Genomic DNA, 288358 nt, shown 5'->3' with positions numbered 1-288358 from the left:
TACCTCCAGATTTGACTATTCCAATGCACTCCTGGCCAGTCTCCCATCTTCAATCGTCCATAAACTTGAGCAAATCCAAAACTCGGCTGCCCGTGTCCTAACTCGCACCAAGTCCTGCTCACCCATCACCCTTGTGCTCGGTTACCTACATTGGCTCCCTATCCAGTAATGCCTCGATTTTAAATTGATGATCCTCTGTGCTTAAATGCCTCCATGGCCTTGCCCGACCTACCTCTGTAACCTCCTCCAGCCACAAAACCGATAGTCACCAATATTTTTTTGGTGCGGAGGTCCCGTTAACTGGCTGCGCGGACTATTCAATTTTTCGCATGTGTGCGGCTCCTCCCACGTAAAGGCCGCTGAGCGGCCTGCGCGCGACCTCCAGACCACGCATGTCTGCACAGCTTCACGGAAATGTTGCTCTCGATCCCCGCAGATGTCTGCGCTCCTTCAATCTGCCCTCTTGCGCATCGCTGATTATAATCGCTCCACCATTGGCCGTGCCTTCAGCTGCCTGAGCCCCAAGCCCTTGAACTCCCTCCCTGAACCTCTCTGCCTCTCTTTCCTCCTTTAAGACACTCCTTAAAACCTACCCCTCCACCAAGCTTTCGGTCACCTGTCCTAATGACTCCTTAAGTGGGTCGGTGCCAAATACAGATGGATAATCGCTCATGTGATGCTCCGTGGGACGTTTTACTACGTTAAAGGCAGGGCCAGATTAGGACCTGGTGGGCCTGGGGCAAACTAATCCAATGGGCCTATAGTTATGTTTGCTCATGTTCATTACATTGCGGGCCACATCGTCCACATGCCTGACACAAAACTCCCAAAGCACGCGCTCTACTCGGAACTCCCACCTGGCAAGCGAGCCCCAGGTGGGCAGAGGAAACGTTACAAGGACACCTTCAAAGCCTCCTTGATAAAATGCAACATCCCCACTGACACCTGGGAGTCCCTGGCCAAAGACCGCCCTAAGTGGAGGAAGTGCATCCGGGAGGGCGTTGAGCACCTCGAGTCTCGTTGCCGAGAGCATGCAGAAATCAAGCAGCGGAAGGAGTGTGCAGTAAACCAGACTCCCCACCCAACCTTTTCTCCAACAGCTGTCTGTCCCACCTGTGACAGAGACTGTAATTCCCATATTGGACTGTACAGTCACCTGAGAACTCACTTTTAGAGTGGAAGCAAGTCTTCCTCGATTTCAAGGGACTGCCTATGGTGATGACATTACGTATATGATTCTGAGAATGAAAACGTAGGCCAGTATATTCAACAATGAAAGCATACATTCTCTATCAAGTAGGCATATATTCTGGTTCTGGTAACAGTGCAATACTAGATTCCTATACATATTTGGAAATGTCTCTCAATAACGTGAAATAAAACAGGTTTTTCCTCTCTTATTGTCTATTCTGTTCAGCCTATTTGCGAGGCCTTATATATTTTTTCCTACATTTATTTGGTGGGCCTGGGGCTACTGCCCCATCTGTCCCCTGGTTAATCTGCCCCTGGTAAATTCAATGTGATTCTCTATGCAACACTCACAGGGGAAACTTCGAGAAGGATCAGACTCTCTCAAGGTTAAATTCATCTACATGTTGCGGCCACCGCACGTGCTCAGTGAGTGTTCACGTACGGAGCTCTAGAATTGATGGTTGGTGATATTTAATGCTTAGCTGTGGTTAGGCAGTGTGCAATCTTGATGGGGTTCCAGCCCATTTATTTTAACTAGCTTACTGGCGCTACTGAAACTGTCAGGGTAGAGGAATGTCTCCCAAGGCATTAAATCTTGATTTGCTTTTTATCTCAGACGATGAATGCCAGCAGCAATCGAGAATATGCGAAATCTCACCCGCCACCTTGAAATTCCTCTGCGGAGTAATCTGCTTTGACAATGCGTCAATGGGCAGGCCTGGCATCAATAGTTCGGTCAGCTTGCTCAGGTCTTGCTAAGTGCCTGTTGAAGGTAAAGAAGCAAATTTGCTCGGGCTTTAGCTTGGGCTCCCAGAACCCGTTATACGTAGCCGCTATAAAGATGGCATCCGGGAGGGTCGACACAACGCAGTACACAAAATGCCGCGAGGAGTCACTCAACTCGGCCAATGGGCATTCCTTTACCTTAACCACTGGCTAATCTGTGACTTTTAACCATGTCAGCCGTGGCTCAGTCGGAAGCACCCTCGCCTTCGGAGTCAGAAGATTGTGGGTTCAAGTCCTGCTCCAGAAACTTGAGTACAAAACCTAGCCTGACACTCCAGTGCAGTGCTGAGGGAGTGCTTGCACTGTTGGAGGTGCTGTCTTTCAAATGAGACTTAGAAGATCCCATGGCACTATTTTGAAGAAATGCAGGGGAGTTATCCCCTGTGGCCTGGCCAATATTTATCCCTCAATCAACATCACGAAACAAACATTATCTGGTCATTATGCCATTGCTGTTTGTGGGAGCTTGCTGTGCGCAAATTGGCTGCCGCGTTTCCCACATTACAACCAGTGATTACACTTCAAAAGTATGCATAGGCTGTAAAGCACTTTGGGACGACCAATAGTCATGAAAGGCACTGGATAAATCCAAGGGCCCGAAATGAATGAACTCACCGCCCACTGCCGCCGACATTGCTCTGGAAGATCGGCCCACTGCCACTTTGGAGGTGGCCTAGAGCGGGCGGGAGGGGAGAGTCACCGGGTACTGTCCGCTGATGTCAGCGAATGGCCCAACTGACCTCCCATCCGTCGAGCCGCCAGATTGGTGCGGGCAGGAGTCAGCGCCAGAACGGAGATGGACCGCTGGCTGGAGGCTGCTCTGTCCCCGCCGGTAAGTAGGAAGATGCTGAAAAAAAGGTTACTAAACATTTTTTTTTTCCCACAGCAACTTACCTCAATGGGGTCCCCGGAAGGTCTTCCAATGGTTTTTTTCCTTCCCGATGACTTTTCTTTGCAGATCTTCTACCCTCCATGGGTCCTTTGCCAGCCTCGGCAGCACTTGGCCGGCAAGCACCTTTGCCGCCGAGATTGGGAGCTCCCGCCGGCTGCCGCCCAGATTGGCAGCGCAAGTCCCTCATTTGCCGCCTGCCGACCTTCGAGGGATCTTCACAATGAATATCACTCCCAAACGAACGTTGGCTACATCAGCGGCCATCGGCGGTCATTTGAGCTGCACTTGGGCGGGCAGGGGGCCTTCACCAATTTCAGGCCCCTAGTCTTCCTTTTCTTGAAGTTGGCTAATAACCTTTGCAAGATTATTTGAGATCATTGGCAAACATACAAACGGGGGAGGGAGATGTGGATGTCTTTACATTGTGATGTGGAATGCATTGCCTTAAAGGGTGGGAGCAGATTCAATAGCGATGTTCAAAAAGGTAATTGGATATATACATGAAAAATATACTTTTGTCGGGCAATGGGGAAAGAGCAGAGGGGAGTGGGGCTAATTGGAATGCACTTTCAAAGAGCCAGCACAGGCACGAAGGGCCAAATGGCCTCCTTCTGTACTGCAAGAGTCTATGCACTGTCGGAATGCACACCGCAGCATGGTGCTTTGGATGGTCCTACTTTACTGGATATTGTAATGTATTTGCTTCATGGGTTCTTTGCTTAAGAATTCAGAGCAACACATTGCTATTAAGAACTATTTGGATTATTCGCAAAAGGTTTAGCAATCACATTACCTATTACCAGTTCATCCACCAGGTACACAACCACCTGCCTTGTCGTGGATCCCCCGAACCCAACCGGCTGGGGTTTTATTGAGTCTTGTGAACATTACGTGACTGGCTATGCCACTCCCAACTCAGCAGCTTCACCAAGCTGTGAGCATCCTCACAGGTGCATACATTACAGGAATGGAGGGGGGAGAAGGAGCAGAGAAGGACCAGGGAAGTCTGACAATAGCAAGGGAGCACCAGCTGAACCCATAATGACCCCAGGAAGTTGTCTACCACAGGTGATAGAGCTATACGACCAACAATCAACACAAACACATCCCCTCTCCCTCCGAGGAATTCTGCACATTCGGTTGCTTTTAACGGGATCGTTGATTCCCTTAGTTAACAACATTTTACGGCCAGGGATGAGCGTAATAAAAGACTTTGATCTACCTCATCCTCCTTCCTCGATGAAGTATAAGAAGGTGCACTTAACTAATTTCACAAGATGTTGCCTTTGATTTTTTTTTTGCCATTCGAAATCTCCAGTGAGCTAAACATACAGAACAAGATTTAACATAAAAGAGCGAGACATTAACTATTGGAAGACCACACAGAGAGATCACTGAGATAATTGGAGTTAGCTGAATGTTACCTCCTTTTGTTGGATAAACAGGTTTCCATTTTATTGGATAAAGAGGTCTTCATTTTATTGAATAAACAGGTGTCCATTTTATTGAATAAACAGGTCTCCATTTGATTCGATAAAGAGGTCTTCATTTTATTGAATAAACAGGTCTCCATTTGATTGAATAAACAGGTCTCCATTTTATTGGAAAAACAGGTCTCCATTTGATTGAATAAACAGGTCTCCATTTTATTGGATAAACAGGTCTCCATTTTATTGAATAAACAGGTCTCCATTTTATTGAATAAACAGGTCTCCATTTTATTGGCTAAACAAGTCAAAATTTTATTGGATAAAGTGATCTCCATTTTATTGGATAAACACATTTGATTTTATTGGATAAATATATCCCTAAATGTTATTCCGACTAGTCGGGATTCAATTCAATGGTCTGTGATGGGGACATGATTCAATGGTCTGTGATAGAGACATGATTCAATGGTCAGTGATAGGGACATGATTCAATGGTCAGTGATAGGGATATGATTCAATGGTCTGTGGTAGGGACATGATTCAATTGTCTGTGGTAGGGACATGATTCAATGGTCTGTGATAGGGACATGATTCAATTGTCTGTGATTGGGACATGATTCAATGGTCAGTGATAGGGACATGATTCAATGGTCTGTGATAGGGACATGATTCAATGGTCTGTGATAGGGACATGATTCAATTGTCTGTGGTAGGGACATGATTCAATGGTCTGTGATAGGGACATGATTCAATTGTCTGTGATTGGGACATGATTCAATGGTCTGTGATAGAGACATGATTCAGTGGTCTGTGATAGGGACATGATTCAATGGTCTGTGATTGGGACATGATTCAATGGTCTGTGATGGAGGCATGATTCAATGGTCTGTGATAGAGACATGATTCAATGGTCTGTGATAGGGACATGATTCAATGGTGGTGATCAGGACATGATTCAATGGTCAGTGATAGTGACATGATTCATTGGTCTGTGATAGGAACATGATTCAATGGTCTGTGATAGAGACATGATTCAATGGTCAGTGATAGGGACATGATTCAATGGTCAGTGATAGGGACATGATTCAATGGTCAGTGATAGGGACATGATTCAATGGTCAGTGATAGGGACATGATTCAATGGTCTGTGATAGGGACATGATTCCATGGTCTGTGATAGGGACATGATTCAATGGTCAGTGATAGGGACATGATTCAATGGTCTGTGATAGAGACATGATTCAATGGTCTGTGATAGGGACATGATTCAATGGTCAGTGATAGGGACATGATTCAATGGTCTGTGATAGAGACATGATTCAATGGTCTGTGATAGGGACATGATTCAATGGTCAGTGACAGAGACATGATTCAATGGTCAGTGATAGGGACATGATTCAATGGTCTGTGATAGAGACATGATTCAATGGTCTATGATAGGGACATGATTCAATGGTCTGTGATAGAGACATGATTCAATGGTCTATGATAGGGACATGATTCAATGGTCTGTGATAGGGACATGATTCAATGGTGGTGATCGGGACATGATTCAATCGTCTGTGATAGGGACATGATTCAATGGTCTGTGATAGGGACATGATTCAATGGTCAGTGATAGGGACATGATTCAATGGTCTATGATAGGGACATGATTCAATGGTATGTGATAGAGACATGATTCAATGGTCTGTGATAGGGACATGATTCAATGGTCTGTGATAGGGACATGATTCAATGGTCTGTGATGGAGACATGATTCAGTGGTCTGTGATGGAGACATGATTCAATGGTCTGTGATAGGGACATGATTCAATGGTCTGTGATTGGGACATGATTCAATGGTCTGTGATAGGGACATGATTCAATGGTATGTGATAGGGACATGATTCAATGGTCTGTGATAGGGACATGATTCAATGGTCTGTGATTGGGACATGATTCAATGGTCTGTGATAGAGACATGATTCAATGGTCTGTGATAGAGACATGTTTCAATGGTCTGTGATGGAGACATGATTCAATGGTCTGTGATGGAGACATGATTCAATGGTCAGTGATAGGGACATGATTCAATGGTCTGTGATTGGGACATGATTCAATGGTCTGTGATAGGGACATGATTCAATGGTATGTGATAGGGACATGATTCAATGGTCTGTGATAGGGACATGATTCAATGGTCTGTGATTGGGACATGATTCAATGGTCTGTGATAGAGACATGATTCAATGGTCTGTGGTAGAGACATGATTCAATGGTCTGTGATAGAGACATGATTCAATGGTCTGTGATAGGGACATGATTAATGCTCTGTGATAGGGACATGATTCAATGGTTTGTGATAGGGACATGATTCAATGGTTTGTGATAGGGACATGATTCAATGGTCCGTGATTGGGACATGATTCAATGGTCTGTGATAGGGACATGGTTCAATGGTTTGTGATAGAGACATGATTCAATGGTCTGTGATAGGGACATGATTCAATGGTCTGTGATAGGGACATGATTCAATGGTCCGTGATTGGGACATGATTCAATGGTCTGTGATAGGGACATGATTCAATGGTCTGTGATAGGGACATGATTCAATGGTTTGTGATAGGGACATGATTCAATGGTTTGTGATAGGGACATGATTCAATGGTTTGTGATAGGGACATGATTCAATGGTTTGTGATAGGGACATGATTCAATGGTCCGTGATTGGGACATGATTCAATGGTCTGTGATTGGGACATGATTCAATGGTCTGTGATAGGGACATGGTTCAATGGTTTGTGATAGAGACATGATTCAATAAAAAGGGGAGGAACGACATTCAGTGCTTGTCATGTCACGAGAGTTCTTTTAACACCTTTATGACAGCGACAACTTCTCATGAGTGACAGGTTGCCTTGGAATACCGATCTGTTGTCTAATTCGGAACATTGGAACATTACTTGGCCAATCAGCCCTTCGAGCCTGCTCCGCCATCTAGTCAGATCGTGGATGGTCTGTATCTCAATGTCATTTCCCCACCGTTGCTCCGTTAATGCCCCTACCTAACTAAAATCTATCCATCTTATTCATGAACCCCTCCGTTTTATCCAGCATCCATATAGTCTACTGGGGGTGGGATTCCAGATTTCCATTACACTTTGAGTTAAGAAGTGCTTCCTGCTTTCATTCCAAAACAGCCTGTCTCTAATGTTAAGGTTCTGCCCTATTGTTCTGGACTCCATCGCAAGATGGAGGAGTTTCTCTGTACCGACTCTATCAAATCCTTCTGTCAATTTTTACATCTCGATTAGATCACACCTCATCCTTCTTAACTCAGGGAATACAATCCAAGTCTACACAACCCCGTCCTCATAATTTTAACCCTTTCGGCCCCATTGTCATGTTGGTGAATCTGCACATTGCAACCCGTACAAGGACAATATATCCTTCCTCAGGTGTGGTGCCCAGAACTGATTGAATTAGATCCGTCAGGAGATACGAACAAAGGGAGAAAGAGAGAGGGAATGAGAAAGAGAATGAAAGAAAGAGAACGAGCGAGAGGGAAATTGAAAGAGAGGACCAGAGAAAGGAGTGTGGAAATATAATAGAAAATGATGTGGAACAACTTTAGTTCAACAGCAACACTACAAGGTTGCAGGATAAGCAAACAAATAGTAGCATTCCTCCAGCAATCCAGATATCTTATAACGTTTTCAAAAATAAGCCAACATCTTTTACAGCCAGTGATTACTCTCAGTTGCTAAGCAACCTGCTCATTGTCTTCATCTGTGTTCCTGGGTCCTGGACATTTTCAAGAGATATTCAGGCTCCCTCCTCCCCCACCCCATCTCCACTGCGATCCTCACAATCTTGTAACTCTGGTTCAAAAATGTCTTGTGTCCGGTTAACTCCACAACAACAACAACTTGTATTTATATAGCGCCCTTAACATAGTGAGGCGCCCCAAGGCGCTTCACAGGAGTAATAGGAGATGAAACAATTTGACACCTGTAATATATAGCTCCACCCAGTGGACTACTGTGGTAATGCAACTGCTCATGTGAAGACAATAAAGGCATCAGGTGACAAGTTCCTGTCGAGTCATCTTGTATGTGTGTTTGTGATGTCGTAAAGAAGATATCAGTGGCGAACCGAGCGCATGAGTAGGAATTAGCGCAGGTGACCAAAAGCTTGGTCAAAGAGGTAGGTTTTAAGGAGCGTCTTGAAAGAGGAAACAGAGATAGAGAGGCGGAGAGGTTTAGGCAGGGAGTTCCAGAGCTTGCAAACTCCTTGCTTGCGAAGCCAGGTGTAGCTACCTTGCCTGTAGATGGCCCAGTAATAGATTCTTATGTTGCAAGCTGTGTTGGAGTGACTTGCTGTGAAGCGGAACACACGGCCTGAAAGGGTGGTGGAAGCAGATTCAACGGCAATTTAATGAAAGGATATTGGGGATATATTCGAAAAGGAAAATCCTGCAGGTTTAATGAAGGAAGACCCATCATTATAGGCAGTCCCTCGAAATCGAGGAAGACTTGCTTCCACTCTAAAACTGAGTTCTCAGGTGACTGTACAGTCCAATACGGGAATTACAGTCTGTCACAGGTGGGACAGACAGTGGTTAGAGGAAAGGGTGGGTGGGGAGTCTGGTTTACCGCACGCTCCTTCCGCTGTCTGCGCTTGGTTTCTGCATGCTCTCGGTGACGAGGCTCGAGGTGCTCAGCGCCCTCCCAGATGCTCTTCCTCCACTTAGGGCGGTCTTTGGCCAGGGACCAATTGGAGCAATGAGCCAGCACAGGCCCAATGGGCTGAATGGCTGTCAGATTCTACGGCCTCTTCCACGAGTGCAGATAACTGGAATGTTTTTCCACTCTTTGAGACCTGGTGATAATGTCAGGTGTTCCCAGGTCATTTGTAGCAATGGTTGGAATGGTCCAGCTGGCCTGTCCCTACAATCTAAATATGCAGTGCTAACTCATAGCCCTCAATCGCTTTCTCAATCAAACATTTGCCTACTTCTGAATTGACCGTGACAGATACCAGTAAAGGAGATCTTAACCACCACTCCCGGGATGTCAGCTGTGGCTCAGTCGGGAGCATACTTGCCTCTGAGTCAGAGGGTTGTGGGTTCGAATCCTACTCCATGCACTGGAGCACAAAACCCAGAGTGCTCTTCTAGTGCAGTGCTGAGATGAGGGACAGATAGGGAAACAACAGAAGTTGGGAAGATCAGAAGACCAAACCCACAGACTCCATTCCCCAGCCACAGACTCCATTTGTTCCCCCAGCAACTGTCTGAGGCTGAACCAGACCGATGTTGTATTTGACCCCGAGATGACCTACTGACCCCCATGTCCACTTCATCACCAAGATCGCTGACATCCACCTCCGTGGCATTGCCTGTCTCCACCTCATCCGCTGCTTAAACCCCCGTCCATGCCTTTGTTACCTCTAGACTTGGCGGGCCAGATTTTTGAGACCTTTGCGACTGGGTTTTCTCCGCGATTCGACCCTCCGCGGGGAAAACCCGGTCGCAAAGCCCGGGCGGGATCCTCGGGTACCGCCGGGGAGAGGAGCGCCGACGTACAACGGCATCGATTGCGTTTGAGATTGCGTTTCGGCTCTGCCACCCAACCCCGTACGCCGTGCCGAGAGTAGCGACAGGTCAAACCAGCCGGTGCAGCCGTGCCGGCAACGGTAAGTCCGCAAACCTGCAAGAAAGGTAAGTGAAAGTTTTTATTTTAAAATTTTTTTTTGTTGCAGCGGTTACATAGTTAAGGGTCTTGTAAATGTTTTTGGAATGTATTTTGGAATTTTTCCTCCCACGGTCTCTCACAGCGCTCCCGGGGCCTCGGACTAAATTTGCCGAAACTCGTGTTTTTACACCACGAGTCCTCATGCAACGCCCCCGCTTACCGAGGCGCAGGCATAAATCACGAAAGTTCGGCCGCAAAACGGTAGCGCGGTAAAAAACGGTAAAGTTTCACGTATCGCTATACCGTTTTCGCTGACAAAACCCAGAAAGGCAAAAATCCGCCCGTACTACTCCAATGCTCTCCTGGCTCGCCTCCCATCTTCCACCCGACATAAACGTCAGCTCATCCAAAACTCGGCTGCCCACTCGCTCGAAGTCCCACTCACCCATCACCCCTGTGCTCGCTGACCTATATCGGCTCCTTTGGACACCAAGCGCTCTACTCGGAACTCCTGCATGGCAAGCGAGCCCCAGGCGGGCAGAGGAAACGTTTCAAGGACAGCCTCAAAGCCTCCTTGATAAAGTGCAACATCCCCATTGACACCTGGGAGTCCCGGGCCAGAGACCGTCCTAAGTGGAGGAAGAGCATCCGGGAGGGCGCTGAGCACCTCGAGTCTCGTCGCCGAGAGCACGCAGAAAATAAGCGCGGGCAGTGCGGAAAACCAGACTCCCCACCCACCCTTTCCTCCGCGACTGTCTGTCCCACCTGTGACGGAGACTGTAATTCCCGTATTGGACTGTACAGTCACCTGAGAACTCACTTTTAGAGTGGAAGCAAGTCTTCCTCGATTTCAAGGGACTGCCTATGATGATGACATTCACTCCTGATACAGCAACACCTCAATTTTAAAATTCTCATCCTTGTTTTCAAATCCTCTATCGCCTTGCCGCCTCCCTATCTCTGTAATCTCCACCAGCCCCACAACCACCCCGAGATGTTTGTTCTCCTCTAATTCTGCCCTCCTGAGCATCCCTGATTATAATCCCTGAACCATCGGATGCCATGCCTTCTGTTGCCTGGGCCTCAAGCTCTGGAACTCCCTCCCTAAACCTCTCCACCTCACTCACTCTCCACCTTTAAGACTCCGTAAAACCTACCTCTTTGACCAAGCTTTTCAGGCCATCTGTCTTAATAGCTCCTATGTGCCCCCTGCAAAGCACCTTGGGACAATTTGATCATCATCATAGGCAGTCCCTCGAAATTGCGGAAGACTTTCTTCCACTCCAAAAGTGAATTCTTAGGTGACTGAACAGTCCAATAAGGGAATTACAGTCTCTGTCACAGGTGGGACAGACAGTGGTTGAAGGAAAGGGTGGGTGGGGAGTCTGGTTTGCCGTACGCTCCTTCCGCTGCCCACGCTTGTTTTCTGCATGCTCTCGGCGACGAGACTCGAGGTGCTCAGCGCCCTCCCGGATGCTCTTCCTCCACTTAGGGCGGTCTTTGGCCAGGGATTCCCAAGTGTCGGTGGGGATATTGCACTTTATCAGGGAGGCTTTGAGGGTGTCCTTGAAATGTTTCCTCTGCCCACCTGGGGCTCGCTTGCCGTGCAGGAGTTCCGAGTAGAGCGCTTGCTTTGGGAGTCTTGTGTCGGGCATGCGGACAACGGAGCTGGTCGAGTGTGAACAGTGCTTCGATGCTGGGGATGTTGGCCTGGTTGAGAACACTGACGTTGGTGCGTCTGTCCTCCCAGGGGATTTGCAAGATCTTGCAGAGACATCGTTGGTGGTATTTGTCCAGCGATTTGAGGTGTCTACTATATATGGTCCATATCTCTGAGCCATACAGGAGGGCGGGTATCACTACAGCCCTGTAGACAATGAGCTTGGTGGTAGATTTGAGGGCCTGATCTTCGAACACGCTCTTCCTCAGGCAGCCGAAGGCTGCGCTGGCGCACTGGAGGCGGTGTTGAATCTCGTCGTCAATGTCTGCCTTTGTTGATAATAGGCTCCCAAGATATGGAAAGTGGTCCACGTTTAGCAGGGCCACGCCGTGGATCTTGATGCCTGGGGGGCAGTGCTGTGTGGCGGGGTCAGGTTGGTGGAGGACCTTTGTCTTACGGATGTTTAGTGTAAAGCCCATTCTTTCATACGCCTCGGTGAAGATGTTGACGATGACTTGGAGTTCAGCCTCTGAATGTGCGCAGACGCAAGCGTCGTCCGCGTACTGTAGTTCGACGACAGAGGATGGGACGGTCTTGACTCTGGAGGCGACGAAGGTTGAACAGGTTCCCACTGGTTCTGTAGTTTAGTTTCACTCCAGCGGGGAGCTTGTTGAGCGTGAGGTGGAGCATTGCAGCGAGGAAGATTGAGAAGAGAGTTGATGCGATGACACAGCCCTGCTTGACCCTGGTCCAGATGTAGACCATTGGTCAGGACCACGGCCTGCATGTCGTCGTGGAGCAGGCGGAGGATGGCGACAAACTTCTGGGGGCAGCCGAAACGGAGGAGGACGCTCCATAGTCCCTCGCGATTGACAGTGTCAAAGGCCTTTGTAAGGTCGAAGGAGGCCATGTACAAGGGCTAGTGCTGTTCCCTGCATTTTTCTTGCAGTTGTCGCTCTGCAAAAATCATGTCCGTTGTGCCCCGTAGTGGACGGAATCCGCACTGCGACTCTGGGAGGAGCTCCTCAGCCACAGGGAGAAGATGGTTGAGGAGGACACTGGCGATGACTTTCCCAGTGGCTGATAACAGGGAGATCCCTCTGTAGTTGCCGCAGTCGGACTTGTCCCCTTTTTAAAGATTGTCACGATTACTGCATCTCTGAGATCTCCTGGCATGCTCTCCTCCCTCCAGATGAGAGAGATGAGGTCATGGATTCGTGCCAATAGTGCCTCTCCGCCATACGTTAGTGCCTCAGCGGGGATTCCACCCGCTCCCGTTGTCTTGTTGTTCTTGAGCTGACGGATGGCCTTTTCTAGCTCATGCAGTGTTGGGGTTTTGCTGAGGTGGTGGCGGGTAGCATGCTGCGGGATGTAGTCGAGGACACTCGAGTCAAAGGCAGAGTCTCGGTTAAGGAGAACTTCAAAGTGCTCCTTCTAGCGGGCCCTGACTGCCTCGGTGTCCTTGATGAGTGTTTCCCCATTCTCCACCAGCAGTGGGGTGGGGCCTTGGGTGTTTGGACCGTAGGTGGCCTTGACTGCGATGAAGAATCCTCGCACATCATGACTGTCGGCCAGCTGCGGAATCTCCTGTGCTTTCTCCACCCACCATCTGTTCTTTAATCGTTGGTTTTTTTTGTTGGACCTCGGCCTTGAGCCGCCTGTAAAGCTGCTTTGCTGCTGTTTTAGCTTCAGAAATGCCGTGCACTTGCGATTTATTAGCTCTTGGATCTCCTGGTCATTCTCATCAAACCAGTCCTGGTGTTTCCTGGTTGAGTGACCGAGCATCTCTTCGCAGGCACTGGTTATGGAGGCCTGGAGGGCAGACCAAGCGCTGTGGGCATTCTGCGTCTCAGGTCATCAATGGTCGCCCGGTTAGCAGTGAGGCGCTGACTGTACAGGGCTCTCTTAGCTGGGTCTTTGAGTGCCCCGATGTTGATTTTTCTGCAGCACTGCTTTGGTTGCTGTCACTGCTTTGGGACTATATTGATGTTGATGATGGATCGGATTAGGCAGTGGTCCGTCCAGCAGTCATCGGCTCCTGTCAAGGCGTGGGTGATGCGCACATCCTTGTGATCCCTGACTCGGACGATGACATAGTCAAGCAGGTGCCAGTGTTTGGAGCGAGGGTGTTCCCATGATGCCTTGTATTTGTCCCTCTGGCGGAACAGGATGTTGGTGATGAGGAGTTCATGCTCTCGACATTTTGTCAGGAGTAGGGTACTGCTGGAGTTGGCTTTCCCTACCCCCTCTCTGCCAATCACACCTCCCCAGAGGACTGTGTCCTTACTGACCCTGGCGTTGAAGTCACCGAGGAGGAACAGTTTGTCGCCCGCGGGGACACGGGGCAGAGATTTTTCGAGGCTGGAGTAAAATCCCTCTTTGGCCGCATCTGTTGCTTTGAGTGTTGGGACATACGCACTGATTACTGGCGCACTGGTTCTGGGATAGGGTGAGTTGGAGAGTCATGAGGCGTTCGTTAATCCCGCAGCGGGAGTCTCTGAGGCGGTCGACCAGTTTGTTCTTGATGGCAAAAACCGACTCCGTGGAGGCGACGTCCTTCCTCTGGTTTTCCTTTCCAGAAGAAGGTGTAACCCCCACCTTGTTCCCTGAGCTGGCCTTCCCCTGCCCGCCGGGTCTCGCTTAGGGCGGCGATGTCGACATCGAAGCGTCTGAGTTCCCGGGCGACAATGGCGGTGCGACGTTCCGGCCTGTCGCTGTTGGAGACGTCCATGAGGGTCCTGACGTTCCTGGTCCCGAACTTCATTGTGAAGGGTGGAAGATGTCTGTGCGTGAGTTCTTTTAATGTGGGGTGGCTGTTGCACACGGACTTAGCAAAGCAAGGGGGTCCAAGACGACTGGAGACCAGCTCTGCTGTATGAGCCGAGTTACCTAAGGTGAGATGTTGGCCGTAAGCTCGTCGCTGAGCAGCTCCACTTCGGTGAGGTGGTGAGAAAACCGAGGCCTGGCTAAGGGCAGGGATTGGGATGGTCAGTGGTCCACTTTGTGGAAGGAGGAGAGGTCAAAGAGGTCAGAGTGACCACAGCCACTGTGCTCACCACGTGTTCGACAGAGACTCCGCCATTGAGTGGGGCCAGCAGCCGGGGGGAGGCCAGAACGGCATTGGTGGAATGAAGGCCCGAACATCACCAGAGGGAGGGAGGCCCGAACGTCGCCAGAGGGATGAAGGTCCGAACGTCATTGGTGGAATGAAGGCCCGAACGTCGCCAGAGGGAGGGAGGCCCGAACGTCGCCAGAGGGATGAAGGTCCGAACGTCATTGGTGGAATGAAGGCCCGAACATCACCAGAGGGAGGGAGGCCCGAACATCACCAGAGGGAGGGAGGCCCGAACGTCGCCAGAGGGACGAAGGTGCGAACGTCGGCAGAGGAAGGCAGGCACTAACATTGGTGGAGGGTTGAAAGCCCGAATGTCGGTGATGGGAGAGAGGCCTGAACGTCGGTGATGGGAGGGAGGCCTGAACGTCGGTGATGGGAGAGAGGCCTGAACGTCGGTGATGGGAGAGAGGCCTGAATGTCGGTGATGGGAGAGAGGCCTGAACGTCGGTGATGGGAGAGAGGCCTGAACGTCGGTGATGGGAGAGAGGCCTGAATGTCGGTGATGGGAGAGAGGCCTGAACGTCGGTGATGGGAGAGAGGCCTGAACGTCGGTGATGGGAGGGAGGCCTGAACGTCGGTGATGGGAGGGAGGCCTGAACGTCGGTGATGGGAGGGAGGCCCGAACGTCGGTGATGGGAGGGAGGCCTGAATGTCGGTGATGGGAGAGAGGCCTGAACGTCGGTGATGGGAGAGAGGCCTGAACGTCGGTGATGGGAGGGAGGCCTGAATGTCGGTGATGGGAGAGAGGCCTGAACGTCGGTGATGGGAGAGAGGCCTGAACGTCGGTGATGGGAGAGAGGCCTGAACGTCGGTGATGGGAGAGAGGCCTGAACGTCGGTGATGGGAGAGAGGCCTGAATGTCGGTGATGGGAGAGAGGCCTGAACGTCGGTGATGGGAGGGAGGCCTGAACGTCGGTGATGGGAGAGAGGCCTGAACGTCGGTGATGGGAGAGAGGCCTGAATGTCGGTGATGGGAGAGAGGCCTGAACGTCGGTGATGGGAGGGAGGCCTGAACGTCGGTGATGGGAGGGAGGCCTGAACGTCGGTGATGGGAGGGAGGCCTGAACGTCGGTGATGGGAGGGAGGCCCGAACGTCGGTGATGGGAGGGAGGCCTGAATGTCGGTGATGGGAGAGAGGCCTGAACGTCGGTGATGGGAGAGAGGCCTGAACGTCGGTGATGGGAGAGAGGCCTGAACGTCGGTGATGGGAGAGAGGCCTGAATGTCGGTGATGGGAGGGAGGCCTGAACGTTGGTGATGGGAGAGAGGCCTGAACGTCGGTGATGGGAGGGAGGCCTGAACGTCGGTGATGGGAGGGAGGCCTGAACGTCGGTGATGGGAGAGAGGCCTGAATGTCGGTGATGGGAGGGAGGCCTGAACGTTGGTGATGGGAGAGAGGCCTGAACGTCGGTGATGGGAGGGAGGCCTGAATGTCGGTGATGGGAGGGAGGCCTGAACGTCGGTGATGGGAGAGAGGCCTGAACGTCGGTGATGGGAGGGAGGCCTGAACGTCGGTGATGGGAGGGAGGCCTGAATGTCGGTGATGGGAGGGAGGCCTGAACGTCGGTGATGGGAGAGAGGCCTGAACGTCGGTGATGGGAGAGAGGCCTGAACGTCGGTGATGGGAGGGAGGCCTGAATGTCGGTGATGGGAGGGAGGCCTGAACGTCGGTGATGGGAGGGAGGCCCGAACGTCGGTGATGGGAGGGAGGCCTGAATGTCGGTGGAGGGTTGAAGGCCCGAACGTCGGTGATGGGAGAGAGGCCCGAACGTTGGTGATGGGAGAGAGGCCCGAACGTTGGTGATGGGAAGGAGGCCTGAACGTCAGCGGAGGGTTGAAGGCCCGAACTCGGCGGAGAGTAGAAGGCCCGAACGCGGCGGAGAGTTGAAGGCCTGAACGTCGGCAGAGGGTTGAAGGCCCGAACTCGGCGGAGAGTTGAAGGCCTGAACATCGGCGGAGAGTTGAAGGCCTGAATGTCGGTGGAGGGTTGAAGGCCTGAATGTCGGTGGAGAGTTGAAGGCCTGAATGTCGGTGGAGAGTTGAAGGCCTGAACGTCGGCGGAGGGTTGAAGGCCTGAACGTCGGCAGAGGGTTGAAGGCCTGAACGTCGGCGGAGGGTTGAAGGCCTGAACGTCGGCAGAGGGTTGAAGGCCTGAATGTCGGCAGAGGGTTGAAGGCCTGAACGTCGGCGGAGGGTTGAAGGCCTGAATGTCGGCGGAGAGTTGAAGGCCTGAACGTCGGCGGAGGGTTGAAGGCCTGAACGTCGGCAGAGGGTTGAAGGCCTGAACGTCGGCGGAGAGTTGAAGGCCTGAACGTCGGCGGAGGGTTGAAGGCCTGAACGTCGGCGGAGGGTTGAAGGCCTGAATGTCGGCAGAGGGTTGAAGGCCTGAACGTCGGCGGAGGGTTGAAGGCCTGAATGTCGGCGGAGGGTTGAAGGCCTGAACATCGGCAGAGGGTTGAAGGCCTGAACGTCGGCAGAGAGTTGAAGGCTCGAATGTCACCAGAGGGTTGAAGGCCTGAATGTCGGCGGAGGGTTGAAGGCCTGAACATCGGCGGAGGGTTGAAGGCCTGAACATCGGCGGAGGGTTGAAGGCCTGAACATCGGCGGAGGGTTGAAGGCCTGAACATCGGCGGAGGGTTGAAGGCCCGAACGTCGGCAGAGGGTTGAAGGCCTGAAAGTCGGCGGAGGGTTGAAGGCCTGAACATCGGCAGAGGGTTGAAGGCCTGAAAGTCGGCGGAGGGTTGAAGGCCCGAACGTCGGCGGAGGGTTGAAGGCCTGAACGTCGGCGGAGGGTTGAAGGCCTGAAAGTCGGCGGAGAGTTGAAGGCCTGAACGTCGGCGGACGGTTGAAGGCCTGAACGTCGGCGGAGGGTTGAAGGCCTGAACGTCGGCGGAGGGTTGAAGGCCTGAACGTCGGCAGAGGGTTGAAGGCCTGAACATCGGCGGAGGGTTGAAGGCCTGAACATCGGCGGAGGGTTGAAGGCCTGAACGTCGGCAGAGGGTTGAAGGCCTGAACGTCGGCGGAGGGTTGAAGGCCTGAATGTCGGCAGAGAGTTGAAGGCCCGAACATCGGCGGAGGGTTGAAGGCCTGAACGTCGGCAGAGGGTTGAAGGCCTGAACGTCGGCGGAGGGTTGAAGGCCTGAACATCGGCGGAGGGTTGAAGGCCTGAACGTCGGCGGAGGGTTGAAGGCCTGAACGTCGGTGGAGGGTTGAAGGCCCGAATGTCACCAGAGGGAAGGCTTGTGAATGAGGGCGAGGAGTGAAGGGTTGAAGGTAGGGCCCAAACCTGTAGTTGGAGCTGGTCGGAGGCTCACCGCCTTTGAGATTGCCCGGGGTCAGTGGGAGCAGCTGAGTTGACCAGCTGAGCAGGCATTATATAAATGCAAGTTGTTGTTGATGAGGGACAGACAGGAGAACAATAGATGGGGGACCGACATAAAGAAAGAAATATTTTCATTTATATAGCGCCTATCACAAAGTCCCAAAGTGCTTTACAGCCACTGAAGTACTTTTGGAGTGTAGTGACTCTTGTAATGTGGGAAAGGCGGCAGCCAATTTGCTCACATCACAGGCAGTCCCTCGAAAGCGAGGAAGACTTGCTTCCACTCTAAAATGAGTTCTCAGGTGACTGAACAGTCCAATACGGGAATTACAGTCTCTGTTACAGTTGGGACAGACAGTCATTGAGGGAAGGGGTAGGTGGGACAGGTTTGCCGCACGTTCCTTCCGCTGCCTGCGCTTGGTTTCTGCAGGCTCTCGGCGACGAGACTCGAGGTGCTCAGCGCCCTCCAGGATGCTCTTCCTCCACTTAGGGCGATCTTTGGCCAGTGACTCCCAGGTGTCGGTGGGGTTGTTGCACTTTATCAGGGAGGCTTTGAGGTGTCCTTGAAACGTTTCCTCTGTCCACTTGGGGCTCGCTTGCCGGGTGGGAGTTCAGAGTAGAGCGCTTGCTTTGGGAGTCTTGTGTCAAGCATACGGACAATGTGGCCTGCCCAACGGAGCTGGTCGAGTGTGGTCAGTGCTTGGATGCTGAGGGTGTTGCACTGATCGAGGACGCTAATGCTGGTGCGTCTGTCCTCCCAGGGGATTTGTAGGATCTTGCGGAGACATCGCTGGTGGTATTTCTCCAGCGACTTGAGGTGTCCACTGTACATGGTCCATGTCTCTGATCATACAGGAGTGCGGGTATTACTACAGCCCTGTAGACCATGAGCTTGGTGACAGATTTGAGGGCCTGGTCTTTGAACACTCTTCCTCAGGCGACCAAAGGCTGCGCTGGTGCACTGGAGACGGTGTTGAATTTCGTCGTCAATGTCTGCCCTTGCTGATAGTCGGCTTCCGAGGTATGGAAAGTGGTCCACGTTGTCCAGGGCCGCGCCGTGGATCTTGATGACCGGGGGCAGTGCTGTGTGGCGGGGTCAGGTTGCTGGAGGACCTTTGTCTTACGGATGTTTAGTGTAAGGCCCATGCTTTTGTACGTCTTAGTAAAGATGTTGCCGATGACTTGGAGTTCAGCCTCTGAATCTGCCCAGAGCAAACTCCCACAAACAGCGATGTGATAATGACCAAATCATCTGATTTTTTGTTATGTTGATTGAGGGATAAATATTGACCCCAGGACACCGGGGATAACTCCCCCTGCTCTTCTTCAAAATAGTACCATGGGATCTTTTACAGCCACCTGGGAGAGAAAACGGGGCCTCGGTTTAACGTCTCATCCGAAAGACGGCACCTCAGACACTGCAGCGTCCCTCAGTACTGCACTGGAGTGTCAGCCTAGATGGGGATGGAGTATAAAAGTAAGGAAGTCCTGCTACAACTGTACAAGGTATTGGTGAGACCACACCTGCATGCAGTTTCAGTCTCCTTATTTAAGGAGGGACATGCTTGCATTGGAGGCAGTTCAGAGAAGGTTCACTAGGTTTATTCCTGAGATGAAGGGGTTGTCTTTTGAAGAAAGGTTGAGCCTATACTCATTGGAGTTCAGAAGAATGAGAGGTGATCTTATTAAACCATATAGGGCTAGAACCTCCACTTTTGAGCATATCACCCAAAAATGGGCGTTATTTCCGGCGTGGGCATTAATAAAGTATTTTCAGATCGCCGGCTGGTGATTCCTTAACATCAAAGTGTATAATCACACTCAACTTCAGGTAGGTAAACTTTAACTGTCACCAAGGTGATGCCCACCACTGATGTATCACCTGCACACCCAGCAGTGTGTCAGCCTTGTAAATAACACCAACGTTCTTTCAGGCAAAGCGATCATTGATGAGCTCCTGAGGTAAGGCTCTTGCAGCTATCATGCCACCATAGGCACTTTCATGCGGTCGACAGGGGAGTGGGGGCATGGCTTTAGTGTCAGCCTGATTGTCTGGGCCGATGTCAGCGTCCATCTCCTCGCCCTCCTCTTCCTCTCTCTGGTGAGGTAGACTGTCAGACTCATCAGGCAATTCTTGTCCCCTCCTGATATCCAAGTTGTGCAGCATGGAGCACACCACCACGAATTGAGCTACCTGCTCCGGGTGGTATTGGAGCTCGCCTTCTGAGTAGTCAGGCATCTAAAGCGCTGCTTCAGCACTCCGCTGGTTTTCTCCACGATATTGCGAGTTGCTAAGTGGCTCTCATTGTATCGCCTCTCGGCCTCAGTGTGGGTGTCATGCAGAGGGGTCATCAGCCAGGTGGCGAGGTCATATCCTTTGTCACCAAGCATCTAGCATTGACCTTGTGGCTGATTGTTAAACAAGTCAGATACAGTGCTCTTAAGCAGGATGTGCGCATCATGGATGCTGCCCGGAAATTGAGCATTCACTGACAGTATAATTTGCTGCCAGTCGACAAACAGCTGGACATTCAGGGAGTGGAATCCCTTGCGGTTCCTGAAAATCTCAGCATCCTGAAAAGGTGCCCGCATCGCGATGTGCGTACAGTCTATTGCTCCCTGCACCTTGGGGAAGTTTGCAATTCTGTAGAATCCTAGCGCCCTCTCACTCTGTGTCTCCCTGGTCATAGGGAAGCTGATCAAGTCCCTCCTGCGTGCGTACAGGACCTGTCTAATGCAGTGATGTGTGGCATGCTGAGAAAGTCTGCAAATGTCACCAGCTGTGGCCTGAAAAGAACCCGAGGCATAGAACAACAGTGTCGTGGTGACTTTGACCTCGACGGACAGTGCAGTTCTGATGGTGCTGGCAGGCTGCAGGTCTGCCCTTATGAGCTGGCATACCTCAGTGATAACCTCTTTGTGGAAGCGCAGTCTCCAAAGGCAGGTGGTGTCGGGAAAGTCGAGGTAAGACAGCTTCTTCCTGTACTTGCGGGAGGTGTAACGTCTGGCCCTTCTCATCAGTCTGTCACGTCTTACATTGGGCACATAATGCAGTGGCGTGTTCCTTCGCCGATGTCGAGTCTGCTGCATGTAATTGGTCACCAAGAGAGGGTGAGAAAGGACAGGCCCCATTGCAGTAGCTCTCTGTTTTCCACCGATTGGTCACAAACAAGGAATGTCCCATGTCCCGACGAACACACCTCTTCAATTCCAGTCGGTCACAGTGTGGTCAAGATATCTTTAGAGATGTTCACATCAACTCCAATGACCTGCAGAGTACATCCGAACTCCACCGAGATTGAGGCACAGCAGCCTTTTATAGGACGCGACATGTGATGTAGAACATGGCGTCCATAACGCTGTGATTCGTCCCGGTTAGTTCCACTTTTTGTGGGCGGTGTTTTGAGCGAGCGATATTGCGGGCAATATGTGTACGAAATTGACGATGGGCGATCTCCATGGCCACTAGTTTTGGTAAGTATGCTCTTTACGACAAAAAACATGGGCGTTAATATTGAATCTCGGTGTTAATTCCGTGCGGAAAGTAACGCTGGGCGATATTATGGACGTTGAATTCGCCCATTCTGCTGATTCCGCCCTCAAAAAGAGGGCGGGCAGTAATATATTTTCCCGGCGTTAACCGCATGGGGTAAGTAACGCTCGGCGATAAGTTTCTGAAAAATGCCCGCCAGTTTCCATTTTGTGCCAAAATGGGCACTATCTGGGCATTATACGTTATTTCAGCGGTAAAATGGGCATTAAACAGGCAAAAAAAAGTGGAGGTTCTAGCCCATAAGATTCTGAGGGGGCTTGACAGGGTAGATACAGAGAGGATGTTTCCTCTTATGGGGGAATCGAGAACTAGTTTCAGAATAATGGGTCGCCTATTAAAACAGAGATGAGGAGGAATTTCTTCTCTGAGGGTCAAGAATCTATGGAATTCGCTGCCCCAGAGAGCTGTGGAGGCTGGGTCATTGAATATATTTAAGGTAGAGATAGACAGGTTTTTGAATGATAAGGGAGTCAAGGGTTATGGGGAGCAGGCAGGGAAGTGGAGGTGAGTCCAGGATCAGATCAGTCATGATCATATTGAATGGCAGAGCAGGCTCGAGGGGTCAAATGGCCTACACCTGCTCCTATTTCTTATGATCTTATGCTCAAGTCTCTGGAAGTGGGATTAGAACCTACAACTTCTTGACTCAGAGGCAAATGGGCTACCTACTGAGCCACAGCAGACACACACAAGGGATTGCACGGGTTACCAAGGCCAGCTAATGGTTGTTGGAGCCCGTGACAGAATTGCTCAATAAGAATATAAGAACATAAGAATTAGGAACAGGAGTAGGCCATTTAGCCCCTCGAGCCTGCTCTGCCATTCAACAGGATCATGGCTGATCTGGCCGTGGACTCAGCTCCACTTACCCGCCCGCTCCCCATAGCTGGAACATCCGACATGAGAAGCAGAGTTCAAGTTCTGGCTGTTGCAAGTTGCTGGAGAAGCAGCAGGGGAGGGTCCGTGATTTTATTTGGCTCCTGTGCTGGGAAACAGATTTAAGATGACTTCAAACAACCTCAGAGCTTGCAGGCATGCAAATCTGTTTTTTATTTAAATATTTGCATTAAAACTGGAAATGTTTTCAATTGGTGCAATGATTTCCAAAAGTCACCCAGTTTAAGTTCAATTCAGCAAATTCCCGAAGGCAGGATATTAAAGATAAAGCGTAGATACTCTTGGAAGTTAATATGTTCCAGAGAGAAAAGGAGGAGTGAGAGTCCAGAGAGAGACTGGATATCAGGAGCAGCGGGAGCAAGTGAGAGAGAGGGAGAGAGAAGGATGGAGAGAGAGGGAGGGGGAGAGAGAGGGAGGGGGAGAGAGAGGGATGGAGAGAGAGGGAGAGGGAGAGGGAGAGGGAGTGAGGGAGAAAGAGGAAGAGGGAGAGAGAGGTATGGAAAGAGAGGGAGCGGAAGAGAGAGGGATGGAGAGAGGGAGAGAACGGGAGGGGGGAGAGAGAGGGAGAGGGAAAGGGAGGGGAGAGGGAGGGAGCGAGGGAGAGAGCGGGAGAGGGAGAAGGAGAGGGAGAGAGAGAAGGAGAGGGAGAGAGGGAAAGGAGAGAGAGAGGGAGAGGGAGTGAGGGAGAGGGAGTGAGGGGAGAGGGAGCGGAAGAGAGCGGGATAGAGAGAGGGAGAGAATGGGAGAGGGGGAGAGAGAGAGTGAGGGAGAGGGCAGAAGAGGGGGGGGAAGGATCAGAGTGAGAGAGAGAGAGTGGAGGAGAGAGTAAGCAAGAGAGAGGGAGAGAGGGAGAGAAAGAAAGAGAGAGGCAGAGAGAGAGGGGGAGAGGCAGCCAGAGAGAGAGAGAGGGAGGCAGAGAGAGAGAGAGATGGAGTGAGGCAGAGGGAGAGGGAGATAGGGAGATTGAGGGAGAGGGAGATAGAGGGAGATTGAGTGAGGGAGAGAGGGTGAGGAAAAGGGGGGTTAAGGAGAGGAGGACATGGAGGAGACATATAGAGAGAGGAAGGGAGAGAGGGAGGGGAAGAGAAAGAGAGAAGAGGAAAGTGTGTTAGAGGGAGAGATAGGGCAGAGGGGAAGACAGATTGAGAGAGAGAGTCGGAGAGAAGAGCAGGGATCATGAGAGGAAGAGTCAGAGTGAGGAAGAGCAGCAGACTGAGTGAAAAAGGGAGAGCTGACAAATAAACAAGTCACAGAGGAAGAGAGACAGAAATAGAGAGGGAGGGAAGGGAAGGGGCAGAAATAGTGAAAGGGCAGCTATTGAGAGGCGAGGGGCAGTAGTAGAGAGAGAGGGTAAATATAGAGAGAAAGAGAGGGGCAGAAATAGAGAGAGTGAGAGAGAGACACAGCAAGAGAGCAGGAAAGATTCAGGGAGATAGAGACAGATGGGGGTCAGACATCAGCGCGGGCTAGGATTACAAAGGTCAGCCAATGAGTTGAGGAGCCTGTGAGCGGAATTGCTAAATGGCTGGATGAGAGTCAGAGCTCAGGTCCTGGCTGTTCCATATTTCTGGAGTGAGAGTGGGAGGAGCTCTCCCTCTCTCCCACTCCCTCCTCCTCCAAGGTGCTCCTTAAAACCTGCCTCTTTGGCCAAGCTTTTGAGTCATTCGCCTCAATAGGTCCTTTTGCAGCTCGGTGTCAAATTTGACCTGATTAGCGCTCCTGTGCAGCGCCCTGGGGAGGTATGACTGCATTGAAGGCGTTACATCAATGCAAGCGCTTGCTGTTGGTGCTGGAAAACGTGCCTGAACAAAGCAGGTCCCCAGGGTATCCCCCCCCCGCGCAGGCCAGAGTTTTATTATCTCTGCTGCTCACAGCACGAGGAACTATAGCCGTCTGCTCAGTGCCTGTTGTTCCTGGCTGCTCAGCGATTCAATTAGGAGCAGCGATCAGCAACGAGAGCTTGCTGCCGCCGCCGGGTATTTGTGTTGGCAGTGCCAGGGCATGAGCGATTGGCACAGCGAGGCCCCCTCCACCCACCCCCCCCGCACCTGTCCTCTGTTCAAGACCCACCAGGGCGCGAGCGATGCTTCGGGCAGATAATTAGACGCCTCGTATCGAGGTGGGTGTGGGGGTGGGGGAGGGAGGGCCAGGCTGCAGTGGAAGGATCCAAAGGAATGCATTACCACAGCGGCTTTCGTGGCCACAGTTCATCCCAATACACTTCACAGCCAATTGAATATATTTAAAGAAAGAAAAAAACAAAAGACTTGCATTTGTATAGCGCCTTTCACGACCATCCGACGTCCCAAAGCACTTTACAGCCAATGAAGTACTTTTGAAGTGTAGTCACTGTTGTAGTGTAGGAAACGCGGCAGCCAATTTGCGCACAGCAAGCTCCCACAAACAGCAATGTGATAATGAGCAGATAATCTGTTTTTTTGTGATGTTGATTGAGGGATAAATATTGGCCCCCGGGCACCGGGGATAACTCCCCCCCTGCTCTTCTTCAAAACAGTGCCGCGGGATCTTTTACGATCCTCGGTTTAACATCTCATCATGAAAGACAGCACCACCTAGTGTGCAGCACTCCCTCAGCACTGCACTGGGAGTGTCAGCCTTGACTTTTTTGTGCTCAAAGCAAAGGTGGAGCAAGACAGATTTTTGAATGATAAGGGAGTCAAGGGTTACGGGGAGCGGGCAGGGGAAGTGGAGCTGAGTCCATGATCAGTTCAGCCATGATCTTATTGAATGGCGGAGCAGGCTCGAGGGGCCAAATGGCCCACTCCTGCTCCTATTTCTTATGTTCTTATGAAATGGCTAGTTTGAAATGTGCTCACTATTGTAAATGCAGCAGTGTACAGCAAGATGACTTGGATGAAGGGACCGAGTGTAATGTAGCCAAGTTTGCTGATGATACAAAGATGGGTGGGAAAGCAAGTTGTGAGAAGGACACAAAAAATCTGCAAAGGGATATAGACAGGCTAAGTGAATGGGCAAAAATCTGGCAGATGGAGTATAATGTGTGAAAATGTGAGGTTATCCACTTTGGCAGAAAAAATAGAAAAGCAAATTATAATTTAAATGGAAAAAAATTGCAAAGTGCTGCAGTACAGAGGGACCTGGGGGTCCTTGTGCATGAAACACAAAAAGTGACTATGCAGGTACAGCAAGTGATCAGGAAGGAAAATGGAATGTTGGCCTTTATTGCAAGGGGGATAGAGTATAAAAGCAGAGAAGTCCTGCTACAACTGTACAGGGTATTGGTGAGGCCACACCTGGAGTACTGCGTACAGTTTTGGTCTCCGTATTTAAGGAAGGATATACTTGCATTGGAGGCTGTTAAGAGAAGGTTCACTAGGTTGATTCCAGAGATGAGGGGGTTGACTTATGAAGATAGGTTGAGTAGGTTGGGCCTATAGACATTGGAGTTCAGAAGAATGAGAGGTGATCTTATTGAAACATATAAGATAATGAGGGGGCTTGATGAGGTGGATGCAGAGAGGATATGTCCACTAACAGGAGAAACTAAAACTAGGGGGCATAGTCTCAGAATAAGGGGCAGGCCATTTAAAACTGAGATGAGGGGCAATTTCTTCTCTGAGGGTTGTGAATCTGTGGAATTCTCTGCCCCAGAGAGCTGTGGAGGCTGGGTCATTAAATATATTTAAGGCGGAGATCGACAAATTTTTAAATGATAAAGGAATAAAGGATTATGGGGAGCGGGCGGGGAAGTGGAGCTGAGTCCATGATCAGATCAGCCATGATCTTATTAAATGGCGGAGCAGGCTCGAGGGGCCAAATGGCCCACTCCTGCTCCTATTTCTTATGATCTTATGTAAGATCCCACAACAAACACTATAACACACCCCTCACTAGTCCTGGGCCTGGTTACAAGCTCTGTGCAGCCCTGTATGTGTTCCGTGATGCCAGTGTGTTGGTGTTACTCTGTCACATGATGTGGTCGCTGATCTGGCTTGTTCTGCGGTGCCGACAGTCAGTGAGAGCATTACTGAGCAAATGGAACTGACGAGGGAGCAGACTGTCTGACTCTCTCAGACGGGCCTTTGAGCAGAAATGAACTGCCTTGACTCCTTTCCTTGTTGACTTACAAACAGTGCGCTTTGTTTGTTTAGCAACCGATTTCTTGTGTGTAACAACACACTCATAATAGCATCTGTGCAGATTGGCCATGCCACCTGGTAATAGTGGGATGTGAAACATCAATTCAGTCGCCCACGTGTTTCACTGTCGATCCAACAGTTGGACTGGGGCCCCATTCATAGAATCATAGAATCTTACAGCACCCAAGGAGGCCATTCGGCCCATCCTGCCCGCGCTGGGTCTTTGGTAGAGCATTCCAATTAGTCCCACCCGCTGCTCTTTCCCCCGTATCCCTGCAATTTTTTTTCCCATTCAGGTATTTATCCCGTCCCCTTTGGAAAGTTACCGTTGAATCTGTTTTTAGATTGTGACAACTCGCTGCATAAAAAAATAAAATACCTCTTCATCGCCCCGTTTTGGTTAGCGTAAGCCGTGGGCAGCACACTCACCTCTGAGCCAGCAGGTTGTGGGTTCTGGTCCCACTCCAGGGGCTTGAGCACATAAATCTAGGCTGGCACTCCCAGTGCAGTGCTGTTAAACCGGGTCTGCTCTCTCAGGCGGACGTAAAAGATCCCGCGGCACTATTTCAAAGAAGAGCAGGGGGAGTCCCCCCCCCCCCCCGCCCTGGTGTCCTGGGACCAATATTTAACCCTCAATCAACATAACAAAAACAGTTTATCTGCTCATTATCACATTGCTGTTTGTGAGAGCTTGCTGTGCGCAAATTGGCTGCCGCATTTCCCACATTACAACAGTGACTGCACTCCTCATTGGCTGTAAAGTGCTTTGAGGCGCCGGTGGTCATGAAAGGCGCTATATAAATGCAAGTCTTTCTTTTTCTTTGGCCCAGGGTTAAATTTTGCGGAGAGATCACATAAACCAGGCTTGTATTCTCTGGAATATCGAAGGCTAAAGAATCATAGAACGGTCACAGCACAGAAGGAGGCCATTCGGCCCGTCCAGTCCATGCCGGCTCTCTGCAAGAGCACCTCGGCTAGTCTCACTCCCCCCGGGTTAGGGGCGGGTTTGATTAAAGCTTTTAGGATTTTGGAAGGAATTGGTAAGTTGGACAGAGAGAATCTTTTCCCGCTGGTGGCTTGGGTGGGCTGGGGCAGGGGGCGCCCAGCACAAGGGGACACAACCTTAACATCAGAGCTAGCCCATTCAGAAGAGAAGTTCGGAAACATTTCTTCCTGCAAAGGGTAATAGAAGTGTAGAACTCTGTCCCACAGTAAAAAGCAGATGCTAGCTCAGTTAATAAAATGGAATCTGAGATTGATAGATTTTTGCTCGGGTATAATTAGTGGGACATGTTTTTTTTTACTGGAATCTGGTAAAAACAGCAAATGCTGGAAATTTCAATGGGTCAGGCAGCATCTGTGGAGAGAAACAGAGTTCTGATGAAGGGTCATCGACCTGAAACGTTAACTCTGTTTCTCTCCACCAATACTGCCTGACGGTTTTAAAAATTAATTCCAGGGATGTGGGCGTCGATGGCAAGGCCGGCATTTATTGCCTATCCCTAATTGCCCTTGAGAAGGTGGTGGTGAGCCGCCATCTTGAACCGCTGCAGGCCGTGTGGTAAAGGTTCTCCCACAATGCAATGCTGTTAGGGAGGGAGTTCCAGGGACATGGAGCCAAGAGTTAGGACACAGATCTGCCATGATCTTATTGAATGGCGGTAGAGGCTCGAGGGGCAGGGCAGGGTTGTTCCCATATTCCGATGTTTCTATGTAATCGTCATAAAATCCGTGCCCTCTGGTAACCAACCCTCCCTGTCACTGGAAACTGTCTCTCCTTGTTCACTCCATCAAAAACCCTCCCAGAATGAAATCTGCTGCGTGGGGGGGGTGCGGGGGTAGGGGCTACCCCGCAGGGCCGACCCGCGCGAGAGATGAGCGGGGCCGAAATTGCCAACTCCCGATAAGGCCTCTGGCCTCCGTGGCCACGGGTAGGCGCGGAATGGCGGCCATTTTGGAAATTGCCCGACTTCAGGTTTGGAGCGCTGTCTGGGACCGCTCCGCCCGTTTTCCCGCCGTGACGTCCACGCGCCGACCCCTTGGCGGCCTGCCAGGACCCCTTCTCAAAATTGCCCCGCGGGAAATTGGTCCTTTTGAAAGTTGCCCCGCCGCCGATCGGAGCCACTGACAGCTTTTGCTCTCGGTAGGCTCTCTGTACCATGGCGGCACAGCGGCCCGTAAAGGGGAGGGCGCACTGCCGCGGCCGCCATGTTGTTTTTTTTGTTGGTGTTGGCCGACTGCCATGTTTGGCCGTCAATTATGGCCGCGGGTTCGACCGGGCCCCGAACAGGCAACCTGGCACCCCATCTTGGATGGCAGGCTGTTAGCCTGGCCAAACCCCTCCTTGCTGGCGCTGTGTTTACCACTAAACTGGCCGCTGAGTTGGCCGCGGCCCTCCCCTTTAACTGAAGGGGTGGGACATTGTGAAGCTCCAGCACGATGACATCATCAGCCCGGCGCTGATGACTGACAGCCTCGGTCACTCAGCCCCGCCCCCACTTCTGCCCCCATGATGAGGCCACCTCCGCCATGCTCGAAAATAACCCCCGAGGTGCTGAATGCCGACGGTTAGGCCGCCCCCAGGCATTGGGGCTGCCAGAACATGCCGAAGACCGGTCGGCGCGCAGGGCTTTGGGTGCGGTGGGCAATTTCCGCCCCGAGGGAGAGGGCGGGCGAGCGCTTCGAGCGCCGGCTCCTCATAACTCACACACGCAGCTGTCTTGCCCTCTTCAACCTGCCGATGGGGACCGCCTGCCGCGTTGCCAGCCTTTTTTACGCGCATTCCCGTCAAATACACTCTGTTTGCTTGCGAGCCGCAGATAGGGATCCGTGCCAGCTGCCTCGGTTGCTGTGGAAACCAGATAAAGGATGCCAGCAGGCCTTCGACTGCAACAATTCCTCTTTCTTCTGCAACTCCAACTGTGCTGTCCTACACGCTCCTCCGTCTCCTTCAGTCCTCGTCGCATCGCAAGCAAGACTCCCCGCCCCCCCCCCCGCCCCGCGCCCCCCTCGTGTCCCTTCTCAGAATCCCAGTGTACAGAGGGCTCTCGGTAGAGTAAATAAGGAGAAACTGCCTCCAATGGCAGAGGGTCGGGAACGTGAGCACATAGATTTAAGATCATCGGCAAATAAACCGGCGGGGCGGGGGGGGAAGGAGGTGAGGAGAATTGCGTTTTTTTACGCAGCGAGTTGTTGTGATCTGGAACACACGGCCTGAAAGGGTGGTGGGAGCAGATTCAGTAGTACATTTTAAATTCTGACGGGGTTAGACAGGTTAGATGCAGGAAGAATGTTCCCAATGTTGGGGAAGTCCAGAACCAGGGGTCACAGTCTAAGGATAAGGGGTAAGCCATTTAGGACCGAGATGCGGAGGAATTTCTTCACCCAGAGAGTGGTGAACCTGTGGAATTCTCTACCACAGAAAGTTGTTGAGGCCAATTCACTAAATATATTCAAAAAGGAGTTAGATGAGGTCCTTACTACTAGGGGGATCAAGGGGTATGGCGAGAAAGCAGGAATGGGGTACTGAAGTTGCATGTTCAGCCATGAACTCATTGAATGGCGGTGCAGGCTAGAAGGGCCGAATGGCCTACTCCTGCACCTATTTTCTATGTTTCTATGTTACCTTTCAAAAGAAAATTGAATAAATGGCTTGAAAAGGAGATATTTGCAGGACCATAACGAAAGAAAGACGCGCGTTTATATAGCGCCTTTCACGGCCACCGGACGTCCCAAAGCACTTTACAGCCAATGAAGTACTTTTTTGGAGTGTAGTCACTGTTGTAATGTGGGAAACGCGGCAACCAATTTGCGCACAGCAAGCTCCCACAAACAGCAATGTGATAATGACCAGATAATCTGTTTTTTTGTTATGTTGATTGATGGATAAATATTGCCCAGGACACCGGGGACGACTCCTCTGCTCTTCTTCGAAATAGTGCCTGTGGGATCTTTTTCGTCCACCTGAGAGGTGTTTAAAAAAAAAAGTTCCTCATCTCCACCCTCTGGTTCAAAACGTTTCCTCGTGTCGTCTCTGGTTCTTTTGCCAATCACCTTAAATCTATGTCCTCTGGTTACCGATCCTTCTACCATTGGAATCAGCTTCTCCTTATTTACGCTAATAAAACTCTTCATGATTTTCAACACCTCTAATAAATCTCTCCTTAACCTTCCCTGCTCTAAGGAGAACAACAGCATCTTCTCCAATCTGTCCGCATAACTGAAGTCCCTCATCCCTGGTGCCATCTCGTAAATCTCTTCAGCACCCTCTCCAAGGCCTTGACGCCCTTCCTAAAGTGCGGTGCCCAGAATTGAACACAATACTCCAGCTGAGACCTAACCAGTGTTTTATAAAGGTTTAACATAACCTCCTTGTTTTTATACTCTATTCCTCTATTAATAAAGCCAATGATCCCATATGCTTCCTTTAACAGCCTTCTCAACTTATCCTGTCACCTTCAAAGATACATACAGCAATCATTTCTCGAGGTTAACGGTCAGTATTCAACCCTCGACATGACCCAGTCCAAGAGGTGAAAGGACAGACACACACACCGAGCGTCAATTGTTTCCAGAGGTGAAAGGTCAGTGGTGAACCACTGCATGACCTAAGCCATGACAGGGTTGCCAACTATGGTTGGCCATATTCTTAGTGGTGTCATCACTTGACTTCCAGCCACCCCTCCCCTATGCTTCCCTCCATTGGTCGGCCAACATGCCCATATTTTGGGCGGCCCCGCCTTCCCACATCCAATCGGAAAGCAAACAGACTCTTTGTTAACCAATCGGGTGCTTCTTGACATGTCAGTCCCGTCTGTTATTTTTCCTAACTAGTCAACAAAAGTGTTCAAAGAAAATGGAAAAAAAAAATCACCCAATTTTTTTTGACAGCCCTTGGATTTTTCTCCCGAGTGTTGCTCACAGCAGTGTCCTGCAGATTACTGTTTAGAGATGAGCTCCTCCAGCCCGACAAACCTCCGAGATCTCTGCGCTCCTCCGATTCTGGCCTGTTGAACATCCCTGATTATAATCCGCTCCACCATTAGTGACCGTGCCTTCAGCTGCTTAGGCCCCAAGCTCTGGAACTCCCTCCCTAAACCTCTCTGCCTCTCTCTCCTCCTTTAAGATGCTCCTTTAAAAACCTACCTCTTTGACCCAGCTTTTGGTGTTCTGGCCTAATGTCTCCTTATGCAGCCCGGGGTCAAATTTTTATTGGTAACTGTTATGTATGCAACACCATGTAACCAGCATTCTACCGCCACCAGAGGGCGTACCTTTTGGAGTCCCAAGGGATCCCAGCATCCCTTGGGAGCACTGCATATAAGCAGGCCTCCCATGCTGTGCCAGCACTCTGCAGTCGGAATAAAGAGACTAAGGTCACACTTACTCACGTCTACAGTACTCAGTCACATTGCTTTATTCGAGACATAACAGTAACGCTCCTGTGGAGTATGTTTTACTACGTTAAAGGCTCTGAATAAATACAAGTTGCTGTTAATTTCTCGAGATTTCTGGGCGATCCTAGAGCTTTGGAAGCCCTACCCAAGAGATGAAAGGACAGGGTATAATCGATTGCCAGACTGAAGCCTCACCACTTTCCTCAGAAAATAAACAGCCCAAGGCTCTGGGTCCAACATTCTCTGCTCTAACAGTCTGATTGCAGTTGACTGGCGAAGCAGGATATGGAGTGGAAATTAAAATTGTTGCCTTTATTGAAGTCACTGAGATTTAATAGATGGCTTTGGGATAAGTATTTAATCACGGCCATCGTCAAACACTGGTTGAATCACATCATCCAAAGCTTGGAATGTAAATCTGCAGCAGCTCTTAAAGGGGCCGTGCAGTGGATTAGACATTGTCCTTTCTGTAGGAAATGGGAAGGGGGGCGGGGGGAGGGTCATGAATTGTCCACAAGGACAGGAGCGATGTGTGAGTATTGGAGCGGAATAGGACACGGGGCGGAGAGGTTTGAAAAGGAAAAGGAAAGACTTGCATTTATGTGGCGCCTTACACAACCTCACAGTCCCAAAACGTTTTACAGCCAATGAAGCAGTGTTTAAAGTGAGTGTGATGTAGGAAACGCGGCAGCCAATTTGCGCACAGCAAGCTCCCACAAACAGCGATGTGATCATGACCCAGATAATCTGTTTTAGTGATGTTGGTTGAGGGATAAATATTGGCCCGAGAACACCGGGGAGAATTCCCCTGCTCTTCTTCAAAATAGCGGCCATGGGATCTTTAACCTATGAGGAGAGATTAGATCGACTGGGTCTTTATACACTGGCGTTTAGAAGGATGAGAGGGGATCTCATAGAAACATATAAGATTCTGACGGAACTGGACAGTTTAGATGCGGGAAGAATGTTCCCGATGTTGGGGAAGTCCAGAACCAGGGGACACAGTCTTAGGATAAGGGGTAGGCCATTTAGGACCGAGATGAGGAGAAACTTCTTCACTCAGAGAGTTGTTAACCTGTGGAATTCCCTGCCGCAGAGAGTCATTGATGCCAGTTCATTGGATATATTCAAGAGGGAGTTAGATATGGCCCTTTACAGCTAAGGGGATCAAGGGGTATGGAGAGAAAGCAGGAAAGGGGTACTGAGGTGAATGATCAGCTATGATCATATTGAACGGTGGTGCAGGCTCGAAGGGCCGAATGGCCTACTCCTGCACCTATTTTCTATGTTTCAATATTTCTATCCACCTGAGAGAGCAGACGGGGCCTCGGTTTAACGCCTCATCCTAAAGACTACCTCAGCACTGTGCTGGGAGTGTCAGCCTAGATTGTTGCACTCAGCTCTCTGGAGTGGAACTTGAACCCACAACCTTCTGACTTAAATGTGAGTGTGCTACCCACTGAGCCGCGGCTGAATTTGATGAGAAGGTGAGGGAGGGGAAGTCGGCCAGGAGAGCATTGCAATGTGGCGGTGACAAAGGCCTGGATGAAGGTCTCAACAGCAGGTGACGTGGAGGTGGAAGTGACCGGCCTTTGTGCTGGAGAGTATTATGGGACAGAAGGAGGCCATTCGGCCCATCTTTGAAAGAGCTGTCCAATGAGTGAGCAAAGACAACTGATTCTGTCCAGAATGGAACCCTCAGATGCTATAATCAGCAACTTTGAATTCAACGTTAATGAAGAAGGCTTATCGCTTTGTGGCCGATATAAACAACTGCCTGGTTCAAATGTGGCCATTTTAAATAGCGGGAATTGTTATACATAGGATCATAGAATCTTGGAATGATACAGCACAGAAGGAGGCCATTCGGCCCATCGTGTTCTTTAAAGAACTATCCAGTTCGTCCCACTCTCTATAACCCTGCACATTTTCCCCCTTCAAGTATTTATCCAACTTCCTGTTGAAAGTTACGATTGAATCTGCTTCCACCGCCCTTTCAGGCAATGCATTCCAGATCACGACAGCTTGTTGTGTACAAAAACAATTCTCCTCATATTCCTCTCTGGTTCTCTTGCCACTTGCCTTAAATCTGTGTCCTCTGGTTACCGATCAACCTGCCAGTAGAAACAGTTTCTGCTTATTTACTCTGTCAAAACCCCCGAAGATTTTGAACACCGCTATTAAATCTCCCCTTGATCTTCTCTGCTCTGAAGAGAACGTGCGGGGGTCAGAAACCCAACTTGGGGCCAGGTACACCGCGGCTGTAAATTGGAAATCTTTCCCGGTGGGTACTGGTTTACCAAAATGTATCTCCTAGGAGATGGCGTCTCTGGTTGGACAGAATCCTGGAGGTGTGATCTCGTGACCATCTCCCACTCCCCCATTGGCCACCCGGCACGTCCACCCTCCCGGCGCCCTCACGGCCAATCAGAAGGGCAAACAGACTATCGGTTACCTGATTGGATGAATCTTGACTGTCAGTCAAACAGCCTTAGTTCCCTCGCCCCCATCGCCAATATTTCTATAACAAATAAACGAAATTCCTCAAAGAAAATGAAGAAAAATACGCACACTTATTTCTTGGCGCTGTGATTTCTACAGAAGAACATAAGAAATAGGAACAGGAGTAGGCCATACGGCCCCTGAGCCGGCTCCGCCATTTAATACAATCATGGCTGATCTGATCATGGACTCAGGTCCACTTCCCTGCCCGCTCACCATAACCCCTTATCCACTTATCGTTTTAGAAACTGTCTATCTCTGCCTTAAATTTATTCAATGATCCAGCTTCCACAGCTCTCTGAGGCAGTGAATTCCACAGATTTACTACCCTCTGAGAGAAGAAATTTCTCCTCATCTCAGTTTTAAATGGGCGGCCCCTTATTCTAAGATCATGCCCCCTAGTTCTAGTCTCCCCTATCAGTGGAAACATCCTCTCTGCATCCACCTTGTCCATCCCCCTCACAATCTTATACGTTTCGATAAGATCACCTCTCATTCTTCTGAATTCCAATGAGTAGAGGCCCAACCTACTCAACCTTTCCTCATAAGTCAACCCCCTCATCCCCGGAATCAACCTCATGAACCTTCTCTGAACTGCCTCTAAAGCAAGTATATCCTTTCGTAAATATGGAAACTGTCATGTATCTTACATGGCCACTGTTGGTACTATCACAAGGTGTGCCACCAGAGGGCACAGCAGTGGGAGACTTGCAGATTACCTGTACAGGTGTGCCTGGCCTAGTATAAAAGGCAGGCCACCAGGTGTGATCCTCACTCTGGAGTTAACAAATAAAGGACTAAGGTCACTACAGTTCAAGTACAACACACTGCCTCGTGGAATCATTGTTAGGGCATCTAAGGACACAATAGAAACCAAAACTGTACGCAGTATTCTCGGTGTGGCCTCACCAATACCCTGTATAGCTGCAGCAAGACTTCCCTGCTTTTATACTCCATCCACTTTGCAATAAAGGCCAAGATACCATTGACCTTCCTGATCACTTGCTGTACCTGCATACTAATCTTTTGTGTTTCATGCACAAGTACCCCCAGGTCCCGCTGTACTGCAGCACTTTGCAATCTTTCTCCATTTAAATAATAACTTGCTCTTTGATTTTTTTTCTGCCAAAGTGCATGAACTCACACTTTCTAACATCATACTCCATCTGCCAAATTTTTGCCCACTCACTTAGCCTGTCTATGTCTTTTTGCAGATTTTTTGTGTTCTCCTCACACGTTGCTTTTCCTCCCATCTTTGTATCGTCAGCAAACTTGGCGATGTTACATTCAGTCCCTTCTTCCAAGTCGTTTATATAAATTATAAATAGTTGGGGACCCAGCACTGATCCCTGCGGCACCCCACTAGTTACTGATTGCCAACCCGAGAATAAACCATTTATCCCGACTCTCTGTTCTCTGTTAGTTAGCCAATCCTCTATCCATGCTAATATATTACTCCCAACCCCGTGAACTTTTATCTTGTGCAATAACCTTTTATGTGGCACCTTGTCAAATGCCTTCTCTCCCAGGTTTGCTCGCTGCAGTGTCCCAGAGATTAACCTTCAATTCCTGGAGACTCCAGGGTAGTCCTGGAGGGCTGATAACCCTCCCCCACCCCCCCACCCCGCGCCCCCCAGCTGTGGCTCAGTGAGTTGGAGGGTCGTGGGTTCAAGTCCCTCTCCAGGCTGACATTCTAGGCTGAGGGAGTGCTGCACTGTCGGAGGTGCCGTCTTTCAGGTGAGACGTTAAACCGAGGCCCCGTCTGCCCTCTCAGGTGGACGTAAACGATCCCATGGTACTATTTTTTGTCGTAGAGCAGGTGTCCTGGCCAATGTTTCTCACTCAATCACCATAATTAAAACCGATTATCTGGTCATTATCACGTTGCTGTCTGTGGGAGCTTGCTGTGCGCACATTGGCTGCTGCGTTTCCTACATTACAACAGTGACTACACTCCAAAAGTACTTCATTGGCTGTTCGGCGCTTTGAGATGTCCGGTGGTCGTGAAAGGCGCTGTATAAATGCAAGTCTTTCTTTCTTTCTTTCTAGCGTCTAGTTCAGCGTCTAGTGTCTAGTTCTGTTGCTTCTCTCTGTCCCCCCCGCCAACTCCCCCATCCCCCACTCCACTGCCAACCCAATTGTGAGTGATTCACTGCTAAGTGCTGCGTTCCAGTGTAAGCGCCTCAAGCTGGGAGCTGGGAGAGTGGAACCTGCTATTGCTATCCCCTCTGGGTGTCAGCATCAAAGACTGTTGGCTTTGCACAGCAGCACCGGGTAACTTTGGAGCAAAGATCTTGTTACTGCCCACTGTGTGTGAACCTTCACCCGCCCCCACGCCCCCCCGCCTCCCCCCCAGCCCCGCCCCCCCGAGATTGCCAACTGGTCAGGGGCAAAGTTCAGGTACACTGATCGGACCACGTTTGGAATTTTCCAGCTCCCAGTCTGCAGTGCAGATTCACCAGAACGATGAGGACAGGTCACGTTGACGAATGAAAGAAAGGCTTGCATTTACATAGCGCCTTTCTCCACCACCGGAAGTATCAACGCGCTTTACAGCCAATGAAGTACTTTTGGAGTGTAGTCACTGTTGTAATGTGGGAAATGCGGCAGCCAATTTGCGCACAGCAAGTTCCCACAAACAGCAATGTGATAATGACCAGTTAATCTGTATTTTTTTTAACGTTGATTGAGGGATAAATATTGGCCAGTAAACCAGGGATAACTCCCCTGCTCTTCTTCGAAATAGCGGCCGTGGGACCTTTGACATCCACCTGAGAGAGCAACGGGGCCTCAGTTTAACGTCTCATCTGACCTGCTGAGATTTCCAGCATTTTCTGTTTTTATCATGTATAAAACACTGGTTAGGCTAGGGTACTACGTGCAATTCTGGTCACCACATTACAGGAAAGATGTGATTGCACTAGAGAGGGTATAGAGGAAAATAATGAGGATGTTGCCTGGACTGGAGAATTTTAGCTCTGAGGAAATAGCGGACAAGCTGAGGTTGTTTTCTTTGGAACAGAGGAGGCTGAGGGGAGACCTTATTGAGGTGTATAAAATTATGAGGGGCCTAGATAGAGAGGATAGGAAGGGCCTATTTCCCTTCGCAGAGGGGTCAACAACCAGGGGGCATAAATTTAAAGTAATTGGTAGAAGGTTTAGAGGGGATTTGAGGGGAAATCTCTTCACCCAGAGGGCAGTAGTGATACCCACCCTCCTGTATGGCTCAGAGACGTGGACTATATGCAGCAGACACCTCAAATCATTGCACAAGTATCACCAGCGCTGCCTCCACAAGATCCGGCAAATCCATTGGCAGGACAGACGCACCAACGTCAGTGTTCTCTCTCAGGCCAACATTCTCAGCATCGAAGCACTGAGCACACTCGACCAGCTCCGTTGGGCGGGCCACATCGTCCACATGCCCGACACGAGACTCCCAAAGCAAGCGATCCACTCGGAGCTTCGACACAGCAAAGCGAGCCCCAGGTGGGCAGAGGAAACGCTTCAAGGACACCCTCAAAGCCTCCTTGATAAAGTGCAACATCCCCACCGACACCTGGGAGTCCCTGGCTCACGACCACCCAAAGTGGAGGAAGAGCATCCGGGAGGGCGCTGAGCACCTCGAGTCATGTCGCCGCGAGCACGCAGAAATCAAGCGCTGGCAGCGGAAGGAGCGTGCGGCAAACCAGACTCCCCACCCACCCTTTCCTTCAATCACTGTCTGTCCTGATATGTCCTTACTATACAGTATAAATGCACACTAGGCCCATACTTGAGAGAAGGTCACTCTGTGACCAGTTACCTTTATTACCAAGACCTCAAGGGATGAAGGTGGGTGGAGCTTCCCCTTTTATACCTGAAAGTCCAGGTTAGGAGTGTCTCCCACAAGTTCACCCCCTTGTGGTCAATGTTCTCAAAGTGTACAACTTAGGTCAGCTTATGCATGGGTTACAATGATAGTTGAATACATGACATGTCCCACCTGTGACAGAGACTGTAATTCCCATATTGGACTGTACAGTCACCTGAGAACTCACTTTTAGAGTGGAAGCAAGTCGTCCTCGATTCCAAGGGACTGCCTATGATGATGATGGCAGGGGTCTGGAACTCACTGAGTGAAAGGGAGGTAGAGGCAGAAACCCTCACCTCAAGTAGCAAATACTTGCATGTGCATTTGAAGTGCACGGCTATGGACCTAGAGCTGGAAAGTGGGATTAGGCTGGATAGCTCTTTGTCGGCCGGCGTGTACACGATGGGCTGAATGGCCTCCTTCCGTGCTGTAAATTACTATGATTCTATGATGCTATGCTGTCTCTGAGGTCGGAGGTCAAAGTGAGGCTCAGTTGGATGTTCACTATCCCACTGCACAATTTGAAGGAGAGCGAGGGAGTTTTCCCAGTGTTCCAACCACCAACGTTCCTTCCCTCAGCCACCACCAGAAAATTGATTAAGCGTTTAGTCTTCTGGTTGCTGTCATGTTGTGCGTGGATGAAGGGGGAGAATTCCTGGCAAAGGATGACAGCTGTGTTTTTGCACATAACGTTTACTGAAAAATAAACAATTCCTTTTGTGAAGTGCTTCGAGATATAAACATGAGAATCATTTGTCATTAATGTCACATTGGTCTGGGAGGAAGGGGTGAGCAATGGATACAGGATAAGGGGCATAAGGACAGCTGGCATTTCTACAGCGCCTTTCACAACCGCATGATGTCCCAAAGCGCTTTACAGCCAATGAAGGGCTTTTTTTGAAGCGCGGCCGCTGTTGGAATATAGGCACAGCAAGCTCCCCCAAACAGCAGTGAGACATCCAATGGCAACAACCGTAGAGACAGCGACAGAGAGACAGAGGGTCAGAGAAAAGGAAACCAAAACATAGGGCACACAACACACAACACGCACAACACATAACTCACACAACATATAATACACACGCACAACACATAACACATACACACACACACAACACATAACACACACATACATGCACACACACAACACACACACTCACACACACACACACACAACACACACACACACACACACAACACACACACACACACAACACACACACTCACACACACACACACAACACACACACACACACGCACATCACACACATCACACAACATACACATCACACAACATACACATCACACAACATGCACACAACACACACCATGGACACAACACACAACACGGACACATACATACTCACAACACACACACACACACACACACAACATACACACACACAACATACACACACACACCACACAACACAACACACACGCGCACTCACACTCACATTCACACTCACACTCACAAGCACAACACACACAACACACATATCACACACATCACACACATCACACAACATACACATCACACAACATGCACACAACACACACCATGGACACATACATACTCACAACACTCACGCACACAACACACACACGCATGCACACACGCTACAAACATTTGGCATGCACACACACAAAAAACAACACACACACACATAAAACACACACACACAACCACATAGACGTACAGGCACAAAGAGAGACACAGATACAAGTAAAGGCAGAGGGAGAGACAGGGACAAAGATGGAGAAGTACAGAAGCGCAGAGACAAAACCTCGGTAAGTGATATGTCATGACTTTAAGGAAAGAAGCTGACTAACATTCCGCACTTTATTGCTACCCATTGGAATTTTATTGGGGAATCCGAGTCAGCTTGTGGTGGGGGAGGAGAGTTCTGGCAGCAGACAGCTCGCTCACTGAACAGTGAAGGGGAGAGTGGAGCAAAACGTTTCCATTCCCTCCTTCATTACCTCACCGCGCTCCACCTCACAGCTTCCACTTACAGTGATAAACGCTCCCAATTTTTGCTTGCTAAATAAAGCCAAGTCATCTGATGGGCCTCTGACCCACCCACACATTAACCCATGACCAAGCCACACTCGGGAAGGGTGGAAAAAACATGGGAATGCCGAACAAAGGACCCTCACATCGGACTCCGGACAGCAAACCAGGACTGAGAAGCCCAGCCGCCTTCTCTGACCCCGTCAGCTTCACAGGACCCATGACACGATCTCCCCCTCCCTCCCCCGCTTCCTCGTTCTCTATTTTTACAAATGTTTATCACCGTACAACGGCAGTTTATTAATAAACTCATTGACGTCAGCCTGTCTGGGGAACAAGAATTTCATTCACCAATGCGAATAAAATTTAAATAATCAGCTGCGCCTTCCTTGGTTTAAAATTAGATCTTTACAGAAATGTGATCCCTTTGGTCTCCTTCCGATAGGGTCTGGGTTTTTTTTCATCTGTTTTAAATGTTACTGGGTGGAGAAGCCAGAAGAGACCGTTATCAGCCATGGCTCAGTGGGCAGCACACTCGCCTCAGGGCCAGAAGGTTGTGGGTTCAAATCCCCATGCCACGGACTTGAGCACGTAAAGCTAGGCCGACACTCCAGTGTCAGTGCTGAGGGAGTGCTGCACTGTCGGAGGGGCAGTACTGACAGAGAGCCGCACTGTCGGAGGGGCAGTACTGACGGAGAGAGAGGGTCAGTACTGACGGAGAGCCTCACTGTCGGAGGGTCAATACTGAAGGAAAGCCGTACTGTCAGAGGGTCAGTACTGAGGGAGAGCCATACTGTCAGAGGGTCAGTACTGAGGGAGAGCCGTACTGTCGGAGGGGCAGTACTGACGGAGAGCCACTCTGTCGGAGGGGCAGTACTGAGGGAGAGCCACTCTGTCGGAGGGGCAGTACTGAGGGAGTGCCGCACTGTCAGAGGGTCAGTACTGAGGGAGTGCCGCACTGTCAGAGGGTCAGTACTGAGGGAAAGCCGCACTGTTAGAGGGGCAGTACTGACGGAGCGCTGCACTGTCGGAGGGGCAGTACTGAGGGAGAGCCTCATTGTCAGAGGTGCAGTACTGAGGGAGTGCCGCACTGTTGCAGGGGCAGTACTGAGGGAGAGCCACACTGTCAGAGGGGCAGTACTGAGGGAGGGTGTTGTGTTCGGAACACAGATGAGACTGCACATAGGGAGGTTAAAGTAACAGTGACCTCAGTCTTTATTAAGACACTTCAGAGTGAATAACAGGCCTTAGGGGCCGGCTTATATACAGTGCTCCCAAGGGATGCTGGGATCCCTTGGGACTTCAGGGATGCGCACCCTGGTGGCGGAACATGGGAGTGCATGCCTTACAGATACACAACATCACTCCCCTCCCCGCCCCAAAGTCAAAGTGAAAACTATTTACAAGGTGAGGCGGTCGGGAGCCTTTCTTTCCCTGGTGGACCGCCTCACTTCAGGAGATGCGCTCCCTGGTGGCGGAACATGGGAGTGGTCCGGCATGGTGTCGTTGATCCTTTGGGTGTGTGTTGTGGCTCGTAAAAGGTGATGTCTGCTGTGGGCTGTTCAGGGCAGTCTGTGAACCGCAGCCTCGTTTGGTCCAGGTACTTTCTGCAAATTTGTCCATTGTCTAGTTTGACTACAAACACCCTACTCCCTTCTTTAGCTATCACCATGCCCGCGATCCACTTGGGACCATGTCCATAGTTTAGCACATACACAGGGTCATTCAGATCAATTTCCCGTGACACAGTGGCGCGATCATTATTGACATTTTGTTGCTGCCGCCTGCTCTCTCCCTGATCACACAGGTTGGGGTGAACCAGCGAGAGTCTGGTTTTAAGTGTCCTTTTCATGAGTAGCTCAGCCGGGGGCACTCCTGTGAGCGAGTGGGGTCTCGTGCGGTAACTGAGCAGTACTCGGGACAGGCGGGTTTGGAGTGAGCCTTCTGTGACTCGTTTAAGGCTCTGTTTGATGGTTTGTACTGCTCGCTCTGCCTGCCCATTGGAGGCTGGTTTAAACGGGGCCGAGGTGACATGTTTGATCCCATTGCGGGTCATGAATTCTTTAAATTCTGCACTGGTGAAACATGGCCCATTGTCACTGACCAGTATGTCAGGCAGGCCGTGGGTGGCAAACATGGCCCTCAGGCTTTCAATGGTGGCGGTGGCGGTGCTTCCCGACATTATTTCACATTCAATCCATTTTGAAAAAGCATGTACCACCACCATGAACATTTTACCAAGAAACAGGCCTGCATAGTCGACATGGATCCTTGACCATGGTCTGGAGGGCCAGGACCACAAACTTAGTGGTGCCTCTCTGGGCGCATTGCTCAACTGAGCACATACGCTGCATTGCCGTACACAGGACTAAGTCAGAGTCGATACCGGGCCACCACACGTGGGATCTGGCTATCGCTTTCATCATTACTATACCCGGGTGTGTGCTGTGGATATCCGAGATGAACGTCTCCCTGCCCTTTTTTGGTAGCACTACGCGGTTACCCCACAACAGGCAGTCTGCCTGAATGGACAGCTCGTCCTTTCGCCGCTGGAATGGCTTGATTAGCTCTTGCATTTCAACGGGGATGCTGGCCCAGCTCCCATACAGTACACAGTTTTTTACTAGGGACAGCAGAGGATCTTGGCTGGTCCAAGTCCTAATCTGGCGGGCCGTGACAGGTGGTTTATCATTTTCAAACAAGTCTGCGGGCTGCGCCACCATCAACAAGTTTGCAGGCTGCGCCATTTCCATCCCCGTGGTGGGCAATGGTAGCCGACTGAGACCATCCGCACAGTTCTCGGTGCCTGGCCTGTGGCGGATGGTATAGTTATACGCTGATAACGTGAGTGCCCACCTTTGTATGTGAGCTGAGGCATTAGTATTTATCCCCTTGTTTTCAGCGAACAGGGATATGAGGGGCTTGTGATCGGTTTCCATCTCACATTTGAGGCCAAACAGGTACTGATGCATTTTCTTTACCCCGAACACATACGCTAATGCCTCTTTCTTAATCATGCTGTAGGCCCTCTCGGCCTTAGACAAGCTGCTGGAAGCCTAGGCGACAGGTTGCAACTTCCCCGCAACATTACTTTGTTGTAATACATACCCGACTCCGTACGACGACGCATCACATGCTAGCACAAGTCTTTTACACGGGTTATACAATACAAGCAGCTTGTTGGAGCATAAAATGTTTCTGGTTTTCTCAAAAGCAATTACTTGTTTTTTTTCCCCATACCTAGTTCTCACCTTTACGCAATAACACATGTAGGGGCTCTAAGAGGGTGCTTAACCCTGGTAGGAAGTTACCAAAATAGTTGAGGAGTCCCAGGAACGACCGCAGCTCCGTGACATTCTGTGGCCTGGGCGTGTTCCTGATAGCCTCTGTCTTGGCGTCTGTGGGCCAAATGCCGTCCGCCGCGATCTTTCTCCCCAAACTTCACTTCTGTTGTCATAAAGAAGCATTTCGACCTCTTCAGCTGCAGCCCTATGCGATCCAGTCGCTGGAGGACCTCCTCCAGGTTTTGTAAGTGCTCGACGGTGTCCCGACCCGTGACCAATATGTCGTCCTGAAAGACCACCGTGCGTGGTACCGACTTGAGTCGGCTCTCCATGTTTCTCTGGAAGATCGCTGCAGCCGACCGAATTCCAAACGGGCATCTATTGTAGATGAACAGTCCCTTGTGCGTGTTGATGCAGGAGAGGCACTTTGAAGACTCCTCCAGCTCCTGTGTCATGTAGGCCGAAGTCAGGTCGAGCTTGGTGAACGTCTTGCCTCCTGCCAGCGTTGCAAATAGGTCGTCTGCTTTAGGTATCGAGTATTGGTCCTGTAGCGAGAAACGATTAATAGTTACTTTATAATCGCCGCAAATCCTGACCGTGCCATCACTTTTGAGTACTGGAACAATCGGGCTGGCCCACTCGCTGAATTCCACTGTGGAGATGATGCCCTCGCGTTGCAGCCTGTCCAGCTCGATTTCCACTCTCTCTCTCATCATGTGAGGTACCACTCGCGCTTTGTGGTGAATGGGTCGTGCCTCTGGGACCAAGTGCATCCGTACCTTCGCCCCAGAAAAGTTTCCAATGCCTGGATCAAAAAGGGAACCCGGATACATGAGGCCTCATCAACATGTGATAGCGCTCGGATGTCATCCCAGTTTGTTCCTAACACAGATGAGACTGCACACAGTGAGGTTAAAGTAACAGTGACCTCAGTCTTTATTAAGACACTCCAGAGTGAGGAACAGGCCTTAGGGGCTGGCTTATATAGAGTGCTCCCAAGGGAGGGGCAGTACTGAGGGAGAGCCGCACTGTCAGAAGGGCAGTACTGAGGGAGAGCCGCACTGTCGGAGGGGCAGTACTGAGGGAGAGCCGCACTGTCAGAGGGGCAGTACTGAGGGAGAGCCACACTGTTGGAAGGGCAGTACTGAGGGAGAGCCGCACTGTCGGAGGGGCAGTACTGAGGGAGAGCCGCACTGTTGGAGGGGCAGTACTGAGGGAGAGCCGTACTGTCGGAGGGGTAGTACTGAGGGAGAGCCGCACTGTCGGAGGGGCAGTACTGAGGGAGAGCCGCACTGTCGGAGGGGCAGTACTGAGGGAGAGCCGCACTGTCAGAGGGGCAGTACTGAGGGAGAGCCACACTGTTGGAGGGGCAGTACTTAGGGAGCGTCGCACTGTTGGAGGGGCAGTACTGAGGGAGGGGCAGTACTGAGGGAGAGCCGCACTGTCAGAAGGGCAGTACTGAGGGAGAGCCGCACTGTCGGAGGGGCAGTACTGAGGGAGAGCCGCACTGTCAGAGGGGCAGTACTGAGGGAGAGCCACACTGTTGGAAGGGCAGTACTGAGGGAGAGCCGCACTGTCGGAGGGGCAGTACTGAGGGAGAGCCGCACTGTTGGAGGGGCAGTACTGAGGGAGAGCCGTACTGTCGGAGGGGTAGTACTGAGGGAGAGCCGCACTGTCGGAGGGGCAGTACTGAGGGAGAGCCGCACTGTCGGAGGGGCAGTACTGAGGGAGAGCCGCACTGTCAGAGGGGCAGTACTGAGGGAGAGCCACACTGTTGGAAGGGCAGTACTGAGGGAGAGCCGCACTGTCGGAGGGGCAGTACTGAGGAAGAGCCGTACTGTCAGAGGGGCAGTACTGAGGGAGAGCCGCACTGTTGGAGGGGCAGTATTGAGGGAGTGCCGCAATTTCAGAGGGGCAGTACTGAGGTAGAGCCGCACTGTTGGAGGGGCAGTACTTAGGGAGCGTCGCACTGTTGGAGGGGCAGTACTGAGGGAGGGGCACTACTGAGGGAACGCTGCAATGTCGGAGGGGCAGTACTGAGGGAGGGCTGCTCTGTCGAGGAACAGTACTGAGGGAGGGCTGCACTGTCAGAGGGGCAGTATTGAGGGAGGGCTGCACTTTCGGAGGTGCAGTACTGAGGGAGTGCTGCACTGTCGGAGGGGCAGTACTGAGGGAGCACTGCACTGTCGGAGGGTCAGTACTGAAGGAGCGCTGCACTTTCGAAGGGACATTACTAAGGGAGCGCTGCACTGTCGGAGGGTCAGCACTGAGGGAGTCCTGCACTATCGGAGGTGCTGTTTTTCGGATGAGACGTTAAACTGAGGCCCTGTCTGCTATCTCAGGGGATGTAAAAGATGCCACAGCACTATTTCGGAGATGAGCAGGGGAATGCTACCTAGTGTCCGGGCCAATATTTATCCCTCAATCAACATAATAAAAAACAGATTATCTGGTCATTATCACATTGCTGTTTGTGGAAGCTTGCTGTGCAAATTGACTGCCGCGTTTCCTACATTACAACCAGTGACAACACTCCAAAAAGTACTGCAATGGCTGTAAAGCGCTTTGGGACATCCGGTTTGTGAAAGGCGCTATATAAATGCAAGTCTTTCTTTCTTTTTATTGATACAGGCCTCCGTAGTTATTGCGTTTCCTGACAGATTGGTATTGGGAGGGAAATGAACTGAGGGGTACAGTGGGTCACACACTGTCCTTTCCCCCTCTGGGACTGGGTGGTGCAGTGGGTCACACACAGTCCTTTCCCCCTCTGGGACTGGGTGGTGCAGTGGGTCACACACTGTCCTTTCCCCCTCTGGGACTGGGTGGTGCAGTGGGTCACACACTGTCCTTTCCCCCTCTGGGACTGGATGGTACAGTGGGTCACACACTGTCCTTTCCCCCTCTGGGACTGGATGGTACAGTGGGTCACACACTGTACTTTCCCCCTCTGGGGCTGTGTGGTACAGTGGGTCACACACTGTCCTTTCCCCCTCTGGGACTGGGTGGTACAGTGGGTCACACACTGTCCTTTCCCTCTCTGGGACTGGGTGGTGCAGTGGGTCACACACTGTCCTTTCCCCCTCTGGGACTGGGTGGTACAGTGGGTCACACACTGTCCTTTCCCCCTCTGGGACTGGATGGTACAGTGGGTCACACACTGTCCTTTCCCTCTCTGGGACTGGGTAATACAGTGGGTCACACACTGTCCTTTCCCCCTCTGGGACTGGGTGGTACAGTGGGTCACACACTGTCCTTTCCCCCTCTGGGACTGGGTGGTGCAGTGGGTCAGATACTGTCCTTTCCCCCTCTGGGACTGGGTGGTGCAGTGGGTCACACACTGTCCTTTCCCCCTCTGGGACTGGGTGGTGCAGTGGGTCACACACTGTCCTTTCCCCCTCTGGGACTGGGTGGTGCAGTGGGTCACACACTGTCCTTTCCCCCTCTGGGACTGGATGGTGCAGTGGGTCACACACTGTCCTTTCCCCCTCTGGGACTGGGTGGTGCAGTGGGTCACACACTGTCCTTTCCCCCTCTGGGACTGGGTGGTGCAGTGGGTCACACACTGAACTTTCCCCCTCTGGGACTGGGTGGTGCAGTGGGTCACACACTGAACTTTCCCCCTCTGGGACTGGATGGTGCAGTGGGTCACACACTGAACTTTCCCCCTCTGGGATTGGGTGGTGCAGTGGGTCACACACTGTCCTTTCTCCCTCTGGGACTGGGTGGTGCAGTGGGTCACACACTGTCCTTTCCCCCTCTGGGACTGGGTAGTGCAGTGGGTCATACACTGTACGATGTGAAATGTTACGGTCTCCTTGAGCCATAATCACCTTGTTCCAGGTCGTCTACATCGTCCGTTTAGAACTCTGCTGATGTCTAGTGCGTAAAATCAAGGTGGGGTATAAAATGGGCAACTGATTTCAATCTGACCCGTTCCAGCTGGGCAGGTTATGTTAACATTATCCTCCCCTCCCCGCCTCAAGATTTTCGATTGATTTACTACTGTAACATTTTTTAAAGTCACAGGCACAGTAGGAGGCCATTCAGCCCCTCGAGACTTTTCCTCCATTCAATTAGATTATGGCTGCTCTGTATCTTAACTCCATCTAACCTGGCTTGGTTCTGTAACCCTTAACACCCATACCCGAAAAAATTCTATCAATCTCCGTTTTGAAATTTTCAATTGAGCCGTTGTGTGTGTGTGCGTGAGTGCTGTTGTCTTTGTGTGTGTTTGAGCATGTTATATATATAGTGTATAATATATTGTGTGTGTGTGTGCGTGTTGTGCGTGTGCGCGTTGTGTGGGTGTATATTATATGTTGTGTGCGTGTATTATATGTTGTTGTGCATGTGCATCTGCGTGTTGTGTGTGTGTATATTATATGTTGTGTGTGTATTATATGTTGTGTGAGTTATGTGTTGTGCGTGTTGTGTGTTGTGTGCCCTATGTTTTGGTTTCCGTCTCTCCGTCTCTCCGTCCCTCTGTCTCTGTCCTTCTGTCTCTCTGCCGCTGTCTCTACGGTTGTTGCCATTGGATGTCTCACTGCTGTTTGGGGGAGCTTGCTGTGCCTATATTCCAACAGCGGCTGCGCTTCAAAAAAAGCCCTTCATTGGCTGTAAAGCGCTTTGGGACATCATGCGGTTGTGAAAGGCGCTATAGAAATGCCAGCTGTCCTTATGCCCCTCCATTGCTCACCCCTTCCTCCCAGATCAATGTGCGCGCCCTTTTAACATTAATGACAAATGATTCTCATGTTTATATCTCGAAGCACTTCACAAGAGGAATTGTTTATTTTCCAATAAACGTTATGTGCATAAACACAGCTGTCATCCTTTGCCAGGAATTCTCCCCCTTCATCCACGCACAACATGACAGCAACCAGAGGACTAAATGCTTAACCAATTTTCTGGTGGTGGCTGAGGGAAGGAACGTTGGTGGTTGGAACACTGGGAAAACTCCCTCGCTCTCCTTCAAATTGTGCGGTGGGATAGTGAACATCCAACTGAGCCTCACTTTGACCTCTGACCTCAGAGACAGCATAGCATCATAGAATCGTAGTAATCTACAGCATGGAAGGAGGTCATTCAGCCCATTGTGTCCGCGCCGGCCGACAAAGAGCTATCCAGCCTAATCCCACTTTTCAGCTCTCGGTCCGTAGCCCTGTAGGTTACCGCATTTCAAGTGCACATCCAAGTATTTGCTAAATGTGGTGAGGGTTTCTGCCTCTACCTCCCTTTCACTCAGTGAGTTCCAGACCCCCACCACCCTCTGGCTGGATAAACTTCCCCTCATATCCCCTCTAAACCTCCTACCCATTATTTTAAATCTATTCCCCCTGGTTGTTGACTCCTCTGCTAAGAGAAATAGGTCCTTCCTATCCACTCTATCTAGGCCCCTCATAATTTTATACACCTCAATAAGGTCTCCCCTCAGCCTCCTCTGTTCCAAAGAAAACAAACCCAGCCTATCCAATCTTTCCTCATAGCTAAAATTCTGCAATCCAGGCAACATTCTCTGAAATGTCTTCTGCACCCTCTCGAGTGCAATCACATCTTTCCTGTAATGTGTTGACCAGAAACATAGAAAATAGGTGCAGGAGTAGGCCATTCGGCCCTTCGAGCCTGCACCGCCATTCAATAAGATCATGGCTGATCATTCACCTCAGTACCCCTTTCCTGCTTTCTCTCCGTACAACCTTGATCCCTTTAGCTATAAGGGCCATATCTAACTCCCTCTTGAATATATCCAATGAACAGACATCAACAACTCTCTGCAGTAGGGAATTCCACAGGTCAACAACTCTCTGAGTGAAGAAGTTTCTCCTCATCTCAGTCCTAAATGGCTTACCCCTTATCCTTAGACTATGTCCCCTGGTTCTGGACTTCCCCAACATCGGAAACATTCTTCCTGCATCTAACCTGTCCAGTCCTGTAGTACTGCACGCAGTACTCCAGCTGTGGCCTAACTAGTGTTTTATATCCTCTGCCATCGAATTACAGTATGAGGACGATGCTTGTGTCTGCGCACACTCAGAGGCCGAACTCCAAGCCATCGTCAACACCTTCACCAAGGCGTACGAAAGCATGGGCTTTACTCTAAACATCCATAAGAATTTGGGCTAGATTTTTCACTTTTGTGCAAATCCACCAAATATGGGCATTATTTCCAGCACGGGCGTTAAAAATCAGTTTTCAGATCACCAGCTTGTCGACCATTCTCAAAGCCCATGGTCTCCATTTTTGAAATTGGGCGTTACCACGAGCAATATGAACTAGGCGGTAGTGTTAAATCTCTCTGACCTTCTGCCGTATAGCGTCGCAAACGTTCGTTTCCCGCAATTCTAAAGGTCAGCGGTCATCATTACATGCGCAGAAGATGAGACAGAGAGAGAGGGAGCAGAGAGGGACTGAAGGCATGTGTGGGTGTGGTGTGTGCTTGTTTGGCTGTTGTGGGAGGTATGAGGGAGATTCACCAGCAGCAAAAAGCCTACTAAGCATCAAGAACATAGTTGATGTCATGTATGTAACCTTCATGTAACTGTAACCTTCATAACAATGCTGTACACTGTATACACCTAAGAAATGCACACCTTGACCACAGGGGGTGAACTTGTGGGAGACACTCCTCACCTGGTCATCCAGGTATCTAAAGGGAGGTCCCACGCAGGGTCATCACTTCTTGGTCCTGTGAATAAAGTTTCAGGTCACACAGTGACCTTGTCTGCAGAATGTGCCTCGTGTGAATTTATAGTAGTGTGTAAGGACATTACATTTGGCGACGAGAAACGGGAGTCAACGACTCACGAGAATGACCACCGGTAGCACAGTGGAACGGTACTGTGTTAGTGAGGACTGAGATGATTTCGTTGAGAGGCTCCAGCAGAGCTTTGTCACGAAGGACTGGCTGGGAGAGGCAGTGGCCGACAAGCGAAGGGCGCATCTACTGACCAGCTGTGGACCTAAGACGTACGCGCTGATGGAAGACCTGCTCGCACCCGAGAAGCCGGCGGACAAAACCTTTGAAGAGCTCAGCAAACTGATCGGTGAGCACCTCAAACCGGCGAACAGCGTACACATAGCCCGACACCGATTCTATACACACCGCGTCGGGAAGGACAGAGCATACCAGACTTCGTTGCGGACCTTCGGCGCTTGGCCAGCCTCTGTAAGTTCACAGACGCCTGCAGGGGGGAGATGTTAAGGGATTTCTTTATTGCGGGCATTGGTCATGCCGGGATTTTCAGAAAGCTAATTGAGACCAAGGACTTGACCTTGGAAGCGGCGTCGTTGATGGCTCAGACCTTCATGGCGGGGGAGGAGGAAACCAAGATAATATATACGCGCAACTCTGCTTCCAACGTGGCGATGGAGCAGGGAGTTAACATTATAAACGCGACTCAGAACCCCGCAGGCAGGCAAGGGCAATTCGACACCACCCAGGCAGCAACAGAGTGGGTCCTCAACAGAGACAATGGCAGGTTGAACGGACACTTACGCCATCACGGTGGACAATGCGTCCCGGGATGGGGCCATTGACACCCATTAATAGAATGCTAAAGAGTTATCAAAGAGACAATCAGAGAGGAATGCCTGTTAACAGCTCTTTTGTTCACAACAATCTCAGCTCATGCTGGAGGTGCGGGGGCAGACATGCTGCAAAAACCTGTAGGTTTCAACAATTTATCTGTAGAAATTGTAACTTCAGTGGACATTTAGCCAGAATGTGCAGGAAGCCCGCAGCGAGGCTAATTTACGAGGCAGATGAACCACAAGAGGGGTCTGCAAGGCAGGTTGATGCTTGGGACAAAGCAATGGATGCTGAAGTTCAACGGGTTCATGTGGCAAACATCCACAGCTCATATACCAAAACGCCACCTATGATGATGAAAGTCCTATTAAACGGCATCCCGGTACGCATGGAGCTGGACACAGGGGCCAGCCAGTCACTTATGAGTGTCCAACAATTCGAGAAACGATGGCCACTCAGAACTAGCAGACCCAAACTCGAACGCATTGACACACAATTACGGACGTACACCAAAGAGATCATCCCATTGCTAGGCAGTGCAATGTTGGTGATCACACATAATGGATCAGAGAACCGGCTGCCACTCTGGATTGTCCTGGGAAATAGTCCCGCGCTTTTGGGGAGGAGCTGGCTAGCCGAGATGAACTGGAAATGGAGGGATGTGCACGCCATTTCATCTGTAGAGCGAAGTTCATGCTCATAGGTCCAACAGAAATTTGAGTCACTATTTCAACCTGGTGTCGGGACTTTCAAAGGTACTAAAGTAGTGATACGCATCACCCCAGACGCCAAACCAGTGCACCACAAAGCCAGAGCTGTGTCGTATGTGATGCAGGAGAAAATTGAGAGTGAGTTGGACAGGTTGCTAAGAGAGGGCATCATTTCGCCCGTTGAATTCAGCGACTGGGCAAGCCCCAGCTTCCCTGTCCTAAAAACGGCTGGCTCGGTCAGGATCTGTGGCGACTACAAGGCCACTATCAACCGAGTGTCACTACAAGACCAATACCCGCTTCCAAGAGCAGAGGAACTTTTTGCCACGCTGGCATGCGGCAAGCTGTTCACCAAGTTGGACCTCACTTCGGCCTACATGACCCAGGAACTGGCTGAAGAATCCAAGCTACTGACCACCATCACCACACACAAGGGGCTGTTTGTTTACAACAGGTGTCCATTAGGCATTCGATCAGCGGCCGCTATCTTTCAAAAAACATCGAAAGCCTGCTCAAATCCATCCCTGAAACAATCATATTTCAGGACGACATCCTTATCACGGGTCAAGACACCGAGGAACACCTCCACAATCTGGAGGAGGTGCTACGCCGACTGAACCAGGTAGGCTGCGACTAAAGAAGTCCAAGTGTGTGTTTTTGGCCCCAGAGGTCGAGTTTTTGGGCAGGAGGGTTGCCACAGACAGGATCCGGCCTACCAAATCCAAAACGGAGGCAATTCGTCGTGGGCCCAGGCCCGGCAACACATCGGAGTTGCGTTCATTTCTGGGACTCTTGAACTATTTCGGGAACTTTCTGCCGAACTTGAGCACGTTGTTGGAGCCGCTACACATGCTCCTGCATAAGGGTTGCGATTGGTTTTGGGGGGACTGTCAGGAACGGGCTTTCAATCGGGCGTGGAACCTGCTTTGTTCTAATAAGCTGTTGACCCTGTACAACCCCTGTAAGAAATTGGTTCTGACATGTGATGCATCATCTTATGGGGTTGGGTGCGTGTTGTAACAGAGTAATGATGAGGGCCAACTCCAACTTGTGGCTTATGCCTCCAGGTCACTCTCCCAAGCAGAACGGGGATGTGGGATGGTTGAAAATGAAGCACTCGTATGTGTCTACGGGGTGAAAAAGATGCACCAGTACCTTTTTGGCAGAAGGTTCGAGTTAGAAATGGACCACAAGCCGTTAACATCCCTGTTGTCAGACAGCAAGGCTGTCAATGGCAATCCGTCGGCTCACATACAGCGATTGGCTCTCACACTGGCTGCGTATGACTACACCATACGGCACCGGCCAGACACCGAAAATTGCGCTGACGCACTCAGCAGGCTTCCACTGGCCACCACTGAGGGGTCAGCGGAGCAAAGCGCTGAGATGGTCATGGCCGTTGAAGCCTTTGACAGCGCAGGCTCCCCCATCACAGCCCGCCAGATCAAAATCTGGACCAACAGAGATCCCCTCTGATCCTTGATTAAGAAATGTGTCCTGACTGGGGATTGGGCGCCCGCACACGGAGCATGCCCTGAGGAGGTCAGACCGTTTCACAGATGGATGGATGAGCTCTCCATCCAAGCCGACTACCTAGTATGGGGCAGCCGGGTAGTCATGACCCAGAAGGGAAGGGAAGCATTCATCAGGGAACTCCACAGCGAGCACCCAAGGCATCGTGTTAATGAAGGCCATTGCCCGGTCACATGTATGGTGGTAGGGGATTGACTCAGACCTGGAACACTGTGTTCGCAGGTGCACTACGTGTGCCCAGCTGAGCAATGCCCCCAGAGAGGCCCCACTCAGCCCGTGGCCCCGGCCCACCAGGCCATGGTCACATATTCACGTAGACTACGCGGACTCGTTCATGGGAAAAATGTTCCTCATTGTTCTTGATGCGTACTCGAAATGGATCGAGTGCATCATCTTGAATTAGTGCACGACATCCACCACCGTGGAGAGTCTGCATGCGGTCTTTGCGACCCACGGCTTGCCGGACATCCTGGTTAGCGACAACGGCCCGTGTTCACTAGCTATGAATTCCGGGAGTTCATGTTTCCAGTAAAGTGGACAAAGGAGAACCAGTTGATGTGGTATATTTGGACTTTCAGAAGGCTTTCGACAAGGTCCCACACAAGAGATTAATGTGCAAAGTTAAAGCACATGGGATTGGGGGTAGTGTGCTGACGTGGATTGAGAACTGGTTGTCAGACAGGAATCAAAGATTAGTAGTAAATGGGTACTTTTCAGAATGGCAGGCAGTGACTAGTGGGGTACCGCAAGGTTCTGTGCTGGGGCCCCAGCTGTTTACATTGTACATTAATGATTTAGACGAGGGGATTAAATGTAGTATCTCTAAATTTGCGGATGACACTAAGTTGGGTGGCAGTGTGAGCTGCGAGGAGGATGCTATGAGGCTGCAGAGTGACTTGGATAGGTTAGGTGAGTGGGAAAATGCGTGGCAGGTGAAGTATAATGTGGATAAATGTGAGGTTATCCACTTTGGTGGTAAAAACAGAGAGACAGACTATTATCTGAATGGTGACAGATTAGGAAAAGGGAAGGTGCAACGAGACCTGGGTGTCATGGTACATCAGTCATTGAAGGTTGGCATGCAGGTACAGCAGGCGGTTAAGAAAGCAAATGGCATGTTGGCCTTCATAGCGAGGGGATTTGAATACAGGGGCAGGGAGGTGTTGCTACAGTTGTACAGGGCCTTGGTGAGGCCACACCTGGAGTATTGTGTACAGTTTTGGTCTCCTAACTTGAGGAAGGACATTCTTGCTATTGAGGGAGTGCAGCGAAGATTCACCAGACTGATTCCCGGGATGGTGGGACTGACCTATCAAGAAAGACTGGATCAACTGGGCTTGTATTCACTGGAGTTCAGAAGAATGAGAGGGGACCTCATAGAAACGTTTAAAATTCTGACGGGTTTAGACAGGTTAGATGCAGGAAGAATGTTCCCAATGTTGGGGAAGTCCAGAACCAGGGGTCACAGTCTAAGGATAAGGGGTAAGCCATTTAGGACCGAGATGAGGAGAAACTTCTTCACCCGTCAGACTCTTGTCCCCTCCTGATAGCCAAGTTGTGCAGTATGGAGCACACCACCACGAATTGAGCTATCTGCTCAGGGTGGTATTGGAGCTCGCCTAAAGCGCTGCTTAAGCACTCCAATGGTTTTCTCCACGATATTGCGAGTGGCTCTATAGTCAGGAGGGGAAGGGGAAGGGGTAAAGGTGGGGAGGAGAAGCGGGTGGGGGGGGGGGGGAACGTGGTTCTCGTTGTATCGCCTCTCAGCTTCGATGTGGGTGTCACGCGAGGCCATATCCTTTGTCACCAAACATCCAGCATTGACCTTTTGGCTGATTGTTAAACAAGTCGGATACATTGCTCTCACGGATGATGTGAGCATCATGGATGCTGCCTGGAAATTTAGCATTCACTGCCATAATAATTTGCTGGTGGTCGACGAGTTGCACATTCAGGGAGTGGAATCCTTTACGGTTCCTGAAAACCGCTGCACCCTGAAAAAATGCCCGCATCATGATGTGCATACAGTCTATTGCTCCCTGCACCTTGGGGAAGTTAGCAATTTGGTAGAATCCTGGAGCCCTCTCACTCTGTGCCTCCCTGGTCATAGGGAAGCTGACCAAGTCCCTCCTGTGTGCACACAGGGCTTCAGTGACCTGTCTAATGCAGCGATGCGTGGCATGCTGAGACAGACCACAAATGTTGCCAGCTGAGGCCTGAAAAGAACCCAATGCGTAGAACGACAGTGCCGTGGTGACTTTGACCTCGACAGACAGTGCGGTACTGATGGTGCTGGCATGCTGCAGATCTCCCCTTATGAGCTGGCATACCTCAGTGATAACCTCTTTGTGGAAACGCAGTCTCCGAAGGCAGGTGTTATCGGGCAAGTCGAGGTAAGAATGCTTCTCCCTGTATTTGTGGGGGGTGTAACGTCTGGTCCTCCTCATCAGTCTGGCACGTCTTACTTTGGGCACATAATGCTGTGGAGCGTACCTTCAGCAATCTTGAGTCTGCTGCATGTAATTGGTCATCAAGAGAGGGTGAGAAAGGACAGGCCCCATTGCAGTCGGCCTCTGTTTTCACAGAGAGACAGACTATTATCTGAATGGTGACAGATTAGGAAAAGGGAAGGTGCAACGAGACCTGGGTGTCATGGTACATCAGTCATTGAAGGTTAGCATGCAGGTACAGCAGGCGGTTAAGAAAGCAAATGGCATGTTGGCCTTCATAGCGAGGAGATTTGAATACAGGGGCAGGGAGGTGTTGCTACAGTTGTACAGGGCCTTGGTGAGGCCACACCTGGAGTATTGTGTACAGTTTTGGTCTCCTAACTTGAGGAAGGACATTCTTGCTATTGAGGGAGTGCAGCGAAGGTTCACCAGACTGATTCCCGGGATGGCGGGACTGACCTATCAAGAAAGATTGGATCAACTGGGCTTGTATTCACTGGAGTGCAGAAGAATGAGAGGGGACCTCATAGAAACGTTTAAAATTCTGACGGGTTTAGACAGGTTAGATGCAGAAAGAATGTTCCCAATGTTGGGGAAGTCCAGAACCAGGGGTCACAGTCTGAGGATAAGGGGTAAGCCATTTAGGACCGAGATGAGGAGAAACTTCTTCACCCAGAGAGTGGTGAACCTGTGGAATTCTCTACCACAGAAAGTAGTTGAGGCCAATTCACTAAATATATTCAAAAGGGAGTTAGATGAAGTCCTTACTACTCGGGGGATCAAGGGTTATGGCGAGAAAGCAGGAAGGGGGTACTGAAGTTTCATGTTCAGCCATGAACTCATTGAATGGCGGTGCAGGCTCGAAGGGCTGAATGGCCTGCTCCTGCACCTATTTTCTATGTTTCTATGTTTCTATGTTTCACCGATTGGTCACAAACAATGAATGTCCCGACGAACACACCTGTTCAATTCCAATCGGTCACAGTATGGTCAAGATGTTTGTAGAGATGTTCACATCACCTCCAGAGTACATCCGTACTCCCCTGAGTTTGAAGCAGAGCAGCCTTTTAAAGGACGCGACATGTGATGCAGAACTTGCCGTCCATAACGCTGTGAGTAGTTCCGGTTAGTTCCACTTTTTCCCAGCAGTTTTTTGGGCGAGCGAGATGCCTGTGAGGTGCTGAACGTGATGCTGGGCGATCTCCTGGGCGTTAGTTTCGGCAAATGTGATCTTCACGACAAAATAAAGTGGGCGGGCGGTATTATTGAATCTCGGCGTTAATTACGTGCAGAGAGTAACGCTGGGCGATATTATGGGTGTTGGTTTCGTCCATTCTGATGATTCCGCCCCAAAAAAGTGGGCAGGCGGTATTATGCGGGCCGATGCATTTACATTTATGGTCTTGTTGTCAGCCAAAAGGGACGCTCGGGGTTTGTGATCTATCTCCAGCTCAAATTTCCTGCCAAACAGGTACTGGTGCATTTTTTTTTAACTGCATATACACATCCAAGCGCTTCCTTTTCTACCATCCCGTAGCCCCTTTCTGCCTGGGACAGACTGCTGGAGGCATAAGCTACCGGCTGTAACTGACTCTTGGCATTAACATGCTGCAACACACGCCCAACCCCATAGGACGACGCATCGCACGTTAACACAAGTTTCTTACATGGGTCATATAGCATTAATAGATTATTGGAGCATAATAAATTACGTGCTCTATCAAAAGCCCTTTCCTGGCTGTCCCCCCAGACCCATTCGTGACCTTTGTGTAGGAGCACGTGTAGCGGCTCTAACAGCGTTCTCAATTTGGAAAGAAAGTTACCAAAATAGTTCAGGAGCCCCAGGAAAGAACACAGCTCTGTCGTGTTATGGGGTCTGGGTGCTCTCTGGATCGCTTCCGATTTGGATGCAGTACGTCTGATTCCGTCTGCTGCTACCCTCATCCCCAGGAATTCTACCTCTGGAGCTAGGAAGACGCACTTCGCCTTTTTCAGTCGCAGCCCTACCTGGTCCAGTCTGCGTAGCACCTCCTCCAGGTTGTGGAGGTGTTCTTCAGTATCGTAACCCGTAATGAGGATGTCGTCTTGAAAAACCAACGTCCTTAGAATCGACTTGAGGAGGCTTTCCATATCTCGTTGAAAGATCGCGGCGGCCGAGCGAATCCCGAACGGACATCTGTTGTACTCAAACAACCCCTTGTGTGTCGTGATGGTGGTCAGCTTCTTTGACTCACTCGCCAGCTCCTGGGTCATGTAAGCTGAGGTCAGGTCCAATTTTGAAAAATGTTTGCCACCGGATAGCGTCGCAAAGAGGTCCTCCGCTCTCGGTAGCGGGTACTGGTCTTGGAGTGACACCCGATTGATGGTGGCCTTGTAATCACCACATATCCTGACCGACCCATCCGCCTTGAGCACCGGCACAATCGGGCTCGCCCAGTCACTGAATTCGACTGGCGAGATGATGCCTTCCCTCAGCAGGCGGTCCAATTCGCCTTCTATCTTTTCCCACATCACGTATGGCATCACTCTGGCCTTGTGGTGTACTGGTCTGGTGTCCGGGTTTATGTGAATCGCTACCTTGGTCCCCATGAAAGTGCCAATGCCAGGTTGAAATAATAAGTCAAATTTGTCCAGGACCTGTGAGCATGATACTCGCTCTACAGAAGCAATTGCATTGACATCGCCCCATTTCCAGTTCATGACAACAAGCCAACTCCTCCCCAGTAGTGCGGGACCATCCCCCGGGACAATCCAGAGTGGCAATCTGTTCTCCGAATCTTTGTGGGTCACGACTACCGTGGCGCTGCCTAGCACCGGAATGATCTCCTTTGTATATGTCTGTAGCTGTGCGTCAATCGGCAATAATTTTGGCCTCCTGGCCTTGGATGCCCAAAACCTTTTGAGCTGTTTGATACTCATCAGGGACTGGCTGGCCCCCGTGTCTAGCTCCATTGATACTGGGATGCCATTGAGGAGCACTTTCATCATTATCGGTGGCGTCCTGGTGTATAAACTGTTAATGTGCTCCACATGAACTCACTGAACTTCAGCTTCCAGCGATTTCCCTCAGTGTTCATTTGGCCTCGTAGGGCTTACATCGGGCCTGTCCTCCTCGTACATCAACCTGGCTGCAGGCTTCCTGCACATAGGTGCCAAGTGACCGCTGACATTGCATTTCTGCAGGTATATTGCTGATAACTGCAAGCTCTGGCTGGGTGTTTGCCTCCACACCTCCAACATGAGCCATTGTTGGAAACAAAAGGTCCATTACCAGTCGATCGTCTCTGACTGTTTCTGTAACTGTCCTTAAGCGGACCATTGACAGGTGTTGATGTCCCCATTACTGGCCGCATCGTCCCTTGCGATGGCATGAATTGCCATTCAGCTAGCCATTGTCTTTGGGTTCGACTACATGCTGGGGCATGTCTGATTGCCCCTGTCTGCCTGGAGAACTGTGTGCCGCATTAACAATGTTGACTCCCTGTCCATTTGCTGCATTTATGCCAAGATTTTTGTCAAACATTATTCTTGTCCCTTCCTCCCTGAGATAAATGTCCGGGCCATCAAAGCCGCCGTTTCCAGGGTCAAGTCTTTGGTCTCAATCAGTTTCCTGAAAACCCCAGCGTGCCCGATGCCCTAAATAAAAAAGTCTCGCAGCATCTCCACTCTGCATGCATCTGGGAACTTACATCGGCTCGCCAGTCGCCGGAGATCTGCCACGAAGTCTGGAACGCTTTGCCCTTCTCGCCGCCGGTGCGTGTAAAACCGGTGTCTCGCCATGTACATGCTGCTCGCCGGTTTAAAGTGTTCCCCGATCAACTTACTGAGCTCTTCAAACATCTTGTCCGCCGGCTTCTCTGGACCTAGAAGGTCCTTCATCAGGGAGTACGTCCTGGACCCACAAACCGTCAGGAGATGAGCCCTGCGTTTGTCGGCCGAATCCTGTCCCAACCATTCCTTAGTGACGAAACTTTGCTGTAGTCTCTCAATAAAATCGTACCAATCATCACCAACACAGTACCTCTCGTCTGTGCTGCTAGTGGCCATGCTCGCGTGGTTTAAATCCCAGTTTCTCGTCGCCAATGATATGTCCTTACTCTACAGTATAAATGCACACGAGGCCCATGCTTGAGAGAAGGTCACTCTGTGATTAATAACCTTTATTAGCCAGCACTGAAGTGATGAAGGTGGGTGGAGCTTCCCCTCTTATACCTGAAAGTCCAGGTTAGGAGTGTCTCCCACAAGTTCACCACTTAGTGGTCAGTGTACTCACGGTGTACAACTTAGGTCAGTTTATACATAGGTTACAATGACAATTGAATACATGACAACCTCAAAGGTAGCTTGGCTGTGATTTCCCTCAGAGATAAATTCTCGGCAGATTGACATTTGTGATTTTCCCTACTCCATAATCTGGCCTTTTCACTCTCATCTCTCTCTTGTCTTTGTTTGTTTATCTATAAATCTGTTACTTTCTTGTCATTGTGCTCCTTTCCTCTCTCTGTCTGTCTCACACTTTGTCTCATCCCATGTCGACATCTCTCTGTCTGTCTCTCCATATAAAGAAAGAACTTGCTTTGATGCAGTGACTTTCACGATCTCAGGATGTCCCAAAGGACTTTGAGCACAAGAGGACACAGGAGAAAAGGTTTGAAAAGAGACAAGAAAGGCTCGCATTTCTCTAACGCCTTTCACAACCTCAGCCTGTTCCCAAAGCACTTTGCAGCCAATGAAATACTTTTGGAGAATAGCCACTGTCACTGGGAAACGCGGCAGCCAATTTGCGCACAGCAAGCTTCCACAAACAGCAATGTGATAATGACCAGATAATACGGTCTCTGTATCTAAGGAGGGATATACTTGAATTGGAGGCAGTTCATAGAAACATAGAAACATAGAAAATAGGTGCAGGAGTAGGTCATTCGGCCCTTCGAGCCTACACCACCATTCAAAAAGATCATGGCTGATCATTCACCTCAGTACCCCTTTCCTGCTTTCTCTCCATACCTGTGATCCCTTGAGCTGTAAGGGCCACATCTAACTCCCTCTTTAATATATCCAACGAACTGGCATCAACAACTCCCTGCGGAAGAGAATTCCACAGGTTAACAACTCCCTGAGTGAAGAAGTTTCTCCTCATCTCGGACCTAAATGGCTTACCCCTTATCCTTAGTCTGCGACCCCTGGTTCTGGACTTCCCAACAAGGTTCACTAAGCAGATTCCGGAGATGAGGGGGTTGACTTATGAAGATAGGTTGAGTAGGTTGGGCCTCTATCATTGGAGTTCAGACGAATGAGAGGTGATCTTATTGAAACATATAAGATAATGAGGGCTCGACAAGGTGGAGGCAGAGAGGATATTTCCACTCATAGGGGAGATTAGAACTAGGGGACATAGGGCTAGATTTTCCATTATTTTTGCATGCATACTGCCCACATAACGTCCATTTTAAACGCTGAAATGAGATGTAACGCCCATATATCGTCCATTTAGCCTCAAAATTGAAAGTACCGCCCATTTCTTGGTCACGTATCGGCGAGTGTTACTTTCGGCATGTACGTAACGCCGATAAAAAATAATACAGCCAGCCCACAATTTTTGGGCGGGAAGATCAGACTGAGCGAAACCAACGCCCAGAATATCGCCCAGGGTTACTTTCGGCACATAATTAACGCCGAGATTTAATAATACCACCCAGCTACTGTTTTTTGTCGTAAAGATCATATTTGCTGAAACTAACGGCCAGAAAACCGCCCATCCTTACTTTAGGCACCTCGCACACATCTCGCGGACAATATCGCTTGCCGAAAAAACCGCTGTGAAAAAGTTGAACTAGCCTGAACTACTCACCGCGGTATGGACGGCATTTTCTAAATCGCAGGTCGCATCATTTAAAAGGCTGCTCTGCTTCAACTTCGGGGGAGTTCGGATGTACTCTGGAGGTCTTTTAAGGTGATGTGAACATCTGAACAAACATCTTTTCACACTGTGGATGATTGGAATTTACTTTAGGTGTCTTAGTGGGGACATTTATTTTTGTGAACAATCGGAATTATAGTGATAGTTATTGGAATGGGGCCAGCCATTTCTCAGCCTGTCTTGATGACAATGCAGATGCTGCAGAGTACAGATGGCAGAAGATATATTCGACAGCATTATGTGCCCAGTCTAAGATGTGCCAGGCTGATGAGGAGCCCTAATCTTACACCCTCTGCACCTACAGGGAGAAGCGGTCTTACCTCAACTTATCCGAGCATACCTGCCTTCGGAGACTGCGCTTCCACAAAGAGGTTATCAGTGAGATATGCCAGCTCATCAGGGGAGATCTGCAGCCTGCCAGCACCATCAGGACCGCACTGTCCGTCGAGGTCAAGGTGACTGTATCACCTTCGTTCTATGCGTCCGATTCCTTTCAGGCCTCCGCTGGCAACATTTGCGCTATATCTCAACATGCCACACATTGCTGCATTAGACAGGTCACTGAAGCCCTGTATGCACACAGGATGGACTTTATCAACTGCCCTATGACCAGGGAGGCACAGACTGAGGAGGCTTTAGGATTCTACCAAATTGCTAATTTCCCCAAGGTGCACATTGCCATGCGGGCACCTTCTCAGGATGCAGAGGTTTTTCGGAACCGAGAAGGCTTTCACTCCCTGAAGGTGCAACTCGCTGTCGACCATGACCAGATAATTATGGCAGTGAATGGCGAATTTCCAGGCAGAATCCATGATGCTCACATCCTGCGTGAGAGCGCTGTATCTGACATGTTTACCAGTCAGCCACAAGGACAATGCTGGATGCTTGGTGACAAAGGAGATGGCCTCGTCACCTGACTGACGACCCCCCTGCGTGACACCCACACCGAGGCCGAGAAGCGATACAATGAGAGCCACAGAACCACACCATTGGTGTGCGTAAGCAGCGCTTTAGATGCCTGGACCACTCAGGAGGTGAGTTACAATACCACCCTGAGCGGGTAGCTCAATTCGTGGCGGTGTGCTCCATGCTGCACAACTTGGCTATCAGGAGGGGACAAGAATTGCCAGAAGGGAATGCCGGTCCACCTCAGGAGAGAGAGGAAGAGGAGGACGAGGAGGTGGACGCTGACCTAGGGCCAGACAATCAGGCTGACTATGCAACCATGCCCACGCCCCCCCCTCCAGACCACAGGAAAGGGCCCATGGTGGCTACATAGCTGCAAGACTCTTACGTCAGCAGCTCATAAATGAGTGCTTTGCCTGAAAGAACGTTGCTGTTATTGACAAGGCTGACACACTGCTGTGTGTGCAGCTCAGACATCAATGGTGGGCATCACCTTGGTGCCAGTTCAAGTTTAAGTTGATTCCAGTTAAGTTTAATTATACCCTTTCATGTTACATTATCACCAGTGTGTAATGGTGCAGCTATCTGAGACAATGCGCAACAAGGTTATGTTAAATAAAAAAACATTTAATCCAACCATTTGTCTGAAATCATAAGTATAATTGTCAAAAACACCCCGCTCCCACCCCACCCCACAACACATTTTATAACATTGACATCAATCAAATGGCCAACATTTCCAGCAACACTGAACACAAATGCAAACCAACAGGGAGGCCTTTGCCCCCCCTCACTCCATACCTTACATCAAATTTCATACACCAAGATGGAACTATTACAAAGCCATCACCTGCGGACATGCACCTCACTTTCCTTCCCCACCCCCCACCTTCTTCTCTCCACCTCTACCCCTTTCCCCCCTGACTCCACACCACCTGGCCGAGGCGCTCCTCAGGCCCTGCTTCATTGGGGGGGGGGGCGGGGTGACGGCCGAACCGCTGCTTGGACGGATGCGGGAGAGGACGGTCCCGAGGTGGGAACTTACCCCGAGCCAGAAGCAAGATGTTGCTCCTGGCTTGCATGTGTCGTTGGCAATGGGGTTGCGGCACCTTGGGGTGCAGTGCCGCGCTCCGGGACCACTGGCAGGCCTCTGCCACCAGTGTTCCTGGCTATTGCCTCCAGGGCCTCTGCCATCCGCGGAACGTACTCCGTCATGGTGCCGGACATGCTGGCCAGCTGTCAGGATAAGTCCCCCCAATGTCTGGAGGATCTGCTGAGCTATGTCAACAGTCCTCCTGGGCAAGTCTACCATGCCGCCGCTCTGATCTGCCGCTCGTGGAGCAGATCTGCCGGGTCTAAAAAAAAACCTCCGCGGGGTTGGCACCGTCCTGGGAACACCTGGGGTGCCCTGTGGCGAGGTGCTTGGGCCCGGTACCTCCAGAGTGGGGGTGTGAATGGCCGCAGGGGCGTTGGGGTCGAATGCGTTATGGCGATGCAGGCTCCTCAAAGTTCACGCCCTCATCCGCTGAGAACGGGCCCAGCCGATTGACGGGCGAGAATTGGGGCTCCTTAGCTCCAGATGGAGGATCGTCCGGCGAGTCCGGCCCCTTCTGGGCTCGGTGGTCTTGCCTGGGTACGCGCTGCTGGCTGAGCTGCAAAAACACAAATGAGGTTATTAGAAGAGAAGGAGGTGCTAGGGTCACAAGGTGATTGCAGCGCTCCACACAGCATATGCACGACAAAAGCAACAGCGCTCTCAAATTCATCACAGACACCACCTTTCATGACCATCAACAAATTCTGCATTGAAATGATTTTCATTAGGCCAGCATTATTTAGAGAACACTTTTAGCAATCATCTATCATATATTATTGGTCAGGTAAGAGTGGGTGTGGTATCTACTGACTTTACATCACACAATGGTGCATACTTTCATGTGGCATCACATCAGGCTGACCGGGGGTGGGTCCCCACTGGTGCCAGCACCCGTTCCTCGATGTTTGTCAGCTCGCTGATGACTGGTGGCCCGCCACCCGCTCGTCTCTGCTCGGCCCTATTCTTCGAAAGCTTCTTCTGTAAAAGGTAACAACAGGACAACATGGCATGAGATCATGGCGTGAGATCATTGCTAGGTACTGTCACGGAGACTGATACAACACATAAGCGACAGATGTAATCATGATTATGATGATAATTATTATTCTTTATCTAATGACGTACACCGTGAACGCAGGCTTTGAGTACAACCCTCCCCGTAAAAGTGAAAGACCTCACATTTGATTTCAATCACTTATACTTACATTTATTTACATGTACTTTTCTATTTATATAATTTGATTTGTAATACTTACTCTTGCGGATCCGACAAGGTCATTCCATCGCTTGCGGCACTGGTTGCCCTCACACACCTCGTTGGTCGCCGACGAGACCACCTCAGCTGTCTCAGCCCATATCTTCTGGTGGGCCTTTGGGGTGGGCTTCCCACACCCTCCCTGTGTCAATTCACTCCAGCATGACTCGACCTCCTGCACGAGGCAGGGATTTGCCTCGTCGGAGAACCTCCTCGCTCTCTTTCGTGCTCCCAATTGTTCCTCTCCAAGCTCACTGCTCTCGCCAGTGTCAGCCTCCACAGTGTGCTGTGTCACCTCCTCCATTCCCTCGATTGTGGGCACCAAATTAGCGAAAATATCTCACTGGTAACAGCTAACATTTGGCTCACAATTCTGTATTAAGGTCGAAATTCTCCCTCATACCTCCCAAAACAGCCAAACAAGCACCCACATCACACCCACACACGCTTTCACTCCCTCTCTGCTCCCGCTCTCTCTGTCTCCTCTTATGCGCATGTAATGATGACCCCTGACCTCCTGAATCACGGGAAACTAGCGTTGCTATGCCTTTGCTAAGGACAGCGAAGGTCAGAGAAATTTAACGCTAATGGTTCGTGTTAACGCCAATTGAAAAAAATGCAAAGCATGGGTTTTGATAATGGCCGATAATCCGGCGATCTGAAAACCCAGATTTACCGCCCACGCTGGAAATGATGCCCATTTTTGGACGATTTGCACAAAAGTGGAAAGTCTAGCCCATGGTCTAAGAAAGGGGCCGCCCATTTAAAACTGAGATGAGGGGGAATTTCTTCTCTCAGAGGGTTGTAAATTTGTGGAATTCTCTGCCCCAGAGAGATGTGGAGACTGGGTCATTGAATATATTTAAGGTGGAGATAGACAGATTTTTGAGCGAAAAGGGGATAAGGGGTTATGGGGAGCGGGCGGGGAAGTGGAGCTGAGTCCATGATCAGATCAAGCATGATCTTATTGAATGGCGGAGCAGGCTTGAGGTACCAAATGGCCTACTCCTGCTCCTATTTTGTATATTCTTATGTTCTTATAATCTGTTTTTTGTTATGCTGATTGAGGGGTAAATCATCATCATCATAGGCAGTCCCTCAAAATTGAGGACTTGCTTCCACCCTAAAAGGGAGTTCTCAGGTGACTGAACAGTCCAATACAGGAATTACAGTCTCTGTCACAGGGGCAGACAGTGGTTGAAGGAAAGGGTGGATGGGGAGTCTAGTTTGCCACACACTCCTTCCGTTTGATTTCTGCATGCTCTCAGTGACAAGACTCGAGGTGCTCAGCACCCTCCCGGATGCTCTTCCTCCACTTAGGGCGGTCTTGGGCCAGGGACTCCCAAGTGTCGGTGGGGATGATGGACTTTATCAGGGAGGCTTTGAGGGTGTCCTTGAAATGTTTCCTCTGCCCACCTAGAGCTCGCTTGCCCGTGCAGGAGTTCCGAGTAGAGCGCTTACTTTGGGAATCTTGTGTCGGGCATGCGGACGATGTGGCCCGCCCAACGGAGCTGGAAGAGTGTGGTCAGTGCTTCGATGCTGGGGATGTTGGCCTGATCGAGGATGCTAACGTCGGTGCTTCTGTCTTCCCAGTGGATTTGTAGGATCTTGCAGAGGCAGCGCTGGTGGTATTTCTCCAGCGCTTTGAGATATCTGTTGCATCTCGTCCATGCCTCTGAGCCATATAGTCTCTGAGTGCTGGACGGACCACCACCTAATATGCTTCGTCATTAACATCAATATAGCCCCAAAACAGCGACGGCATCAGAAATAATGCCGCAGAAAAATCAGCACTGGGGCACTCAATGGCCCAGTTAAGAAAGCCCTATACAACCAACGCCTCACTGCCAACCTGGCGTCCCTTGATGACCCCGAGACGCAGAGTGCCCACAGAGCCTTGTCTGCCCTCAAGGCCTCCATAACCAGTAGCTGTGAAGAGACGCTCGGTCACTCAACCAGGAAACACCAAGACTGGTTTGATTAGAACAACCAGGAGATCCAGGAGCTAATAAGCCACAAGCCGAGGTCCAAAGAAAAACCCGCGACCTAAAGAATAGATGGTGGGTGTAGAAAGGAGATCCAGCAGTTAGACGACAGGGGATAGAGTATAAAAGCAGAGAAGTCCTGCCATAACTGCACAGGGTATTGGTGAGGCCACACCTGGAGTACTGCGTACAGTTTTGGTCTTCGTATTTAACGAAGGATATACTTGCATTGAAGGCTGTTCAGAGAAGGTTCACTGGATTGATTCTGGAGATGAGTGGGTTGACTTATAAGGATAGGTTGAGTAGGTTGGGCCTCTACTCATTGGAGTTCAGAAGAATAAGAGGTGATCTTGTCGAAACATATAAGATAATGAGGGGGCTCGACAAGGGGATGCAGAGAGGACGTTTCGATAAGATCACCTCTCATTCTTCTGAATTCCAATGAGTAGAGGCCCAAACTACTCAACCTTTCCTCATAAGTCAACCCCTCATCCCCGGAATCAACCTAGTGAACCTTCTCTGAACTGCCTCCAAAGCAAGTATATCCTTTCGTAAATATGGAAACCAAAACTGCACGCAGTATTCCAGGTGTGGCCTCACCAATACCCTGTATAACTGTAGTAAGACTTCCCTGCTTTTATACTCCATCCCCTTTGCAACAAAGGCCAAAATTCCATTGGCCTTCCTCATCACTTGCTGTACCTACATACAAATCTTTTGTGTTTCATGCACAAGTACTCCCAGGTCCCGCTATACTGCAGCACTTTGCAATCTTTCTCCATTTAAATAATAACATGCTCTTTGATCTTATTAAGTGGCGGAGCAGGCTCGAGGGGCTAAATTGCCTGCTCCTGCTCCTATTTCTTATGTTCTTATGTTCCCACAACGTGCGAGGATTCTTCAGTCTACGGCCCAAGCGCCCAAGGCCACAACCCACTGCTGGAAACACTCATCAAGGACACCAAGGCAGTCAGGGCCCGCTGGAAGGAGCACTTTGAAGATCTCCTTAATCGAGACTCTACCTTTGACGCGAGTGACCTCGACTCCATCTCGCAGCAGGCTACCCGCCATCTCAGCACAACCCCAGCCCTATCTCTTGCACCTGTTTCTTTGCCTCTGTCTTTATTTCTCTGACTGTTTATACCTCTCTTTCTCTCACTTTGTGCATCTCTCTACCTCACTGTCTCATCGGATCATTGGAACTGAGAGATGATAAACGGCCGAGGTTCATCATGTTCACCTTCGACTATCCTGCTGTCGCACGATACAATGATAATGGAGTTGTTGACTAATCACAGCAATCGATCTTAAATTTAAATTCAATTAATTAAATAAATCTGGCATTAAAAAGCCAGTATCAGTAATGGTGACCATGAAACTATCTGCTTGTCGTAAAAACCCACCTGGTTCACTAATGTCCTTTAGGGAAGGACATCTGCCGCCCGTTCCCGATCTGGCCTACAGGTGACTCCAGACCCACAGCAATGTGGTTGACTCTTAACTGCCCTCGGAAATAGTCTCGCAAGCTACTCAGTTATATTCAAGAAGGCGGTTCACCACCACCTTAGGGAATAGAGGGTTATGCTGATAGATTTAGATGAGGAAAGACAGGAGGCGTCTCGAGTGGAATATAAACGTTGGCATGGACTGGTTCGGCCAAATGGCCTGTTTCTGTGCCATCTACCCAATGTAAATTGATGTGATAAACGCTGGCCTTGCCGGCAACGTCCACACCCCGTGAATAATTTTTTTTAAATCTCTGTCATTGAGTCTACAACAAGCCCAGACATGGGGCGAGGAAAATCCCCAATGGCGGAGAGCTTTGGGAACCATAGGTCCAAAGTCCCCTGTTCCCCCTCCCCCCGCAAACTACACTCATCACAGGTCATGTCTCAAATTGCTCCTATACTGTATCCAAAGTGCTATTTTCTAAGATCCTCCGGATGTCTGGACTCCCAATCCGAAGCGCCCTAATCTGAACTACGTCATGGCAGGCGAGTCCCAGGAAGGCAGACAAAACCCTGCAAGGACATCCTCAAAGCCTCCTTGAAAAAATGCAACATCCCCACCGACTCTTGGGAATTCCCGGCCCAAGACCGCTCAAAGTGGAGGAGAAGCATCCGGGAAGGCGCCGAACGCCTCGAGTCTCATCGCCGGGAGCACGCGGAAGCCAAGCGCAACAGCGAAAGGAGCACACGACAACCCAAGCACCCCACCCACCCGTCCCCCAAACACCGTCTGCCCCACCTGTGACAGAGACTGTAGATCCTGCATTGGCTCATCAATCACCTGAGAACTCAGATTAGTGTGGAAGCAAGTCATTCTCGACTTCGGGAGACTGCCTAAGAAGAAGAACATTTTCCGAGAGAAATCTATCATTTTAATTGGAATGCATCCCGCGAGGAGCCTGTTCCATGGATTGACCATCACTCCCCATTGTTTCCACAAGATCCCATTGACCTTGTCCTGATGTTGCGGTTGTCTCTGTCTCACTGGCTCTGGCCGTGTCTCCCTCTCCCTCCTCTCTCTCTCTGCTCTCGAGGCTTCTTCCCTCCTTGCTCCCAGTAACCCTTCACTAATGTCAGAACCAAGCTGATGAAGACATTGGTGTATCGGATGAGACGTTAATCTGACGACCCATCCCCTCCTGCTGCTGGTCCATCTGGAGGTCAGAGGTCGCTCGGCACAATTCGAAGGAGAGCGGCCAATTCCCCCAAGTGTTCCGGCAACTGTTCTTCCCTCAGTCGACACGGATTAACCAGTTGCTCCCTCTTATTTTCTGCCTGTGGGATCTTGCTGTGCTCAGACTGACTCCCTTTTTTGTTGCCCATGTAACAACTGTAACTGTTGCACATTGTAACAAATGCGCGGAAACATTTTGCCCACAGCACCTTTCACCACCTCAGGACGTCCCAAAGCGCTTTAGAGCCAGTCAGATACTTTCTGAGGTGTAGTCGCTGTCATAATGTAGGAAAGAGAAGACTGAGGGGGTGACCCGATTGAGGTCTTCAAGATTATGAAAGTGTTCGATAGGGTAGATGGAGAGATGTTTCCACTTGTGGGATGGAGGCCAGAACTAGGGGCAGTCAATATAAGGTTGTCATTAATAAATCGAACAAGGAATTCAAGAGAAACTTCTTTAGCCAGATCGTGGTGAGAATGTGGAACTTGCTACCACAAGTAGCTGGTGCAAGAATACCAGCCACTTTAAAAAATAAAGTGCCCCTTTAATAAATACATTGCCCCTTTAATAAATAGTGTCACTTTAATAACTACAGTGCCCCTTTAATAAACACAGTGCCGCTTTAATAAATACAATGTCCCCTTAATAAAGACAGTGCCCCTTTAATAAACACAGTGCCGCTTTAATAAATACAGCACCCCTTTAATAAATACAGTTTCCCTTTAATAAACTCGGTGCCCCTTTAATAAATACATTGCCCCTTTAATAAATAGTACCACTTTAATAAATACAGTGCCCCTTTAATAAATACAGTGTCCCTTTAATAAATACAATGTCCCCTTAATAAAGACAGTGCCCCTTTAATAAATACAATGCCCCTTTAATAATTAGTGCCCCTTTAATAAACACGGTGCTCCTTTAATAAATAGTACCATTTTAATAAATAGTGCCCTTTTAATAAACACAGTGCCCCTTTAATAAATACAGTGTCCCTTTAATAAAGACAGTGCCCCTTTAATAAATACTGTGGTATCTTCACAGAGCACAAGCACACACAGCTTCCTACATGGCAGGTAGCTCTCTCGGACGCCTCCGGAATCTGCCTGGTTCTGTTTATAATTAACTCTGCAGTTGCAGTACACAATACGTTCACATCCACAGTGTGGAGCGACAAACATTGCAAGCTTACAGACATTACACTTCTCCCTCCTTAATGAAGTAGCTATTATAACAAACATCATACATAACGTTCATGTTTATACATAACACAGGATATAGACTTATTTTTTTCCATATTTACAAATGTAACTTTACCACTTGTTTTCTGTTTCGAAGAGGATACCTTCGCTCTCTAACAGAACCTTCCAAACATGGTGTCGAATCTAAACTCATTCGAGGCTCATCCTGAGGAATGTTTTCTTCCACGGAATTTCCTTGATTTTCATTTGAACTCACACTAACTTCAGGCTCTTTGTTTCCCTGACTCGGACTCAGACTTTCATTCTGATTCTCGCCTGGATTTGTTTCCAGTACATTGGATTTAGGATTTGCTACTGGTATATCAAAACTATCTGATGAGTCAGAAATAATTGAATCATTCCCACCTTCAACTCCTTCCATGTCTGTAGGTAAATATGATCAATATGAACAAACCTAACCTGTCCACTATCAAACATCTTTACCAAATATGTGTGAGGACCACATATCTTCACCACTCTTCCTGGTAACCAGTTTAACCATTTATGGTGATGGTTCTTCACTCTCACCTTCTGGTTTAATTTCACACTTCTCTCTTTTACTCTACCTCTATCATGATTCTCTTTCTGTCTTAATTGTGTCTCTTCTACGGACTGTGCCAAATTAGGTTTGATCAACGAGGATCTGGTTCGTGGCTGTTGTTTGAGAAACAACTCTGCTGGTGTTCTACCAGTAGTTGTATGAGGAGTATTTCGATATGTAATCAAAAAATTAGCCAATTTGTGATCCAATGACAACTGTCGTTTCCTTGGATTTGGATCTAACATTTGTTTTATGAGGGCACGTTTTACAATTTATACTGTGCGCTCTGCTGCAACATTCGAAGCCGGATGGTATGGTGGAACCTTGGTATGTTTCACACCATTTTTGCTCGTGAATTGTGCAAATTCTTCTGATCGGAATTGTGGTCCATTATCCAAAACAATCTCTTCAGGGAGGCCAAATGAAGAAAATAATTTTCGTAAAATGTCCAATGTTTCACTTGTTGCTATTTTCCACATTGGAAACACCTCAACCCACTTCGAATGGCTATCAATCACAATGAACAATTGTTGTCCTTCTAATTCAGCAAAATCAATATGTAGCCTTTGCCACACCCTGGGAGGCCATTTCCATGGCTGTAATGGTACTGATGGTGGTTGCTTGCTTACAGATTGACATGTTGTACACTGACTCACGATGTACTCTATATCTTTATCAAGATCTGGCCATCATAAATAACTGCGTGCAAAACTCTTGGTCAAGCACATTCCCATGTGCTGGTCATGGAGGTCTCCTAATAATTTGGACCTGAATTTATTTGGTATAACCACTCTTGCACCCCACATGATACAATCTTTATCGACTGATAATTCATTCCTACGAATGAAGAATGGATGTGTATCTTTGTCTGTTACCTGGTTTGGCCATCCATTTGCAATATACTCATACACCTTTGACATCACTGGATCACGTTTGGTTGCTGTACCAATCTCTTCAGCTGTGACTGGCAGTTCATCAATGTATGAAAAATAAAACACTTCTTCCCTATCGGGTGTAACTTGTGATGGGGAAGGCAATCTAGACATTGCATCAGCATTATTGTGATCAGCTGATCGTCTGTATTCAATATCATATGTATATGCTGACAAAATCAAAGCCCATCTCTGTATTCGGGCTGCAGCTAATGTTGGAACTGGGGACTTTGGATGGAGGATTGCTGTTAGGGGCTTATGGTCCGCAACGATGGTAAACTTACGACCATACAAGTATTTGTGAAACCTCTTGACCCCAAAAATTAATGCCAAAGCTTCATAAGAACATAAGAACATAAGAATATAAGAATTAGGAACAGGTGTAGGCCATCTAGCCCCTCGAGCCTGCTCCGCCATTCAACAAGATCATGGCTGATCTGGCCGTGGACTCAGCTCCACTTACCCGCCCGCTCCCCGTAACCCTTAATTCCCTTATTGGTTAAAAATCTATCCATCTGTGATTTGAATACATTCAATGAGCTAGCCTCAACTGCTTCCTTGGGCAGAGAATTCCACAGATTCACAACCCTCTGGGAGAAGAAATTCCTTCTCAACTCGGTTTTAAATTGGCTCCCCCGTATTTTGAGGCTGTGCCCCCTAGTTCTAGTCTCCCCGACCAGTGGAAACAATCTCTCTGTCTTTATCTTGTCTATCCCTTTCATTATTTTAAATGTTTCTATAAGATCACCCCTCATCCTTCTGAACTCCAACGAGTAAAGACCCAGTCTACTCAATCTATCATCATAAGGTAACCCCCTCATCTCCGGAATCAGCCCAGTGAATCGTCTCTGTACCCCCTCCAAAGCTAGTATATGCTTCCTTAAGTAAGGTGACCAAAACTGCACGCAGTACTCCAGGTGCGGCCTTACCAATACCCTATACAGTTGCAGCAGGACCTCCCTGCTTTTGTACTCCATCCCTCTCGCAATGAAGGCCAACATTCCATTCGCTTTCCTGATTACCTGCTACACCTGCAAACTAACTTTTTGGGATTCATGCACAAGGACCCCCAGGTCCCTCTGCACCTCAGCATGTTGTAATTTCTCCCCATTCAAATAATATTCCCTTTTACTGTTTTTTTTTCCAAGGTGGATGACCTCACATTTTCCGACATTATATTCCATCTGCCAAACCTTAGCCCATTCGCTTAACCTATCTAAATCGCTTTGCAGCCTCTCTGTGCCCTCTACACAACCCGCTTTCCCACTAATCTTTGTGTCATCTGCAAATTTTGTTGCACTACTCTCTGTCCCCTCTTCCAGGTCATCTATGTATATTGTAAACAGTTGTGGTCCCAGCATCGATCCCTGCGGCACACCACTAACCACTGATTTCCAACCCGAAAAGGACCCATTTATCCCGACTCTCTGCTTTCTGTTAGCCAGCCAATTCTCGATCCATGCTAATACATTTCCATTGACTCCGCGTACCTTTATCTTCTGCAGTAACCTTTTGTGTGGCACCTTATCGAATGCCTTTTGGAAATCTAAATACACCACATCCATCGGTACACCTCTATCCACCATGCTCGTTATATCCTCAAAGAATTCCAGTAAATTAGTTAAACATGATTTCCCCTTCATGAATCCATGTTGCGTCTGCTTGATTGCACTATTCCTATCTGGATGTCCCGCTATTTCTTCCTTAATGATAGCTTCAAGCATTTTCCCCACTACAGATGTTAAACTAACCAGCCTATAGTTACCTGCCTTTTGTCTGCCCCCTTTTTTAAACAGAGGCATTACATTAGCTGCTTTCCAATTCGATGGTACCTCCCCAGGGTCCAGAGAATTTTGGTAGATTATAATGAATGCATCTGCTATAACTTCCGCCATCTCTTTTAATACCCTGGGATGCATTTCATCAGGACCAGGGGACTTGTCTACCTTGAGTCCCATTAGCCTGTCCAGCACTACCTCCCCAGTGATAGTGATTGTCTCCAGGTCCTCCCTTCCCACATTCCCGTGACCAGCAACTTTTGGCATGGTTTTTGTGTCTTCCATTGTGAAGACCGAAGCAAAATAATTGTTTAAGGTCTCAGCCATTTCCACATTTCCCATTATTAAATCCCCCTTCTCATCTTCGAAGGTACCAACATTTACTTTAGTCACTCTTTTCCGTTTTATATATCAGTAAAAGCTTTTACTATCTGTTTTTATGTTTTGCGCAAGTTTACTTTCGTAATCTATCTTTCCTTTCTTTATTGCTTTCTTAGTCATTCTTTGCTGTCGTTTAAAATTTTCCCAATCTTCTAGTTTCCCACTAACCTTGGCCACCTTATACGCATTGGTTTTTAATTTGATACTCTCCTTTATTTCCTTGGTTATCCATGGCTGGTTATCCCTTCTCTTACCGCCCTTCTTTTTCACTGGAATATATTTTTGTTGAGCACGATGAAAGAGCTCCTTAAAAGTCCTCCACTCTTCCTCAATTGTGCCACCGTTTAGTCTGTGTTCCCAGTCTACTGTAGCCACCTCTGCCCTCATCCCACTATAGTCCACTTTGTTTAAGCATAGTACACTTGTTTGAGACACTACTTCCTCACCCTCAATCTGTATTACAAATTCAACCATACTGTGATCACTCATTCCGAGAGGATCTTTTACTCGGAGATCGTTTATTATTCCTGTCTCATTACACAGGACCAGATCTAAGATAGCTTGCTCCCTTGTAGGTTCTGTAACATACTGTTCTAAGAAACAATCCCGTATGCATTCTATGAATTCCTCCTCAAGGCTACCCCGTGTGATTTGATTTGACCAATCGATATGTAGGTTAAAATCCCCCATGATTACTGCCGTTCCTTTTTCACATGCCTCCATTGTTCCCTTGATTATTGTCCGCCCCACCGTGAAGTTATTATTTGGGGGCCTATAAACTACGTCCACGAGTGACTTTCTCCCCTTACTATCTCTAATCTCCACCCAAAATGATTGAACATTTTGTTCATTAGAGCCAATATCATCTCTCACAACTGCCCTGATATCATCCTTTATTAACAGAGCTACCCCACCTCCTTTCCCTTCTTGTCTATCTTTCTGAATTGTCAGATACCCCTGTATGTTTAATTCCCAGTCTTGGCCACCCTGCAACCACATTTCAGTAATGGCCACCAAATCATACCCATTTGTAATGATTTATGCCGTCAACTCATTTACTTTATTTCGAATGCTGCGTGCGTTTAGGTAGTGTTTTAATACTAGTTTTTAAACCATGATTTTTAGTTTTGACCCCTCCTGCAGCCCCTTTATATTCATACATATTGTCCCTTCCTATCATCTTGTGGTTTACACTTACCCCAGTGCTACTCTGCTCTGTTGCCTCCTGCCTTTTGCATTCTTTCTTGGGGTCCTGTTCATCTGAGCTCTCACCCACTCTAACTAGCTCAGAGCCCTCTCCTGGGTTCTGAATACTCCTCGCATTGAGGCACCGAGCTTTCATGCTTGCCTTTTTATTACACTTTGACCCTTTAGAGTTTTGCTGTTCAGTGGCCCTTTTTGTTTTTTGTCTTGGGTTTCTCTGCCCTCCACTTTTACTCATCTCCTTTCTGTCTTTTGCTTCTGTCTCCATTTTGTTTCCCTCTGTCTCCCTGCATTGGTTCCCATCCCCCTGCCATATTAGTTTAACTCTTCCCCAACAGCACTAGCAAACACTCCCCCTAGGACATTGGTTCCGGTCCTGCCCAGGTGCAGACCATCCGGTTTGTACTGGTCCCACCTCCCCCAGAACCGGTCCCACCTCCCTTTCAATTTGCGCATAATTACTCTCACTGAGAGTGCGTGAAGCAAAAGCAATTGGTCTCTCCTACCCACTATGTAACACATGAGAGATCACTGCCCCAAATCCATATGGAGAGACATCACATGCTAGCTTGATCTCCTTAGATATGTCATAGTGAACTAACATGGTGCTCTCTACCAATTTGCTTTTACACTCCTTGAATGCTGTATCGCATTCTTTTGACCACTTCCAATGGACCTGTTTTTTCAAAAGTTCATTCAGTGGATGTAATAGTGTAGCCAAATTTGGTAGGAACTTCCCATAATAGTTCAAAAGACCCAAAAATGAACGAAGTTCAGTGACATTCCTGGGAGTGGGTGCATTTCTAATTTCATCCAATTTTTCAATGGTTGGATGTAAACTATTTTTGCCTACTCTGTACCCTAAGTACTCCACTGAGCTTTGAAATAACTCACACTTACGAGCAGACACTCGTACTCTATGCTTCTCTAGCCATTTGAGGACTTCATTCAATATGTTATTATGAATTTGCCTATTTGGTGCTGAAATTAGTATGTCATCCAAATAACATACTGCACCTTCAATACCTTGCAAAATCTGGTTCATCACCCCTTGGAATGTGGCGAAAGACACTCCAAATGGTCGCATATTAAATTGATAAATGCCTTGATGAGTATTTATAGTCAAACATGACTTGGACTCCTAGTTCAAGCTGTAAGTAGGCATTCGTAAGATCCAGTTTTGAGAAGATCTGATCACCTGTCAGTGTTGTGAACAAATCTTCTATTCGGCAATGTATTGGGGACATTACCCTCTAGAACCTGGTTTACGATTACTTTATAATCACCACACAATCTTACCTTACCATCGTACTTAGGTACAACAACAATGGGTGTGGCCCAATTACATCGATCTATCTTACAAATAATGTTCTCAGTCTCTAGTCTTTTGAGTTCTTGCTCAGCTTTCTCCTTGAGTGCATATGGTATGGAACGTGGCTTGTAGTAAACCGATCTAGCATCCTTCTGTATCCTGACACTCGCCTTGAAGCCTTGGATCGGACTGCCCGTTTCACAGAACACCTTCGGATACTTCTTGATAATCCCATCCATTGATGAAAATTTCGCTTCCACACAGAAAATCTCACTCCAATCCAGCTTCAGTGAGCTCAACCAATTTCTTCCTAGTAAGGCAGACTTGTCTCCTTTCACTACCATAAGAGGCAAGTTTTGAAATTGATCTTTACATTTCACTGGTACGGTGATACGACCTATTTCAGGAATTTTCTCTCCCGATTAGCCTCGCAGCTCTATCTTGGATTTCTCCAGTTGGAAATCACACAATTTGTCGAGGTACAGTGACTCTGGTACTACACTCACGGATGCACCCGTGTCAATTTCCATTGGTATCTTGAATCCCGCAACATCTATGTGGATTTTGATGCTTTCCGAATCGCTGTCCGTTAACCTCATGCTCCTGATGACGTGTAACTCTAACATCTCCTCGTCCTGTTGTTCTTCCATGCTATGTAGTCTCTTGGGATTTCTACTCATAGCTTTGAACGCTGGACTCATAGCTTTAAAAGCTAGTTTACCCTTCAGTCGGCATGCCTTCGCAAGATGCCCAGTCTTTCTGAAGAAGAAACACTCTGCCTTCACGTATGGACAACTTTGAGCAATGTGTTGTCCCAGGCACCTATAGCACGACTTCAACGCTCTGTTAGAATTTCCAGTTTCTGAGACTTTGGGCCCCCACCGTCTTTTACTTTGAACCTGCAGGTGATTTACCTCGGTTGACTGACGACCGTAATTATTATTTAATTCTCGGGAATATTGTTCAGCCATGCCCATCGACCTCGCTATCTGACAAGCAATCTCAAAAGTCAATCATCCGATGTCAATAACTTCCTTCTGATCGCAACTTTTTTCACCCCACAAACAAAACGATCCCGTAATGCTCGGTTTTGAAAGTTTCCAAAATTACAGTGCATCAATAGCTTTTTTAATGCTACGATGTAATCACTGATACGTTCATCAGCCTTTTGATTCCGAATCCCAAAACGATAGCTTTCAGCAATTTCTAATGGTTTGTGGTTATAGGGCTGCTCCAGCTTTTTAAAAATCTCTTTTAGCGTTGTGTCCTTTGGCTTGTCAGGCACATGCAGGTTTTCAAGGGTTTCGTACAATGCCGTATCCGCCTCCGATAAGAAGATTTCTTTCTTACGTTCCAACACAGCCCCGTTCTGGACTGCATTATCTGGAACTTCGATTATGTTATTTGCAGTGAAATACATTTCTAGCCGATCCACATACGCTTTAAAACGTTCCCGGTCGTGTCTATATTCCCCAAAATGTCCGATTACACCTGCCATTTTAATCTCTAGCTGTTCACGCCATGTGCTGTATTTTACCTTGGATTTTGTAGCTTTGTTCCAAAGACAGAAACTTCCAAAGTCTCTCTGTCGGCTGGCTGAATCCTTCCCCAACAAAATTTAAGCTTTAAATCATCCGAAAAATCCCATCTCATCGCCAAATGTGATATCTTCACAGAGCACAAGCACACACAGCTTCCTACATGGCAGGCAGCTCTCTCGGAAGCCTCTGGAATCTGCCTGGTTCTGTTTATTATTAACTCTGCAGTTGCAGTACACAATACGTCCACATCCACAGTGTGGAGCTACAAATATTGCAAGCTTACAGACATTACAAATACAGTGCCCCTTTAATAAATAGTGCCCCTTTAATAAATACAGTGCCCCTTTAATAAATATAGTCCCCCTCTAATAAATACAGTGCCCCTTTAATAAATACAGTGCCCCTTTAATGGTGACCATAACAATTTAGTGGGAGCACCATCACTGCACGGACTGCAGTGGTTCAAAAAAGCTCATCACCACCTTCTCAAAGAGTAACTAGAGATGGGCAATAAATGCCAAGCCTGCCAGCGACGCCCATTTCCCGGGAACAGATTTTTTTAAAATCAGGGCCCCTTTAAGGGCTACACAGACAGGCTCTGCTCTTGTCACATGGTAGCAGGGAACTCGCTCCCTGACGCGCTGTGTGTGAGGATTCTCTCAGAGTTTGATGAGCCAGCTCCGGTTTCTTCATTCCAAGCTCCCCGACATCAAGAAATTCCCAAGAAAGTTTCCATGTGGTGTCAGCAAGGGTGCCTCAGATTATTCAAAAACGAGTTAGATGAAGTCCTTACTACTAGGGGAATCAAGGGGTATGGTGAGAAAGCAGGAATGGGGTACTGAAGTTGCATGTTCAGCCATGAACTCATTGAATGGCGGTGCAGGCTAGAAGGGCCGAATGGCCTACTCCTGCACCTATTTTCTATGTTTCTATGTTTCTATATACGGGGATGAGCTCAGCTCCTCAACCAATGAAGTGGATCGAGATTCAGCGACGTGGGGAGACTGGAGAAGCTGGGCTTGTTCTCCTTAAAGCAGAGATGTTCAGGGGAGATCTAATAGAGGTGTTCAAAATGTTGAAGGGTTTTGATCGAGTAAATAAGGAGTAACTGTTTCCACTGGCAGGAGGGTTGGTAACCAGAGGACGCAGATTTAAGACAAAGGGCAAAACACTCAGGGGGGAAATGAGGCAAATTATTTTTATGCAGCGAGTTGTTATGATCTGGAATGCACTGCCTGAAAGGGTGCTCAAAGCAGATTCAGCAGTAAGGGAATTGAACAAATACTTGACAGGTTTGGGAGGTGCTGCCGAAGAAACCATGGTGAGTTGCTGCAGTGCATCTTGTAGATGGTGCACACTGCAGCCACGGTGAGTGGTGGTGGAGGGAGTGAATGTGAATGTCGGATGGGGTGCCAATCAAGCGGGCTGCTTTTTCCTGGATGGTGTTGAGCTTTTTGAGTGTTGTTGGAGCTGCACACATCCAGGCAAGTGGCGAGTGTTCCATCACACTCCTGACGTGTACCATATTATACCCTGCCCGATATTCTTTTCTGTTGAAGTCACTGAAAAGATTCTCGGACAGTGTGTAGAAGGGGCTGACCATTCACTACCGCCAATGAGCAATTTCTCCTCCCGCCAATTCCAGCAAGGCTTCCCTAATATCCCGCAGTGTTTTGGGGACCTATGGGTGTTGAAGGATCTCTGCCAGGTGTGGCAACCGTGGCTGAGAGGAGAATTGATCGCGGTGTTTCAAATCATGAAGGGTTTCGACAAGAGTAAATATAGAGAAGCTGTTTCCAATGGCTCAATGGTCGATAGCCAGGAGGCACAGATTTAAGGTGTTTGGCAAAAACAACAATCCATTTAAAACTGAGATGAGGAGAAATTTCTTCTGTCAGAGGGTTGTAAATCTGTGGAATTCTCTGCTGCAGAGAACTGTGGAGGCTGGGTCATTGAATATATTTAAGGCACAGATGGACAGATTTTTGAGCGATAAGCGAGTAAAGGGTTATGGGGAGCGGGCAGAGAAGTGGAGCTGAGCCCATGATCAGATCAGCCTTGATCGTATTAAATGGCGGAGCAGGCTCGAGGGGCCAAGCAGCCTACATCTGCTCCTATTTCTTATGTTCTTATGTAACAACAACAACTTGTATTTATATAGCGCCTTTAACATAATGAAACATCCCAAGGCGCTTCACAGGAGTATTAAGTGATAAAAATTTGACACCAAGCCACACGAGTAGAATTTAGCGCAGTAAGAGGTAGGTTTTAGGGAGCGTCTTGAAGGAGGAAAGTGAGGTGGAGAGGCGGAGAGGTTTAGGGAGGGAGTTCCAGAGCTTGGGGCCCAGGCAGCTGAAGGCACGCCCACCAATGGTTGAGTGATTATAATCAGGGATGCTCAGAAGGGCAGAATTAGAGGAGCGCAGACATCTTGAGGGGCTTGTTGGGCTGGAGGAGATAACAGAGATCGGGAGGGGTGAGGCCATGGAGTGATTTCAAAAAAAAGGATGAGTATTTTGAAATTGAGGCGTTGCTTAACCAGAAGCCAATGTCGGTCAGTGAGCACAGGGGTGATGGATGAGTGGGACTTGGTGCGAGTTAGGACACGGACAGCCGAGTTTTGGATCACCTCTACTGGAAGTAGGGTAGAATGTGGGAGGCCAGCCAGGAGTGCGTTGGAATAGTCAAGTCTGGAGGTAACAAAGGCGTGGATGAGGGCTTCAGCAGCAGATGAGCTGAAGCAAGGGCGGAGATGGGTGATGTTACGGAGGTGGAAATAGATGGCATGAGGAAAATCTTTTTTACGCATCGAGTGGTTAGGATTTGGAATGCGCTGCCTGATAGGGTGGAGGATACAGATTCAATAGTAGTCTTCGAAAGGGAATTGGATAAATACTTGAAGGAGAAAAAATGGCAGGGTTATGGGGAAAGAGCAGCGAGGAGTGCGACCAACAGATTGCTCTTGGAAAGAGCCAGCACAGACTTGCTGGCAGTGTCAGCTGTGGCTCAGTGGGTAATACACTCGCCTCTGAGTCAGAAGGTTGTGGGTTGAAGTCCCACTCCAGAGACTTGAGCACAAAAAAATCTAGGCTGACGCTCCCAGTGCAGTGCTGAGGGAGCGCTGCACTGTCGGAGGTGCCGTCTTTCAGATGAGACGTTAAACTGAGGTCCCGTCTGCTCTCTCAGGTGGACGTAAAAGATCCCATGTCGCTATTTGGAAGAAGAGCGGGGGAGTTATCCCCAGTGTCCTGGGCCAATATTTATCCCTCAATCAACATAACAAATAAAAACAGAGTGTATGGTCATTACCCCACTGCTGTGGGAGCTTGCTGTGCGCAACTTGGCTGCTGCATTTCCCACATTACAACAGTGACAACACTCCAAAAAGTAATTCATTGGCTGTAAAGCTCTTTGGGATGTCCGGTGGCCGTGAAAGGCGCTATATAAATCCAATCCTTTCTTTCAATGGGCTGAACGGCCTCCTTATGTGCTGTACTTTTGTATGATTCCATGATTTATCCCACCGCTCCCCCCAGCCCCCGAGATCCGTTCACTTTGCACGGGCTGGAGACGGATCATGGGGGCTCCTTGTAGTCTCACTCATTCCATGCCGCATTGACTGGTGCTTTTGTCCAACTGAGCCGTCCTCTGTGGGGAAAACTCTAACCTTTGAACATGCTCATGTAAAACCGAAGGAAATGGTTTGATTGCTTCGAAAGGTCACCGTTTGTGACAGAGCTCTTCCTCCGTGCGCTGAATTCATTCAGTTCCTTCCCATTAAGCCCAGGGAGACGGTGAGAGACTGCGAGGTCATCGGGTTGAGGGCAACTCCTCGTCACTCCCGGAGAGACGAAAGGTCACTGCTCATGGTGCAGAGTGTGAAATGTTATAGGGTTTCTTATCGACACAGCAATTGTTTCCTCCCTCACCCCGAGAATCAGTGACAGCACGTTCCCAAATCGCTCCTGCAGGATAACGTTATTTTTTTATCTACAAGTGGGTTGAAAGGCACACAGACATTGGAGAATTTTTCTTTCCAGTCATTCTCGGGGTGTGGGCGTCGTTGGCAAGGCCGGTGTTTATAACCCAGCTCATAGCTTCCCCTCAGAAGGTGGCGGTGGTGGTGAGCCGCTTTCTTGGACCACTATATTGTAGCAGGTTTCATACAACTGAGTGGCTTTCTTGTCTGTCTGTCTCTCATCATCTGTCTACTGTCTATCTATGATGGTCTGTCTGTATGTTTGTCTATATCTATCTATCTGTCTATCTGACTGTCTGTCTATTTATTTGTCTTCAGCTATCTATCTATCTCTCTATCTGTCTATCTGTCTGTCGATTTATTTGTCTTTAGCTATCTATCTATCTATCTCTCTGTCTGTCTAGCTAACTGTATATTTATGTATATATCTGCCTGTCTGTGTCTATCTGTCCATATGTCTGTCTATCTATCTATCGATCTGTCTGTCTATCTATCTATCTATCTATCTATCTGTCTGTCTATTATCTAACTATCTATCTGTCTGTCTGTCTATTATCTATCTATCTATCTATCTATCTATCTATCTATCTATCTATCTATCTATCTATCTATCTGTCTGTCTATCTGTCTGTCTGTCTATCTGTCTATCTGTCTATCTATCTATCTGTCTGTGTCTGTCTGTCTGTCAGTCTGTGTCTGTCTGTCTATCTATCTGTGTCTGTCTGTCTGTGTCTGTCTGTCTATCTGTCTATCTATCTATCTATCTACCTATGTCTGTCTGTCTGTCTGTCTGTGTCTGTCTGTGTCTGTCTGTCTGTCTGTGTCTGTCTGTCTGTGTCTGTCTGTCTATCTATCTATCTGTGTCTGTCTGTCTGTGTCTGTCTGTCTATCTGTCTATCTATCTATCTATCTACCTATGTCTGTCTGTCTGTCTGTCTGTGTCTGTCTGTGTCTGTCTGTCTGTCTATTATCTATTATCTATCTATCTGTCTGTCTGTGTCTGACTGTCTGTCTGTGTCTGTCTGTCTGTGTCTGTCTGTCTATTATCTATTATCTATCTGTCTGTCTGTCTATCTGTCTGTCTGTCTATCTGTCTATCTATCTATCTGTCTGTGTCTGTCTGTCTGCCTGTGTCTGTCTGTCTGTCAGTCTGTGTCTGTCTGTCTGTCAGTCTGTGTCTGTCTGTGTCTGTCTGTGTCTGTCGGTCTGTGTCTGTCTGACTGACTGACTGTCTCTCTGTCTGTCTGTCTATCTGTCTATCTATCTATCTATCTGTCTGTGTCTGTCTGTCTGCCTGTGTCTGTCTGTCTGCCTGTGTCTGCCTGTGTCAGTCTGTGTCTGTCTCTGTCTGTCGGTCTGTGTCTGTCTGACTGACTGACTGTCTCTCCGTCTGTCTGTCTATCTGTCTATCTATCTATCTGTCTGTGTCTGTCTGTCTGTCTGCCTGTGTCTGTCTGTCTGCCTGTGTCTGCCTGTGTCAGTCTGTGTCTGTCTGTGTCTGTCGGTCTGTGTCTGTCTGACTGACTGACTGTCTCTCTGTCTGTCTATCTGTCTATCTATCTATCTGTCTGTGTCTGTCTGTCTGTCTGTCAGTCTGTGTCTGTCAGTCTGTGTCTGTCTGTCTGTCAGTCTGTGTCTGCCTGTGTCGTCAGTCTGTGTCTGTCTGTCTGTCAGTCTGTGTCTGTCAGTCTGTGTCTGTCTGTCAGTCTGTGTCTGTCAGTCTGTGTCTGTCAGTCTGTGTCTGTCTGTCTGTCAGTCTGTGTCTGTCTGTGTCTGTGTCTGTCTGTCTGCCTGTGTCTGTGTCTGTGAGTCTGTGTCTGTCTGTCTGTCTGTGTCTGTCTGTCTATCTATCTATCTGTGTCTGTCTGTCTGTGTCTGTCTGTCTGTCTATTATCTATTATCTATCTATCTGTCTGTCTGTGTCTGACTGTCTGTCTGTGTCTGTCTGTCTGTGTCTGTCTGTCTATTATCTATTATCTATCTGTCTGTCTGTCTATCTGTCTGTCTGTCTATCTGTCTATCTATCTATCTGTCTGTGTCTGTCTGTCTGCCTGTGTCTGTCTGTCTGTCAGTCTGTGTCTGTCTGTCTGTCAGTCTGTGTCTGTCTGTGTCTGTCTGTGTCTGTCGGTCTGTGTCTGTCTGACTGACTGACTGTCTCTCTGTCTGTCTGTCTATCTGTCTATCTATCTATCTATCTGTCTGTGTCTGTCGGTCTGCCTGTGTCTGTCTGTCTGCCTGTGTCTGCCTGTGTCAGTCTGTGTCTGTCTCTGTCTGTCGGTCTGTGTCTGTCTGACTGACTGACTGTCTCTCCGTCTGTCTGTCTATCTGTCTATCTATCTATCTATCTGTCTGTGTCTGTCTGTCTGCCTGTGTCTGTCTGTCAGTCTGTGTCTGCCTGTGTCGTCAGTCTGTGTCTGTCTGTCTGTCAGTCTGTGTCTGTCAGTCTGTGTCTGTCTGTCAGTCTGTGTCTGTCAGTCTGTGTCTGTCTGTCTGTCAGAATGTGTCTGTCTGTGTCTGTGTCTGTCTGTCTGCCTGTGTCTGTGTCTGTCAGTCTGTGTCTGTCTGTCTGTCTGTCTGTCTGTCTCTCTGTCGACCTACCCACAGTAGACTGTATGAAAGGTTGCTGTTGCTGCTGCTGGTGTTGAATCTGAGGAAACCAGCCCATCAATGCTGGGCTCAGATTCTGGCTGTGTTCGGGAGGCTGCAGTCCTACCTTCCCGATGACCCCGGACCCTTTGCGACCGTGTGACCCCGTAGCCCCGGCCCAGCAGAACAGACTCTGCCCGTGCAATTTGTGACAACCATTTCAAGGGTAAATGCTGAAAGCGCTGGTTAATGCGTGGCCCGGGGGTGCTGGGTAAAGCACTCGAAGCACTCAAGGATTCAGCGGCCCTGGTCTAATCAGTTTCTCATACTTACAGGAATAAATTAGAAACCTATTTTCAACATGAGCGATTGCTCGGGAGGAACTGAAGGAATAAAATTTCATCAGCTGATCGACATTCACTTTAGTACCACAGCCAAAGGGGTAAGTGATTGGCTGGTGATTGGTAAATAGTTTTTCTTTTTCTTTTTTATATCAGTAAGTAACCTGTAACAGTGTTGTCACCAATTGAAGTGTATCTAAGGGTTAAGTCATGGCAGGAGAGCTCGGTCACGTGATATGCTCCTCCTGTACCATGTGGGAACTCAGGGACACTTCCGGTGTCCCTGACGACTATGTGTGCGGGAAGTGTATCCGCCTCCAGCTCCTGACAGACCGCGTTGCGGAATTGGAGCTGAGGGTGGATTCACTCTGGAGCATCCACGATGCTGAGAATGACGTGAGTAGCATGTGTAGCGAGTTGGTCGTACCGCAGGAGAAGGGTCCACAGCCAGATAGGGAATGGAAGACCAGCAGGAAAAGCAGTGCAAGGAAGGTAGTGCAGGGGTCCCCTGTGGTCATCCCCCTGCAAAACAGATACACTGATTTGAGTACTGTTGAGGGGGATGACTCATCAGGGGAGGGCAGCAGCAGCCAAGTTCATGGCACCGTGGCTGGCTCTGTTGCACAGGAGGGCAGGAAAAAGAGTGGGGAGCGATAGTGATAGGGGATTCAATTGTAAGGGGAATAGATAGGCGTTTCTGCGGCCGCAACCGAGACTCCAGGATGGTATGTTGCCTCCCTGGTGCAAGGGTCAAGGATGTCTCAGAGCAGGTGCAGGACATTCTAAAAAGGGAGGGAGAACAGCCAGTTGTTGTGGTGCACATTGGTACCAACGACATAGGTAAAAAAAGGGATGAGGTCCTACGAAACGAATTTTCAGAGCTAGGAGCTAAATTAAAAAGTAGGACCACAAAAGTAGTAATCTCGGGATTGCTACCAGTGCCACGTGTTAGTCAGAGTAGGAATCGCAGGATAGCGCAGATGAATACGTGGCTTGAGCAGTGGTGCAGCAGGGAGGGATTCAAATTCCTGGGGCATTGGAACCGGTTCTGGGGGAGGTGGGACCAGTACAAACCAGACGGTCTGCACCTGGGCAGGACAGGAAACAATGTCCTAGGGGGAGTGTTTGCTCGTGCTGTTGGGGAGGAGTTAAACTAATATGGCAGGCGGATGGGAATCAATGCAGGGAGACAGAGAGAAACAAAAAGGAGACAAAAGCAAAAGACAGAAAGGAGATGTGGAAAAGTGGAGGGCAGAGAAACCCAAGGCAAAGAACAAAAAGGGCCACTGTACAGCAAAATTCAAAAAGGACAAAGGGTGTTAAAAAAACAAGCCTGAAGACTTTGTGTCTTAATGCAAGGAGTATCCGCAATAAGGTGGATGAATTAACTGTGCAAATAGATGGTAGCCAATGTAACCCCACTTTTTAAAAAAGGAGGGAGAGAGAAAACAGGGAATTATAGACCGGTCAGCCTGACCTCAGTAGTGGGTAAAATGATGGAATCAATTATTAAGGATGCCATAGCAGCGCATTTGGAAAGAGGTGACATGATAGGTCCAAGTCAGCATGGATTTGTGAAAAGGAAATCATGCTTGACAAATCTTCTGGAATTTTTTGAGGATGTTTCCAGTCGAGTGGACAAGGGAGAACCAGTTGATGTGGTATATTTGGACTTTCAGAAGGCTTTCGACAAGGTCCCACACAAGAGATTAATGTGCAAAGTTAAAGCACATGGGATTGGGGGTAGTGTGCTGACATGAATTGAAAACTGGTTGTCAGACAGGAAGCAAAGAGTAGGAGTAAATGGGTACTTTTCAGAATGGCAGGCAGTGACTAGTGGGGTACCGCAATGTTCTGTGCTGGGGCCCCAGCTGTTTACACTGTACATTAATGATTTAGATGAGGGGATTAAATGTAGTATCTCCAAATTTGCGGATGACACTAAGTTGAATGGCAGTGTGAGCTGCGAGGAGGATGCTATGAGGTTGCAGAGTGACTTGGATAGGTTAGGTGAGTGGGCAAATGCATGGCAGATGAAGTATAATGTGGATAAATGTGAGGTTATCCACTTTGGTGGTAAAAACAGAGAGACAGACTATTATCTGAATGGTGACAGATTAGGAAAAGGGGAGGTGCAACGAGACCTGGGTTTCATGGTACATCAGTCATTGAAGGTTGGCATGCAGGTACAGCAAGCGGTTAAGAAAGCAAATGGCATGTTGGCCTTCATAGCGAGGGGATTTGAGTACAGGGGCAGGGAGGTGTTGCTACAGTTGTACAGGGCCTTGGTGAGGCCACACCTGGAGTATTGTGTACAGTTTTGGTCTCCTAACTTGAGGAAGGACATTCTTGCTATTGAGGGAGTGCAGCGAAGGTTCATCAGACTGATTCCCGGGATGGTGGGACTGACCTATCAAGAAAGACTGGCTCAACTGGGCTTGTATTCACTGGAGTTCAGAAGAATGAGAGGGGACCTCATAGAAATTCTGATGGGTTCAGACAGGTTAGATGCAGGAAGAATGTTCCCAATGTTGGGGATGTCCAGAACCAGGGGTCACAGTCTAAGGATTAGGGGTAAGCCATTTCGGACCGAGATGAGGAGAAACTTCTTCACCCAGAGAGTGGTGAACCTGTGGAATTCTCTACCACAGAAAGTTGTTGAGGCCAATTCACTAAATATATTCAAAAAGGAGTTAGATGTAGTCCTTACTACTAGGGGATCAAGGGGTATGGCGAGAAAGCAGGAATGGGGTACTGAAGTTGCATGTTCAGCCATGAACTCATTGAATGGCGGTGCAGGCTAGAAGGGCCGAATGGCCTACTCCTGCACCTATTTTCTATGTTTCTATGTTGAGGAAGAGTTCATAGAGTGTATCTGGGATGGTTTCCTTGAACAGTGTGTTGTGGAACCAACCAGGGAGCAGGCAATCTTAGATCTGGTACTGTGTAATAAAAGAAGATTAATAAATGATCTCATAGTGAAGGATCCTCGAGGAAAGAGTGATCATAGCATGGTTGAAATTCAAATTCAGTTGGAGGGTGAGAAAGTTGGGTCTCAAACCAGTGTCCTGATCTTAAATAAAGGAGACTAAAGTGGACTGGGAAAATAGATTAAAGTATAAGATGGTTGATGAGCAGTGGCAGACATTTAAGGAGATATTTCATAACTCTCAAAAAATATATATTCCAGTGAGAAGGAAAGAGTTGAGAAGGGAGAACCATCCATGGCTAACTAAGGAAGTAAAGGGTGGTATCAAACTGAAAACAATGGCATACAATATTGCCAAAATTAGTGGAAGGCCAGAGGTAAAAAATGTTCAAACCTGCAAAGTACAACTATGAAAATAATAGAGAGGGAAGATAGATTATGAGAATAAACTAGCAAGACATATATAAACAGATAATAAGAGCTTCTACAGGGATATAAAAAAGAACAGAGTGGCTAAAGTAAATATTGGTCCCCTAGAGGATGAGACTGATAATAGGGAACAGGGAAATGGCAGAGACGTTGAACAAATATTTTGTATCGGTCTTCAAGGTCGAAGACACTAAAAGCATCCCAATAGTGGATAATCAAGGGGCTATAGGGAGGGAGGAACTTAATACAATCACTATCACTAAAGAAGATGTGCTCGGTAAAATAATGTAACTAAAGGTGAACAAGTCCCCTGGACCTGATGGCTTGCATCCTAGGGTCTTAAACGAGGTGGCTGTAGAGATAGTGGATGCATTGGTTGTAATCTACCAAAATTCTTTGGATTCTGGAGAAGTCCCAGCAGATTGGAAAACTGCAAATGTAACATCCCTATTTAAAAAAGGAGGTAGACAGAAAGCAGGAAACTATAGACCAGTTATTCTAATATCCGTCATTGGGAAAAGGTTGGGAGTCTATCATTAAGGAAGCAGTAGCAGGACATTTGGAAAAGCATAATTCAATCAAGCATAGTCAGCATGGTTTTATGAAAGGGAAATCATGTTTGACAAATTTGCTGGAGTTCTTTGAGGATGTAACGAGCAGGGTGGATAAGGTTTATTTAGATTTCCAGAAGGCATTCGATAAGGTGCCACATAAAAGGTTACTGCACAAGATAAGAGCTCACAGGGTTGGGGGGAATATATCAGCATGGACAGAAGATTTGCTAACGAACAGAAAACAGAGAGTCGGGATAAATGGGTCATTTTCCGGTTGGCAAACAGTAACTAGTGGGGTGCCACAGGGATCGGTGCTGGGGCCTCAACTATTTACAATCTATATTAATGACTTGGATGAATGAACCGAGTGTAATGTAGCCAAGTTTGCTGATGATACAATGATGGGTGGAAAAGCAAGTTGTGAGGAGGACACAAAAAATCTGCAAAGGGATCATCATCATCATAGGCAGTCCCTTGAAATCGAGGAAGTCTTGCTTCCACTCCAAAAGTGAGTTCTCAGGTGATTGAACATTCCAATAGGGAATTGCAATCTCTGCCACAGGTGGGACAGAGAGTTGTTGAAGGAAAGAGTGGGTGAGGAGTCTGGTTTGCCGCACGCTTCTTCCGCTGCCTGCGCTTGATTTCTGCATGTTCTCGGCAACAAGACTCGAGGTGCTCAGTCCCCTCCTGGATGCTCTTCCTCCACTTAGGGCGGTCTTGGGCCAGGGACTCCCAGGTGTCGATGGGGATGTTTCACTTAATCAAGAAAGCTTTGAAGGTGTCCTTGCCCACCTGAGGCTCACTTGCCGTGTAGGAGTTCCAAGTAGAGTGCTTGCTTTGAGAGTCTCGTGTCAGGCATACAGATGATGTGGCCTGCCCAACGGAGCGGGTCGAGTGTGGTCAGTGCTTCGATTCTGGGAATCTTGGCCTGATCAAGAACATTGACGTTGGTGTGTCTATCCTGTTGTGTATGCATAATGTATGTACTGTATCATTAAACCACTGAATGTATCTTCACACTGTATACACTATACCTGTACCACCAGAGGGTGCTACTGGTGGAGACCTAAGGGTCACCTGCACACTGCAGGTAACCAAGTATAAAAGGGAGCTCACCTCACTGTATCCTCACTCAGGGAGCTACAATAAATAGACTCAGGTCACAACAGTTCAAGTACAATACCTTACCTCGTGGAGTCATTATTAGAGTGCTTACATATATAACGACTGCCGACGAGATTACGAATTTCCACACGCAACATAACTAACCAAAGCAACTTTCAACAATTCACTGATGGGGAAGATTAGGATGCCTTTGTGGAAAGGCTCGAACACTTTTTCATCACAAACGACCTGGCTAGAGACACACCGAGCTCGCTGGCTGATAAACGCAGAGCCAACCTGCTCAGCAGTTATGGGCCCAATGTCCGCGGCCTCGTCATGGACCTTCTAGCCCCAGCAAAGACGACAACCAAAACGTACGCCGAGCTTGTTACAATAATACAGGAACAGCTCAAACCTAAAGAGAGCATCCTCACAGCCAGACACCAGTTCTACACCCACACCGGCCCGAAGGCCAAGAAATCGCAAAATATGCTGCAGACCTGAGATGATTGACTGCACCGTGTGATTTTGGTGACCACCTCACCAAAGCACTGAGGGACATCTTTGTTTTTGGAAACAGCCACGAGGGCCTCCTCCACAAGCTGCTCTCTGTGGACACCACGGTCTCCCTGCAGAAGGCAATTAAAGTGAGCCAGGCATTCATGATTTCGGCTTGTGATTCCAAGCGGATGATGACTCAACCCCAGGACTCTAACCCAACGAGTACAGTGAACCGAATGGTGCCTTTCAGAGGCAAGACTGCTGCCCCGAGTCCTGCAACCCTGAGTCCGCCACATGAGGCCAACCGGCTAGCCCCGTGCTAGCGCTGTGGAGGAAATCACAGGGCCCACCAGTGCCGATACAGAGACTATAATTGCAAAGGCTGTAGCACTAAAGGTCATCTCCTGCGAATGTGTAGAAGAAATTTTACTCACCGAAACACTGAAGAGTTAGCCAATCACCTGGGCTCCAGCGCTGATGAAGACGAAGAGGCTCAGCCCCTGGAAGAGGTGTACGGAGTGTATACCTGCTCCACCGAGAGTTCCCCGTGGAAAATGGAACCAGAATTCAACGGTGTTCCAATCTTGATGGAGGTCGACACAGGAAAGAGCCAATCGCTCCAGACGGCCTTTGATAAACTCTGGGACAATCCCGCCGAACGACCTAAAATGACCCAAATCCAGGTGAAGCTGCTCACTTACAAAAAAGACACCATCCCAGTCCTTGGCAGCGTGGATGTCCAGGTGTCCCATGGCGGCGTGCTGCACAAGCAAAAATTTGTGGATCGTTGCTGGTGATGGTCCAATGCTGCTGGACAGGAGATGGATGAAACAAATCCAAATCTGTTGGAGCTGGGAAAGCCTCCAGGCCCCGGCGATCGAAGTCCTATGCGGCCCCAAATTTGGATCCATCACAGCACCTGAAAACATAGAAAACATAGAAAATAGGTGCAGGAGTAGGCCATTCGACCCTTCGAGCCTGCACCACCATTCAATAAGATCATGGCTGATCATTCCCTCAGTACCCCTTTCCTGCTTTCTCTACATACTCCTTGATCCCCTTAGCCCTAAGGGCCATATCTAGCTCCCTCTTGAATATATCCAATGAACTGGCATCAACAACTCTCTGCGGCAGGGAATTCCACAGGTTAACAACTCTCGGTGAGTGAAGAAGTTTCTCCTCATCTCAGTCTTAAATGGCCTACCCCTTATCCTAAGACTGTGTCCCCTGGTTCTGGGCTCCCCAACATTGGGAACATTCTACCCGCATCTAACCTGTCCTGTCCTGTCAGAATCTTATATGTTTCTATGAGATCCCCTCTCATCCTTCCAAATGTATAAAGACCCAGATGATCCAGTCTCTCCTCTTATGTCAGTCCAGCCATTCCGGGAATCAGTCTGGTGAACTTTCGCTGCACTCCCTCAATAGCAAGAATGTCCTTCCTCAGATTAGGAGACCAAAACTGAGATTCCTGGTGAGGCCTCACCAAGGCCCTGTACAACTGCAGTAAGACCTCCCTGCTCCTATACTCAAATCCCCCAACCATGAAGGCCAACATACCATTTGCCTTCTTCACCGCCTGCTGTACCTGTATGCCAACTTTCAATGACTGATGAACCATGACACCCAGGTCTCGTTGCACCTCCCCTTTTCCTAATCTGACGCCATTCAGATAATAATCTGCCTTTGTGTTTTTGCCACCAAAGTGGACAACCTCACATTTATCCACATTATACTGCATCTGCCATGCATTTACCCACTCACCTAACCTGTCCAAGTCACCCTGCAGCCTCTTAGCGTCCTCCTCACAGCTCACACCGCCACCCAGTTTAGTGTCATCTGCAAACTTGGAGATATTACACTCAATTCCTTCCTGAAGATCCTACCGTCTGACTCGATTGCGTGGCGACGACACAGACCGCACTCCCCAACGGCGAGATGATCCAACCCAAACGACCAGACCTCACCTTCCGAGCTCCAGTGGCAGGACGCTGAAGGAAGAAGATTGGCGCAAAAGGTAAATTCCCGGCTTCCGTAGCAGAATCTGGGGAGAACAGGATCACCGCAGCCTAACTCATGGAGAGAAAGAAGATGGCGCCCGCACCACGAGGTGAAGCACCAGAAATCAAGATGGCCGCGACCAGACCACGAAGGGCAGCATTGAGGGAGCAACACATGATACCGAGCAGCGAACCGGGTTGGGGTAAAGATTGCAAGGCACTTTTAAAGGAGGCAGGCAATCCATCACAATTAAAGTGACAGTTCCACTCTTTGTACAGCGATGCCGGTGACACTAATGCAAAAGATGTAATCAACAAATGCAAGTATGTAAATGTACTGTTGAACAACGATGCTGGTGATACTAACAAAAAAGATGTCATTGACAAATGCAGGTATCTAATTGTAACCTTGCACAGAGATGCTGATAGTACACAGGAAAGTGATGTAATTCACGAATGCAGATATCTAAATGTAACCTTGCACAGAGATGCTGATAGTACACAGGAAAGTGATGTAATTGACGAATGCAGATATCTAAATGTAACCTTGCACAGAGATGCTGATAGTTCACAGGAAAGTGATGTAATTGACAAATGCGAATTTGTAAAGACAAATAACAATGTTGAGTTGGCTGATTGCGGTTGGAGCCAATGTATCCTGAATGCCAATGATGAAATGAGATGTGATGCCGGGTTCTACATGCATGCCGACAAAGCCAAGGGCAACGTCCCGTGGGAAGCACCCAGGTACAGCGGGCTACCCGATCATGTCGCCTGCACCTCCGGGACTAATGTGATGCCCCAGGGAGCATACCCACTGCAGGGCCAGCGATCAATGGACAGCACAGGCACCACCACTGGCACCCTGTCCCAGATAGGCCCTACCCCCCCTGGCCACCAGGGCCAGCACCGGGAGCAAGAGGCCAGCACCCTCCAGCCCTCCTGATGGGACCTGGGATGACCAGACTCCCACCACCGCTGAAGGGCAGCAGGGAGATCCTGCAGCCCTCAAAGTAAGACAGGCAGACCACACATTACGGTGGCTCTGCCCACCACTAGGCAATGGCAAAGTCCCTGAGACACAGCCAGGTGAGCAATCCGAGCCCACCCAGCTGGCAAAGGGGGCACAGTCCAGTTGCTTCATAATGAGCATCCTCACCCACCTGCACCCACACCCCAGGGGCAATACTGTAATACCACGTATGTACCTTACCTGTGATATGTACTTGTTCCACCACTGCTGAACTCAAAACAGTGATATAACTAATCCTATCAGTCATTCTCTGTACACGTACGCCAATGCAGATGTCGAGCCCCACATGGTCTATGTATGGGGGGAGGGGGACACACATGGATCACACCCAGAACCCACACCAACCCTCACCACAACCTCCAACCGTCCACTGCTGACCATTTCCCAATGTCGTGGCAATAAAGACTTGGGGGTCCACAGGGAGAGAGCTATTCCCAAGCACAGTCAAAGTGCAACGGCTTTGGGTACTCAAGTCGATGGCCAGAGCACACAGTGCAAATGCCAGTGGCACAAGACTTAGGGGGGAGTGTTGTTGTGTATGTATAATGTATCTACCGTAACATTAGACCACTGAATGTATCCTCACACTGTATACACTATACCTGTACCACCAGAGGGTGCTACTGGTGGAGACCTAAGGGTCACCTGCACACTGCAGGTAACCAAGTATAAAAGGGAGCTCACCTCATTGTGTCCTCGCTCAGGGAGCTACAATAAATGGACTACGGTCACAACAGTTCAAGTACAATACCTTACCTCGTGGAGTCATTACTGGAGTGCTTACATATATAACATATCCTCCCAGAGGATTTGCAGGATCTTGTGGAGGCAGTGCTGGTGGTACTTCTCCAGGGCTTTGAGGTGTCTACTGTATCTGTTCCACGTCTCTGAGCCATTTAGACCATAAGCTCGGTGCCAGATTTGAGGTCTTGGACTTCAAACACTACTTTCCTCAGGCGGCCGAAGGCTGCGCTGACACACTGGAGGTGGTGTTGAACCTCATTGTCGACGTCTCACCTTGCTGATCTGAGGCTGCCGAGGTATGGAAAGTGGTCCACGTTGTCCAGGGCCGCGCCGTGGATCTTGATGACCGGGGGCCAGTGCTGTGTGGCGGGGTCAGGTTGGTGGAGGACCAATGTCTTACGGATGTTTAGTGTAAGGCCCATGCTTTCGTACGCGTCAGTGAAGGTGTTGACAATGGCTTGGAGTTCAGCTTCTGAATGTGCGCAGACGCAAGCGTCATCCGCATATTGTAGTTCGATCTTAAGTGAGTGGGCAAACATTTGGCAGAGGGAGCATAATGTGGGAAAGGGTGAGGTTATCCACTTTGGCAGGAAAAATTTAAAAAAAAACTATTATTTAAATGGTGAGAGATTACAAAGTGCTGCAGTACAGAGGGACCTGGGGGTCCTTGTGCACGAAACACAAAAAGTCAGTATGCAGGTACAGCAAGTGATCAGGAAGGCAAATGGAATGTTTGCCTTTATTGCAAGGGGGATAGAGTATAAAAGCAGTGAAGTCCTGCTACAACTGTACAGGGTATTGGTGAGGCCACAACTGGAGTACTGCGTACAGTTTTGGTCTCCGTATTTAAGGAAGGATATATTTGCATTGGAGGCTGTTCAGAGAAGGTTCACGAGGTAGATTCCGGAGATGAGGGGGTAGAGTTATGAAGAAAGGTTGAGTAGGTTAGGCCTCTACTCATTGGAGTTTAGTAGGGTGATCTTATTGAAAGGTGTAAGATACTGAAGGGGCTTGACCACATAGCTGCACTCGTGGGGAATCTAGAACTAGGGGGTATAGTCTCAGAATAAAGGGCCGCCCATTTAGAACTGAGATGAGGAGAAATTTCATCTCTCAGAGGGTTGTAAATCTGTGGAATTCTCTGCCCCAGAGATCTGTGGAGGCTGGGTCATTGAATATATTGAAGGCAGAGATTGACAGATTTTTGAACAATAAGGGAGTGAAGGGTTATGGGAAGCGGGCAGGGAAGTGGAGCTGAGTCCAAGATCAGATCAGCCATGATCTTATTGAATGACAGAGCAGGCTCAAGGGGCCAAATGGCCCACTCCAGCTCTTATTTCTTATGTTCTTATTCCACTACAGGAAGGCTAATGTGGCAAAAAATTAGATGCTGGCTTTAATCTCCAGAACAATCAGGGAACGAAATTGATCAACTCACCGTCCACTGCCGCCGACATTGCTCTTGCAGATCCGCCCAGTGCCACTTTCGAGGTGGGCGGGAGCGGGCGGGAGGGGAGAGCCGCCAGGAACTGCCCGCTGACATCAGCGGACAGCCGAGTGGCACACCTGACCTCTCGCCCGCCCAGCTCCCATATTGATGTGGGCGGGAGTCGGCACCAGAACAGGGGTAGACCGCTGGCTGCAGGCAGGCCTGTCCCCGACGGTAAGTCTGAAGAACCTGAAAAAAAGGTAAGTGAACATTCAATCATTTTTTTTTCCACAGCGACTTTACCTGGATGGGATCCCCTGAAGGTATTCCGATAAGTTTTTTAATTTTACTGAAATTTGTTTTTCAGGTCTTCGACCCTCCCTGGGCCCGACTCCATCCCCGGCAGCAACTGGGCGGCAAGCGCCTCTGCCACCGACAATGAGACCTGCTGCCCACTGCCGCCCAGATTGGTGGCGTACGTCGTCCATTTGCCGCCCGCTGATCTTCGAGGGACCTCGGCGATGAATAGCCCACCCAAAGTACCATCCGCCACCTCGGCGGCCATCGGCGGCAATTGGGTGGTACTTGGGCAGGCGGAGGTTCTGACCAAGATCAGCTCCTCAGGTGAACCGTGTTGATCGGCTTTTAAGGGCGTGTATGTGAGGCGAGCCCCAGACAAGCTCAATCCAGTGCCCTGTGCGCCTGACTTTAGTGCCTAGAATGCATGACCTCATCTCTCTCCTCTGGAAGGAGGAGAGCATGCCGGGAGACCTCAGAGATGCAGTAAGCGTGACCATCTTTAAAAAAGGGGACAAGTCCGACTGCGGCAACTGCAGAGAAATCTCCCTGTTATCAGCCACTGGGAATGTCGTCGCTAGAATCTGCCTCAACCGCCTTCTCCCTGTGGCTGAGGAGCTCGTCCCGGAGTCACAGTGCGGATTTCATCCCCTTTGGGGCACAACGAACATGATCTTTATGGCGCGACAACTGCAGGAAAAATGCAGGGAACAGCACCAACCCTTGTACATGGCCTTTTTGACCTTACAAAGGCCTTTGACACTGTTAACCGCGAGAGACTATGGAGCGTCCTCCTCCATTTTGGCTGCCCCCAAAAGTTCATCACGATCCCTACCTCCCATTTCCTTCAACGCCTGTCTGTCCCACCCGTGACAGAGACTGTAATTCCCGTATTGGACTGTTCAGTCACCTAAGGACTCACTTTTAGAGTGGAAGCAAGTCTTCCTCGATTTTGAGGGACTGCCTATGATGCTGATGGTGATGAGTGCCTAGAGCTAGCCTCATCTTGGCACAGGAATGGTAATCCCGCTCATCAAGTGCCAATATTGATCCCTCAACCAACAACACGGAAACAGATTATATGATCATTTATCTCATTGCTGATGGTGGGAGCTTGCTGTGTGTAATTTAGCCACCCCGTTTCCCACATTACATCAATGACTACACTTCCAAAGTACTTCATTGGCTGTAAAATTGCTTTGTGGCGTTGTATAAATCCAAGTCTTTATTCCTTTTTTCACAGAAGTATTATGGGATAAAAGTTTTGACACTGAGAAAGAGGTAGGTTTCAAGGAGCGTCTTGAAGGAGGAGAGAGAGGTAGAGAGCTGGAGAGCTTGGGTCCCAGGCAGCTGAAGGCACGGCAACCAATGGTGGAGTGATTGTAATCAGGGGTGCTCAGGAGGGCGGAATTAGAGGAGTGCAGACATCTCGGGGGTTGTGGGGCTGGAGGAGAGTACAGAGATCGGGAGCGGCGAGGCCATAGAGGGAATTGAAAACAAAGATGAGAATTTTGTAATCAAGGCGTTGCTTAACCAGAAGCCAATGTAGGTCAGTGAGCACAAGGGTGATGGGTGAGTGGGACTTGGTGCGAGTTAGGACACAGCAGCTGAGTGTTGGAACACCTCTAGTTTACATAGGGTAGAATGTGGGAGGCCAGCCAGGAGTGCATTGGAATAGTCAAGTCTAGAGGTAACAAAGGCATGGATGAGGGCTTCAGTAGTGGATGAGCTGAGGCAGGAGCAGAGACGGGTGATGTTTAAGGGATAAATATTGCCCAGGACACTGAGAAGAACGCCCCTGTTCTTCTTCGAAATAGTGGCCGTGGGATCTTTTATGTAGCATCTATTTCCACATAGTCAGTCCCAATTAGTAGCCCCGCTGCGTTAGTGGTACACTTTAAAACTAATAATTTAGGGTTAGACTTTCCATTATGATTGCTATTGCTCAAAAATGGGCGATATTTCCGGCCTTAGTGAATGTTTATTTTTCAGGATCGCTGGAATATCATCCATTTTTTTGACCACTAGTTTCGGCTTTTTATTTTGGGCGATAGCCTTAGTGATGTGAAATGGGCCTTAGCGATGTGATGGGTCTTAGTGATGTGAAATGGGCCTTAGCGATGTGATGGGCCTTAGCGATGTGAAATGGGCCTTAGTGATGTGAAATGGGCCTTAGCGATGTGATGGGCCTTAGCGATGTGATGGGCCTTAGCGATGTGAAATGGGCCTTAGCGATGTGATGGGTCTTAGCGATGTGATGGGTCTTAGCGATGTGATGGGTCTTAGCGATGTGATGGGTCTTAGCGATGTGATGGGTCTTAGCGATGTGATGGGCCTTAGCGATGTGATGGGCCTTAGTGATGTGATGGGTCTTAGCGATGTGATGGGTCTTAGCGATGTGATGGGCCTTAGCGATGTGAAATGGGCCTTAGTGATGTGAAATGGGCCTTAGTGATGTGAAATGGGCCTTAGCGATGTGATGGGCCTTAGCGATGTGAAATGGGCCTTAGTGATGTGAAATGGGCCTTAGCGATGTGATGGGCCTTAGCGATGTGATGGGTCTTAGCGATGTGAAATGGGCCTTAGCTATGTGATGGGCCTTAGCGATGTGATGGGCCTTAGCGATGTGATGGGCCTTAGCGATGTGATGGGCCTTAGCGATGTGATGGGCCTTAGCGATGTGAAATGGGCCTTAGCTATGTGATGGGCCTTAGCGATGTGATGGGCCTTAGCGATGTGATGGGCCTTAGCGATGTGATGGGCCTTAGCGATGTGAAATGGGCCTTAGTGATGTGAAATGGGCCTTAGTGATGTGAAATGGGCCTTAGTGATGTGAAATGGGCCTTAGTGATGTGAAATGGGCCTTAGCGATGTGAAATGGGCCTTAGTGATGTGAAATGGGCCTTAGTGATGTGAAATGGGCCTTAGCGATGTGAAATGGGCCTTAGTGATGTGAAATGGGCCTTAGTGATGTGAAATGGGCCTTAGCGATGTGATGGGTCTTAGTGATGTGAAATGGGCCTTAGCGATGTGATGGGCCTTAGCGATGTGAAATGGGCCTTAGTGATGTGAAATGGGCCTTAGCGATGTGATGGGCCTTAGCGATGTGATGGGCCTTAGCGATGTGAAATGGGCCTTAGCGATGTGATGGGTCTTAGCGATGTGATGGGTCTTAGCGATGTGATGGGTCTTAGCGATGTGATGGGTCTTAGCGATGTGATGGGTCTTAGCGATGTGAAATGGGCCTTAGTGATGTGAAATGGGCCTTAGTGATGTGAAATGGGCCTTAGCGATGTGATGGGCCTTAGCGATGTGATGGGTCTTAGCGATGTGAAATGGGCCTTAGTGATGTGAAATGGGCCTTAGTGATGTGAAATGGGCCTTAGTGATGTGAAATGGGCCTTAGTGATGTGAAATGGGCCTTAGCGATGTGAAATGGGCCTTAGTGATGTGAAATGGGCCTTAGCGATGTGAAATGGGCCTTAGTGATGTGAAATGGGCCTTAGTGATGTGAAATGGGCCTTAGCGATGTGATGGGCCTTAGCGATGTGAAATGGGCCTTAGCGATGTGAAATGGGCCTTAGTGATGTGAAATGGGCCTTAGTGATGTGATGGGCCGTAGTGATGTGATGGGCCTTAGTGATGTGATGGGCCTTAGTGATGTGAAATGGGCCTTAGCGATGTGAAATGGGCCTTAGCGATGTGGAATGGGCCTGAGAGATGTGATGGGCCTTAGCGATGTGATGGGCCTTAGCGATGTGAAATGGGCCTTAGTAATGTGATGGGCCTTAGTGATGTGATGGGCCTTAGTGATGTGAAATGGGCCTTAGTGATGTGATGGGCCTTAGTGATGTGATGGGCCTTAGTGATGTGAAATGGGCCTTAGCGATGTGAAATGGGCCTTAGTGATGTGAAATGGGCCTTAGTGATGTGATGGGCCTTAGCGATGTGGAATGGGCCTTAGCGATGTGGAATGGGCCTGAGAGATGTGATGGGCCTTAGCGATGTGATGGGCCTTAGTGATGTGAAATGGGCCTTAGTGATGTGATGGGCCTTAGCGATGTGGAATGGGCCTTAGCGATGTGGAAAGGGCCTTAGCGATGTGGAATGGGCCTTAGCGATGTGATGGGCCTTAGCGATGTGATGGGCCTTAGCGATGTGCAATGGGCCTTAGCGATGTGATGGGCCTTAGAGATTTGGAATGGGCCTTAGCGATGTGATGGGCCTTAGAGATTTGGAATGGGCCTTAGCGATGTGATGGGCCTTAGCGATGTGCAATGGGCCTTAGCGATGTGATGGGCCTTAGCGATGTGCAATGGGCCTTAGCGATGTGATGGACCTTAGCGATGTGCAATGGGCCTTAGCGATGTGATGGGCCTTAGCGATGTGATGGGCCTTAGCGATGTGCAATGGGCCTTAGCGATGTGATGGGCCTTAGCGATGTGATGGGCCTTAGCGATGTGCAATGGGCCTTAGCGATGTGATGGGCCTTAGCGATGTGATGGGCCTTAGCGATGTGATGGGCCTTAGCGATGTATTCAGTCGTGCAAGGCTGGCGTCCATAGTAACGGCCATTTAACACATGCGCTTTTCTTTTTTAGCAAAAACTTTTCCCGCGATTTGGGAGGTCAGGGGTCATTTGTGCATGGTCAGACGGCAAAGGAAGGGAGAGAGAGGGTTAGACTTTCGGCACATCGTCACCCATATAAGCAGGCTATCGCCCATTTTTGCTCAAAAGTGCAAAGTAGCGCCGAATCATCGCCCATTCATCGCCGGCCCAACTTTCATGAATGTGCTGCATTGCCCGGCCTAAGTCTATCACCTCGATGATCGCCGACGCGTATCGCCCACACTTCGCCGAGCTAATCGCTCGCCAAACGATCGATGGAGAAAAGCTTCACTCACCTGACCTTAAGTCGGAAGTACTTGGCACTACGGACGCCATTTTGAAACTTGGTGGATCTGTACTGAAAGGCTGCTTCAAGTGCTTGTGAGGAGAATCAATTTGTGAGTGATTTTAAGGGCCTTTTTGATTCTAATCACAGTTGTATTTGTTGAGGACAAATTAAGGGCATTTATCGTGATTTATAGTGATGGGGCCTGTAATTGCTCAACCAGTATTGGTCACTAATCACATGCTGCAGACTAGAGATGGGAGAAGGTATATTGAAGAGCATTATGTGCCCAATCAAAGGGATGGCAGACTGTTGTAGAGGAGGCGACGCATTTACAGGGATAAGCGATCATACCTGAACTTGTCCGATAACACGTGCATTAGGAGGCTGTGCTTCTGAAAGGAGATGATCAGTGAGATATGCCAGCTAATTAAGGGAGATCAGCAGCCTATATCTCAGCACGCCGCACACTGCTGCATTCGACAGGTGACTGAGGCCCTTTACGCATGCAGGATGGACTTTATAAGCTTCCCTATCACCAGGGAGGCGCAGACTGAGAGGCACAGATTGAGTTTCTCGTGAATAACAAACCTCCCCAAAGTGGAGGGAGCAATAGACTGTACGCACATCGCCCTACGAGCACCTTTACAGGATGCAGAGGTGTTTTGGAACCGAAAGGGATTCCACTCCCTGAATGTGCAGCTCGTTGTCGACCGCAAGCAAATAATCATGGTAGTAAATGCAAATTTTCCAGGCAGCATCCATGATGCACACATCCTGCGCGAGAGCACTGTTTCTGACCTGTTTAAGAGTCAGCCACAAGGTCACAGTTGGATGCTGGGGGATAAAGGATATGGGGCTAGAACCTCCACTTTTGTGCTTATCGCCCAAAAATGGGCATTATTTCTGACATGGGCGTTAAAAAAGGGTTTTCTGATCGCCGGCTTCTCGCCCATTCTCAGAACACCTAGTTTCCATTTTTGAAAATAGGCGTTACCGTGAGCGATATCATATGGGCGGTAGCGTTACATTTTTTTGACCTCCTGCCGTAAAGTGTGGCCGTCCTTAGCAATGGCATGGCGACGCTCAATTCCCGCGATTCAGGAGGTCAAGGGTCATCATGATATGCACAGAAGAGGAGACAGAGAGAGGGAGCTCAGGGGCACTGAAAGCGTGTGTGACTGTAGTGTGTGCTTGTTTGGCTGTTGTGGGAGGAATGACGGAGATTCACCAGCAGCAAAAAGCCTACTACGCACCAAGAACATAGTTGGCACTGAGTTTTCATCCAACAAATGAGATATAACATGGAAGGGATGGAGGAGGCCCTGGAGCTGGTAGCCAGGAACACTGGTGGCAGAGTGGTCCCAGTGGTCCCAGAGCCCGGCACTGCACCCCAAGGTGCTGCACTCCCATTGCCAACCACACGAGAGCCAGCAGCAACATCTTGCTTATGACCCAGAGCACGCTCCCACCTCGGGACTGTCCTCTCCCGTATCTGTCCAAGCGTCGCTTCAGCCGTATCCCCCAGTAAAGAAATACTGATGATTTCAGACTAATACCCGGTTTAAATGTTTTTTATTTAACAAAACCTTGTAGCACATTAGCTCAGATAGCTGCATCATTACACGCTGGTGATTCCTTAACATCAAAGGGTATAATCACACTTAACTTCAATCAACTTAAACTTTAACTGTCACCAAGGTGATGCCCACCACTGATGTATGACCTGCACACCCAGCAGTGTGTCAGCCTTGTAAATAACACCAACGTTCGTTCAGGCAAAGCGATCATTGATGAGCTCCTGACATAAGGCTCTCGCAGTTATCATGCCACCACGGGCCCTTTCATGCGGTCTACAGAGGGATGGGGGCATGGCTTCAGCGTCAGCCTGATTGTCTGGGCCGATGTCAGCATCCGTCTCCTTGCCCTCCTCTTCCTCGCTCTGGTGAGGTGGACTGTCAGCCTCATCAGGCAACTCTTGTCCCTCCTGATAGTCAAGTTGTGCAGTATGGAGCACACCACTACGAATTGAGCTACCTACTCAGGGTGGTATTGGAGCTCGCCTCCTGAGTGGTCCAGGAATTTAAAGCGCTGCTTCAGCACTCCAATGGTTTGCTCCACGATATTGCGAGTGGCTCTGCGGCTCATGTTGTATCGCCTCTCGGCTTTGGTGTAGGTGTCACGCAGGGGGGTCATCAGACAGGTGGCAAGGCCATATCGCTTTGTCACCAAACATCCAGCATTGACCTTGTGGCTCATTGTTAAACAAGTCAGATACAGAGCTTTTACGCAGGATGTGTGCATTATGGTTGCTGCCCGGAAATTGAGCATTCACTGCCGGTATAATTTGCTGGTGGTCGACAACCAGCTGGACATTCAGGAAGTGGAATCCCTTGCGGTTCCTGAAAACCTCAGCATCCTGAAAAGATGCCCGCATCATGATGTGCCTACAGTCTATTGCTCCCTGCACCTTGGGGAAGTTTGCAATTCTGGAGAATCCTAGAGCCCTGTCAATCTGTGCCTCCCTGGTCATAGGGAAGCTGATCAAGTCCCTCCTGTGTACGTACAGGGCTTCAGTGACCTGTCTAATGCAGCGATGTGCGGCATGCTGAGAAAGTCCGCAAATGTCGCCAGCTGTGGCCTGAAAAGAACCCGAGGCATAGAACGACAGTGCCGCGGTGACTTTGACCTCGACGGAGAGTGCAGTTCTGATGATGCTGGCAGGCTGCAGATCTGCCCTTATGAGCTGGCATACCTCAGTGATAACCTTTCGTGGAAGCGCAGTCTCCGAAGGCAGGTGGTATCGGGCAAATCAAGGTAAGGATGCTTCCCCTTGTATTTGCGGGGGTTGTAATGTCTGGTCCTCCTCATCTGCCTGTCACGTCTTACATTGGGCACATAATGCAGTGGAGCGTTCCTTCGGCGATGTCGAGTCTGCTGCATGTAATTGGTCACCAAGAGAGGGTGAGAAAGGACAGGCCCCATTGCAGTAGCTCTCTGCTTTCCACCGATTGGTCACAAACAAGGAATGTCCCGACGAACATACCTCTTCAATTCCAATCGGTCACAGTGTGGTCAAGATGTTTTTACAGATGTTCCAATCAACTCCAATGACCTGCAGAGTACATCCGAACTCCACCGAGGTTGAAGCACAGCAGCCTTTTATAGGACGCGACATGTGATGTAGAACATGGCGTCCATAACGCTGTGATTCGTCCCGGTTAGTTCCACTTTGTGTGGGCGATATGTGTGCGAGGTGGTGAAATTGATGATGGGCGATCTCCATGGCCACTAGTTTGGGTAAATATGCTCTTTAAGACAAAAAACAGTGGGCGGATGTTAATATTGAATCTCGGCATTAATTCCGTGCGGAAAGTAACGCTGGGTGATATTATGGGCGTTGAATTCGCCCATTCTGCTGATTCCGCCCCAAAAAAGTGGGCGGGTGGTATTATTTTTTTCCCGGCAGTAAGCACATGGGGAAAGTAACACTCGGCGATAAGTTTCCGAAAAATGCCCGCCAGTTGCCATTTTGTGCCAAAATGAGCGATATCTGGGCATTATACGTCATTTCAGTGGTAAAATGGGTGTTAAGTGGGCATTAAACATGCAAACGAAGTGGAGGTTCTAGTCCATGGCCTTGCCAGCTGGCTCATGACCCTCCTGCGTAAGCCACAGACAGAAGCCGAGAAGCGCTACAATGAAAGCCATATAGCTACATGCAATGTCGTGGAAAAGACAATTGGAGTTCGTAAGTAACGCTTCAGACGCCTGGACCACTCAGGAGGCAACCTACAATACCACTCTGAGCAGTTCGCTGAGTTTATTGTGGTGTGCTGCATGTTGCATAACCTAGCTATGAGAAGAGGACAACAATTTTCAGATGGGACTGCCGGTCCACATCAGGAAAGAGGGGTGGCTGAAGAGGATGACGAGGTGGAGGATGAGGAGGACCTCGGGAAGGACATCAACCTGCCGATGAACCCCCGCACCGCTGCAAGACTGGAAAAGACCCTGGTAGTTACGCAGCTGCAAAACTCTTGCGTCAGCAGCTCATAAATGAACGCTTTGCGTGAACTTACGTTCGTGACATTTACAGTTGCATTACATTTCATCATTGCCTGGCCTGGCCATGGTCATTGTTTCCAACCCTTACACTCATGTTTTACCTGACATTATTAGAAGACACCAGGACAATTGTAATATTTTAAAAAGTAATTTAATAATTAAAGACAAATTTGAACATTTTAACTGAAACATATATAACATCACCCCCCCCCCTCAACCCCCACCCCCCATCCTTCACCACCAACCCCCACCCCGAACATTCAAAAATATTTTTAGTACAACACCACACAACAATTTTTAACAAGAACTAACAATATAACCCCCCACCCTGCCCCCCCCCCCACCCGCCACGGCCCCATCCCCTACCTGCGCCCACACTTCCCTCCTGACCCTTGACCCTCCCTTGTCGTAACCCCCTGTTTCAATCCCCGAGTAATGGGACCGATACGTCTTGCAACAGGGGACCACAAGGTCTGCTGCTGTGTGTGGGGTGGGGGGGGGGGGGGGTTACTCCTGCTCCTATTTCTTATGTTCTTATGTTGCTAACCTGAGAGTAGTACAGAAGCTGTATGGATAACATGACATCACTCATATATTATAATGAAATGCCGTTACATTACTTTGAACTACCACTGGTTTACCACTGCTTTACACATTAATCACAGGGCGCAACTACGGGATCTGCACCACCACAGGTGGCAGAGAGACTGTGGCTGCCCACTAGTGCTGAAGCACATTCCTCCAAGTCAGTGAGCAGCTGTGGTTGAGCAGGGCCTCCACCGATGCTTCTCTGCTCCGCCCGATTCTTAGATATCTTCCTCAAACGTGACAAGAGCATGGCAGAAAGACAACAGATTCTAACGTTATATGCTAATATGGTTTGTATCCAATGGATGCATGGTTATAATATCTACGTTTAGAGAAAATATTTAATAACATCGTGTTTCGGACCGAATGCTTGGCACCAAACATCTCGCGTACAATCTTCAGGAAGGGCCCCGTCCACAGGCCATTGCATTCGGCGATTGAGGGGAGGTAGGCGGTTTGTTGACTCGGATGGAGGTCCCCAAGGGGGTGAGGGGAATCAGGACCTCTGGTGAGCTTGGCAATGACAGGAGTGTAATGGGCGAGGGCACCGTGTCCATGGGCTGTGCTCAGAGATCTCCGTGTGGCCGGAGCTAATGTCCCAAAGTGTCCCAGGGCAGACAGTGAGCCAGGGCAGCTCTCCCCCAGTCTAGGCTGGGTCACTGTGTGATTGACAGCAGCCGGAGAGACTCACACAGTCTGGGTAAATGTGACTGGACTCCTCAGTGCTCAGTCGTGCCCCATCCCCCGACGTAACCCAAAAGGAGACGGTGCCCAAATTAGACTTAAAGGGCACAGGTTCCGACCCCCAGTCCGAATCTTAACAGGGAATCTATGCAAGATTAACCAGCTTCATTACAATCTGGCAGATTTACATATTCAGTGGATCATTACTATTTAAAATCGATTTAATACTTACTCTTGCCAAAGTAACCGGGCTGTTCCAGCTCTTGTTCACTGTTGGGGATGGTGGGAGGGTATTGTTATGTTATTATTGTGTTAAAAAAATTGTTGAATGTTTGGGGTCGGAGGGGAGGGGGGGTGGTGCAGTTATATATATTTGTTGTAAAAAATTTCAAATTTGTGTTTCGTTATTAAACATTTTTATTTCACTTTACAATTGTCCTGCAGTGTCTTCGAATAACGCAAGGTAAAACATCAGTACAATGGCCAGGCCAGGCAAGAATGCAACGTAACACAACTGTAACTGTCACCAACGTAACTTCACGCAAAGTGTTCGTTATGAGCTGCTGACACAAGAGTGTTGCAGCTGTGTAACTACCATGGGTCTTTTCCAGGCATGCCGGGGGGCGGGGGGAGGCGTGGGTGCGTGGGTTCATCACCAGGCTGATTGTCCTCCCCGAGGTCCTCATCATCCTCCTCCTCGCCCTCCTTTTCCGCCTCCCCTCTCTCCTGAGGTGGACCGGAGGTCCCATCTGGCAATTGTCCTCTCCTGATAGCTAGGTTATGCAACATGTAACTAGCACACCACAATGAACTCAGCAACCTGCTCAGGGTGGTATTGTAACTTGCCTCCTGAGTGGTCCAGGCATCTGAAGCACTGCTTCAGCACTCCAATTGTCTTTTCCATGACATTGCATGTAGCTATATGGCTTTCATTGTAACATTTCTCAGCTTCTATCTGAGTCTTTCGCAGGGAGGGGGGGGCGGTCATCAGCCAGCTGGCAAGGCACTATCCTTTATCCCCCAGCATCCAACCGTGACCTTGTGGCTGACTGTTAAACAGGTCAGAGACATTGCTCTCGGGCAAGATGTGCACATCATGGATGCTGCCTGGAAAATTTCGCATTTCCTGCCATGATTATTTGGTTGTGGTCGACAACGAGCTGCACATTCAGGGAGTGGAATCCCTTTCGGTTCCAAAACACCTCTGCATCCTGTAAAGGTGCTTGCAAGGTGATGTGCATACAGTCTATTGCTCCCTGCACCTTGGGGAAGTTTGCTGTTGACGAGAAACCCAAATCCCTCCCGATCTGTGCCTCCCTGGTCACAGGGAAGCTTATAAAGTCCATCCTGCATGCGTAAAAGGCTTCAGTCACCTGTTGAATGCAGCGATGTGCGGCATGCTGAGAGATACCACGGGTGTCGCCAGCTGAGGCCTGAAAGGAGCCCGATGCATAGAAGGAAAGTGCCGCAGTAGCCCTAACCTCAACGGGCACCTGATGGTGCTGGTAGGCTGATGATCTCGCCTGATGAGCTGGCATATCTCGCTGATGACTTCCTTTTGGAAGCGCAGGCTCCTAACGCACGTGTTATGGGACAAGTTCAGGTATGATCGTTTATCCCTGTAAATGCGTTGGGTGTCACGTCTCCTCCACAGTCTGCCCTCTCTTTGATTGGGCACATAATGCTCTTCGTTTTACCTTCTCCCATCTCTAGTCTGCAGCATGTGATTAGTGACCAATACTGGTTGAGCAATTACAGGCCCCATCACTATAAATCACTATAAATGCCCTTAATTTGTCCTCAACAGATACAAATGTGATTAGATGATTGGCAAAAGTCAAAAAGGCCTTTAAAATCATTCACAAATTGAGTCTCCTCACAAGCACTTGATTTAGCCTTTCAGTACAGATCCTCTGACGTTCAAAATGGCGTCCGTAGTGCCAAGTACTGCCAACTGCCTACCCGGCAGACAGTTTCTTAAGCAATAAGGGGATAAGGGGTTATGGGGAGCAGGCGGGAAAGTGGACCCGAGTCCATGATCGGATCAGCCAAGGTCGTATTAAATGGCGGAGCAGGCTCAAGGGGCCGTATGGCCGACTCCTACTCCTATTTCTTATGTTAGAAACATAGAAACATAGAAACATAGAAACATAGAAACATAGAAAATAGGTGCAGGAGTAGGCCATTCGGCCCTTCTAGCCTGCACCGCCATTCAATGAGTTCATGGCTGAACATTCAACTTCAGTACCCCATTCCTGCTTTCTCGCCATACCCCTTGTTCGAATGACTTAAGGTCAGATGAGTGCAGCTTTTTTTTCAGCGACTCTTTCAGCCAGCGATCATTTTGGCGAAGTGTGGGCAAAATGCCGAAAGTTGCGACCGGCGATAACCTGGACGATAATCGGGCGCAAGTTTCCATTTTCAGTGCTGTTCTTGGCCGCGGATGACGTCATATTTTTTTTTTAAATTTAGGCTGGGCGATGCAGCACATTCATGTGTGCCGAAAGTTGGGCCGGTGATAAATGGGCAATAATTGGGTGCTAGTTTCAACTTTTGAGCAAATATGGGCGATAAGCCTGCATCTCAGCTCTTATATGGCCGCTAAATGGGCGATCATGTGCCAAAAGTCAAGCCCTAATTAGTCTATAATTTTTTGAGTAGGGTGGAGACATTTACTCACTGGGCACACTCTGGTTCCTGGGGCCACAAAACACTTTCAGGTTTTGAATGTGCTTTCTGGATTTGCGATGTGCCCATTCGAGCCTTCAGAGCCGACACTAATTAGACATGCAGAAGATGTTTCCAGCTGCGGACAAGAGCAGATCACGAGGACATAAATATAAGACCATCACTAATAAATCCAATGGGGAATTCAGGAGAACCTTCTTTACTCAGAGAGTGCTGAGAATGTGGAACTCGCTACCACAGGGCATGGTTGAAGCGAATAGCACAGATGCATTTCAGGAAAAAATAGATAAGTACAAGCGGGTGAAAGGAATAGAAGGTTATGCTGATAGGGTGAGATGACTTCAGGTGGGAGGAGACTTGTGTGGAGCACAAACACTGGCATCGCCCAGTTGGGCTGAATGGTCTGTTTCTGTGCTGTAAGATCTTTTAATGAAGGATATACTTGCATTGGAGGCAGTTCAGAGAAGGTTCACGAGGCTGATTCCTGAGATTGACTTATGAGGAAAGGTTGAGCAGGTTGGGTCTATATGCATTGGAGTTTAGAAGACTGAGCGGTGATCTTATTGGAATGAATAAGATTCTGAGGGGGCTTGACAAGGTGGATGCAGAGAGGATGTTTCCCCCCGTGAGGGAATCTAGAACTAGGGGCCATAGTTTCAGAATAAGGGGCTGCCCAATTAAGAAGGAAATGAGGAGGAATTTCATCTCTCATAGGTTTGTAAATCTGTGGAATGCTCTTGCTCAGAGAGCAGTGGAGGCTGGGTCATTGAATATACTTAAGGTGGGGATAGACAGATTCTTGAACAATAAGGAAGTCAAGGGTTATGGGGAGTGGGCAGGGAAGTGGAGCTGAGTCCTTGATCAGATCAGCCATGATCTTATTGAATGGCGGAGCAGGCTCGAGGGGCTGTATGGCCTACTCCTGTTCCTATTTCTTATGTTCTTATGATATTCATGGTCATTAGTTTTGGAATCTCCACAAGTGGAAACATCTCCTCCACATCCACCCTATCGAATCCTTTCATAGCCTTAAAGACATCGATCAGGTCACCCCTCAGAAATGAGCCCCCCTCTCTGTTCTGGTATCATCCTTGTCAATCTTTTTTTTGCACCTTCTCCCGTGCCTCAATATCCATGTTTTTAAGAATAGCGTCACAGAAGATGTCGCGGACAGCCCGCAGGAACGGCGTAAGTGGCTGAATTTGTGCGGCGCCTCGTCCCCTTCGGCCGCTGACCAGGCTGTGGCCTGTTTCCAGCACTCGCTACTCGATGGCGGGGAGCCGAGACGCAGAGCGTGGCGAGGAAACGAGAGCGAGGCTGAGGTGAAACCGGGGTCAGATGTGATGGACTGAGAGACAGTGAGAGATAAAAAGGAGTGGAGTCCCGGACACCCAGAGAGATTGGAGACAAGCGGAGAGAGAGAGGGACAGAGATAGATACTGAGACCAGGACGGCAAAACTGGGAACGAGTTGGGAAATATAGAGTGAGAGAGAAGAAAAGAATAAAGACAGACTTGCATTTATATCGCGCCTTTCACATCCACCAGACGTCCCAAAGTGCTTTTCAAGCGATGAAGTACTTTTGAAGTGCACTCACTGTTGTAATGTGGGAAATGCAGCAGCCAATTTGCGCACAGCAAGCTCCCACAATCAGCAATGTGATATCGACCAGATAATCTGTTTTTGTGATGGGGATTGAGGGATAAATATTGGCCAGGACACTGGGGATAACTCCCCTGCTCTTCTTCGAAATAGTGGCCATGGAACCTTTTATCTCCACCTGAGGGAGCAGATGGGGCCCTCGGTTTAACGTCTCATCCGAAAGACGGCACACCTTCGACAGTGCAGCGCTCCCTCAGTACTGCATTGGGAGTGTCAGCCTAGATTTTTGTGCTCAAATCTCTGGAGTGGGACTTGAACTCACAACTTTCTGACCCAGAGGCACGAGTAGCTACCTACTGAGCCACAGCTGACAAGAAGGTAAAAGAGACTTGGAGGAGAGACTCCACCCCAGAGGGCAGTGGATGCTCAGTTGTTGAGTATATTCAAGATGGAGAGCGGCAAAATTTTGGGGGCACTAAGGGAATCAAGGGAGATGGGGATGAGAACATAAGAAATAGGAGCAGGAGTCGGCCATCCGTCATTTAATATGATTGGGATCGGGCGGGAAAGTGGAGTTGAGGTCAAAGATCAGCCATGATCGTATTGAATGGCGGAGCAGGCTCGAGGGGGTCGTATGGCCGACTCCTGCTCCTATTTCTTATGTTCTTACAATAAGGATTGGTAAAGAGACGAGGCAGAGAGACTTTTAAGGATTGATTAAAAAAAAGACTGCCAGAGATTGAGACAAATTAACTGACGCAGAGAGGTATGGACAGTGAGAGAGGTTGATAGAGACAGACAGAAGGAGATGGAGTGACAAGGGACAACGAGAGTCCTTGAAGGAGAGGGAGCAATACGGGACTGCTCGGGAGACAGAGATGGACTCTGCGTCAGTTAATCTGTCTCGATCGCTGGCCGTCTTTTTAGCAATCCCTACCAGTCTCTCTGCCTTGTCCCAACGAACAGATTGACAAAGACAGCGTGTAGGTACGTCTGTATTTTTAGCTATGATTAGCAGAGTTTTCTTATTGCTGAGCACAAGTAGCAAGCTGCACTTTGATCTCGGAGCCTCAAAGGCGCGCTGGGGAAATGCTGCAGGATTTGCACTGGCACTCGCAGCTAAACTACCCAGCACCTGCAATCCGGCATAAACAACGGAGAGTAATGAGGCACAAATTACCATAAATCATTCCCCATGTCCCGAACTGCTTGTGCTCCAGACATCTCCCCATTGATATCTTACTGTGTAACACTGAGTCATCGCACCCAGTCATTGAATCACAACAGCGCCCATCACAGGCTCCAGCTTCTGACTCTTTCAGAATCACAAGGACCATATTTGGCTGCCACAGTGACTCAACTGGTTAAAAGGCAGTGAAAGCAAGAATTTGCATTTCTGCAGCGCTTTTCATGACCTCCGGACGTCCCAAAGCGCTTCACAGCCAATTAAGTGCTTTTGGACTGCAGTCACTGTTGTAATGTGGGAAACGCGGCAGCCAATTTGCGCACAGCAAGATGCAACACACAGCAATGTGATAACGACCCAGATCATCTGTTTTCTTGTTATGTTGATTGAGAGATAAATATTGGCAACAGGACACTGGGGATAACTCCTCTGCTTTTCTTCGAAATAGTGCAGTGGGACTGCTTACATCCTGCTGAGATTTAACAACTCAGCCGAAAGACAGTACCTCCGACAGTGCAGCACTCCCTCAGCACTGCACTGGGAGTGTCAGCCTAGATTTATGTGCTCTAGTCCCTGGAGTGGGACTTGAACCCACAACCTTCTGACACAGAGGCAATGTGTGTTACCCACTGAGACATAGCTGACACTAGAAGTGCCTTCAGACGTTAAAGGCGCTTTATCAATGCAAGTTTTTGTTGTTGTAATCAAACGGTAGCAAGAGACTAAAGGTGAGCGAGTTACTCACTCTTTGCGTGAAGTAGGATGTCCTGACCCTAGTCCTGGGGGAAGAAGTTGGTGTTGGACTGTTTGCTTCCTTTCTGAATCTCTGGGTACCTGTTCACCAGCATTTGCAGCATTTGGAGTCCCACTCCGGAGACTTGAGCACATCATCTGTTTCAGTGATGTTGCTTGAGGGATAAATAATGGCCCAGAACACCGGGTGAGAACTCGCTCCTGCTCTTCTTCCAAATAGTGGTCGTGGGATAAGAGCATAAGAAATAGGAGCAGGAGGAGGCCATTCGGCCCCTTGAGCCTGTTCCGCCATTTAATATCATCATGGCTGATCTTTACCTCAACTCCACATTCCTGCCCTATCCCCATATTCCCTTAATAGCCAAAAATCTATCGATCTCTGTCTTGAATATACTCAACGACTGAATCTTCACAGCTCTCTGGGGTAGAGAATTCCAAAGATTCACCAACCTCTGAGTGGAGAAATTTCTCCTCATCTCAGTCCTAAATGGCCGACCCCTTATTCTAAGACTGTGACCCCAGGTTCTAGACTCCCCAGCCAGGGGAAACATCCTCCCTGCATCCACCCTGTCAAGCCCTGTTAGAATTTTGTATGTATCAATGAGATCACCTCTCATTCTTCTAAACTCTAGAGAATATAAGAACATAAGAACATTAGAACATAAGAAATAGGAGCAGGAGTAGGCCTTTTGGCCCCTCGAGCCTGCTCCGCCATTTAATAAGATCATGGCTGATGTAGAATTTATCAATATTTCGCAAAGATTCCTGGTACCTTTCCTCTGCAGAGGAGACGAATCCTTTTCTGGACTTTTAAAATGGAAGGAAAACCTTCGGGACACAAATGAGTTTTAAAGGGGGAGACCAGCCTGCAGGGGATAAAAGGGGATGCATTCATGGAGACCCCACCCCTCCTGCCACCAGTGTTTGGACTCATAGGAAAGGGAATTTAATTTGGAATTATCTAGCAGAAAGTTTGAAATCCTAAAGTGCACATGGAAGAAACTGCGAACTTTAATCGAATTTGGGATTTTTAAAAGATGAATGTTGGATCGCCAAAAAAAGGGGTGGGGTCAATCTCTAAAGGGCCAGTTTGGACATTGGAGCTAATCAAATTGTCTGGGAACTGTTTATCCACCCCACCCAGAGGACCCAAATGTCACATACATAGTCCAACACTTTTTCCACAGGCACAGGCATAGAAATATCTGGCTCAGGACAGACTAGCACAATGGACGAGAGCTCATCATCTTCAAAAAGCCTATTAACGCCAGATTGAAACCACTTAATCAAGTTTCAGTTAGCTGGGCTGCACAATCGAAACAAAGAGCTGAGCTAGATTTGATGGGAGATAAGGAAGCCTTTTTGGGGTATATCTATCCCCCAGTTTTACAAGGAGAAACTTTCAGAACACAGACTCGAAAGGACACAGACTCGAACACAGACAGAGCCACAAGCAGCTGGAGTGAAGAAATGGAGTCGTGAAGGAAACTACCAGAACTCACCGAGCATGAGGCCCATGAAACAGAAGGTTGTCAGCAACCAAATTAACAACCACTCTACAATCTACTTCTGAACGACCCAGCGGGGGAGAAATTACCAAAAGGGACTAACTAAAACTATTCCTAACCAAAGAAAGTGGGTACTTACCCCATACATCCAAAACGCAACTTACCGCATCAACGGACCCACCCCAACCGAAGACTACGCCGTCCGAAGTCCTCTCCTCTCTCCGGAGTACGGCTCGCCTAGAAGGCCAAGTGCAGCGAACCCCGAAACCGCAATTCACCGGCAACTGTCTAAAGGGATTGGTGAGCATAGCCCCTGAACCCCCCAGAGCTATAACTTAGTTAGTTAGGGGAATTGGGAGGGGAGGCTGGATAACTTGTGTAAATGTATCTGCATTCTCCTCTTTATCCCATTTAGAGTTTAAGCCGCATTCTTTTCCCCACAGGCTGTAATTTGACATTTTATTCAATGTGTTGTACCCCTCAGTGTGTATTGATATTACTATTCTGTGTGTGTTATTAAAGGTGTGCCTTTTACTTCTTTTTAAACACAATAAAGCCATACCTGCTTCCTACCTTGAAACCGATTGTCTGTCCAAGTCTGTCACAGTCCCTTCATAATTCCAGTGTCTAGAACCAAGGGTGTGGGAGTGATTCGGAACTGCTCATATAAGGTCAGAAGGGAAAGCTGACCCCCTGAAAACCACCCCCTTACACTGATCTGACCATGGACTCAGCTCCACTTCCCTGCCCACTCCCCATAACCCCTTAGCCCCTTATCATTTAAGAAACTGTCTATTTCTATCTTAAATTTATTCAATGTCCCAGCTTCCACAGCTCTCTGAGGCAGCGAATTCCACAGATTTACAACCCTCTGAGAGGAGAAATTTCTCCTCATCTCAGTTTTAAATGGGTGGCCCTTTATTCTAAGATCATGAGCCCTAGTTCTAGTCTCCCCCATCAGTGGAAACATCCTCTCTGCATCCACCTTGTCAAGCCCCCTCATAATCTTATACGTTTCGATAAGATCACCTCTCATTCTTCTGAATTCCAATGAGTAGAGGCCCAACCTACTGAACCTTTCCTCATAAGTCAAACCCCTCATCCCCGGAATCAACCTTGTGAACCTTCTCTGAACTGCCTCCAAAGCAAGTATATCCTTTCGCAAATATGGAAACCAAAACTGCATGCAGTATTCCAGGTGTGGCCTCACCAATACCCTGTATAACTGTAGCAAGACTTCCCTGCTTTTATACTCCACCCCCTTTGTAATAAAGGCCAAGATACCATTGGCCTTCCTGATCACTTGCTGTTCCTGCATACTATCCTTTTGTGTTTTATGCACAAGTACCCCCAGGTCCCGCTGTACTGCAGCACTTTGCAATCTTTCTCCATTTAAATAATAACTTGCTCTTTGACAGGCCTAGTCTGCCCAATCTCTCCTCATGGGACAATCCCCCTCCCCTCCCAGGAATCAGTGCGGTGAACGTTTTGCGTCCAACTGAGATGGCAGACTATTAACGTCTCATCCAAAAGACGGCCCCTCCGACAGTGCAGCACTCCATTGAGTGCTAGCCTGGATTAGCTGCTCGAGTCTCTGGACTGGGACTTGAAACCACGATCATCTGCCTCAGCAAGACTGCTATCCTCAGAGCCAATGGTGACTTCTTCCAGAAATAGAACTGAAAACAAGAAGTGAAACAAAGAGCTTGCGTTTAATGTCACCAGGGGAATTTAAAATAGCACATGAACTTATGTAACCCACCAAGAGGCACAGATGATGGGAGGGCATCTCCCCTCCCCCATGTATCTCCCTTCTCTCACTGAATATAATGTCACTGTTTCGCTGGAGTCGGGGACTGTAAACCCACAACCTTCTGACTCAGAGGCAAGAGCGCTACCCACTGAGCCATTGTTCAGGACAGAAAATCTAGACCGACATTGAATCAGACGTTAAGCCGAAGCCCTGTCTGCCCTCTCAGGTGGGTGTAAAGAATCCAAGAGCACTATTTCGATGAAGTTCAGGTGGAGTTATCCCCGCTGTCCTAGACAATGTTTATCCCTCAATCAACATCACTAAAAAACATGATCTGGTCATTATCACATCACTGCCTGTGGGAGCTTGCTGTGTGCAAATTGGCTGCCATGTTTCCCATGTTACAACAGTCACAACACTCCAAAAGTACTTCATTGGCTGTAAAGCGCTTTGGGATGTCCTGAGGTGAGGAAAGGCACTATATAAATGCAAGTCCTTTCTTTCATTGCCTTAGCCAGACTCTCTTCTACCTTTCTTTTTGTAATGGACTAGATTAAAAGAAGCAGGTTTAATGGGTAAAGGTGCTGAGTGGCGGGCTCCCAGAGAGTGCGAGACCCTCAGCCGCTCGTTCATTGCTCCGAGTACGGCCAGCTCCAGCAGTGCACAACCCACGCAGTCCGGAAGAACACTGGGGTAAACCTTCCACCCTATCTAAACGGCAGCTCATCCAAAACTGGGCTGCCCGTGTCCGAACTCGTACCAAGTCCCGCTCACCCATCACCCCTGTGCTCACTGACCTACACTGGCACCCGGCCCGGCAATGCCTCGATTTTAAAATTCTCATCCTTGTGTTCAAATCCCTCCATGAGCTCGCCCCCTCCCTATCTCTGTAATCTCCCCCAGCCTCATAACCCTCCTCCAATTCTGGCCTCTTGCGTATCCCCGATTTGAATCGCTCTACTATTGTGCCTTCAGCTGCCTGGGCCCCAAGCTCCAGAACTCCCTCCCTAAACCTCTCCGCCTCTCTCCCTCACTTTCCTCCTTTAAGACAGTCCTTATAACCTACCTCTTTGACCAAGCATTAGGTCACTTGTCCTAACATCTCCTTGTATGGCTCGGTGTCAATGCTGATAACGCGCCTGTGAAGCACCTTGGGGCTTTTTATTATTTTAAAGGTGCTATATAATTGTGAGTTGTTGTTGTTGAGAGAGCCCATTTGTCTTTTTACCAGGTTTGTCCGTCAACAACAATAATGTGTATTTATATAGCGCCTTTAATGTAGTGAAACGTCCCAAGGCGCTTCACAGGACTGTTATGAGATAGAAATTTGACACTGAGCTACAAAAGGAGGAATTAGAGCAGGAGATCAAAAGCTTGGTCAAAGAGGTAGGTTTTAAGGAGTGTCTTGAAGGAGGAAAGAGAGGTGGAGAGGTTTAGGGAGGGAGTTCCACAGCTTGGGGCCCAGGCAGCTGAAGGCATGGCCACCGATGGTTGAGCGATTATAATCAGGGATGGTCAGGAGGGCAGAATTAGAGGAGCGCAGACATCTCGGGGGGGGTTTGTGGGGCTGGAGGAGATTACAGAGATAGGGAGGGGTGAGGGCCCTGGGGGGTTTTGTAAACAAGGATGAGAATTAGCCAGGCTTACTGAACCTTTGACCAGCAACGTGGCCACTCCATGTATCGGGAGTCAGTGGCTCTGGTTCAGTACGAGAGCAATATTACCGGCGGCCCTGCTCAGTGAGTTCCCGGCAGACTGGCGAGAAGGTAGCTGGGTGACCGGATTCGATCAAGGAGCCCAAGTGGGAAGGGGGAGAGGGTGCAGAGTCTGGCTGGGAATATGAGGCGGTGTTAAGTCCATCTTTTCCAGCACATCTAAACATCCCAAGACCGAGTCCTCAACGCACACCCAAAGGGCTTGCCGAAGGACGGACAAATGGTCTGACTTGAAATGCGGCTACAAGCACAACCATTGCCCCCCACTAATGCCCACCGAACCGTTCAAAATCCCTATCTCACTTCAACAGGACTCTGGTAGGGCGGGGTGGGGGGGGGGGGGGCATATAATGGGCGGTGGCGCAATAACCGCCCGTTACACGCCCAGCCCCATATTCAGCTCAATATCGGGCCGGGCCTGCAGCAGACGGCCAATGTGGCGCAGCTCACTCTGCACCACAACCAATGTTCCCTCTGAGCTGCGCAGCCACGCAGTACTGGCAGTGGTCCCACACAGGCCGCTCACCGGCTGCCCGAATGTTAGTACCGCGCGTGCTCAGAAATTCAGAGGGACCGTGCACTAAATGAAACAGGTGGCACAGAACGCAGCACGGCTTAAAGGGAACATTGGCCGCAACCCAATGCAGATTTCTGCCCCTCGATATCCTCGCCAACCCAATCAACCACACAAACCGTCGCATGCTTATCCCGACCCCATCCCCCATCCCAAATGCACTTTGGCTCTGTCATGTATTCAACCAGCATTGTAACCCATGTGTAAACTGACCTAAGTTGTACACTGTGAGAACAATGACCACTAGGTGGGAGACACTCCTAACCTGGACCTTCAGGTATAAAAGGGGAAGCTCCAACCACCTTCATCCCTTGCGTGTTAAGAATAAAGACTGACCTTCTCTCAAGCATGGGCCTCGTGTGCATTTATACTGTATAGTAAGGACATATCAGGCTCTGACCATCAGCAGTGGCTCAGTGGGTAGCACTCTCGCCTCTGAGTCCTGAAGGTTGTGTGTTCAAGTCCCATTCCTGGGATTTGAACACAAAAATTTAGGCTGACACTCCCAGTGCAGTGCTGAGGGAGCACTGTCGGAGGTGCCGTCTTTCGGATGAGACATTAAACCGAGGCCCCCGTCTGCTCTCTCAGCTGCATGTAAAAGATCCCACAGTACTATTTAGAAGAAGAGCAGGGGAGTTATCCCCGGTGTCCTCGGCCAATATTTATCCCTCAATCAACTTCACAAAAACGGATTATTTGGTCGTTATCATCTTGCTGTTTGCAAATTGGCTGCCGCGTTTCCCACATTACAACTGTCGTGTCCTTAGATACTCTAGTAATGACCCCACGAAGCAATGTGTTGTATTGAACTGTAGTGACCTTAGTCCTTTATTAGTTAACTCCAGGGTGAGGATCACACCTGGTGGCCTGCCTTTTATACTAGGCCTGGCACACCTGTACAGGTAACTTACAAGTCTCCCACTGCAGTGCCCTCTGGTGGCACACCTTGAGATAGTACAAACAGTGGCCATGTAGGATACATGACATCACTCTCCCCTGAGACTTTAATGCAAATCGCCTCTGCATTGCCTGTGCTCTGGGCTTAGCTCTATGTGGACTCTGTCTGGTTGACCCTTGGCAGGTCATTTCAATCTTGGGTGAGTGGTTGGTGCAGTAGTGTGCTGCTGGTTGCTGTTTGTGTGTTTGTCCCTGACCACTGCATTCTCTCCCCGCCCCCCCCACATTGATTATGGCAGGGGCTCCTAGCATTCATTACATTCAAGTTCAGGAAAGTGGGTTTTGCATTATATTTGTGGTTCCCTAATGCGACAAGTACGTTAGATGCCTTATCGATGCAGTGAGCGGTGCGTGAGGACAAGCTAGTCCCGGAGCTGCTGGGTTGTGTCCCTGCAGGCTGGTGGCGGCTCAGTGCCCGGTGCTGGCAGTGGGAACCACTTGGCTCGCGTAGCCAGCTGTCGGGCCTGTTGCCGTGGTCCCTAGCGTCGGGCCGGTTCACAGATGCCTGTGGCCTCCCTGTCCTTTGCTGGCGCCCCGGGTGGCTGCTGTCCCCCGAGGAGCTGTCGTCCAGCAGTGCACAGGGGACTGCTGGCTCGCTGGCCTGGGCGTTGTTTGGTTTGGGATCCTGGCTGGTCCCGGTCCCACTTTGGGGGCGGGGGGGGGGGACTGTGGCGGGTATGGCTTTGGTGGCGATGGGGTCTGGGGACTGCGCCTTGGTACAGTCTGCTCCTTCAGGCTCATGGCAGTCGGTGCCATCAGGTGTCTGAGAGGTGGAGCCGATCAGGGGCACCGTGGTGCCGCTACCAGTGCCACTGCCCTGCTGAGGTCGCTTGCTCTGAAGCTCATGTGTGTTGGCTTCCTGTAGCCACACTCCACGGTGCATGACTCTGGTCCCCGGGACGCAGGCTGCTGCACTAGGTAGCTCGTTGGACCTGTGTGCTCCCGATGGGTGTCTGCCCGCTGCATTGACTGAGTGCAGTTGAAACTTTTCTTTACTTGTGCTCGACACCGTGGGTCCAATTGCGATCTTGCGATTTTTCCTTGCTGGCTGTATGTGCTCAGTTCAGATCATCAATTATACACTTTACATAATCGCGCGACTTTTCCTCGCTGGTTGCATATCAACAATTCAGATTATCAGTTGCACATGTTACATGATCAATTACACCTTTTTCCTCTGACTTACAATTACGATTACATTGCTTAAGTGTGTGGGACTGTCCCTTTAAGTGTGGTGGGTTGCAGGCCTCCTTTAAGAGAGCCTTGCTCTCCTTACCCCAATCCTCTTCTCCATTTGGTACCACGTGTTGCTCCATCAGCGCTGCACCTCGTGGTCTGGCCGCCGCCATCTTTTTCTTCAGCGCCTCACCTCGTGGTTTGGGCGCCATCTTTCTTCCATCCACGATGTCGACTGCGGTGATCCTCTTCTCCCCGAGTTCTGCCACCGAAGCTGGGAAGTCGCCTTTGGATCTGATTTTCTTCCTCCAGAGTCCTTCCACTGGAGCCTGGAAGGTGGGTTCGGGTCATCTCAGCTGGATCATCTCCACGCAGTCGTGCTGAGCGGTCTGTGCCTCGGGTGCCATGCTGGCCTGCTCTCTGGTGCCGGGTCCACCCTCAGGTGGGGGCTTGCTTTGCCTCTGAGGGCAGGGGGCGTCGATCGTTGGAGGGATGAAATCTTCCCACTTCCAATGGATCTTCTCCATCCACCTTCTGCCGAGCAGTGTTGGTCCATCACCTGCAACAATCCACAGGGGTAACTTGTGCACCGCGCCATCATGGAATACCTTTACATTCATGCTACCAATGACAGGGATGATTTCAGCGGTGTAGGTGCGCAGCTTTGCCTGAACCGGGACCAACTTGGGTTGTTCAGCTTGATTGTCCCATAGCCTCTCAAAGGCTTCTTGATTCATTACTGACTGGCTCGCCCCCATGTCCACTTCCATGAAGACTGGAACTTCCATCTATCTTGACTTCCATCTTCAGCGGGGAACACTCGGTGGTGCAGGTAAACATGCTATGTACCTCCCCGTGGGACTGGGCTGCCTCTCTGCCTATCGATTCATAATCCGCATTGGATTCCTGCTGACTCTTCATCGACACAGTGAGTCATATTTCTCTTACACATTCGCTGGAGGCGGCCCTTTGTGCTGCAGCCTTTGCACACATAGTCTTAAAAGCGGCACTGGTGAGCCCTGTGATTCCCTCCGCAACGCCAGTATGGTGCTACTCGATTAGCCCCCCCCCCCCCCCTCGGCGGACTCTGAGCGGGGGCCTGTTCTCTCTTCCCTGAGAGGGTTCGCACTCTACAGTCCAGCCTCTAAACGGCACCACTCTGTGCACAGTACCTTCCGGGTTTGGGTCCTGAGGGCGAGTCATCTGCCTAGAGCCGCAGGTCAAGGTCATGAATGACTGGCCCACAGAGATGGCCTTCTACAGTGTGACTGTGGTATCCGCCGACAGTAGCTTGTGAAGAAGGCCCTCATGGCCAATTCCAATGACAAAAATGTCCCTCAGCGCTTCGTTGAGGTGGGTGCCGAACTTTCACGGTGCCGCCAGCCTCCTGAGTTCTGCAGCGTACTTCGCGACTTCCTGGCCTTCGGGCCGTCCGTCGGTGGGTATAGAACCGGTGTCTGGCTGTGAAGATGCTCTCCTTGGGCTTGAGTTGCTCATGGATCAGTGTTACGAGCTCCTTGTACATCTTGGTCGTTGTCTTCGCTGGTTCCAGCAGGTCCCTGACAAGGCCAATAGAGGGTGGGCCCACAACTGGTTAGTAAGATAGCGCAGCGCTTATCAGCCGGTCTGGCCGGGTCGTCTACTGCCTGGTCCTTTGCTGTGAAGAAATGTTCTAGCCTCTCCACAAAGGCATCCCAATCATCACCATCGGCAAACTGCTGCAACGTACCAAAGGTAGCCATTTTCGCGTGAAAGTTCGTAATATCGCCGCCAATTGTTGTGTCCTTAGATGCTCTGATAATGAATCCACGAGGCAATGTGTTGTACTTGAACTGTAATGACCTTAGTCCTTTATTTGTTAACTCCAGAGTGAGGATCACACCTGGTGGCCTGCCTTTTATGCTAGGCCAGGCACACCTGTACAGCTAACCTACAAGTCTCCCACTGCTGTGCCTTCTGGTGGCACACCTTGTGATAGTACAAACAGTAGCCATGTAGGATACATGACAACAACAATGACTACACTACACAAAGTGCTTCATTGGCTGGAAAGTGCTTTGAGACGTCCGATGGTTGTGAAAGGCACTATATAAATGCAAGTCTTTCTTTCTTGTGCTCCCAGTAAACGCAAGGCCCCTGTACATCAATGCCTCGTGCTAAGGAGTGGGGGCCAACTTAATCTACAGTCCCAGAGCGGCGCGAGAACGTCAGGAAATGCCACGAGCCTTCGAGGAAACGGGTCTCCCACACGTGCGCAGCAGAACCCATCATCCACAGCAGCCCAGCAGGGCCCAATACACCAGGTAGCCCAGCAAGGCCAGCTGCACAGCAGCCCAGCGAGGGCCCAACAAATGATTCAACAACACCAGCTTTCACACCGAGACAATCAACCAGGGCAAGAAGGGCCCCAGATCGACTCACATTGTAAACAGTTACACTATTGACTTTGGGGGGTGGGGGGGAGTGTTGTTATATATGTAAACTTGTATTTACTCGGTACTGCCACCAGAGGGCTGAAGTCCCAAGGGATCCCACAATCCCTTGGGAGCACAGGTATTTAAGGAGGCGTCACAGGTTGGTGAGACACTCTGGAGACCTGCAATAAAAGACTAAGGTCACACTTTACTTTGAGCTCACAGTGTTCAGTCTGACTCTTTCTCCATACATAACAGTTATATTGATTGAGGGATAAATATTGGCCCGAGTACACCGGGGATAACTGCCCTGCTCGTTTTTGAAAGAGTGGCTGTGGGATCTCTTGCATCCACCCGAGAGGCCAGATGGGGCTTCGGTTTAACGTCTCATCCAAAAGACGACACCTCCGACAGTTTAGCAGAGCACTGTACTGGAGTGTCTGCCTCGATTTTTTTTTGGTGCTCAAGTCCCTGGAGTGGAACTGAACCCACAACCTCTTGACTCAGAGGCCAGGCTGATACCCGCTAAGCCACGCTGACATTTTAGCGCTGTCGCACCCAGGCACAAAGTCGTTTGCCCCGAGGGCGCTATCAGGGGGCGTAAACAAGCCCAATTTCTCCCCCAATGGGTTTGAAGCGTGAGATTTGTTTTCCCGAAGATCATTTTGTGTTTTTTTTTAAATATGTGAAAGATAAAACAAGCAGTGTGTTCCTGTGGATGGCTGTGGTAAGCAAAACCCTTCCAGCAGTGGGGAGATGGACAGGAAGGCTATTGCCCCTCATGTGACTCTGATTTATTGGCTGCAGTGCAGGGAGCCGCAGTTGGAGCCCTCATGAATAATGAAGCAGGGGTGGGTATACACGCCTGGCTGGTAGGAGCAGCCTGTGTGATCTCCTGGGCTGGCTGGCTGACTGACTGTCGCAGCCTTGACTGACTCCAAACACAGCACTGATGTCAAAATACTTGTGGGTGTGACAACAGAGATTTTGCTTTCGGAACACAAGGAGCTCAGAAGCACAGAGTGCTCAAGGGAGACCGACAGCAAAAGCTTCTCTCTCCCACACACTCTTCCCTGTTTCCCTCTCTTCCCCCCTTCAACCAATCTTCCCTGGAGCCTCAAACAGGAGACGCTGTGAATGTAGAGCCCGGAGCAGCTCAGGCGCTTAAGGTAACGGACCGACTTTTCATCAACTGGGTTTTTTTTTTCCTGTCGAATAGCACCGTGCCAAAGTTTGACAGCGCTGGCGATGCAGCTGTTTCTGAGCCTGCACTGACCCGCCCGTCCCCAGTGTCTGAGCGCCGGACCGAATGCCCAGAGAGCGGGCTCGCTGGTTTTGGGGGTTTGTAGCTATTTGGAGACCAGTGCTCGGAAATTACCCAGTGCTGGTGGGCTGTCTCATTCTCTCTGCCTGCCAATTGCTTCATGTTGGGAGAGGGGGAGAGAGAGGGAGGCAGAGGGGGAGAGAGAGGCAGAGGGGGGGAGAGAGAGAGAGAGAGGCAGGGAGAGAAAGAGGGAGGCAGAGAGGGAGAGGGAGGTGGAGAGGGAGGCAGAGAGGCAGATAGAGAGAGAGAGAGAGAGAGGCAGATAGAGAGGGAGAGAGAGGCAGGGAGAGAAAGAGGCAGCGAGAGAGAGGGAGGCAGGGAGAGAGGGAGGGAGAGAGAGAGGCAGGGAGAGAAAGAGGCAGAGAGGGAGAGGGAGAAAGAGGCAGCGAGGGAGAGGGAGAAAGAGGCAGAGAGAGAGGGAGGCGGAGAGGGAGGCAGAGAGGGAGAGCGAGGCGGCGAGGTAGGCAGAGAGGCAGATGGAGAGGGAGAAAGAGAGGGAGGGAGAGGGAGAAAGAGAAAGAGGCGGAGAGGGAAAGGGAGGCAGAGGGAGAGGGAGGCAGAGGCAGAGAGGCAGATAGATAGAGAGAGAGAGAGAGAGAGGCAGATAGAGAGAGAGAGAGGCAGATAGAGAGGGAGAGTGAGGCAGGGAGAGAAAGAGGCAGCGAGGGAGAGAGAGGGAGGGAGAGAGAGGCAGGGAGAGAAAGAGGCGGAGAGGGAGAGGGAGAAAGAGGCAGCGAGGGAGAGGGAGAAAGAGGCAGAGAGAGAGGGAGGCAGAGGCAGAGAGGCAGATAGAGAGAGAGGCAGAGAGAGAGAGAGAGACAGGGAGAGAAAGAGGCAGCGAGAGAGAGGGAGAGGGAGAAAGAGAAAGAGGTGGAGAGGGAGAAAGAGAGAGAGAGAAAAAGAAAGAGAGAGAGAGAAAAAGAAAGAGAGAGAGAGAAAAAGAAAGAGAGAGAGAGAAAAAGAAAGAGAGAGAGAGAAAAAGAAAGAGAGAGAGAGAAAAAGAAAGAGAGAGAGAGAAAAAGAAAGAGAGAGAGAGAAAAAGAAAGAAAGAGAGAGAGAGAAAAAGAAAGAAAGAGAGAGAGAGAAAAAGAAAGAGAGAGAGAGAAAAAGAAAGAGAGAGAGAGAAAAAGAAAGAGAGAGAGAGAAAAAGAAAGAGAGAGAGAGAAAAAGAAAGAGAGAGAGAGAAAAAGAAAGAGAGAGAGAGAAAAAGAAAGAGAGAGAGAGAAAAAGAAAGAGAGAGAGAGAAAAAGAAAGAGAGAGAGAGAAAAAGAAAGAGAGAGAGAGAAAAAGAAAGAGAGAGAGAGAAAAAGAAAGAGAGAGAGAGAAAAAGAAAGAGAGAGAGAGAAAAAGAAAGAGAGAGAGAGAAAAAGAAAGAGAGAGAGAGAAAAAGAAAGAGAGAGAGAGAGAAAGAAAGAGAGAGAGAAAAAGAAAGAGAGAGAGAAAAAGAAAGAGAGAGAGAGAAAAAGAAAGAGAGAGAGAAAAAGAAAGAGAGAGAGAAAAAGAAAGAGAGAGAGAGAAAGAAAAAGAGAAAGAGAGAGAGAGAGAGAGAGAGAGTGACTGAGAGGGGCAGACAGCGCAAGAGAGAGAGTCAGAGATATCCATAAAATGAAAGAGAAAGACGACAGCTGGAGTGACTGAGGGAAAGAAACAGGGTGAAGAGGGAATTGAGGAACAGAGCGAAGAAATAGAGGGATACACATAGAATGAAACCAAGAAATGAAGAAACAGAGAAAGGGAGAGAGAGAGGCAGCAATACTGAATGAAAGACATAGAAAGACTTGCATTTATATAGCTCCTTTCGCCACCACAAGACATCCAAAAGCGCTTTACAGCCAAAGAAGTACTTCTGAAGTGTTGTCACTGTTGTAATGTGGGAAACGCAGCAGCCAATTTGCGCACAGCAAGCTCCCACAAACAGCAATGTGATAATGACCAGATAATATTTTTAGTGATGTTGATTGAGGGATAAATATTGGGCAGGACACCGGGGATAACTCCTCTGCTGTTCAAAATAGTGTCATGGGATCTTTTACATCCACCTGAGAGCGCAGATGCGGCCTCAGTTTAACGTCACATCTGAAAGACTGCACCTCCGACAATGCAGCACTCCCCCAGCACTGCACTGGAGTGTCAGCCTAGATTTTTGTGGCTCGAGTGGCACATGAACCCACAACCTTTTGAAGCAGAGGTGGGAGTGCTACCCACTGAGCCACAGCAGAGATCGAGAGAACGCAGAGGCAAAACAAGGTAGACATACACAGCGTGGGAGAGATGCAGACAGAAAAGAGAGAGAGAGAGAGAGGTACACCACAGAATGAACCTCTGAAACCCTCACCCACGCCTTTGTTACCTCTAGACTTGACTACTCCAACGCACTCCTGGCTGGCCTCCCACATTCTACCCTACGTAAACTGGAAGTGATACAAAACTCAGCAGCCCGTGTCCTAACTCGCACCAAGTCCTGCTCACCCGTCACCCCCTGTGCTCGCTGACCTACATTTGCTCCCGGTTAAGCAACGCCTAGATTTCAATGCCTTGTTTACAAATCCCTCAATGGCTTCACCCCCTCCCGATCTCTGTAATCTCCTCCAAACCCACAATTTCCCCCCCCCCCCCCCCGAGATAGCTGCGCTCCTCAAATCCTGCCCTCCTGACCATCCCTGATTATAATCGCTCCACCATCGGTGGCCGTGCCTGCAGCTGCCTGGGCCCCAAGCTCTGGAACTCCCTCCCTAAACCTCTCCGTCTCTCCACCTCTCTTTCCTCCTCCAAGACGCTCCTTAAAACCTACCTCTTTGAACAAGCTTTTGGTCATCTGCTATAATTTCTTATGTGGCTCGGTGTCAAATTTATCTGTTTTGTCTGATAACACTGCTGTGCAGTGTCTTGGGATGTTTTACTATGTTAAAGGCACGATATAAATAAAAGTTGTTATTGAGAGGGAGAGACACGTATAGAGAATGAAACCGATAAAGCTACAGAAAGATGCAGAGAGAAAGACAGCATGAAATAAATGCAGAGAATGATTGGTGGCGATCAGTAATGAGATGCGAGGGTTGTAATGCGGAGCCCCAGTAAAGGTTGCTGTTCATTATATGTGTTGGGAGTAGTTTAATGAGGCTTTTCTCACAAGGATTTTTTGTGCGTTCGGCTGTTTGCTGTTTTCTGCCACGATGGGTGAAATATTTGGACTGGGATTTCTCCCTGTGCCTGGTTTTGGGATGGGCAATGTTGGCAGTTGTGACAGGGCGCGGTGGCCTAGACTTTACACCTGAGCACCCGGGCATGGAAGCTTCACCCTCCTGAAGCACCTTTTTCACTGCCAGCTTCCAGCTGCCCACCATTCAACCGAGCATTGCAAAGGAAGGAGAGAAAAACTGCCAGTAGCTTATGGCTGAAACGGCAAAGATTGTACTCGACTGTCACTGGGCATGGTCAGTTGGCACAGATCGTACTGGGCCATCACTGGGCACAGCCAGTGGGCACAGGTCATAGTGGGCACAGCCAGTGGGCTCAGATCGTAGTGGGCACAGGTCATACTGGGCACAGCCAGTGGGCACAGATCGTACTGGGCACGGTCAGTGGGCACAGCCAGTGGGCACATATCGTACTGGCACGGTCAGTGGGCGCAGATCGTACCAGGCACGGTCAGTGGGTGCAGATCGTACCGGGCACAGGTCATAGTGGGCACAGGTCATAGTGGGCACAGGTCATACTGGGCACAGGTCGTACCGGGCACGGTCAGTGGGCACAGATCGTACCGGGCACGGTCAGTTGGCATAGATCGTACCGGGCACGGTCAGTTGGCACAGATCGTACTGGGCCCTCATTGGGCACAGCCAGTGGGCACAGGTCATAGTGGGCACAACCAGTGGGCTCAGATCATAGTGGGCACAGGTCATACTGGGCACGGTCAGTGGGCACAGATCGCACTGGGCAGGGTCAGTGGGCACAGATCGCACTGGGCAGGGTCAATGGGCACAGATCATACTGGGCACGGTCAGTGGGCACAGATCGTACTGGGCACGGTCAGTGGGCACAGATCGTACTGGGCACGGTCAGTGGGCACAGATTGTACTGGCACGGTCAGTGGCCACAGATTGTACTGGGCACAGTCAGTGGGCACAGATCGTACTGGGCACGGTCAGTGGGCACAGATTGTACTGGCACGGTCAGTGGCCACAGATTGTACTGGGCACGGTCAGTGGCCACAGATTGTACTGGGCACGGTCAGTGGGCACAGATCGCACTGGGCACGGTCAGTGGGCACAGATCGCACTGGGCACGGTCAGTGGGCACAGATCGCACTGGGCACGGTCAGTGGGCACAGATCGCACTGGGCACGGTCAGTGGGCACAGATCGTATTGGGCCTTCACTGGTCATGGTCACTGGACACAGATCATACTGGGCCCTCACTGGTCACGGTCACTGGACACAGATCGTACTGGGCACTGTCACTGGGCACAGATCGTACTGGGCCCTCACTGTGCACTGTCACTAGGCACAGATCGTACTGGGCCCTCACTGTGCACTGTCACTGGATACAGATCGTATTGGGCCCTCACTGGTCACTGTCACTGGGCACAGATCGTACTGGGCCCTCACTGGGCACTGTCACTGGGTACAGATCGTACATCCAGGTGCTGCAGATAAAAAACTTGGCCCAGCTTCATATACAGGTGGAGCTGTATATGTGTGTATGCGTACTTGCGTACATGTGTGTATGTGCGCACGTGAATGTGTGTGGGTCTGGGTGTCGGAGTTTGGGTGTGTGTGTGCGGGTCTGTGTGTGTGCGGGTCTGTGTGTGTGCGGGTCTGTGTGTGTGCGGGTCTGTGTGTGTGCGGGTCTGTGTGTGTGCGGGTCTGTGTGTGTGCGGGTCTGTGTGTGTATGGATCTGCGTGTGTGTGGGTCTCTGCGCGCGCGTGTGTCTGCGGGTCTGTGCGCGGCTGTGTGTGTGCGCGCGCGTGCCTCTGTGTGTGTGCGGATCTGTGTTTCAGTGTGTGTGTGTGTGTGTGTTCAGAGACCCGCACACACACCCTGGAATATTGTGTTCAGTTTTGGTCTCCTAATCTGAGGAAGGACGTTCTTGCTATTGAGGGAGTGCAGCGAAGGTTCACCAGACTGATTCCCGGGATGGCTGTACTGACATATGAGGAGAGACTGGATCAACTGGTCCTTTATACATTGGAATTTAGAAGGATGAGAGGGGATCTCATAAAAACATATAAGATTATGACGAGTTAGATGCAGGAAGAATATTCCCATTGTTGGGGAAGTCCAGAACCAGGGGACACAGTATAAGGATAAGGGGTAGGCCATTTAGGACTGAGATGAGGAGAAACTTCTTCACTCAGAGAGTTCTTAACCTGTGGAATTCCCTACCACAGAGAGTTGTTGATGCCAGTTCATTGGATATATTCAAGAGGGAGTTAGATATGGCCCTTACGGCTAAAGGGATCAAGGAGTATGGAGAGAAAGCAGGAAAGGGGTACTGAGAGAATGATCAGCCATGATCTTATTGAATGGTGGTGCAGGCTCGAAGGGCCGAATGGCCTACCCCTGCACCTATTTTCTATGTTTCTATGTTCATCTGCACTTAGAAGTGTAGATAAACAAAGGGACCTTGGAGTGCATGTCCACAGATCCTTGAAAGTAGCAGGCCAGGTAGATAAGGTGGTTAAGAAGGTATATGGAATGCTTGCCTTTATTGGCCGAGATATAGAATATAAGAGCAGGGAGGTTATGCTTAAATTGTATAATACTCTGGTTAGGCCACAGAACTGCGTGCAGTTCTGGTCGCCGTATTATAGGAAGGATGTGATTGCACTAGAGAGGGTGCAGAGGAGATTTACGAGGATGCTGCCTGGAATGGAGAATCTTAGCTACGAGGAGATTGGCTAGGCTGGGTTTGTTCTCATTGGAACTGAGGAGGTTGAGAGGAGACCTCATTGAGGTGTATAATATTTTGAGGGGCCTGGATATAGTGGGTAGTAAGGGTCTATTTCCTTAGTGGAGGAGTGAATTATGAGGGGGCATAGATTTAAAGTGATTGGTGGAAGGTTCAGAGGGGATTTGATGGGAGGCTTCTTCACGCAGAGGATTGTGGGGGTCTGGAACTCACTGCCTGGAAGAGTGGTAGAGGCAGAAACCCTCACCACATTTAAAAGGTGCTTGGATGGGCACTTGATGTGCCGTAACCTGCAGAGTTAGGGACCGAGAGCTGGTAATTGGGATTAGACTGGATAACCCCTTGTTGGCTGGCCCAGATATGGCGTAAGTACTTCAGGGAATCTGATACGGCCAGAGTGATGATCTGGACTAGTTTCGATCGTCTGGATGGGTCGGAGAGGAATTTTCCCAGATTTTTTCCCCCAATTGGCCTGGGTTTTTAATCTGTTTTTTGCCTCTCCCAGGAAATCGTATGGCTCCGGTTGGGGTGGAGTGTAAAATGTTGCGATACATGGGGTATCACAGTTGTGAGGGGACGGACTGGTTGGGCCAGATGTTGTTTACCTTTCTGCCATTGTTCATAGGTTTATATGCAAGTTTGTGTCTGCGTGTGAGCGTGTGTGTCTCTGTGTGAGCGCGCGCGCGCGTGTGTGTGTGTGTGTGACTGTGCGCGCGCGCGTGTGTGAGCGCATGTGTGCGTGTCTGTGAGAGCGCGCGTGTGTGTGAGAGAGCGTGCGTGTGTCTGAGAGCGTGTGCATGTGTGTCTGTATGAGAGCGTGTGTGTATGTATGTGGGTCTGTGTGAGAGCATGTGGGTCTGTGGGTGCATATGTTAGTGTGTGCCATCTATCCATGTGGGTCCGTGTGGACATATGTTAGCGTGTGCCATCTGTGTGTGTGCGCGTGGACACTGCTAGATATTGGAAGGAAATGTTATTGGGGAGCATTCTCACAGAACCATATCTATTTAAGAATTCTGCCTGGTGCCAGCAGTTCAGAACAATGGGAATGAATGGAAAGTGTATTGGTCCATTGAATTCCGTTGGTGGGAAGTCATGACAAATGGTTTGGCCAATGAGTTTTGCACATTTGGAGTGTGTAGGAAGTTGTTTGGTCCATTGGAATTCACCATATTGGGAGTGAGCAGGAAAGGCTTGATCTGATGGAATGGGAGTGGCATATTCCATCAGAATTCTATGCAATGGAAAGGATTTTACCCATTTGAATTAAGCATACAGTCTGCAGTGGCTCCCAGTCTGGCAACGGCTCGAATGTGAAATTCTCGTCCTTGTTTACAAATCCCCCTCCCTATCTCTGTAACGTCCTCCAGCCCTACAACCCTCCGAGCTATCTGCACTCCTCCAATTCTGGCCTCTTGAGCATCCTCGAATATAATCGGTCAACCATTGTCGGCCGTGCCTTCTGTTGCCTGGGCCCTAAACTTTGAAATTCCCTTCTAAACCTCTCTGCCTCTCTACCTCTCTTTCCTCCCTTAAGATGCTCCTTAAAACCTACCTCTTTGACCAAGCCTTTGGTCACCTGTCCTAACATCTCCTTATGTGGCTCGGTGTCAAATTTTGTTAGCGTTCCTGTGAAGCGCCTGGGGATGTTTTTACTGCATTAAAGATGCTATATAAATGCAAGTAACTGTTAGCTGCTCTGTTCAACCTGCGAGGTGCACCATTCCCCCTCACACAGACTTGGTCATCAGTTCAAGCTGCTCTTACTGCAGGCTGTATGTAATCTTCAAACACCTCCTCGGTCTCGCACTCGTCGCTGAAGCTGCTGTCCCGACATTGATCAATGATCTGTTCTTGCTTTGGGAAGGTCACAGTCCCTGTTGCTAATAATTCTGAGCCAGGCTTCGAGCTGATAACAAAGGCTGACAGGTGATCGCTGCATCTCGCTGAATGTGAAGAGGTACAGGCAAAAATAAAAGAGAAAATGCTTTTTTATTTATTCTTTCATGTTGCTGGCATGGCCGACATTTATTGCCCATCCCTAGTTGCCCTTGAGAGGGTGGTGGTGAGCCGCCGCCTTGAACCGCTGCAGTCCGTGCGGTGAAGGATTCTCCCACAGTGCTGTTAGAGAGGGAGCTCCAGGATTGTGACCCAGTGACTATGAAGGAACGGCGATATACTTCCAAGTCAGGATGGTGTGTAACTTGCAGGGGGACTTGGAGGTGGTGTTCCCAGGCGCCTGCTGCCCTTGTCCTTCTGGGAGGTAGAAGAAGTTGCAGGTTTGGGAGGTGCTGCCGAAGACTCCCTTGGCGAGTTGCTGCAGTGCACCTTGTAGATGGTGCACACTGCAGCCACGGTACGCCAGTGGTGGAGGGAGTGAATGTTGAAGGTGGTGGATGAGGAGCCAATCAAGCGGGCTGCTTTGTCCTGGATGGTGTCGAGCTCCTTGAGTGTTGTTGGAGCTGCACTCATCCAGGCAAGTGGGATGTTGGGGGATTCGATGATGGTAATGCCGTTGAATAACACGGGATGGTGTTTCGACAATCACTTGCTGGAAATACACAACAGGTAAATTGGAGCCTGAAATTGAGAGAGAGAGAGAGGTAGATAGTAATGAAAGAACTCAACAACAACAACAACTTGCATTTATATAGTGCCTTTATCTTACTAAAAAGTCCCAAGATGCTTCATTGGAGTGATTATCAAACAAAATTTGACATCGAGCCACATAAGGAGATATTGGGACAAATGACCAAAAGCTCAGTCAAAGGGGTAGGTTTTAAGGGGCATTTTAAAGGCATCTCTGGGGGGGGGGGGGGGGGTGGTGGTTGTAGGTCTGGAGGAGCGTATGGAGATAGCGAGGCGACGAGGCCATGCAGAGATTTGAAAATAAGGATTCGACTTTTAAAATTGAGCCAATGCCTCTCCGGGAGCCAATGTAAGTCAGCGAGCACATTTCTATAACACCTCGCACATCCTCTGCACGCCCCAAATTGTTTCATGGCCAATGAAGCACTTTTGAAGTGCCGTTACTGTAGTGAGGTAGGGAAACACAGCAGCCAATGTGCGCACAGCAAGATCCCACAAACAGACATAAACGCAGCCCCGGTTTAACGTCTCATTTGTAATTATATTTTGAATGGGGGACGGTTGGTTGACATGGAAAAGTAAAATGATTGGATGCTCAGCTTCCCAAGATATTAAACGCAACACCTCAGAAGGTTAAGGTCATAAAAATGCTAACAGAATACTGGGTTTTATGGCGCGGTGTATAGAATATAGAAGTCGAGATATAATGGTGAATCTATCCTTAGCAAGTCCACAGTTGGAGCATTGTGTGCTGGTTTGGGCTTCAATCCAATATTTCCATGGTCACTGCAATGTATTTGCTTCATGAGTTCTGAACATTGCTATTACGAACTCATTTGTTTATTAGCAAAAGGTTTAACAATAACACTACACATTACCAGTTCATCCACTGGACTCACAACCACCTGCCTAGTCGTGGATTCCCAGAACCGGCATTTTATGGAGCATTGTGAACATCACATGACTGGCTATGCTACTTCTACTCAACAATCCTGTGAGCATCCTCACATGTGCATACATTACTGATATTAGCTTTTTATTCCAGATTTATTTGATTCACTGAATTTAAATTCCCTGCTGCCGTGGTGGGATTTGAACTCTTGTCTCTGGATCATTAATAACCACTATGCTACCGTTCCCTCTTCCCCATAGCCCTGCAAATTAGACCTCTCCAACTACATGCCCATTTGCCTTTTGATCGTTCCGATGGAATCTGATTCCGCCATACTTTCGGGTAGTGCGTTCCAGCTCACTACAACTCTCCTCTCGTTCTTTTGCCAATTGATTTAATTTGATGAACTCTGGTTACCCACCCACCTGCCAGAGGAAATAGTTTCTCCCGATTTCCTCTATCAAAACTCCTCATGATTTTGAACCCCTCCATTATGTCTCCTGTTAACCTTCTCTGCTCTCAGAAGAACAATCCCAGCTTCTGCCTTCTCCCCACAGAACTGAAGTCTCTCATCCCTGGTATCATCCTGGTAAGCCACCTCCGTACCCTCTCCAAGGCCTTGAAATCCTCCTTCTTGTGTGGTGGCCAGAATTGTACACACTAATCCAGATGAGGCCTAACTTGTGGTTTGTAAAGTTTGAGCATGACTGCCTTGTTTTTGTATTCAATACCCTTATTTATAAAGCCAAGTATCCTATACGCCAACTTAACCATCTTACCAACTAGCCCTGCACCCTCAAGGATTTTGGATTTTGCACCCCCTTGTCCCTCTGCCCTTGCTCCCCTCCTCAAAGTAGCACCATTTAGATTATACTGCCTCTCCATGTTGTTCCTCCCAAAGTGCATTGCCTCGCACTGATCCGCATTAAATAGTATCTGCCATGGGTCTGCCCATTTCACCAGTCTATTCATGTCGTCCTGAAGTCGGCTGCTGTCCTGCTCACTATTTACTATGTTAAGTTTTGTATCATCCGCAAACTTCAAAGTTGTATTTTCTATACCCAAGTCCAGGTCATTTATATACAACAAGAAAAACAATGGTCCTAATCCCGACCCCTAGTATTGACAGCCTCTAGTTATGCTCTTCCCCACAAGTTAAACATTCTCTCTGTATCCACTCTTATCAAAACCTTTCATAATTTTAAATACCTCTAATGGATCGCCCCTCTGCCTTCTCAGCCTATTCATCCTTTCCTGATTTGTATAACCTCGCATTTTTGGTATTCTCCTTGTAAATCTTTTTTGCACCCTCTCTAGTGCCTCTCTCCTTTTTTATAATATAGCGACCAGAACTGTACACAGTATTCTTAAGTGTGGGTTAACCAAGTTTAGCATAACTTCTCCACTTTTCAATTCTTTACCTCTAGAAATAAACCCTCATGATTGGTTTGCTTTTGTTATGGCCTGCGTCACTACTTTGAGTGATTTGTGTATTTGTACTCTGAGATCCCGTTGCCCCTCTACCCGACTATAATTGTCCCACTGTCGGTGACCATGTCTTCAGCTGCCAAGGCCCCAAGCTCTGGAACTCCCTCCCTAAACCGCCACCTCTCTCTCTCTCTCTCTCGCTTCCCTTTTAAGATGCTCCTTAAAAAACCTATCTCTTTGACCAAGCTTTTGGGCCACTAGCCCTAATATCTACTGAGGTGGCTCAGTGCCCAATGGTGTCTGATAATCCCTCCTGTGAAGCACCTTAGGATGTTTTACTATGTTAAAGGTGCTATATAAATATAAGTTGTTGAAAATGGTGGGAAGACTGGAGAGGGTTGAGTGGGAAGGGGTTAAACTTTCTGAAGCACAGCAGTAACTCTGTACAACATAAATACTTTTTTCAGGAAGACCTTTCCCTAACATAATATTTTAAAATTCCATGTCTGAGACCTTTGCCAGCGATAATCACACTCCCACTCGAATAACTCCAGTCAAACCCATAAAACCGTCACAGCTAGAGATGCCAATTTAGCAACCCCTTTAGTTTATCTCCATCTTTCAGTTGATATTTGAGATGCTGTTTTTCTTTTGTGGTCGGAACAGTGCGTAATACTGATTTTTGTCACAGTGTCAGCTGTGGCTCAGTGGGGATCACTCGCCTCCGAGTCAGAAGGTCGTGGGGCCATAGTCCCACTCCAGAGACTGGAGCACGTAATCCAGGCTGACACTCCAGTGCAGTGCTGAGGGAGTGCTGCGCTGTCGGAGGTGCTGTCTCCCGGATGAGACGTTAAACCGAGGCCCCCGTCTGCCCTCTCGGGTGGAAGTAAAAGATCACCATGGTCACTGTTTCAAAGAAGTTTTTCCCGGTGTCCCGGGCCAATATTTATCCCTCAAGCAATCAGACGTAGAGACTATGTTTCCAGTTGCGGGCGAACCCAGAACTAGGGGGCCATAAATATAAGGTAGTCACTAATAAATCCAAAAGGGAATTCAGGCGAAAGCACTTGACTCAGAGAGTGCTGAGAATGTGGAGCTCGCTACCACAGTGAGTAGTTGAGGTGAATAGCATCGATGCACTTAAGGGGAAGCTCGATAATTACATGCGGGAGAAAGGGACAGAAGGATATATTGATCGGGTGAGCTGAAGTACGGTGGGAGGAGGCTCGTGTGGAGAATGTTGACCGAATGGCCTCTTGTAAATACTATCGACTGGAAATTTGGGGGCGGCAACGGCTGCAAGGTGGGATTTCCTGTGGGGGTGCGAACAGGAGTGACAAGTTAACCGATTTTCCCCTATGTAATTCTGTGCAACAGGTTATCTAGTCATTCTCGTATTACTGCTTGTGGGATTATGCCGTGGTTCCTATATTACAACAGTGACAGCACATCAAAATTATTTAACTGGCTTTGGGGATGTCCTGAGATTGTGATCGGTCAGAGAAATGCAAGCCTTTCTCTTCCAGACGTTGGCTGGGAGGAGCTAGTGAGCGTGGAGAAGAGGAAAATAGGTTCACATCAGTGGAGATTGGTCAGTAATACAGGAACCCTGCATTGTGAGGGAGGGGGATTAACATCAGTACAGGAATTATACAGGGTGTGTGTTAGTTACTGAGCCCCAGACTGAGGGAGGGGGATTAACATCAGTACAGGAATTATACAGGGTGTGTGTTAGTTACTGAGCCCCACATTGTGAGGGAGGGGGATTAACAGCAGTACAGAAATTATACAGGGTGTGTGTTAGTTACTGAGCCCCACACTGTGAGGGAGGGGGATTAACCTTAGTACAGGAATTATACAGGGTGCTATGTTAGTTACTGAGCCCTGCACTGTGAGGGAGGGGGATTAACATCAGTACAGGAATTATACAGGGTGTGTGTTCGTGTTACTGCCAGTATTTTCACTTCGAGTGACTGTAATGCTGGCGATACTGATTTGGACACCTCTCCCAATTTCCCTTTCCTTGACTACAAAGGTATGGAATAGCAGCTGGAGTTTTTAGAACCCGTTCTACACAATCTGCAAAAGTTTAATTTACCCTCACAAGGAAAGAAAGACTGATTTGCATTTATATAGCGCTTTTCACGACCACCGGACGTCCCAAAGTGCTTTTCAACCAATGAAGTATTTTGAAGTGTAGTACACTGCTGTAGCATGTTGCAGCCAATTTGAGCACAGCAAGCTCCCACAAACAGCAATGTGATGATGACCAGGTAATCTGTTTTTTTTGTTATATTGATTGAGGGATAAATATTGGCCCAGGACACCGGAGCGAACTCCCCTGGTTGTCTTCGAGATAGTGCCGTGGGATCTTTCACGTCCACCTGAGAGAGCAGACCGGGCCTCGGTTTAACGTCGCATTTGAAAGACAACAGCTCTGACAGTGCACCGCTCCCTCAGCACTGCGCTGGAGTGTCAGTCTGCATTCTGTGCTCGAGTCCCTGGAGTGCAGTGAAATGAACGCTGACATCGCTGATGTCCACACTGTGTGGGAGCTGGATGCTCTGTGGAGATACAAGCCTCGAAATTAGCAAGGCCAAGAATAACAAATTCTTAAACATGTTCATATGAGATCCAGTCGCTATGTTAAAATGAATAGATTACTGCCAGTGTTTACATAACAAACACCACAATGTCACCCAAGCACACTGAGCATTTTATTTTATTCATTCCGGGATGTGGGAGTCGTTGGCAAGGCCGGCATTTATTGCCCATCCCTAATTGCCCTTGGGAAGGTGGTAGTGAGCCGTCGCCTTGACGCGCTGCAGTCCGTGTGGTGAAGGTTCTCCCATAGTGCTGTTAGGGAGGGAGTTCCAGGATTTTGACCCAGCGACGATGAAGGAATAGCCGATATATTTCCAAGTCAGGGTAGTGTGTGACTTGGAGGGGAACTTGGAGGTGGTGGTGTTCCCACGTGCCTGCTGCCCTTGTCCTTCTAGATGGTACACACTGCAGCCACGGTGCGCCGGTGGTGGAGGGAGTGAATGTTGAAGGTGGTGGATGGGGTGTCAATCAAGCGGCCTGCTTTGTCCTGGATGGTGTCGAGCTTCTTGAGTGTTGTTGGAGCTGCACTCATCCAGGCACCTGGAGAGTATTCACATCACACTCCTGACTGGTGTCTTGTAGATGGTGGAAAGGCTTTAGGGAGTCAGGAGGTGAGACACTCACCGCAGAGTACCCAGCCGCTGACCTGCCCTTGTTGCCACAGTATTTATGTGGCTGGTCCAGTTAAATTTCTGGTCAATGTTGATGGTGGGAGATTCAGTGATGATAATGCCATTGAATGTCAAGGGTGTTATGTATGTAAACATTAGCAATGTGTAAGATTTGCCACCAAGGGGTGCACCTGTGGGAGACCTAAGGGTCACCTGCACACCCTGGGCAAGCAGGTGTAAAAGGCAGTCTACCATGCTGCCTCCATTCTCTGGAGTTACAATAAATAGACCAAGGTCACGACTGTTTGAGCTTAAGTTATACAGTCTTGTGGAGTTATTCTAAACATAACAAAGGGGTGGTGGTTGGAGATAGTCGTTGCCTGGCACTTGTTTGGGATGAATGTTACTTGCCACTTATCAGCCCAAGCCTGAATGTTGTCCAGGTCTTGTTGCATGAGGGCGAGCACGGACTGCTTCAATATCTGCGGAGTTGCGAATGGCACTGAACACTGTGCAGTCATCAGCAAACATCCCCACTTCTGACCTTGTGATGAAGCAGCTGAAGATGGTTGGGCCTAAGGCACTGCCCTGAGGGACTCCTGCATCGATTGGGCTACTAATGCAGTAAACAGTCATTTCTGGGCTTCAGCCCTGCTCCGTGGGACTGAGTGGGATGAGTGACTGAGCCCATTCATTCAATACATCGGCATTGGCAGCAGTTTCAGGGCTTTGGACGAGTGAGGGAAAGAGAAATGTTGGAAGCTGTTAAGCTGTCGGAAGATTGGCCAAGGTACATCGACAGCACGAAGGCTGAGTGCGTGAGAATGTATGGGCAGGAAATTGCAGCACTCCGGCAATATGGTGCACTGGTGTGGGGGTGGGCGTTCTAAAAACCGAGGACACGTTTAGATTCAAGCACAGCAAAAAGAACTGCAGATTAAAGCGGGAGCCCAGAAGGAGATGTGAGGTCCTGTTTGATATCGATTTGGTACAGTGTACACCGAGCTGGAGGGAGAAATCCTGAGGGCCTGTGACCAAGAACATTCAACAGCTGGTCACACTTCTCCCACACACACACTCTGCCCGCCCCCCCCCCCCCCCCCGCCATCCCCAGCCGCACGCTCCCCCCAGCCACACGCTCCCCCCAGCCACACGCTCCTCCCAGCCACACGTTTCCCCCCCCCCCTCCCCCAGCCACACGCTCCCTCCTCCTCACCCCCCCCCCCCCCGCCCTCCCCCAGCTCTCAATCCACTCCCTGTACACTCCCTCCTCACAAACCTCACAAACACTGCTCAGAGAGTGGCAAATGTTCTCCTGAGCTCGGGGAGAGGCGGGGGGGGGGGGGGGTGCGGGGGAGGAAAGTATATCAGTTGGAGCGCTGTGTCCGGGACCCTCCATGATCCTATCGGCTGGTGTTGGATAGCCTCCAAGATGGTTCCACTGACAACGTCTTTGTTTATCTGGAAACATTCAACAAAACGAATCATGCACTGGAGGGGAAAATATGTTGAGCCCAGAGAGGATATTTAAGTGGCTGACGATTTGTTGCTGCTATTTGCATTGTAAAAGAGGTCCCAGTGGTGGCTACAGAACAGTCACCACAGTATCTTGGATGTTGCTAGGCAACTGGTACCAGGAGTTGGCTCGGAGCAGTGTGACCTGCCTCCTACCTCCTTCCCACTGGAGATCCCAGCCTTTGTTCCACTCCTCCCCTCGCTCCCAATCATTCCCGTCTCTCTCTCCCTCGTCTCCCCCGGCACAGTCAGCCAGAGGTGCAAATGTTCCGCCTCGGCTCCGTCACAGGCCCCGGCTTGCCTCGTGTGACTCCTGGGCTTTTTTCCCCCAACATCTTCCAAAATAAGCCCAGAGCTGTGTCGTCCCAGCCTTTGAACCTGCACCGGGGCACAAAGGACCCTTCTGGGGAAGGAGCGACAATTCCGGGCAAGTCTGGGCAGGTGTCATGATACCAGCATGTGCTACACATGCGTTAAAGGCTATAGGATGTGGGGGTGAGGCGGTGTGGGAAACGTTACCTGGCTGAGTCAGTGGGCCAGTAGTTGTCTGCTGATTTCTCCCTGTGCCTCCAGAGCCCATTTTCAGTCAAGACACCATTGAACAGTCACCTACTCCAACTAACTCTCTCCACGGAGCTTTCATGGAATGATGCAGCACAGAAGGAGGCCATTTGGCCCACGGTCCCTGCGTCGGCTCACTGGCAGAGCTAGTCAATTAATCCCACTCCCCTCCTCTTTCCCTGCAGCCCTATGAATTTTTTCCCTTCAATTATTTATCCCAATCTCTTTTGAATGTTGCTATTGATTTTGCTCCCACCGACCTTTCAGGCAGTGCATTCCAAAACAACAACTTGTATTTATATAGCGCCTGTAATGTCCCAAGGTGCTTCACAGGAGTATTGTGAGATTTGACACCGAAGCCGCAAAAATAGAAATGATATTATGAATCTTGGTCATGGAGGTATGTTTTAAGGGGCGTCTTGAAGGAGGAAAGAGAGGTAAAGGGGCGGCGAGGTTTAGGGAGGGAGTTCCAGAACTTGGGGCCCAGGCAACAGAAGACACGGCCACCAATAATGATGGACATGTTGGGTGACTAATGAAGGGGAGCCTGAGAGCGGGGCAACTGGAAGGACGACGTCATGTGACAAAACCTCCAGGCATACCTCCAGCTGGGGGTGGAAACCTTGCTTGGTAAAGCCTTGCTCTGTCGGCCTTTGCTGTTCAACTCAGCTCTTAACCAATTCCAAAAGCCAATAGAGAAAGTAAGACTTGCGTTTTTACAACCACCGGACATCCGAAAGCGCGTTACAGCCAAATTAAGTACTTTTTTTTTGGAAGTGTAGTCACTGTTGTAATGTGGAAACATGGCGATCAATCTGCGCACAGCAAGCTCCCACAAACAGCAACATGATAATGACCAGATAATCTGGACTAGTGATGTTGGTTGAGGGATAAATATTGGCCCAGGACACCGGGGGAGAACTCTCCTGCTCTTCCTCAAAATAGTGGCCATGGGATCTTTTACGTCCACCTGACAGCGCCTCGGTTTACGTCTCATCTGAAAGACGGCATGTTCAGACAGTGCAACGCTCCCTCAGTACTGCACTGGGAGTGTTGGCCTAGATTTATGTGCTGAAGTCTCTGGAGTGGGGCGTGAACCGACAACCTTCATGACTCCGAGACGAGGGTGCTGCCCACTGAGCTTCAGTTGACATTGTTAACGGAGCGGTATAGGTCCCTATTTTCACCACGATTGTGCGCCATCTTTTGGCGTCCCAACGTTTTTTTTGGCTTGAAATACTCCCTTTCCAACTTCCGCCAACGTTTGGATGCCGGTGCCTACTGCGTGTGGCATGTTTTATTACCATAGCACTTTTTGACGCCGACCCGAGTCAAAACGGGGCCGTCGCGGTTTTTGTGCGCTTAATCGATTTTGGCCGACCACGATATTTTTCAGCGGGGCTCACACTGGCCAAAAAGCACCGCAAAAACCACCACATCTGTGAAGTTAAGGAAGTCGGCACGGCACACAAGAGGACAGGAGCCAGGCAATAATAAGAATACACAATAAAATACGTTATTTTCACAGGGAACTCTCTTTGGAGCAAGGGAAGAAGATTTCCGGGCTGAAAGGACTGCTCCTCTTGCTGCAATCCCAGACCATAGGATTTCTCCTCCCCGCCTCCCCCACTGGACCCTCTGCAATCCCGGGCCAAATGTAGTTGAGGCCAATTCACTAAATATATTCAAAAGGGAGTTAGATGAAGTCCTTACTACTCGGGGGATCAAGGGTTATGGCGAGAAAGCAGGAAGGGGGTACTGAAGTTTCATGTTCAGCCATGAACTCATTGAATGGCGGTGCAGGCTAGAGGGGCTGAATGGCCTGCTCCTGCACCTATTTTCTATGTTTCTATGTTTCTATGTCCCCCTCCCCAGCCGGTGCGGAGCGGGGGCAGGGATCCTTTGTGGCCCTTTCGGCAGCGGTGGGGTAGCAGTCCTTTCGGGGGAGTGGGCTTTCAGCTTGCTTCAGCGTCTCTGGTTGCCCTGGCAACCTCAGTTTTTCGCGCATGCCCAGAGAGTTTTTAGCGCCAACTTGAAGCTCCGCCCCCCCCCCCGACTAACTTCGGAGAGCGCGGCACCAAATTCACACCTTTATTTGGCGACAGTGACGATTTTTTTTGTTGTTTCTGGCACAACCGTACACACACACACACACACACGCCATACATTAACATGCACGGGCATCAAAAATCCAGCAAGTGAAATATAGTGGCCGCAATCTGGATATAAGCATCTCTGTCACTCCTGGTTACTGCTCTTTATGACTAAAACAGGTAACCAAGGTAGCCTGCAGAAAACATTTCATGTCGACTTGCTCTTAAAGACATCCCAAAGTGCTTTACAGCCGAGGAAGTACTTTTTTTGGAGTGTGGTCACTGTTGTAATGTAAAGAACGCGGCAGCCAATTTGCGCGCAGCAAGTTCCCACACACAGCAACGTGAGAATAACCAGATCATCTGTTTTTTTTTTAGTGATGTTGGTTGAGGGATGGATATTGCTCCAGGACACTGGGGATAACTCTCCCCTGCTTCTTCTTCCAAATAGTGACCGTGGAACCTTTTTACACCCAGCCGAGAGAGCAGACGGGATCTCGGTTTAATGTCTCAAACCGAAAGATGGCACCTCCGACAGCGCAGCGCTCCCTCAGTACTCATCCATGTTGCCACTGAATCTGCTTCCACCGCCCTTTCAGGCAGCGTATTCCGGATCGCAACAACTCGACTGCGTGAAAAAATTCCATGCTAACGGATTTTTTGCCCTCCAGATGAATACAGTGTCACCTGTGCCGCGGACAATTAAAGGTAAATGGGTTTTCCTGTGAGACACAAAGTCAGGCTGGTGTCAGCGGCCTGTCGTCAGTGCGGTGACCACCCAACCTGTTGTGACAGGAAGAATGTGCCAGACAATGAGAGCTCTGTGTTCTGAGATTCAAAACACATTTCATCGCCGCTGAAACCTTGAGGGAAACCAGAAGATTCAGGGAGATAAAAGCTCTGTCTATACAAAGTGCTTCACATCCAAACAATGCTACAAGAGCTAAGCTCTAGATCGCACGTGTTAGTGTAAACACAGCCTAATTTTTTTTTTTCTATTCGTTCATGGGATGTGGGCGTCACTGGCAAGGCCTGCATTTATTGCAATTCTCTAATTGTCCTTGAGAAGGTCGTGGTGAATTGCCTTCTTGAACCACGCTCTCTTCCCTTCTTAAGCAGTCCCTTGGAGTCGAGCATGACTTGCTTCCACACTAAAATGAGTTCTCAGATGACTGATGAGTGATCTACAGTCTCTGTCACAGGTGGGGCAGACGGTGGTTGAAGGGACGGGTGGGTAGGGTGCTTGGGTTGCTGTGCGCTCCTTCCGCTGCCTGCGCTTGGTTTCTGCGTGCTCTTGGCGACGAGACTCGAGGTGCTCAGCGCCCTCCCGGATGCTCTTCCTCCACTTTGGGCATTTTGGGTCAGGGATTCCCAGGTGCCGGTGGGGATGTTGCACTTTGTCAAGGAGGCTTTGAGGGTGTCCTTGAAGTGTTTCCTCTGCCCATCTGGGTCTCGCTTGCCGTGACATAGCACTGAGTAGAGCATTTGCTTTGGGAGTCTAGTAGCGGGCATGTGGACAATGTGGAGCTGGTCGAGTGTGGTCAGTGCTTCGATGCTGGGGATGTTGGCCTGGGTGAGAACACTGACGTTGGTGCATCTCTCCTCCCAGTGGATTTTCAGGATCTTGTGTACAACTGAGTTGCTTACTAGGCCATTTCAGAGGGCAGTTAAGAGTCAACCAACTTTGATACGAGCTTTTGAAGTGTAGTCACTGTTGTAATGTAGCTTTTTGTTCCAGATTTATTTTTATTTAATTCATTGAATTTAAATTCTCCACATGCTCTGGTGGGATTTGAACTCTTGTTGCGAGATCATTAGTCCAAGTCTCGGGATTACTAGTCCAGTAACATAATCACTTTGCTATCATAACCGCTGTCCAGAGCACAGGGTCAGTGATGGGGTCTGGAGGCTTCACCAACAACGTGTATTTATATAGCATCTTTAATATTGTGAAACATCCCAAAGTGTTTCACAGGAGCGTAAGCAAACAGCATTTATCACCGAGCCACGTAAGGAGATATTAGGACAAGTGACTCAGAAGAGTGAGGGGTGATTTTAATCGAAACGTATAAGATAATGAGGGGGCTTGACAAGGTGGTTGCAGAGAGGATGTTTCCACTGATGGGGGAGACTAGAACTAGGGGGCATGACCTTAGAATAAGGGGCCTCCCATTTAAAACAGAGATGAGGAGAAATTTCTTCTCTGAGAATTGTAAATCTGTGGAATTCACTGCCTCAGAGAGCTGTGGAGGCTGGGCCATTGAATACAGAAATAGACAGTTTCTTAAATGATAAGGGAATAAGGGGAGCGGGCAGGGAAGTGGAGCTGAGTCCATGATCAGATCAGCCATGATCTTATTAAATGGTGGAGCAGGCTCGAGGGGCCGTATGGCCACCTCCTGCTCCTATTTCTTATGTTCTGATGTTATGTTCTAAAAGCTTGGTCAAAGAGGTAGGTTTTAAGGAGCATCTTGAAGAAGGAAAGAGACGTAGAGAGGCGGAAAGGTTTAGGGAGGGAGTTCCAGAGTTTGGGGCCCAGGCAGCTGAAGGCACGGCCACCGATGATGGAGTGATTAAAATCAGGGATGGGCAAGAGGCAAGAATTTGCTGAGTGTACTTACCTCTGGGGGTTGTGGGGATGGAGGAGATTACAGAGATAGGGAGGAGGGTGAGGCCATTGGAGCGATTTGACAACAAGGATGAGAATTTTAAAATGGAGATATTCTGTGGTTTAAGGACCCAAACCTTTCGTCCACATGACTTAGCAAAATTAGGAGCAGGAGGAGACCATTCAGCCCTTCGGGCCTCTTCCGCCATTCTATTGGATCATGGCTGGTCTGTAGTTCAACTCCACCGATCTGCCTTTGCTCCATTTACCTTGATATCCTTACCTTACAAAACCTGATTTGGGCACTTGTCTGCTGGGATCAACACTACCTACTTATTGGTTTTGCCCCGAGGTGGTAATGTGTGTGATTGATAGGGATAGGATGGAGGGAGGCAGAATAATGCTGAAGTAAAACACAGAAACATAGAAAATAGGTGCAGGAGTAGGCCATTCGACCCTTTGAGCCTGCACCACCATTCAATAAGATCATGGCTGATCATTCACCTCAGTACCCCTTTCCTGCTTTCTCTCCATACCCCTCGATCCCTTTAGCGGCCATATCTAACTCCCTCTTGAGTATATCCAATGAACTGTCATCAACAACTCTCTGCGGCAGGGAATTCCACAGGTTAACAACTCTGAGTGAAGTTTCTCCTCATCTCAGTCCTAAATGGCCTACCCCTTATCCTAAGATTGTGTCCCCTGGTTCTGGACTTCCCCAACATCGGGAACATTCTTCCCGCATCTAACCTGTCCCGTCCCGTCAGAATCTTGTACGTTTCTATGAGATCCCCTCTCATCCTTCTAAACTCCAGTGTATAAAGGCCCAGTTGATGCAGTCTCTCATCATACGTCAGTCCAGCCATCCCGGGAATCAGTCTGGTGAACCTTCGCTGCACTCCCTCAATAGCAAGAATGTCCTTCCTCAGATTGGGAGACCAAAACTGAACACAATATTCCAGGTGAGGCCTCACCAAGGCCCTGTACAACTGCAGTAAGACCTCCCTGCTCCTATACTCAAATCCCCTAGCTATGAAGGTCAACACACCATTTGCCTTCTTCACCGCCTGCTCGACCTACATGTCAACTTTCAATGACTGATGAACCATGACACCCAGGTCTCGTTGCACCTCCCCTTTTCCTCATCTGCCACCATTCAGATAATATTCTGCCTTCGTGTTTTTGCCTCCAAATTGAATAACCTCACATTTATCCACATTATACTGCATCTGCCATGTATTTGCCCACTCACCTAACCTGTCCAAGTCACCCTGCAGTCTCTTAGCGTCCTCCTCACAGCTCACACCGCCACCCAGTTTAGTGTCATCTGCAAACTTGGAGATATTACAATCAATTCCTTCATCCAAATCATTAATGTATATTGTAAAGAGCTGGGGTCCCAGCACTGAGCCCTGCGGCACTCCACTAGTCACTGCCTCTCATTCCGAAAAGGACCCGTTTATCTCGACTCTCTGCTTCCTGTCTGCCAACCAATTCTCTATTCACGCAGTACATTACCCCCAATCCAATGAGTTTTGATTTTGTACACCAATCTCTTGTGTGGGACCTTGTCAAAGGCCTTTTGAAAGTCCAAATACACCACATCCACTGCTCTCCCTTGTCCACTATACTAGTTATATCCTCAAAAATTTCCAGAAGATTTGTCAAGCATGATTTCCCCTTCATAAATCCACGCTGACTTAGGCCGATCCTGTCACTGCTTTCCAAATGCGTTGCTATTTCATCCTTAATAATTGATTCCAACTTTTTCCCCACTACTGATGTCCGGCTAACCGGACTATAATTAACCGTTTTCGCTCTCTCTTTTTTTAAAAAAAAGTGGTATTACATTAGCTACCCTCCAGTCCATAGGAACTGATCCCAAGTTGATAGACTGTTGGAAAATGATCACCAATGCATCCACTATTTCTAGGGCCACTTCCTTAAGTACTCTGGGATGCAGACAATCAGGTCCTGGAGATTTATCGGCCTTCAATCCCATCAATTTCCCACCTAAGGAGGATATTCTTCAGTTCCTCCTTCTCACTAGACCCACTGTCCCCTAGTACATTCGGAAAGTTATTTGTGTCTTCCTTCGTGAAGACAGAACTAAAATATTTGTTCAATTGGTCCGCCATTTCTTTGTTCCCCATTATAAATTCACCTGAATCCGACAGCAAGGGACCTCCGTTTGTCTTCACTAATCTTTTTCTCTTCACATATCTATAGAAGCTTTTGCAGTCAGTTTTTATGTTCCTGGCAAGCTTCCTCTTGTACTCTATTTCCCCTCCTAATCAAACCCTTTGTCCTTCTCTGCTGAATTCTAAATTTCTCCCAGTCCTCAGGTTTGCTGCTTTATTTGGCCAATTTATATGCCTCTTCCTTGGATCTAACACTATCCTTAATTTCCCTTGTTAGCCACGGCTGAGCCACCTTCCCTGTTTTATTTTTACCCCAGACAGGGATGTACAATTGTTGTATAGTTCTGTGTCTCATCTCAGCACTACAGCAGCAAAGCCATGGAAGAGTCGCTGGTGTATGTATTGTGTATAACATTGTGGATGAACTAAAACAATTGTACATCCCTGTTTGGTGTAAAAATAAAATGGGGAAGGTGGCTCAACCATAGCTAACAAGAGAAATTAAGGAAAGTTTTACATCCAAGGAAGAGGCATATAAATTGGCCAGAAAAAGCAGCAAACCTGAGGACTGGAAGAAATTTAGAACTCAGCAGAGGAGGACAAAGGGTTTAATTAGGAGGGGGAAAATAGAGTATGAGAGGAAGCTTGCTGGGAACATAAAAACTGACTGCAAAAGCTTCTATAGCTATGTGAAGAGAAAAAGATTAGTGAAGTCTAATGTAGGTCCCTTGCAGTCAGAAATAGGTGAATTCGTAATGGGGAACAAGGAAATGGCAGACCAATTGAACAAATACTTTGGTTCTGTCTTCCCCAAAAAGACACAAAAAACCTCCTGAAAATACTAGGGGACCGAGGATCTAGCGAGAAGGGGGAACTGAGGGAAATCCTTATTAGTCAGGAAATGGTGTTCGGGAAATTGAAGGTATTGAAGACCGATAAATCCCCAGGGCCTGATAGTCTGTATCCCAGAATATTAAGGAAGTGGCTCTAGAAATAGTAGATGCATTGATGGTTATTTTCCAACGTTCTATCGACTCTGGATCAGTTCCTATGGACTGGAGGGTAGCTAATGTAACCCCACTTTTTTTAAAAAAAGGAGAGAGAGAAAACAGGGAATTATAGACCAATTAGCCTGACATCGGTGGTGGGGAAAATACTGGACTCAATTATTAAAGATGTAATAGCAGCGCATTTGGAAAGCACTGACAGGATCGGTCCAAGTCAGCATGGATTTATGAAAGGGAAATCATTCTTGAAAAATCTAGAGTTTTTTGAGGCTGTAACTAGTAGAGTGGATAAGGCAGAACCTGTAGATGTGGTATATTTGGACTTTCAAAAGGCTTTTGACAAGGTCCGACACAAGAGATTAGTGTGCAAAATTAAAGCACATGGTATTGGGGGTAATGTATTGACATGGATAGAGAAATAGTTGGCAGACAGGAAGCAAAGAATGGGAATAAATAGGTCCTTTTTAGAATGGCAGACAATGACTAGTGGGGTACCACAGGTTTCAGTGCTGGTGCCGCAGGGCTCAGTGCTGAGACACCAGCTATTTACAATATACATTAATGATTTAGACGAAGGAATTGAATGTAATATCTCAAAGTTTGCAGATGACACTAAGCTGGGTGGCAGTGTGAGCTGCGAGGAGCATGCTAAGAGGGGGACTTGACAGGTTAGGTGAGTGGGCAAATGCATGGCAGATGCAGTATAATGTCGATAAATGTGAAGTTATCCACTTTGGTGGCAAAAACAGGAAGGCAGATTATGATCTGAATGGTGACAGATTAGTAAAAGGGGAGGTGCAACGAGACCTGGGTGTCATGGTACATCAGTCATTGAAGGTGGGCATGCAGGTACAGCAGGCGGTGAAGAAAGCAAATGGCATGCTGGCCTTCATAGCGAGGGGATTTGAGTATAGGAGCAGGGAGGTCTTGCTGCAGTTGTACAGGGCCTTGGTGAGACCACACCTTGAGTATTGTGTGCAGTTTTTGTCATGTATTCAACCAGCATTGTAACCCATGTATAATCTGACCTAAGTTGTACACTCGGTGGTGAACTTGTGGGAGACACTCCTAACCTAGACCTTCAGATATAAAAGGGGAAGCTCCACCCACTTCCTGCACTTGAGTGCTATGAAATAAAGGACAGGTCACAGACTGACCTCTCTAGCATGGGCCTCGTGTGCATTTATACTGTATAGTAAGGATGTATCAATGGCAACAAGAAACTTGATTTAAACCACGCGAGCATGGCCACTCGCAGAACAGGCGAGAGGTACTGTGTTAAGAATGGTTGGGACAGAGATTCAACATTGTTAAAGCAGCACACAGTTCTCCGGGCAAAACAGGGGCAGTCAGGGACAATCGACTGGCAAGGGACCTTTTGTTTCAAACAGCAGCTCATGCTGGAGGCGTGGAGGCACACACTCAGCCGGAGTTTGCAGAGGTGAGCAAAATACCTGCAGAAATTGCAGAAATGAATGCTGGGGGAAATCGCTGGAAGCTGAAGTTCAGCGAGTTCATGTGGAGCACGTATACAGTTCATACACCAGGACGCCACCGATAATGATGAAAGTGCTCCTCAATGGCATCCCAGTATCAATGGAGCTAGATACGGGGGCCAGCCAGTCCCTGATGGGTATCAAACAGTTCGAAAAGTTGTGGGCGTTCAAGGCCAGAAGGCCAAAATTATCGCCGATTGACGCACAGCGACGGACTTAAATAAAGCAGATCATTCCGGTGCTAGGCAGCGGCACAGTAGTCGTGACCCACAAAGATTCGGAGAACAGACTGCCACTCTGGATTGTCCCAGGGGACGGTCCTGCACTACTGGGGAGGAGTTGGCTTGCTGTCATGAACTGGAAATGGGGCGATGTCAATGCAATTTCCTCTGTGGAGCGAGTATCATGCTCACAGGTCCTGGACAAATTTGACTCATTATTTCAACCCGGCATTGGCACTTTCATGGGGGCCAAGGTAGTGATTCACATAAACCCGGACGCCAGACCAGTACACCACAAGGCCAGAGCAGTGCCGTAGGTGATGCGGGAAAAGATAGAAGGTGAATTGGACCGCCTGCTGAGGGAAAGCATCATCTCGCCAGTCAAATTCAGTGACTGGGCGAGCCCGATTGTGCCGGTGCTCAAGGCAGATGGGTCGGTCAGGATATGTGGCGATTACAAGGCCACCATCAATCAGGTGTCACTCCAAGACCAGTACCCGCTACCGAGAGCGGAGGACCTCTTTGCGACGCTATCTGGTGGCAAACATTTTTCAAAATTGGACCTGACCTCAGCTTACATGACCCAGGAGCTGGCGAGTGAGTCAAAGAAGCTGACCACCATCACGTCACACAAGGGATTGTTTGAGTACAACAGATGTCCGTTCGGGATTCGCTCAGCCGCCGCGATCTTCCAACGAAATATGGAAAGCCTCCTCAAGTCGATTCCAGGGACGGTGGTTTTTCAGGACGACATCCTCATTACGGGTTACGATACTGAAGAACACCTCCACAACCTGGAGGAGGTGCTACGCAGACTGGACCGGGTAGGGCTGCGACTGAAAAAGGCAAAGTGCATCTTCCTAGCTCCAGAGGTAGAATTCCTGGGGCTGAGGGTAGCAGCAGACGGGATCAGCCCTACTGCGTCCAAGACGGTAACGATCCAGAGAGCACCCAGACCCCGTAACACGATGGAGCTGCGTTCATTCCTGGGGCTCCTGAACTATTTTGGAAACTTTCTTCCCAAATTGAGCACGCTGCTAGAGCTGCCACACGTGCTCCTACACAAAGGTCGCGAGTGGGTCTGGGGGGACAGCCAGGAAAGGGCTTTTAATAGAGCAGGCAATTTATTATGTTCCAACAATCAGTTAACGCTATATGACCCATGTAAGAAACTTGTGTTAACATGCGATGCGTCGTCCTATGGTGTCTGGTATGTGTTGCAGCATGTCAATGCCAAAGGTCAGTTACAGCCGGTAGCTTATGCCTCCAGAATCTGTCCCAGGCAGAAAGGGGCTACGGGATGGTAGAAAAGGAGGCGCTCGCATGTGTATATGCGGTAAAGAAAATGCACCAGTACCTGTTTGGCAGGAAATTTGAGCTGGAGACGGATCACAAACCCCTAACGTCCCTTTTGGCCGACAACAAGGCCATAAATGCAAACGCATCGGTCCGCATACAGAGGTGGGCACTCACATTAGCCGCCTATGACTATACAATTCGTCACAGACCGGGCACCGAAAACTGCGCCGATGCACTCAGCAGGCTCCCATTAGCCACCACTGAGGGGGCTACTGAGCATGGTGCTGAGATGGTCATAGCTGTTGAAGCTTTTGGAAGCGAAGGCTCACCCATGACAGCCCGTCAGATTAAAGTCTGGACAAATTGAGACCCGCTATTGTCTCTAGTCAAGAAATGTGTCCTGAATGGGGACTGGGCAGCTAGATACAGGGCATACCCTGAGAAATTTAAACCATTTCACAGGCGCAGGGATGAACTCTCGATTCAGGCCGATTGCCTATTGTGGGAAAACTGCGTAGTCATGCCCCAGATGGAGAGAGAGGTGTTCATCAGAGAACTCCACAATGAGCACCCGGGCATTGTCATGATGAAGGCAATTGCCAGGTCACACGTTTGGTGGCCAGGGATAGACGCAGATCTGGAACTTTGCGTTTGCAGGTGCAACACGTGTGCCCAGCTGGGCAGTGCGCCCAGGGAAGCTCTCCTTAGCCCCTGGCCATGGCCCGCCAAGCCTTGGTCACGCATCCATGTGGACTACGCAGGTCCTTTGATGGGAAAAATGTTTTTGGTTGTAGTAGACGCCTACTCCAAATGGATCGAGTGTGACATTTTAAATTCAAGCACATCCTATGTCACGGTAGGAAAGTCTATGGGCAGCGTTCGCTGCCTATGGTCTACCGGACATCTTGGTCAGCGACAATGGCCCGTGCTTCACAAGCACTGAATTCCAGGACTTCATGGCAGGCAACGGAATTAACCATGTTAGAATGGCACCGTTCAAGCCGGCCTCAAACGGCCAGGCAGAACAAGCAGTGCAGATAATCAAACAGGGCATGCTCAGAATCCAAGGGGGTTCCCTACAATGCCGCTTATCACGCCTCCTGTTGGCCTACAGATCCCGACCACACTCACTCGCAGGAGTTCCACCCGCAGAGCTGCTAATGAAAAGGACTCTCAAAACCTCGTTATCCCTTATACACCCCACCATGAAAGAAATTGTTGAGAGCAGGCACCAGTCACAATATGACTACCATGACAGGAATGCGAGGGCGCGATGTATTGATGTAAATGATCCTGTTTTTGTCCTCAACTACGCTGCAGGGCCTAAATGGCTCGCAGGCACTGGGGTTGCCAAAGAGGGAAATAGGATTCTGGTAGTTAAACTTACCAATGGACAAATCTGCCGCAAACATGTGGATCAAACAAAAAGGAGGTTCAGAAACCTCATAGAAGAAGCAGAGGAAGAACACGATGTAGAGTTCACTCCACCACAGGTGACCGAACACAGGAACCAAAGGGAGGAGAGCCCAGTCACTGTGGGCAGTCCGGACAGGCCTGAGGCACCGCAAACGGCAGACACTCAGGCCAGCACCCAACAACCGGAGCTCTAACTCAGGCGCTCTGCGAGAGAGCATAAACCACCAGAGAGACTCAACCTGTGATCCCAATAAGACTTTGGGGGGGGGGGGGGGGGAGGGGGGGAGGAGGTGATGTCATGTATTCAATCAGCATTGTAACCCATGTATAATCTGACCTAAGATGTACACTGAGAACACTGACCACTAGGTAGTGAACTTGTGGAAGGCACTCCTAACCTAGACCTTCAGATATAAAAGGGGAAGCTCCACCCACTTCCTGCACTTGAGTGCTAAGGAATAAAGGACAGGTCACAGACTGACCTTCTCTCAAGCATGGGCCTCATGTGCATTTATACTGTATAGTAAGGACGTATTAGTTTTGGTCTCCTAATCTGAGGAAGGACGTTCTTGCTATTGAGGGAGTGCAGCGAAGGTTCACCAGACTGATTCCTGGGATAGCAGGACTGACATATGAGGAAAGACTGGATCGACTAGGCTTATACTGAATGGAATTTAGAAGAATGAGAGGGGACCTTATATAAACGTAAAAAATTCTGATGGGACTGGACAGGTTAGATGCAGGAAGAATATTCCCGATGTTGGGGAAGTCCAGAACCAGGGGACACAGTCTAAGGATAAGGGGTAATCCATATAGGACTGAGATGAGGAGAAACTTTTTAACCCGAGAGTGGTGAACCTGTGGAATTCTCTGCCACAGAAAGTTGTTGAGGCCAGTTCGTTGGACATATTCAAAAGGGAGTTAGATGTGGCCCTTACGGCTAAAGGGATCAGGGGGTATGGAGAGAAGGCTGGGGTGGGGTACTGAGGTTGAATGATCAGCCATGATTATATTGAATGGTGGTGCAGACTCGAAGGGCCGAATGGCCTACTCCTGCACCTATTTTCTATGTTTCAAGTAACACTCTGAGCCAGAAGGTCGTGGGTTCAAATCCCACTCCAGGGACTCGAGCACAGTAGCTAGGCCGACACTCCAGTGCAGTACTGAAGGAGCACTGCACTGTTGGAGGTGCCGTCTTTCAGATGAGATGTTAAACCGAGGCCCCGTCTGCCCTCCCAGGTGGTGTAAAAGATCCTGTGGCACTACCTCAAAGTATATAGAAACATAGAAAATAGGTGCAGGAGGAGGCCATTCAGCCCTTCGAGCCTGCACCACCATTCAATAAGATCATGGCTGATCATTCACCTCAGTACCCCTTTTCCTGCTTTCTCTCCATACCCTTTGGTCCCTTTAGCCGTAAGAGCCATATCTAACTCCCTCTTGAATATATCCAATGAACTGGCCTCAACAACTCTCTGCGGTAGGGAATTCCACAGGTTAACAACTCTGAGTGAGGTAACAACTCTCTGAGTGGTGGTGGGCGGGGGAGGGGAGAGGTGGGGTGGGGGGGGAGAGTTCTTCCTGGGTCAATATACCTCAACCAATGTCACTAATAACAGAGTCTGGTAGCATAATGGTTATGTTACGTTACTGGACTAGCAATCCAGAAAAGTGGACTAATGATTGGGAGACATGAGTTCAAATCCCACCACGGCAGCTGGGACATTTAAATCTAGTTAATAAATAAATCTGGAATAAAAAGCTAATATTAGTAATGGAGACCAAGGGGCTCAATTTTAACTGTGATTGGCGCCGTTTTTCTTTTGTGCAGGCTGCTCTTTTTGGCCTAAGTTTAAAAAAACCACAGTTTCCCCAGCATAATTCAGTTAGTTACGATTTTGTAAGTCAGTTTTTTTTCAGCCAAAGGGGGCGTAACCAGCCACTTACGCCACTTCTGGCCATTTAGGGAAGTTTGGTCAGCTGAGAGTTACTGCCGTTCCGATTTGGCCAGCGTATGTGGCCTCTGCAGAGAAAAGTTAAGGATTGCAGCACAGCAGATGCCTGGACGCAGTGAAAGAATTGAAAAACACATAGCAGCAACTTACCTCCAACCCTGCCCGAAGGCTGTCCGGTCCCATTCTCGGTCCACACACACACACACACACACACACAGAGAAATATTGTTGCTCCTATGCGTTTTTTCAACTCTTTCAATGTGTTGGGAGCTGGCTGTATGCTTCACTTTGCAGCTTCAGCTCGCGTTGTGTCCCTGGTTACCATGGCAGCCCGATCTTTTTGGCGCAGATCAAAGCTCCAGCCCCAAAACTAAAGGTCGGGTTAGGCCCCGCCGAAATGAAGAAATCCAACGGGGAAACTTAGAACATTTTTTTTTTTTTTTGGCATGCTTGGGGCCCCAAAAAATCGGGCGTAACTCTTCTTCAAGTTCGCCCAAAAAAAAATGCTTTGGGGAAAATTGAGCCACATGAAACTACCAGATTGTCATTAAAAACCCATGTGGTTCACTAATGTCCTTTTCAGGGAAGGAAATCTGCCATCCTGACCTGTTCTGGCCTGTATATGGCTTCAGACCCACAGCAACGTGCTTGACTCTGAACTGACCCTCTGAAATGGCCTCGCAAGCCACTCAGTTGCCTCACCACCACCTTCTCGAGGGAAATCAGGGTTGGGCAATAAATGCTGGTCTTGCCGGCAACGCCGGTATCCCATGAGCAATTTAAAAACACAAATGATTTGCCCGCTATCACATTGGTGTTTGTGGGAGCTTGCTGTGCGCAAATTGTCTGCGGTGTTTCCTACATTACGACAGTGACTGCACCAAAAAGTACTTGATTGGCTGCAAAGCACGTTGGGACATGCCGAAGGCGCTATATAAATGCAAGTTCATTCTGTCATATCCATATATCAGGAAATGAGTGCCAGTGAAATTGTGCCCTCGGAGTTCAGCAACACTTTCGGCACTAACACAACACAGCAAAGCTGGCACTCGATTATTCCTTTCCCATCCTGAGGCTTTATGGTGTTTATACATTGGGGTATTTAGAGGCTCAGTAGGAAGCTCTTGCACAGCTGGACTGTCTCTGGCCAATAAATTAGTAAATGATGTTGCCTCATTGGAATATTAATCATTCCCGGGTTTCCAAAAGCAAATAGGCGATATTAGTTTTGAAATGTAATTTGCTACTGCGCTGAATAAATCAAACTTAAAATCCCAGGCGAAGTAATGCCAGGTCCATGGAACTCACGAACAGAGAAAATGCTTCCTCCTGCTATGAGATGGTCACTTTTCATGTCGAGTTACAGCACAGAGACAGGCCATTCGGCCCAACTGGTCTATGCCGGTATTTATGCTCCACACGAGCCTCCCTCCCCTCCCACCTGATCACTATAAACCTCTGTCCTTTCTCCCTCAACAATAACCTGTATTTATCTAGCGTAGTCAAACGTCAGACAAAAAATTTGACAATGAGCCACATAAGGTGAAATTAGGTCAGGTGACCACAAGCTTGGTTAAAGAGATAGGTTTTAAGAAGCTTGAGGGAAGAGGTAGCGAGACAGAGAGGTTTAGGCTTGGGGCCCAGGCAGCTGAAGGCACTGCCACGGATGGTGGAGCGATTATAATCAGGGATGCTCAAGAGGACAGATTTGGAGGAGCGCAGACATCTCTGGGTGGGGTTGTGGGGCTGGAGGAGATTACAAAGATAGGGAGGGGCGCGGCCATGGAGGGATTTGGAAACAAGGGTGAGAATTTTGAACCAGAAGCCAATGTAGGTCAGTGAGCACAGGGGGGTGATGGGTGAGCGGGACTCGGTGCGAGTTAGGACACGGGCTGCCGGAGTTTTGGATCACCTCTGGTTTACGTCGGGTAGAATGTGGGAGGCCAGCCAGGAGTGCGTCGGAATAGTCAAGTCTAGAGGTAACAAAGGCGTGGATTTCGGGTGAGACGCTAAACCCACGTCTGCTCCCTCTGGGGGATGTAAAAGATCCCACGGCACTATTTCTGCAGGAAGAGCAGTGTTCTGATCCCTCAAGCAACATCACAAAAACAGATTATTTGTCACATTGCTGTTTACGGGGCCAAATATGCTGCCAGGCTTCCGACATCACAACAGTGAAAAATGTGTCAATGGCTGTAAAGTGGTCTGGGGTGTCCTGAGGTTGAGAGAGGTGCTACAATGCACGTCTGTCTTTCTTAAGTGCATCAATACTATTCACCGCAGCAACTCCCAGTGGTAGCGAGTTCCACATTCTCACCACTCTCTGGGTAAAGACCTTTCTCCTGAATCTGCTGGTGAGCTAATTATGACGATCTTATATTTATGACCTTTAGTTTTGGTCTACCCCACAAATGGAAACACCACCTCTACGTCTACCCTATCGAACCCCTTCACAATCTTAAAAACCTCTATCGGGTCACCACCACCGCCCCCCTCTACCCCCCCCCCCCCCCGCTTTTCTTTTCTAGAGATTATTTCGGGAGTTTTTTTAACTCCCAAGTTCTGTCCCGCTTCTCCCCCCAAGAGCGATTCCAGGCTAATTTGTCCCAAAAGGTCACTGTGGATGTGTGACCTTGTATAGAGCGGGCTATGTTACCTTGGTGGACATCGCAGCCCAGCCCAACCCGGCCGTCATCCCGACACGCGCACTTGTGCCGATTCCAGCAGGAGCCCCTGGATCGTCAGTAGGTGCTCTGGACTTCTTCCTCCCGCTGGCCCAGGATCACTGGAGTCACTTGTTGCTGCTGGTAATAGTTAGTCCCGCACAGGCCAAAGGAGTAAACCTGGGTTCTCTCCCCTGCTCTGCGAGCGACCATCATCAACATCATCAACATCATCATCATAGGCAGTCCCTCGGAATCGAGGAAGACTTGCTTCCACTCTTCGAAACATAGAAAATAGGTGTAGGAGTGAGTGAGTGAGTCTTTAGGTGGCTGAACAGTCCAATACGAGAGCCACGTTCCCTGTCGCAGGTGGGACAGATAGTTGTTGAGGGAAGGGGTGGGTGGGACTGGTTTGCCGCATGCTCCTTCCGCTGCCTGCGCTTGGTTCCTGCATGCCCTCGGCGATGAGACTCGAGGTGCTCAGCGCCCTCCCACTTCCTCCACTTAGGGCGGTCTTTGGCCAGGGACTCCCAGGTGTCAGTGGGGATGTTGCACTTTATCAGGGAGGCTTTGAGGGTGCCCTTGTAACGTTTCCTCTGCCCACCTTTGGCTCGTTTGCCGTGAAGGAGTTCCGAGTAGAGCGCTTGGTTTGGCAGTCTCGTGTCTGGCTTGCGAATAATGTGGCCCGCCCAGCGGAGCTGATCGAGTGTGGTCAGTGCTTCAATGCTGGGGACGTTGGCCCGGCTGATCTGTATCTCAACTCCATTTACCCCCCTTTGCTCCATATCCCTTAATACCCTTAACCAACAAAAATCTATCCATCTCAGACTTGAAAGCTCCAATTGTGACCCCCAGCTTTTGGGGGAGAATGTTTCAGATTTCCACTACCCTTTGTGTGAAGAAATGCTTCCTGTTTTTGACCTGAAAGACCTGGCTCTAATTTTAAGTTTATCCCTCCCCCTTGAACCGGATTCCCCTCAGCAGAGGAAATAATTTCTCTATATCTAATCTATCAAATCCTTTCACCATTTTAAATACCTCGATCTGATTGCCATCAGTTTTCTATACTCCAGGGGACACAAGCCTAGGCTATGCGACTTGTCCTTGCAATTTAAGCCCCAGTATTATTCCAATTAGGAATCTCGGAGTGCGTAGGTTAACGTGAATACTTGGAAGTGTATGCCATCGCATCTCAACGCCGCTCCAGGTAACATTGGCTGGGATTGGTTTCTCAGCATGTGGGAGACGAGAATTTCTTTTGCACAGCAAACATTATGTAGAACTACAAATCAAACGATTCCGCGCTTGCAACTGGCAATTTAAATATCAGCGGGCCTCCTCTCCACACAATGCACTGACTCAGTGCTTCTGCTTGAGGGACTTGAGCACATAAATCTCAGCTGACACTCCCTTGCAGTGCTGAGGGAGCGCTGCACTGTTGGAGGTGCCGTTTTTCAGATGAGACGTTAAACCGAGGCCCCGTCTGCTCTCTCTAAAGTGGACGCAAAAGATCACACGGCACTGTTTCGAAGAGGATCTGGGAAGTTATCCCTGGTGTCCTGGGGCCAATATTGATCCCTCAATCAACAGAACAAAAAAACAGATTATCTGGTCATTATCACACTGCTGTTTGTGGGAGCTTGCTGTGCGCAAATTGGCTGCCACGGTTCCCACATAACAGTAACTACACTCCACAAAAGTACTTCATTGGCTGTAAAGCGCTTTGGGACATCCGGTGGTCGTCAAAGGAGCTATATAAATGCAAGTCTTTCTTTCAAGAAGATTGTCTCCGACAGCCCCCTTCTGGACTCATGAAGAAAGACAGAACTTGCATTTATATAGCACCTTTCACTACCTCACGACGTCCCAAAGCGCTTTACAGCCAATGACGTACAAATCGCGGGAGCTGTTTTGTGCACTGCAAGGTCCCACAAACAGCAATGTGGTTATGATCTGTTATTCTGACTTTGAGGGATAAATATTGGTTCGGACACCAGGAGAACTCCCCTGCTCTCCTTCCAGTCGTGGCCATGGGATCTTCTACATCTACCAGAGAGCAGACGGGGCCTCGGTTTAACGTCTCAACTGAAAGACGGCACTTTTAACAGCACAATGGCCACTCAATACAGACTAAGAGTGTCAGTCTAGATTTATGTGCTCAAGTCTCTGGAGTGGGACTTGAACTTTTGACCCAAAGACAAGAGTGCTGCCAAATGAGCCACAGCTGACTCATCCCTTGTAAAGGTTAAATCATCTTCGTAACCGCTTACCTCAAACTGACTAACTGCAGCCAGGCAGCTCCCTGTCTACTGTGGCTCAGTGGGTAGCACTCTCGCCTCTGAGTCAGAAGGTTGTGGGTTCAAGTCCCACTCCAGGGACTTGAGCACATAAATCTAGGCTGACACTCCAGGGCAGTGTTGAACAATGCTCCTTGCTCCGCCCCCCCCCCCCCCAAAAATATTTTTGGGGGGATGCGTAGTCCAATCACGGTCGCGTGCATTCACGAAACTTAACATTGGAAAACAATCCCGGGCTGCATGGAACCAGCAGAGATCTGCATTGCCGCACAGCTCAGAGAGAGCGTTGGTACTGAGGGAATGCTGCACTGTCGGAGGTGCCGTCTTTCAGATGAGGCGTTATACCGATGCCCCATCTGCTCTCTCAGGTGGGTGTATAAGATCCCACGGCCACTATTTTGAAGAAGAGCAGGGGAGTTATCCCCGGTGTCCTGGGGCCAATATTTATCCCTCAATCAACATAACAAAAACACATCATCTGGTCATTCTCACATTGCTGTTTGTGGGAGCTTGCTGTGCACTACTTTGGCTGCCAGGCTTCCTACATTACAACAGTGACTACACTTCAATTAGCTATAAAGCGCTTTGAGACGTCCGGTGGCCGTGAAAGGCGTTTTATAAATAAAAGTCTATGGGGCTGAAATTGCCGCACCCCTTAAGGCCTGTTACCACCGCAAATCGGCGGCTACTCTGCGGAGTGGAGTGACCGTCGGTTTTTAATGGAATGGCCGCAGCTAGCCCAATTCCCCTCCTGAGTTTTCCCGGCAGTGTCCCGAACCTCCCCCAACCCCCGACCGCTTTGCTCCTGCCGATCTATGGTAAACGCATGATCACCGCGTGTACCAACAATGTTCCCCCCCCGCCCCCCCCCCCCCCCGACGGTGACATTCCCCTTGCAAAATCTTTAGCCAAACTGGCGGTGTCAAAAGCAGCTTTTCCCCAGTGGTCCAATGAGGCTGTGGCCCTCTGCAGCGATGGTAGGGCTTCCCTTAAAGGGGCGGGCGCCCTGCCGTGGCCGCCATGTTTTATTTTTCCGTCCGACTGCAACGTCAGCCCAACAGTCATGAGCCCGGGTTTGGCCGGGCCGCCAGCGGGCAGCCTGGTACACCCCCTCTTGGGTGTACCAGGCCGCTGGCCCGGCCGAAACCCTCCCTGGTGGCCCACTGGGCCGAAGTTTGAAAAATGGTGGCGGCTCTCCCCTTTTAAGTGGTCACCCGGCGCCGTGATGACATCAGCGCGGAGGTGATTCCGCACCGCCCCCAACTTCTGCCCTTCAGGTGTTGTCGCAGCCCCCCCATTGGAGAGTGACTTCCGGATCCAAAGAAAAAAAAACAACAAAGAGCTGAATGTCACTCGAGGCGACCCGAACTGCAGCTGCGGTCAAAACCATTGAAATGGGGTGGGAGGTGGGAGGTGGGAGGTGGGAGGTGGGAGGACCCCATTTCAGGCAGGGGGCAATTTCTACCCCCTTTCTTTCCAGTGATAATATTTAAGCAGCCATTACTACAATGTGTGGCAGAAGTGTTCGAATCCTGGATAGGGTGCAGCCAGGCCTTCAGAAAGAGCGAGCAGTGGGTCAGAGAGCAACATTTAAATTATATCATTTATTCAAAGGGTAAGTGTCAGTTTCCTCTTCGGTTGCACTGAGGCCTGTAGAAGGAACTATTTTTTCATCGCTTGTATGGGGGGGATACTTTACCCGCGACAGCAGAAGACTGATTTTCCTGTTGCCGTGCCCTGTGCTATTAGCCTATAGTGCCTTTTACTCTGGTAAAACATCCCAAGATGCAAGATACATTGGTTCCCGGTCCGGTTTAAAAAACCACTCGATTTAAACATTCAAATCCCTCCACGGCCTCGTCCCTCCCTATCTCTGTAACCTCCTCCAACCCTTTGTACGTCTCCAGTTCTGGCCTCTGTCACATCACCGATTTCAGTTGTTCCACCATTGGCGGCCATGCCTTCAGCTGCCTTGGCGTTCTGGAATTTAGGCACGGATTCCAGAGCTTGGGCCCTCGGCAACACAAGTTCTGGAATGCCCTCCCTAAACCTCTCCGCCTCTCTCTCCTCCTTTTAAGATGCTCCTTAAAACCTACCTCTTTGACCAAGCTTTAGGTCAACTAATAGTTCTTTATATGGCTCGGGGTCAAACTTTGTTTGAAAATCGCTCCTACACCGTGCTTTGGGACGTTTTATGCCATTAAAGGTGGTGAATAAATACACATAGTTGTTCTGAGAAAGTCACGACTGTCAGAAGGGTCAGTAACCAGGATACAGATTTCAGATAATTGGCACAAGAACTAAGCGGGATGTGAGGAGTATTTTTATCTTACGCAGCGAGTTATGGTGATCGGAGCCGTGCTGCTTGAAAGGGCGGTGGCAGCAGATTCAATAGTAACTTTCAAAAAGGGAACTGGATACACATTGGGAAAAGGAGAAATGTGCTTGGCTTATGGGTGTTATGTATGTAAACATTAGCAATGTGTAAGATTTTCCACCAGTGGGCGCACCTGTGGGAGACTCCAGGGTCACCTGCACACCCTGGGCAAGCAGGTATAAAAGGCAGTCTACCATGCTGCCTCCTATCTCTGGAGTTACAATAAAGAGAGCAAGGTCACAACAGTTTGAGCTTAAGATGTACAGTCTTGTGGAGTTATTCTGAACATAACAATGGGGTAAGAGCAGGAGAGGAAGTTGAATGGACAGCTCTTTCAAAGAGCCAACACAGGCACGATGGGCCGAATGGCCTCCTCCTATGCTGTAAGATTCTATGGAAATCGGGTGGGTGGAGGTGAGTCCTGCCCTAATGGAGCCTGCATGATTTTCCATCCCTCGATCGGAACTGTTGGGAAACAGTGTGGGCTATCTCACGGATGTATGCCCCTCCCCTGCCCGATGTGCTAGGCAGTGGGGTGATCCGATTGTGCCCAGAGGAGGGGGGGGGGGGCAGGGGCGGTTCAGGCAGAGGTGAATGGGGCCCCTCTAGCTCCTGAGCAACATCAGACCTCATCTCCCGCACCAGACAACGTGGCTGGAAGTGGGGCCAATAATCTGTGACGCAAAGCCTTTCTGATCGATGGTGGGATGTGGAAATGTCTGGCGTGGCACATGATGGACGGGGACACGGGAAGGGAGCTGGGAGTCTGCCAGCCACCATGGTATCGGGACCTCGGCAAGAGCCCTGTGTATATACTAACTCAAACCACGGCTGACACACGCACATCATGTACAGGGTCAAGCGCAGAATATTCAACAGCAGCGGCGTCACCTGATGCCCCTTGAAGAATTGTGTTTCTGTGAAGTGTGGACTTATTTGGGGATTTCGTTGTGTCTGAGGCATTGCAGGGGACAGGACTTCAGGACTCATCAGAGAATTTCTTCCTTTTTAACTGGAGCCACAAAGAGTAAAATGCAAGAGTTGGGGGGGCAGGGAAGGAGCACGGTGCTGGAGTGTTTGGTTCTCTGCATCAGGCACACGGGAAATCAGACACAATCTCAGGCAGGGTTGGAAAGGAATGGAGGGACTCACTGAGGGATTAAAGGCCGAGGTAGAGAGACAGGGATTCGAGAGAGAGGGAGGGATAGAGAGACTGGAGGATTGGTGAGAGGGATAGAGAGACTGAGGGATTGGAGAGAGGGATAGAGAGACTGAGGGAATGGAGAGAGAGGGATAGACACACAGGGGATTGGAGAGAGAGGGATAGAGAGAGTGAGGGATTGGGGAGAGAGAGAGAGACTGGGAGATTGGGGAGATAGAGAGAGAGAGACTGGGAGATTGGAGAGAGAGAGAGAGACTGGGGGATTGGAGAGAGAGAGAGAGAGTGAGGGATTAGAGAGAGAGTGAGGGATTAAAGAGAGAGAGAGAGACTGGGGGATTGGAGAGAGAGAGAGAGAGAGAGAGAGAGACTGGGGGATTGGAGAGAGAGGGAGAGGGATAGACAGACTGGGAGATTGGAGAGAGAGAGAGGGATAGAGACATTGAGGGATTGGAGAGAGAGATGGAGAGAGACATTGAGGGATTGGAGAGGGAGACTGAGAGAGACATTGAGGGATTGGAGAGAGAGAGGGATAGACGACTGGGAGATTGGACAGAGGGGGATAGAGAGACTGAGGGATTGGAGAGACTGAATTTCCGTTAAATCAATGGGATGTAAAGCAGGTGTTGATTCTTTATCGCCCACCATTTCTCCCCATGGAGTCACACACCCCCCCACCCCCTGCCTCCCTCCCCAGCATCCGAGAGGTCAGAAAAATTGAGGGCCAAGAAAAAAAATACCTGAAGAAATACAAATGTTTCTTGAAAAGGAAGCGGTAAGCTGTAACAGGATGGAGTAATCGGGACCTCAGATAAGACATGTCGCCTTCCATTATACGCCTGTTGGGCGAAGGACAGTGGTAGGAGGAGCTCGCCAGGGAGCACCGTACCCCACCCTGCTTACATCCAGACCCACAAGCAAACGTACTCCGGAATCCCACCGAGATTCCACTCCGGAAATTTCGTGTCAATTTCATTCGGTTCACTTGTTTGATTTTTGCCGTTATACGACCCTTTCCGCAAGATCCAGTTTCAGACCGTGATTTGGTTGAGAGGGCCATGGAGGGCCGGGGTCGGGAGCCCGAGGGGCGGGGTCGGGAGAGAAGTGGGCGCACTGAACAGCTAGCAGACGATGGTTTAATGCCGCAGAGCGACGTTCAATTGTGCGGTCCCAAGGGTGCCCCCCAATTAAGCAACAGCAACATGAATTTATATAGCACCATTAATGTAGTGAGACGTCCCAAAGTGCATTACAGGAGTATTGAGATTTTAAAACTTGACACCGAGCCGCACAAGGCGATATTGAGGCAGGTGAGGTAGGTTTTAAGGAGTGTCTTGAAGCAGGAGAGAGAGGTAGTGAGGTGGAGAGGTTTAGGGAGGGAGTTCCGGAGCTTGGGGCCCAGGCAGCTGAAGGCACGGCCACCGATGGTGGAGCGATTATAATCAGGGATGGTCAGGAGGGCAGAATTAGAGGAGCGCAGACATCTCGGGGGAGTTGTGGGGCTGGAGGAGATTACAGAGACAGGGAGGGGCGAGGGCCCTGGAGGGATTTGTAAACAAGGATGAGAATTTTAAAATCGAGGCGTTGCTTAACTGTGAGCCAATGTAGGTCAGCGAGCACAGAGGTGTGATGGGTGCGAGTTAGGACACGGGCTGCCGTGTTATGGATCACCTCAAGTTTATGTGGGATAGAACGTTAGATAGAATAGGGTAGAATCAGCACTATCTTTACTTCTTCATTGTAATTACCTCTGCTTGGTGTTTTTCATCAGCAGCACTGTAACTTGAAGTGATTTCTCTCTCTGTTATTGGAAGAGGGGTGGTGGTGGGGAGGCTGGTGGTCGAGCTTAGCTGGTTGAAGGCTGGACTTTGAGGGAAGAGGCCCCGGGTTTGAGCAGGCTGCGGTCCTTCTGAGGTGGGTCAGTGAGAGCAGGCAACAGTAGGGGCTTTGTAGCAAAAGCAGGCCCTCGGGCAAGGCTAACACAATGATTGGCTGACCTTTCTCCTACCGTCCATTATTCATCGAATCATAGAATGACACAGCACAGAAGGAGGGCATTCGGCCCCTCGGGCCTGTGCCAGCTCTTTGGTAGAGATATCCAATTAATCCTTGTCCCCTGCTCTTTTCACACAGTCCCCTGTAAATTCCTGCCTTCAATTATTTATCCATTTCTCTCTGGATTGTTACCACTGGATCTGCTTCCACCGCCCTTTCAGGCAGTGCGTTCCAGATCACAACTCGCTGTGTAAAAAAAAAAAGTTTCCTCGTGTCGTCTCTGGTTCCTTTGCCGGTCACCTTAAATCTGTGTCCTCTGGTTACTGACCCTTCTACCATTAGAAGCTGTTTCTCCTGATTTATACTATCAAAATGATTTTGAACACCTTGATGAAAGAAAGACTTGCATTTATACAGCGCTATTTATGACCATCTCAAAGCGCTTTACAGCCAATGAAGTACTTTTGTAGACCCTGTTGAAATGTGGAAAATGCAGCAGCCAATTTGCGCACAAGCAAGCTCCCACACACAGCAATGTGGTAATGACCATATCATTTGTTTTTTTGTAATGTTGATTGAGGGATAAATATATTGGCCAGGATACCAGGGATAACTCCCCTGCTCTTCTTTGAAATAGTACCATGGGATCTCTTATTTCCACCTGAGAGAGCAGACGGGGCCTCGGTTTAACGGCACCTCCGACAGGGCAGCGCTCCGTCGGTACTGCACTGGGAGTGTCGGCCTAGATGTTTGTGCTCAAGTCCCTGGGGTGGGACTGGAACCGACAACCCTCTGACTCAGAAGCGAGTGTGCTGCCCACTGAGCCACTGCCTAACACTTAGCCTGAAATCTCCCCTTAACCTTCTCTGCTCTAAGGAGAACAACCCTAGCTTGGTGGGGTGGGGGGGGGAGGTGAGGTCCTGTCTACGTGGATTAGAAAATCCTACGGAAGAGGCCTGAATTAATCATCGGGTTAGATCGGGAGTTCGAATCCCACCCTGAATTCAGTTTTTAAAAACAAAAAAATTTCGCAAGTGGAGCTGAGGTAGAAGATCTTATTGAATGGCGGAGCAAGCTCGAGGGGCTGTATGGCCTATTCCTGCTCCTAATTCATATGCTCTTATGTTCGCTAATGCTCTTTAAGGAAGGAAACCTGCCGTCTGGGCCTATATGTGACTCCAGTCCTACACCCCAAATGTGGTTGATTCTTAACTGTCCTCTGAGGTAGTATAGCAAGCCACGCAGTTATATTAAACCTCACACGACATAGTGGTTCAATAAACGAAATGGTACAATCCTAAAGGGGTGCATGAACAAAGAGACCTGGGGGCATGTGCACAAATCGTTGACGGTGGCAGGGCAGGTTGAGAAAGTGGTTAAAAAAGCATACGGGATCCTGGGCTTCATAAATAGAGATAGAGACAAAAGCATGGAAATTATGATAAACCTGTATAAAATATTGGTTCGGCCCTAACTGGAGTATAGTGTCCAATTTTGGGCACCACACTTAAGGAAGGACATGAAGGCCTTAGAGAAGGTGCAGGGAAAGGTTTACAAGAATGATTCCAGAGATGAGGGACTTCAGTTACGTTGATAGACTGGAGAAGCTGTTGTTGCTCTCGGAGCAGAGAAGATTGAGGGAAGATTTGATAGAGGTGTTCAAAATCATGAGGCGTTTGGACAGAGTAGATAGAGAGAAATTATTCCCATTGGCAGAAGGGTCGAGAACCAGAGGATACAGACTTGAGGTGATTGGCAAAAGAACCAAAGGTGACGTAAGAAAATGTTTTTACATTGTGTAATGTATTTGCTTAAACATTCATAGCAACACATTGTTAATAAGCCAACTAGTTATTAATTGCAAAGGTTTAACAATCACACTAGACATTACCGGTTCATGCACCAGGCTCACAACCACACACCTCATTGTGGGTGACCTAGACCCAACTGACTGGGGTTTTATTGGGTCTTGTGAACATCACGTGACTGGCTAGGCCACTCACAATTCAACAGCTCTACAACTATTTTAAAAAGTAACTTTAAATCAAGTGTCCCCTTTTTTTTGAGGGCACCAAAAACCACAATTTAACAATTGGAATTTAAAGGGAACCTTTTTCAACTCAGATCAATTTAAAGTTATGTTCCCTGTTGAAATGATGTACTCCAGTCCCTCCAGTCCCTCTGGTACCCACCACTTGCGGGAGGCCGTGAGCGTACCAGTGGACACCGCATGCTCCATCTCTAGGGACACCCTGGCTCGAATGCATCCACAGAAGAGAGTCAGGCAGTCGGGCTGAACGACCCCCTTGAGCTGCCTGGACCGGCTGATGGCACCCTTGGCCGTGCCTAAGAGCAGTCCTACGAGGAGGTCCTCCGACCTGCCCGCTCCCCTCCGCACAGGGTGCCCAAAGATCAGGAGTGTGGGACTGAAGTGCAGCCAGAATTTGAGGAGTAGCCCTTTAAATATTAGAAGAGGGGCTGCAACCTCGTACATTCAGTAAAAACATGGAACATGGACTCTTCCAGACCACAGAAATTGCAGGCAGCCTCGGAGCCCGTGAACCGACTTAAAAATTTATTGCACGGGACTGCTCCGTGCACCACCCTCCAGGCCAAGTCCCCAATAAATAGTGGGAGGACTCCCGCGTAGAGTGCACTCCATCGCGGACCCCCGCCTCCTCCGGACGGCAAGATGGTGCGCCATGGCGTGTCCGGACGGCAGACGAGGATGGCAAGGTGGAGCGTGTGCAGGAGCAGCCCGTACAGGAATCCCCTCCGCGCGGAACAGAAAAGCACGGAGGGCATTCATCAGGTCTACAAACCTGTGAGCATCCTCACAGGTGCATACATTACACACAGCAAGTGGCTGGGATCTGGAATGCACTGCTTGAAGGGATGGTGGAGGCATACTCAATTTTATCTTTCAAAAGGGAGATGGATAAGTACCTGAAGGAAAATAAATTGCAGAGTTACGGGGAAAGGGCGGGAGATTGGGACTATCTGAGAGTCAGCACAGGCTCGATGGGCTGAGAGACCGCCTTCTGTGCTGCAACCATTCTCTGATTCTAAGGCGACCCACCACCACTGTTACGTCCAGAATAAAGTAATGTGATTGAATGCTGTAGACGTGAGTAAGTGTGACCTTAGTCTCTTTATTCTAACTCCAGAGTGTTGGTACAGCGTGGGAGGCCTGCTTATATACAGTGCTCCCAAGGGATGCTGGGATCTCTTGGGGCTTCAACAGATATGCCCTCTGGTGGCGGTAAAATGCTGGTTACATAGGGTTGCATACATAACATCCATCACCTTCTCAGGGTAACTATGGGATGGACACTAAATGCCGGCCTTGCCAGCGACACTCCCATCCCGTGAATGAATGGAAAGAAACATTTTCCAATTTCTAGCCCATTTCTATCTTAAAAAAATCTTGAACTTCAGGAATGATTTGAGAAAGTGTTGGTCACTGATTCTCGGGGTGGGGGGGGGAGGGGGGTGAAACATAGAAATTTACAGTGCAGAAGGAGGCCATTTCGCCCCATCGTGTCCGCGTCAGCCGACAAAGAGTCGCACGGCCTTTGGTCAGCAGCCCTAAAGGTCACATATAAACTAATGAACAATGACGGAAAGGCAAAGAGCACCCAGCCCAACCAGTCCGCCTCACACAACTGCGACACCCTTTATACTGAAACATTCTACACTGCACCCCAACCGGAGCCATGTGATCTCCTGGGAGAGGCAAAAGCCAGATTAAAAACCCAGGCCAATTTAGGAAGAAAAAAATCTGGGAAAATTCCTCTCTGACCCATCCAGGTGATCGAAACTATTCCAGGAGATCACCCTGGCCGTATTCTATTCCCTGCGGTACTTGCCATTATATCTGCTCTGTCCAACAAAAGGTCATCCAGTCTAATCCCAATTACCAGCTCTAGGTCCGTAACCCTGCAGGACACTGCACTCAATGCCCATCCATCCATCTCTTAAAAGTGGTGAGGGTTTCTGCATCCACCACTCTTCCAGGCAGCGAGTTCCAGATCCCCACAATCCTCTGTGTAAAGAAGCCCCCCCCCCCCCTCAAATCCCCTCTAAACCTTCCACCAACCACCTTAAAACTATGCCCCCTCGTAATAGACCCCTCCACCAATGGAAATAGATCCTTACTATCCACTATGTCCAGGCCCCTTCAATATTTTGTACACCTCAATAAGGTCTCCTCTCAACCTCCTCTGTTCCAATGAGAACAAACCCAGCCTATCCAATCTGCCTTCATGACTAAGATTCTCCATTCCAGGCAGCATCCTAATAAATCTCCTCTGCACCCCCTCTAGTGCAATCACATCCTTCCTATTATACGACGACCAGAACTGCACGCAGTACTCCAGCTGTGGCCTAACCAGAGTACTATACAATTTAAGCATAACCTCCCTGCTCTTATATTCTATGCCTCGGCCAATAAAGGCAAGCATTCCGTATGCCTTCTTGACCACCTTATCCACCTGGCCTGCTACTTTCAGGGATCTGTGGGCAAGCATTCCAAGGTCCCCTTGTTCATCTACACTATTAAGTGGCCTACCGCTTAATGTGTATACCCTTTCCTTATTAGCCCTCCCAAGGTGCATCACCTCACACTTCTCTGAATTAAATTCCATTTGCCACTGCTCTGCCCACCTGACCAGTAGATTGATCTCCTCCTGCAGCCCATGACTTTCCTCTTCATTATCAACCACACAGCCAATTTTAGTGTCATCTGAAAACTCCTTAATCATACCCCCTATATTCAAATCTAAATCATTGATGTATACCACAAAAAGCAAGGGACCCAATACTGAGCCCTGCGGAACCCCACTGGAAACATCCTTCCAGTCACAAAAACATCCATCAATCATTACACTTTGCTTCCTACCTGCAAGCCAATTTTGGATCCAACTTGCCACTTTGACCTGGATCCCATGGGCTTTAACCTTCATGACCAGTCTACCATGTGGGACCTTATCAAAAGCTTTGCTAAAGTCCATATATACTACATCGTACGCACTACCCTTAGCGACCCTCTTGGTTACCTCCTCAAAAAATTCAATCAGTTTGGTCAAACACGATCTTCCAATCCGTGCTGACTGTCCCTAATTATTCCTTGCCTTTCCAAATGTAGATTTATCCTGTCTTTCAGGATTTTTTCCAATAATTTTCTCACCACTGAGGTTAGGCTGACAGGCCTGTAATTACTCAGTCTATCCCTTTCTCCCTTCTTAAGCAAGGGTACTACATTAGCAGTCCTCCAATCCTCCAGCACCATGCCCAGATTCAAAGAGGACTGTAAAATGATGGTCAAGGCCTCTGCTATTTCCTCTTTTACTTTGCTCAATAGCCTGAGGTGCATTTCATCTGGGCCTGGGGACTTATTCACTTTCAAAGCTGCTAAACCCCTTAATACTTCCTCTCTCACTATATTTATTTCATCCAGAATATCACACTCCTCCTCGATAGCAGAATCTGCATTGCCCCTTTTCTTTGTGAAAACAGAAGCAAATTATTAATTAAGAACCCTACCAAAATCTTCCGCCTCCATACAAAGGGAGGAAGCAATTGCGGTGTCGATAAGAGACCTATAATATTTCACACCCTACATAATGAGCAGCGACCTTTTTGTCTCTCCGGGAGCGACATAGTGAGGACGAGGATTTGCCCTCAACCCAATGACCTCCCAGTCTCTCACCTTCTATGCTTCGTAAACTAGAGGGGATCCAAAACTCGGCAGCCCGTGTCCGAACTCGCACCAAGTCCTCCTCACCCATCACCCCCCTGTGCTCGCTGACCTACATTGGCTCCCGGTTAAGCAACGCCTCGATTTCAAAATTCTCATCCTTGTTTACAAATCCCTCCAAGGCCACACCCCTCCCTGTCTCTGTAATCTCCTCCACACCCCAGCCCCCCCCCACTCCCCCGAGATGTCTGCGCTCCTCTAATTCTGCCCTCTTGAGCATCCCTGATTATAATCGCTCAACCATCGGTGGCCGTGCCTTCAGCTGCCGAGGCCCCAAGCTCTGGAACTCCCTCCCTAAACCTCTCCACCTCTCTTTCCTCATTCAAGATGCTCCTTAAAACCAACCTCTTTGACCAAGCTTATGATCACCTGCCCTATTTCTACTTATGCGGCTTGGTGTCAAATTGTTTGTCTCGCAATACTCCTGTGAAGCGCCATGGGATGTTTCACTACTTTACAGGTGCTAAATAAATACAAGTTGTTGTTGTTGTCTCTCTGGCCTTAATGGGAAGGCACACAGTTAAGGGCGATCAGGGGACGGGAAAATCAATGCCAGCCTTGCCAGCGACACCCACATCCCCGGAATGAATAGAGAAGCAGTGGGTCAGTGGGCTGGCAATGCGAGTTATGTTGCCCGTGATTTTCTGACCAACTGCCAGCTGTATGCAAGGCCCTAGCATTGGTGCTGGGAATGGGGGTGGGTGGCGGGGTGGGGAGAGCAAAGATATGAGACCTCAGTCTGAGACCGTGAGACACCGATTGGGATTCTCCATGTGCTATTGGTCCAAAAGGGGTTTAGGCTGTCGGCAATGGCCCTGCACGATGTAGTGTACATGGACTTTAGCAAGGCTTTTGATAAGGTCCCACGTGGCAGACTGGTCACGAAAGTAAAAGCCCATGGGATCCAGGGCAAAGTGGCAAGTTGGATCCAAAATTAGCTCAGAGGCAGGAAGCAAAGGGTAATGGTTGATGGGTGTTTTCTTGACGGGAAGGATGTTTCCAGTGGGGTTCTGCAGGGCTCAGTACTGGGTCCCTTGCTTTTTGTGGTACATATCAACAACTTAGACTTGAATGTAGGGGATATGATTAAGAAGTTTGCAGATGATACCAAAATCGGCTGTGTGGTTGATGATGAGGAAGAAAGCTGTAGGCTGCAGGAAGATATCAATCAACTGGTCAGGTGGACAGAACAGTGGCCAATGGAATTTAATCTGGAGAAGAGTGAGGTAATGTATTTGGAGAGGGCTAACAAGGTAAAGGCATACACATTAAATGGTAGGAAGTATAGAGGATCCTTGAAGGTAGCAGGCCAGGTAGATAAGGTGGTTAAGAAGGCATACGGAATACTTAAGTGCCTTTGTGCCATGTGGGAATTCCTGGATGCTTCCCGCAATGGCGATGACCACATGTGCAGGAAGTGTCTCAAAGCTCCTCCAACTCGAGCGCCGAGTCTCGGAGCTTGAGCAAGGACTGGAGGCACTGAGGAGCATCCGAGAGAACGAGAGGTAGGTGGATAGCTCGTTTCAGGCGTTGGTCACCCCACAGATTAAAAGGGTACATGAGGATAGGGAATGGGTGACCGTCGCACACAAGAGTATGGCGAGGCAGGTAGTGCAGGAGTCCCCTGAGGCTATCCCGCTCTCCAACCGGTACTCTATTCTGACTACTGGCGAGGGCGGTGATGCCTCTGGGGAGTGCAGCCAGGGCAAAGTCCACAGCAGTGGTGCAGCAGGGAGGGATTCAAATTCCTGGGGCATTGGGACCGGTTCTGGGGGAGGTGGGACCAGTACAAACCGGACGGTCTGCACCTGGGCAGGACTGGAACCAATGTCCTAGGGGGAGTGTTTGCTAGTGCTGTTGGGGAGGATTTAAACTAATATGGCAGGGGGATTGGAACCAATGCAGGGAGACAGAGGGAAACAAAAAGGAGCCAAAAGCAAAAGACAGAAAGGAGATGAGGAAAAGTGGAGGGCAGAGAAACCCAAGGCAAAGAACAAAAAGGGCCACTGTACAGCAAAATTCTAAAAGGACAAAGGGTGTTAATAAAACAAGCCTGAAGGCTTTGTGTCTTAATGCAAGGAGTATCCGCAATAAGGTGGATGAATTAATTGTGCAAATAGATGTTAACAAATATGATGTGATTGGGATTACGGAGACGTGGCTCCAGGATGATCAGGGCTGGGAACTCAACATTCAGGGGTATTCAACATTCAGGAAGGATAGAATAAAAGGAAAAGGAGGTGGGGTAGCATTGCTGGTTAAAGAGGAGATTAATGCAATAGTTAGGAAAGACATTAGCTTGGATGATGTGGAATCTATATGGGTAGAGCTGCAGAACACCAAAGGGCAAAAAACGTTAGTAGGAGTTGTGTACAGACCTCCAAACAGTAATAGGGATGTTGGGGAGGGCATCAAACAGGAAATTAGGGGTGCATGCAATAAAGGTGCAGCAGTTATAATGGGTGACTTTAATATGCACATAGATTGGGCTAGCCAAACTGGAAGCAATACGATGGAGGAGGATTTCCTGGAGTGCATAAGGGATGGTTTTCTAGACCAATATGTTGAGGAACCAACTAGGGGGGAGGCCATCTTAGACTGGGTGTTGTGTAATGAGAGAGGATTAATTAGCAATCTCATTGTGCGAGGCCCCTTGGGGAAGAGTGACCATAATATGGTGGAATTCTGCATTAGGATGGAGAATGAAACAGTAATTTCAGAGACCATGGTCCAGAACTTAAAGAAGGGTAACTTTGAAGGTATGAGGCGTGAATTGGCTAGGATAGATTGGCGAATGATACTTAGGGGGTTGACTGTGGATGGGCAATGGCAGACATTTAGAGACCGCATGGATGAAGTACAACAATTGTACATTCCTGTCTGGCGTAAAAATAAAAAGGGGAAGGTGGCTCAACCGTGGCTATCTAGGGAAATCAGGGATAGTATTAAAGCCAAGGAAGTGGCATACAAATTGGCCAGAAATAGCAGCGAACCTGGGGACTGGGAGAAATTTAGAACTCAGCAGAGGAGGACAAAGGGTTTGATTAGGACAGGAAAAATGGAGTACGAGAAGAAGCTTGCAGGGAACATTAAGGCGGATTGCAAAAGTTTCTATAGGTATGTAAAGAGAAAAAGGTTGGTGAAGACAAACGTAGGTCCCCTGCAGTCAGAATCAGGGGAAGTCATAACGGGGAGCAAAGAAATGGCGGATCAATTGAACAAGTACTTTGGTTCGGTATTCACTAAGGAGGATACAAACAACCTTCCGGATATAAAAGGGGTCAGAGGGTCTAGTAAGGAAGAGGAACTGAGGGAAATCTTTATTAGTCGGGAAATTGTGTTGGGGAAATTGATGGGATTGAAGGCCGATAAATCCCCAGGGCCTGATGGACTGCATCCTAGAGTACTTAAGGAGGTGGCCTTGGAAATAGCGGATGCATTGACAGTCATTTTCCAACATTCCATTGACTCTGGATCAGTTCCTATGGAGTGGAGGGTAGCCAATGTAACCCCACTTTTTAAAAAAGGAGGGAGAGAGAAAACAGGGAATTATAGACCGGTCAGCCTGACCTCAGTAGTGGGTAAAGTGATGGAATCAATTATTAAGGATGTCATAGCAGTGCATCTGGAAAATGGTGACATGATAGGTCCAAGTCAGCATGGATTTGTGAAAGGGAAATCATGCTTGACAAATCTTCTGGAATTTTTTGAGGATGTTTCCAGTAAAGTGGACAAGGGAGAACCAGTTGATGTGGTATATTTGGACTTTCAGAAGGCTTTCGACAAGGTCCCACACAAGAGATTAATGTGCAAAGTTAAAGCACATGGGATTGGGGGTAGTGTGCTGACGTGGATTGAGAACTGGTTGTCAGACAGGAAGCAAAGAGTAGGAGTAAACGGGTACTTTTCAGAATGGCAGGCAGTGACTAGTGGAGTGCCGCAAGGTTCTGTGCTGGGGCCCCAGCTGTTTACATTGTACATTAATGATTTAGACGAGGGGATTAAATGCAGTATCTCCAAATTTGCGGATGATACTAAGTTGGGTGGCAGTGTGAGCTGCGAGGAGGATGCTATTAGGCTGCAGAGTGACTTGGATAGGTTAGGTGAGTGGGCAAATGCATGGCAGATGAAGTATAATGTGGATAAATGTGAGGTTATCCACTTTGGTGGTAAAAACAGAGAGACAGACTATTATCTGAATGGTGACAGATTAGGAAAAGGGAAGGTGCAACGAGACCTGGGTGTCATGGTACATCAGTCATTGAAGGTTGGCATGCAGGTACAGCAGGCGGTTAAGAAAGCAAATGGCATGTTGGCCTTCATAGCGAGGGGAATTGAATACAGGGGCAGGGAGGTGTTGCTACAGTTGTACAGGGCCTTGGTGAGGCCACACCTGGAGTATTATGTACAGTTTTGGTCTCCTAACTTGAGGAAGGACATTCTTGCTATTGAGGGAGTGCAGTGAAGATTCACCAGACTGATTCCCGGGATGGCGGGACTGACCTATCAAGAAAGATTGGATCAATTGGGATTGTATTCACTGGAGTTCAGAAGAATGAGAGGGGACCTCATAGAAACGTTTAAAATTCTGACGGGTTTAGACAGGTTAGATGCAGAAAGAATGTTCCCAATGTTGGGGAAGTCCAGAACCAGGGGTCACAGTCTGAGGATAAGGGGTAAGCCATTTAGGACCGAGATGAGGAGAAACTTCTTCACCCAGAGAGTGGTGAACCTGTGGAATTCTCTACCACAGAAAGTAGTTGAGGCCAATTCACTAAATATATTCAAAAGGGAGTTAGATGAAGTCCTTACTACTCGGGGGATCAAGGGTTATGGCGAGAAAGCAGGAAGGGGGTACTGAAGTTTCATGTTCAGCCATGAACTCATTGAATGGCGGTGCAGGCTAGAAGGGCTGAATGGCCTGCTCCTGCACCTATTTTCTATGTTTCTATGTTTCTAGCACCGTGGGTGACTCAGCTGCATGGGGAGGGGGGGGGAAGGAAGAAGACGGGAAGGGCTATAGTGATAGGAGATTTAATAGTTAGGGGAGCAGATAGGCGCTTCTGCGGCAGCGAAAGTGACATCAGGAAGGTGTGTTGCCTCCCTGGTGCAAGGGTCAATGCTGTCACTGAGCGACTGCAGGGCATTCTGGGGAGGGAAAGGGAACAGCCAGTGGTTGTGGTCCACATTGGTACCATGACATAGGTAGAAAGAGGGGTGAGGTCCTGAAAGCTGAGTTTAGGGAGCTAGGACCTCAAAGGTGGTAATCTCGGGATTACTGCCAGTCCCACGTACTAGTGAGGGTAGAAATAGGAAGGCTAGTCAGAAAAATACGTGGCTGGGGCATTGGTGTAGGAGGGAGGGATTTAGTTTCCTGAACAATTGGGACTGCTTCTGGGTTAGGTGGGACCTGTACAAGTCGGACAGGTTACACCTCAACAGAGACGGAACCACTGTTCTCGTGAGTGGTTTTGATAGTGTGGTTGGGAGGGCTTTAAACTAGCTTGGCAGGGGGATGGGAACCCAGGAGAGGGCTCTGAGCTAGTCAGAGTGGGTGAGAGCTCAGATGAACAGGACCCCAAGAAAGAATGCAAAAGGCAGGAGGCAACAGAGCAGAGTAGCACTGGGGTAAGTGTAAACCACAAGGTGATAGGAAGGGACAATATGTATGAATACAAAGGGGCTGCAGGAGGGGTCAAAACTAAAAATCATGGTTTAAAAACTAGTATTAAAACACTTTACCTAAACGCACGCAGCATTCGAAACAAAGTAAGTGAGTTGACGGCATAAATCATTACAAATGGGTATGATTTGGTGGCCATTACTGAAACGTGGTTGCAGGGTGGCCAAGACTGGGAATTAAACATACAAGGGTATCTGACAATTCGGAAAGATAGACAAGAAGGGAAAGGAGGTGGGGTAGCTCTGTTAATAAAGGATGATATCAGGGCAGTTGTGAGAGATGATATTGGCTCTAATGAACAAAATGTTGAATCATTGTGGGTGGAGATTAGAGATAGTAAGGGGAAAAAGTCACTGGTGGGTGTAGTTTATAGGCCCCCAAATAATAACTTCACGGTGGGGCGGACAATAATCAAGGGAAAAATGGAGGCATGTGAAAAAGGAACGGCAGTAATCATGGGGGATTTTAACCTACATATCGATTGGTCAAATCAAATCGCACGGGGTAGCCTTGAGGAGGAATTCATAGAATGCATACGGAATTGTTTCTTAGAACAGTATGTTACAGAACCTAAAAGGGAGCAAACTATCTTAGATCTGGTCCTGTGTAATGAGACAGGAATAATAAACGATCTGCTAGAAAAAGATCCTCTCGGAATGAGTGATCACAGTATGGTTGAATTTGTAATACAGATTGAGGGTGAGGAAGCAGTGTCTCAAATGAACGTATTATGCTTAAACAAAGTGGACTATAGTGGGATGAGGGCAGAGTTGGCTAAAGTAGACTGGGAACACAGACTAAACGGTGGCACAATTGAGGAAGAGTGGAGGACTTTTAAGGAGCTCTTTCATAGTGCTCAACAAAAATATATTCCAGTGAAAAAGAAAGGCGGTAAGAGAAGGGATAACCAGCCGTGGATAACCAAGGAAATAAAGGAGAGTATCAAATTAAAAACCAATGTGTATAAGGTGGCCAAGGTTAGTGGGAAACTAGAAGATTGGGAAAATTTTAAACGACAGCAAAGAATGACTAAGAAAGCAATAAAGAAAGGAAAGATAGATTATGAAAGTAAACTTGCGCTAAACATAAAAACAGATAGTAAAAGCTTTTACCGATATATAAAACGGAAAAGAGTGACTTAAGTAAATGTTGGTCCCTTAGAAGATGAGAAGGGCGATTTAATAATGGGAAATTTGGAAATGGCTGAGGCCTTAAACAATTATTTTGCTTCGGTCTTCACAGTGGAAGACACAAAAACCATGCCAAAAATTGCTGGGCACGGGAATGTGGGAAGGGAGGACCTTGAGACAATCACTATCACTAGGGAGTTAGTGCTGGACAGGCTAATGGGACTCAAGGTAGACAAGTCCCCTGATCCTGATGAAATGCATCCCAGGATATTAAAAGAGATGGCGGAAGTTATAGCAGATGCATTCATTATAATCTACCAAAATTCTCTGGACTTTGGGGAGGTACCATCGGATTGGAAAGCAGCTAATGTAACGCCTCTGTTTAAAAAAGGGGGCAGACAAAAGGCAGGTAACTATAGGCCGGTTAGTTTAACATCTGTAGTGGGGAAAATGCTTGAAGCTATCATTAAGGAAGAAATAGCAGGACATCTAGATAGGAATAGTGCAATCAAGCAGACGCAACATGGATTAATGAAGGGGAAATCATGTTTAACTAATTTACTGGAATTCTTTGAGGATATAACGAGCATGGTGGATCGAGGTGTACCGATGGATGTGGTGTATTTGGATTTCCAAAAGGCATTCGATAAGGTGCCACACAAAAGGTTACTGCAGAAGATAAAGGTATGCGGAGTCAGAGGAAATATATTAGCATGGATAGAGAATTGGCTAACTAACAAAGCAGAGAGTCGGGATAAATGGGTCCTTTTCAAGTTGGCAATTGGTGGTTAGTGGTGTGCCACAGGGATCGGTGCTGGGCCCACAACTGTTTACAATATACATAGATGACCTGGAAGAGGGGACAGAGTGTAGTGTAACAAAATTTGCAGATGACACATAGATTAGTGGGAAAGCAGGTTGTGTAGAGGACACAGAGAGGCTGCAAAGAGATTTAGATAGGTTAAGCAAATGGGCTAAGGTTTAGCAGATGGAATACAATGTCGGAAAATGTGAGGTCATCCACCTTGGAAAAAAAAAACAGTAAAAGGGAATATTATTTGAATGGGGAGAAATTACAGCATGTTGCAGTGCAGAGGGACCTGGGGGTCCTTGTGCATGAATCCCAAAAAGTTAGTTTGCAGGTGCAGCAGGTAATCAGGAAAGCAAATGGAATGTTGGCCTTCATTGCAAGAGGGATGGAGTACAAAAGCAGGGAGGTCCTGCTGCAACTGTACAGGGTATTGGTGAGGCCGCACCTGGAGTACTGCGTGCAGTTTTGGTCACCTTACTTAAGGAAGGATATACTAGCCTTGAAGTGAGTACAGAGACGATTCTGGAGATGAGGGGGTTACCTTATGATGATACATTGAGTAGACTGGGTCTTTACTCATTGGAGTTCAGAAGGATGAGGGGTGATCTTATAGAAACATTTAAAATAATGAAACGGATAGACAAGATAGAGGCAGAGAGGCTGTTTCCACTGGTCGGGGAGACTAGAACTAGGGGGCACAGCCTCAAAATACTGGGGAGCCAATTTAAAACTGAGTTGAGAAGGAATTTCTTCTCCCAGAGGGTTGTGAATCTGTGGAATTCTCTGCCCAAGGAAGCAGTTGAGGCTAGCTCATTGAATGATTTCAAATCACAGATAGATAGATTTTTAACCAATAAGGGAATTAAGGGTTATGGGGAGCGGGCGGGTAAGTGGAGCTGAGTCCACGGCCAGATCAGCCATGATCTTGTTGAATGGCTGAGCAGGCTCGAGGGGCTAGATGGCCTACTCCTGTTCCTAATTCTTATGTTCTTATGTTCTTATCTTTATTAGGCGAGGCATAGAATACAAGAACAGGGGGATTATATTTGAACTGTATAAAACACTGGTTAGGCCACAGCTGGAGTACTGCGTGCAGTTCTGGTCACCACATTACAGGAAAGATGTGATTGCACTGGAGAGGGTACAGAGGAGATTTATGAGGATGTTGCCTGGACTGGAGAATTTTAGCTATGAGGAAATATTGGATAGGCTGGGTTTGTTTTCCTTGGAACAGAGGAGGCTGAGGAGAGACCTGATTGAGCTGTATAAAATTATGAGGGGCTTAGATAAAGTGGATAGGAAGGACCTGTTTCCCTTAGCAGAGGGGTCAACAACTAGGGGGCATAGATTTAAAGTAATAGGGGAGAAGTTTAGAGGGGATTTGAGGGGAAATTTCTTCACGCAGAGAGTAGTGTGGGTCTGGAACTCACAGACTGAAAGGGTGGTAGAGACAGAAACCCTCACCATATTTAAAAAATACTTGGATGTGCACTTGAAGTGCCATAACTTACAGAGCTACGGATCAAGAGTTGGAAAGTGGGATTAGGCTGGATAGCTCTTTGTCGGCCGGCGCAGACACGATGGGCCGAAATGGCCTCCATCCATGCTGTAAATTTCTATGATTCTATAATTCTATGATTGTCCTCAACACACAATCATGTACCTTCCACCTCAGATCGTGATCAGGGACAGTTCACACCAGCACCATCACTCAGATCAGTTAACTCAGCACACACCAAGGTTGGCAATCTGAAACCATTCCAGCCTGTCTGCCTCCATTCCACAAGGGCAATAGATTTACCGGCTGCTGTCTACCGTTTTGATGGGACAGTGTAGAGGGAGCTTTACTCTGTATCTAACTTGTGCTGTGCCTGCCCTGGAAATATTTGATGGGACAGTGTAGAGGAAGCTTTACTCTGTATCTAACCCGTGCTGTACCTGCCCTGGGAGTGTTTGATGGGGCAGTGTTGAGGGAGCTTTACTCTGTATCTAATACATGCTGTACCTGCCCTGAGAGTGTTTGATGGGAGAGTGTAGAGGGAGCTTTACTCTGTATCTAACCCGTGCTGTGTCTGCCCTGGGAGTGTTTGATGGGACAGCGTTGAGGGAGCTTTACTCTGTATCTAACCCGTGCTGTACCTGCCCTGGGAGTTTTGATGGGACAGTGTTGAGGGAGCTTTACTCTGTATCTAACCCGTGCTGTACCTGCCCTGAGAGTGTTTGATGGGACAGTGTAGAGAGAACTTTACTCTGTACCTAACCCGTGCTGTACCTGCCCTGAGAGTGTTTGATGGGACAGTGTAGAGAGAACTTTACTCTGTACCTAACACATGCTGTGCCTGCCCTGGGAGTGATTGATGGGACAGTGTAGAGGGAGCTTTACTCTGTATCTATCCTGTGCTGTACCTGTTCTGGGAGTATATGATGGGACAGTGTAGAGGGAGCTTTAATCTGTATCTAACCCGTGCTGTGCCTGCACTGGGAGTGTTTGATGGGACAGTGTAGAGGGAGCTTTACTCTGTATCTAACCCGTGCTGTGCCTGCACTGGGAGTGTTTGATGGGACAGTGTAGAGGGAGCTTTACTCTGTATCTAACCCGTGCTGTGCCTGCACTGGGAGTGTTTGATGGGACAGTGTAGAGGGAGCTTTACTCTGTATCTAACCCGTGCTGTGTCTGCCCTGGGAGTGTTTGATGTTGACACTAGGAGCCTGAAATGGACCAAGTTCCATCCCCATCAAGCCTCACGTTGATTAAGCACAGAATTAATCAAGAAATACCCAGTAATCTAATCAACTAGAGAAAACAGCTGGCAACCGAAGTACTGGGAAATCTCCCTGTCTCGTCATCAGGGCGGCTGGAGACAATTACAGTGGAGAGGGAATGGTTACTGTCTGTTTAGAAGGTAGGCTTTAGGGTAATGTGTAAAATCCTTTCATCATCTTTCCGTTCCTTCAATCTGCTCAGACTCTGCATGCCCACCTCCTGCCCACCCACACATACATCCTTTCCCTCCCATTGCCCATATTTTTATAACTGATAAACCAAAGTACCCCTATGACTTTTCTCCGAGTGTTGCTTGCAGCAGTCTCCTGGAGATTAATCTTCAGTTTCTGGAGAATCCAGAATCCTGGAATGTTTGCAAGGTTGTCAAGGAGCAAGGCCGACTTATTCTGTACCTTTGTTATTTGACCCTGAAATGAGCTTCCGGCCACTTATCCGCAGCATAACTAAAACCGCCTATTTCCACCTCCGTAACTTCGCCCGTCTCCACTCTTGCCTCAGCTCATCTGTTACTGAAACCCTCATCCACGCCTTTGTTACCTCCAGACTCAACTATTCCAACGCACACCTGGCTGGCCTCCCACATTCTACCCTATGTAAACTAATGATCCAAAACTCGGCTGTCCGTGCCCTAACTCGCACCAAGTCCCGCTCACCCATCACCCCTGTGCTCACTGACCTACATTGGCTCCCAGTTAAGCAACCCCTCGATTTCAAAATTCTCATCCTTGTTCACAAACCCCTCCATGGCCTCGCCCCTCCCTTTCTCTGTAATCTCCTCCAGTCCCACAAACCCCCACCACCCCCTCTCCCCTGCCCTCACCCCCCCCCCCCCCACCCCAGATGTCTGCGCTCCTCTAATTCTGCCCTCCTGAGCATCCCTGATTATAATCACTCAACCATTCAGCTGCCTGAGCAAGCTCTGGAACTCCCTCCCTAAACCCCTCCGCCTCTCTACCTCTCTCTCATAAGAACTTAAGAAATAGGAGCAGGAGTAGGCCACTTGGCCCCACGAGCCTGCTCTGCAATGTGATAAGATCATGGCTGATCTGATCATGGACTCAACTCCACTTCCCCGCCCGCTCCCCATAACCCTTGACTCCCTTATCGCTCAAAAATCTGTCTATCTCCACCTTAAATATATTCAATGACCCAGCCTCCACAGCTCCCTGGGGCAGAGAATTCCAAAGATTCGCAACGCTCCGAGAGAAGAAATTCCTCCTCATTTCCGTTTGAAATGGACTGCCCCTTATTCTGAAACTATGTCCCCTCGTTCTAGATTCCCCCACGAGGGGAAACAGTCTCTCTGCATCTACCCTGTCAAGCCCTCTCAGAATCTCGTACATTTCAATAAGATCGCCTCATTCTTCTAAACGCCAATGAGTATAGGCCTCATTTATGACGCCCCTGGACACCCAGCTCTCTGACCAAGCTTTTGGTCACCTGTTCTAATATCTTCTTATGTGGCTGGGTGTCAAATTTTGTCTGATCCTTGCCCCTGTGAAGCACACAGGGACGTTTTACTGCATTGAAGGTGCTATATCAATGCAAGTCAGTGTGTGTGTGTGTGTGTGTGTGTGTGTACGGACGCTGGAATAGATAGGCTTCTGATGAGCAATGTCTCGGTGCACAGATCTCGGGCTGCTACTGGAGTGCGGCAACAGGGGACCTCTGCATCACTGAGCTCTTGAAGCCGGGGCAGAAAACTTAATGGGAATTCAAAAAAAAAAATGATAAACATCCAACAAAAAAAAAAATTCTCTTTTCCCCTCAAACTGAGGCACCATTCGTGCAGTCCGCGAGCTCCCTGAAAAGCGACAGAGTCAGTCTCTTTTGAAAGTATGTAATTAGGAGCTGCAGCCCAGAGGCGGGAGAGCGCATTTTGTGTGTTCCCACAGCCCCGGGCTGAACAATAAAGCACAACTGTGGAGCTGAAGGATAACTTCAGTCGCTGTGGAGCCAGAGCCAGAGTCTGAGTCAGAGACTGCTGTGATTGTCTGCAGTCTGGCCGTGGCGGCAAACAACAGCAGCAAGGGGAGCAGGGAGTCTGCAGCGAGGGTGGCTGCCCAGCCGAGCCGATCGAGGGGGTTGGTCAGCGCTCACTGCGGTGGCCTGCCATCCCACGCGGTTTGCCCAGCGTTCTGTCTACCGCGGGCATCGGTTGCTCATTGCCTCCCGACGAGCTCCGGCTATTCCCCCAGTCTGATGATGTCGCTCTGTGTCTCATCACTCGTATTTCCAGTAAGTATGTTTGCAGTGCGTTGTTTTTTTAAAATAATATATATATATATATTTACTCCCCCAGCATTTTATTTGCTTTTGAGATTCAGTTCGCGCCCCCCCCCCCCGCCACCCCGCCCCTCGGCTATGCTGAATTATTTGACTGTGGGGAGGGGTCCTCGATTCGTTCATGTGGACGTCGATGGCTGTCCGCCGATCATTGCTCGTTTGCCCCTCTCGAAGGTTGACCGTGAGCCACCACCGCAGTCCCGCGCGGTGAAAGTGCTCCCAAAATACCGTCCGGTCCAGGATTTTGACCCAGCCACGATGAGCTCCTGACCGGTACAGGCCCGAGTTGAGATGGTACGTGTGACTCCGGGGGGATGTTGCAGGTGGTGGTGTACACATGCACCTGATGCCCCTTGACCTTCTCGGTGTTAGCGGTCATGGGTTCGAACGGCCTGCTTCAGCCGACGGGTAGCTGACAGGGCTGTGGTGAGAGGGTAGACCGTGGGCATACCTCACATACCCACTTTTAATTTTGGAAGAGGGGTGTCGAACAACAAACGGCTTGCATTCAGATCGCACCTGTAACGTAGTAAAATGTCACAAGGTGGCTCCCAGCTGAAACAAATAAATTTGACCCCGAGCCACACAGGAAGAAATTACGGCAGAAGCTTGGTCAAAGAGTTGAGTTTTAAGGAGCTTCTTAAAGGAGGAAAGAGAGGCGGAGAGGTTTCGGGAGGGAGTCCCAGAGCTTGGGGCCCAGGCAGCTGAAGGAACGGCCACCGATGGTGGAGCGATTATAATCAGGGATGCTCAGGAGGGCAGAATTTGAGGAGCGTAGCTATTTCGGGGGGGGGGGGGTTGGGGGCTGGAGGAGATCACAGAGATGTGGAGGGGAGAGGCCATGGAGGGGTTTGTAAACAAGGATGAGAATTTTGGAAATTGAGGCGTCGTTTAACCACAAGCCAGTGTCGGTCAGCGAGCACAGGGCTGATGGGTGAGCGGGACTTGATGCGAGTTAGGACACGGGCAGCCGAGTTTTGGAATCACCTCTAGTTTACGTAGGGTAGAATGTGGGAGGCCAGCCAGGAGTGTGTTGGAGTAGTCATGTCTTGAGGTAACAACAACCTGCATTTGTAGAGTGCCTTTAACGCAGTAAAATGTCCCAAGGCGCTTCACAGGAGCGATTATCAAGCAAAATTTGGCACCGAGTCATATAAGGAGATATTAGGTCAGATGACCAAAAACTTGGCGAAAGAGGTAGATTTTAAGGAGTGTCTTAAAGGAGCTGAGTGAAGTGGAGAGCGATGTTCCCTGTAACCTGCCTGTCCCCTGCTTGGCCTGTTTCTATCAACGCGCGGTCCCTCCAATGGAAAAGCAGGTGAGTGGCCTACCCGGGAATTGTCCCATTACAGCTTAGAGGGGACAATGCTGAGACACGGGGGGAGGGTTAGGGGTGGAACGTTGGAGCTTGGGGCCAAGGCAACTGAAGACACGGCCGCCAATGGTGGAGCGATTAAACTCTGGATTGCACAGGAGGCCAGGATTGGAGGGGTGCAGAGATCTGGGAGGGGGTTGTGGGGCTGGAGGAGGTTCCAGAGTTAGGGAGGGGAGAGGCCACGTCGAGTCCAGTCACTAACAATATCGGTGTATGCTTCTCACCGTCGCCAGCTTCAGAAACTGCGGCGGTGAGAGGTCCCCGAACACTCTCAGAGATGCCACATGGCCCGGACCCTCCAGTTGGTGATGTCCCCCTCGGGACTGGGAACTGCAGCCTGCAACAGGTTGGGTTTGGCTCGCTGCCCCCACAAGCAGCTTTTCTGTCTGGATCGGCAGTGGGGCAGCATTTAGTGTTTTGCCGCGACCTGACCTCTTCTGCATTTGCCCGTAGTAATATATCAAACAAGGTCATGAATAAATGAGCTTGAATTTAAATTTGCATTTATATGGCGCCTTTCACCACCACCAGACATGCCAAAGCGCTTTACAACCAATGAATTTGTTTTCTGAGTGTAGTCACTGTTGTAATGTGGGAGAAGCGGCAGCCAATTTGCGCACAGCAAGCTCCCACAAACAGCAGTGTGCTAATGCGGTTTCTTAGTGATGTTGATTGAGGGATACATTTTGGCCCAGGACACCAGGAATAACTCCCCTTGCACTTCAAACTAGTGCCACAGGATGTTTTTTTTTTAACGTCCATCTGAGAGAGTAGACAGGGTCTCGGGTTTAATGTCTCATCCGAAAGATGCTGTAATGTAAGCACCTGTGAGTATGCCCACAGGTGTGTAGAGCTGTGCATTGTGGGCGCCGGAGGGACTGGAGTGCATCATCACCCCCGGCAACCAAATTTTAATTTGATTTTATGTTTTAAAGTTTAATTTGTTTTAATTGCCGGGGTTTTTAGTGTCCCCTCCCCTTTTTTAGGGGGCACTGGTAAAATATGGAATTTTAATGCTCTTTAAAAAAAAAAAACACAAAAAAACCCCTGCAAAAATACAAAAAAAAAAAAAAAAGGGCCTTGCAAAATATTTGGAGTGTCCCCCAGATCGGGGGCACTTGACCTCATGTTTATTTTTTACTCTAAAAGAGTTGTAGAGCTGAGCATTGTGGGCGCCGGAGGGACTGGAGTGCATTATCACCCCCGGCAACCAAATTTTAATTTGATTTTACATGTTTTAAAGTTTAATTTGTTTTAATTGCCGGGTTTTTAATGCCCCCCAAAAAATCTTTAAAAAAAAATATTAAAAAAGAGGGCAGTTAAAAGTGTCTGGAGTGTCCCCCCAGATCGGGGGGGGGGGGGGGGCACTTGATCTAATGTTTATTTTGTTTCCCCCCCCCTACAAAAGAGTTGTAGAGCTGTGCAGTGGGAGTAGCTTAGTCAGTCACATGATCACAATGCTCCATAAAACCCCGGCCAATTGGGTTCGGGGAATCCGCAACTAGGCAGGTGGTTGTGAGCCTGGTGGACGAACTGGTAATGTGTAGTGTTATTGTTAAACTTTTTGCTAATAAACCAACTAGTTCTTAATAGCAATGTGTTGCTATGCTTTCTTAAGCAAAGAACTGTAGAACTTTTTGTTATGTTGATTGAGAGATAAATATTGGCCAGGACACCGGGGATAACTAACTCGCCTGCTTTTCTTTGAAATAGTGCCCTGTGATCTGGAAAAATTGGAAGTAGGTTGGAATGAACCTAATTGGAAAACACACTGTTGAGTTGCTCACTCCCTCCCTGCAACTTGCATTTAGATAGCACCTTTAACCAACGTCTCACAGCGCTTCACAGGAACGTTTAGCAGACAAAAATTTGACACCAAGTCACATAAGGAGATATTAGGACAAGTGACCCAAAAGCTTGGTCTAAGAGGTAGGTTTTAAGAACATAAGAACATAGCATAAGAAATAGGAACAGGAGTGGCTCATTTGGCCCCTCGAGCCTGCTCCGCCATTTCATCATAGGCGGTCCCTGGAAACAGGATGACTTGCTTCCACATGGGTTCACAGATGTTTCAATGAAGGACTTGATATTCCAGTCCTGAACTCCAATTGAAGGGTGGAAGATGTCTGTGCCTCGATTTTTTTTTTTAACGTGTGGTGGCCTTTGCACACCAGCCACCACACGTGCTTGACAGAACTAGGGCTTGGTCCAGTGGCAAGGGTTAACCAGGACGACTGGCAACTTGCTCTGCTGCACGGACCCAGTGCGCACACACATCGCAGTGTATACTGGTCCGTGCTGCCCCTGGCCCTCGACTCTTCTGGACTCCGTACCTTCATTTGCCGCACCTCTGCCATGATCTTTCACCGCTCCTCCATCACAAACATTCGCCGCACCTCCGCCACGATCTCTCGCTGCTCCTCCGCCACGATCTCTCGCTGCTCCTCTGCCACAAGCATTCGCCGCTCGGCCATTTAATATCATGGCTGATCTGGAGAGGTGCAATGAGACCTGGGTGTCATGGTACATCAGTCATTGAAGGTAGGCATGCAGGTACAGCAGGCAGTAAAGAAAACAAATGGCATGTTGGCCTTCATAGTGAGGGGATTTGAGTACAGGAGCAGGGAGGTCTTACTACAGTTGTACAGGGCCTTGGTGAGGCTCCACCTGGAATATTGTGTTCAGTTTTGGTCTACTTATCTGAGGAAGGACGTTCTTGCTATTGAGAGAGTGCAGCGAAGGTTCACCAGATGGATTCCCGGGATGGCAGGACTGACATATGAGGAAAGACTGGATCAGCTAGGCTTATACTCACTGGAATTTAGAAGAATGAGAGGGGATCTCATAGAAACTTTTAAAATTCTGACAGGACTGGACAGGTTAGATGCAGGAAGAATGTTCCCGATGTTGGGGAAGTCCAGAACCAGGGGTCACAGTCTAAAGATAAGGGGTAAGCCATATAGGACCGAGATGAGGAGAAACTTTTTCACCCAGAGAGTTGTTAACCTGTGGAATTCTCTGCCACAGAAAGTTGTTGAGGCCAGTTCGTTTGACATATTCAAAAGGTAGTTAGATGTGGCCTTACGGCTAAAGGGATCAAGGAGTATGGAGAGAAGGCAGGGGTGGTGGACTGAGTTGCATGATCAGCCATGATCATATTGAATGGTGGTGCAGGCTCGAGGGGCTGAGTGGCCTGCTCCTGCACCTATTTTCTATGTTCCTATGATCATGGACTCAGCTCCAATTCCCTGCCCGCTCCCCATAACCCTTTACTCCCTTATTGCTCAAAAATCTGTCTTAACAGAGGTGAGAGTGGTAGAGAGGTTTAGGGAGGAACTTCCAGAGCTTGGGGTCTAGGTGGCTGAAGGCACTGCCACCAATTGTGGAGGGGAAGGAAATCGGGGATGCGCGAGATGCCAGAATTGTTGGAGCGCTGAGATCTCGGAGGGCTAGAGGAGGTTACAGAGACAGGGAGGGTGTGAGGCCATGAAGGGGTTTGAACACCAGGAGGAGAATTTTAACTTCGAGGCGTTGCCGGACCGGGGAGTCGATGTCAGTCGGCGAGCCTGTGTGGGCGATGGATGAGCGGGACGTGGTGCGAGCTAGGATAGCGTCCCCGGCGGGCTTGCGGTGCGCCAGGCGTGGGCTGGGGTGCGACAGAGAATGGTGGCTGGTGCCTTCTAACGATCCCACGCTTTGCCAGCAGAAGGTAAACAAGCAAGAGGAGCTCATTAAAAGTCAGGCTGTGATTGATGGGGCTTGCCCCGCTGTATGAAGCCCAGCAGCTATGTGTGTCCTTATTCAAGTCAACCTCCTTCATAAACAGTTGGGTACCAGATGCTCATTAGCAGAGCGCAGTGGACCCTTAACCGCGTTTACAGGAGTTTATTTTTTAGCCTCTCACTGAAATCGGAAATAATTTGGCTCATAGTGTAAAGTGTCTCTTTAAACTGGCCACGGCAGACATTAACTGTCTTTTGCATAGGATTACATTGGCTATACGGCACAGAAACAGTCCATGCCGGCGTTTATGCTCCACTCGAGCCTCCTCCCGTCTTTCCTCATCTAAATCTATCAGCTTAACCCTCTATTCCCTTCTCCCTCATGTGCCTGTCTAGCCTCCCTTTAAATGTATCGATACTATTCACTTCAACCACTCCCTGTGGCAGCGAGTTCCACATTCTCACCACTCTCTGGGTAAAGAAGTTTCTTCTGAATTCCCGATTGGATTTCTTGGTGACTATCTTATATTGATGGCCTCTAGTTATGCTCTTCCCCACAAGTGAAAATATTGGCCCTGAAATTCTGGGAGAGCTCTTCCCGCGGGCAAACGAGAGAAAAAGAGAAAAAAGATGCACGCTTACCTGTTGCTGCTGCGCCCGTTGGAACTTCCGAGCCTGAGGCTTCCCGTGACTGCGGGTCGCAGCGCGTGCACGCGGGGACGTGCGCAGGCCGGGATCTGGTGACAGCAGCCAATCAGGTGTAGCATAGATTCTCATTCATAGTAATAGGAGTTCCGTAAGTCCAAACTCCTGTTACTGTGAATGAGAACCGCCCCCCCCTCCCCCAAACACCCAAAACACAATAAAAAATAGAAAATAAACTACATATTTAACATTCATTTAAATTAAAGTGGTTATAAAAAAATATATATTTTCCCGACTTTTTAAAAAGTTTTTTTAATTAAGCTTTAAAATAAACTTACCGTAGTGGGGAGCGTTCTTAACAATAAAATGTGTTTATATAAACTTTATTTCAAAATGTTTTTGTGTATTTTTAAACACTTGCGCCTGGAAAAGTAGGCTATACACCTGCTTTTTCAGGCGCTAGATTTTAAAGGACATTTGCTGGGCAAGATATTCGTAAATATCGGAAATCTTGCCCTGCAAGTGTCCTCGCTCCCAATATGCGTTGGATCTGTCAAGCCAGAAACTTGACAGATCGGGAAAGCTGGTTTTCGGTGCATGCGCATTGCGCGCTGAAAACCGGCTTTTCCGATGCCTTCCCGGGTCCGTAGGAACTTTGTACGGACCCGGGACGTTGGAATTTCGGGGCCATTCTCTCTGTATCCACTCTATCAAAACCTTTCCTAATTTTAAAGTTCTCTTCGAAAGACCCCAAGAAAGAACTGCATTTCTATAGCAACTTTCGGCACCTCAGGACATCTCAAAAACATGTTACAACCAATGACGTACTTTTGAAGTGTCGTCATTGTTGTAATGTGGGAAACGGGGCAGCCAATTTGCACACAGCAAGCTCCCTCAAATGACCAGGCAATCTGTTTTTTTTTAAATTATGGCGACTGAGGGATAGTTATTGGCCCAGGACACCAGGCGAGAACTCCCTTTCGAAATGGTGGCAACGGGATCTTTTAAGTCCACCTAAGAAAGATACAAGCCCATCCTTTCTAAATGGCGAGAGATTTAGTGGTCTGTGTGCAGAAATCAGGAAAATCTACTGGACAGGTTCGAAAAAGAATGTCAAAGGCGAATGGAATGTTGGCCTTTATCTCAAGCTGGCTGAAATACAAAGGGGAGGAAGTTATGTTACAGGTGTATAAAGGGTCAGGTCAGACTCTATCTGGAGCACTGCGTTCAGTTCTGAGCACCGTGCCTCAGGAATGATGTACTGGCCTTAGGGGGGTGCAGCACCAGAATGATACCGGGGCTAACAGGGTTAAATTGTGAGGACAGGTTGTATCGACTGGTCTTGTATTCCCTCGAGTTTAGAAGATTAATGGGGTCAGCTAATTGAGGTGTTTAAGATGTTTGAAGGATTTAACAAGATAGATGGAGAGAAACGATTTCCTTTGGTGGGGGGATGGGCAGTCCAGAACAAGGGGGCATAACCTTAAAATGAGAGCCAGGCCCTTCAGGGCTGATATCAGGAAGCATGTCTTCACACAAAGGGTAGTGGAAATCTGGGACTCCCTCGCCCAACATGCTGTTGAGGCTGGGGGGGACAATTGAAAATTTCCAAACTGTGATTGGTAGGTTTTCTGTTAGCCAAATGTATTAATAGTTACGGAACCAAGACAAATAAACGGAGCTTAGATGCACTTCAGCCACGAACAGTGTCCGCTGTGGCTCAGTGGGCAGCACTCTCGCCTCTGAGTCAGAAGGTTGTGGGTTCAAGTCCCACTCCAGGGACTTGAGCACATAAATCTAGGCTGATGTGCCAGTGCTGAGGAGGTGCCGTCTTTCGGATGAGATGTTAAACCGAGGCCCCGTCTGCCCTCTCAGGTGGATGTAAAAGATCCCATGGCACTATTTCGAAGAAGAGCAGGGCGGTTATCCTTGGGGTCCTGGCCAATATTTATCCCTCAATCAACATCACTAAAACAGATGATCTGGTCATTATCACATTGCTGTTTGTGGGAGCTTGCTGTGCGCAAATTGGGTGCCGTGTTTCCTACATTACAGCAGTGACTACACTTCAAAACGCTGTAACGTGCTTTGGGAGGTCCGGTGGTCGTGAAAGGCGCTATCTAAATGCAAGTCTTTTTTTCTTCAAGAGTGGAACAATCTCGAGGGGCTGAATGGCCTCCTCCAATGCTTATGTTCCTAACTTCCCAGTTTCCTCCCTTCTCTCCTGTTTGCTCGTGAAGTCCTGAGCCATGGCTACCGACAGTCCTGCAGTACCTTGCTGATATCTCTTTAACCTCTTCCAGCCCTACAACCCTCCCGGATCTCTGCTCTCCTTCAAGTCCTGCCCTCTTGCGAATCTCCGATTTCCATCTCTCCACCATCGGTGGTTGTGCCTTCAGCTGCCTGGGGCCCCAAGTTTTGGAATTCCCTTCCGAAACCTCTCTTCCCCTCCATCTCTCTCTCCACCTTTAAGACGCTCCTTAAAACCTACCTCTTTGACCAAGTTTTTGGTCACCTGTCCTAATGTGTCTTTTTATGTGAGTCGGTGTCAAAATTTTGTTTGATAATGGCTCCTATCAAGCGTCTTGGGGCGTTTTATATATGGTAAGGGCGCTATATGAATGCAAGTTGTTTGGTCCAAGCTTTTCCAGTGAGCCAGTGATTGTGGAGCTTTACATAGTCAAGCTCTATCCTGCCCTCGCCTGATATTCACCCCCCCCCCCCACTCCAACTCCCTAATGGATAACGAGTATCGGTGGGAACCTTGGCTAACATTTTCCCCCTTCTCCCTCAGTGCTCCATCCACGGCCTTGCTCAAGGGCAGCTAAATACGCACAACAACAACTTGTATTTATATAGCGCCTTTTAATGTAGTAAACCATCCCAAGGTGCTTCACAGCGGTGTTAAAAGCCAAAACAAATAAATTTGACACCGAGCCACATAAGACGAAATTAGCGCAGGTGACCAAAAGCTTGGTCAAAGAGGTAGGTTTTTAAGGAGCGTCTTAAAAGAGGAAAGCGTGGTAGAGAGGAGGGTTTAGGGAGGGAGTTCCAGAGCTTGGGGCCCAGGCAGCTGAAGGCACGGCCACCGATGGTTCAGCGATTACAATCAGGGATGCTCAAGAGGGCAGAATTAGAGGAGCGCAGATATCTCGGCGTTGGAGGAGGTTACAGAGATAGGGAGAGGCGAGGCCCTGGAGGGATTTGTAAACGAGGATGAGAATTTTGAAATCGAGGCGATGCTTAACCGGGAGCCAATGTAGGTCAGCGAGCACAGGGGTGATGGGTGAGCGGGATAGGTTAACTTCACCTCTGGGGCCCCATCTGGTGAGCATGAGCCAGTCTCGCTCGAGCCAGTCAACTGAACTAATCAAGCCATCTTGTTCTAGGCCTTGGAGCCACGCCACAGCAGGAACAAGATCTTTCCCATGGGATGCCTCCAGTTTTCCCAACCTATGGCTGGGAGAAGAGCCTGCAATTTCCTCTGGCTCCCGATTGTCATCGGGACGAGATCCTGTTGGGCATTTCGGGCACATACCCATTCCCCTCCTGCCCTGAGAGACAGCACTGTGGTGCAATGGCCCCTTCCCATCCCCACACCCACTCCCCCACATCCCCCTATCATCCTGATCTCCATCTGGGAGTACACAGTGTCTGCCTTGCAAACCTGCTCTTGTTAACACGAGAGTCGTTGGCTCAGAACTCGCTATTTTGGCAAACGTCATTCCCTTGAAACTGTTTGCTCAGTGCAAACTTTGAACGTGCAATTTGTTTTATGCTTATTTATTATAGTTATTGTTTTACAAAGCCTTATCGGTCGATCCAAACCATGAGATTTGTGGTTCCCATGCCAATCGCTTGTTCTTGGAGGCAGTCATAAATCTAGGCTAAGATTCCAGTGGAGGGCTGCACTGTCGGAAGTGCTGTCATTCGATGAGATGTTAAACCGAGGCCCCGTCTGCCCTCTCAGGTGGACGGAAAAGACCCCATCGCACTATTTTGAAGAAGAGCGGGGGAGTTATCCCCGGTGTCCTGATCAATATTTATCCCTCAATCAACAGAACAAAAACAGATTATCTGGTCATTACCGCATTGCTGTTTGTGGGAGCTTGCTGTGCGCAAATTGGCTGCCACGTTTCGCACATTACAATAGTGACTGCACTCCAAAAGTACGTCATTGGCTGTAAAGCGCATTAAGACATCACTAAATTCACTAAATATATTCAAAAAGGAGTTAGATATAGTCCTTACTACTAGGGGGGGTCAAGGGGTATGGCAAGAAAGCAGGAATGGGGTACTGAAGTTGCACGTTTAGCCATGAACTCATTGAATGGCGGTGCAGGCTCGAAGGGCCGAATGGCCTACTCCTGCACCTATTTTCTATGTTTCTGTTTCTATCCAGTGGTCGTGAAAGGCGCTATATAAATGCAAGTCTTTCTTTCTTCTGTCTTGCTGCCCTCTGAAGGCTATTGGTATCCTGGCAATGATTAGGTGACCTAAACTTGCTATTTATTTTATTCATTCTCAAGATGTGGGCATCGCTGGCAAGGCCAGCATCCCTAATTGCCCTTGAGAAGGTGGTGGTGAGCCGCCTTCTTGAACCGCTGCAGTCCGTGTGGTGAAGGTGCTCCCACAGTGCTGTTAGGGAGGGAGTCTGACCCAGCAACGATGAAGGAACAGCGATATATTTCCAAGTCATGATGGCGTGTGCTGGTAATGGTTCTGCTGTTGCCATTTACAGCAGCTTTAGACCTGTCTTTTGTTTCTTTACTTGTCCCATTATCTTTTGTCTTGTACCATCACCCCTTTTGTCATTTAATCACTCCTGCCTTCCACCCTTTGTTCTTTTCTCCCCTCCCCCTTTTCCCAGCCTCTGTACTTGCATAAAACCTGTTTTTCTCTACCGTTTTCCAGTTCAGACAAAGGATCATCGATCGGAAACGTTAACTGTTTCTCTTTCCGCAGAAGCTGGGCATTTCCGACATTTTCTGTTTATATTTCAAATTTCCAGCTTCTGCATTGTGCTGGTGTGTGACTTCGAGGGAGACTTGCAGGTGATGGTGTTCCCATGCGCCTGCTGCCCTTGTCCTTCTAGGTAGTGGAGGTCGTGGGTTTGGGAGGAGATGTGGTTAGACAGGAGATTAGAACTCAGAACCCAGGTCGGTGATTGGAGCGTGGGCAGGTACAGCAGGAGCGGCGAGGTCGGGGCGAAGGAGCGGCGAGAGATTGTAGAGAGATGTGAGCGGGGCCTGGGAGAGGCGTGAGATCGGGGCCCAGAAGAGGCGAGGGCCCAGGGGCAGCACGGGCCCAGCCCACACTGCGATGTGTGTGCGCACTGGGTCCGTGCAGCAGAGCTGGTCTCCAGTCGTCTTGGTTAACCCTTGCCACTGGACCAAGTCCGAGCTTTGCAAAGCCCGTGTGGTGGCCGGTGTGCAACGTTAAAAAAATCCACGCACAGGCATCTTCCACCCTTCAATATTTAGTTCGGGACCTGGAATTTTAGGTCCTTCATTGAAACACCTGTGAACTCATCCCTTTTTGGCGTGGAAGCAAGTCATCCTCGTTTCGAGGGACTGCCTATGATGATGAGAACTCAGATAGGCGCACCAACATCAGTGTTCTCGCTCAGGCCAACATCCCCAACACCAAGGCATTGACTACGCTCGACCTGCAGTGATATTCGGGCCACATTGTCCGTATGCCCGATACAGGACTCCTGAAACAAGTGCTCTACTCGGAGCTATGTCACGGCAGGCGAGCCCCAGGAGGGTAGAGAAAACACTTCATGGACACCCCCGAAGCCTCCTTGAGAAAATGTAACATCCCCACCGACACCTGGGAATCCCTGGCCCAACACCACTCAAAGTGGAGGAGAAGCATCCGGGAAGACGTCGAACACCTCGAGTCTCTGCACCGGGAGCACGCGGAAGGAGCGCACGACAACCCAAGCACCCCACCCACCCGTCCCTCCAACCACCGTCTGCCCCACCTGTGACAGAGACTGTAGGCCCCGCATTGGGCTCATCAGTCACCTGAGAACTCACACTAGTGTGGAAGCAAGTCATCCTCGACTCCGAGGATTGCCGAAGAAGAACTCTCACATCTTATATTGTTCAACTAAACCCTTAGCCTGGAGGGTGCTGGAGACCTTTGGAACTGAACGGGTACTGACTGTATCCTGAAGCACTAAATTAAGGGTGACAGCCTGACCAATTTCAGGAATTGCTCTCCAATTGCAAACATTTAATTTACTCAAAAGCCTGATATGCAAACAGTCAATCAATCCAATTGCATTCTGTCAATAATCTAGCTTCCTGTTGATAATATTAGAGGAGATATTGGATAATGAATGCAAGGAAAGTACTGGGTCTGTGCCAGTACTGGCACTCGGTGCTGCCAAGCATTCCTGTCTATCTGCTGTTAAGAGAGAGATTTTGCTTAACTCAGTCGGTAGCACTTTCACCTGAGTCAGAAGATTATAGGTTCATAGTCCCACTCCAGAGACTTGAGCTCAAAATCTCGGCTGACACGCCCAGTGCGGTACTGAGGGAGTGCTACACTGTCGGAGGTGCTGTCTTTCACATAAGACCGTTAAACCGAGGCCCCGCCTGCCCTCTCGGGTGGATGTAAAAGACCCCAGGGCCACTATTCCGAAGAAGAGCAGGGGAGTTCTACGTTATTTATCACTCTGCCAGCATCAGTACAAACGGTGATCTGGCCATGATCACGTTGCTGTTTGTGGGACCTTGCTGTGCGCAGATTGGCTGCTGCGTTTCCCACGTTACAACAGTGCTGCTGAAACTTTAGAAGTACTTCCTTGGTTGTAAAGTGCATTGCGATATCCTGTGGTCGTGAAAGGCGTCCTATAAATGCAAGACTTTTCTTTTATACAGTTGATATAATTGTCTATGCATTTCAAGCATTGGCATCAAATCCCTCTGATCGCTACTGGAGCTAGTAATCCGATTGTTTGAGGCAAGTTTAAAAATGGTTAGAGTAGCAGGGAGATAAATTTGATGTTTGTGTGTTAAGGATTTGCTGGAGGCAGTCTCTGTACGTTATGGGGTGGATTAAGGCTAAACTCGGCTGTTCGCAATTTTGCTGTCATATTTGACCCTGAGATAAGCTTCCAACCACATATCCGCACCATCGTGGGGACCGCCTATTTCCACCTCCGTAACATCACTCGACCACGGCCCTGCCTCATCTGCTGAAACCCTCATCCATGCCGTTGTTACCTCCAGACTTGACTGTTCCAACACACTCCTGGCTGGCCTCCCACACTCTACCCTACGTAAACTTGAGGTTATCCAAATGTCTGACGCATGTGTCCTAACTCGCAACAAGTCCCGCTCGCCCATCACCCCTGTGCTCGCTGACCTACATTAGCTCACGGGTAAGCAGCACCTCGATTTCAAAATTCTCATCGTTGTTTTCAAATCCCTCCATGTCCTCGCCCCTCCCTATCCCTGTAATCTCCTCCAGCCTCACAACACTCCAAGATATCTGTGCTCCGCTATTTTTGGCCTCTTGAGCATCCCTGCCGTGCCTTCAGTTCCCTGGGCCCCAAGCTCTGGAACTCCCTGCCTAAACCTCTCTACCTCTCTCTCCTCCTTGTAAGATGCACCTCAAAACCTACCTCTTTGACCAAGCATTTTGTCATCTGCCCTAACATCTCCTTGCGTGGCTCGGTGTCAAGTTTTGTTTGATAATGGCACCTGTGAAGTGTCTTGAGATGTTTTACTACGTTAAAGGTGGTAGATAAATATAAGTTGTTGTTTGTTGATTATTCAGCTCCTGTGACTGGGGGCTATTGGATTGTCCGTGCGAGTGAATACAGGAAAATCGGGCAGGGTAGGAGCGCATGCCCCTATTGTGAGCTGCCCGATTTCCCTGTCTCTGCCTTGATCGGGCGATCCGATAGCTTTGGACACAGGAGCAGTAAAATCTTCCCCATATTTTGGGCCAAAGTGAGTACTGACACCATTGTGTCAGCCAATGAATTGCGGAGAGGAGTGAGGGGATCGGCAGATCTTCCAGCAAACAGAATCTATTTTACAGCAATCCGAGTCTAGTTAAACAGCGCTGTACAACAAACAGTGTCCATTCATCATAGGCAGTCCCTCAGAATCGAGGCAGACTTGCTTCCACTCTTGGACTGTTCAGCTATCTAAGGACTCAGTCTAATACAAGAGCCACAGTCCCTGTCACAGGTGGGACAGACAGTCGTTGAGGGAAGGGGTGGGTGGGACTGGTTTGCCACATGCTCTTTCCGCTGCCTGCGCTTGATTTCTGCATGCTCTCGGTGATGAGACTCGAGGCGCTCAGCGCCCTCCCGGATGCACTTCCTCCACTTAGGACAGTCTTTGGCCAGGTGTCAGTGGGGATGTTGCACTTTATCAGGGAGGCTTTGAGGGTGTCCTTGTAACGTTTCCTCTGCCCACCTTTGGCTCGTTTGCCATGAAGGAGTTTCGATTGGAGCGCTTGCTTTGGGAGTTTCGTGTCTGGCATGCGGACAATGTGGCCTGCCCAGCGGAGCTAATCAAGTGTGGTCAGTGCTTCAATGCTGGGGATGTTGGCCTGGTCGAGGACACTAATCTTGGTGCGTCTGTCCTCCCAGGGGATTTGTAGGATCTTGCGGAGACATTGCTGGTGGTATTTCTCCAGAGACTTGAGGTGTCTACTATACATGGTCCATGTCTCTGAGCCATACAGGAGATTGGGTATTACTACAGCCCTGTAGACCATGAGCTTGGTGGTAGATTTGAGGGCCTGGTCTTCGAACACTCTTTTCCTCAGGCAGCCAAAGGCTGCACTGGCGCACTGGAGGCAGTATTGAATCTCCTCATCAATGTCTGCTTTTTTTGATAAAAGGCTCCCGAGATATGGGAAATGGTCCATGTTGTCCAGGGTCGCACCGTGGATCTTGATGTCTGGAGGGCAGTGCTGTGCGGTGAGGACAGGCTGGTGGAGGACCTTTGTCTTACTGATGTTTAGTGTTAGGCCCATGCTTTTGTATGCCTCAGTAAATATGTCGACTATATTCTGGAGTTGAGCCTCTGTATGCGCGCAGACACAGGCGTCGTCCGCGTATTGTAGCTCGGCGGCAGAGGTTGGGGTGGTCTTGGACCTGGAGGCGGTGTAGATTAAACAGCTTCCCACTGGTTCTGTAGTTTAGTTCCACTCCAGCGGGGAGCTTGTTGACTGTGGGGTGGAACATGGCGGCGAGGAAGATTGAGAAGAGGGTTGGGGCGATGACGCAGCCCTGTTTGACCCCGGTCCGGACATGGATTGGATCTGTGATGGGTCCGTTGGTAAGGATCACGGCCTGCATGTCGTCGTGGAGCAGGCGGAGAATATTTGATGAACTTTTGGGGGCACCCGAAACGGAGGAGGACGCTCCATAGACCCTCGTGGTTGACGGTGTCAAAGGCCTTTGTAAGGTCGAAGTGCTGCTCCCTGCATTTTTCCTGCAGCTGTCGCTCTGCAAAGATCATGTGTCTCTTCATGCAGCAAACAACAGAGTCTATTTTACAACAAACAGCATCTATATGACAGCAAACAAAGTCTGTTTAAACAGTCTCCATGAACTACAGCAAATCGACCTCATGATCGCAATGACAGCAAAGTCTACTGATAAAAGCAGGGTTATTTCTCCAGCAAAATTCAGTGAGTGAAGGACAGTTGCATATTAGAAATGAAGTGCGTAAAATCAACCCCAGTCACTTACAGCAGTGCGCTCTCTGGGTGACATTGATGGGGAGAATTACCCAATCATCTCCATTCTGGCCAGGATTTATAGTGTCACAATAAGCAGCCTTTATTTATCTGCCTGACCACCCCATGGGTTAGCGTTACTGACCCACTCAGACTAGTAACCGCCCAAAGCTTAGTTGCCAGCCTTCGGTGAGTTGCGTGTCATGGGGCCAGCGCAGTGACAGGATCACTGCCAGTACCACTTGGGGAGGGGAGGAAGGAAAATCGAACAAGAATTCCCTGCCCCCGTGAGGTAAATTGGGAACATGTGGCCATGAGGAGCAGACAGGTTCGCGTTCAGTTGTGATGTCCCCAGCAGTCAAATAGTCTGCGACTTGAATGTGATGAAGTAGCGCTTGGCTGAGGGTACTGGAGGGCCACCTGTAACCTGCAAATCTGCAGCCCAATAGGCGTCATAGGGGTAGATGTTAATTCTGGGCAGAAGTGTAATAAGGGAATTATCGCATCAGATGACTATAATTCATTTTTTTAAATTCGTTCATGGGATGTGGGCATCGCTGGCAAGGCCAGCATTTATTGCCCATCCCTAATTGTCCTTGAGAAGGTGGTGGTGAACTGCCTCCTTGAACCGCTGCAGTCCGTGTGGTGAAGGTTCTCCCACAGTGCTGTTACGGAGGGAGTTCCAAGAATTTGAGCCAGTGACGATAAAGGAACGACAATCTATTTCCAAGTCAGGATGGTGTGTGAATTGGAGGGGATTATGGAGGGTGGTGGTGTTCCCAGGCGGCTGCAGCCCTTGTCCTTCTAGATGGTCGAGGTCGTGGGTTTGGGAGGTGCTGTCGAAGAAGCCTTGGTGAGTTGCCGCAGTGCATCTTGTAGATGGTACACACTGCAGCCACAGTGCGCTGGTGATGGAGGGAGTGAATGTTGAAGGTAGTGGATGGGGTGCCAATCAAGCGGCCTGCTTTGTCCTGGATGGTGTCGAGCTTCTTGAGTGTTGTTGGAGCTGCACTCATCCAGGCAAGTGGAGAGCGTTCCATCACACTCCTCACTGGTGCCTTGTAGATGGTGGAAAGGCTTTGGGGGGTCAGAATCCCGCCCGATAGTCAGTTCCATTGACTTCAGTATAAGTGAATATGGGGCCAGGCATATAACAGGCAGTCAGTTCCATTCTGCCCATTTAGGACTAAAGCCTAAAATTAATTTGGAGATTTCTGGGCACCACATTTCAGGAAAGACGTAAAGGCCTTAGAATGTGTACAGAGGAGGTTTACCAGGATGTTACCAGGGATGAGGAATTTCAGTTCAGAGGAGAGGTTGGAAAAGTTAGGACTGTTTTCCTTCGAACACAAAAGGTTAAGAGGTGACCTAATCGAGGTTTTCAAAATGAGAGGTTTTGATGAAACATAGAAAATAGGTGCAGGAGCAGGCCATTCGGCCCTTCAAGCCTGCACCACCATTCAATATGATCATGGCTGATCATTCACCTCAGTATCCCACCCCTGCCTTCTCTCCATACCCGCTGATCCCTTTAGCCGTAAGGGCCACATCTAACTCCCTTTTGAATATATCCAATGAACTGGCCTCAACAACTTTCTGTGGCAGAAAATTCCACAGATTCACAACTCTCTGGGTGAAAAAGTTTCTCCTCATCTCGGTCCTAACTGGCTTACCCCTTATCCTTAGACTGTGACCCCTGGTTCTGGACTTCCCCAACATTCTTCCTGCATCTAACCTGTCCAATCCCATCAGAATTTTATATGTTTCTATGAGATCCCCCCTCATTCTTCTAAATTCCAGTGAATACAAGCCGAGCCGATCCAGTCTTCCTTCATATGTCAGTCCTGTCATCCCGGGAATGAGTCTGGTGAACCTTCGCTGCACTCCCTCAATAGCAAGAATGTCCTCAGATTAGGAGACCAAAACTGCACACAATATTCCAGGTGAGGCCTCACCAAGGCCCTGTACAACTGCAGTAAGACCTCCCTGCTCCTATACTCAGATCCCCTCGCTATGAAGGCCAGCATGCCATTTGCTTTCTTTGTTGCCTGCTGTGCCTGCATACGTACCTTCAATGACTGATGTACCATAACACCCGAGTCTTGTTGCACCTCTCCTTTTACTAATCTGACACCATTCAGATAATAATCTGCCTTCCTGTTTTTGCCACCAAAGTGGATAACCTCACATTTATCCACATAATACTGCATCTACCATGCATTTACCCACTCACCTAACCTGTCCAAGTCCCCCTGCAGCATCTTAGCATCCTCCTCGCAGCTCGCAATGCCACTCAGCTTAGTGTCATCTGCAAACTTGGAGATAGTACATTCAATTCCTGCGTCTAAATCATTAATGTATATTGTAAATAGCTGGGGTCCCAGCACTGAGCCCTGCGGCGCCCCACTAGTCACTGCCTGTCATTCTGAAAAGGACCCATTTATTCTCACTCTTTGCTTCCTGTCTGCCAACCAGTTCTTTATCCACGTCAATACATTACCCCCCAATACCATTTGCCTTAATTTTGCACACTAATCTCTTGTGTGGGACCTTGTCAAAAGCCTTTTGAATGTCCAAATACACCACATCCAATGGTTCTCCCTTATCCACTCTACTCGTTACATCCTCAAAAAACTCTCGAAGATTTGTCAAGCATGATTTCCCTTTCATAAATCTATGCTGACTTGGACCGATCCTGTCACTGCTTTCCAAATGCGCTGCTATTACATCTTTAATAATTGATTCCAGCATTTTCCCCACCACCGATGTCAGACTAACCGGTCTATAATTCCCTGTTTCCCTCCTTTTTTAAAAAGTGGGGTTACATTAGCTGCCCTCCAATCCATAGGAACTGAACCAGAGTCCATGGAATGTTGGAAAATGACCACCAATGCATCCACTATTTCTAGGGCCACTTCCTTAAGAGTCTGCATCCCAGAATAATCAGGCCCTGGGGATTTATCGGCCTTCAGTCCCTTTAATTTCCCTAACACTATTTCCTGACTAAAGAGGATTTCCCTCAGTTCCCCCTTCTCGCTAGACCCTCGGTCCCCTAGTATTTTAGGGAAGTTATTCATGTCTTCCTTAGCGAAGACAGAAGCAAAGTATTTGTTCAGTTGGTCTGCCATTTCTTTGTTCCCCAAGTCGATATAGAAGGGCTGTTCCCTCTGGCCAGTGGGTCAACGTTCAGAGGTCATAGATTTAAAACCATTGGCCAAAGATCTAGAGGGGAGATGAGGAGAATGTTTTTCACTCAGAGTTGTCGGGGTCTGTAATGGTCTACCTGAAAATATGTGGCAACGGATTCCATGAATAATTTTGAAACAGAGTTGGGTTGTACTTCAGGATCGGGATCTTTCAGTGTTACAGACAACAAGTCATCATGGGCACAATGGGCTGAATGGCCTCCTTCTGTGCTGTAAGTTAGTATGAATCTATGAATTTTCTATCAATTTCTAGCCCATTGTCTTCGTGAGAGAATCAGAAAACGCTTGTGAACAAAGTGAAAGCTTTTGGAATAACAGGAAGAAAGTTGTAAATTGGATAATGAATTGGCAAGATAATACAAAAAGTACCAGACAGATTAAAGACAGATGGTGTTTAATAACAGGAGAAGTAAAAGCCAATATTGATGCTAAAAATAGCTGAGATTAAATGAAGTTCACAGTGTTAAATAAGATGGTTTCATGAGGAACTGGAGGTGTAATGGTTAATCAGTGGATAGATCTGTCCCGGTGCACATTGTGCAGGTCAGAGAAAGCGTTCGGTGCTGAGGGAGAGCTGCACTGTTGGAGGTGCCCTCTTTCGGATGAGACGTTAAACCAAGACCCTGCCTGCTCTCAGGTGGATGTCGAACAGGGGAGTTTTCTGCCGGTGTCTTGAGCCAATATTAATCCGCCAACCAACATAATTAAAAGACATATTATCAGGTCATTATCTCATTGCTGTTTGTGGGAGCTTGCTGTACACACATTGGTTGCCAAGTTTCCCACAATACAACAGTGACTACACTTCAGAAAGTACTTCATTGGCTGTAAAGTGCTTTGGGACATCCTGAGGTCATGGAAGTTGTTGTATAGATACTTCTTCCCTTCCTCCCTTCCTTCCCTCCTTCCTTCCTTCCTTACTTACTTTTTGCCTTTTTCCCCTCCTTCCTTCCTTCCCTTCCCTTCCCTTCCCTTCCCTCCTTCCCTTCCATTTCCTACCTTCCCTCCTTCCTACCTTCCTTTTTTCCTCCCTTCCTTCTTTTCATTTTGCCTTCCTTACGTCCTTACTTCACGTCCTTACTTCCTTCTGTCCTTCTGGCCTCCTTCCTTCCTTTTTTCTTCCTTCCTAAGGGAAGCTTTGGCATTGATTTTTGGGGTCAAGAAGTTCCACAAATACTTGTATGGTCGTAAGTTTACCATCGTTACGGACCATAAGCCCCTAACAGCAATCCTCCATCCAAAGTCCCCAGTTCCATGATTAGCTGTAGCCCGAATGCAGAGATGGACTTTGATTTTGTCAGCTTGTACATATGATATTGAATACAGACGATCAGCTGATCACAATAATGCTGATGCTATATCTAGATTGCCTTCCCCATCACAAGTTACACCCGGTAGGGAAAAGGTGTTCTATTTTTCATACATTGATGAAATGCCAGTCACAGCTGAAGAGATTGGTAGAGCAACCAAACGTGACCCAGTGATGTCAAAGGTGTATGATTATATTGCAAATGGATGGCCAAACCAGGTAACAGACAAAGATTCACATGCATTCTTCTGTAGGAATGAATTATCAGTCGATAAAGATTGTATCATGTGGGGTGCAAGAGTAGTTATCCTAAATAAGTTCGGGTCCAAATTGTTAGGAGATCTTCATGACCAGCACCTGGGAATATGCTTGACCAAGAGTTTTGCACGCAGTTACTTATGGTGGCCAGGTCTATATAAAGATAGAGAGCACATCGTCAGTCAGTGTACGACATGTCAATCGGTAAGCAAGCAACCACCATCAGTACCATCACAGCCATGGAAATGGCTTCCCAGGGTGTGGAAGAGGTTACACGTAGATTTTGCTGAGCTAGAAGGTCAACAATTGTTCACTGTGATTGATAGCCATTCAAAGTGGATAGAGCTGTTTCCGATGCTGAAAATAACAACAAATAAAACACTAGACAATTTGCGAAGATTATTTTCTTCATATGGCCTCCCAGAAGAAATTCTGTCTGATAATGGGCCGCAATTTTTTTCAGAAGAATTTGCACAGTTCATGAGCAGAAATGGTGTGAAACATACCAAAGTTCCGCCATACCACCCTGCTTCAACTGGTGCAGCAGAGCGCACAGTACACATTGTAAAACATACCCTCATTCAGCAAGTGTTGGATCCAAATCCAAAGAAATGGCAGTTGTCCTTGGACCACAAATTAACAAATTTTCTAATTACTTATCATAATACTCCTCACACAAAACCACTGGTAGAACACCAGCAGAATTGTTTCTCAAACGACAGCCACAAAGCAAGTTCTCATTGTTAAAGCCAAACGTGGCACAGTCATTAGAAGAGAAACAATTAAGACAGAAAGAGAATCATGATGGAGGTAGAGTAAAAGAGAGGTGTGTGAAATTGAATCAGAAGGTGAGAGTGAAGAACCATCACCATAAATGGTTAAAGCGGTTACCAGGAAGAGCCGTGAAGATATGTGGCCCTTGCACGTATTTGTTCAAGATGTTTGATCAAGCAATGGATAGGTTTGTTCACATTGATCATATTTTACCTACAGATGTGGAAGGAGTTGAAAGTTGGAATGATTCCATTATTTCTGATGAGTCAGCTAGTCTTGTTACAAGTAGAGTACCAGTAGCAAATCCTACATCAGATGTACTAGAAACAAATCCAAGAGAAAGTCAGGATTTAAGTCCGAGTCCGAATCAGGCAGACCAACAATCTGAAGTTGTAGAGAGTCAAAATGTAGATCAAGGATTGCCCTAGGAGGAAAACTCTCCTCAGGATCAACCTAGAATGAGCCTAAGTTTGACACCAAGTTTGGAAAGTTCTGTTCGAGAGCGAAGGTCTCCTCTTCGAAACAGAAAACCAGTGGTTAAGTTTGATTTGTAAATATGGCAAAATAAGTCCATATCTTTTGTTGTGTGTATAATCATGCAAGTTATGTATGATGATTATTTTGTTGTGATACTTTTTCATTAAGGATGGGGAAGTTTAATATAGAGATCCACCTAGTGGACCAGTGCTCCACCTAGTGGACTACTGTGGTAATGTAACTACTCATGTAAATACAATAAAAGGATCATGTGACAAGGAAACATGAAAAGTTCCTGTGGAGCCATCTTGTGTATTTGTGTTTGTGATGTCGTAGAGAATATATTACACTTCCTTCCTTCCTTCATTCCTTCCTTCCTTCATTCCTTCTGTCTTTTCTTCCTTCCTTTCCTCTGTCTTTCCTTCCTTCTCTCTGTCTTTCCTTATTTCCGTCCTTCCTTCCTCTGTTAATTCCTTCTTTCCATTCTTTTTCCCTGCCTTCCTTACTTACATCCTTCTATCCTTCTATCCTTCCTCCCTCCTTTGCTCCTATCCTTCCTTCCTTTTTTCTGCCTTCCGTCCTCCCTTCCTTACGTTCTTTCTTCCTACCTCCCTTCCTTCTTTCCTTCATTTTTTTCATTCCTTCCTTCTTCCCTCCCTGTCCGTCTGTCCTTCCTTCCTTCCTTCCTTCCTTCCTTCCTTCCTTCCTTCCTTCCTTCCTTCCTTCCTTACTTCCTTCCTTCCAACCTTATTTCCATCCTTATTTCCGACCTTCCATTCTTCCGTCCTTGCTGCCTGGATCTGACAGCTGTCCGTTTCTTCTCTCGACAGATGTTGAAGAGCCACCTTGGGAACCTGCGCAAGGTGGGGTCAGAGGGCTGCCTGCTCGACTGCGACTTCCTCCCGTGGACGCGGCAGATCCTGTGCCGGCGCAAGCACTCGACGGGCGACTGCCAGGGGCCGAAGGAGGGGGCCGAGATGGCGGCGGCGGCGGGGGCCGAGAGGACCGGGGCGGGGCCAGAGCCGGGGAGGAAGGTGGTCATCCCGGAGGTGCGGATCGAGAAGGAGTACAGCCTGAGTGTGGACACCCTGCACCAGCTGGCCGGCGGCGACAGCTTCGACGAGTCGGACATGGACAAGAGCTGCGACAGCCTGGCTCCTGGCGGGCGGGATGCGGGCTACCGGCTGGGCGTGGAGGACCTGGGCTTGTGGCGCACCTACAGCGACGGTAACCTGGCGCGGGACGGCGAGACGCGCGACTTCATCTCCAGCAGCCCGCTGAAGGGCAAGCAGAAGACGGAGAGCGGCTGGAGCCTGCCCTCGCCCAAGACGCTGAGGAAGGAGCGAGCGCTGGCACGGGTGACCGCCGCCAAGGAACACCTGCGCTCCATCTTCAGCGGGTCCCGCAAGGTAAGGAGCGGAGCTCGACAGTGACAGGGTGGTGAGAACCAAAAGGGGGCCTCTTTTCCCGAGCTGGATTATAGGGGGGGGCGGGGGCAGGGGCATTGCAGTTGGAGGCTTCCTTCAGACAAACGCCTCCGACCCGAAAATACCCGGTGGGTCCCGGAGGAACGTAGGATTCCATTCGCAGTGCAGCGCACGGGAACCTGTCCTCCAGATATGGACGCATATGCTGGAATCCCTTGGGCCTGAACCACCAATCACTATCTAGGATTCTCGTTGATAATAATGGGAGCTCTGTTTGTACGAGTTCCCATTGCTATCATCGAGAAACCCCTCCTAAAACAAGAAACACAACAAAGTAAACAAAAAAAACCACCTCACATGTTTAAAATTAATTGAAATTAAATGTTTTAGAAAATAATTTTTTTTTCTATTTTTTTTTTTTTATGTGTTTTTATAGGGTTCAAAATAAACTTGCCTTAATGGACAGGGATTGAAATATAAAAATGAGTTACATTTAATTTTTCCATGTTTTAAAACTCTTGACGCTGGTAAAAGTAAGCGGGGCGCCTGCTTTTACCAGGCGGAAGACTTTGAAGGACTTTCACTGGGCAAGTGTTGGGCAAGTAGCCCGATCTCTGCCCCGTGCATGTCCTTCCTGCGGGGAAGCGTGTGATCTGTCAATTTTGACAGATCGGGAAAAACTGGTTTCCGCCGCATGCGCATTGCGCGCCGAGAACCGGCATTTCCAAAGCCGCACTGAGTCCGTACGTACCTGGTGAGGCCACAAGTTTTGGCCCATTATGTGGAGAAATGTGAAGTTATCCACTTTTTGGTGAGAAAAATAGAAAAACAGAGTATTTTTTAAATGGGGAGAGATTGGGGAAATGTTGGTGTTCACAGGGCCCTGGGTGTCCTTGTACATGAATCACTGAATGTTGACATGCAGGTACAGCAAGCAATTAAGAAAGTAAATAATATGTTGACCTTTATTCCAAGAGGATTTGAGTATAAGTGTGAAGACGTCTTACTGCAATTATATCAGGCCCTGGTGAGACCGCACCTGGAGTATTGTGCACAGTTTTGCTCTCCTTACCTAAGGAAAGATATACTTGCCACAGAGGGAGTGCAATGAAGGTTCACCAGACTGATTCCTGGGATGGGGGGATTGTCCTATGAGGAGAGATTGAGTAGACTGGGCCTCTCTTCTCTCGAGTTTAGAATGGCAGAGCAGCCTCAAGGGGCCAATTGCCCTTCACCTGCTCCTAATTCTTATGTTCTTAAAAGAGTTGACCCACTGGAGGTCTTCAAAGTGAAGAAGGGGGCTCGGATGGGGTAGATGTAGAGAATTTGTTTCCACTTGCTGCCCCGTGTCCTAACTCGCACCAAGTCCCGCTCCCCCATCACCCCCTGTGCTCACTGACCTACATTGGCTCCCGGTTAAGCAATGCCTCAATTTCAAAATTCTCATCCTTGTTTGCAAATCCCTCCAAGGCCTCACCCCTCTCAATCTCTGTAATCTCCTCCAGCCCCACAACCCACAGAGATGTCTGCGCTCCTTCAATTCTGGTCTCTTAAGCATGCCTGATGCTAATCGCTCCACCATCGGGTGGCCGTGCCTTCAGCTGCCTGGGCCCTAAACTCTGGAATTCCCTCCCTAAACCTCTTAACCGCTCTATCTCACACTCCTCCTTTTAAGACGTTCATTGAAACCTACCTCTTTGACCAAGCTTTTGGGTCATTTGTCCTGATATCTCCTTGTGTGATTCGGTGTCAAATTTTGTTTGATAACCGCTCGTGTGAAGTGCTTTGGGATATTGGACTATGTTAAAAGCGCTATATAAATGTTGTTTTTATTGTGGGATTCCAAAACTAGGGGCCATGCATATGAGATAGTCACTAATAAATTCGATAAGGAATTCAGCAGCAAAATCTTTATCAGAGAGTGGTGAGAATGTGAAAGAAAGACTTGCATTTATATAACGCCTTTCATGACCTCACGACTGGTGGAACTTGCTGCACACATGGGGCCCAAGTTTCCACATGATTTGCGCCTGATTTTTAGGAGCAACTGGTGGAGAACGGACTATCTTAGAAATCGCAATTCTCCACATTTTTTTTTCTGCAGTTCTAGTCAGGTAGAACAGTTCTACTTTGGAACAGAATTTTTTCATCAAAAGGGGGCGTGTCCGGCCACTGACGCCTGATTTCAAAGTTTCCACAGTGAAAACGTACTCCAAACTAAAGTAGAATGGAGCAAGTGAAGATTTTTGTAGAACTGAAAAAACACATTACACATTAAAAAATCAGGCGCAGGTTACAAATTAGGCGTCCAGAACGGGGTGGGGGGGGGTGGGGGGAAGGGAAGTCATTAAATTCTACAATCAATCCTTATTTATACTTGTACAAATATTATACAAATAAATCCAACCTGAATAAACATTTATAAGCAAAGAAAAGATTAAATAAACCATCTTCCTACCTGTGTGAAAGTGCTTCAGCCATCGTTCGTTCCCGCGGGGAGGGGGGGAGCCGTTTGTTGCCGTGGAGGGAGGGGAGGGAGGGGAAGGAGACAGCGATTTGTTGCCGCAGAGGGGAGGGAGGGGAAGGAGACAGCGGTTTGTTGCCGCGGAGGGGAGGGAGGGGAAGGAGACAGCGGCTTGTTGCCGCGGAGGGGAGGGAGGGGAAGGAGACAGTGAGAAGGGAAGCCTCAGTGCTGATGTGCTGATGGCAATGTGCTTTTATTAAAAAATGTTCAAAAATTAAACAGCTACAAAGAACTACAAAAATGGCCGAGTGCCAATGTTTCCTTCACACTACGCTCCAACGTGCACGCGCAGCGTTGCCAGCAGGAAAAAAACTAATTTAAATAGTACCCGCCCCCTCCCACTTACAAAATCGGCGCGAGTGTAGGCTCCGCCTCCCTGGGCGCCGTGCCAAACAGACAAGGAGCTGCAAAGCGCTCGAGAATAACGCGTTTTTTTTCTGGCGCCATTTTAGGCGCGAAAAACGGGCGCCCAGCTCGGAGGGGCGCCCGTTTTTTATCCTGTGGAAACTTGGGCCCATGGAGTGGTTGAGATACATAGTTTAGTTGCATTTAATGGGAAGCTCGATAATTACATGCGTGAGTAAGGGACAGAAGGATATATTGATAGGGTGAGCTAAAGTAAGGTGGGAGGAAGCTCGTGTGGAGCATAAACACTGACATAGACCTGTTGGGCCCAATGGCCTGTCTCTGCACTGTAAACTTACGGGCAATATATTTCGATCAAGCAGCGCTTTGTCAGGAGTGGCGAGTGAGGCAGAGAGCATCATTGAAAATAGGACTGGATAAGAACTTTGAAAATGTGAAAGCAAATGGGCGAGGGAAACAGGATTAAATTGATGGGCAGGGTAGATGCAGGGAGGATGTTTCTTCTGGCTGGAGTGTAGAACCAAGGGTCACAGTCTCAGAATAAGGGGTCAGCCATTTAGGACTGAGATGAGGAGAAACTTCTTCACTCAGAGGTTGGGGAATCTTTGGAATTCTCCACCCCAGAGGGCTTTGGAGGTTCAGTCATTGAGCATATTCAAGACACGGATCGATAGATTTTTGGATTGTAAGGGAATCAAGGGATATGGGGATCAGGCGGGAAAGTGGAATTGAGGTAGAAGATCAGCCATGATTTAATTGAATGACGGAGCAGGCTCGAGGGGCCGTATGGCCTACTCCTGCTCCTAATTTTTATGTTCTTATGTAAAACGGACGGGAGGAATGGTTCCTCCACTTGCCGACAGGGCCTCGCACGCAGTGAGCAGTTTGTCAGAAAAGCCAAGGTGTTTTAACATGCATGATTCCTGAGGGACGGAGAACATTTATTTTCTGTCCCTTCCATCTTGGTGAATCACGCACGTTACAATGTAAGTGTAATATCGCTGAAGAAAATCACTAGTGAGAAAGACTTGCATCCAGGGGTATTCAACATTTAGGAAGGAATGACAGAAAGGAAAAGGAGGTGGGGTGGCATTGCTGGTTAAAGAGGAAATTAATACAATAGTAAGGAAGGACATTAGCTTGGATGATGTGGAATCTGTATGGGTGGAGCTACAGAATACCAAAGGGCAGAAAACGCTAGTGGGAGTTGTGTACAGACCACCAAACAGTAGTAGTGAGGTTGGGGACAGCATCAAACAAGAAATTAAGGATGCGTGCAATAAAGGTACAGCAGTTATCATGGGCGACTTTAATCTACATATTGATTGGGCTAACCAAACTGGTAGCAATACAGTGAAGGAGGATTTCCTGGAGTGTATTAGGGATGGTTTTCTAGACCAATATGTCGAGGAACCAACTAGAGAGCTGGCCATCCTAGACTGGGTGTTGTGTAATGAGAAAGGACTAATTAGCAATCTTGTTGTGCGAGGCCCCTTGGGGAAGAGTGACCATAATATGGTAGAATTCTTTATTAAGATGGAGAGTGACTAGGGTCCTGAACTTGGGGAAAGGTAACTTCGATGGTATGAGACGTGAATTGGCTAGAAAAGACTGGCGAGTGATACTTAAAGGTTTGATGGTGGATAGGCAATGGCAAACATTTAAAGATCACATGGATGAATTTCAACAATCGTGCATCCCTGTCTGGAATAAAAATAAAACAGGGAAGGTGGCTCAACTGTGGCTAACAAGGGAAATTAAGGATAGTGTTAAATCCAAGGAAGAGGCATATAAATTGGCTAGAAAAAGCAGCAAACCTGAGGACTGTGAGAATTTTGTAATACAGCAGAGCAGGACAAAGGGTTTAATTAGGAGGGGGAAAATAGAGTATGAGAGGAAGCTTGCTGGGAACATACAAAATGACTGCAAAAGCTTCTATAGATATGTGAAGAGAAAAAGATTAGTGAAGACAAACGTAGGTCCCTTGCAGTCAGATTCAGGTGAATTTATAATGGGGAACAAAGAAATGGCGGACCAGTTAAACAAATACTTTGGTTCTGTTTTCACGAAGGAAGACACAAATAACCTTCCAGTAATACTAGGGGACCGAGGGTCTAGTGAGAAGAAGGAACTGAAGGATATCCTTATTAGGCTGGAAATTGTATTCGGGAAATTGTTGGGATTGAAGGCCGATAAATCCCTGGGGCCTGATAGTCTGCATCCCAGAGTACTTAAGGAAATGGCCCTAAAAATAGTGGATGTATTGGTGATCATTTTCTAATAGTCTATCGAATCTGGATCAGTTCCTATGGACTGGAGGGTAGCTAATGTAACACCACTTTTTAAAAAAGGAGGGAGAGAAAAAACAGTTAATAATAGACCGGTTAGCCTGACATCAGTAGTGGGGAAAATGTTGGAATCAATTATTAAGGATGAAATAGCAGCGCATTTGGAAAGCAGTGACAGGATCGGTCCAAGTCAGCATGGATCTATGAAAGGGAAATCATGCTTGACAAATCTTCTGGAATTTTTTGAGGATGTAACTAGTAGAGTGGACAAGGGAGAACCAGTGGATGTGGTGTTTTTGGACTTTCAAATGGCTTTTGACAAGGTCCCACACAAGAGATTGGTGTGCAAAATTAAAGCACATGGTATTGGGGGTAATGTACTGACGTGGATAGAGAACTGGTTGGCAGACAGGAAGCAGAAAGTCGGAATAAATGGGTCCTTTTCAGAATGGCAGGCAGTGACTAGTGGAGTGCCGCAGGGCTCAGTGCTGGGACCCCAGCTATTTACAATATACATTAACGATTTGGATGAAGGAATAGAGTGTAATATCTCCAAGTTTGCAGATGACACTAAACTGGCTGGCGGTGTGAGCTGTGAGGAGGACGCTAAAAGGCTGCAGGGTGACTTGGACAGGTTAGGTGAGTGGGTAAATGCATGGCAGATGCAGTATAATGTGGATAAATGTGAGGTTATCCACTTTTGGGAGCAAAAACACGATGCAGAATATTATCTGAATGACGGCAGATTAGGAAAAGGGGAGGTGCAACAAGACCTGGGTGTCATGGTACATCAATCATTGAAAGTTGGTATGCAGGTATAGCAGGCGGTGAAAAAGACAAATGGTATGTTGGCCTTCATAGCTCGGGGATTTGAGTATAGGAGCAGGGAGGTCTTACTGCAGTTGTACAGGGCCTTGGTGAGGCCTCACCTGGAATATTGTGTTCAGTTTTGGCCACCTCATCTGAGGAAGGACGTTCTTGCTATTGAGGGAGTGCAGCGAAGGTTCACCAGACTGATTCCTGGGATGGTGGAACTGACATATGAGGAGAGATTGGATCAACTGGGCCTTTATACACTGGAGTTTAGAAGGTTGAAAGGGATCTCATAGAAACTTATAAAATTCTGATGGGATTGGACAGGTTAGATGCGGGAAGTATGTTCCCGATGTTGGGGAAGTCCAGAACCAGGGGACACAGTCTTAGGATAAGGGGTACGCCATTTAGGACTGAGATGAGGAGAAACTTCTTAACTCAGAGAGTTGTTAACCTGTGGAATTCCCTGCCGCAGAGAGTTGTTGATGCCAGTTCATTGAATATATTCAAGAGGGAGTTAGATATGGCCCTTACGGCTAAAGGGATCAAAGGGTATGGAGAGAAAGCAGGAAAGGGGTACTGAGGGAATGATCAGCCATGATATTATTGAATGGTGGTGCAGGCTCGAAGGGCCGAATGGCCTACTCCTGCACCAATTTTCTCGGTGTCTATCGATGTTATACCGCGCCTTTCATAACCTCAGGACGTCTCAAAGCGCTTCACAGACAATGAAATACTTTAAATAAGATGTAGTCACTGTTGGAATGCAGGAAACGCGGCAGCTAATTTGCACACAGCAAGCTCCCACAAACAGCAACATGACTAGATTTTTTGTTTTGGTGATGTTGATAATTGGTAAACTTAGGCTATACCTATATAAAATACAAGTTCGGCTCCAGCTGGAGTATTGTGTCCAATTTTGGGCACCGCACTTTAGGAAGGATGTGAAGGCTTTGGAGAGGGTGCAGAAGAGATTTACTCGAATAGTTCCAGGGACAAGGGATTAGGGCTATGTGGAGAAACTGGGGTTGTTCTCCTTGGAGCAGAGAAGTTTAAGAGGAGATCTGATAGAGGTGTTTAAAGTCGTAAACAGTTTTGATAGAGTAAATATGGAAAAAGTATTTCCAATGGCAGGAGGGTCGATAAGGGGAGAGCACAGATTTAAGCTGACTGGCATAAGAACAAGAGGCAACATCAGCAAAGATTTGTTTCTGATACGTCCTTGCTATACAGTACAAATGCACATGAGGCCCATGCTTGAGAGAAGGTCAGTCTGTGACCTGTCCTTTATTCCTTAGCACTCAAGTGATGGAAGTGGGTGGAGCTTCCCCTTTTATACCTGAAGATTCAGGTTAGGAGTGTCTCCCACAAGTTCACCACCTAGTGGTCATTGTTCTCACAGTGTACAATTTAGGTCAGATTATACATGGGTTACAATACTGGTTGAATACATGACAGTTTATGCCTCGAGCAGTTAGGATTTGGAATACACTGCCTGGTAGGGCAGAGGAAACCGATTTAGCAGGTGCTTTCCAAAAGGAATTGGAGAAATACTTGAAGTAGAAAAAATTGCAGGGATATGGGTAAAGAGTGGGGGGAGTGGGACTAACTGGATTGCTTTTCGAAAGAGCCGGTGCAAACTCGATGGGCCGAATGGCCTCCTTCTGTGCTGTATGATTCTATTGGTTGAGGGATAAATATTGTCCCAGGATCCAATCCCCATCACGGCCCCTGTGCTCCGTAGGAAGAGTTTACACATGGGCGATATAGAGTTTAGCTCTTAGAAAGAAAGACTTCGATTTATATAGGGTCTTCCACGACCACCGGACGTCTCAAAGCGCTTTACAGCCAATTAAGTGCTGTATAGAGTATAGTTACTGTTGTAATGTAGGAAACACGGCAGCCAATTTGCGCACAGCAAGCTCCCACAAGCAGCAATGTGATCATGACCAGATAATCTGTTTTTAGTGATGTCGATTGAGGGATAAATATTGGCCAGGACACCAGTGATAACTCCCCTACCATTCTTCAAAATAGTGCCGTGGGATCTTTTCCGTCCACTTGAGAGGGCAGACGGGGCCTCGGTTTAACGTCTCATCCGAAAGACGGCACCTCCGACAGTGCAGCGCTCCCTCAGCACTGCACTGGGAGTGTCAGCCTAGATTTTTTTTTTGTGCTCCAGTCTCTTGGCGAGGGTCCCACAACCTTCTGACTCAGAGGCGAGAGTGCTTAGAGTGACGACGTGAAGACAGGAGCATTGCTTTGATGCGAGGCACTTTGTATGAAGAGGGCTTTTATTTCCCTGATTCTTCTGGTTCGCCTCAAGATTTCAGCGGCAATAGAATGTGTTTTTATCTCAGAGCGCAGAGCTCTCATTGTCTGGCACATTCTCCCTGTGTTGGGTGGTCACCTCACTGATGACAGGACGCTGACACCAGCCTGACTGTCAGAAAGGTAAGGGCACTGATATTTACTGGAGTGGGATTTCCAAGAGGGGTGAGGGGAGCGGGAGGAGGAGGAGTTCTTGTTGGGAAACAGACTGACAGGCTTGGCTCTGGGTCTGGCGAGGATATTGGGGGGGGGGGGTCGTGTGCATGGTGCGGGTGGTCCCGGGCGTGAATGCTGCTGAAGAGACCGAGGCCAGGAGCAGATTGGTTTTCTGCTCCTCGAGGTAACAGCGTGCTTTGGAGGGTTGAGGGTGTGAGCGTGGGGGCTGGAGAGAGATTACGGGCAGAGACTGGGGGGCGGAGTGAGGTTTGGTGTTTGCAGGGGGGAGGGGTTCTTGATCACGAGGTTGGGGGAGGGAGGGTTGGTGCTCGCCAGGGGAGGGGTTCTCGATCACGAGGTTGGGGGAGGCGGGGGGGGGAGGTGGAGCGGCGATCGCTGGGTGAAGGTTGGTTGACCGCCCCCATCCAACCTCCATTAAGACCGGAAGCTGGAGGGTGGGTTGGGGTCGGGTTTCAGATTTTTAAAAATTTGAACATCCCACCTGACCCAAACCCACCAGTTTTTGGCGGTTACAATTGACGGCAAAGATTCTCAGCCACTCTTTCAATCCCAACCGAACTAACCTACAATACGGGTGAGAACTGACCAAACAAGTGAGACATCAGCTGTGGCTCAGTGGGCAACACTCTCACCTCTGAGTCAGAAAATCATGGGATCACGACCCACTCCAGAGACACGAGCACAAAGTCCAGATGGACACTCCCAGTGCAATACCGAGGGAGTGCTGCACTGTCGGAGGGGCAGCACTGAGGGAGCACAGCACTGTCGGAGGGGCAGTACTGAGGGAGCGCAGCACTGAGGGAGAGCCGCACTGTCGGAGGGGCAGTACTGAGGGACTGCTGCACTTTCGGAGGGTCAGTACTGAGGGAGTGCTGCACTGTCGGAGGGGCAGTACTGAGGGAGTGCTGCACTGTCGGAGGGGCAGTACTGAGGGAGTGCTGCACTGTCGGAGGGGCAGTACTGAGGGAGTGCTGCACTGTCGGAGGGGCAGTACTGAGGGAGTGCTGCACTGTCGGAGGGGCAGTACTGAGGGAGTGCTGCACTGTCGGAGGGTCAGAACTGAGGGAGTGCTGCACTGTCGGAGGGGCAGTACTGAGGGAGTGCTGCACTGTCGGAGGGTCAGTACTGAGGGAGTGCTGCACTGTCGGAGGGGCAGTACTGAGGGAGAGCCGCACTGTCGGAGGGGCAGTACTGAGGGAGTGCTGCACTGTCGGAGGGTCAGTACTGAGGGAGTGCTGCACTGTCGGAGGGTCAGTACTGAGGGAGTGCTGCACTGTCGGAGGGGCAGTACTGAGGGAGAGCCGCACTGTCGGAGGGGCAGTACTGAGGGAGTACTGCATTGTCGGAGGGGCAGTACTGAGGGAGAGCCGCACAATCGGAGGGGCAGTACTGAGGGAGTACTGCATTGTCGGAGGGGCAGTACTGAGGGAGTCCTGCACTGTCAGAGGGGCAGTACTGAGGTAGAGCCACACTGTCGGAGGGGCAGCACTGAGGGAGCGCTGCACTGTTGGAGGGGCAGTACTGAGGGACTGCTGCACTGTCGGAGGGGCAGTACTGAGGGAATGCTGCACTGTCGGAGGGTCAGAACTGAGGGAGTGCTGCACTGTCGGAGGGGGCAGTACTGAGGGAGAGCCGCACTGTCGGAGGGGCAGTACTGAGGGACTGCTGCACTTTCGGAGGGTCAGTACTGAGGGAGTGCTGCACTGTCGGAGGGGCAGTATTGAGGGAGTGCTGCACAGCCGGAGACAATGTCTTTTGGGTGCGACATTAAACTGAGGCTGTGTCTGCCCCTCTCAGATGGATGTAACAGATCTCTTGGCCACCATTTCAAAAAAAAGCAGAGAACTTCTCCCTTGTGCCTTGGCCAATATTTATCCCTCAACCAACATTGCTGTAACAGATTATCTGGTTATTATTTCATTGGTGTTTGTGGGAGCTCGCTGTTTGCTAATTGGCTTTAAAACATTAGTTCCTGGGATGTGGGCGTCGCTGGCAATGCCAGCATTTATTGCCCATCCCCAATTGCCCCTTGAGAAGGTGGTAGTGAGCCGCCGCCTTGAACCGCTGCGGTCCGTGTGGTGAAGGTTCTCCCACAGTGCTGTTAGGGAGGGAGTTCCAGGATTTTGACCCAATGAGGATGAAGGAACGGCCGATATATTTCCAAGCCAGGATGGTGTGTGACTTGGAGGGGAACGTGGAGGTGGTGGTGTTCCCATGCGCCTGCTGCCCTTGTCCTTCTAGGTGGTAGAGGTCGCGGGTTTGGGAGGTGCTGCCGAAGAAGCCTTGGCGAGTTGCTGCAGTGCATCTTGTAGATGGTACACACTGCAGCCACGGTGCGCCGGTGGTGGAGGGAGTGAGTGTTGAAGGTGGTGGATGGGGTGCCAATTAAGCTTCTTGAGTGTTGTAGGAAATGCACTCATCCAGGCAAGTGGAGAGTATTCCATCACAATCCTGACTTGTGCCTTGTAGATAGTGGGGAGGCTTTGGGGAGTCAGGAGGTGAGACACTCGTCACTGAATACCCAGCTTCTGACCTGCTCTTGTTGCCACAGTGTTTATGTGACTGGTCCAGTTAAGTTTCTGGTCACTGGTGACCCCCAGGATATTGATTTTGGGGGATTCAGTAATGGTAATGCCGTTGAATGTCAAGGGGTGGGGGTTATATTCCCGCTTGTTGGAGATAGTCACCTTTTCTACATTACAGCAGTGACTACAGCAGCGTCCCGAGGCTGTGAAAGGCTATATAGAAATGCAAGCCTTCCTTTTTCTGTACTCCCCAAATGAAGGGCACATTAGCACTTGGGAGGTGGAGCTTCATGTTAAAAGATTTTTTGCCCTCCAGATGAGCAGTTTCACTTGTGCAGCGGACGACTGAAGGTAAATGGGTTTTCCTGTGAGACACAAATCATCATCATCATGGGCGGTCCCTGGAACCAGGATGACTTGTTTCCACATGGGTTCACAGATGTTTCAATGGAGGGCCCGATATTCCAGTCCTGAACTCCAGTTGAGGGGGTGGAAGATGCCTGTGTCTGGATTGTTTTAACGTGTGGTGACCGTTGCACATCAGCCACCACACGGGCTTGACAGAGCTCGGCCTTTATCCAGTGGCAAGGGTTAACCAGGACGGCTGGACACCTGCTCTGCTGCACGGACCCAGTGCACTGCTCACATATCGCAGTGTGGGCTGGCCCGTGCTGCCCCTGGGCCCTCGGCTCTTCTGGGCCCCGCACCCTCATTCGCCGCTCCTCCGCCCCGATGTTCCAGGGCCCAGTGCTCCTGCTCTATTTATAGCCCAAACCTGCAGTGGTGTTCTCACACAGGTCGGGGCGGCCCACGATGTTCCAGGGCCCTGCGTCCAGCTCTATTTATAGCCCCGACCAGGGGTAGTGTTCTCACACAGGTCGGCCGGATCTTACAAACCCATCTGCAGTGGGGTCAGTTTATTTTAAAAAGCGGATTCACGGTTAGCTCAAAATTCACACGACCCCGTTTCTCATTCCCTCTCCTAAATCAGGTCACTGCCCTCTTGCCCTCTGCCAGCAACAAAGTCCCTCCTTACACACAAAGTCAGGCTGGTGTCAGCGGCCTGTCATCAGTGCGGTGACCACCCAACGTGTTGTGACAGGGAGAATGTGCCAGACAATGAGAGCTCTGTGTTCTGAGATAAAAACACATTTCATCGCCGCTGAAACCTTGAGGGAAACCAGAAGATTCAGAAAGATAAAAGCCCTGTTTGTTCAAAGTGCCTTGCATCAAAAGGGAGAGCTGGACCTGTATCTAGTTGGAGTGGGCATCACCTCTCACAGAAGGTAGGTACCGCAGGGAATTCAGGGCTAGAGTGATCTCCATGGACCAGTTTCGATTGCCTAGATGGGTCGGAGAGGAATGTCCCAGACTCCCCCCCCCCCCCCTGCCCCCCCAACCCCAAATTGGCCTGGGTTTTTTTATAATCTGGTCTTTCGCCACTCCGAGGAAGAGTTGGATTTATATAGCGCATTTCCTGACCTCCGACGTCCCAAAGTGCTTTACAGCCAATGAAGTACTTTTGGAGTGTCGTCACTGTTGTAATGTGGGAAACGCAGCAGCCAATTTGCGCACAGCAAGCTCCCACAAACAGCAATGTGAGAATGACCAAGTAATCTGTTTTTTTTTTAGTTATGTCGATTTGAGGGATAAATATTGGCCCAGGGGATAACTCCCCTGCTCTCCTTCAAAATAGAGCCCCGCGATCTTTTACGTCCACTTGAGAGAGCAGACGGGGGCCTCGGTTTAACGTCTCATCCGAAAAACGCCACCTCCGACAGTGCAGCACTCCCTCAGCACTGCACTGGGAGTGCCGGCCTAGATTTATGTGCTCAAGTTCCTGGAATGGGACTTGAACCCACAACCTTCTGACTCCGAGGCGAGAGTGCTACCCACTGAACCACTGCCTGACACAGGCGATCACATGGTTTGGGGTGGGGGGGAAGAGTGTGGATATTGTGGCTACACAAGGGATCGCAATTGTGTGAGACGGACTCGATGGGCCAGTGGGCCTTTGCCTGTCCGTCATTGTTGGTATAAAACGATGATCTTGTGTAATTGGTTGTGAAGCGCTTTGGGACGCCCTGAGTTTGTGAAAGGCGCTACGGAAATGCAAGTTCCTTTTTTTTCCCTCCGGTTTCTGCCGGTGGCAATGCAAATCTTTCGGGAGCAGATGTCTCCGGCGCGGGGAAGCTGCAATGTGTTCAGGGCAGGAATCCACGCGCTGCGATTAAATTAGTTTTAGTGTGGCATTGAAGCCACTGAAACGGTCCCCAGACGCCCCAGTGAATAGCTGAGTCTCACAGAGCTCCCCTCGGCCAGCTGCTGCTGAGTGAGCTGATCCCAGGCGTGGTGTTCAAACCGAGCGTTATGGCACGCCTGGGGCAAGGTATCCCCCAAAAGAAGGACGAACATTTATTCAGCGCCTATCACAACCTCAGGACTTGGGGCTTGACAGGGTAGATGCAGAGAGGCTGTTTCCCCTCGTGGGGGAATCTAAAACTAGGGGGCACAGTTTCAGAATAAGGGGGTCGCCCATTTAAAACTGAGATGAGGAGGAATTTCTTCTCTGAGGGTTGTAAATCTGTGGAATTCTCTGCCCCAGAGAGCTGTGGAGGCTGGGTCATTGAATATATTTAAGGTGGAGTTAGACAGGTTTCTTTGAACGATAAGGGAATAAAGTGTTATGGGGAGCGGGCAGGGAAGTGGAGCTGAGTCCATGATCAGATCAGCCATGATCTTATCGAATGGCAGAGCAGGCTCGAGGGGCCGAATGGCCTACTCCTGCTCCTATTTCTTATGTTCTTATGTTTAGGATGTCCTAAAGTGCTTTCCAGCATGAAAAGTAGTCACTGTTGTAATTTGCGCACAACAAGCTCCCACCAACAACAACAACAACAACTTGTATTTATATAGCACCTTTAACTTCCCAATGGCTTCACAGGCATATTATCAGATAAAAGATTTGACACCGAGCCGCATAAGTAGAAATTAGGGCAGGTGGTTAAAGAGAGAGGTTATAAGGAGTGCCTTGAAGCAGGAATGAGAGGTAGAGAGGTGGAGAGGTTTCGGGAGGGAGTTCCAGAGCTTGGGGCCCAGGCAGCTGAAGGCACGGCCACCGATGGTGGAGTGATTATAATCAGGGATGCTCAAGAGGGCAGAATTAGAGGAGCGCAGACATCTCGGGGGGGTTGTGGGGCTGGAGGAGATTACAGAGAGAGGGAGGGGCGAGGGCCAGGGAGGGATTTGTAAACAAGGATGAGAATTTTGAAATCGAGGCATTGCTTAACCAGAAGCCAATGTAGGTCAGTGAGCACTGGGGTGATGGGTGAGCGGGACTTGGTGCGAGTTAGGACACGGGCTGCCGAGTTTTGGATCACCTCTGGTTTACGGAGGGTAGAATGTGGAAGGCTTGCCAGGAGTGCATTGGAATAGTCAAGTCTAGAGGTAACGAAGGCATGGATGAGGGTTACAGCAGCGGATGAGCTGAGGCAGGGGTGGAGACGGGCAATGTTACGGAGGTGGAAATAGACGGTCTTAGTTATGTTGCGGATATGTGGTCGAAAGCTCATTTCAGGGTCACATATGACACCAAGGTTGCGAACCGTCTGGTTCAGCCTCTGACAGGAGTTGGGGATGAAGTCGGTGGCTAGAGAACGGAGTTTGGGGCGGGGACCGAAAACAATGGCTTCGGTCTTCCCAACATTCAACTGGAGAACATTTCTGCTCATCCAGATCTGCATGTCGGACAAGCAGTCTGACAATTTATCGACCATGGAGGGCTCGAGAGAAGTGGTGGTGAGGTCGAGCTCGGTGTCATCAGCGTACATGTGAAAACCGACGGCGTGTTTTCGGATGATGCCGCCAAGGTGACGTCACGTGCCCGTGCAACGCCCCCGTTAGCGGCGCGGACGCGAACCTCACCGGCTTCGCCTGACTGAGCACCTGCCGCTAACCGCGACGGGGAAATCAGCCGTTCCCCAGCCTCCCGGGGGCGGTGAGGAGACGGCTGAGCAGGCGGCTGTCCATTTTGAATTTCCCTTGAGAGCACTTATTGCACCGTGATTGGTGCACAACAGTCCTCGAAGGAGCTGCGGTCCGTTTTATCCCAGACTCCAGGTAGCCCATCGCACCTCCCCTTTAGGCGCTGGGAGGCCGGTTTTCTCCCGCCAGAGCTTCAGTGGCAAGGCCGTGTTACCGCCGCAGGAATCAGGGCTCGCACCCTCAGGGGAGTGTGGATCGCTTCCCTTAGCGCGCCACTCTTGTGGCGCTAAAACTGAATGTCCCGGTTGGAGGTGGTAAACATTGCTAAAGCCAGCGACCAGGAGGTGTCACCACCTCAAGCCGGGCTATACTGAATCTCCTCCCCTATAAAAAGGCAATTTCTGCTTCTCTCCCTGGGCAGTGCATGGTTCTGGCTGTTAGATACACAGATAGACTTGGATTTATATTGCACTTTTCATGGCCACTGGATCTCTCAAAGCACTTTATAGCCATTTGGAGTGTAGTCACTGCTGTAACGTGGGAAATGCAGCGGCCAATTTGCGCACAGCAAGCTCCCACAAACAGCAATGTGATAATCACCAGATAATCTGTTTTTGTTATGTTGATTGAGGGATAAATATTGGCCCCAGGACACTGGGGATAACTCCGCTAATCTTCTTCGAAGTAGTGCCATGGGATCTTTTACGTCCACCTGAGAGAGCAGACAGGGCCTCGGTTTAACATCTCATCTGAAAGACGGCACCTCCGACAGTGCGGCGCTCCCTCAGCACTGCACTGGGAGAGTCAGCCTCCCATCTCTGGAGTGGGACTTGAACCCACAACCTTCTGACTCGGAGGCGAGGGTGCTGCCACTGACTGCAGAACGTGTACATGCGGACTTTGAGATGAGGCTAGGTTTGGGCTTGGCCTGTGTTGTCAAGGCTCACACGTGCAAAATGGCCAATGGGATGCGATAGCAACTGAACCAAACCCCAAAAAGGAGTCAACACCTTCGGCAAAGGAGAGGATGGAAATTGGTGAGGGGAACATAAAGATAAATCTCACAATTAATTGTAAAAACTAATACACATTTAACGTTTAGGGCCCCGTCTGAATAACCTGCATTTTTATATATTTTTTTAAAAGAAGCCAATTTTATTTGTCCAATTGGTGCCTCACATATCCAGGGCAGCCGTTTTAGGACAACTCGACCAAATAGAATCTTCCAGCACAGGAGGAGGCCATTCTTTGAAGGCCACTCTTTGAAAGAGCATTCCAATTAGTCCCACCCTCTGCCCTTTCCCCGTAGCCCTGCAAATTTTTCCTTTTCAAATATTTATCCAATTCCCTTTTGAAAGTTACTATTGAATCTGCTTCCACTGCCCTTTCGAGCAGCGCATGACAACAACTCGCCGCATAACAAAACATTCTCTTCATCTCCTCTGGTTCTTTTGCCGTTCGACTTAAATTGGCGTGCTCTGGTCACTGACCCTCCTGCCAGTAGAAACAATTTCTCCTTATTTACTCTGTCAAAACCCTTTGTAATTGTTGTGTATGCAATAAATGTACGACTGAGTCCTGTTTAACTCCAAGAGGTATGACCTTGGCTCTACTTTATTAAGGCCCAAAGTGACTAATATACAAAATGGCTGGCATTTTATACTTGGGCTGCACAATATATATGACAATACACCCCTCTGAGATATTAACACAGTCTTTTACAAATTGAGACGGTCCGGTGTTTTACACTCCTGGGTTGACCGTCTCAGTTCAACTCCAGCCTTGGCTGAGTGTTCAGAGTCTGTTGTGGCTGGGTGGCTGACCTGGTGGGAGTGGCAATGGCCATGTTAGGGATTGAAAGTCCATTTTCATTGAACATGTCAGTGATTGAAAGTCCCGATTCACTGCTGACCACTGAGTCTCTGATGACTGGGGGTAGGTTGGTTGGTCGTCGATTGTCTCTTCCTCCGACTGTTCCGGTTCGTCTGTGTGCCGCAGCTTTGTCTGATCCATATGTTTCCTGCATGTTTGCCCATTTTTGAGCTTGACAATAAATACTCTGTTGCCCTCCTTGGCCATGACAGTACCAGTAATCCACTTGGGACTCTGACCATAATTCAAAACATATACAGGATTCATTTACAGAACTATCGCGTGACACAGCTGCGCGATCGTGATACCCTTGCTGACATAATTATTCAAATCAGGGTGTACAAGAGATAGCTTGGTCTTCAGAATTCTCTTCATCATTAGTTCAGCAGGCATGACCTAGGTAAGCGTGTGTGGTCTTGTCTTATAGCTAAGCAGTATGCATGACAGGCGGGTCTGCAGTGACCCTTGGGTTACTCGCTTCATACTCTGCTTTATGATTTGGAAAGCACGTTCTGCTTGCCCATTGGATGCAGATTTGAACGGTGCTGACCTTACATGTTTGAAACCATTGAGTTTCATGAACTCTTGAAACTCCTGACTGGTGAAGCACGATCCGATGTCGCTAACAACAATGTCAGGCAGACCATGTGTCGCAAACATGACACACAGATTCTCAATGGTAGCTGTGGATGTGCTGGATAATATGATCATACACTCTATCCACTTCGAATATGAATCCACCACAATTAAAAACATCTTCCTCAGGAAGGGACCTGCAAAGTCTATGTGGATCCTGGACCATGGTTTGGACGGCCACGACCACAGACTCAGCGGCGATTCCGCTGGTGCTTTGCTGAGCTGCATGCAAGTGTTGCACTGATGCACACATGATTCCAGCTCAGAGTCAATTCCCAGCCACCATACATGAGACCTGGCGATGGCTTTCATCATTACAATGCCGGGATATGTGCTATGTAGCTCAGATATAAATTTCTCTCTCCCTTTCTTGCGCATAACAACACGATTGCCCCACAGTATACAATCCAACTGAATAGACAGTTCGTCTTTGCGACCAATGTAAGGTTTGGTTTCCTCGCACATTTGCTTGGGTATGGCAGACCAATCACCTTTGAGGATGCAACTCTTCACCACCGATAAAATCGGGTCCTGGCTGATCCAGGTCTTAACTTGTTGAGCCGTGACAGGGGTTCCTTCACTTTCAAAAGCATCCATAACTAACAATAGATCCACTGGTTGTGGCATTTCCACCTTGGCAATGGCAGACGGCTCAAAGCATCGGCACAATACTTGGTGCCAGGTCTGTGGCGAATGACATAATCTTAAGCGGATAATGTCAGTGCCCACCTCTGGATGCGGGATGAAGCATTGGCATTGATACCATTGTTTGCAGAAAACAGTGAAATGAGCGGCTTGTGATCGATCTCCAGTTCAAACCGAAGACCAAACAGGTATTGATGCATCTTTTTAACCCCATACACACAGGCTAGTGCTTCTTTCTCTACCATGCTGTAGGCTCTTTCCGCTTTAAACAAACGTTTTGAAGCATACGCGACTGGTTGAAGTTTACCCGACACATTAGCTTGTTGGCGTACGCAACCAATTCCATATGACGAAGCATTACAGGCCAATACTAAACGTTTACATGGGTCATAATGTACCAGCAGCTTGTTAGTGCAAAGCAGATTAGTGGCTTTCTCAAAAGCTCTGTCTTGAGACGCACCCCACACCCAGTTGTCGCCTTTTCTTAGCAGCGTGTGCAGTGGTTCTAATAAGGTGCTCAATTTAGGTAGGAAGTTACTGAAGTAGTTGAGTAGGCCCAGGAGCGAACGCAGCTCCGTCACGTTCTGTGGCTTGGTTTTCGTGTCCGTGGGCCTGATGCCATCAGCAGCAGTTTTCCTCCCCAGGAATTCGACCTCTGGTGCCATGAAGACGCACTTCGAGTATTTCAGTCTGAGTCCCACTTTGTCCAGCCGATGTAGAACCTCTTCCAGGTTGTTCAGATGTTCCTCGGAGTCACAACCTGTGATCAGGATGTCAACTTGGAACACAACGGTTCTGGGAACAGACTTCAGTAGACTCTTCATGTTGCTCTGAAATATTGCTGCAGCCGAGCGAATTCCAAAAGGGCACCTGTAATAATTAAACAGTCCTTTATGCGTGTTAATGCACGTAAGTCTCTTCGAAGTCTCGACCAGCTCCTGTGTCAAGTAGGCCAACGTCAACTCTAGATGGGGGAATGACTTCCCCCCACCCCCAGCTAACATTGCAAACAAGTCATCAGCCTTCGGTATCGGGTACTGATCCTGTTTCAAAACCCTGTTGATCGTAGCCTTGTCGTCTCCACAGATTCTGACTGTGCCATCACTTTTCAGCACAGGAACAATGAATGAGGCTGGCCCATTCATTAAATTCAACCAGTGATATGATCCCTTCATGCTGGAGTCTGTCCATTGTGATTTCGATCTTCTCCCTCATCATATACGGAACCGCCCGCGCTTTATGATGAACGGATCTTGCATCCGAGTCCATGTGGATCTGCGGAGGATCACCTCTTGGTTGATGTTGATTACAAAGCAGTCCCGCAGCATGGCTGCCAACACAGCCCCGAACTTACACGGTCCCGCTAGACGTCTAGACGTCTCAGGTCGGCAATGAATTCCGCCGCATTCTGGCCCTCTGAGTGAACGTGCGTGTAAAATCTGTATCTCGAGATGGTGATGTCTTCGTCTGGCTTAAGGTGGTTCTGTACATGACAGTAATTTTGAACAATGCTATTAAATCTCCCCTTTAACCTTCTCTGCTCTGAGGAGAACAACCCTGGCCTCTCCAGACGAGCTGAGCAACCCTGAGATGTAATGAGTGTAGCACTGCAGTATTCTGTGTGGGTGTTCAATGGAGCTGGAGAAATGGCAGAGATAAATATTCCAGCAGTCCCATTTAGTTCAAGAAAAGCCTCGGTCGAGGGCAGATGAAAACCTGCGCCCAGTGCAAGGTGGCCTCAAGACTGATGTTTATATTGATGCCGATACATCATTTTAATTCGATTCCTGCCGATGCATGTCTTAATTCTATCGCATGATGTCAGGGACTGTGCTATCAGCCTGGCTCAGAGCCCTTCAGATTCAATCGACTGAGAGGAAGCAATGCATCATGTATGAGGAATACCAAACAAGGAGATGACAGTCAGGCTGAGAAAATCAGCCAGCAGCAGGGTACTGCGTACAGTTTTGGTCTCCTTATTTAAGGAAGGATATACTTGCATTGAGGCAGTTCAGAGAAGGTTCACTGGGTTGATTCCGGAGATGAGGGGGTTGTTTATGAAGAAAGTTTGAGCAGATTGGGCCTATACATATTGGAGTTGAGAAGAATGAGAGATGATCGTGAAACTTATAATATTCTGATGGGGCTTGATCGGGTAGATGCAGAGAGGATGTTTTCCCTCAAGGGGGAATCTAGAACCAGGGGACATAGTTACAGAATAAAGGGCCACCCATTTAAAACTGAGGCGAGGAGGAATTTCTTCTCTGAGGGTTGTGAATCTATGGAATTCTCTGCCCCAGAGAGCTGTGGAGGCTGGGTCATTGAATATATTTAAGGTGGAGATAGACAGATTTTGAGCAATAAGCGAGTCGAGGGTTATGGGAAGTGGGCAGGGAAGTAGAGCTGAGCCCAGGATCGGATCAGCCATGATCTCATTGAATGGCCCACTCCTGCTCCTATTTCTTACGTTCTTATTTATGGGCTGGATTTTGGTGCTGTTTGCATCATGCCTTGATGAATTCTCAATCCTGTGATCTTTTGTCCCGATAGCGCATGGGATGACATGGAAAGATAATGCAGCGCGGAACTAGCCTGCTCGGCCCAAGCAGTCTGTGTTGGTCTTCATCCCCCATGTGAACAGTGACCCTAATCCCATCTACCCGCCCTCTTCCCATATCCCTTTATGCCCCTTTCCTTAAACCACCCAACTACCCTATTCTGAAATGTCGACACCGCCCCTCTTTCAATCACTCTTCTTCTTTCACATGGTAGTCTCAAAACAAATCAAATGTCAGTATCTATGTCAGATATCCAGGCCAAAGCTTCCGGTGTAATAGCGTGGATATCTTGTAGGCTGCCTGTGACTTTCCCTCTGAGGGCAATGCTCAATGATGTGCTCCAGGGTCTGATTAGGAGCTCCACAGTCACATGATGGGACTGCTTTAATCTTCCACCTATGGAGAAGGTGGCAGCATCGACCATGGCCGGTTCTGAGACAGTTGATGGTTGTCCACTGTTTACGAGGAAGGTTTGATCCTACAGGTTGTACTATGGGATCCTCTATAAGGAATCCATTCCGTATGTCGCAGTGCTTCCAAGCATTTCACCATCGGTCATCAAGGCTGAGGGGGGAATCGCTGAAGGGCTTTGGCAACAGTCCAAAATGGCCTTCTAGATTTGAGACGGGTTGGTGGTAGTTTGTTGAAGTCGGCCTGGATCGGCATGTCTTTGCTGGTGTAGCAGTTGTATTCTCTGGAGACTGCATATTCACTGCGTTGTTGCTTCAATCGCTAACTGCCATCCACAGACTTGCAACACGCCGTTGAACAAAATGTTCCTCCTGAACTCTGCCCTCAATCTCACAACATTGCATCTTGTATCTTTGCTCGTCGGTCTCGACCCATTAATCACTGGAAACAATTTCAAACTACTCAGTCCCATCCCACGAGAGTCTTATCAAATCATCCCGTAATCTCCGCATTTCTAATGAACACAACGCCAATTTTTCAAGTCGATCTCTGTACTTATATTTCCTCATTACAGGCAGAATCCGAGTGAAACCGCACTGTACTGTCTCCTAGTGAACCCTATGTACCCTCCCCAAGTGAACCCACTGTCCCCTCCCCTAGTGAATCCCCTGTACACTCTCCTAGTGGACCCACTGTACCCTCCCCTAGTTAACCCACTATACCCTCCCCTAGTGGACCCACTGTACCCTCCCCGAGTGAACCCACTGTACCCTCCCCTAGTGAACCCACTGTCCCCTCCCCTAGTGGACCCACTGTCCCCTCCTCTAGTGGACCCACTGTCCCCTCCCCTAGTTAACCCACTGTACCCTCCCCTAGTGAATCCCCTGTACACTCCCCTAGTGAATCCCCTGTACCCTCCCCTAGTGAATCCCCTGTACCCTCCCCTAGTGAATCCCCTGTACACTCCCCTAGTGAATCCCCTGTACCCTCCCCTAGTGAATCCCCTGTACCCTCCCCTAGTGAATCCCCTGTACACTCCCCTAGTGAATCCCCTGTACACTCCCCTAGTGAATCCCCTGTACACTCCCCTAGTGGACCCACTGTCCCCTCCTCTAGTGGACCCACTGTCCCCTCCCCTAGTGGACCCACTGTCCCCTCCCCTAGTGGACCCACTGTCCCCTCCCCTAGTGAACCCACTGTCCCCTCCCCTAGTGGACCCACTGTCCCCTCCCCTAGTGGACCCATTGTCCCCTCCCCTAGTGGACCCACTGTCCCCTCCCCTAGTGGACCCACTGTCCCCTCCCCTAGTGGACCCACTGTACCCTCCCCTAGTGGACCCACTGTACCCTCCCCTAGTGGACCCACTGTACCCTCCCCTAGTGGACCCACTGTACCCTCCGCTAGTGAACCCACTGTCCCCTCCCCTAGTGAACCCACTGTCCCCTCCCCTAGTGGACCCACTGTCCCCTCCCCGAGTGAACCCCCTGTACCCTCCACTAGTGAACCCACTGTACCCTCCCCTAGTGAACCCACTGTACCCTCCCCTAGTGAACCCACTGTACGCTTCTGTTTAAAAAACAGGGCAGACAAACGGCAGGTATCTATAGGCCGGTTCGTTTAACATCTGTAGTAGGAAAATGCTTGAAGCTATCATTAAGGAAGAAATAGCGGGACATCGAAATAGGAATAGTGCAATCAAGCAGATGCAGCATGGATTCATGAAGGGGAAATCATGTTTAACTAATTTACTGGAATTCTTTGAGGATATAACGAGCATGGTAGATTGAGGTGTACCGATGGATGTGGTGTATTTGGATTTCCAAAAGGCATTCGATAAGGTGCCACACAAAAGGGTACTGCAGAAGATAAAGGTACGCGGAGTCAGAAGAAATGTATTACCATGAATTGAGAATTGGCTGGCGAACAAAAAGCAGAGAGTCGGGATAAATGGGTCCTTTTCGGGTTGGAAATCGGTGGTTAGTGGTGTGCCACAGGGATCGGTGCTGGGACCACAACTGTTAACAATATCCATAGATGACCTGGAAGAAGGGACAGAATGCAGTGCAACAAAATTTGTGGACGCTATGAGGCTGCAGAGCGACTTGGATAGGTTAGGTGAGTGGGCAAATGCATGGCAGATGAAGTATAATGTGGATAAATGTGAGGTTATCCACTTTGGTGGTAAAAACAGAGAGACAGACTATTATCTGAATGGTGACAGATTAGGAAAAGGGGAGGTGCAACGAGACCTGGGTGTCATGGTACATCAGTCATTGAAGGTTGGCATGCAGGTACAGCAGGCGGTTAAGAAAGCAAATGGCATGTTGCCCTTCATAGTGAGGGGATTTGAGTACAGGGGCAGGGAGGTGTTGCTACAGTTGTACAGGGCCTTGGTGAGGCTACACCTGGAGTATTGTGTACAGTTTTGGTCTCCTAACCTGAGGAAGGACATTCTTGCTATTGAGGGAGTGCAGCGAAGGTTCACCAGACTGATTCCAGGGATGGCGGGACTGACCTATCAAGAAAGACTGGATCAACTGGGCTTGTATTCACTGGAGTTCAGAAGAATGAGAGGGGACCTCATAGAAACGTTTAAAATTCTGATGGGTTTAGACAGGTTAGATGCAGGAAGAATGTTCCCAATGTTGGGGAAGTCTAGAACCAGGGGACACAGTCTAAGGATAAGGGGTCAGCCATTTAGGACCGAGATGAGGAGAAACTTCTTCACCCAGAGAGTGGTGAACCTGTGGAATTCTCTCCCATAGAAAGTTGTTGAGGCCAATTCACTAAATATATTCAAAAATGAGTTCGATGAAGTCCTTACTACTAGGGGGATCAAGGGGTATGGCGAGAAAGCAGGAATGGGGTACTGAAGTTGCATGTTCAGCCATGAACTCATTGAATGGAGGTGCAGGCTAGAAGGGCCGAATGGCCTACTCCTGCACCTATTTTCTATGTTTTCTATGTTTCTATGTTTCTAACTTAGTGTCATCCGCAAATTTGGAGATACTACATTTAATCCCCTCGTCTAAATCATTAATGTACAGTGTAAACAGCTGGGGCCCCAGCACAGAACCTGGCGGTATCCCACTAGTCACTGCCTGCCATTCTGAAAAGTACCAATTTACTCCTACTCTTTGCTTCCTGTCTGACAACCAGTTCTCAATCCATGTCAGTACACTACCCCCAATCCCACGTGTTTTAACTTTGCACATCTTGTAGAAACATTTAAAATAATGAAAGGGATAGACAAGATAGAGGCAGAGAGGTTGTTTCCACTGGTCGGGGAGACTAGAACTTGGGGGCACAGCCTCAAAATACGGGGGAGCCAATTTAAAACCGAGTTGAGAAGGAATTTCTTCTCCCAGAGGGTTGTGAATCTGTGGAATTCTCTGCCCAAGGAAGCAGTTGAGGCTAGCTCATTGAATGTATTCAAATCACAGATAGATAGATTTTTAACCAATAAGAGAATTAAGGGTTACGGGGAGCGGGCGGGTAAGTGGAGCTGAGTCCACGGCCAGATCAGCCATGATCTTGTTGAATGGCGGAGCAGGCTCGAGGGGCTAGATGGCCTACTCCTGTTTCTAATTCTTATGTTCTTAAACCGTGTCAACAATGACATGCTGAACTGGTTAGCTTCAGTTGTACGGATATGTGGTTCAAATTATCGTAGAATCATCGAGATTTACAGCACGGAAGGAGGCTGTTTCGGCCCATCCTATCCGCGCCAGCCGACAAAGAGCTATCCAGCCTTATAAGAACATAAAAATAGGAGCCGGAGTAGGCCATTTTTCCCCTCGAGCCTGCTCCGCCATTCAATAAGATCATGGCTGATCTGATCATGGACTCAGCTCCACTTCCCCACCCACTTCCCATAACCCTTCATACCCTTATCGTTCAAAAAACAGTCTATCCTCACCTTAAATATATTCAATGATCCAGCCTCCACATCTCTCTGGGGCACAGAATTCTACAGATTTTACAACCCTCTGCAAAATGTTTGCCCACTCACTTAGCCTGTCTATATCCTTTTGCAGATTTCTTGTGTCCTCTTCACAACTTGCTTTCCCACCCATCTTTGTATCATCAACAAACTAGGCTACATTACACTCAGTCCCTTCATCCAAGTCATTTAATATCGATTGTAAATAGTTGGGGACCCAGCACTGATCCCTGTGGCACCTCACTAGTTACTATTTTCTAACTGGAAAATGACCCATTTATCCCGACTCTCTGTTTTCTGTTAGTTAGCCAATCCTCTATCCATGCTAATATATTACCCTCAACCCCGTGGTCTTTTACCTTGTGCAGTAACCTTTTATGTGGCACCTTATCGAATGCTTTCTGAAAATCCAAATACACCACATCCACTGGTTCCCCCTTATCCACCCTGCTCGTTACATCCTCAAAAAAACTCCAGCAAATTTGTCAAACGTGATTTTCCTTTCATAAAACCATGCTGACTCTGCTTGATTGAATCATGCTTTTCCAAATATCCCGCTACTGCTTCTTTAGTAATGGACTCCAGCATTTTCCCAATGATGGATGTTAGGCTAAGTGGTCCATAGTTTCCTGCTTTCTGTCTGCCTCCTTTTTTAAATAGGGGCGCTACATTTTCCAATCCGCTGGGTCCTCGCCAGATTCCAGGGAATTTTAGTAGATTGCAACCAATGCATCCACCTCTGCACCCACTACTTTTAAGGTCCGAGACTATAAGCCATCAGGCCCAGGGAACTTGTCTGCCTTTGGTCCCATTATTTTACTGAGTACTTTTTCCTTAATGATAGTGATTGTATTAAGTTCCTCCCTCCCTATAGCCTCTGGATTATCCACTATTGGGATGTTTTAGTGTCTTCTCCGTGACGATCGATACAAAATATTTGTTCAAAGTCTCTGCCATTTCCCTGCTCCCCATTATTAATTCCCCATTATTAAAGGACCAACATTTGCTTTGGCCACTTTTTTCCTTTTTATGTACCTGTAGAAACTCTTACTATCTGTTTCCCACTTTCCAGCTCTCGGTCCGTTGCCCTGTAAGTTCCGGCACTTCAGGTGCACATCCAGGTACTTTTTAAATGTGGTGAGGGTTTCTGCCTCTACCACCCGTTCACGCAGTGAGTTCCAGACCCCCAGCATCATCTGCGTGAAGATATTTCCCCTCAAATCCCCTCTAAACCTCCTCCCAAATACTTTCAATCGATGCCCCCTCGTTGTTGCCCCCTCTGCTAAGGGAAATGGGTCCTTCCTATCCACCCTCTCTCGGCCCCTCATCACTTTACACATCTCAGTAAGGTCTCCCCTCAGCCTCATAATCTAGCAAAGTGCTTCAAAAACAAAATCTATTGAAAGAAAGCAAACTGCGGATCCAAACAGCAGAAACATGTTTGTCATTTGGATACCCCTACCAAATACAAATCTGTCGATCTCAGTCTTGAAAGCTCCAAATGACCCCCAGCACCCACAGCCTGTTTGAGGGTGTCATTCATTCACTTCATGGGTTCTTTGCTTAAGAATTCATAGCAACACATTGCTTTTAAGAACGAGTTGGTTTATTAACAACTGCAGATTACCAGTTCATCCACTAGGCACACAACTGCTGACCTCATCGTGGATGACCTAGACCCAACTGACTGGGGTTTTATTGGGTCTTGTAAATATCACATGACTGGTTAAGCCACTCACAATGCGACAGCTCGACAACTATTTTAAAGTAACGTTCAATCAAGTTCCCCTTTTAGTAAGGGCACTAAAACCCACAAATTTCCAAATAAAATGTTGAAGGAACTTTAAACCAAATTAAAATTTGGTTGCCGGGGGTGATGATGCACTCCAGTCCCTCCGGCGCCCACCTCTCGCGGAAGGCCACGAGCGTACCGGTGGACACCACGTGCTCCATCTCCAGGGACACCCTGACGTGAACGTAACCGTGGAAGAGAGGCAGGCAGTCAGGCTGAATGACCCCCTCGACCGCCCGCTGCCTGGACCGGTTAATGGCCCCCTTGGCCGTGCCCAGGAGCAGTCCCAAGAGGAGGCCCTCGGACCTGCCCGCTCCCCTCCGCACAGGGTGCCCAAAAATCAGGAACATGGGACTGAAGTGCAGCCAGAATTTGAGGAGCAGCCCCTTCAAATATTAGAAGAGGGGCTGCAACCTCCCACAGTAAAAACGTGGAACACGGACTCTTCCAGACCGCAGAAATTGCAGGCGGCCTGGGAGCCCGTGAACCAACTTAAAAACTTATTGCACGGGCCTCCGTGCAACACCCTCCAGGCCAAGTCCCCAATAAATAGTGGGAGGACTCCTGCGTAGAGTGCATTCTCCATCGGGGACCCCCGCCTCCTCCGGAACGGCAAGGTGGTGCGCCATGGCGTGTCCGGACGGCAGGCGCGGATGGCAAGGTGGAGTGTGTGCAGGAGCAGCCCGAACAGGAAACCCCTCCACGCGGAACTGAAAGGCACGGAGGGGATTTCCCCGAGGCGGCTCAAGTTGTGAGGCGTCGGTTCCCGAGGGAGGTTTCGGGGCTTGGCGCCGATGAGGAATTCTCTCCGGATGGGGGTCAGTTCGGACGGGATCTCCCCACGTGCTTGAGCCTCCTCGACGCACCGAACGGAGTCAGGGCACAGCGCTGTTTTTAGCGACTCGATGGCATTGGCCGCGCGCCAGACGTCGGCCCAGGATAGGCACCGTGCCAGCTCCTCTGGCGCAATCCAGCCCGCTCCCCCACCATCGAGCAGGTCCCTGACCCTGGCCACCTCGCCAGCCACAGCCCTCTCGTCCGCCTGTCACCTAAAACCGTGCTCGTGGAGGACAAGCACACTACAAACCTGTGAGCATACTCACTGGTGCACGCATTACAGAGAGAGGGCAGATTTCCAGAACCAGTGCTCCCTGAACAGCCTGGCTCTAATTTAAAGATTGGGCCCCCTTGTTCTGAATTCTCCCCATCAGAGGATATTGTTTCTCTCTCTATCCACCCTATCGAATCCATTAATCATCTTAAACACCTCAATTAGATTACCGCTTAATCTTCTATACTCGAGGGAATACAAGCCCAGACTACGCAACCTGTCCTCATAATTTAACCCCTTTAGCCCCGGTATCGTTCTGGTAAATCTGTGCTGCACCCACTCCTCGGCCAGTATACCCTTCCTGAGGGGCGGTGCAGTACTCCAGATGTGGTCTGACCCGAACTTTGCAGAACTGAAACATAATTTAGGAACATAGTGTAATGACTCAAGAGTCTTGTTACTGTAAACGGCCTCAAGTGTAAACCTGATCCAACTTTATTCGCGCCCAAAGTACCCCCATGACATAGTACCAGTGACCGCGCACACGCGTGTACAGCGCAATAACCTCCGACAATGGCGCCCCCTGGTGTCTGGTGACCCCAAGCATCAATACATAACACACAGGAACAGGAGGAGGCCGTTCAGCCCCTTGAGCCTATTCCATTCAGTCAGATCATGGCTGATCTGCGACCTAACTCCATAAACCCGCCTTTGGCCCCATATCCCTTCATTCCTTTGGTTAACTGAAAGCTATCAATCTCAGATTTAAAATTAACAATTGACCCAGCATCAACTGCCAATTGCGGAAGAGCGTTCCAAACTTCTATCATCCTTTGTGGGTACAAGTGTTTCCTAACTTCACTCCTGTAAGGTCTGACCCTAATTTTAAGACTATGCTCCCTAGTTCTAGACTCCCCAACCAACAGAAATAGTTTCACTGTATTTACCCTATCTGTTCCCTTTAATATCTTGAAAACTTTGATCAGATCACCTTCTAAGTTTTAGGGAATATAACCCTAACATGTGTAATCTCTCCGTGTAATTTAACCCTTGGAGTGTTTGTATCATTCTGGTAAACCTACGCGGCACTCCCTCCAAGACTAATGTATCCTTCCTAAGCTGTGGTGTCCAGAACTGCTCACAGTACTTCAGGTGTGGGCTAACCAGGGCTTTGTATAGCTGCAGCATAACTTCTACCCTTTATATTCTAGTCCACTAGATATAACGGCCAACATCTCATTAGTCTTTTTGATTATTTTCTGTACCTGTTCGTGACATTTTAATGATCTATGAACCTGGACCCCCACAAGTATCGTTGGACCGCCACTGTTTTTAGTTTGTCACCATTCAGAAAGTACCCTGTTCAATCCTTTTTAGGTCCTAAGTGGATGACCTCACATTTGCCGACATTAAATCCATTTACCACAGTTTTGCCCATTCTCTTAATCTATCGCTATCTCTCTCTAAGTTTATGTCTCCATCTACACTGCCTACAATTCCACCTATCTTTGTGGTCATTGGCAACTTCCATTCCTTTGTAATCCACCCCCTGAGATAAAGGCCAGCACTCCATTAGCCTTTCTGATTGGTGTTTGTACCTGTCCGCCATCTTGTAGTGATCTGTGCACGTAGGCACCTCAATCCTTTATTCCCCTAACGCTCCCCGGGAGAGAAATTGGCCTTCTTTGCGCCTCCCGTTAGTGCCTGCTGAGGGCGATAGCGGGGCACTAATGGCTCACCGACCGAGCGTGGCGGGATTACCGACGGGCATGAACGTGCACGCCATGTTAGCGCTGGCGCTGGAACTTTCCGCCTCGATCTCCGGTGCCTCGGAGGTCGTGGGGTCATCCTGGCGCAGAGCCCCCGTTATCGCCCCGGATCAGAAATTCGCTTCCGCCCCACGCAGCGTCACCGGGCGTCAACAACGGCAGCTGCAGGAGGCGTTGTGACCGTGGCCGGCCGCTTGGGGAATGCAAATTACAGACGGTGGTGGTCGCGTAGGCCAACATTTTATTCCCAGCCCTCTGTGCTGTTTTTTTTTTTCCATCCCGCCATCGAGCAGCCCAGCTTGGGGCTGCAGCCAACGGATTGCAGGTGCCCTCGCCAACCATTCCCAATGTTACCTTGAAATCCTTCTCTTCCCTTCTTAGGCAGTCCCTCGGAGTCAAGGATGACTTGCTTCCACACTAAACATGAGTTCTCAGGTGAGCCCAATGCGGGGCCTACAGTCTCTGTTACAGGTGGGGCAGACGGTGGTTGGAGGGACGGGTGGGCGGGGTGCTTGGGTTGTCGTGCGCTCCTTCCGCTGCTTGTACTTGGCTTCCGCGTGCTCCCGGCGAAGAGACTCGAGGTGTTCGGCGCCTCCCCGGATGCTTCTCCTCCACTTTGAGCGGTCATGGTAGGGATGTTGCATTTTTTTCAAGGAGGCTTTAAGGCTGTCCTTGAAGCCATTTCTCTGCCCTCCTGGGACTCGCTTGCCGTGGCAAAGCTCTGAGTAGAGCGCTTGCTTTGGGAGTCTTGTGTCGGGCATGCAGACGATGTGGCCCGCCCAACGGAGCTGGTCGAGTGTGGTCAGTGCTTCTATGCTGGGGATGTTGGCCGGAGCGAGAACACTGATGGTGCGTCTATCCTCCCAATGGATTTTCAGGATCTTGCGGAGGCATCGCTGGTGGTACTTCTCCAGCGCTTTGAAGTATCTACTGTATATGGTCCACGTCGCTGAGGCATATAGGAGGGCAGGTATCACCACGGCTCTGTAGACCATAAGCTTGGTGCCGGATTTGAGGTCCTGGACTTCAAACACTCTTTTCCTCAGCAGAAATAACCTCAGCATTGGGCCTTCCCTTTAAGGGAGGGGAGGAGCCTGTGAATCCGGCCATTGCGCAGCGCTCTGCCCCTACCGCCCCTCTTGTCTGGTTTAGCGCGCCGAGGGAAATGGTAGCGCTTGATTTAGCGCTCCACGTCCCTCCTGGAGCGCTAAGCCAGAAGTTCCCGTCGGATTGAATTCTGCCGCGGTACTTTTGCGCTCTCGCAAAACCTAATGCCCCAAACGGGGCGCTACGCAAAGTCTGTTAATAAAATATTCCGATTTGTGGATCCAAAGTGGGTGACCTCACACTTCGCCACATCGAACTCAGTTTTGCCCACTTAATCTATCGATTCCGCTCCGTAACGCCTATTGTGTATGCAAGCACTCTCTTAATGACTCCACGAGGCAGGGGTATGGCACTTGGACTGTACAGACTGACGTCCTTTATTGCAGCTCCTAGAGTGAGGACACCAAGAGGTGAGCTCCCTTTTATACTGGGTTACCTGCAGTGTACAGGTGACCCTTAGGTCTCCAGCAGCAGCACCCTCTGGTGTACAGGTAAGGTATATACAGGGTGAAGGTACATTCAGGTCTCGTGTTACAGTACATCATCAACATGCATACATAACAACTCCCATTCGCACTATTTATTGTGCCTCCTAACGTAGTGTTATCACATAACTTTGATAGAAAATCCTCTCGTCCTTCATTCAAGTTATTTATACGTCATTGGTATGAAGATTAAAGCTGTGCTCAGCCTCCAGATGTTCTACTACAGTAAGGGTGCCTGACGAAGGCAAATTGTTGGCGTTGGAGTAAAGGCTTGGCAAGTAAAAGGTTTAACTTCCTGCGTAACTTTGGATCAGGGTGGGCAGTGATGCCCCTATAGGGACATAGGAACAGGAGGAGGCCATTCAGCCCCTCAAGCCTGTTGTGCCATTCACTGAGATCATGGCTGATCTGCGCCCTAACTCCAAGTACCCGCCTTTGGCCCATATCCCCTAATACCCATCGTTAACAAGATGCGATCAATCTACGGTTCGCTGTTAACAATTGATCGAGCATCGTTTGCCGTTTGCGGAAGTGAGCTCCAAACTTCTATCACTTTTCGACTGTGAAAGGAAAAAAGAAAGACTTGCATTTATATAGCGCCTTTCACGACCACCGGACGTCCCTAAACGCTTTACGGCCAATGAAGTTCTTTTGGAGTGGAGTCACTGTTGTAATGTGGGAGGAACAGTACGGCTCACCTCTTCCGGGCGGTGATGTTCCCCGCCCCGCCGAAACCGGCCCAGTAAACCCCGGCGGGTAGCTGGGAGCGGTCCGCGCCCCCCCCCCGGAAGAGCTCACCACCGCCATTGCAGCCCCTCTGGGGTGAAAATTGAGGCAACAGCAAGCAAATAATCGAGCCCTCAAACTATTAAAAGTGAGCTCTTTCAACGGGGCGACAGAGAATTTCTCTCCCTGTTCAAGCGACGAGGATGGGTGTGATGGACAATCAATGGCTGGAGTGCAGGGACGGGGTGGATGGAGGTGAGAGGTCATGTGATGAGGTCACCAGGAATACGTCCAACCAGAATTGGTGCCCCCCCCTGTCCGCCATGGCTCAGTGAGCAGCACCCTCACCTCGGGGTCAGAAGGTCAGAAGGAACTTGAGCACATAAATCTAGGCTGACACTCCCAGTGCAGTGCTGAGGGAGTGCTGATCTGTCAGAGGTGCCGTCTTTCAGATGATCCGTTAAACCGAGGCCCCGTCTGCTCTCTCAAGCGGACATGAAAGATCCCACGGCCACTATTGGAAGAAGAGCAGGGTCAGATCTCCGTGGTGTCCTGGCCAGATAATCTTATTTTTCTGCTTGTTTTTTATTTACATTTTTTTGCAATTTACGTTGTGGCGGCGTGAGCTATTTATGGAATGTTTTTGGTGGTTTTCTTCACCCCAGGCGCCTCTCAGAGCGCTCCGAGGCCGGCTGTTTATCTCAGCCGGCCTGGCGCCCGAAGAGAGGTGCTCACCGCCTCCCCCTCCCTTAGCACTGCTCCCCACACTCGGGGCCCAGCTGCCCAATTTTGCTGACTGAGGCGCAAACTGTTCCCGGGCGCAAACTTTACCGCCCCGAAATACGATAAGACGAAAATCCGGTCGTGAATATTTAGCGCTAGGCACGAGCGCTTACAAACTTTTAAAAAAAAAACTTGCCGCTTGTGCTCCAAGAAGGAAGTGGAACACTAAATCAGGCGCTCCACTTCCTTCCTGGAACGCCATCAGCAGCAGGCGGGCGGTGAGTTCACTGGGCCCGGCAGCACTGCCATGTTGAAAGGCTCCTTCCCTCCCTTAAAGGGAAAGGCCTTCGCTGCAGGCTCTGCAAAATAAAACAACTTACCTGGGCCACCACGGCAGCCGCGATCCCAGGCGATCAGCACAGTGCCGGGCTGATCGATCACGGGCAGGATCCCGCGGGAAAAGCTGAGAGAGAAAAGCTATGTGGTTTTTTTTTTTTTACTTGCCTGGGGCACCCTTGCCTTTAATCGTCGCCCCGGTAACGGCCGGCCACCCGATGCCCCTCCTCCTGCAGTGTCGGTGCTTTCGCCCGGCGATGCTGCAGGGGACGGAATGCAATTTTGGGTCCGGGGCGTTACCGGGGCGATGCGCACGGCGATGATGCCACGCTCTCCGGGCGAAAGAGTTCAGGGTGTAACGACATAGCGCCGTCGCTCAACTCACGCCCAATATGGCGGGTGTTGATGTCAGAGCCCCGCCCGGGGGCACAAACGGGAGGTGCAGAGGCACTCAATTTCTCTCTCTCCGTCACCCAGCTGGATGATTCTGGACTCTCAGTCCAAAAGCCCTTTTACATTCCCAACTCCGGTATTTTTACAACTAATAGACACTCCCCTCCCTCTCCCCATAAGCCCCAATGCTTCCCACCCCGGGTTTTGCTGGCAGCTGTGTCCTGGAGATTTATCTTCAGTTCCTGGAGACTCCGGTACAGGCCTGCAGAGTTGGGAACCCGCTAACTGAGGGGGGGAGGGGGGGCGAGAGAGAGAACGAGAGGGAGAGGGGGCGAGGGGAGACTGCAAGCGAGGCGGAAGATCGGCTGCTTATTTCCCTCCCTCTTTCTCTCCCTCCTCTGTTGCAGTCGAGAGCCAGGCCTCCCGTCAGCTACCTCGCCCAGACATCCACTCGCCATGCGTGGGCCCAAACTGGGGGAGTCGATAGGCTAATCGACCACAGAAGTCAGAAGGTTGTGGGTTCAAGTCCCACTCCAGGGACTTGAGCACACAAATCCAGGCTGACGCTCCCAGTGCGGTGCTGAGGGAGCGCTGCACTGTCGGAGGTGCTGTCTTTCGGATGAGACGTTAAACCGAGGCCCCGTCTGCTCTCTCAGGTGGTTCTAAACAATCCCATGGCACTCTCCCTGGTGTCCTGGGCAATATTTATCCCTCAATCAACATCACAAAACAGATTATCTGGTCATTTATCACATTGCTGTTTGTGGGAGCTTGCTGTGCGAATATTGGCTGCCGCATTTCCCACATTATAACAGCGACTACACTTCAAAAGTACTTAATTGGCTGTAAAGCGCTTTGAGACGCCCGGTGGTCGTGAATGGAGCTAGAGAAATGCAAGAATGTAATTTTTTTCTAATCCCCAGTGCCTACCGTCTAAGAGCAGGTATCCAGTGCAGAGAGCTAGGTGAAGCATGATTGATAACAGCAATAATATGACTCGCGTCTCCACACACATACACAATCAGGGGGAGAGAGGAGAGTGCTGGATCAATACGATTAAAATGTCATCTTCTGAATTACAGGCAGCACTGAGTCTCAGAACAATGCAGGCTCTTTAAATGGACAGTCAACATGTTTCGAGCTTTTGTCAGTTATTGCAGTTTACAGCCTCTCCATGAACAGAGGAGGCCTGATTCTGCCATCAACAGCTCTCAAGCCCCTTCTCCACCATGTGCCAGTTAAACAACACACTCTCAGACACAGACACACTTGCACACACAGATACACACGCACACGCACGCAAACACATACAGAGATATACACATGCATCAGCACACACACTCAAACAACCGCGCACGCACACACACTACAGACACACCTGCACACATACACATGCATGTGCAAATACAGACACACACACACGACCATTTTCATGATGTCCCAACACATAATCTAAGTTGTCACACATCAGTGCGTTAGTGAGGGAGCGCTGCACTATCGGAGGGGCGGTACAGAGGGAGCACGGCACTATCGGAGGGGCAGTACTGAGGGAGCGCTGCACTATCGGAGGGCAGTACAGAGGGAGCACGGCACTATCGGAGGGGCAGTACTGAGGGAGCGCTGCACTATCGGAGGGCAGTACTGGGGGAGCATGGCAGTATCGGAGGAGCAGTACTGAGGGAGCGCTGCACTATCGGAGGGGCAATACTGAGGGAGCGCTGCACTATCGGAGGGCAGTACTGAGGGAGCACGGCATTATTGGAGGGCAGTACTGAGGGAGCGCTGCACTGTCAGAGGGACAATACTGAGGGAGTGCTGCACTATCGGAGGGGCAATACTGAGGGAGCACTGCACTATCGAAGGGGCAATACTGAGGGAGCACTGCACTGTCGGAGGGGCAATACTGAGGGAGCACTGGACTATCGAAGGGGCAATACTGAGGGAGCACTGCACTGTCGGAGGGGCAATACTGAGGGAGCCCTGCACTGTCGGAGGGGCAGTACTGAGGGAGCCCTGCACTGTCGGAGGGGAAGTATAAGGGAGCCCTGCACTGTCGGAGGGGCAGTACTAAGGGAGCGATGCACTACCGGAGTGGCAGTACTCAGGGAGCGCTGCACTGTCGGAGGGGCAGTACTGAGGTAGTGCTGCATTATAGGATGGTCAATACTGAGGAAGTGCTGCACTGTCAGAGGAGCAGGACTGAGGGAGCGCCGTACTGTGGGAGGGGCAGTACTGAGGGAGCCCTGCACTGTGGGAGAGGCAGTACTGAGGGAGCCCTGCACTGTGGGAGGGGCAGTACTGAGGGAGCACCGCACTGTGGGAGGGGCAGTACTGAGGGAGCCCTGCACTGTGGGAGGGGCAGTACTGAGGGAGCACCGCACTGTGGGAGGGGCAGTACTGAGGGAGCACCGCACTGTGGGAGGGGCAGTACTGAGGGAGCGCCGCACTGTCGGAGGGGCAGTACTGAGGGAGCGCCGCACTGTCGGAGGGGCAGTACTGAGGGAGCACCGCACTGTGGGAGGGGCAGTACTGAGGGAGCCCTGCACTGTTGGAGGGGCAGTACTGAGGGAGCACCGCACTGTGGGAGGGGCAGTACTGAGGGAGCACCGCACTGTCGGAGAGGCAGTACTGAGGGAGCACTGCACTGTCGGAGAGGCAGTACTGAGGGAGCACCGCACTGTCGGAGGGCCAGTACTGAGGGACCCCTGCACTGTCGGAGGTGCCGTCTTTGGGTTGAGAAGTTAAACGGAGGCTGGGTCTGCCCTCCCAGTTGGAGGTAAAGCAACCTCTCGCAGTTTGAAATCTGGATGTCCATTAACAAGTTTCCTTTCCCCCCCCCTCCCCCACACACTTCCGCCATCTACTGCCAAGTTCCCAGCTCGAACGTATCCGTGCGTTCTTAAATGTCAACAGCCTTACTGCTCTGCCACAGACAGCAGGAGGTGTTCGGAAAGTGAACCACTAACTGCGACTGAAACTGAAGCGTTTGCCCCTGGGCTGTTCCCTGAAATCTGACCCCATTGTGGGCCTTTCCTCACACATTGTTTGCCGGGGGAGTTTGTATGGCTGCTCCCCTCCACCCCCGGTTACAGCCTTACTGGATCAGAGCTTGGACTGTGCACAGTCAACTCGGTACTCTCTCTAAACAAGGAGATTTTGGGGTTCAAGGCCACTGGAGCTCATTAGTGGTGGAGTACGGTTCACTGAGAAAGAACTTGCATTTATATAGCGCCTTTCATCACCTCAGGCTATCCCAAAGCGCTTTACAGCCAATGAAGTACTTTTTGGAGTGTAGTCACTGTTGTAACATGGGAAATATGGATCAGAGGCATGGACGATGTACAGTAGACACCTCAAGTCACTGGAGATATATCACCAATGATGCCTCCGCAAGATCCTACAAATCCCCTGGGAGGACATACGCACCAACATCAGTGTCCTCGCCCAGGCTAACATCCCCGGCATTGAAGCACTGACCACACTCGATCAGCTTCGCTGGGCAGGCCACATAGTCCGCATGCCAGACACGAGTCTCACTAAGCAATTGCTCTACGCGGAGCTCCTTCACGGCAAATGAGCCAAATGTGGGCAGCGGAAACGTTACAAGGACACCCTCAAAGCCTCCCTGGTGAAGTGCGACATCCCCACTGACACCTGGGAGTCCCTGGCCAAAGACCGCCCTAGGCGGAGAAAGTGCATCCAGGAGGGCGTTGAGCTTTTCGAATCTCAACGCCGCGAGCGTGAAGAGGTCAGGCGCACACAGCGGAAGGAGCGTTTGGTAAATGAGTCCCACCCCACTTCCCTCGACAAATGTCTGTCCCACCTGTGGCAGAGTCTGTGACTCCCGTATTGAACTGTTCAGCCACAAAAGAGCTCACTTCAGGAGTGGAAGCAAGTCTTCCTCGATTCCGAGGGACTGCCTATGATGATGATGAATGTGGGAAACGCGGCAGCCAATTTGTGCACAGCAAGCTCCCATAAACAGCAATGTGATAATGACCGAATCACCTGTTTTTGTTATGTTGATTGAGGGATAAATATTGGCCTGGCCCCAGGGCACTGGGGGAGAACTCCCCTGCTCTTCAAAATTGTGCCGTGGGATCTTTTACATCCACCCGAGAGAGCAGACGGGGCCTCGGTTTAACATCTCACCAAAAGAGGCCACCTCCGACAGTGCAGCGCTCCCTCACCACTGCACTGGGAGTGTCGGCCTAGATTTTGAGTTTGAATTTGTGGAGAGTGATTGGAACCCGCGACCTTCTGACTCCGAGACAAGTGTGCTGCCCACTGAGCCACAGCTGATACCTGAGGGAGTGTTGCACTGTCAGAGATGCCAACCTTTCATTGACACATGAGATTGGGAAACACTTCTACACACAATGGGTGGCAGAAGTTTGGAACTGTCTTCCTCGTACGGCAATTGATGCTCCATCAATTGTTAATTTTAAATCTCAGATTGACAACTTATTGTTAACCAAAGCTATTAAGGGATATGGGCCAAAGGCGAGTATATGGAGTTTTTAAAAATTTGTTTGTGTGATGTGGGCGTCGCTGGCAAGGCCGGCATTTATTGGCCATCCCTAATCGCCCTCGAGAAGGTGGTAGTGAGCCGCCGCCTTGAACCGCTGCAGTCCGTGTGGTGAAGGTGCTCCCACAATGCTGTTCGGGAGGGAGTTCCAGGATTTTGACCCAGTGACGATGAAGAAACGACGATATATTTCCAAGTCAGGATGGTGTGTGACTTGGAGGGGAACGCGGAGGTGGTGGGTGTTCCCACGCGCCTGCTGCCCTTGTCCTTCTAGGTGGTAGAGGTCGCGGGTTTGGAAGGTGCTGCTGAAGGGACTTGGCGAGTTGCTGCAGTGCATCTTGTCGACCAGCCATGATCTCACGGAATGGCGGAACAGGCTCGAGGGCCTGAATGGTCTTCTCTGGTTCCTGTACTCTGTTCCTCGATGTTGTGCCAAGGCTGCCGGCACTGGATTTGGGGCATGTGGACAACGCAAGTGAAGGGGCAGGGGGCAGAGGGTATTGTGTAGAATGTAGGGGGCAGTGGGGTGTAAGGTGGGTATCAGTGGGCAGTGAGCGATGGAACCCCGATACCCATTTTCTGCCCCCCCCCCCCCTCCTTCACCCGACTCAGCACCAATCAAACCCCGGGCGGGTTTTAAGCGGGGTGGGGCCGGGGGGGGGTTGAGAAATTTCCAAAATGCAAATCAGGCTCCAAAACATCAATTTAAAAAAAGTTATCGACAATAACTTTTCCACTTCCTTGTGCTTCACGCCTTTGTTACCTCCAGACTTGACTATTCCAACACACCCCTGGCTGGCCTCCCACATTCTACCCTCCGTAAACTAGAGGTGATCCAAAACTCGGCAGCCCGTGTCCTAACTTGCACCAAGTCCCGCTCACCCATCAGCCCTGTGCTCACTGACCTACACTGGTTTCTGGTTAAGCAATGCCTCGGTTTCAAAATTCTCATCCTTGTTTACAAATCCCTCCATGGCCTTGCCCCCTCCCTATCTCTGTAATCTCCTCCAGCAAGACCATCAGCAGGCCGGGGCCATTGAAGGGAGCAGTGTACGACGGCCTACCACTGCAGGGAGCAGTGTGTGCTGCTGTAGGAGGGCGACGGTTATGAAGCCAGGTCACTGATTGGAGCATGGGCAGGCACAGCAGGAGGGGCGAAGGAGCGGCAAGAGTCCGGAGAGGAAAGTGACCGGGGCCCAGGAGAGGCGTGGGCCCAGGGGCAGCACGGGCCAGCCCACACTGCGATATGTGTGCGCACTAGGTCCATGCAGCAGAGCTGGTCTCCAGTTGTCCTGGCTAACCCTTGCCACTGGACCAAGACCTAGCTCTGTCAAGCCTGTGTGGTGGCTGGTGTGCAACGCCCACCCCACGTTAAAAAAGTTCAAGCACAGGCATCTTCCACCCTTCACGATGTAGTTCGAGATCTGGAACATTAGTTTGGGATCTGAAATACTAGGTCCTTCATTGAAACACCTGTGAACTCATCCCTTTTTGGCGTGGAAGCAAGTCATCCTCGCTTTGAGGGACTGCCTATGATGATGATGAATCTCCTCCAGCCCCACAACCCCCTGAGATGCCTGCACTCCTCTAATTCTGCTCTCCTGACCATCCCTGATTGTAATCGCTCCACCATCGGTGTCCGTGCCTTCTGTTGTCTGGACCCCAAGCTCTGGGACTCCCTCTCTAAACCAAACCAGCCCTCTACCTCTCTTTCCTCCTTTAAGACGCTCCTTAAAACCTACCTCACCTGTCCAAACATCTCCTTATGTGGCTCGGTGACCGGGTTTGTTTGATAACGCTCCTGTGAAGCGCCTTGGGACTTTTTACGATGTTAAAGGCGAGACCTAAATGCAAGTTGTTATGTTGGGGGAGTCCATTAAAGGGGGAGTAACCATAAAGTGATCTGCTGACACATCGTGCTGAACACAGAGTCTCTCTGTTTTTCAGCACCTGACCTCCAGTGCGGAATCGGACCTGGGCTTTGACTGTGCAGACAATGGCGGCAGGCTTGGCCGCAAGAAGCACCTGTGAGTATCTCCAACTCCTCGCGCACCTTCTGTCGTCCGTGGTGGCGGGTGGGAAAATTGGGCAACAAGTGTGGCTTAAAACTCTGTGTGTGTGTGTGTGTGTGTGTGTGTGTGTATATCTGTGTGTATATATCTGTGTGTGTGTGTGTGTGTGTGTATATATCTGTGTGTGTGTATATATCTGTGTGTATATATCTGTGTGTGTGTGTGTGTGTATATATCTGTGTGTATATATCTGTGTGTGTGTATATATCTGTGTGTATATATCTGTGTGTGTGTGTGTGTGTGTGTATATATCTGTGTGTATATATCTGTGTGTGTGTGTGTGTGTATATATCTGTGTGTGTGTGTGTGCGTGTGTGTGTATATATCTGTGTGTGCGTGTGTGTGTATATATCTGTGTGTGTGTGTGTGTGTGCGTATATATCTGTGTGTATATATCTGTGTGTGTGTGTGTGTGTGTGTACATATCTGTGTGTGTGTGTGTGCGTATATATCTGTGTGTGTGTGTGTGTGTGTGTATATATCTGTGTGCGTGTGTGTGTGTGTGTATATATCTGTGTGCGTGCGTGTGTGTGTGTATATATCTGTGTGCGTGTGTGTGTGTGTGCGTATATATCTGTGTGTGTGTGTGCGTATATCTGTGTGTATATATCTGTGTGTGTGTGTGTGTATATATCTGTGTGTGTGTATATATCTGTGTGTATATATCTGTGTGTGTGTGTGTATATATCTGATTTTGTGTGTGTGTGTGTATATATCTGATTGTGTGTGTGTGTGTATATATATCTGATTGTGTGTGTGTGTGTATATATCCGTGTGTGTGTGTGTGTGTGAGTGTTTGAGTGTGTATGTGAGTGTTTGAGTGTGTATATATCTGTGTGTGTGTATATATCTGTGCGTGTGTGTATATATCTGTGTGTGTGTATATATCTGTGTGTGAGTGTGTGTGTGTATATATCTGTGTGTGTGTGTGTTTGAGTGTGTATATATCTGTGTGTGTGTGTATGTGAGTGTTTGAGTTTGTGTGTGTGTGTATGTGAGTGTTTGAGTTTGTGAGTGTGTGTATGTAAGTGTTTGAGTTTGTGAGTGTGTGTATGTGAGTGTTTGAGTTTGTGAGTGTATGTATGTGAGTGTTTGAGTTTGTGATTGTGTGTATGTGAGTGTTTGAGTTTGTGAGTGTGTGTATGTGTGTGTGTATGTGAGTGTTTGAGTTTGTGTGTGTGTATGTGAGTGTGTGAGTTTGTGAGTGTGTGTATGTGAGTGTTTGAGTTTGTGTGTGTGTATGTGAGTGTTTGTTTGAGTTGTGTGTGCGAGTATGTGCATGTGAGTGTTTGAGTTTGTGTGTGTGTATGTGAGTGTTTGAGTGAGTGTGTGTGTGAGTGTTTGAGTGAGTGTGCATGTGAGTGTTTGAGTTTGTGTGTGTGTGTGTGTGTGTTTGAGTTTGTGAGTGTGTGAGTATTTGAGTTTGTGAGTGTGTGTATGTGAGTGTTTGAGTTTGTGAGTGTGTGTGTTTGAGTGAGTGTGTGTGTGAGTGTTTGAGTGAGTGTGTGTGCGAGTGTTTGAGTGAGTGTGTCTGTGTATGTGAGTTTGTGAGTGTGTATGTGAGTTTGTGAGTATGTGAGTGTTTGAGTGAGTGTGTGTGCGAGTGTTTGAGTTTGTGAGTGTGTGTATGTGAGTGTGTGTATGTGAGTTTGTGAGTATGTGAGTGTTTGAGTGAGTGTGTGTGCGAGTGTTTGAGTTTGTGAGTGTGTGTATGTGAGTTTGTGAGTCTGTGTGTATGTGAGTGTTTGAGAGTGTGAGTGTACGAGTGCGTGCATGTAGGTGTGTGTGCAAGTTCATGGTCTACAGGGCTGTAGTAATACCCGCCCTCCTGTATGGCTCAGAGACATGGACCATGTACAGTGGACACATCAAGTTGCTGGAGAAATATCACCAACGATGTCTCCGCAATATCCTGCAAATCCCCTGGGAGGACAGACGCACAAACATTAGTGTCCTCGACCAGGCCAACATCCTCAGCATTGAAGCACTGACCACACTCGATCAGCCCCGCTGGGCAGGCCACATTGTCCGCATGCCAGACACGAGTCTCCCAAAGCAAGCGCTCTACTCGGAACTTGTCCATGGCAAATGAGCCAAAGGTGGGCAGAGAAAATGTTACAAGGGCACCCTCAAAGCCTTCCTGATAAAGTGCAACATCCCCACTGACACCTGGGAGTCCCTGGCCATAGACCACCCTAAGTGGAGGAAGAGCATCCGGGAGGGCGCTGAGCTCCTCGAGTCTCATCGCCGAGAGCATGCAGAAATCAAGCACAGACAGCGGAAAAAGCGTGCGGCAAACCAGTCCCACCCACCCTTTCCCTCAACGACTCTCTGTCTCACCTGTGGCAGGGACTGTGGTTCTCGTATTGGACTGTTCAGCCACCTAAGGACTCATTCTAAGAGTGGAAGCAAGTTTTCCTCGATTCCGAGGGACTGCCGATGATGATAATGGGGTTTGAGTTTGTGAGTGTGTACGTGTGCGTGCATGTACATGTGCGTGCTTGTACATGTGCGTGGATCTGCGAGTGTGCGTGGATGTGCGAGTGTGCGTGTATATGTGTGTGAGAGTGAGTGTATGTTTGAGTGTGTATATATATTGAATGGGAACACCACCGCAGGTCGGGGCTATGAATAGAGCTGGAGCGCTGGGCCCTGGAACATCGGGGCGGAGGTGCAGCGAATGAGGGCACAGGGCCCAGAAGAGGCGTGGGCCCAGGGGCAGCACGGGCCAGCCCACACTGCGATATGTGTACACACTCGGTCCGTGCAGCAGAGCAGGTCTCCAGTCGTCCTGGTTAACCCTTGCCACGGGATAAAGGCCGAGCTCTGTCAAGCCCGTGTGGTGGCTGATGTGCAGTGGTCACCACACGTTAAAAAAAATCACGCACAGATATCTTCCACCCCCTCAATTGGAGTTCAGGACTGGAACATGGGGCCCTTCATTGAAACATCTGTGAACTCTCGTGGAAGCAAGTCATCCTCGCTCGAGGGACCACCTATGATGTTGATGTATGTGTGAGTGATTGTGAGTGTGTGTGTGTATATATGTGTGTGTGAGTGTGTGTATGGCATCACCTGACATTTGCAGAAGAGAATTTCAAACTTCCACCACCCTTTGTGTGTAGATCATTCAAAAACACAGTCAGTTTCTGCATGTACGCTGACGACACCCAGCTCTACCCCACCACCACCTCTCTCAACCCCCCCATGGTCTCTAAATTGTCAGACTGCTAGTTCAACATCCAGTTCTGGATGAGCAGACACTTTTTCCAATTGAATATTGGGAAGCCCGAAGCCATTATCTTTGGTCCCCACCACAAACTGCGTTCCCGAACCACTGACTCCATCCCTCTCCCCAGCCTCTATCCCTCTCCCCAGCCTCTATCTGAGGCTGAACCAGACTGTTCGCAACCTGAGGCCCTCAAATGAGATTCCAACCACATATCCGCAGCATAACAAAAACCGTCCATTTTCCACCTCCGTTACATCGCCCGACTCTGCCCCTGCCTCAGCTCATCCGCTGCTGAAACCCTCATCCATGCCTTTGTTACCTCCAGACTTGTCTATTTCAACGCACCCCTGTCTGGCCTCCCACATTCTGCCCGACGTAAACTTGAGGTGATCCAAAACTCAGCAGCCTGTGTCCTAACTCGCACCAAGTCCCGCTCACCCACCACCCCTGTGCTCGCCTACATTGGCTTCCGGGTAAGCAGCGCCTCGATTTCAAAATTCTCATCCTTGTGTACAAACCCCTCCATGGCCCTCGCCCCTCCCTATCTCTGTAATCTCCTTCAGCCTCACAACCCCCCCCCCCCCCCCCGAGATGTCTGCACTCCTCTAATTCTGCCCTCTTGAGCATCCCTGCTTATAACTGCTCAACCATCGGTGGCCGTGCCTTCAGCTGCCTGGGTCCCAAGCTCTGGAACTCCCCCCCTAAACCTCTCTGCCTCTCTACCTCTCGTTCCTCCTTTAAATGCTCCAGAAAACCTACCTCTGACCAAGTTTTTGGTCCTAATTTCTCCTTATGTGTCTCAATGTCAAATTTTGTCTTATAACCTTCCTGTGTAGCACTTTTGGATGTTTTACTACATTAAAGGCGCTATATGAATCCAAGTTGTTATTGTAGAAGTGTTTTCTAATTTGACTCCTGAAAGGTCTGGCTCCAATTTTCAGGCTATGCCCCCTTGTGCTAGAATCCCAACCAGCGGAACTAGTTTCTCTCTATCTACCCAATCAGTTCCCTTCAATACATAACATAAGAAATAGGAGCAGGAGTAGGCCTCGAGCCTGCACTGCCATTTAATAAGATCATGGCTGATCTTGAATACCTTGAACACTTTGATGAAATCACCCCTTAACCTTCTAAATTCCAGGGACTACAACCCTAGTTTGTGTAATCTCTCCTTGTAATTTAACCCTTGAAGTAGAAACATAGAAACATAGAAAATAGGTGCAGGAGTAGGCCATTCGGCCCTTCTAGCCTGCACCGCCATTCAATGAGTTCATGGCTGAACATGCAACTTCAGTACCCCATTCCTGCTTTCAAGTATGTGTATTATTCTGGTAAACCAACGCTGCACTCCCTCCAAGACCAATAAATCCTTCCTAAGGTGTGGTGTCCTGAACTGCTCACAGTACTCTAGATGTGGTCGAACCAGGGCTTTGTACAGCTTCAGAATAACTTGTACTTGTATTCCAGTCCACTCGCTACGAAGGCCAGCATTGCACTAGCCTTTTTGATTATGTTCTGCACCTCACCATGACATTATAACGAAGTTAGCGGGCAGGAAATTTGAAGTCAGGAAATCTCCGGTCAGCCCCAACTCCCTTCCCCATTTCCGAGCAAGATGTGAAATTCAGCTGTTCGACTGGGCTAGGCAGCTATTCTGCAGCCGCTGCTGAAGAAAACCTGCGCCAGGGATACATGGCTGGGGGTCCTTGTGCATGAAACGCAAAAAGTGAGTCTGCAGGTTCAGCAAGTGATCAGGAAGGCAAATGGAATGTTGGCCTTTATTGCAAGGGGGATAGAGTATAAAAGCAGAGAAGTCCTGCTACAACTGTACAGGGTATTGGTGAGGCCACACCTGGAATACTGCATACAGTTTTGGTCTCCGTATTTAAGGAAGGATATACTTGCATTGGAGGCTGTTCAGAGAAGGTTCACGAGGTTGATTCTGGAGATGAGGGGGTTGACTTACATAGAAACATAGCAAATAGGTGCAGGAGTAGGCCATTTGGCCCTTTAATAAGATCATGGCTGATCATTCCCTCAGTACCCCTTTCCTATTTTCTCTCCATACCCCTTGATCCCCTTAGCCATAAGGGCCATATCTAACTCCCTCTTGAATATATCCAATGAACTGGCATCAACAACTCGCTGCGGTGGGGAATTCCACAGGTTAACAACTCTCTGAGTGTAGAAGTTTCTCCTCACCTCAGTCCTAAATGGCCTACCCCTTATCCTAAGACTGTGATCCCTGGTTCTGGACTTCCCCAACATCGGGAGCATTTTTCCGCATCTAACCTGTCCAGTCCCGTCAGAATGTTATACGTTTCTATGAGATCCCCTCTCATCCTTCTAAACTCCAGTGAATACAGGCCCAGTTGATCCAGTCTCTCCTCATATGACAGTCTAGCCATCCCTGGAATCAGTCTGGTGAACCTTCGCTGCACTCCCTCAATAGCAAGAACGTCCTTCCTCAGATTAGGAGACCGAAACTGGACTCAATATTCCAGGTGAGGCCTCACTGAGGCCCTGTACAACTTATGAAGATAGGTTGGGCCTATACACATTGGAGTTCAGAAGAATGAGAGGTGATTCTATCGAAGCATATAAGATCATGAGGGGGCTCGACAAGGTGAATGCAGAGAGGATGTTTCCACTCATAGGGGAAACTAAAACTAGGGGATATAGTCTCAGAATAAGGGGTCGCCCATTTAAATCTGAGATGAGCAGGAATTTCTTCTCACAGGGTTGTAAATCTGTGGAATTCTCTGCTTATTAAATGGAGGAGCAGGCTCGAGGGGTCAAATGTCCTTCCCCTGCTCCTATTTCTTGTGTTCTTATGTTTTATCTACGCCTGAAACTCGAGCGGGTGGCATCAACGTCGGAGGCAGTTAGAAGGGATTGAGGGGTGCAGTGAGAAGATTCGGAGGTGGTCTATCAAAAGCCGAAGGGGTTTAATGAGCCGAGGTGCCTCACCCCTGCGCCTTAAACATTCCTGTGGATTTGTCGGCATTTCTTTCGAGACTTGGTGAAGCTGAACCCGATGTCGGTGAGCTTACAGATAATGAGCGAGAGGCGACTTGACATTCAGCCGCGGGCAGGAGCTGCAGGTATTGGTGTCCGCGCAGAGCATTGCTGGTGTTCTGCTCTCCCTGTTGCTCCAGGATCACTGAAGGGACATCTTGTGTCAATGTCGCGTAACCTCAGCTGAACCGTGGAGATGTCACTGGAGTGTATTTCTGTATATTTATATATCCCGAAGTCAGGAGACTGAAAGGTCCCACTGCCCGGGGAGATACGTCCGATAACCCCACGTGGATGGTCGATGCAACAATAGCAAGTTGTATTTATATAGCGCCTTTAATGTAGTAAAATGTCCCAAGGTGCTTCACAGGAGTGATTAGCAAAGAAAATTTGACACCGAGCCACATAAGGAGATATTAGATATTAGACATAGGTTTTAAGGAGCGTCTTAAAGGAGGAAAGAGAGGTAGAGAGGCAGAGGGTTTTAGGGAGGGAATTCCAGAGCTTAATGCCCAGGCAGCTCAAGGCAGCAGAATTGGAGGATACTCAAAGAAATGTATTTGTTTTGTTTCTGTGTGGGAATCAGGATTCAAGAGGACTCAGGGTCGGTATAAGAAGGGAAATCTGATGGAGCTCTCTCCTCTGCTCCGCTGTATCCACTCCTGAAGGTAACAGGCCGGGTAGATAAGGTGGTTAAGAAGGCATATGTAATGCTTGCCTTTACTACCCGAGGCATAGAATACAAGAGCAGGGAGGTTATGCTTGAACTATATGAAACACTGGTTAGGCCACAGCTGGAGTACTGCGTGCAGTTCTGGTCACCGCATTTCAGGAAGGATGTGATTGGACTGGAGAGGGTATAGCAACAACAATAACTTCGATTTATATAGCGCCTTTAATGTAGTGAAACATCCCAAGGTGCTTCACAGGAGTGTTATCGATAACAATTTGACACCAAGCCACATAAGTAGAAATTATGGCAGGTGACCAAAAGCTTGGTCAAAGAGGTAGGATTTAAGGGGCGCCTTGAAGGAGGATAGAGAGGCGGAGAGGTTTAGGGAGGGAGTTCCAGAGCTTGGGGCACAGGCAGCTGAAGGCACGGCCACCGATGGTCGAGCGATTTATAATCAGGGATGCTCAGGAGGGCAGAATTAGAGGAGCGCAGACATCTCAAGGGGGGTTGTGGGGCTAGAGGAGATTACAGATAGAGGGAGGGGTGAGAGCCATGGAGTGGAGATTTATGAGGATGTTCCCTGGACTGGAGAACTTTAGCTATGAGGAAAGATTGGATAGGCTGGGTTTGTTTTCTTTGGAACAGAGGAGGCTGAGAGGAGACCTGATTGAGGTGTATAAAATTATGAGGGGCCTAAATAGAGTGAATAGGAAGGACCTGTTTCCCTTGGCAGAGGGGTCAACAACCAGGGGGCATAGATTTAAAGTAATTGGGGGGAGGTTTAGAGGGGATTTGAGGGAGAATATTTTCACCCAGAGGATGGTGGGGGTCTGGAACTCACTGCTTGAAAGGGTGAGAGAGGCAGAAACCCTCACCACATTTAAAAAGTACTTGGATGTGCACTTGAAGTGCTGTAACCTACAGAGCTACGGATCAAGAGCTGGAAAGTGGGATTAGGCTGGGTAGTTCTTTGTCGGCCGGCGTGGACAGGATGGGCCGAATGGCCTCCTTTCGTGCTGTAAATTACTACGATTCTATGAGTCCACTCCACAAGATCCAATGAATGAGTGGTGAATTGGGTTTGATTCTCCGTGGGTTACTTATCCGTCTGGTCCTGCCATGTGGACAGTTACATCCAGCCCGACACTGCATCCCATTGGTCCGGGGGGCAGCACAGTCTACACTCCCCCCTCTGGATATTGGAGCCAGTTTATTTTGTGTTTTGTCCCCACACAGGGGCAATCGCTTGGGCTTTCTGCGGAGGTGGAACGATTCCAGTGGGACCAATGAGATGAACAATCTGAGGTGAGACCTCCTCCATCCTTCATCGGCTCAGCATTTTTACACTTGTTCTCCTCAACCCCTCCCCTCCTCTCCCTCCCCTCCTCTCCCTCCCCTCTTGCCCCTCCCTCTTGCCCCTCCCTCTCCCTTCCTCTCCTCCCCTCCCCTCCCTTCCTCTCCTCCCCTCTCCTTCTGCCCCCCTCCTCTCTCCTCCCCTCTCCCTCCCCTCTTCCTCCCCTCTTCCTCCCCTCTTCCTCCCCTCTCCTCCCCTCTCTCCTCCCCTCCCGTCTCTTCCTGTCTGGGACTGGGTGATATTAGCTGCTCTCTCCTGTGGCCGCGCCTGTTGTCTGATGTGTTGCTCTGCGTTTCATACAGGGTGACAGCAGAGGAAGCCTTACAGTGGGGAGAATCACTGGACAAGCTACTGGCTCATCGATGTGAGTACATAGACGTGTGGGAGAGTTGCCGAATACAGCAATGCACTTGTGTATGAGATGGGGAGTGAGCACACATATCTAAGAGTTTGAGCGATGGAGTTTATATGTGCATTGTTTGTGGAGTGTGTGTGATGGATGGATGGAGTGAGAGATAGCTGGAGAGCTGGATAGATGGAGAAATAAATGCCTAGCAAGATAGATACATGAGCTAGAGAGATAGATGAGCAGTGAGGGATGGATGGAGTGGAAAAGACTTGCATTTATATAGCGCCTTTCCCGACCACCAGACGTTCCGAAGCGCTTTAGAGCCAATGATTTATTTATTGAAGTGTAGTCACTGGTGTAATGTCGGAAACACAGCTGCCAATTTACCTCTCGACTTGACTACTCCAACACACTCCTGGCTGGCCTCCCACATTCTACCCTACGTATACTAGAGGTGATCCAAAACTTGGCAGCCCGTGTCCTAACTCGCATCAAGTCCCGCTCCCCCATCACCCCCCTGTGCACACTGACCTACATTGGCTCCCATTTAAGCAACGCCTCAATTTCAAAATTCTCATCCTTATTTACAAATCCCTCCATGGCCTCGCCCCTCCCTATCTCTGTAATCTCCTCCAGCCCCACAACCCCCCCGGGATGTCTGCGCTCCTCTAATTCTGCCCTCCTGACCATCCCTGATTATAATCGCTCGACCATCGGTGGCCGTGCCTTCTGTTGCCTGGGCCCCAAGCTCTGGAACTCCTCCCTAAACCTCTCCACCTCTCTACCTCTCTTTTCTCATTCAAGACACTCCTTAAAACATAAGAACATAAGAACATAAGAATTAGGAACAGGAGTAGGCCATCTAGCCCCTCGAGCCTGCTCCGCCATTCAACAAGATCATGGCTGATCTGGCCGTGGACTCAGCTCCACTTACCCACCCTCTCCCCGTAACCCTTAATTCCCTTATTGCTTAAAAATCTATCTATCTGTGACTTGAAAACATTCAATGAGCTAGCCTCAACTGCTTCCTTGGGCAGAGAATTCCACAGATTCACAACCCTCTGGGAGAAGAAATTCCTTCTCAACTCGGTTTTAAATTGGCTCCCCTGTATTTTGAGGCTGTGCCCCCTAGTTCTAGTCTCCCCCACCAATAGAAACAATCTCTCTGCCTCTATCTTGTCTATCCCTTTCATGATTTTAAATGTTTCTATAAGATCACTCCTCATCCTTCTGAACTCCAAGGAGTAAAGACCCAGTCTGCTCAATCTATCATCATAAGGTAACCCCCTCATTTCTCGAATCAGCCTAGTGAATCGTCTCTGTACCCCCTCCAAAGCTAGTATATCCTTCCTTAAATAAGGTGACCAAAACTGCACGCAGTACTCCAGGTGCGGCCTCACCAATACCCTGTACAGTTGCAGCAGGACCTCCCTGCTTTTGTACTCCATCCCTCTCGCAATGAAGGCCAACATTCCATTCGCCTTCCTGATTACCTGCTGCACCTGCAAACTAACCTTTTGGGATTCATGCACAAGGACCCCCAGGTCTCTCTGCACCTCAGCATGTTGTAATTTCTCCCCATTCAAATAATATTCCCTTTTACTGTTTTTTTTCCCAAGGTGGATGACCTCACACTTTCCGACATTGTAAACCATCTGCCAAACCTTAGCCTATTCGCTTAACCTATCCAAATCTCCTTGCAGTCTCTGAGTCCTCTACACAACCCGCTTTCCCACTAATCTTAGTGTCATCTACAAATTTTGTAGCACTACACTCTGTCCCCTCTTCCAGGTCATCTATGTATATTGTAAACAGTTGTGGTCCCAGCACCGATCCCTGTGGCACACCACTAGACACTGATTTCCAACCAGAAAAGGACCCATTTATACCAAATCTCTGCTTTCTGTTCACCAGACAATTCTCTATCCATGCTAATACATTTCCTCTGACTCCGCGTACCTTTATCTTCTGCAGTAACCTTTTGTGTGGCACCTTAACGAATGTCTTTTGGAAATCTAAATACACCACATCCATCGGTACACCTCTATCCACTATGCTCGTTATATCCTCAAAGAATTCCAGTAAATTAGCTAAACATGATTTCCCCTTCATGAATCCATGCTGCGTCTGCTTGATTGCACTATTCCTATCTAGATGTCCCGCTATTTATTCCTTAATGATAGTTTCAAGCATTTTCCCCACGACAGATGTTAAACTAACCGGCCTATAGTTACCTGCCTTTTGCCTGCCCCCTTTTTTAAACAGAGGCGTTATATTAGCTGCTCTCCAATCCGCTGGTACCTCCCCAGAGTCCAGAGAATTTTGGTAGATTATAACAAATGCATTTGTTATAACTTCCGCCATCTCTTTTAATACCCTGGGATGCATTTCATCAGGACCAGGGGACTTGTCTACCTTCAGTCCCATTAGTCTGTCCAGCACTACCCCCCCTAGTGATAGTGATCATCTCAATGTCCTCCCTTCCCACGTTCCTATGACCAGCAATTTTTGGCATGGTTTTTGTGTCTTCCACTGTGAAGACCGAAGCAAAATAATTGTTTAAGGTCTCAGCCATTTCCACATTTCCCATTATTAAATCCCCCTTTTCATCTTCTAAGGGACCAACATTTACTTTAGTCACTCTTTTCCGTTTTATATATCTGTAAAAGCTTTTCTATCTGTTTTTATGTTTTGCGCAAGTTTACCTTCGTAATCTATCTTCCCTTTCTTTATTGCTTTTTTAGTCATTCTTTGCTGTTGCTTAAAATTTTCCCAATCCTCTAGTTTCCCACTAACCTTGGCCACCTTATACGCATTGGTCTTTGATTTGATACTTTCCTTTATTTCCTTGGTTATCCACGGCTGGTTATCTCTTCTCTTGCCGCCCTTCTTTTTCACTGGAATATATTTTTGTTGCGCATTATGAAAGAGCTCCTTAAAAGTCCTCCACTGTTCCTCAATTGTGCCACCGTTTAGTCTGTGTTTCCAGTCTACTTTAGCCAACTCTGCCCTCATCCCACTGTAGTCCCCTTTGTTTAAGCATAGTACGCTCGTTTCTGACACAACTTCCTCATCCTCAATCTGTATTACAAATTCAACCATATTGTAATCACTCATTCCAAGAGGATCTTTTACGAGGAGATCGTTTATTTTTCCTGTCTCGTTACACAGGACCAGATCCAAAATGGCTTGCTCCCTTGTAGGCTCTGTTACATACTGTTCTAAGAAACAATCCCGTATGCATTGTATGAATTCCTCCTCCAGGGTACCCCCTGCGATTTGATTTGACCAATCGATATGTAGGTTTAAATCCCCCATAACTACTGCCGTTCCTTTTTCACATGCCTCCATTATTCCCTTGATTATTGCCCGCCCCACCATGAAGTTATTATTTAAAACCTACCTCTTTAACTCGGCACTTGCGGTAATTTCTACTTATGCAGCTCGGTATCAAATTTTTAATCTCATAATACTCCTTTGAAGCACTTTGGAACGGTTCACTGTGTTAAAGGTGCTATATAAATACAAGTTGTTGTTGAAATGTTGAGGGGAAACTCAAATAACCCTGTAGTACTGCCCAGCGCCAGGAGATGGTGCTACTGCATGGCTCTACTTATTCTCCTCCTGTATGGCTCAGAGACGTGGACCATGTACAGTAGACTCCTCAAATCGCTGGAGAAATACCAACGATGTCTCCGCAAGATCTTACAAATCCCCTGGGAGGACAGACGCACTGACATCAGCGTCCTCGCTCAGGCCAACATCCCCAGCATCGAAGCACTGACCACACTCGACCAGCTCCGTTGGGCGGGCCACATTGTTCACATGCCCCACACGAGACTCCCAAAGCAAGCGCTCTACTCGGAACTCCTACATGGCAAGCGAGGGCCAGGTGGGCAGAGGAAACGTTTCAAAGGACACCCTCAAAGCCTCCCTGATAAAATGCAACATCCCCACCGACACCTGGGAGTCCCTGGCCAAAGAGTGCCCTAAGTGGAGGAAGTGCATCCAGGAGGGCGCTGAGCACCTCGAGTCTCGTCGCTGAGAGCATGCAGAAAACAAGCGCAGGCAGCGGATGGAACATGCGGCAAACCAGTCCCACCCACCCTTTCCTTCGACCACTGTCTGTCCCACCTGTGACAGGGACTGTAATTTCCATATTGGACTGTTCAATCACCTGAGAACTCACTTTTGGAGTGGAAGCAAGTCTTCCTCGATTTCGAAGGACTGCCTAGGATATGATGATGACATAGTCACGGGTTTGTCGACCCCTGCTGGTGGTAAGGCGGTACTGGCGGATTTATCGAAACATTTCAAATTCTGAGAATGCTTGACAGGGTAGATGCAGGGAGGATGTTTCCTCTGGCTGGAGAGTCTAGAACCAAGGGGCACAGTCTGAGGATAAGGGGTTGGCCATTTAGGACAGAGATGAGGAGGAATTTCTTCACAGAGGGTGGCGAATCTTTGGAATTCTCTACCCCAGAGGGCTGTCGATGCTCGGTTATTGAGTGTATTCAAGGCTGAGATCGATAGATTTTGGGGCACTAAGGGAATCAAGGGATATGGGGATTGGGCAGGAAAGTGGAGTTGAGGTTGAAAATCAGCCACGATCTTATTAAATGGCGGAGCAGGCTCGAGGGGCCGTGTGGCCTCCTCCTGCTCCTATTTCTTATGATCTTATGTAGATAAGGATTTTAGCGATGTTGGTTAAGGGAGTAATATTGGCCTGGTTACGAGGAGAATTCCCATGCTCTTGTTCGAAATAGTGCAGTTACATTGACAGCTATCCAACAATGTGGAAGGCTGTCCAGGTATGTCCCATCCACAAGATCCAGGATCAATCTAACCCGGCTAATTACTGCTCAATTCGCCCCCCCTCCCCATCTTCGGGAAGTATCAATATTTAGCATTGAGAAAGCTGAGGGGTGGCCTGATAGAGGTGTTTAAGATTCTGAAAGGGTTCGATAGATGTAGAGAAGATGTTTCCACTTGCGAGGAAGATCAGAATTAGGGGCCTTCTAAATAAGAAAGTCACCAATAAATCCAGCGGGGAAATCAGGAGAAACTTCTTTGCTCACTTTACCCAGTGAGTGGCTGCAGCGTAAACACCTTCATGGACCATTCGGGCTGAATGGCCTGTTTATGGGCTGTGCTCTATGTAAAAGCTCCAGCAAACCCTCCGATACAACATCCTGGTCTACAGCCGCCGTTTATGTGCCGACGGTTGTCGGGGGCAGTTTGTACCTCTACCCGCTGGCATTGCCCGTCGCAGAACCCTCCTGCTTTTCCATTACCATTGATCCCGATGAAGATTGGGAGGGTTCCACACCTGGCGGCTGATCATCTTCACCAATTTGCTACCCGAGCGTTGGAGGGTGAAAGCGAGCCGCTCCCTGCTGTCTCCCAACAGTATGTCCCCGAGAGGCCCATTTTACCAGTGTCAGCCGTGGCTTAGTGGGTAGTACACTCGCCTCTGAGTCAGAAGGTTGTGGGTTCAAGTCCCACTCCAGGGACTTGAGAACATAAATCTAGGCTTACACTCCAGCGCAGTGCTGAGGGAGCGATGCAGTGTTAGTGAGTACCGTCTTTCAGATGAGACATTAAACCGAGGCCCTGTGTGCCCTCTCAGGTGGCCGTAAAAGATCCCATGGCACTATTTTGAAGAAGAGCAGGGGAGTTATCCCCGGTGTCCTAGCCGATATTTATCCCTCAATCAACAGAACAAAAACAGATTATCTGGTCATTATCACATGTTTGTGGGAGCTTGCTGTGTGCACATTGGCTGCCACATTACAACAGTGACTACACTCCAAATGTACTTCATTGGCTGGAAAGTGCTTTGGGCTGTTCACTGGTCATAAAAGGCGCTATATAAATGCAAGTCCTTCCTTTACCTGCTCTGATTACACCGACAGATGGGCTGATCGCCTTCAAGGGCTTCTTGCGGACAGAGTTCAGCAACGAGAACATCGAGTTCTGGCAGGCGTGCGAAGGCTATAGGAGGACCAAGTCCAACTCCAAACTCTCATCCAAGGCCAAGAAGATCTTCGAGGAGTTCATTGCTACCAATGCCCTGAGAGAGGTAAGAGCAGGGAGGCACGGTCCCTCTGACAGTGCAGCACTCTCTCAACACTTCCCCTCCAACAATGCAGTACTGCCCCTCTGACAGTGCAGCACTCCCCTCCGACAGTGCAGTGCTGCCCCTCTGACAGTGCAGCGCTCCCTCAGTACTGACCCTCCGACAGTGCTGCACTCCCTCAGTACTGCCTTTCCGACAGTGCAGCACTCCATCAGTACTGCCCCTCCGACAGAGCAGCGCTCCCTCAGTACTGACCCTCCGACAGTGCAGCGCTCCCTCAGTACTGACCCTCCGACAGTGCAACTGACCCTCCGACAGTGCAGCGCTCCCTCAGTACTGACCCTCTGACAGTGCAGCACTCCCTCAGTACTGCCCCTCCGACAGTGCAGCACTCCCTCAGTACTGCCCTTCCGACAGTGCAGCACTCCCTCAGTACTGTCCCTCCGACAGTGCAGCACTCCCTCAGTTCTGCCCCTCCAACAGTGCAGTGCTCCCTCAGTACTGCCCCTCCGACAGCACAGGACAATTTAGTGTTTTAAAAGGTTGTGAGAGAGCCCAGAGAAGGATCGGGTGTCCCAATGAAAAACATTTCCTTCGAAGTCCAGTGCCAGGTTGTGAAGGGAAGCAGGACACAAAAAAACACAGCCCAGACCCGTTGGGCCGAATGCTATAACTTGGAAGTTACCTGCTGGATAGCGGCCACTTGAATCTGCGGTGCGCCCCACTTCCATTGGCACCCTGCAGGTGGGCTTTGCCCCGGGGGTATTGGACGTGGGATTGGGGAAATATGGGGCAATGTGCCAACCCCGCCTCTTCTGGAGGGGAGAGGGGTAGATTTGGACACAACCCTCGACCCTCTCCCATCCCACCTACCCCCCCCCCCTCCCCTTCCCTCCCCTCTTCTGACAGAGTTTGGTGGCTTGTAAATCTGACTTCCTTTAACGCTTGTCTTTTCTCTCTCTCTTCAACCCTCCCCCCCCCCTCCCACCGCCCAGGTCAACCTAGATTCCCACACGAGGGACGTGACCGCCAGAAACATCCTGAGCCCCACCCGCTCGACCTTCGACCTGGCTCAGAAGCGGATCTTCGGCCTGATGGAGAAGGACTCTTACCCGCGCTTCCTCCGCTCTGACCTCTACCTGGACTTGACCAGCCCCAAGCAGCTGAATGGAGTGGTGTAGGGAGTCGGGGGAGGCGGCGGGGTCGGGAGGGTGGGGGCGATATTCAGAATGTCCATCTTTGACCACTCCTCCACGTTTGCTTGTGCACCCCTCGCCCCCACCCCCCCCCCCCCCGACACCTATTCCCAATTCCTTCGGGATAGGGTCTCAGGCATGTCTTCGTATACGTGTTGCCAGATTCATGAGCGGAATTGATGGAAACGTTCCTTCTCGGGGCGGAGATGACTAGCGGTAACGACCGTGGTGAAGGAGACCCTCCATTTTTCCTATCGTTGCCACGGTGACCTTCCTGTGCCATGCATGCCTCTTTTCTCCAACCATCCAAGATGGCCGCCAGCTGCGGATGCGGATATTTGACGCCTTGCTGTGCCAAAGGCCAATGTATTTATTGTTCCCTGCCGTCGTAGGCTCACAGAGCAAGCCTTTTGAGATAGGCCGACGCGTCCTGCACACCATGAGCCGGAATGGAGCAAGGTATGGCTGGTGGACTGAAGGTTCCTTTGGTTGGCTGTCGGATCCTCTCTTACCAACTTGGACCGAGACTTGTCTCACTGCGCACACTTTAGTTCCCTTTGCGTTCTCGTTGTGTTTTATTGATTGTGTTCCGACCCGCGAGCGTTTGCTCCTCCGTTCCTGCCTCCTCGACAATTCTGGAGCCCCCCCCCGGCGCCCCTTCCAACTCTCCTGGGGCCGGGATATAGCTCGACGCTTAACCGCGTGGAGGTTCATGATGTGTGTGAGCGAGGCTATCCGACTGCGGGAGGCATTGCGGCGCTGCCCGATCCGGTCCTCGCCCAAAGGCACGCGGAAAATCTGCCCGTCCATTTTTCACTCTGCCCCGAGATTACCATCCAGTGGCTAAAAGCTGAAACTTCGCTCCACACTGTCGCTGGGTAGCGATCAGGAGCTGGCCGTCTGGTTCATTTTCATCCCCCCCCCCCCCGCTCAGTCTAGGGGCACTGAGGCTAACTGTAGCGCACCTATCGCCACCTCGGCTGAGAGGAGATAACTCAGCACAGATTGGGAATTGAACCTGGAGAAGCATCCCGGTCTGTATGGCTCAGCTTTACTGCCAGGCAATGCACTTAACCAGCTGAGCCATCGCAGTGCTGTCGGCTGCAGGTTCGACCAGCGATGAGGCCTGGTCCGTAGCTACGTTTGAAGGCGGATTCTTCCTAAGTGCCATCAGAAACTTGGAACAATCCATCCGTAAGAATCCATCGTCATGGACAAGCGCAGGAACAGTCAACTGCAAATGTTCATACAGCCTGCTGATCCCCTACTTCTCTGACTCCATGGTGAAGGACTTTGGGATCTTTCGATGATTGCATCCTGGACTCAGCCCCCAGGCCTCCTTGGACTGGCCAAGAAACATGAGCATATCCATTGCCATAGTCGGGTGGGGTCATTCCACCCCGGACCTCAACCGTTGCATCCCTACACGTTCCTAGACAGGCTGGAGCCAAGCCACCATCAGACACATGTTCGCCCCATCTCCCTACACCCCGTTCTCCATAGGTACTGGACACGCCCTCGTCCGACATTGCCTCTGGTAGACCTCGGGCAAAGAGAGGATTAGCAGTCGGGAGAAAAGCCTTTGGGTTTTCAGGAGGTGGGAGCTTGCAATATCGGGGGCGGTCAGCAATAACATTGGGATTGGAATAACTCTGATCCAGAGACCTAAAGAATGGAGCTCCCATCCACATTCCCAGTCCCATCCACATTCCCAGTCCCATCCACATTCCCAGTCCCATTGCAATCTGATTTTACCCCCCTCTGCCCTGTGGGCACGGGGTTGTGTTGATGGTTAAAATGGCAACCGGATGCTTCCTGCTGTGTTCCCGTTGTTTTTGCACCCACCGTGTACCCACTGCCACTTTAACAGAGGGTCTTTCAGCAGGAATCGGCGCTGTCCGACGCAGGCAGGCTGGGGGCTTCATTAATATTAAATTGGGGGGGGGTCTCAGGGCATCATTCGAACCCTGGCGTGATTTTAACGCCGATCGTGGCAATAATGCTGCCCTCCAACGCTCGACCACTCACCTTAAGCCAGGAGGCCCTGGAGTTAAAATCGGGCCGAAAGATTCTGAATTCTGAAGCCTGTTGGAGACGCACGTTTATAAATCCAGATTGGCATCAAAGGAGGGAGCAGTAAGCTGGCCGGAGATGAGTTTACAGTAGGGTGTCTGCACTTATTGTCCTTGTATATTAAAAGAAAGAAATAAAACTGCACAGATTCATTCCAACAGAAACCTGAGCCACCACAACATGACATTAGCGTGTCTGTAGCTAAGTGAGCTAAGAAAAATGGATATTTTATTAATCATTTTCGGGGATGTCGCTAGCAAAGTTGGCATTGATGACGCACTGCTAGTTGGTGATACAACCAAGTGGCTCACGTGGCCGCTTCAGTGGGCAGTTAAAAGTCAGCCACGTTGGGGGTGTGGGACAGGAGTCACGTATAGGCCGGCCTGGGTAAGGGTAGCAGGTTTCCATCCCTAAAGGCCATTGGGACAAATGGGGTGTGAAAGTGCCCGATGTTAGCACACATTAAATGAGAGAATCATTGAAATTTACAGCACGGAAGGAGGCCATTCGGCCCATTGTTCCCCTCGCCCATTGAGTGAGCAGCGTGTTCCCTAGCTCGGCTGAGCCGCTATGGGGGGGGAGTAAAGGGGAACAGGGGTAAACTGTCCTGTACTGGAGTCAACACAGAGGCCTGGAGTCTGAGGTTTTGTTGTTCCGATTCGGTGCGTGTTGCTCGGGCTGATTCGGGACTTTGCGCACGAGCGTAACGCACTGCTGGTCAACAACCCTTCCCCCGCCCCTCCACGCAGCTACTTCACAGGGTCTTTGGGACGGGCTCGGAAATATCGGGGTTAAAATTCGCCTTGGGCTTCAGAACATAAGAATTAGGAGCAGGAGTAGGCCATTCGGCCCCTCGAGCCTGCTCCGCCATTCAATAAGATCATGGCTGATCTTCGACCTTACCTTCCTGCACTATCCCTATATTCCTTGATTCCCTTAGTTGCCAAAAATCTAGTGATCTCTGAATATACTCACCGACTGAGCCTCCTCAGCCCTCTGGGGTAGAGAATTCCAAAGATTCACCACCCTCTGAGTGAAGAACTTTCTCTTCATCTCAGTCCTAAATGGCCGACCCCTTATTCCGAGACTGTGACTCCTGGTTCTAGACTCCCCAGCCATAGGAAACATCCTCCCTGCATCTACCCTGTCGAGACCTGTAAGAATTTTATCCATTGCAATTAAATCACACCTCATTCTTCTAAACTCTCAGGAATATAGGCTTAGTCTACTTTAGCGCATTAGTGCTAACTGGGCACTACCGTATCGGTCCCTGGAAAATGCCCCACCTGTATACAACAGGCCGCAACTTGAGTACTGTGTGCAGTTGTAGTCACCCCATTATAGGAAAGATGTGATTTGTATTAGACAGGCTGCAGAGGAGATTTACGAGGGTGCTGCCTGGACTGGAAAACTTTAGCTATGAGGAAATATTGGAGAAGCTGGGGTTATTTTCCTTGGAACAGAGGAGGCTGAGGGGAGACCTGATTGAGATATATAAAATTATGAGGGGCCTGGATAGAGTGGATAGGAAGGACCTATTTTCCTTAGCAGAGGGGTCAACAACCAGGGGGCATAGATTTAAAGTAATTGGGGGGAGGTATGAGGAGACATTTCTTCACCCAGAGGGTGGTGGGGGTCTGGAACTCACTGCCTGAAAGGGTGGTAGAGACAGAAACCCTCACCACATTTAAAAGTACTTGAATATGCACTTGAAGTGTCCTAACCTACAGGGCTATGGACCAAGCGCTGGAAAGTGGGATTAGGCTGGGTAGTCTCTTGGTCGGCCGGTGCAAACATGCTGGGCCGAAATGGCCTCCTTCCGTGCTGTAAATTTCTGATTCAGGATATTCAGGCCGAGTAATGTCACCGGAATCGATTATCGGGCGGGACGTATAATGGGCGTGCGAGTTGACACCACCCGGTCCTTTTACCCGATCGTCTCACGGCCCCCTCGCAGATGGGGAAAGCGAGGCGGGCAGGCCGAGGAAGTGAGCGCTAGGCTGGTCCCACTTGTCGATGCACTGACCTCATAGGCCTGTTACGCCTCAGCCCGCTGGAGCGCTCCGGGCATTGTCCAGGTCTACGAGAGGAGGATGCTATCGCTGCTGAGCGAGGGACCAGGACCCGCTCGGAGGGGTGGGGGTGGGGGGATTGGGTCACTTGCTCTCGGGAAAGTCATTGAGAGATGGGAGGGGCCTGTGCTGCACTCGGAAACATTGGGGTTAAAATTCACCTTGCTTTAATAAGAACATAAGAACAAGGAGCATGAGTGGGCCATTCAGCCCCTCGAGCCTGCTCGGCCATTCAATGAGATGATGGCTGATCTATCTCAACTCCACTTTCCTGTACTATCCCCATATCCCTTGATTCCCTTAATATCCCAAAATCTATCGATCTCTGTCTCGAATATACTCAACGACTGAGCATGTCTTGGGAGGCACTCTTGTGGAAGACATATAACTGAGAACGGATTTACAGGAACCACATCAGAGTGACTGACTGTTTCGAGAAACATATTCTGTCGCCTCTGCTTTCAGAAGCAGCTTATGCGTCTTCAGGGGCAACGGGACTCGGTTGTGTCCAGTGCCCGATTGTTGATGGCCCAGAGGATTCCAGTGCAAGCAGCATCTAGCTACCTGCCTCCTTCAGCACCGTGCCTGCCTGATAAAGTGCAACATCCCGACCGGCACTTGGCCAAAAACCGCCCTAAGTGGAGGAAGAGCATCCGGGAGGGCGCTGAGCACCTCGAGTCTCGTTGCCAAGGGCATGCAGAAAGCAAGCGCAGGCAGCGGAAGGAGCGTGCGGTAAACCAGTCCCAACCACCCTTTCCTTCAACCACTGTCTGTCCCACTTGTGACAGAGACTGTAATTCCCGTATTGGACTGTTCAGTCACCTGAGAACTTACTTTTAGAGTGGAAGCAAGTCTTCCTCGATTTCGAGGGACTGCCTGTGATGGCGATAAACGCACGCGCAGTGCCATCACCTGGCTGAAGGGGGCGTTGGCTCACTCTCACTTTCTGGCTGGCTTAGTCATCACTTCGATTAATAGTGGGGAGGGCCGTATCCGACACTCCTCTGAGTCAGAAGGTTGTGGGTTCAAGTCCCACTCCAGAGACTTGAGCACATATTCCAAGCTGACATAGCAGTGCAGTGCTGGGGGAATGCTGCACTGTCAGAGGTGCCGTCTTTCAGATGAGACATTAAACCGAGGCCCCGTCTGCTCTCTCAGATGGATGTAAAGGATCCCACAGCACTATTTTGAATAAGAGCGCAAGGTTGTATATAGGTTTCTTCACCTCAGCTGTTTTTTTGTTGCTGAATTACCTCTTTCTCTTTCAATCAGTAAAGAAAGAAAGACTTGCATTTATATCGCACCTTTCACGACCTTAGGACGTCCCAAAGCGCTTTACAGCCAATGAAGTACTATAGTCACTGTTGTAATGTAGGAAACGCGGCAGCCAATTTGCGCACAGCAAGCTCCCACAAACAGCAATGTGATAATGACCAGATCAACTGTTTTAGTGATGTTGGTTGAGGAATAAATATTGGCCAGGACCCCAGGGAAATCTCCGCTGCACTGATAACTTTTATTTATATAGCACCTTTAACATAGTAAAATGTCCCAAGGCGCTTCACAGCAGTTTAACAACACGTTCGATATTGACCAGGGAGGGAAAAAGTGAAAAAGCGGGAGAAGGCAGAGTAAAAAGCGGTCAAAGGCTCGGGTCTGAAATAGTGCCATGGGATCTTTTACATCCACCTGAGAGAGCAAACGGAACGTTGGTTTAACATCTCATCTGAAAGACGGCACCTCCGACAGTGCAGCGCTCGCTCAGCACTGCACTGGAGTGTCAGTCTAGATTTATGTGCTCAAGTCCCTGGAGTGGGGCTTGAACCAACAACCTTCTGACTGAGAGATGTGCTACCTACTGAGCCACTAAACCACAATTAAATTTTAATCCTAATTTGATCCGTTCTGCTCCTGAAGTCACTGCACAAGTTGGTGGTCAGGTTCCACAGAGCTCAATTACTTCAGTCTTCATGTGTGCTTTATTCATTAATGTTTGGGTTATGGGCATCGCTGGCAAGGCTGGCATTTATTGCCCATCCCTAATTGCCCCTTAAGAAGGTGATGGTGAGCCACCATCTTGCATCGCTGCAGTCCGTGTGGTGAAGGTGCTCCCACAGAGCTGTTAGGGAGGGAGTGCCAGGATTTTGACCCAGCGACGATAAAGGAACGGCCGATATATTTCCAAGTCAGGATGGTGTGTGACTTGGAGGGGAACTTGGAGGTGGTGGTGTTCCAAGGCACCTCCTGCCCTTGTCCTTCTAGATGGTAGAGGTCGTGGGTTTGAGAGGTGCTGCCGAAGAAGCCTTGGCCAGTTGCTGCAGTGCATCTTGTAGATGGTTCACACTGCAGCCACGGTATTCTGGTGATGGAGGGAGTGAATGTTTAAGGTGGTGGATGGGGTGCCAATCAAGCGGCCTGCTTTGTCCTGGATGGTGTCGAGCTTCTTGAGTGTTGTTGGAGCTGCACTCATCCAGGCAAGTGGAGAGTATGCGGCCAAGATAATCAATGGTTATTTAATTGGAAGGGACGTCACAGTCATCTCCAGTCCCACCCTCAGTTGACCACACATACAGATACAGGGCTGAAGTGTCCTTATAGAACCTGTCCATTGAATTCACTGGATCACAAGCGGGAAGGGGAACCCTGGCTGATATTCCCTTCCCTCGGTTATGGGCATTGAGGCAAATTGTCGTCTATTCAGCCCGTCATGGCTAAGCGCAGATAGCTCAGCTCCCACACTGTGCAGTGCACCTGATCACTGAGGTGGCAGTCGTGTGTTCATCTTCCCCCTTCCCCCAATATGGTCAGCACAGTTGCCTCTTTCCCCCACCTCACCCTCAGCCTCTGTTACTGGTCAGTGTTTCCGCACTGCCTCCCTCAGCCCACAGGGGGTTAACCAGGAAGCGAACGAGTCAGAAATACCTGCATGCTATAACAACCGCAGGCCGAACGAGGAATGATGAAACCAAACAGAAACAAGCCAGGACTGGAGAGCCAGTGTGAACTAGTCATTCGGCTCCCTCTGCACTTTCCTGCTCCCTCCCAGCTGCAATCGCCCATTCTGCAGTTTGTTGTGGTTACCTTGGGCTGCTCCACCCTGGGCTGGGGGTGGGGTGGGGGGTAGGGAATCCCAGCAGGCAAGCAGAAGCCTGGCTGTAAACACAGCCGGTACAGAACCGTACATGCGTTTGCCTTGCCCGCAAAGCCCGGAGTAAAATGAATTGCGTTGCGATGATGTACAGCTGGCCGTCCTCATGGAAATCGTAGCAACTTACAGCACTGAAGGAGGCCGTTCGGCCCATCATGACCGTGCTGGCTCTGTGAAAGAACTGTCGTGCTCACTCCTACACCCCCCGCTTTGTGACCGTAACCCTATAAGTTCCTCATCTTCAAGTACAACCCAACTCTGCCTTAAAATTATTTATGGAATAAGCTGGCACCATCTTTTCAAGTCAAGATTTCCACATCCTGACAATTCGGAATGAAAAAAAAATTCTCCTCAACTCCCCTCTCGATTTTTTGCCAATGATTGACCTTAGTTACTGACCCACTCTATTAATTCTATCAAAACCTCTCCTCATCTTGAAAACCTCTATTAGGCCATATTTTAATCTTGGTAGCATTCTCGCCTCTGTGTCAGAAGGTTGTGGGTTCAAGTCGTACTCCAGTGGCTTCAGTACAAAAGTTCAAGCTGACACGCCCAGTACAGTGCTGAGGGAGTGCTGCATCTTTCAGATGAGACGATAAAACCGGAGCCCCGTCTGCCCTCCCATGGTACTATTTTGAAGAAGTGCAGGGGCGTTATCCCGATATCCTGGCTAATAGTTAGGCCACAGCTGGAGTACTGCATGCAGTTCTGGTCATCACATTACAGGAATGATGTGATTGCACTCGAGAGGGTACAGAGCAGATTTACGAGGATGTTGCCTGGACTGGAGAATTTTAGCTATAAGGAAAGATTGGATAGGCTGGGCTTGTTTTCTTTGGAACAGAAGAACATAAGAACATAAGAATTAGGAACAGGAGTAGGCCATCTAGCCCCTCGAGCCTGCTCTGCCATTCAACAAGATCATGGCTGATCTGGCCGTGGACTCAGCTCCACTTCCCCGCCCGCTCCCCGTAACCCTTAATTCCCTTATTGGTTAAAAATCTATCTATCTGTGATTTGAATATATTCAATGAGCTAGCCTCAACTGCTTCCTTGGGCAGAGAATTCCACAGATTCACAACTCTCTGGGAGAAGAAATTCCTTCTCAACTCGGTTTTAAATTGGCTCCCCCGTATTTTGAGGCTGTGCCCCCTAGTTCTAGTCTCCCCGACCAGTGGAAACAACCTCTCTGCCTCTATCTTGTCTATCCCTTTCATTATTTTAAATGTTTCGATAAGATCACCCCTCATCCTTCTGAACTCCAACAAGTAAAGACCCAATCTACTCAATCTATCATCATAAGTTAACCCTCTCATCTCCGGAATCAGCCTAGTGAATCGTCTCTGTACCCCCTCCAAAGCTAGTATATCCTTCCTTAAGTAAGGTGACCAAAACTGCACGCAGTACTCCAGGTGCGGCCTCACCAATACCCTGTACAGTTGCAGCAGGACCTCTCTGCTTTTGTACTCCATCCCTCTCGCAATGAAGGCCAACATTCCATTCGCCTTCCTGATTACCTGCTGCACCTGCAAACTAACTTTTTGGGATTCATGCACAAGGACCCCCAGGTCCCTCTGCACCGCAGCATGTTGTAATTTCTCCCCATTCAAATAATATTCCCTTTTACTGTTTTTTTTCCCAAGGTGGATGACCTCACATTTTCCGACATTGTATTCCATCTGCCAAACCTTAGCCCATTCGCTTAACCTATCTAAATCTCTTTGCAGTCTCTCTGTGTCCTCTACACAACCCGCTTTCCCACTAATCTTTGTGTCATCTGCAAATTTTGTTACATTACACTCTGTCCCCTCTTCCAGGTCATCTATGTATATTGTAAACAGTTGTGGTCCCAGCACCGATCCCTGTGGCACACCACTAACCACCGATTTCCAACCCGAAAAGGACCCATTTATCGCGACTCTCTGTTTTCTGTTAGCCAGCCAATTCTCTATCCATGCTAATACATTTCCTCTGACTCCGTGTACCTCTATCTTCTGCAGTAACCTTTTGTGTGGCACCTTATCAAATGCCTTTTGGAAATCTAAATACACCACATCCATCAGTACACCTCTATCCACCATGCTCGTTATATCCTCAAAGAATTCCAGTAAATTAGTTAAACATGATTTCCCCTTCATGAATCCATGTTGTGTCTGCTTGATTGCACTATTCCTATCTACATGTCCCGCTATTTCTTCCTTAATGATAGCTTCAAGCATTTTCCCCACTACAGATGTTAAATTAACCGGCCTATAGTTACCTGACTTTTGTCTGTCCCTTTTTTAAACAGAGGCGTTACATTAGCTGCTTTCCAATCCGCTGGTACCTCCCCAGAGTCCAGAGAATTTTGGTAGATTATAACGAATGCATCTGCTATAACTTCCGCCATCTCTTTTAATACCCTGGGATGCATTTCCTCAGGACCAGGGGACTTGTCTACCTTGAGTCCCATTAGCCTGTCCAGCACTACTCTCTTAGTGACAGTGATTATCTCAAGGTCTTCCCTTCCCACATTCCCGTGACCAGCAATTTTTGGCATGGTTTTTGTGTCTTCCACTGTGAAGACCGAAGCAAAATAATAAGAGGCTGAGGCATATAATATTATGAGGGGCCAGTTAGAGGGGATAGGAAGGACCTATTTCCCTTGGCAGAGGGGTCAACAACCAGCGGGCATAGATTTAAAGTAAATGGTAGGAGGTTTAGAGAGGATTTGAGGGGAAATTCCTTCACGCAGAGGGTGGTGAGGGTCTGGAACTCACTGCTTGAAAGGGTGGTAGAGGCAGAAACCCTCACCACATTTAAAAAGTACTTGGATGTGCATCTGAAGTGCCGTAACCTACAGGGCTACGGACCAGGAGCTAGAAAGTGGGATTAGGCTGGGTAGATCGTCGTGTCCTCGCCAGTCGACAATGGGCTGAACTGGCCTCCTTCCGTGCTGTAAGCTTCTATCATTCTATGAAGATTTATCCCTCAATCAGCATAACAGAAAATAGATGATCTGGTCATTATCACATTGCTGTTTGTGGGAACTGCCGCGTTTCCCACGCTACAACAGTGACTACACGTTAACAAGCACTCCATTGGCTATAAAGCGCTTTGGGACGTCCGCTGGTCATGAAAGGCGCTATATAAATGCAAATCTTTCATTCTTTAATCTTAAATCTGTGTCTTCATTGGACAGTTAGATAGGGAGGGGTGAGGTCATGCAGTGATTTGTAAACAAGGATGAGAACTTGGAAATGGAAGTGTTGTATAATGTAGGTCAGAAAGCACATTACAACAGTGAGAAAGATACAAGGAAAGGCACCGTGTAACATTAATTCGGGCCCGAGAGGGCTCCTAAACTCGTCTGAAAATGGCTAAGGGGGTCAGAGAGGAATTTTCCAGATATTTGTCCCACAAATTGGTCTGGGATATAGTGTTTTTGCCTGACCCTGGAGATCCTGGGTGAGGAAGGAAGGGGAAAGAAACACATTATTGCGTTTATATAGCTCCTTTCACAAACTCAGGACATCCCAAAGTGCTTTACAGCAAATTAAGTTATTTTGAAGTGTAGTCACTGTGTTGTAATGTAAGGAACGCAGCAGCCAATTCACGCACAGCAAGCTCCCACAAACAGCAATGTGATAGTGACCAGATAATCTGATTTTTAGCGATGTTGGTTGAGGGATAAATATTGGTCAGGACCACCAGGAACCGAAATGACTCCAGCCGCTTTCAGCCCCACTCCCTGGTCCCACCAGCATCGCTAACCTGGCTCGGACTTGCAACAACAACAACTTGTATTTATATAGCGCCTTTAACATAGTAAAACACCCCAAGCTGCTTCGCAGGAGTATTGTGAGATCAAAAATTTGACACCAAGCCGCACAAGTAGAAATTAGGGCAAGTGACCAACAGCTTGGTCAAAGAGGTAGGTTTTAAGGAGCGTCTTGAAGGAGGAAAGAGAGGTAGAGAGACGGAGAGGTTTAGGGAGGGAGTTCCAGAGCTTAGGGCCCAGGTAGCTGAAGGCACGGCCATCGATGGTTGAATGATTATAATCAGGGATGCTCAAGAGGGCAGAATCTGACCAGCAGGTCGTGGCACGCACGTAAATCTAACTATATTTGCGGATATTTGCACGACTTGCACTAATCCCCCGAACTGTTCCTGAGCTGGAAGGCGACCAGTCATAGCTTGAAGTGCTTCCCCCCACCTTCTCCCACACTGATCCCGACCTGCATGAGAACACCAGCGGCAGGTCAGGGCCATAAAAAGAGCGGAGGTGCGGCGGCCTTGGGAGCAGCGTGGAGGCATACTGCTCAAGGGAACAGCGCAAGGCTGTTGCAGGAGGGCGACGGCAGCGAAGAGGGACGTCATCAAGGTCCGGGTCGGTGATTGGAACGTGGGCAGGTATAGCAAGAGCGGCGAGAGACCATAGAGGGATGTTCTCGGGACCCAGGGAAGGCGTGAATTCGGGGCCAGGGGCCCAGGGGCAGCACGGGCCGGCCCACACTGCGATATGTGTGCGCACTAGGACCATGCAGCAGAGCTGGTCTCCAGTCATCTTCAATAACCCTTGCCACTGGACCAAGACCCTGCTCTGTCAAGCCCTTGTGGTGACTGGTGTGCAACAGCCACCAGACGTTAAAAAAATCCACGCACAGGCATCTTCCACCCGACAGCATGTAGTTCAGGATCCTTCATTGAAACACCTGTGAACTCATCCTTTTTTGGCGTGGAAGCAAGTCATCCTCGTTTCGAGGGACCGCCTATGACTATGACCACACTGGCATCCAGCATCTTGACCTGTGTGAAATTCTACAGCTGAAAAGAGCAAGGAGAGAACATTTGAGGTCGGCTTTTGACGTCTGATCAATCCCCATTGCGAAATCCTGGGCCTTATAAACAGAAGCAGACATTACTAAAGTGGTTCAAGTCCCACTCCAGGGCCTTGAGAACGTAAACCTAGGCTGACACTCCCAGTGCAGTGCTGAGTAAGCGTTGCACTGTCGGAGGTCCGTTTTTCAGATGAGATGTTAAATCAAGCTCCCGTTTGCTCCTAACTGGAAATGCCAACGTCATGTCTCAGCCTTTGGTCACTTTACATCCACAGCTATACCTCCTGATCCCACGACCTCGACCACTGAGAAAGGTCAAAGGGCAGCACTGTCACGGCAACAGTGTCACCTCCAGATCAACTCTACCTTACACACCATCCCGACAAGGTTACCCTGGAGCTGTGTTTATATTAATCCAAAGCTAATCAGGGACGTGAGCACCAAAAAACATCTAGAGGGACACTCCAGTGCAGTACTGAGAGAGCACTGCACTGTCGGAGGTGCTGTCTTTCAGATGAGATGTTAAACCGAGGCCCCGTCTGCCCTCCCAGGTGGACGTTAAAGTTCCCATGGCACTATTTCGAAGAAGAGCAGGGGAGTTCTCCCCGGTGTCCTGGCCAATATTTATCCCCAATCAACATCACTAAAAAGAGATTATCTGGTCATTATCACATTACTGTGTTTGGGAGCTTGCTGTGTACAAATTGGCTGCCACGTTTCCCACATTACAACACTCCAAAAGTATTTCATTGGCTGTAAAGTGCTTTGAGAAGTCCGGTGGTCATGACAGGCGCTATATAAAAGTAAGTCTTTCTTTCTTTCTTTCTAAAGCAAGGAGGTTACACTAATCCTCCAATAAAATACTGGTTAGGCCTCAGCTGGATTATGGTGTCCAATTCTGGTCACCGCACCTTAGGAAGGATGTCAAGGCCCTGGAGAAGGTGCAGAGGAGATTTACTAGAATTTACCAGGGACGAGAGACTTCAGTTATGTGGGGAGAGTGGAGAAGCTGGTGTTGTTCTCCTTAGAGTAGAGAAGGTTGAGGAGATTTGATAGAGGTGCTCAAAATCATTAATGGTTTTGATAGAGTAACTAAGGTGAAACTGTTTCAAGTGGCAGAAGGGTCAGAATTAAGGTGATTGGCAAAAGAACCAGAGGTGGCATGAGGAAAAATAGTTTACCCAGCGAATGTTGTGATCTGGAATGCACTGCCTCAAAGGTGCACTTGAAGTGCTGTAACATAAGAAGATAAGAAATAGAAGCAGGAGTCGGCCATTTGGCCCCTCGAGCCTGCTCCGCCATTCCATAAGATCATGGCTACGGACTACAGGGCTACGGACCGAGCTGGAAAGTGGGACTAGGCTGGTGAGCTCTTGGTTGGCCGGCGCGGACACGATGGGCCGAAATGGCCTCTTTCCATGCTGTAAATTTCTATGATGCTATGATTTAAAAAGGGTGGTGGAAACAGATTCAATAATAACTTTCAAAAGGTTCATTCTTAAGGTGCAGGGGCAGAAAACAAATAAATCATCAGGATTTTTGATGCGGAAAGAAAGGTACTGAAATCAATTTGGGACTGGCTTTGATGCCGACCCATGAAGTAATGTGGAAAATCCCTGGTGATAGCACCAAATGATCTCTATTCTCCCCACCACTCGTTGCTTACCAGCTCTGTGGGTGTTGCCCAGGATTGGGCTTGTGAAAGCACTAATTAAATGTTACTGTGTAGTTTCCGGTTTCTAAACCGGTCTGGTGGTGAAAAAATCCTTCTTAACATTGCCACATCTAAAGATGTTGCATGTCATTTTCAAAGCCATCACCTGGTTAATAATATACAACAACTTGTATTTATATAGCGCCTTTAACGTAGTGAAATGTCTCAAGGCGCTTCAGAGGAGTATTATGAGATAAAAATTTGACACCGAGCTGCATAAGTAGAGATTAGCGCAGCTGTCCAAAAGCTTGGTCAAAGAGGAAGGTTTTAAGGAGCGTCTTAAAGAAGGAAAGAGAGGTAGCGAGGCAGAGAGGTTTACGGGGGGAGTTCCAGAGCTTGGGGCCCAGGCAGCTGAAGGCACGGTCACCGATGGTTGAGCGATTATAATCAGGGATGCTCAAGAGGGCAGAATTAGAGGAGCGCAGACATCTCGGGAGGGTGGTGGGGCCGGAGGCGATTACAGAGATAGGGAGGGGCGAGGCCATTAAGGGATTTGTAAACAAGGATGAGAATTTAAAAATTGAGGCGTTGCTTAACCGGGAGCCAATGTAGGTCAGCGAGGACAGCGGTGATGGGTGAGCGGGACTTGGTGCGAGTTCGGCTGCCGAGTTTTGGATCCCCTCTGGTTTACATAGGGTAGAATGTGTGAGACAAGGCAGGAGTGCTTATGAATAGTCAAGTCTAGAGGTAACAAAGGCGTGGATGAGGGTTTCAGCAGCAATGAGCTGAGGCAGGGGCAGAGACGAGCAAAGTTATGGAGGTGCTGCAGATATGTGGTCAAAAGCTTATTTCAGGGACTAAAAAAGAAAGGTTTGCATTTATACCACGCCTTTCATTACCTCAGGACGTCCCAAAACGCTTTACAGCCAATGAAGTACTTTTTGAAATGTAATCACTGTTGCAATGTGGGAAACGCAGCCGCTAATTTGCACACAGCAAGATCCCACAGACAGCAATGAGATAATGATCAGATCATCTGTTTTTAGTGATTTGGGTTGAAAGGTAAATATATGGCCCAGGACACCGAGGAGACCTCCCTCTATCCTGGGAGCACATTCACGACCTGGACTGCAGCGGTTCAAGAAGGCAGCTCACCACCACCTTCTTAAGGGCAATTAAGGATGGGTAATAAATGTCAGCCTCGTCAGCGACGCCCACATCCTTTGAACGGATGCAGAAAAAAAACTCTTCTTCGAAATAGTGCCGTGGGACGCTTGCTGTCCAACCGGGAGAGCAGGCAGGGCTTCAGTTTAATGTCTCGTGCGAAAGACGGCACCTCTGACAATGCAGCACTCCCTCAGTACTGCACTGGAGGCGTCAGCCTAGGTTTTATGCTCAATGTGGCAGAGTGGATAGCCTGTTCTATCCAGTAGCAGTCATTCTGTTTTTATACCATTGAAATCAAGGAAAATCAAACGACTTCCAAAAGAGGCGAACAATGCCAGTCGCTCCCCATTATCACCCCCGTTGATAGCCCCCCGTTAGTTGTTTGTCTGAAAATGTCTTTTCCGGCCAGACTTGTATTCTTAGAGGGGCAGGAACCATCAGTGTGAATTCACAGTGATTGGGGCAGTCATCATCATAGGCAGTCCCTCGAAATTGAGGAAGACTTGCTTCCACTCTAAAAGTGAGTTCTCAAGTGACGGTACAGTCCAATATGGGAATTACAGTCTCTGTCACAGGTGGGACAGACAGTGGTTGAAGGAAAGGGTGGGTGGGACTGGTTTGCCGCGCGCTCCTTCCGCTACCTGCGCTTGTTTTCTGCATGCTCTCGGCGACGAGACTCGAGGTGCTCAGCGCCCTCCCGGATGCTCTTCCTCCACTTAGGGCGGCCTTTGGCCAGGGACTCCCAGGGGATGTTGCACTTTATCAAGGAGGCTTTGAGGGTGTCCTTGAAACGTTTCCTCTGCCCACCTTGGGCTCGCTTGACGTGTAGGAGTTCCAAATAGAGCACTTGCTTTGGGAGTCTCGTGTCGGGCATGCAAACAATGTGGCCCGCCCAACGGGGCTGGTCGAGTGTGGTCAGTGCTTCGATGCTGGGGATGTTGGCCTGATCGAGGACGCTAACATTGGTGCGTCTGTCCTCCCAGAGAGGTGGACCATATACTGTAGACATCTCAAATCGCTGGAGAAATACCACCAATGATGTCTCTGCCAAGATTGGGGCAGTATTGCTATTATAGGAGGAACCACATCCAATCAGAACCAGTCTCTGTGTACGGTTGGAGAACCTAGCATAAGAACTTCTGCACTGTTACCTCTGGTGTCCCCTGAGGATCTATCCTTGGGCCCCTCCTATTTCTCATCTACACGTTGTCCCTTGGCGACATCATCAGAAAACACAGTGTCAGTTTCCACATGTACGCTGACGACACCCGACTTTACCGCATCACCACGTCTCTCGACCCCTCTCTACATTGCTTGTCTGACATCTAGTACTGGAAGAACAGAAATTTCCTCCAAATATATATTGAGATGACCGAAGCCATTCTATTCGGTCCTCGCCAGAAAATCCCTTCCTGTCCACTGACTTCATCCCTTCCCCTAGCAACTGTCTGAGGCTGAACCAGACTGTTCACAACCTTGGTGTCATAATTAACCCTGAGATGAGCTTCTGAGCATATATTCACACCATCATTAAGACCGTCTATTGCCATCTCTGTAACATTGCCCGTCTCCGCCCCTGCCTCAGCTCATCCGCTACTGAAACCCTCATCCATGCCTTTGTTACCTCTAGACTTGACTACTCTAACGCACTCCTGGCTGATCTCCCACATTCTACCTTACAGTAAGCTAGAGGTGATCCAAAACTCGGTTGCCCGTGTTCTAACTCGCACCAAGTCCCTCTCACCCATCACCCCTGTGCTCGCTGACCTACATTGGCTTCCGATCCAGCAATACCTTAATTTAAAAATTCTCATCCTTGTTTTCAAACTGCTCCATGTCCTCGCCCCTCCCTATCTCTGTAATCTCCTTCAGCCCCACAATCCCCCGAGATGTCTGCGCTCCTCTAATTCTGCCCTCCTGACCATCCCTGATTATAATTGTTCCACCATCGGTGGCCGTGCCTTCAGTTGCCTGGGCCCCGAGCTCTAGAACTCACTCCCTAAACCTCTCTTTCCTCCTTTAAAATGTTCCTTAAACCCTACTTCTTTGACCAAGCTTTTGGTCATCTGCCCTAGTATCTCCTTCTGTGGCTTGGTGTCAACTTTCTGTCTGATAACGCTCTGAAAGTGCCTTTGTACGTTTTACTATGTTAAAGGCGCTGTATAAATGCCACATGTTAACATAAGTAAATTTTTCCAATAAGTTTATTGTGGGACGCTTTTCACTGAGACCCCCGCCCTGCCCCAACATTCACCATTCACTTCCAAAGTCTACTAGCTCCAAAAATGGTGCAGGAGAACGATCCTTCCCACAGCTTTATTTATTGAGTATTATCAGAAAGACAATCCACGATTTTAACTTTTAAACTTTACTTTTTATTAAATAAAAATATTAACATCAATAAATATAACACACAATAGTCAAAAAACGTAACAGTGACTTAGTACATTGAAATCAGCGACTGACATACGTTTAAATTACTTAATTAACTTACATTGCAACTTTTTAATCCTGTGATGATGTCATCGGGGGAGGAGGCTACGATCGGGACGATGGCGTAAAACGGAACATCCGACCCGAATCCGCCCAATTCCCGCTGGGCGGGATCGGGGACGATGTTAACCTAAACATGCCCATTGGGAAACTGACGGGATTGGGGATCACGCTGGTTTCATCCCCGCCCCGCCCCAGATATCACTCTCCATCGAAATTAACGGCGTGCAATACTGGGTGGGGTGTAACTCCAGCATTCCACCTGATCCCGTGGGGTTCCTGCCCGGAGAGTTAGTTTGAAATAGCCCCTCGGAGGAGATGGGGAGCAAATGGTGAGATGATGGCACTGCTCTTTTGTGGTAACAGGAGGCGGTTGTTGCGGGACAGATTTTCCACCTGGCGGTCCGGGTGTAATCCCGGTGTTGTGGACAGCGCATCCGTTCGCGGAACCGCCCGAATTCCATTGACTTGGTTACTCAAACCTGCGGACAATCGGTAACACCAGCTTCGAACACATGGAGCAGGTTGAAACTCTATCCCATTGCCTCTCAACTGGAGACTACGCCACCCGTTACCTTCTAAAGAGATGTTAGCCCTGACTTTAATCGCTCTACCATTGGCGGCCCTGCTCTCAGATGCCGGGGCCCGAAGCTCTCGAACTCCCACCCTAAACCTCTCCAGCTCCCTCTCCTCCTTTGAGGCGCTCCTTAAAAACTGGCTCTTTGACCAAACTCTCGGTCACCTGTCCCAATATGCCCGCAGGAACGTTTTACTACGTTAAAGGCGCTATATAAATCCAAGTTCCTGTTGTTGTCGTTAGAGTGGAGTTTCTAAGAGCTTTGCTGCAAATTCACAGGTTGCTCAGTCGGCAGTGCGTCGATTTGAACATGGCAACACTCTATTAACGAGCAACTTTTTGATTGCGATCCAATCGTTGAAAAATGTGTGTGTAAGTCCGGGTTTGTTTTAATAAAAAAATTTTAAATATTCGCCTCACTATGTTTGGCCTCCTCACCTGAAGGCCGATGACGGCCCTTCGGCACCTCGCCCAAGTGGCCTTTCTTCAAGTGTGAGCCTCGATATTGAGTGGCTATTCAGGCATGGAGGGCATCACAGTCAATCTGAACCCACTCGTACACTTCCCAGCAGGGGGTCACTGGATAGTAATCTGAACCAGGACCCTCAGCTGATTCTCCTGTACCTAACTCATGGCCACTGAGTCCAATTGTACCACTTAACCCCACCATCCTGAAAGAGATTGAGTTTTGGTCTCCTTACCGAAGGATGGATATACGTGCCATAGTGAGAGTGCAACAAAGGTTCACCAGACTGATTCCTGGGATGGGGGGATTGTCCCATGATGAGAGATTGAGTGGACTAGGCCTATGTTCTCTCGAGTTTAGAAGAATGAGAGGTGATCTCATTAAAACGTACAAAATTCTGACAGGGTAGATGCAGGGAGGATGTTTCCTCTGGCTGGGGAGTCTAGAACCAGGGGTCACAGTCTCAGAATAAGGGGTCGGCCATTTAGGACTGAGATGAGAAAACCTGAGTATATGCAAGACAGAGATCGCTAGATTTTTGGATATTAATGGAATCAAGGGATATGGGGATAGTGCAGGAAAGTGGAGGTAGAAGATCAGCCATGATCTTATTGAATGGCAGAGCAGCCTCAAGGGGCTGAATGGCCTACTCCTGCTCCTATTTCTTATGCTTCTTATGAAATAAGCTAGCAGAAAACAGATGAGAGATTGGGCCGTTTGAGCTGAACGGCTCACACTGAGCCGCACTTTTATAAACTGAGCCATTATTCATGTTAGCATAATTTTTCATGCTTGGAATAAATCCCAATTATACACAGAAAGTTCCTGCAAAAAAAAAGCACCACCAACAGGATGTACATATTTGTGATAATGCATACGGAGAGGTCACTGAAGTCAATGCATTGCTCAAGGCCTATGTTTGTAGGCCTCAATGTGACAGCAGTCGTTTACTCTCTCTGCTCTTCAGCCCCTAAGATGCAGGCAGCTGAAGGAACGCTTCAAGCTACAAGGTGGCATCGGGTCAGATTCAACTCCTCGAGCGCGACGAGCCTGTGTTTCACCAGTAGGAGGCAACGTTGATCAGAATCTTGATGGCCATGGAGAAGCATGGGATCTGTCCAATGGTGTAGGCCAGGGACCGGGTCGGAGCCTTCAGGGCGAACAGGTAGGCCACGGTGTGAAGCATTCTGGCCAGGAAGAAGATCCGGAAGTGGATCCTTGCGATGGACGGGCTGGGATCCAGGAAGCAGTACAGCACACCCAGGAAGAGGAAGGGGTAGATGCACTCCATGTCATTGCAGTGGGCCCTGCGAAACCATTGCAAGAAAACAAGCGGTTAGTCGAAGGCGAAATATGTCCATGCCGCTTGTGTAAATGGACATCTTTCACGGAGAGGCCTGATAGAGCTGTGCGCGCACATTACTTTTACCTTTCACACTTGAGCTATCCAGGTGACGACCCAAGACCTGGAGCGCAGGGACCAGTGCCGAGGGCGAAGACAGTTGGAGAAAGACGAGCTGAACCGAGACTCAAACCACCTCACGTGGATTAACGATTGAGCCTTTCGGAGCAGACGTTACCCCGAGACCCCGTCTACCCTCTCAGTTGGGCGTAAAAGATCCCACGACACTGATCTGAAGAAGAGCAGTGGAGTTCTTCCCGGAGTCCTGGGCCGACATTTATTCCTCCACTAACATCATTTAAAAAAAATAAAAGGTTATCTGGTCATTTATCTCATTGCCATGTCAAAAACTGGAGTGCGAAAAGAGGAAGACGGTGGCTACTGAGGGAGGCGAGGCAATCACAATGGCCAGAAATGAACCCTTTCGACTTACTCTATGACATCAGCTCCTCATAGAGTTGGCTGCTCGCCAGACAGACTGCATCTGGGCAAAAGGACGAAGTGTCCATTTCGCAGGGAGAGGTGATAGAGCGTGTCCCATGTGACCATACTCAGAATAATACAGCACAGAAGGAGGCCATTCGGCCCATCGAGTCTGCGCTGGATCAATGGGATCGAAATATCGGCTTTGGTTGGGATGTTCTTTGATTGGGCCACACGTGTATTTTCTCTTATACGAGCGGTGCCCTAATAGGTTAGCACACTTGTTGTGCTGAGTCTTGTTTGGTTGACACAGGAGGCAACCAGCTAGACATGCCGAAGGGGATGGGAGGGATGCCCCAGTCATTGCTGTTCAGTTTAAGCCAAGGGGCTCCCTGTTATTCTGTGGATAGCCTGTGTCCTCAGCATGGTACTGAGGACAAGGCTGGGAAAAAAAGAACTTGCATTTCTACAGTGCCATTTCATGCCTGCAGGACCACCCAAAGTGCTTTACAGCCAACTAATTGCTTTTTTTGTTGTTGATTTTGTGCCAATTTGCCACACAGCAAGATCCCACAAACAGCAATGAGATAAATGACCGGGTAATCTTTTTTTTTAAATAGGTGATGTTAGCTGAGGAATAAATATTGGTTCAGGACACTGGGAAAAGCTCCCCTGCTCTCAACATACCATTTCTGCAATATTCTATAGTTATTCTGAAACTATGCCCCCTAGTTCTAGCCTCCCCCACGAAGGGAAACATCCTCTCTGCATCCACCTTGTCAAGCCCCCTCAGAATCTTATATATTTCAGTAAGATCACCTCACATTCTTCTAAACTCCAATGAGTAGAGTCCCAACCTACTCAACCTTTCCTCATAAGAAAACCCCCTCATCTCAGGAATCAATCTAGTGAACCTTCTCTGAACTGCCTTCTATGTAAGTATATCCTTCCTTAAATACGGAGACCAAAACCACAGTACTCCAGGTGTACTTGCAAGGACTAAAAGGGTTTATTCTCCAAGGCTGACTTGCACTCAAGTTGACCTCTGATTGGGAGATTGGACTGCAACACTTTAGGGCTAATTCTCCGGACCAGTGTTCTCTTTGAGCATTGCTCCCCCCCTTAGGAGTTTGGGATTCAAATTGGGGGTAATTTTAACCTAATCCGTTGGGCGGGAATACAGTGGGATTGGGAGGGGTGCTGGATTTACACCCCAGACCAATTTCACCTCAATGAGTTAAATGGGGACCCCGTCAGTTTTTTGCCGGGCAGGTTAGGTTAAAATTGTCCCCCGATAAGTGGTCCTCTTCCCTTGTGCCCTGGGCTCTCCCCGAGGTTGTTTTCAATTAGAGCCACCTCGCGAAGGGCAGAGGGCAGGGAGACCATCTCCAAACCAAACTTCTGAGACATGTAATAATTCGAAAGTCCATTCTTTCAGGATTTGTGTTACTGTCAAATGGTGAAAGCATTGTTTTATTTTGCTTTGGTTCAGAGTGTGTTCTGCGCTAAACCAAATGACATCCTCATAATCCAAGGACCTTTCTGTGGTCATCGGTTAATTTAGCTTCCCTTTTGTATTGGGGGAAGAGGATGGGAACTCTTGCGAAATCTCGTCACGTAACGTCACCAGAGATTCGCCAGGAGGAGTTGCGAGAGTATTTGCTCCTAAGCAGCCAATCCAGAGTCTATTGCAAGTTTGGTTTATTTTTTTTTTGGGGGGGTGGGGCTGAAATCTAACTGTCTCGCTTTGCTTTTAGACATAGTTTTATCTGTAAATAAATCTGATGAAGTCGATTGCTGGACAAAAAAAACACGGACCCAACGCAGACTGGAACCCGCGATTGCTTCACACCGCCTTCTGTAACTATGACCCACAGCAGAAGTACACCGGCAAATAAAGGTTCAAGGCTTCTTACCTCCGGCAACGCTCCACGTCCGGGTCAGTTCGGCAAAACTTCAGCCCTCCGCGTCTCAGGGCGTCTTCTGGGTTGGCAAACGCCTAGGAGACAATGTATGGTTTGGTGAGGTGTGTGTTCATTTTACCACCAGTAAAAAAGACAGACTTGCATTTCTATAGTGCCTTTCACAACCTCAGGATGCCCCAAAGCCCTTCACAACCAATGAAGTACGTTTTTGAAGTGTAGTCACTGTTGTAATGTGGGAAACGTGCAGCCAATTTGTGCACAGCAAGCTCCCAAATCAGCAACGTGATAATGACCAAATCATCTGTTTTTTAGTGATGTTGATTGAGGGATAAATATTGGCCCCAGGACACTGGAGGAGAACTCCCCTGCTCTTCATTGGGATCTTTTACGTGCACCTGAGAGAGCAGATGGGGACTCAGTTTAATGTCTCATCCAAAAGGTGCCTCCTTCGACAGTGCAGCACTCCTTCAGCACTGCACTGGGAGTGTCAGCCTAAATTTATGTGCTTAAGTTCCTGGAGTGGGACTTGACTCCACAACCTTCTGACTGAGAGGCCATGGCTGACACTGGGGAAGTGCAGTGCAGTCTAAAGTAGAGGCAGCGAATCCGACCAATGACACCCCCTGCCCTCCCTTCCCCTATGATTGTTGAGCCCCTGTAACTCCGCTGAGGCCTAGTTTGATTGGCCAACAAGGGACTCTGGGATACACCTCACCACAAAGGACTGCAAGAAAAGAAACATACGGTCCAATCCAACTGAATGAAGCTCAATTTAAGCAACAAAAAGAATTAAACAAAAGAAAAGCTTAAGGAAACCAGAGTTAGGGGGGTAATTTTAACCAAACTCTCCAGGCGGAAATCCCAGGGGATCGGCTGGAACGAAGGTTTTACACCCTCGCCCAGTGTTATTGTCGGGATCTGGAACGCTTTACCTGAAAGGGTGGTGGAAGATGATTCTTTGATATGTTTAAGCGGGAGTTGGACAGGTACTTGAGGATAAAGAAATTACAGACAAAAGCGGGGGCAGTGGGACTAAACACACCCGCTCTTTCTCAGAGCCAGCATAAGAACATAAGAAATAGGAGCAGGAGTCTACCACCTGGCCCCTCGAGCCTGCTCCACCATTTAATATCATGGCTGATCTGATCATGGACTCGGCTCCATTTCCTTGCCTGCTCCCCATAACCCTTTACTCCCTTATCCGAAAGGTGTCTCCTCCAACAGTGCAGCACTCCCTCAGCACTGCACTGGAATGTCAGCCTCGATTTAATGTGCTCAATTTCCTGGAGTGGGGCTTGAACCCACAACCTTCTGACTTATCGTTCAAAAATATGTTTATCTCCACCTTAAACATATTCAATGACCCAGCCTCCATAGCTCTCTCAGGCAGTGAATTCCACAGATTTACAACTCTGAGAAGAAATTCCTCCTCATCTCAGTTTTAAAACGGCAATCCCTTATTCTGAGAGTATGGCCCCTGGTTCGAGATTCCCACACGAGAGGAAACATCCTCTCTGCAGCCACCTGGTCAAGCCCCCTCAAATCTTATATGTTTCAATAAGATCACTTCTCATTCTTCTAAACTCCAAGGAGTACAGGCCCAACCTGCTCAACCTTTCTTCATAAGTAGCATAAGCATGACGGGCTGAATGGCCTCCTTCTGCATGGTAAGTTTCTATGATTCAACGATTGGACAGTAAGTTCGGGGCGGGGTGTAGGGTGTAAAGCCTGTGTTGCTCCCGATCCTGTCACTCTCCCAAGGGATGGGATGGGTTAGAATGGCCCCCACCACCACCCCCAGACACCCTATACCCTGCGGTACCCATTGGTCACAGAAGCCCACGAGCAGTGCCAGCTGATACCACATCCCCCCTCTCCCGAGGACGCTGAGCAGGGAGTTGGAGGGGACTTTTCCATCACACCGGTGTTAACTGCCGATGAACTGAGGGAACGCTGTTCGTGGGCAAAGATCCATGAGCAGATCAGGTCCAAAAACTTCTGCTGTAACAGCCTGGTTGGCTGTCAGAATAGGCATGAGCTGGAAAATTGCTGCTTCTGACAGCAGCAGATAGATGTTTAACACGTTGCTATGGGGTCCCTGTTTCCCCTGTTTTAGCTGAAGATTTAACTCAGTTTAAAATAACAGGATAACGCCAGCGTTAAATAGTGGACAACCGTGACGACACCTCCGAAGTCCTTCTTTGGCAGTGAAGCACTTTGGGACATCCCGAGGTGGTGAAAGCTGCTATATAAATGCAAGTGCTTTCCCTCTTTCATTGCTATACAAAGTCATTTGAAGCCAAACGTAAAGAATCTCTACTCCCAAGAATAGGGCCTACTGAATTACCCAGCGTCAGTCCTCAGGAGCATCGGTCAAGAAAGAAAGAGAGAACTTGCATTTATATAGCGCCTTATCATGACCTCAGGTCGTCCCAAAGCGCTTCACATCTTATAGAGTACTTTTGAAATGTAGGAAAATGTAGCTGCCAATTTGCGCACAGCAAGCTCCCACACACAGCAATGTGATAATGACCAAATTATGTTTTGTAAGTGATGTTGGTTGAGAAATAAATATTGGCCCAGGACACCAGGGAGAACGCCGGTTTGAAAGAAAGAATAGGATCAGGAAGAAGTCAATTGACAAACATATTGGCAATTCACGCCGTTCTCAATTACTTTCATAAACTGTCAACGTGTGGAATGGTTCAAAATAATATCCCTCCATCTCTGCCCCACTCCTACTCCGACCTCTCCATCCTTGGCCTCTGACACTGTTCCAATGAAGCACAACATAAGGTCGAGGAACAGCACCTCACCTTTCAATTAGACACTTTACAGGCTCCTGGACTCAACATTGAGTTCAACAATTTCAGATCGTAACCTCGGCCCATCATTTTTCGGACAGCAGCTGTTTCTGATATCCCTACTTACAGCTCTTTTAGACAAATCTTCTGTTTCTTTACTTGTCCCATTAACATTTCCATTTCCCTTGCACTATCCTCATTTATGTCATTTAATCTCCTGCCCTCCACCCTATCACACACCTTCCCGTTTGTTCTTTCATCCCTCCCCGACCCCACCTATCCCTGCACCTGCTTAAGACCTGTTACATCTCTAACCTTTTCCAGGTTCTGATGAAAAGTCATCGCCCTGAAACGTTAACTCTGTTTCTCTCTCCACAGACGCTGCCTGACATACTGAGCATTTTCTGATTGAAGGTGGAGAGAAATACAATGCACTTTGCACTTTAACAGCCGGAATTGCTATCTCCCTTCCAGCTTTTGATAATTTGCGCTAGATTAAAATCTAGCTCCAACACACACATATATATGTTCACTATATTTTTGCGTTGCGATTATTTATTTTAAGTCCTTGCCGTCCCCGATAGCAGTAGAGTTAGAGCAGGGTCGATCCCGTTATTTTCCGACTGCCTATCAGCTATTACTGACTAACCCAGCCAATAAACAAAGAGGACAAAACTGATGG

At 49.0% G+C, this 288358-nt stretch overlaps 2 protein-coding genes across 3 annotated transcripts in view; one reads left to right on the top strand and one right to left on the bottom strand.

The window, feature by feature from the left end:
* The first annotated feature begins 124145 nt into the window (after positions 1–124145).
* On the top strand, positions 124146–264869 carry LOC139230351 (regulator of G-protein signaling 4-like). Of its 2 annotated transcripts, none has more exons than XM_070862179.1 (6): positions 124146–124341; positions 246627–246706; positions 254911–254979; positions 255331–255392; positions 261293–261459; positions 262452–264869. In XM_070862179.1, exons 3-6 carry the CDS (start codon positions 254966–254968, stop codon positions 262635–262637), a joined length of 429 nt encoding a protein of 142 aa, XP_070718280.1. In that variant the 5' UTR covers positions 124146–124341; positions 246627–246706; positions 254911–254965; the 3' UTR covers positions 262638–264869. The 2 variants fall into 2 exon arrangements, with proteins under 2 accessions (XP_070718280.1, XP_070718279.1); XM_070862178.1 differs by lacking the exon at positions 124146–124341 and adding an exon at positions 206225–206678.
* Positions 264870–281838: 16969 nt separating this feature from the next.
* The window catches only part of LOC139230350 (prostaglandin E synthase-like), a 7022-nt gene continuing 502 nt past the window's right edge, over positions 281839–288358 (bottom strand). The window contains exons 2-3 of the mRNA XM_070862177.1: positions 284864–284946; positions 281839–282429 (exon numbers count right to left, since the gene is read on the bottom strand). Coding sequence (XP_070718278.1) covers positions 282180–282429; positions 284864–284946 — 333 coding nt within the window. The 3' untranslated portion in view covers positions 281839–282179. The remainder of the gene's footprint in view (positions 282430–284863; positions 284947–288358) is intronic.

Source organism: Pristiophorus japonicus, chromosome 19, assembly GCF_044704955.1.
Source record: "Pristiophorus japonicus isolate sPriJap1 chromosome 19, sPriJap1.hap1, whole genome shotgun sequence".
Taxonomy (NCBI): domain Eukaryota; kingdom Metazoa; phylum Chordata; class Chondrichthyes; family Pristiophoridae; genus Pristiophorus; species Pristiophorus japonicus.
This window is presented reverse-complemented; position numbering and strand designations above follow the sequence as displayed.

What these genes read in the sequence shown, in the direction of transcription:
- LOC139230351 (XM_070862178.1), top strand. Translation starts at nt 206,247, where the DNA reads ATGGCGGCGGCGGCGGGGGCCGAGAGGACCGGGGCGGGGCCAGAGCCG. An exon ending in TCTTCAGCGGGTCCCGCAAG is followed by an intron (nt 206,679 to 246,626) that starts GTAAGGAGCGGA and finishes TCTGTTTTTCAG; the next exon opens with CACCTGACCTCCAGTGCGGA. An exon ending in CTTGGCCGCAAGAAGCACCT is followed by an intron (nt 246,707 to 254,910) that starts GTGAGTATCTCC and finishes GTCCCCACACAG; the next exon opens with GGGCAATCGCTTGGGCTTTC.